This window comes from Homo sapiens, chromosome 19 (assembly GCF_000001405.40).
Source record: "Homo sapiens chromosome 19, GRCh38.p14 Primary Assembly".
Classification (NCBI taxonomy): Eukaryota; Metazoa; Chordata; class Mammalia; order Primates; family Hominidae; genus Homo; species Homo sapiens.
The window spans coordinates 18,581,634-18,796,281 of record NC_000019.10 but is presented as its reverse complement, the minus strand read 5'-3'; the positions used below and the strand labels follow the sequence as shown (position 1 = coordinate 18,796,281).

General features: G+C 56.2%; 6 protein-coding genes and 1 pseudogene across 14 annotated transcripts, besides 40 other annotated features; 3 read left to right on the top strand and 4 right to left on the bottom strand.

The window, feature by feature from the left end:
• Positions 573–1,102: an enhancer, noted in NCBI's record as "H3K27ac-H3K4me1 hESC enhancer chr19:18905989-18906518 (GRCh37/hg19 assembly coordinates)". NCBI's record gives its function as "activates a minimal SCP1, AML or CMV promoter by ChIP-STARR-seq in primed H9 embryonic stem cells {active_cell/tissue: H9 hESC(primed)}" and the evidence as "EXISTENCE:reporter gene assay evidence [ECO:0000049][PMID:30033119]".
• Positions 4,658–5,236: an enhancer, noted in NCBI's record as "H3K27ac-H3K4me1 hESC enhancer chr19:18901855-18902433 (GRCh37/hg19 assembly coordinates)". NCBI's record gives its function as "activates a minimal SCP1, AML or CMV promoter by ChIP-STARR-seq in primed H9 embryonic stem cells {active_cell/tissue: H9 hESC(primed)}" and the evidence as "EXISTENCE:reporter gene assay evidence [ECO:0000049][PMID:30033119]".
• Positions 4,977–13,509, top strand: COMP (cartilage oligomeric matrix protein). The gene is made up of 19 exons (NM_000095.3): positions 4,977–5,091; positions 5,347–5,432; positions 5,669–5,720; positions 6,168–6,340; positions 6,985–7,122; positions 7,369–7,443; positions 7,532–7,690; positions 7,768–7,872; positions 7,963–8,070; positions 8,632–8,791; positions 9,632–9,750; positions 9,991–10,043; positions 10,136–10,317; positions 10,431–10,609; positions 10,736–10,784; positions 11,190–11,386; positions 11,919–12,091; positions 13,089–13,228; positions 13,321–13,509. Exons 1-19 carry the CDS (start codon positions 5,013–5,015, stop codon positions 13,365–13,367), a joined length of 2,274 nt encoding a protein of 757 aa, NP_000086.2. The 5' UTR covers positions 4,977–5,012; the 3' UTR covers positions 13,368–13,509.
• Positions 5,237–5,817: an enhancer, noted in NCBI's record as "H3K27ac-H3K4me1 hESC enhancer chr19:18901274-18901854 (GRCh37/hg19 assembly coordinates)". NCBI's record gives its function as "activates a minimal SCP1, AML or CMV promoter by ChIP-STARR-seq in primed H9 embryonic stem cells {active_cell/tissue: H9 hESC(primed)}" and the evidence as "EXISTENCE:reporter gene assay evidence [ECO:0000049][PMID:30033119]".
• Positions 5,818–6,397: an enhancer, noted in NCBI's record as "H3K27ac-H3K4me1 hESC enhancer chr19:18900694-18901273 (GRCh37/hg19 assembly coordinates)". NCBI's record gives its function as "activates a minimal SCP1, AML or CMV promoter by ChIP-STARR-seq in naive H9 embryonic stem cells {active_cell/tissue: H9 hESC(naive)}" and the evidence as "EXISTENCE:reporter gene assay evidence [ECO:0000049][PMID:30033119]".
• Positions 10,886–10,975: a silencer, noted in NCBI's record as "silent region_10417". NCBI's record gives its function as "represses an Ori minimal core promoter by ATAC-STARR-seq in GM12878 lymphoblastoid cells {active_cell/tissue: GM12878}" and the evidence as "EXISTENCE:reporter gene assay evidence [ECO:0000049][PMID:35858748]".
• Positions 13,949–112,602, bottom strand: CRTC1 (CREB regulated transcription coactivator 1). 2 transcript variants are annotated; one of them, NM_001098482.2, is made up of 15 exons: positions 112,454–112,602; positions 53,256–53,372; positions 52,127–52,174; positions 50,322–50,459; positions 49,168–49,229; positions 46,407–46,501; positions 42,697–42,782; positions 36,691–36,731; positions 36,054–36,274; positions 30,754–30,878; positions 27,489–27,797; positions 24,736–24,840; positions 21,296–21,382; positions 20,461–20,641; positions 13,949–19,111 (listed from the first exon to the last, which is right to left on the bottom strand). In NM_001098482.2, exons 1-15 carry the CDS (start codon positions 112,577–112,579, stop codon positions 18,900–18,902), a joined length of 1,953 nt encoding a protein of 650 aa, NP_001091952.1. In that variant the 5' UTR covers positions 112,580–112,602; the 3' UTR covers positions 13,949–18,899. The 2 variants fall into 2 exon arrangements, with proteins under 2 accessions (NP_001091952.1, NP_056136.2); NM_015321.3 differs by lacking the exon at positions 52,127–52,174.
• Positions 24,409–24,703: a silencer, noted in NCBI's record as "tiled region #9725; K562 Repressive non-DNase unmatched - State 8:EnhW". NCBI's record gives its function as "represses a minimal TATA promoter and a strong SV40 promoter by Sharpr-MPRA in K562 cells {active_cell/tissue: K562}" and the evidence as "EXISTENCE:reporter gene assay evidence [ECO:0000049][PMID:27701403]".
• Positions 26,801–27,677: an enhancer, noted in NCBI's record as "H3K4me1 hESC enhancer chr19:18879415-18880291 (GRCh37/hg19 assembly coordinates)". NCBI's record gives its function as "activates a minimal SCP1, AML or CMV promoter by ChIP-STARR-seq in primed H9 embryonic stem cells {active_cell/tissue: H9 hESC(primed)}" and the evidence as "EXISTENCE:reporter gene assay evidence [ECO:0000049][PMID:30033119]".
• Positions 27,678–28,555: an enhancer, noted in NCBI's record as "H3K4me1 hESC enhancer chr19:18878537-18879414 (GRCh37/hg19 assembly coordinates)". NCBI's record gives its function as "activates a minimal SCP1, AML or CMV promoter by ChIP-STARR-seq in naive H9 embryonic stem cells {active_cell/tissue: H9 hESC(naive)}" and the evidence as "EXISTENCE:reporter gene assay evidence [ECO:0000049][PMID:30033119]".
• Positions 46,176–47,159: an enhancer, noted in NCBI's record as "H3K4me1 hESC enhancer chr19:18859933-18860916 (GRCh37/hg19 assembly coordinates)". NCBI's record gives its function as "activates a minimal SCP1, AML or CMV promoter by ChIP-STARR-seq in primed H9 embryonic stem cells {active_cell/tissue: H9 hESC(primed)}" and the evidence as "EXISTENCE:reporter gene assay evidence [ECO:0000049][PMID:30033119]".
• Positions 85,478–86,472: an enhancer, noted in NCBI's record as "H3K4me1 hESC enhancer chr19:18820620-18821614 (GRCh37/hg19 assembly coordinates)". NCBI's record gives its function as "activates a minimal SCP1, AML or CMV promoter by ChIP-STARR-seq in primed H9 embryonic stem cells {active_cell/tissue: H9 hESC(primed)}" and the evidence as "EXISTENCE:reporter gene assay evidence [ECO:0000049][PMID:30033119]".
• Positions 94,976–95,025: an enhancer, noted in NCBI's record as "active region_14331". NCBI's record gives its function as "activates an Ori minimal core promoter by ATAC-STARR-seq in GM12878 lymphoblastoid cells {active_cell/tissue: GM12878}" and the evidence as "EXISTENCE:reporter gene assay evidence [ECO:0000049][PMID:35858748]".
• Positions 95,369–96,215: an enhancer, noted in NCBI's record as "H3K4me1 hESC enhancer chr19:18810877-18811723 (GRCh37/hg19 assembly coordinates)". NCBI's record gives its function as "activates a minimal SCP1, AML or CMV promoter by ChIP-STARR-seq in primed H9 embryonic stem cells {active_cell/tissue: H9 hESC(primed)}" and the evidence as "EXISTENCE:reporter gene assay evidence [ECO:0000049][PMID:30033119]".
• Positions 99,625–100,523: an enhancer, noted in NCBI's record as "H3K4me1 hESC enhancer chr19:18806569-18807467 (GRCh37/hg19 assembly coordinates)". NCBI's record gives its function as "activates a minimal SCP1, AML or CMV promoter by ChIP-STARR-seq in naive H9 embryonic stem cells {active_cell/tissue: H9 hESC(naive)}" and the evidence as "EXISTENCE:reporter gene assay evidence [ECO:0000049][PMID:30033119]".
• Positions 112,613–112,702: a silencer, noted in NCBI's record as "silent region_10416". NCBI's record gives its function as "represses an Ori minimal core promoter by ATAC-STARR-seq in GM12878 lymphoblastoid cells {active_cell/tissue: GM12878}" and the evidence as "EXISTENCE:reporter gene assay evidence [ECO:0000049][PMID:35858748]".
• Positions 112,913–113,212: an enhancer, noted in NCBI's record as "active region_14330". NCBI's record gives its function as "activates an Ori minimal core promoter by ATAC-STARR-seq in GM12878 lymphoblastoid cells {active_cell/tissue: GM12878}" and the evidence as "EXISTENCE:reporter gene assay evidence [ECO:0000049][PMID:35858748]".
• Positions 123,169–123,903: an enhancer, noted in NCBI's record as "H3K27ac-H3K4me1 hESC enhancer chr19:18783189-18783923 (GRCh37/hg19 assembly coordinates)". NCBI's record gives its function as "activates a minimal SCP1, AML or CMV promoter by ChIP-STARR-seq in naive and primed H9 embryonic stem cells {active_cell/tissue: H9 hESC(naive and primed)}" and the evidence as "EXISTENCE:reporter gene assay evidence [ECO:0000049][PMID:30033119]".
• Positions 124,561–159,254, bottom strand: KLHL26 (kelch like family member 26). Of its 6 annotated transcripts, none has more exons than NM_001345982.2 (4): positions 159,145–159,254; positions 136,498–136,595; positions 131,839–132,021; positions 124,561–128,618 (listed from the first exon to the last, which is right to left on the bottom strand). In NM_001345982.2, exons 2-4 carry the CDS (start codon positions 136,545–136,547, stop codon positions 127,037–127,039), a joined length of 1,815 nt encoding a protein of 604 aa, NP_001332911.1. In that variant the 5' UTR covers positions 136,548–136,595; positions 159,145–159,254; the 3' UTR covers positions 124,561–127,036. The 6 variants fall into 6 exon arrangements, with proteins under 6 accessions (NP_001332911.1, NP_060786.1, NP_001332912.1 ...); NM_001345984.2 differs by lacking the exon at positions 136,498–136,595 and having other exon boundaries at positions 125,768–127,040; positions 128,480–128,618; NM_018316.3 differs by lacking the exon at positions 136,498–136,595.
• Positions 134,877–135,413: an enhancer, noted in NCBI's record as "H3K4me1 hESC enhancer chr19:18771679-18772215 (GRCh37/hg19 assembly coordinates)". NCBI's record gives its function as "activates a minimal SCP1, AML or CMV promoter by ChIP-STARR-seq in primed H9 embryonic stem cells {active_cell/tissue: H9 hESC(primed)}" and the evidence as "EXISTENCE:reporter gene assay evidence [ECO:0000049][PMID:30033119]".
• Positions 137,920–138,450: an enhancer, noted in NCBI's record as "H3K4me1 hESC enhancer chr19:18768642-18769172 (GRCh37/hg19 assembly coordinates)". NCBI's record gives its function as "activates a minimal SCP1, AML or CMV promoter by ChIP-STARR-seq in naive H9 embryonic stem cells {active_cell/tissue: H9 hESC(naive)}" and the evidence as "EXISTENCE:reporter gene assay evidence [ECO:0000049][PMID:30033119]".
• Positions 138,451–138,982: an enhancer, noted in NCBI's record as "H3K4me1 hESC enhancer chr19:18768110-18768641 (GRCh37/hg19 assembly coordinates)". NCBI's record gives its function as "activates a minimal SCP1, AML or CMV promoter by ChIP-STARR-seq in naive H9 embryonic stem cells {active_cell/tissue: H9 hESC(naive)}" and the evidence as "EXISTENCE:reporter gene assay evidence [ECO:0000049][PMID:30033119]".
• Positions 144,309–144,896: an enhancer, noted in NCBI's record as "H3K4me1 hESC enhancer chr19:18762196-18762783 (GRCh37/hg19 assembly coordinates)". NCBI's record gives its function as "activates a minimal SCP1, AML or CMV promoter by ChIP-STARR-seq in primed H9 embryonic stem cells {active_cell/tissue: H9 hESC(primed)}" and the evidence as "EXISTENCE:reporter gene assay evidence [ECO:0000049][PMID:30033119]".
• Positions 146,567–147,377: an enhancer, noted in NCBI's record as "H3K4me1 hESC enhancer chr19:18759715-18760525 (GRCh37/hg19 assembly coordinates)". NCBI's record gives its function as "activates a minimal SCP1, AML or CMV promoter by ChIP-STARR-seq in naive H9 embryonic stem cells {active_cell/tissue: H9 hESC(naive)}" and the evidence as "EXISTENCE:reporter gene assay evidence [ECO:0000049][PMID:30033119]".
• Positions 147,378–148,188: an enhancer, noted in NCBI's record as "H3K4me1 hESC enhancer chr19:18758904-18759714 (GRCh37/hg19 assembly coordinates)". NCBI's record gives its function as "activates a minimal SCP1, AML or CMV promoter by ChIP-STARR-seq in primed H9 embryonic stem cells {active_cell/tissue: H9 hESC(primed)}" and the evidence as "EXISTENCE:reporter gene assay evidence [ECO:0000049][PMID:30033119]".
• Positions 158,301–158,815: an enhancer, noted in NCBI's record as "H3K4me1 hESC enhancer chr19:18748277-18748791 (GRCh37/hg19 assembly coordinates)". NCBI's record gives its function as "activates a minimal SCP1, AML or CMV promoter by ChIP-STARR-seq in naive H9 embryonic stem cells {active_cell/tissue: H9 hESC(naive)}" and the evidence as "EXISTENCE:reporter gene assay evidence [ECO:0000049][PMID:30033119]".
• Positions 158,816–159,330: an enhancer, noted in NCBI's record as "H3K4me1 hESC enhancer chr19:18747762-18748276 (GRCh37/hg19 assembly coordinates)". NCBI's record gives its function as "activates a minimal SCP1, AML or CMV promoter by ChIP-STARR-seq in naive H9 embryonic stem cells {active_cell/tissue: H9 hESC(naive)}" and the evidence as "EXISTENCE:reporter gene assay evidence [ECO:0000049][PMID:30033119]".
• Positions 158,816–159,583: a biological region, named in NCBI's record as "Sharpr-MPRA regulatory region 5939".
• Positions 159,070–159,579: a silencer, noted in NCBI's record as "silent region_10415". NCBI's record gives its function as "represses an Ori minimal core promoter by ATAC-STARR-seq in GM12878 lymphoblastoid cells {active_cell/tissue: GM12878}" and the evidence as "EXISTENCE:reporter gene assay evidence [ECO:0000049][PMID:35858748]".
• Positions 159,289–159,583: an enhancer, noted in NCBI's record as "tiled region #5939; K562 Activating non-DNase unmatched - State 1:Tss". NCBI's record gives its function as "activates a minimal TATA promoter and a strong SV40 promoter by Sharpr-MPRA in K562 cells {active_cell/tissue: K562}" and the evidence as "EXISTENCE:reporter gene assay evidence [ECO:0000049][PMID:27701403]".
• Positions 159,630–159,789: a silencer, noted in NCBI's record as "silent region_10414". NCBI's record gives its function as "represses an Ori minimal core promoter by ATAC-STARR-seq in GM12878 lymphoblastoid cells {active_cell/tissue: GM12878}" and the evidence as "EXISTENCE:reporter gene assay evidence [ECO:0000049][PMID:35858748]".
• Positions 159,800–159,879: a silencer, noted in NCBI's record as "silent region_10413". NCBI's record gives its function as "represses an Ori minimal core promoter by ATAC-STARR-seq in GM12878 lymphoblastoid cells {active_cell/tissue: GM12878}" and the evidence as "EXISTENCE:reporter gene assay evidence [ECO:0000049][PMID:35858748]".
• Positions 159,920–160,109: a silencer, noted in NCBI's record as "silent region_10412". NCBI's record gives its function as "represses an Ori minimal core promoter by ATAC-STARR-seq in GM12878 lymphoblastoid cells {active_cell/tissue: GM12878}" and the evidence as "EXISTENCE:reporter gene assay evidence [ECO:0000049][PMID:35858748]".
• Positions 164,374–164,636, top strand: RN7SL155P (RNA, 7SL, cytoplasmic 155, pseudogene; annotated as a pseudogene).
• Positions 174,575–174,644: an enhancer, noted in NCBI's record as "active region_14329". NCBI's record gives its function as "activates an Ori minimal core promoter by ATAC-STARR-seq in GM12878 lymphoblastoid cells {active_cell/tissue: GM12878}" and the evidence as "EXISTENCE:reporter gene assay evidence [ECO:0000049][PMID:35858748]".
• TMEM59L (transmembrane protein 59 like) lies at positions 175,243–183,412 on the bottom strand. The gene is made up of 8 exons (NM_012109.3): positions 183,153–183,412; positions 182,266–182,410; positions 182,087–182,178; positions 180,155–180,307; positions 179,180–179,282; positions 178,010–178,127; positions 177,790–177,907; positions 175,243–175,874 (listed from the first exon to the last, which is right to left on the bottom strand). Exons 1-8 carry the CDS (start codon positions 183,321–183,323, stop codon positions 175,746–175,748), a joined length of 1,029 nt encoding a protein of 342 aa, NP_036241.1. The 5' UTR covers positions 183,324–183,412; the 3' UTR covers positions 175,243–175,745.
• Positions 181,699–182,219: an enhancer, noted in NCBI's record as "H3K27ac-H3K4me1 hESC enhancer chr19:18724873-18725393 (GRCh37/hg19 assembly coordinates)". NCBI's record gives its function as "activates a minimal SCP1, AML or CMV promoter by ChIP-STARR-seq in naive H9 embryonic stem cells {active_cell/tissue: H9 hESC(naive)}" and the evidence as "EXISTENCE:reporter gene assay evidence [ECO:0000049][PMID:30033119]".
• Positions 189,443–190,361: an enhancer, noted in NCBI's record as "H3K4me1 hESC enhancer chr19:18716731-18717649 (GRCh37/hg19 assembly coordinates)". NCBI's record gives its function as "activates a minimal SCP1, AML or CMV promoter by ChIP-STARR-seq in naive H9 embryonic stem cells {active_cell/tissue: H9 hESC(naive)}" and the evidence as "EXISTENCE:reporter gene assay evidence [ECO:0000049][PMID:30033119]".
• CRLF1 (cytokine receptor like factor 1) lies at positions 189,483–203,045 on the top strand. Its single transcript, NM_004750.5, has 9 exons — positions 189,483–189,740; positions 196,436–196,717; positions 197,381–197,510; positions 197,681–197,850; positions 199,233–199,390; positions 199,492–199,660; positions 201,848–202,035; positions 202,175–202,217; positions 202,703–203,045. Exons 1-9 carry the CDS (start codon positions 189,626–189,628, stop codon positions 202,714–202,716), a joined length of 1,269 nt encoding a protein of 422 aa, NP_004741.1. The 5' UTR covers positions 189,483–189,625; the 3' UTR covers positions 202,717–203,045.
• Positions 199,269–199,563: an enhancer, noted in NCBI's record as "tiled region #11645; K562 Activating DNase unmatched - State 5:Enh, and HepG2 Activating DNase matched - State 18:Pol2". NCBI's record gives its function as "activates a minimal TATA promoter and a strong SV40 promoter by Sharpr-MPRA in K562 cells, with weaker activation in HepG2 cells {active_cell/tissue: HepG2 | K562}" and the evidence as "EXISTENCE:reporter gene assay evidence [ECO:0000049][PMID:27701403]".
• Positions 199,500–199,559: an enhancer, noted in NCBI's record as "active region_14328". NCBI's record gives its function as "activates an Ori minimal core promoter by ATAC-STARR-seq in GM12878 lymphoblastoid cells {active_cell/tissue: GM12878}" and the evidence as "EXISTENCE:reporter gene assay evidence [ECO:0000049][PMID:35858748]".
• Positions 201,592–201,981: a silencer, noted in NCBI's record as "silent region_10411". NCBI's record gives its function as "represses an Ori minimal core promoter by ATAC-STARR-seq in GM12878 lymphoblastoid cells {active_cell/tissue: GM12878}" and the evidence as "EXISTENCE:reporter gene assay evidence [ECO:0000049][PMID:35858748]".
• Positions 202,002–202,091: a silencer, noted in NCBI's record as "silent region_10410". NCBI's record gives its function as "represses an Ori minimal core promoter by ATAC-STARR-seq in GM12878 lymphoblastoid cells {active_cell/tissue: GM12878}" and the evidence as "EXISTENCE:reporter gene assay evidence [ECO:0000049][PMID:35858748]".
• Positions 202,725–203,226: an enhancer, noted in NCBI's record as "H3K4me1 hESC enhancer chr19:18703866-18704367 (GRCh37/hg19 assembly coordinates)". NCBI's record gives its function as "activates a minimal SCP1, AML or CMV promoter by ChIP-STARR-seq in naive H9 embryonic stem cells {active_cell/tissue: H9 hESC(naive)}" and the evidence as "EXISTENCE:reporter gene assay evidence [ECO:0000049][PMID:30033119]".
• REX1BD (required for excision 1-B domain containing) lies at positions 203,945–207,484 on the bottom strand. 3 transcript variants are annotated; one of them, NM_001100418.2, is made up of 5 exons: positions 207,382–207,484; positions 207,205–207,287; positions 206,599–206,869; positions 205,349–205,428; positions 203,945–204,174 (listed from the first exon to the last, which is right to left on the bottom strand). In NM_001100418.2, the coding sequence occupies exons 1-5, from the start codon at positions 207,478–207,480 to the stop codon at positions 204,102–204,104; spliced, it is 606 nt and encodes a 201-aa protein (NP_001093888.1). In that variant the 5' UTR covers positions 207,481–207,484; the 3' UTR covers positions 203,945–204,101. The 3 variants fall into 3 exon arrangements, with proteins under 3 accessions (NP_001093888.1, NP_001093889.1, XP_047294982.1); NM_001100419.2 differs by having other exon boundaries at positions 206,599–206,803; XM_047439026.1 differs by lacking the exon at positions 207,382–207,484 and having other exon boundaries at positions 206,599–207,288.
• Positions 204,110–204,633: an enhancer, noted in NCBI's record as "H3K4me1 hESC enhancer chr19:18702459-18702982 (GRCh37/hg19 assembly coordinates)". NCBI's record gives its function as "activates a minimal SCP1, AML or CMV promoter by ChIP-STARR-seq in naive H9 embryonic stem cells {active_cell/tissue: H9 hESC(naive)}" and the evidence as "EXISTENCE:reporter gene assay evidence [ECO:0000049][PMID:30033119]".
• Positions 207,137–207,656: a silencer, noted in NCBI's record as "silent region_10409". NCBI's record gives its function as "represses an Ori minimal core promoter by ATAC-STARR-seq in GM12878 lymphoblastoid cells {active_cell/tissue: GM12878}" and the evidence as "EXISTENCE:reporter gene assay evidence [ECO:0000049][PMID:35858748]".

Below are 214,648 nucleotides of genomic sequence, written 5' to 3'. Positions count from 1 at the left end.
TGCAATGGGGGTAGGGACTGAGTAAAAGGAGAATGGGGCTGGGTGCAGTGGTGCACATCTGTGATCCCAGCACTTTGGGAGGCTGAGGTGGGAGGATCACTTGAGCCCAGAAGTTGGAGGCTGCAATGAGTGAGCTATGATTGTCACTGTACTTCAGGCCAGGCAACAGAGCAAGACCCTGTTTCAAAAAAAAAAAAAAAAAAAAGGAGACTGGGAGAGGAGGTGGCACCTGCCAAAGGTCACACGGCCAGTCGGGGGGCGTCTCCTGGACTTCAAAGCTCAGAGCCCCCCATCCCACCCCTGCCTTTTGTTCCTTCTAGAGAGATGCCTCCAGTACGTCTCTCCCAGTTCAAGGCAGGCTGAGGATGCAGAGGTCGCCAAGCTGCCCTCCCCTGCCGCCCTGATGAATTCCGCAGACTGGGGGCCTACAGCCCGGCCCGCCCAGGGCAGGGCGGCTGCCTTCACAACATACTTTCCTTCTGCATTCACAAAGGCAGGCAACGGTGGGGGCGGGAGGCAGGGAGCCGGGGCGCCCACACGTCTCCTGGCTGAGCAGACGTCTGCCAGGAAGGGCCCCGGGGCCCCATCATGCAGGCACCCGTCCCTCTTCCCCAGCCTGGCCGGGCTCCTGGAACCACGGGGCCTGGTGTGGGGCTGGCTGGGGCGCCGGCCAGATGCTCTGGCCAGGAGGTCCTGGGCCGAGAAGACATCCCAGTTAATGAGGGGCTCGGGCCAGCGAAATGCTGGATTCTGTTTCTGTGGCAAGGACAGAGAGGGCGGGTATGAAGGGCTTGAGGGTCTTGCATGCCTCAGTTCTAATTCTGGCTGTGTGACCTCAGACTGTCTCTTCTCCTCTCTGAGTAAGATAGAAATAAGAACGATCTGAGGTATAAGCGACAGGCACAGGGTATAAGTTTTTTTGTTTTGTTTTGTTTTTTTGAGACAAGGTCTCACTCGGTCGCCCAGGCTGGAGTGCAGTGATGTGATCTCGGCTCACTGCAACCTCTGCCTCCCCGGTTCAAGTGATTCTCCTGCCTCAGCCTCCCGATTAGCTGGGATTACAGGCACGCGCCACCACGTCCAGCTAATTTTTGTATTTTGAGTAGAGATGGAGTTTCACGTTGGCCACACTGGTCTCGAACTCCTGGCCTCAGGTGATCCACCTGCTGTGGCCTCCCAAAGTGCTGGGATTATAGGTGTGAGCCACCACACTGGCCCACGGTGTATAAATTTCATATGGAATAAGCACGCTAGTAGCGCTGGAGCTGGGCGCTGGGCTGAAGGATTTCCATGGGTCAGCTCATTCAATCCTCTCAACAGTGATCATCCTCATTTTATGGGTGAGAAAACTGAAGCACAGAGAGGTTAAGTGACTTGTCCTAGGTCACACAGTAAGGCCATGCTCACCAATATTTGAACCCAGGCTGTGTGGCCCCCTTCCCTGCCATATCAAGTACAGAGGTGGCAGGGGTTACTAGGATTCATATGATAATGTTGGCTGGGTGCAGTGGCTGAAATCCCAGGGTTTTGAGAGGCCGAGGAAGGAGGATCTGTTGAGCCCAGGAGTTCGAGACTAGCCTGGGCAACATAATAAGACCCCCATCTCTATTTTAAAAAAAAAAAAAAATAGTAATGACATTACATTAATTATAAAAAGTAGTAATGGCCAGGCGCGGTGGCTCACGCCTGTAATCCCAGCACTTTGGGAGGCTGAGGCAGGTGGATCACCTGAGGTCAGAAGTTCGAGACCAACCTGGCCAACATGGTGAAACCCCGTCTCTACTAAAAATATAAAAAAATTAGCTGGGCGTGGTGGCAGGTGCCAGTAATCCCAGCTACTCAGGAGGCTGAAGCAGGGGAATCACTTGAACTCAGGAGGCAGAGGTTGCAGTGAGCCGAGATTGCACCATCGCACTCCAGCTGGGCGACAAAAGTGAGACTCCATCTCAAAAAAAAAAAAAAAAAATAGTAATGAACACGAATCATAGGGATGCTGTCCCGGCTCACCAAGCCCTCCAGCCTAACCTTTCTACACCAGTCCAGGCCCCTGGGTGGGAGCCCCTCAGGCTCGGAGGGACAGAGCAAACCACAGACACTCACAGTCCCGAGGATCATGGCTAGGCTGGAAGGTTATCTGGAGAATATCAGCAGGGAAGGCTTCCTGGAGGAGGGGACATTATAGCTGGACCTTGAAGGATGGAGGAGTTTGTACGAGGTGGGGGGAACAGCAGGTACAAAGGCCCAGAATGACACCTACAGTGAGTTATTCTGTAATCTGAGGCAAGTGTGGTGTGCACAGGAGGAGGGGACTGCTGCCTAGAAGGGGGATTTCAGGGCTGGCGAGATCCAGGAGGCAGGAGTGTGACCCCAGACATCCCCTTTCCGGGCCTCTGTTGTCCGATCTTGGGACACCCTCAGGAACTCCACCTTTGTAGTTCCCTCCGCCTGGAATGCCCTTCCCTGCAACTCCCCGTGGCCCAGCCATGGATAAGGCCACGTGTGTCCAAGCCCCAGCACTGTGACCAGCCTGTGGCAGGGGCCTGGCTTCCATGTGCTCCTGTCCTAGCTGTGTGCAGCATATGCCAGCCCCCAGGCCCCACTGGAGCTGTGGTTTTCCCGAGAATTCCAGTGCTGCCAGGAGCGGCCCCCAGGTGTGCTGAAGGCCAAGGAAAACAGGAGGTGAGCTCATGGCCCCAATGTAGGCAGCAGGCAGGGCAGGCACTATTGAGGACAGGCTTCATTGGAAATGCTCTGGCTGGGACCAGCTGCTTCCACCAACACTCCACTTATAGGCCTGTCTCTCTTCACGCACTCTCTGTGGCTCCCCATTACCCTCGGGAGACCACTGGAGCCCCACACCACCAGCACTGCCCTTTCACACACAGCCTCATCTCCTGCTTCTCACTGAGCCCCAAGAGCTTGTCACCTTGAGGTCAGTCCATCCAACGGGCCAGGTTGGTTCCTGCCTCAGGGCCTTTGCCTATGCTGTTTCCTCTACCTGGAATGACTTTCTGCTACCTCTGCCTGGCTGTGTCCTCCTCATCATCCGGTCCTCAGCTTGGTGGTCCCTCCTCCTCCAGAAGCCCGCCCTGACCCATCCCCTTTCAAACAGATCAATTTCCTGGGGACTCCTACCATTGTCTGTGTGTCCCGTCACAGCCATGAGCCCACTGGGCTCCCCATTTGAAGGAGAGACTGGGTCTGGCTTCTTCACCCTGTGTGCCCATCACCCAGCACAGGAGACATGACACACAACAGTCCTTGATGTTTGTGAAATAATTATTGTGTCTAGAAATGTCCCCACCTCCAAGCTTCACATGCTTCCCTCCACCAAAACTGCCCTCACCTTTTCCCTCTGCTGATCCAAGTCCTCCTTTTCTTTTATGTCTGTCTCCTTGCTACCTCCTCCAGGAAGCCCTCGGTGACTTCTCTGTAGGCTCCCCAGAAAACATATCTGGCTCTGAGTCTAGATTCACCCCTGCCCTCGGGCAGTGGCCTTAGGCCAGTCACTTTTTCTCTCTGGGCCTCAGTTTCTCTGTCTATAGAATAGACGCTGTGAGTACTGGAAGGTGGGAGTGGAGAGTGTTAACTGATTGCAGGAGGTTAAGGGGTTTTGTAACTCCAGAGTGTGGCTGGCCAGTTAGCGGTAACTTTTATTTTTATTACAGGCTGTTCCCACAGCAGCTGGAGCACAGTTTGGAAGGTATGGCACAGCCTGGACAAACAGAAGCCCCGGACCTCCCCTTGCTAGAGCCCTTTAACTTGCTCCCCTCCAGATGGGGGCCTCACACCCCATTGCGCAGATTGGAAAACCAAGTGGGCCTGTCCCCTTGGACAGGGGTTGGGGCAAGATCCTGAACGCTGTCCCCTCCTCCACCAGCCGAGGGACCATGGGGAGGGGAGGGAACACCAGCAATGAGTTGGGTTGGGGGGAGTCATTTGCAGCCCTCCAGCGTTGGGGCCAGAAGCGGCCTCCTTGGACAGAGGCAGGAAAATTGAGAGTCCCAGGTCTCAACTGCCCCTCCCCTATTTTCCATTCATCATCATAATCATCATTACTATTAATCATTAATTAATAATTATTAACTTATTACCTCCATTGTGCAAGGGAGGAATTACGCCTGGGTAATTTTTGTACTTTTAGTAGAGATGGGGTTTCACCATGTTAGCCAGGCTGGTCTCAAACTCCTGACCTCAGGTGATCTGCCCGCCTTGGCTTCCCAAAGTGCTGGGATTACAGGTGTGAGCCACCGCACCCAGCAACTTACCCAGTTTTGAAGCACTTCAGGAGGAGTGGAGGGCCAGTCAGTCTGATCCATAGTGGGTGGACCTATTTTTTCAGACGCTGGTGACTCTGTTTCCCGAAGTGTGAGCTGAGAGCGTGGCCATGGAGCCTGCCTTGTTTGGAACTGGAACTCAGGTTTGGCATACAGCAAGCACTCAATCAATCAATCAATCAATGAGCTGAATGCTATGGCTGGATCCTGTAATCCCAGTTATGTGGGGAGTATCGCTTGAGGCCGGGAGTTTGAGACTACTAGCCTGCAGGACATAGCCAGACCCGGTCTCTAAAAATAAAAATAAAAATAAAAATAAATTAGCTGGACTTGGTGGTGCGGGCTTGTAGTCCCAGCTACATGGGAGACTGAAGCAAGAGGATGCGATACAGCCACACCCCGTCACACACACACACACACACACACACAGACGCACACACACAGTGAATGAAAGTGGGGGCAGTACCCCCTGACTCCCTGCCCCACCAGCTCTCTCCACAGACCCCGGGACTCAGTTTCCCCACCATGTCGGATTCAGCCGCGGGCGACTTCGCGGGGCATTCCGGGCGGGGACTTGAACGCAGGGGCCAGCGCCATCTGTTTACCTTGAGGCTGGACGTTGGGCAGGGCTGTGGTGGGCCGTCCCTGGGGCCGGCCGTGCCTTGGGGATAAATAGGCCCCGCGGGCCTCGTGGGCGGTAGAAAGCGAGCAGCCACCCAGCTCCCCGCCACCGCCATGGTCCCCGACACCGCCTGCGTTCTTCTGCTCACCCTGGCTGCCCTCGGCGCGTCCGGACAGGGCCAGAGCCCGTTGGGTAAGCCGCGTTAGCACCCGCGCCGTGCCCACGGCCCCACAACGGACTGTAGGACCCGTGAGAGGCCCGGGATCCAGGCTGTTTGGGGCTCACGGACTGTTCGTAGGGGACGTGCCGGGCGCAGAAAGCAGGTGGCGGGACCGAGACTAGAGGAGCGCAGTGGGGCCTCGGAGGTCCGGGTTCGCTGCAACGGTGGGAGTTGGTGGTGGGATTCCCCGGCCCCATGACGCCTCACCAGGTCCCCTGCCGCCGCAGGCTCAGACCTGGGCCCGCAGATGCTTCGGGAACTGCAGGAAACCAACGCGGCGCTGCAGGACGTGCGGGAGCTGCTGCGGCAGCAGGTGCGGGGCCCGGGTGCGGGGCAGGGAGTGCCAGGGAACGGAAGGGGGTCTCAGTTCCCAGCGAGGAGAGAGGAAGTACCCGAGAAGGTGGAGAGGAGATGGGGAGGGAAGGGGGTCGGCGGGTAGGGAGTCCTTGGCGAAAAGAGGCTGTAGAAAGGGACCCCGGGGTAGAGAGAGGGGAGACCCGAGGGATGAGGAGAGGTTGGGACCCCGCTGATTCCATCCCACCCCTGCAGGTCAGGGAGATCACGTTCCTGAAAAACACGGTGATGGAGTGTGACGCGTGCGGTGAGCGCGGCGGGGCGGTCGGGAGAGAGAAGAGACGGGAGACAGAGACACAGAGACAGAGACAGAGAGCCAGGGAAAGCTGGGGAGGAAAAGAGACGGAAGGAGATGGAGGCTGACGGAGAGGTGGACGGACGAACGGGAATGGGATGGGGTGTGTAGAAACAGAGACAAAAAGAGACAGAAGCGGTGAGAGAGTTTTGGGGAAGTGAGAGACGCCACGGGGCAGAAAAGCGGGACAGAGACTCAGAGAAGAGACCGGGGAGACCCCGCGGTCAGAGCGCGCAGCCTCTGGGGCGGGATCGCGGACAGCGCAGGATTTCGGGCCGCCCCGGGGCGGGGGGTGGGGGGGAAGGGGAAGCCTCCAGCCCCGGGGCGTGGCCATGATAGGCTCTGCCCCCGGGCGAGCCACCGATCAGCCCCGCCGCTTCTCCCCCCTCCCCCCCGCAGGGATGCAGCAGTCAGTACGCACCGGCCTACCCAGCGTGCGGCCCCTGCTCCACTGCGCGCCCGGCTTCTGCTTCCCCGGCGTGGCCTGCATCCAGACGGAGAGCGGCGCGCGCTGCGGCCCCTGCCCCGCGGGCTTCACGGGCAACGGCTCGCACTGCACCGACGTCAACGAGGTGCGCTAGCCCCGACACTCCACCGCCCTGACGACTCCCTCTACCGCCCCCCAATCTCTCGCCGCCCGGGAGACCCCTTCCTCCACTGGGAGTGTTCGCCCCGAAGAGCCTCTCACCTCCGGGGGCGCACGGCCAGACTACCTCCTTACCGCGGGGGGACGCCCAACCCAAGGACCATCCCCGTCACCACCCGGGACGCCCGCCCCCACAACCCCCTACATAGCTAGTGACGCCCGCCCCGACGACTCCCTCACCGCCAGGGGTGGTCCGCCCCAGCTACCCTCCTCGCCGCAGGGGATCGCCAGTCCCAACGACCCTTCCACAGCCAGGGAACGCACGCCCAGACCCCCCGCCACCGCCGGGCACGCACGCCCCGACGACCCCTGCCCCCCTCTGCTGGGGATGCCCGCCCTCATCCTTCCTCCCCTCGCCCATGAGGGAACAGCTCTCCTCTCCTCTCCCGGTTGCGCCCTTGCCGTCATCAAGGCAAAGTCGTGCCTGACCCCTGCGACAATTGCTTCCATCTCAGAGCTCCAAGCACTGGCATATGGCCCTTGAACTTTCCACATCCGAGACACTACGAGGTGCGGCCCCCAGGGCCCAGCTCGAAGCCCTCTGACCCTCTGTGGCCCCTCCTCCCCCAGTGCAACGCCCACCCCTGCTTCCCCCGAGTCCGCTGTATCAACACCAGCCCGGGGTTCCGCTGCGAGGCTTGCCCGCCGGGGTACAGCGGCCCCACCCACCAGGGCGTGGGGCTGGCTTTCGCCAAGGCCAACAAGCAGGTGAGAGGTGTGGGGGCCCCATTTTTGGAGCAGAAGGGAAGGGGGCGTCCATTTTGTTTACCAGTAAACTCCTCTTCCAGCCTCCTTCCAGCGGGAGGGGTGGGGAGAGGAGGGGTCCGCTGCGCCAGGGCTGATCGGTTTGGGGCAGGATGGAGGGGAGAGGCAGGATGCGGAGGAAGTGTGGAGGAGGTGGGAGGTCCGGAGGTGTCTGCGTGGGGTGGTGACCTCTGAGTTCCCCTCCCCTAGGTTTGCACGGACATCAACGAGTGTGAGACCGGGCAACATAACTGCGTCCCCAACTCCGTGTGCATCAACACCCGGGTAAGGCCCGCTGGGGAGGAAGAAAGGATCGCGGGAGGTGGGGCGAGCGGCGGGCGGCCTGCGCTGACCTCCGGCGGCTCCGGCGCAGGGCTCCTTCCAGTGCGGCCCGTGCCAGCCCGGCTTCGTGGGCGACCAGGCGTCCGGCTGCCAGCGGCGCGCACAGCGCTTCTGCCCCGACGGCTCGCCCAGCGAGTGCCACGAGCATGCAGACTGCGTCCTAGAGCGCGATGGCTCGCGGTCGTGCGTGGTGAGTGCGGGCGGGCTGGGCTTGAGGCGGGGTTGGGTGGCGGCCACTCCAGGGCACCCACTTACACTCTCCCACAGTGTGCCGTTGGCTGGGCCGGCAACGGGATCCTCTGTGGTCGCGACACTGACCTAGACGGCTTCCCGGACGAGAAGCTGCGCTGCCCGGAGCGCCAGTGCCGTAAGGTGGGTGGGGGCGGAGCGGGGCGGGCTTGGGCAGGAGGGAGGGCGGGACTTCATGACCGCGCCCCTCACACCTTCTGTGCCCGCCCCCAGGACAACTGCGTGACTGTGCCCAACTCAGGGCAGGAGGATGTGGACCGCGATGGCATCGGAGACGCCTGCGATCCGGATGCCGACGGGGACGGGGTCCCCAATGAAAAGGTAGATCTACGGCTCGGCACGGTGGTTCACTCCTGTAATCCCAGCACTTTGGGAGGCCGAGGCGGGCGGATCACGAGGTCAAGAGATGGAGACCATCCTGGCCATCATGGTGAAACCCCTCCTCTACTAAAAATACAAAAATTAGCGGGGCGTGGTGGTGCACGCCTGTAATCCCAGCTACTCAGGAGGCTGAGGCAGGAGAATCGCTTGAACCCGGGAGGCGGAGGTTGCAGTCAGCCGAGATCGCGCCACTGCACTCCAGCCTAGCGACAGAGCAAGACTCTGTCTCAAAAAAAAGAAAGAAAGAAAGAAAGAAAGAAAGAAAGAAAGAAAGAAAGAAAGAAAGAGAAAAAGAAAAAGAAAAAAGAAAAGACAGAGCTGTGAGCGGGGCCTAGGGAAGTGGGATGGGGCGTGGCTTGGATGAGGGGCGTGGCCTCCGTGGTCTAGGAGGGGCGAAAGGTTCCTTGAGGAGGAGACGCGTCCTCGGAGATTTGGGAATCTGAGGAGTGTGACCTTTGCCTTCTCGACCTGATCTCACCCTTAACCCACCCTGTCATCCAGGACAACTGCCCGCTGGTGCGGAACCCAGACCAGCGCAACACGGACGAGGACAAGTGGGGCGATGCGTGCGACAACTGCCGGTCCCAGAAGAACGACGACCAAAAGGACACAGACCAGGACGGCCGGGGCGATGCGTGCGACGACGACATCGACGGCGACCGTGAGCTCGATGGGGGTTGGGGGGCGAGGAGAGGCGGCGGGCACCGAAGGGCGGGATTCGGCTCCGGGGCGGGGCTTGGCTGGTTTTGGAAGCCGGATGGGGTAAGCTGGACTAGGGCGCCCTGGACCAAAGACCATGGTGGGGCGCCAGAAAAATGCAAGCTGGGCTGCAAGGCCAGGAAAAACGCAGGGATATTTGGAAGGGAAGGTGGTCCCTGTGTCAATGCCGCAGGCAGGAATTAAGAGGACAAGAGATTCGAGCCTGGGGTTTAGGACCTGGGAGGTGACAACTTTACAGATGGGGACATAGGGGCTCAGGGTGGCACACACGGGCACCCAGCTGAGCCACCCTGGGAGTGAGAGCCCGTCCCCCTCACTAGCCTTCCCTTGGATGGGACCATTCATTCTTAAAGTTCCTGTGGGCCGGACGGGGTGGCTCATGCCTATAATTCCAGAACTTTGGGAAGCTGAGGCAGGTGGATCACGAGGTCAGGAGTTCGAGACCAGACTGACCAACATGGTGAAACTCCGTCTGTACTAAAAATACAAAAATTTGCTGGGCGTGGTGGCGCACACCTGTAATCCCAGCTACTCGGGAGGCTGAGGCAGGAGAATCATTTGAACCCGGGAGGTGGAAGTTGCAGTGAGCCGAGATCATGCCACTGCACTCCAGCCTGAGTGACACAATGAGACTGTCTCAAAAAAAAAAAAAAAAAAAAAAAAAAAAAGCTTCCATGAAGTTGGGACTCTGTTCCAGGCCAGCCTCAGGCTGGCCTCATCCTAATGAAGTCATTCTGGCCTGGTCCCAATCTTGGGGCTCTGGTCCCGTGGATTTCTGCAGGGATCCGCAACCAGGCCGACAACTGCCCTAGGGTACCCAACTCAGACCAGAAGGACAGTGATGGCGATGGTATAGGGGATGCCTGTGACAACTGTCCCCAGAAGAGCAACCCGGATCAGGTGAGGGCAGGCCAGACTCCAGCTGGGTAAGCCCTCTGGGTGAACTGCAAGTTGGATTACCCAGCCCACAGCCCAGCTTAGAGCATTTTACACTGCCAGAGAAATGACCTCTCGGTCCGAGCAGCCTGCGGTGGGGGTTTCCTTGGGGTCAGGAGGACCTTGGCTGTGCGGCTGGGTTGGGTGGGAGGCTTTCTGATTTCCTCTGTCTGATTATGGACCCCCGCATGCTGCCCTCCGCAGGCGGATGTGGACCACGACTTTGTGGGAGATGCTTGTGACAGCGATCAAGACCAGTAAGGAGGCCACCTGGGGTGGGCGTCCGGGTAGCCTTTGACAAAACGCTCTGGAGAGCTCATTGTCTCTGGATCCCACCTATCCACTCTAGGGATGGAGACGGACATCAGGACTCTCGGGACAACTGTCCCACGGTGCCTAACAGTGCCCAGGAGGACTCAGACCACGATGGCCAGGGTGATGCCTGCGACGACGACGACGACAATGACGGAGTCCCTGACAGTCGGGACAACTGCCGCCTGGTGCCTAACCCCGGCCAGGAGGACGCGGACAGTACGGCGGGGGCGGGGCCTGCGGTGGGGGCGGGGCCAGTGGGGGCTCCTGGCGCGGGGTCTACGGTGGGCGGGCCCTGACTTTAGCCCACCGAGGGGTCTCCCACCTCTCAGGGGACGGCGTGGGCGACGTGTGCCAGGACGACTTTGATGCAGACAAGGTGGTAGACAAGATCGACGTGTGTCCGGAGAACGCTGAAGTCACGCTCACCGACTTCAGGGCCTTCCAGACAGTCGTGCTGGACCCGGAGGGTGACGCGCAGATTGACCCCAACTGGGTGGTGCTCAACCAGGTGGGAGCGGGGTCCACGTGGGGGGTGATGGGACCCTAGAACCCCCACAGTGAGGCCTATGCTGAGGACAGGGTGCCTAGGGCTGTCACGGCCAGCCTGAGGCCCTCCTTTCTTTGACCCCATCAGGGAAGGGAGATCGTGCAGACAATGAACAGCGACCCAGGCCTGGCTGTGGGTGAGAAGCGGGGAGCAGCGCTATCCTGCCACGGAGCGGGCTCAGGGAGAGGGGCCAGAGAAGGGGCAGGCCCGGGCTGAGAATGGGCGGGGCCAGAAGGGGGCTGGCCCGGGCTCAGGAAGGGCGGGGACAGAGGGGCGGGGTTATATGGGCGGGCCCGGGAGGAGAAGGCGCGGGGCCAGAGGAGGGGCGGGCTCGGGAAGGGCGGGGCCAAGTGGAGGTGGACTCTGGAGGGGCGTGGCCAATGGTAGATGGGGGGCGTGGCTGAGTCCGGGCTCTGCGAGTGGGAATGGTGCAGGTCTGCAGGCAGATCGGGACCCAGGGGGCAGGTTTGGGTTCTGGGTGCCAGGTTCCGGGGGCTGGGGCTGGCGTTCGGAAAGGCCACTGCTCTCTTTCCATCCCTAGGTTACACTGCCTTCAATGGCGTGGACTTCGAGGGCACGTTCCATGTGAACACGGTCACGGATGACGACTATGCGGGCTTCATCTTTGGCTACCAGGACAGCTCCAGCTTCTACGTGGTCATGTGGAAGCAGATGGAGCAAACGTATTGGCAGGCGAACCCCTTCCGTGCTGTGGCCGAGCCTGGCATCCAACTCAAGGTGCCAGGGCCGTCCGTGCCTGACCTCTGCGGTCCTCATGCCCTCCCATGACCCTCCGTAAAACCCTTTACAGCCCTTAGAGCCCCCCAGCCCCCTAGCCTCATACTATGGACCTCAAAGCTGTCCCAGCCCTCCTCTGGGCTCCCGCAGTCCCCAAATCCTCCCAGTTCCTTGCACAAATTCTCAAACATTCTCAGGGCCCCCCAGTCTTCCTATGGACCCTAAACCCTCTCACACAGCCCTAAACTTTTCCTTAGTTTCCAAGTCCTTCTGCAGAGCCCCCCATCCTCCCAGACCCTGAATCTGTCCACGGACTCCCAAATCCTCTCATGAACCTGCAGACCACTGCTGCCCCCTGTGACCTATCCCCAAGCTGCCATTTGGCCCCTGAAGAAGGCTTCCTTGTGGGTCTCTCATCCGGATCCCCCTGGCCGCCCACCACCTGCTGCTCCCAACTGTCTCTCCAGGAAGGTGTCTAGGGGGGCTCCGGTGGCCCACGAGGTCTCTGACCACCTTTCCTGGGTATTGGCAGGCTGTGAAGTCTTCCACAGGCCCCGGGGAACAGCTGCGGAACGCTCTGTGGCATACAGGAGACACAGAGTCCCAGGTGCGGCTGCTGTGGAAGGACCCGCGAAACGTGGGTTGGAAGGACAAGAAGTCCTATCGTTGGTTCCTGCAGCACCGGCCCCAAGTGGGCTACATCAGGTGGGGACTCCACCCTCTGTGGTGGGCTGGGCTGGGGACACACAGGCCCAGGTGGGAGTGCCCTGGCCAGGCAGGGGCTGTGTGACCCTGGTCCCCTCATCTGTACGATAGGAAAGATACAGGGCAGTTAGAATGAGCCTATGCTGGTCCAGGCGTGGTGGCTCACACCTGTAACCCCATCACTTTGGAAAGCCAAGATGGGAGGATCGCTTGAGCCCAGGAGTTCGAGGCAGCCTGGGTAACATAGTAAGACCCTGTCTCTACAAAAAAGAAAAAAATTAGGCCAGGCGCAGTGGCTCATGCCTGTAATCCCAGTACTTTGGGAGGCCGAGGCGGGTGGATCACCTGAGGTCCGGAGTTTGAGACCAGCCTGGCCAACATGTTGAAACCCCATCTCTACTAAAAATACAAAAATTAGCCAGGTGTGGTGGCGGGGCCCTGTCATCCCGGCTACTCAGGAGGCTGAGGCAGAAGAATCGCTTGAACTCGGGAAGCGGAAGTTGCAGTGAGTGGAGATCGTGCCATTGCACTCCAGCATGGGTGACAAGAGTGAGACTCTGTCTCAAAAAAAAAAAAAAATGCCAGGCATGGTGGCACGTGCCCATGGTCCCAGCTACTAGGGAGGCTGAGGTCAGTTGAGTCTGGGAATTAAGGTGGCAGTAATTGCACCACTGCACTCCAGCCTGGGTGACAGAGCGAGACCCTGGCCAGGACACAGCACACAGTGTGTATCCAGCTAGAAATGGGGCCTCACCCAGTCCCTGTTTCTCAGCCTCCATTCCATGCTGCTAGCAAGCCCAGGTGCTCTGTTTAGCACCAACTATGTCCAGGGCCCTTGATGTCCACCACACCAGGAAACTGAGGCCCAAGGCAGAGGCCTCACTTGCTCCCAGTGCAGCCCAGTCAGGGGTACCCATCTTCCAGGGCTGGCCACTGAAGCTCTGAGAGGGAAGGGTCTGGCCCAGGTCCCCCAGGCCTCACCATGTCTGACCCTCAGGGTGCGATTCTATGAGGGCCCTGAGCTGGTGGCCGACAGCAACGTGGTCTTGGACACAACCATGCGGGGTGGCCGCCTGGGGGTCTTCTGCTTCTCCCAGGAGAACATCATCTGGGCCAACCTGCGTTACCGCTGCAATGGTGAGCCGAGGGCCAGCGGGCCGTGGGCGGGGAGTCTGCACACAGGCCCTGCTGGCCTTCTCAGCCCTCACCCGCCTGCCCTCTCCCTGCAGACACCATCCCAGAGGACTATGAGACCCATCAGCTGCGGCAAGCCTAGGGACCAGGGTGAGGACCCGCCGGATGACAGCCACCCTCACCGCGGCTGGATGGGGGCTCTGCACCCAGCCCCAAGGGGTGGCCGTCCTGAGGGGGAAGTGAGAAGGGCTCAGAGAGGACAAAATAAAGTGTGTGTGCAGGGAGTGGCGGCTGTGGTTTTTGCTGCATGGAGACAGTAGGGACGGGCCTCTGAGGGAGGGTCGGGCCAGGGAACCCCAAACCAAGGCCTCAGTGCTGCAGCTGCTGCTGAGTGCCAGTGGCCTGCCAGGGACTGTCCAACTGTGATTTGGGATTTGGGGAGGCCCCTGGGTCCACCTCCACGACCCACCACCTCATGGTCACAGGCCTGGATGCCAGCCATGGAAGAGCTGAGACCCCGATACAGTGTCCGCCCCAGGATTCTGGGGGGCAGGTTCCCAGTTGTCCCAGCTTTGGGGACCCCTTCCCTTGCCTGGTCTGGGGTGTGTGTGTGTGTGTGTGTGTGTGTTCGGAAGGGTTGAGGCACCTGCCAGTGCACCTGCCACGCCCATGTGTCACCCCTGAGGGAGGAGGGAGGGGCTCAGAAAAAAGAGGAAGAGCCAGTGACGAAAACGTTGGATTTTTATTACGTTTCATTACAAAGGATGCAAAGGTACAAAGACAAAAGCAGCCCTGCCAGAGGATGGGGCAGGGACGGCCGAGTGTGCCCTGAGCCGCCTGCCCCCGCCCGCTGCGGCCGCCCACAATCATGGCCCACGGGACGTCCGTGGCAGAGTATACATGCTAGGGTTGGGGGAGAGCCAGCCTGGGCACAGAGGAGCACAGGCAGGAACAGGGCTCGGACCGGCGGGTTTGCATATATCAGTGGGGCCACCCAGCCCCTAGGGGACAGTTTCCTACTCAGGGGCACGGCAGGGCCAGTGGACTTTGGCTGCCAAAGCCCTCCCTCCCCAGGCCTACTGGCCAAGTCCATGGCTAAGTCCCCTCCTGGTGGGCAGGAGATCAGAAGTTCTTGATGGCTGGGCTGGGCAAGGGTTGCCCCCAAATTCCAGAACACTTCGAGATGGGGGCCATCCCCCGACCCCAACACATGCCACCTGTCCCTGGCTCCTGGGGGTGGGGTGCTGGCCAGGAGCCCAGAAGGTGGATACAGGCTCTGGAATCATCAGAGCCAGCACCACCCCAAGGCCCAGCCCCTGCCCCCCATCCTGCCCAGGAGGAGCCCGGGGCCCTGAGACCTGCAGGTTTGAGAAAGTGACAAGAGAGAAACTGAGGCTGGGATCACGAGGCACTCACTCCTGCCCCACCCATGCCCTCAGGAACTCCCCAGCACCCAGGCCTGGGGGTACAACTTACTCCACCTCCTGCTCCCAGGGGGAGAATGGTGTCTGTGGCCAGTGGGGGTGGGTGGACACCTGTGCCACACGGAAGAGTATGGGGTGCCTGACCCCTGCCTGGCCAGGACCCTGGAAGGCCAAGGGCCGCAGGGAACAGGACACTTGGCTCAGGTGGAGCTGACGGGAGAATGTCCCAGGGACCCCCAAATCACATGCCGCAAGAGCCCCCAGGAAATGGAGGCCCCTGGTCCATGGTGAATGGGGGTAGAAAGAGACCCAGGTGTCCATGTAGCCCAGGCAGGCCTCCCAGGGTGAGTGAGGGGCCGAGTCTTGCCCCTGCTCTTAGGCTGTGTAGGGAAGGCTCTGGCGCCCGCACGCCCTGGCCCAGGGCACCACATGTGGGTGACGGGCCAGGCCCAGGGGCACATCTGTGCCATCGGCTTTGTGGCCCTTGCTCTGAGAGCCCCTGCGTCCCACCCCCACACAGAGGGCCCCTCGGCCTCTGAGACGGCTCCATCGGGACCCAGTGAAGGTGATGGGAGCTGCTGTTTTCAGGGCGAGGTGACAGAGGACCCCCGAATACCGCTGGACCTTACTCCACCAGCCTCTCCCTGGTCGGAGGGCTCCTTGGAAATACAGAAAACTCAGGAAGCAGGTCGCAGCCCGAGTTTGGAAGGATGTTTGGTTAAAAACCAGCTCAAGGCCCACCTAAGGGAGGCACCAGAGCCCCCTCTAGGGACGGGTCCTGCCAAGGCTGTTCAGGCCTGGGATGCTGGGCAGAAGTGGCTCACACCTGTAGCCCCAGAACTTTGGGAGGCCGAGGAGGGAGGACTGCTTGAGCCCAGGAGTCCGAGACCAGCCTGGGCAACACAGCAAGACCCCATCTCTAAAAAAATAAAATAGAAGCCACCCGGCCTGGCCCCCCATGGGCTTCTGGCAGGCTCCTGTCCCACCTGACCGGGCTCAGGCGAGGTCCCAGCTCACAGCCCCCAAGCCTGACATCCAAGCCCCAGCAGGAGGGATGGATGGACATGGGGGGCCCTCCTGGCTAGGGGTCCTCCCGGGAGCTTGGCCCCCTGAAGAAATCAGGCCAAACACACTGATGCCAACACTCTCCTCCCCAGAGCCGAAAACCCACAAGCAGGGCCCTGATGAGGGCAAAGAACCCTCTTCTCTGGAGGACACAGAGAGAGGCTGAACTTGGGCTACACCCTCTGCCTGCAAGACTTGCCACCCTGGGTAGTGACGTCGGCGAAACAGGAAGGTGGGGACGCCATGCTCTCAGGAGGGAGAGCCCTGGCTGAACTTCGCCGTAGGGGACCGATGTACCCAGCAGAGGGTCTGCAGAAGCCATGAGCACATGGGTGCGTGGGGAGAGCAGCCTCTAACCCAGTGTAGACCAAGCATCCGGGCCTGACCAAGGACACAGACGGCGGGTCTATGTACACGGCGCAACCTCCCCACGTGGGCCTGCCCCTCAGGAAGCGGCTCGTCAAATCACAGTATTTTCACATCACAAAGCAAAAGGCTGATTCCCTTAAGCTGTCTTGTTTCAGAAAGTCTTGGCAATTCAAGAATATGTAGTAGTGATATTTAAAAAAACCACACGTACGCACACACAAAAGGCCGTGATACAGACCCCCTGGGAGGCCCGCCCAGGTCCAGGAGGGGCGTGAATCCTTCTGGAACACAGGGACGCCTGGCTGCTGGCTCCTGGCTGGGCCCCGGGTACTCGCGTGGGCCCCACTGTCCCTGGCAAGCTCGGACCTCGGTCCACCAGGTTCTTATTGGAAAAAGAACTCCATAATGGACCAAGGTCGTCACGTTAACACAATGTCACTGTGAATCTGGCTTCAGGATGCTGAAAATGGGCCACGGGCCTGGGATGCTCCGAGGTGGGCATCCCTCCTCTCCTATCTGTCCACACCGAAGACCAGAGGACAAGCAGTGGCGCCCGCCGGAGGTTGGACGGATGGGGTATGAGGTTTCCTAGCATGGTCCTCAATGCCTTCTTTTGAAAACCGCATCCAGGCGGGTTGCTTGTAATTTTATTAAGGCCATTTTTTTTTAAGTCCTACATACAAGTCTAATGGTAATGAAACTCTCCTATGTACATGTAGTTTTTCTTAAAAAAAAAAAAAAGTCCCCGCTGTCTGCCCCCAGCCTCTGTCATGGTAAGAGAAAGGGACCTTGACCTGGACAGACCAACAGTGTCCCCCCCGCACCTTGGAACAAGACGGCAGCAGGAGCAACGTGACCAGGGAGCCTTCTCCTATGAGTGGCCACTTGGCTGCTCAGACACATGCCAAAGGCATTGCCGGGCAAAGAGAGGAAGGGATGGTTGCTAGGATCAAACCCAGCTCTGAGGACAGAAGCCAGGGTGCCCAGGACCCCAGTGAAAGCAGCAGCCATGACACTACAAATAAACGGACTCAGCAGAAGGCGCTGTCCCGGCAGGCAGGAGCGAGCGAGAGCCGCAATGCAGTTTTGGGGGGATCAGAACAGCAGTTCCTATTCCAAGAACAGCAGAAAACAAAGCCAGCCCTGATGCCTCCCTTGCAGGGCCCGTGGTATGGGGAGGGTCCAGGACAGCTCCCAAGTACCCTGTCACCCTGGTCTTAGAGGTGCTCCTGAAACCTGCCACTAAAACACACACTGCTGTGTGTCTCCAAGTCCACCTGCCACGACCCTGAGCTGCCAAGAAGGGGCAGCCAGCAGACCACGCTGCCCAAGAGAGGGGGTGTGGGCTAGGAGCCAGAGGGTAGGGTGGAGAGGGGATGAAATGCCAGTTCCACCCAGGTTCTCAGGGAGGACCGTGGTCCTCGTCTCGGGGACCCTCGCTCCCTGCCAGTCCCCCACACTCTTGGGGCAGAGAGGTCTCAGCTGCCACTGGTCATGGCATCTTCACACACACACTCTAAGGACTAGCAGGCACCTCTGGGAGAGGCTGGCAGGCTGGGTCTTTGAGAGACCCTCAATAAAAGCCAAGGCCCCTTCCCGGAAGTCTGTTCTGTGGCCCTGGCAGAGGCACCTCTGCCTACCGTGAGCTCCTGACAAGGCCCTGCCCAGCCTGACCAGCCCTTTTGTTTTGAGATAACTTGGGGTGAAACCCAAAAGCCGGACTCACTTCTTACACTCAGGTGGGTGGCGGGCTGCTTTGGGGCGCATGGCCTCCATTTCCAGTTAGCTTAAAAAATAGGTAAAGTTGGATTTCTGAAATAAAAACATGCTCTCAGGCAAGTGTTGGCTTAAAAGATTAAGCGAGTCATCTACAACCAAAATGTAACTAGAAACTAAAAGGAAAAAAAAACCACAATGAAACTCCCCTGGCCACCTCTGCCTGTACCTTAAATTAACAGCATCTATGACAGGACCGGTGACCACAGTGCAGGACAGGAGGGGCCACGGATTGTAAAGCCCCAAGAGGTAACCCCTGCCTCCGCGTTCGACCCCTCACGGGGCCTTCCGGTCACTTCCCGGCAAAGGTGGCCACCGATGGGCCTGCCTGCGGTGAGGCAGGGCTTCGAGGGGATGGAGACAGGGCGAGGAGGGTCGTGGGGGGGTCCGCCGCCCTGCATGCTCTGTCCACTTTGCGCCTGCCCCGGTGGACGCCAGGGCTCTGTGTGTGCTCAGAAATATAAAAGACAGCCGTCAAAATAGTGTTTATTTCACTTTGCGTCTGCCCCGCGCTCTGGCGCCTCCTCCCTGGGGCGGCGTGGGGCTCACTCTCTACCTGACCACGGGCTGGGGATGGCGGATGGGCTGGGGGACCGGGAACCAAGGAAGGCAGTGAGAGCTGGACAAACAGTCGGAAAATGCGCCACGGCCCACAGCCCTGGCGGACCATGCGCGCCCCTCCCCTGAGCCTGCCCGCCACGCCGGGAGCTGACACTTCCCGCATCTTACAGGGGACGGCTCAGGCCCCGGGGCTGGGGGCGAGGGAGCCAGTGCAGGGAGGGTCTGCAGGGGCGGGAGGCTCACGGCCTCCGATCCCAGCCCAGCCCTGGGCGGGCGGGTGGGTGGACGGCCCGGCTCGCGGCCTCGCGATTGGGCTTCGCGGGAGGTGGACAACCGGGGGCGGGCTGGCGGGGGGCGCTTGGCGGCATTGCAAGCTCAGAATCACAAGCTCGGCCGTTGGCGAGGGACGGAGCACGGCCGTCCCCGGGCTGGGGAGGCGCCGTCGGGACGGCTGAGCGGCAGGGTGCCGGCGTGCCCGCTCACAGGCGGTCCATCCGGAAGGTGTCCTCGGTGGCTGGGTCGGCCAGAACCATGTCGGGGTCGTTGAGCATGTGCAGTCCGTCGAGGGTCAGGGGGTCGATCTTGAGTTCGTCCAGGGGAAACTGGCTGTCGGAGTCGAAGCTGACGTCGCCGACCCCGGCCAGAGAGCTGGTCAGTTCTTTAGAGAGGCTGGGGGGGGACTCTCCTGTCACTGGGGGATGGGGTGGGGACAAAAGGCACTGCTTAGCCCTGGCTCCATCGCTCGCATCCATGTGTCGGACCAGGCATGCCCGCCGGGCGACTCTGTCCCCTGGGTATGCTGGCAATGTCTGGGGACATTCCAGCTGTCATGACTGGGGGAGGGGCCAGCACATGAGATGCTGCTCAGCACCCTACAGTGCCTGGACCCCAGAGACCAGTCTGGCCCTAGATGTCAGCTCCAGATGTCAGGAGCACCAAGGAGAAGCCTCGGGCCAAGGGCTGTGTCACTGATGCACGTCAGCATGACCTGGCGAGGGCAGGGACCTCCCCGGCTCCCTCAGCCATGAGGGCTGCTCGGCACGAGTCACTGAGAAGCAGGCTGGAGTGACTGTGGGGACCCAGCTGCTGCTAGGGCTGGAGGGAATCCTCAGTTCCCCCACAAAGACCCGGGTTCAAACCTAGGCTTCCACCTACACTCAGGTTCCAGGTCTGAGAAATGGGGCTGAAACGCCCTGTCTTTCTGGGCTCTTGAGGCCATTGCGGGGGTCAGATTCTGATTCTTCTCCTGAGTCTGAGGCTGGCGCGTCCACCCTTGAATTTCTCGTCAACTGCTGCCTACACCCGAGGGGTGGGAAGGAGGTGCTGGATTCTGCACTCAGAGCCCAGGCCACAGTGGGGGAGCACTAAATACGGACACTTCCAGCCTGGAAGAGGCCAGTGAGGACTGCCAGGGGGCGCATCACCCTCAATCCAGCAGCCCTGACTCATAAGGGAATCATCTTCTTCAGCAGGGAGACAGGGTCTGGGTTCTGTGCTAGATGGAGCCGGGTCTTCCTGATATGTGCCATGCAGGACGGGGCTGGCTTGTCCCCAGGAGCCCAGGCGCCGTGCTCAGACTGCTTGGGCGTGGTTGTCACGGTGCATCACGGCCCTGACCTGTTAGCTGGCTGCCCAGGCTGGGCTCACCAGACAGGGCCCACCCCACAGCCGTCCCTGACCCTGGTGCACATTCAGCTGACAGGTCAGTGGCCTGGGCAGTGGGCACCGTGTACCCGGCTGCTTCACCTTTACCCGGGCTGCTTGGCCAGACAGGAGGCCGCCGAGAGGGGAGAGTGACCGTCTCTATCCTATGCACGGGACGTCTGGTCCAGAGGCATCTCCCTGGCCTGGCCTGGCCCGAAGCCCAGGAGTGAGTCAAATTCAGGGGAGAGGGGGTGTGGCCTCCTCAGGCCCCCATCAAGCTTGGGTCACAACCCCGGCCCTGTCAACCCTCCTGCTGCGGGACAGCAGTCTCTGGCTGTCTCCGCACGGGCTGAGGCCCCTTGGGGCGCCGCACACGCGCCCCCGGCCTGGCCTCACCTGTGAGGATGATGTTGGGGATGCCACTGTGGCTGGCGTATCCCAGTTGCTGCGAGTCCGGCAGGCTCCCGTGGCTGCCCGTGAGGCCCATCATGGCCGCCTGCGAGTAGTTGAGTGTGGAGCCCGGGCTGTACAGGCTGCTGGAGCTGATGGCGTTCTCCATCATGTTGAACTGCTCCAGCTGGGAAGGGAGGCACACCAGGCTGTGAGGGCCACCGCGGGCCTGCCCAGCTGGCCACCCCAAGCCCTTGGCTGCTGTGGCTGTCCTGCCCGCAGCTGGGGACTCTGTCCCTGCAGGATGCTCGGCACCCAGGCTGCCAAGCACGAACCCCACTCCACCCGCCACCTGGGGCCTCCCCGCCACCCTAGAGACTGGCTGGATGAATGGATGAATGGATGAGCAAATGAGTGAGCAGCTCCAGGCTGCCACCAAGCCCCCTGGATGCCCCCGATCCTGGCCTCCACGCAAAGCCAGCACGACCTCCCGGCAAACCCGCGTGCACGGTCCATGCCGAGGCGCCGCGTCCACAGCCACGGTCCCATCCCTGTCTGGCCCGGCGTTTGCTGCCTGCCCCCCCTCACCCTCTGCCCTCGGCCTCCGCTCTGTAGGTGGGCAAAGATGCCAGGGGAGGCAGCGCTAGGCCACCCCTGCCGGGGACTCAGCCTCCATAGCCCGCAGATGGGACGGGGCGGGGGCCGAGGGGCAAAGCTGAGGGGCAGGCACGGGCCCCCCGAGCACGTGCAGCTCTGACTCGCAAGGCCCGGGTCCCAGCGAGGGTCCCAGCAAGCATCTGTCCTGGGCACCGGCCGGCTGGCAGCCTGGGCGCCCGCTCACCTGGTGGGACAGAGCATTGGCCTGCCTGGCCGCCATCTGCTGCTCATAGTACGCGTCCCCAAACACGCTGCCCAGGGTGGAAGTGTGCTGCAGACAGAAGAGAGGCCTGCTGTGGTCACGGCCTGAGGCCAGGTGGGAAGTCGGCACCTCCCAAGCCCGGCTGGAAGACAAGAGGCCCCTGGAACCTCCCAGACGGCAGGAGGCTGATGATGATGCTTATTTTGGGGTTCCAGAAGTGCCCCCCAATCCTGGATGACTTTTTTTCTGCCACCTGCTCCTGGGAGGCCTCTGCAACCCGAAAGCCCCTTCCCAAGGCCCCATCCCCATCTCCTCTCCTCAAGCCTGGGTAAGGCAGCCTCTATCTCCATCACAGGGAAGTTGGGGGCCACAGGGATGAGGAACCCCCACCCAACAGGCCCCAGAGGAGAACCTGTCACCAGGGCCAAGGCGGGAAGTGCCCAGACGTTACATTCAGGACAGAAAGTGCACTTGGTGACTCCTGACAGGAGACAAAGGACACGACGCAGGCCACGTACATGGACAGGATGGGCGCACAGAGCCAGCCACCAGCTGAGAGAGCACAGGACAGGCACAGGGAGAGCCCCTGCCCAGGGCTGCCAGCCTGCAGGACCCGGGGCCCTACTCCTGCTATCTGAGGCCAGCAGGGCTCTCAGAGGCAGGGTGACAGGGGCTGTCCCTTGACAGGAGCAGGGGGCTAGGGGACCTTATGGGTGGTGGAGACGCTAGAAAGGAGACACTCGGAGCCCCTCCCCAAGAGATGGTGGGATGAGGTCTGGCTGGGGTGTGGAGGCGAGGAGGGGGTGGCCGTGGACGAGGCCTCGGGAACCCCAGCTGCAGTGTGACCTTGTGGCTGCTGGAGGCCTGGCAGCATCCAGGGGGCTGGGAGCTCTGGCTAGTGTCCCCAGGAAGCCACTGCCCCACAGCCATTCTCAGAGCTATAGCGTAAGGCATGTGCCCTATAAGGCGTCCAGGTGAATGTCTCCACAGACCCAAAGCCCTGGCCCTCTCCCTTGGAGCTCCCCATCTGAGCTTTGTTCTAGAGAGATCCCCTTTGTTCCAGGAAGATCCCAACGCCTGAGTCTCTGGCCTCAATCCCAGAGAGGGGCCGGCCACAAACCCACCAGTTGCTCCTGGTGGTCAGTGGGCAGACAACAGAGACAGACACGCTCACCCTGGGGCGAGGAGGCTTGTGAGGTTGGACGTCCCACTCAAACGCCAGAGAAGAGGTAAAAAGGTGACCCAAGGAAGGGAAGGCCAGCACGTGTGGCAAAAATGCTATCTTGGCCCTAAAAATCAACGGCTTCAGGTTTTGGAAACAAGGACCGCAAGCTTGCGGCTTGGTTTGCCCGAGGCGAGGGAGGCAGGCAGGCAATAGGTAATGTCCTGGCTGTCGTAGAGCTGGTCTGAAGCTGGGTCTGTCCTGGGGCTCGGGGTGTGGGGTGGGACCAGGCTTCCAGGACAGCGCCTGATCCTGTCCCTGAGGGCTTGGGCTCAAAAAGGCCTGGCATACACAGGGGAACACAGGCTGAGGTTTCCCTGTGAGCCTGCCATGAGGGCTTGCCAGAAAGGTGAGCTTGAAGTTGGGAGAGAGCCACAAACTGGACCAAATGGTAGCTGCCTGTGGCCCAGGGCCTGGCTAGGGTGCACACAGTGGCTACTCAAGGCAGGACACAGCAGGTGTGGGGTGGTCTGGGCCTGTGGGACCGATGGGTGAGTCCTCGGAGACCCAGTGCAGAGGGAAGGCAGGTCTCGGCTCCACCTAGAACCATCTGCCCCTGAGAGCCCCGTACTGATGTCCCTATACCTCCATGAGCCGCCTGCCTCCTGCATCAGCGCACGACGGACACCAGACACACAGACATGGGCTTGACAACACCGCCACCTGCTCGCTGCCCAGCAGACTAACCCGCTTTGGCTTGGGGCCCAAAAATTCACCAACCATTCCAGTGACTCTCTCCTGAGAGAAACTGGCTCGACTCCTAATTCCTGTCCCGTCCTGTCTCACATGCAAGAGGGACCTCACTCAGGAACCAGCCCCACCTGGGCTGCCCACCTGGGACAGGCCTCACCTGCCGCTTCTCCAGCCCCTCCAGCCCCATCCCCAACAGTACCACACGACGAGACCAGACACGCTGCCAGAGCCCGAGAGCTCAGAGAGCCAGTGCGGGCAGACCAAGCATGCGCAGACACCAGGCTGACCCCCATGCCTCCCCGAGACCACTGCTGCCCACCAACTTGCCTCCAGAACACGGGGCTACAGGCAGTGGTCCCAGACGGCCCTTGGCTGATGGGGCAGATGTCCCTATACACGTGTGAGAGCTGGAGATGGGGGCAGAGGGGCTTCACTGTCCTTGTCTGTGGCGCTCACGGTTTGCCCTGGGACAAGGGAGCCCGACCTCAGCCCTGGAGGAGCGACTCTTTTATCTAGCTGGGAAGTAGGACGAGAGCATCCCCTCTACAGGGGACAGGGATGGCTTCAGGGCCCCGGGCACAGCAGTGGCTGCTAGGGGTTTCTCAGCTTGGTGAAATTTCAGGGATGAGATGGTCCCAGGATAGCGGGGTTCTGGGGAGGCTCTGCTGCCAGGGTAAAAAAAGTTGGCGGCTGGATGTTGGCCTTGTGGGCACCCCTTCTCCCGGACAAATGTTCTAGATGGAATGTGGGGTCTACTGGCCACACCTGATGTCAAAGTACAACAGGAGGAGGCTGAGTGGGGAGCCAGGCTGGCCGCTTCCACTGGCCAGGCAGAACGAAGGGGCATTCCGAGGAACCTGAACCTTGGAGTGGCTGGGGCGTGAGCAAGCCAGGGTCCTACGGTGCTGGGTGCAACAGGAAAACCCAGGGCTGATGGGTGAGGTTTGAGGCTGACCTCAGTCTCCCGTCTGTGGAATGGGGACAAGGGCCCTGAGACACTGCAGAGCGGCTCAGAGAAGCCTCCTGGGCCAGTGGTTCTGGAGAAACACAGCTGCCTATGGGGTGAAGGGGAAAGCAGGGCTGCAGAGTCAGCGCCTTCCCTGCGGGCGGGCCAGCCACCTCAGCTGCACCCCCAAGTCGGGGGGGTCCCTAAAGCTCCAGCTCATGCTCTGGGTGACACACTGGGTGTGGAGGGCATTGTCCCTGGGCCACTCAATGAGGACATCCAGGCAGGGCCACAGCCATCGCTAATGTCACTAACGCACACCCCCACCTAGTGTTCAGCAGAGGCAGGCTCTGGCGGCTCCTGGGAAGGACCCTGTGGGGTTCCTGCCCTGGTGCAGCCTGGTAGGTGCACAGCTCAGGTCCGATGGCGTGGACGGGATGGGATGCATGAGGACATGCATGAGGAGCGATGCATGAGGACAGACAGTGGGCAGGGAACACACGGGGCATGAACAAGACAAGCGTGGAGCCCACAGGCCAAGGGGGAGGCGGCGCCCCTTACTTGCGGGGAGCTCCCTGGGGAGAAGCCTTGATTGGAGACTGGCGAGGTGGGAGACTGGTTGGCCGGGGAGCCGGCGCTAGTGCGGTACTGCTGCAGAGCCGGCGCCTGCGATGACAGACAGATCAGCACGCCGCAGCCCAGCTGCCCAAGCCCGGGCTCCAGTCCCTGCTTCCCGGGAGCAGCCTGATCAGCCCCCAGGCAGGTCCCCCCGCCCCTCACACCTTGGTGATGGTCGCCACCCCACTGGTAGGCAGAGGAGCCTGGACACCTGCAGGAAAGGTGGGTACCTGAGCCTCCGGGGAGCTGCCCCCGAACCCAGGAAGGAACGGCGTGGAGGGTGAATAACTGCCCTCCTTCTTGGAGCTACAGGAGGGTGATCAGAGGGTTGGCCCTGACTCAGCAGGCTCAGAGCCATATAGCAACGTGTGCACTCTCATGCATGCACACCCACACAGACATACCCACGTGTACACATATCCACACTAGAATATACATACCCACACATGCACACCCACACATGTGCACATATCCACACATGAATGTACATGCCCATGCATGCACACCCACACATGCACACACACGCATACTCACACCCACAAATGCACACACACAGGCACACATCCACACACAAACGTACATACCCACAAATGCACACATGCACACAAATGTACACACCCACGCATGCACACCCACACCCACATGCACACCCACACCCACATGGACACACCCACGCATGTACACACCCACACACACATATATTCACACACCAAAATGTACACACCGTGTGCACACACCCACACAAGCACACATATCCACACACAAATGTCCACATATCCACAAATGTCCACACATCCACAAATGTACATACCCACGCATGCACACATGCACACACATTCACATGCATGCACACCCATGCAGGTGCACACCACATACACCCGCACCCACCCACTTGTGCACACCCACAACCCACACACACACACCGCCATGGGCAGGGAAAACCCAAGGCTGCCTCCTGTTCCCGGCTCTCGCTGACTGTGTGCCCTGGGCAGGTCCCCTGGCTCTCTAAGCCCCTAAGTCTGCAGCCCAGCAGGTCTGGCCCACCTCTGGGGGTGGGGACTGAGTGAAGGCCATCTTGCTGGTAGCCCAGGCTCCCAGCATGGCGCAGTCACTATCCCTGCCCTGCTGCAGGACAAACCTGCCTGGGTTATGCCATCTGAGACCTGCAAGGGGCAGTCACTTCCTCCACCTGCTCGAGGGACGAAAGGCCCGGGCATCTCACTGCTATGACCCAGAACTTTCAGAGGCAGGTCGGGCCAGGCCAGGCCCCGGATTCAGACCACTCTCTTGTCCTAGCACGGCCCAGCCATGCTGTGTGCCTGCAGACAACTTGCCTGACCTGTCTGAGCCAGTCACTGAATGAGGCCCAGCCTGACCGGTCCAGGGCCTATAATTGCTGTCTCCCCCATGTCCTTGGTGGCGCCTTCTGGGCAGTTTGGGGTAGGGCTTGAGTCCAGGTGGGGCGGGGTGGGGTAGGGCGGGGGGTGGCGGTGAGCTCGCCTGCGTGGGTGATGGAGGTGCCAGCACTGTTACTTAGGGATGGCTGACTTGGGCCTTCCTGGAGTTGGAAAGGACAAAGGGATCAGAGGGAGATTCTCATTTGGGTGAGTCTGTGCAAAAACTCAAGAGTCCCCCCTCAACCCCAGGAGGCTAGAAGTCCTTGAAGTGGGGGCAGGAAGCCGTCTTTGTTGTGTGAGGGTGCTGGACATGGACAGCCTGACCCAAGAGCCCTAGAAGGGCCGTCCCTGCACCTGGCCCAGACACCCTGTGACTCCAAGAACCACCCAGCTCCAAGGCGAGGCCCCACCTTGGGAGCCTCCCCCAGGACCTGCTGTGTTTCCACCAAAGAAAGGACTTGGGCACTCTTCCACCCAGGGGCCGTGGGTGGTCCCCTCCGTGAGGTCAGAGCAGCTTGGGAACATGGGTGTCTACCCACAGGCTCACCTGCCTGCCCCACCCAGCTCAGGCGGCTGTTCTTTGCAGAGCACACAATGTTTGGAGGACATTTAGCCTGGGGCTGGCAGTCGGGGTCAAGTGGGAGGACTCATTGTGCCCGGAACACAAGTCCCTGTTTCCCTGGATGTGGCCCAATGCAGCTGTTTGCCACCCAGCCCGCGCCGCTGGAGCAAGCAGGTGGTCTGGACAGTCAGGAAGGTTTGTGGGTACAGGGTTAAAGCCCAGCCTTTGTCTGCCTGAGCCGGCCCTAGGCAGAAAAGTCCAATGGTCTGAGCTGCAGCCCCCAGCCCTGGGCCCCAGGCGCTGTGCCCAACGGGCTGCCGCCTCTTGGACTGGCCTCGTCTTTCCTTCTCTGATAAGCTCACGTCATCCCCGGCCCCCGGCCTGCGCCCTGGCCCTGAGAACGCCGTACTCTTCTTGCCTCCTAGGAAGCCTGGCTTCAGGTGGGAGGGGCCAGAGAGGCCAAGAAGGGGTGCTCGGCAGTTAAACATGGGGTGGCCCACCTTGGGTGGAATCTGGGGCCAGCCACCTGCTCGTGCCTCAGTTTCTCCATCTCTACAGGGAGTGACAGTCTCAGTTTGATTCCAAGGGGTAGCCCCGTGGAGAGGTGGGCCCAGGCAGCGTTCGCTGGGGTTCTGACCCCTGGCCCATGCAGCAGGTAACCCGACTGTTCTGCAGCCCCCGGGCTGTCCTCTACAAGACCCCCAGTCAGGCCCCGAGGGACCCCACCCTGGGCTTACCGAGGCGATGTCGATCCCCATCGATGGCTGGCCAGGGTTCTCTGGGGGGGACTGGGGGAGAGAGGACGGTACCGTGACTGCAAGCGGGGGCGGCTGTGGCCCACGAGTCAGGCTGGCGCTGGGCAACAGGGGGCCACCAGGGGGCAGGCGGACGGGCGCCTGTGGGGGTGGCGGGGGTGGTGGCTGCTGGGACGCGGGTGGAGGAGGCGGCGGGGGCTGGGGCTGCGGCGGTGGCTGCTGGGAGCCCGCCTGGGTGAAGAAGGCGTAGGGCAGCTGCTGCTCCAGAGACAGGGCGTCCATGGCTACAGCCTGCAGGAGAGGAGAGCGTCAGGCAGGGCGGGCCCTGGTTGTCAGCGCCTGGCCCCCTCGGGCCCCCATAGCCTGGCATGCTCAGCAGGCGAGGTGGAAGGGCCCTGTGATCACAGGCAGCCCCTGGGCTGGGTGCTCCTCACGATGAGGGAGCCCAGGCTAGAGAGGGTGGGCCTCACGCAGGGCCCCAAGGGGGTCAGCTGGAGCTGGGCAGGACCTGACCTCCTCCAGCTTGTTGTGCCTGCACCCGCACTACATGCCGTGCAGCTCAGGCCAGTCCACCAGCTGCAGGGCAAGCCCAGGATGGCCATCCCTGGTGGCTCAGTGAGCAGCCAGCTCCCAGCCCCTGTGGGTGCTGCGGGGAAACCTCAAGTGATCCACTGGCCTTGCCTTCCCAAACCCCCCCGCCCAAAGCCTTGCCCACTCTGGGGATGCTGGAGAGGCTGGGGTTGCTGGAGATACCAGCATGGCCCCTCACCAAGGGCTGGCTCAGGCCTTCGCAGAGCTGGAAAGAGGAAAATCAATAAGAGGGAAGTGTGTGACGTTCACTGTCTGTGTGGAAACTCACAGCCAGGGGCTACCAAGCTGACAGTCCTTGGGAAAGGTGGGGTCCCTGCCCTCTAAGAAAGGCTGAGCGTGCCCAGGAGCTATGGAACAAAAACCACTTAGCAGGATGCCCGGCCTCTGAGGACCAGTGGGTCATTTGTGAAGAGAAAGGAGTTTCCAGATAGAGGGAAGGGGCAGGTGTCAGATTAAGACAGCCTAGCTCACAAAGTGGCTGAAGACACAGCTGCCAGGAGCCAGCGCCCACAGCTCTGTCTGGATCTTGATCTGAATAAGACACCTTTGTAAGCAGACAGGAGACATGGGGGCCGAGGGGCGGGGAGAAATGGAGTCCGGGCCGGGCATTGCCAGGTACCAAGGAACTACCATTAACTTCGTTGTAGGTGGACAATGCCACTGTGGTTACATTAAAAACAAACAAGTGACGGGCGCGGTGGCTCACACCTGCAATCCCAGCACTTCGGAAAGCTGAGACAGGGTGATCACTTGAGGTTGGGAGTTTGAGACCAGCCTGGTCAACAAGACGAAACTCTGTCTCTACTAAAAATACAAAACTCAGCTGGGCATGGTAGGCACATGCCTGTAATCCCAGCTACTTGGGAGGCTAGCACGAAAATCGCTTGAACCTGGGAGGCAGAGGCTGCAGGAGAGCCAAGAGCACGCCACTGCACTCCAGCCTGGGCGACAGAGTGAGACTCTGTCTCAAAAAAAAAATTAAATTAAAATTAAAAAATAAAAAAATTTTAAAAATGTCAAAGTTCTCTGTTAGGGTTTTTTTGTTTTGTTTTTAAAAAGACAAAATGGATAAATTTCTAGAAATGCACAAATGACCAAAACTGACTCAAGAAAAAACAGAAAACCTGAATAGCCTTATAAGAAGGAGATGAGATTGGAAACTTCCCAACACATTTGAGCTAAGACACAGGTGGCTGCACTGGTGAATTTTACCAAACCTGGGACTACAGGAATTTACCATTACACCCGCCTAATTTTACCAAACTTTTAAAGAGGAATTAAAAATACTTCCAAAAAATAGAAGAGAAGTGAACATTCCTAACTCATTCTATGAAGCTGCATTGATTAGGTAAAAAAGAGGGAAGATTCAAATTACTAAAATCAGAAAATGAAAATGGGAACTTTGCTACCAACTTTACGTAAATAAAAAGGATTACAAGGCTGGGTGTGGTGGCTCACGCCTATAGTCCCAGCACTTTGGGAGGCCGAGGTGGGCAGATTGCCTGAGGCCAGGAGTTCGAGACCAGCCTGGCCAACATGGCAAAACCCCATCTCTATTATTATTTTTTTTAATTAGCCAGGCGTGGTGGCGGTCACCTGTAATCCCAGCTACTCAGGTGGCTGAGGCACAAGAATTGCTTGAAATTGGGAGGCAGAGTTGCAATGAACCAAGATCACGCCACTGCACTCCACCCTGGGTGACAGAGCGAGACTCTGTCTCAAAAATTTTTTTAAAAAAGGGATTACGGTCAGGCGCGGTGGCTCACATCTGTAATCCCAGCACTTTTGGAGGCCAAAGGAGGCAGATCACTTGAAGTCAGGAGTTCGAGACCAGCCTGGCCAGCATGGTGAAACCCCATCTCTACTAAAAATACCAAAAAAAAAAAAAAAAAAAAAATTAGCCAGGCATGGTAGCACATGCCTGTAGTCCCAGCTACTTGGAAGGCTGAGGCAGGTGAATGGCTTGAACCCAGGAAGCAAGGTTGCCGTGAGCCGAGATCATGCCACTGCACTCCAGCCTGGGCTACAGAGCAAAACTTCGTCTTAAAAAAAAAAAAAAAGGATTACAAAAGAGTATTATGAAAAATTTTCTGCCATCAAGTTGGATAGCAAAGACGAAATGGACAAATTCCTAGACACATACAAACTACCCAAAAAAGTAGACAAGCAAATACAGCAAATTGAAAAATCAAAAGCTAACCTCTTGAGTTTTTTCTTTTTTTTTGAAACAGAGTCTCACTCTGTCTCCCAGGGTAGAGTGCAGTGGTGTGATCATGGCTCACTGCAGCCTCCACCCCCTGGGCTCAAGTGATCCTCTCATCTTAGCCTCCCTAGTAGCTGGGACCACAGGCGCACACCACCATGCCCAGCTAATTTTTGTATTTTTTGTAGAGACGAGGTTTCACCATGTTGGCCAGGCTGGTCTCGAACTCCTGACCTCAACTGATCCACCCGCCTCAGCCTCCCAAAGTGCTGGGATTACAGGCATGAGCTACGGCACCCGGCTTGAAAATTTGATAATAAAAACTAAAAGTGTTGGGAGCATTCTCAAGGTTTTGTGGCCTCCTGGAAGGAACAGGAGGCCTTCTAAGAGGTAGAGCCAGGCCTCCACCTTTCCCTTTCCCCCTCCCACCTGCCCCCCACCTTGCCCTCGCACCTGAGTGATGGGTGACAGCGGGGACAGGGTGGGCGATGCCTGCTGACGCCTTGCCTCTGTGCTCAGGGACAGGGGGCTGACGCCAGCTGGGCGGTGCTGTGGAGAGGAGCCAGGTGTGCTCATTCCTAGAGAGGAAGTAGGAGGGAGGGAGAGCAGGTGTGAGACTGATCACTGAGAAAGGGCTGCTTACACACCCACAGTCACACTGCATGGGAATAGCTCAACTGCTCAGACAGAAGCCCATGGACATGTCCCAACTGCCAAACCTGGGCACCCCCCGAAGGCCCTGATTCCTGACCCGAGGGTCCCACAGTCCTGCAGAGTCTGTTCTCCTTCCTTCCAGGAAGGGGGTGTCTCACAGCCAGCCAACCAGCACATCCCCATCTCTGGAGCATAAGATTGGCCCCCAGATGGGCATGTAACCAGGCTGGCCCAATGAGAGCCTTCCCAGGGGCTTTGGATGGAATTCCAGGAAGGGCTGTCTGAAGCCGTGTGTGGGGCATCCTGTGGCGAGGTGAGGAGCCAGCTGAAGGGCTGCAGGGGAGAGGCAGCATCTGAGCCTGCTTCCCACTTTCAGGAGACAATAAATGGTTTTTTTTGGCTGAAAATGGCTTGGGTTGTGGTTAGCTTCAAGCCAGCAGGCCCTGCCCAATGCTGTGGTTTTGCCCACCACCTCGTGGATCTTGCCCTCCTTCAGTGAATGTGCCCATTCCTGCAGCTGCTTCTCTTGGCCCCCAGACCTGAGCACCTGCTATCCCCTATGTCCCACAGCCACTTCCTCCTCCCCAGACCTGGTGCATTCCCCAAGCTGCAGTGCCACCCATCAGGCTGTCTGAACTAAAGAATGTCACTCCTTAACATCCTTCCCCCTCTCTGCCCTGGGGTCTGACACATCATTCCTGCTGGAGGTCCTGCCAGGAGCCGCCTCATCACCCCTTCCCTCACCCCGGCCCCGAAGGCCCTTGCACTGAGCAACCCAATCCTTGGATTCTGCTGCAGTGATGAAGCTGGGTGAGGTCAAGTTCAACATGGCAGTAGCTGGGGCTGGCTGGGTTATTGTGGGCACCATGCCAGGCAGGCAACAGGCCCCTCGATGGCAGGAGGACCCCTGCGAGCCTGGCCTGACCCCCATCCACTCTGGAGACTTGGTTCCCTGGTTGGTGAGATGGCGACGATAACAGCCGCCCTCTCCGGTTCAAAGTGAGGCCCTGGTGAGGTCAGGAGCAGTCTCTGAAGAGCATCTGGCCTGCAGTCAAGGCGGGGGTGAAGCCGCCTGACTCACCCCAGGAGATCTGGGCACCAGATTAACCTTGTTCCGGCAGATGAGACGGCGGGTGCGTGGGCCCATGGGAACACACCCGACAAGCGCCGAGGGGAGATGACAGCCTTGTCCGTGCCCAGGGCAGCTGCTCACCGGGGCGAGCTCGGTCACGCCTGCACTTCCCCTCGGATGCCCTGGCAGCTCTGCTTGGCTGCGCACTGTGGGAGGAAGCCTGGTGCTGTTGACTGCTCCCCAGGCAGCAAGCGCCCTTTGCAGGCCCTGGCGTCCAGGGAGGCATCAACAGAGGCCTGGACGGGAGGATGTGGGGGAAGCCTGCTCAGAGCACACTCAGAGTCACGACCCTGGGCCACTCCCTCATCTTCTCCTGAGTGTCCGCCACTTCGTGCGTCCAGCAGGCCGAGAGATGCTCAGTGCCCAGGTCAGAAGCAGAGGTCGGGCTCGGTACAAAGTAGGGGCAAACGTCAGGAGCGTGTGAGGGTATGGATGTGGGACGACAGGGGCGGGTGGGGCCTGAGGCAAACCAGAGCACTGTGGCCCGTCTCGAGGTGCAAGACATCGGCCATGGCCACTGGGCTGTCTGATTCTTCAAGAGCAGCCAGAAATCTGGTGTTCTACGGGCATTCCCCTGGTTTTTCAATGTTGATTCTAAGTACAGTCAAGCATCACTTAACAATGGGGGTGACTTCTGAAAAAACGCGTTGTCCGGCGATTTCATGGCTGTGCATGAGGATCACAGGGCAACTTACACAAACCTGGATGGCAGAGCCTCTGCACACCTCGGCCAGACGGTAGGGCCCTTGTTCCCAGGCTACAAACCTGTACAGGGTGACCGTCCTGAATACCGTCGGCCAGGCACAGTGGCTCACGCCTGTAATCCCAGCACTTTGGGAGGCTGAGGCAGGCGGATCACCTGAGGGCAGGAGTTTGAGATTGGCCTGGCCAATGTGGTGAAACCCCGTATCTACTAAAAATACAAAAATTAGCCAGGCGTGGTGGTGGGCGCCTGTACTCCCAGCTACTCGGGAGGTTGACGTAGGAGAATCGCTTGGGACTGGGAGGCGAAGGTTGCAGTGAGCCGAGATCACACCACTGCACTCCAGCCTGGGTGACAGAGTGAGACTTTGTCTCAAAAAAAAGAAAAAAAAAATTAAAAACAGTAGGCAACTGTAGCACAATGGTAAGGACTTGTGTGTCTAAGCCTAGAAAAGGAGCAGTAAGACACAGCATTATACTCTGATGGGGCCACTGCCGATTATGTGGTTTGCTGTTGTCAGAAACGTCAAGATGTGGCGTGTGGCTGTATTACAGATGCACAACTGTGGGCCCACACGAAACATACCATGGGCTGGATTTGGCCCTTGGGCTGCCAGTCTCTAATGTCTGCCCTGAATACAAGGGAGTTTTTAATCTTCCACTGGCTGCAAAGTGAGCTCTCGGCCACCCCTGGAGAGGCCAGTTGGCCCAGGAGGGCGGACGGGAGCCTTGCTGTTGAATTCCTTTTGGCAACCTGGCTCACCTTTGGGAACAGGCACAGAGCCAGCTGGAGGGGAAGTCTGGAGCGGGCAGGGAGAGCTGCCAGGGGAGGGCGGGCCAGGTGTCAGGGCCCGCCCGGCCTCAAAGCTGGGCCAGGAAGGAGGAGCCAGGGCCTGCCCTCCTCCTGCACTCTGGAAAGCAGCCAGGGATATGGGAAATGTAGATGGAGCCAAGCGGGGTACTGTCTCCTCGGCCGCGAAGGCCTCTGTCTTCCTTCCTGAGGGAGCTCACGTTCTGACTGGCGGGTGGGCTTGCGAGGAGGGAGGGGGCCACCTTCGTGTGTGCCAGGGGCCGGCAGCTCGGCTTGATTTAAAAGGCGTCCAGAAAGCAAAGCCCCTGCCAGGCGAGCTGCTTGGGCGGCAGGTTCACAAACAACCCAACACATGTCAGGCATTACCGGGCCGCTCTGGCCAGCGCCGGCTCCAGCTTCCACGTATGTTGTGTGTTTCCTTGTGCTTGTTTAGACTGGGTGCCTGCTGGAGGTGCGCAGCTCCCGGGCGGGCGCTGGGGACCTGCCAAGGACCCTCCAGCGGGAAGGGGGCCATGTGCTCTGGTGGCCGTGAAGAGATGTGAGGGGAAAAGCAGGGGCTGGGAGATGGTGGCTTCTATGCGGGGCAGGGGTACCTGCAGCCCCAGCGCTGACCTTCAGCTTTCTGGTTCTGCGCAGGTGCGTGTGGATGCCGCCTGCCTGGCCCTGTCTATCTGGAGACAATGAAGAGGGCTCCTCCGAATCGGCTGTGTTTTCTGGGCCTTCTCTGGTGCCCTCTGTCCAGTGGCAGAGCCCCGCGGGCCCAGGGCCCAGGGCCCAGGTGTGGGAGTCAGAATGCAGCCTCAATGCGCTCGGGCTGGGGCCCTGTTCCCTCTTCACTATTCTAGTCCCCATGCCCTCCTCCAAAAAACCCAGGAACATTCACGCCACCCTCCACGCCCCTTGCCTGCCCCTGGCCCTGCTGGCACCAAAGCCAGGAACGCCTCCAGGCTCCTCCCTCTCCTTCACTCCCTGCATCAACCCAGCTCCCAGGCTGGCCAATTTCACCCTGGAGTCTCCAGGCAGAGCCCCCAATTGGGGTGCTGTCCTGCTCCAGTGGCCGCCCCTCCCAAAAGCTCCTTCTTCCAGGGCAGCCAGGGGGACTCCGCCAGTTACAAATGTAAGCATGTGACTATCTCATAGAAAGCCCTGCCTGGTGCTGCCTTCCAAGCCTGGGGCAGAGGCAGGATGGGCTGGTGGAGTGGGCCGGGGCCGGTTCATTCTCCAGCTCTGGGGCAAGACAGAGCACAGCAAGGTGGCGTCTGTCACCCCCACCCCCAGTGCATCCCCCACAGCCCCTCCAGCCTGTCCCACCCCCCAGGACTAGTTGGGGCCACGCCATTTCTCCTCCTTGGAAGCCAGGTGCCTGCCACCCCCGGGATGCAGGTCACACACTGCACAGCCAATGGGGACGCAGGCAACAGCTAAGGACGGAGCAGCAACGTGGGCCAGGGCAGGGGTGCAGGAAAGCAACGCGGCAGTAGAGGCCAGGGCCGGGACGGCCTTGCCAAGGGGACTAGCTCTGACCAGGGCAGGGCAGGGCAGGGGAGGGAGGGAGGCCTGCAGCCTCCTGGAGAGGAAGGACTACATGTGCAGAGGCCCTGAGGTGGGACTGGGGCTAAGTTCAGAGGGTGGAGGGTGGGCCAGGGTGGACATCCCAGACCCTGGAGGCCTCAGGCTTTCACTGAGAGGGAGCTGGGGGCCGTGCGAGGTCCCAAGTGGAGGAAGCCATGGCTGGTGGCTGTTCTAGGTGGGGAGGGGGCTGGGGGCCTGGGGAGAGGAGCCAGGTCAGGCCAGGTCCTGAGGGCGGAACCGACAGGACACGCTGACAATGGGTCAGGTCCATGTCTGGGAAAGGACAGAGGAGTTGGGGGACACCTCTGCAATCAGTGCAGCCACAGGAGGGGGGTCCCGGGGGAGCAGGGCGGCAGCAGCGCCAGGAGCTATTGGGACGGGCGAGGGGCCTGTGCGACGTCCCTGTGGATGTGGCTGAGGAAGAAAGGAGTGTGGAGCTGGAGACGGGTGGGGGTGGTGGTGCTGGGATGTGACAAGTAGGTGGTCACTGTCAGATGTCGGGTGGAGGAAGCAGGTCAGGCCTGGTCCCGCCCCCCAATGAGGGGCTGGGGTCGAGGAGGGGCGGAGGGAAGGCCTGGCCCACCCCAGCTGCGTTAAAACTCCCAGGGCTTCCCTCCTGGACTCCCCAAAGCACCATCACACACCCTCAAACCCACTGTCTGGTGTCTGGGGGCACCAGGCACTCCTTTCCACCAGGCCTGTACCCAGGCCCCACCCCTACCTGGGATGCCTGTGCCCGCTGGGTCAGCCTGTCGGCCGCCCCCCAGCCCTGTCCCCCATGCCCTAGTATTTGGAACGGGACTCTGCCAAGTCATCCTGCAGATGCCCGTGTTGTCTCCACAAGCCAGTGCTCTGTCCGAGGGCGGAGTGTCCCTGCCTTACCCTGGCCGGCGCCACCGATGCCCAGGTGCGTCAGGTTGGCCGCGAGGTTGCCGGTGCTGCTGGAGCTGCTCAGTGCAGGGAAGGTGGGCTCCTCGGGGTCCAGCGGGGTCGGGAGCGGGGAGGGGAAGTGGATGTTGGTCAGGTCGGGCAGGGACCCCCCTGTGTTGTGGGTGGCGGGGATCAGGGCTGTAGTGTTTTCCTGGTCGGCAGACGGGAAGATGCTGGGAAAAGGCCAGAGGCAGGCAGGAGGTGAGCTCATGGGGCGGGGCTGGCGGCGGGGACAGGGGGCTGGCGGGAGAAAATCAGCGGGTGCAAAAGGCCACCCCCCATCAGGTGCCGTGTGCTTGGGAAACCACTGTTGGCTGGCACCAGGCTGAGACCTTGGAAAGCAGCCTATCACCCGGTGAGGACGGTGGGGGGCCTGGGGGCAGCAACCTCCCTGAACCCAGGAGAGGGCATCATCCCTGGGAATGAGGTGCCTGAGGGGTGGGCATGTGGGGGCTCTGTCACTGGCCTCTGGTCACACAGTGTCCCTCTTGCAGGGACTTGCAACCTCAAGAGAGTGGACAGAATGCCCCAGGGTGGACGGAGCAGCGCAGCAGATGCAGTGTGCGGGGTGGGCCCTGTGGAGACTTACTTGATTCCGGGGACCTCACAGGACTTGGGCCTGGACCCCGTCTGAAAGAGAAGACAGGAGAGCCTGAGCCCTGGGGCACACCCTGTGGGGCCCTCCTCCTGGGCACTGGGCCTCCTTGAAACGGCTGATCTTCCCACAAAGCCCAGAGATGCATCATGAGAACCAAGCTTGCTGGGGCCGCAGAGCCCCACAGATGGAGGACAGGGGCACCGCCCCAGGGTGGAGGGGCGGGCCCCAGACATGCCCAGCGCGAAGCCAAGAGTTGCACAGAGAGGGTCTCCCTATGGGTCCCCTCCCCCTGCTCCTGCCCTCAGTGGGCAGTCTCTTTTCAGAGGAGTCTGGGGAGAACATGGCATGTGGATCTTTTTAAATTTTTATTCTATTTCATAGAGACAGGATCTCACTTTGTCACCCAGGCTAGAGTGCAGTGGTGTGATCACAGCTCGCCGCAGCCTCAACCTCCTGAGCTCATGATCTTCCCGCCTCAGCCTCCCGAGTGGCTGGGACCATAGGCACGCGTCACTGCACTGCGCCCGGCTGCTTTTTAAATTTTGTGTAAAGCGCCTCTTGACACTCCCAACGCTGTACCACAGCAGTCAGCAGCCAGCACAGTAGAGGGGCCTCTGCTAAGCTGGCCGCCCTAAGCCCTGGTACCCGAGGCTAAGTGTCCCTAGAGCTGTCCCCAACCATCCATGCTGTTCCCAGATCATGGTGGCAGGGGTTCCGGGGGCAGGAGTTGCCTCTGTCCAGTGCCCACCAGGCAAGTTTGTGAGCAGCCACCAGTCTCCAGGGAGTGAATCAAGCCCAAGGCCCAAAGGAGGGAAGAACTGAGTCAGGGGAGACCCAGGAAGCTTGGACCTGATGCCCTAAACTCAGTTCAGAGGTCACTGCCCCTGTCTTGGGGCTGACCAGCTTTGCAGCAGAGACCTAGACATGTGACTTCCCCGGGGACCCTCAGGGTCTGCTACTTCCTGAGAGTCCCGAGACGTCCCTCTGCTATGTGGGCAGCCACACTCATCCCCCACTGACTAGGGCTTGGGTAGCCCTCAGCATGACACTGGTTTTTCTGCTTGGCTGAGGAGCACTGTCAGGACACTTTCGGGACATGGACATGGTGTATGGAAAGGGCCCACAATAGGCTCCTCTTGGACTGTGGCCCACAGAGCCTTTGAAGTTCAGGGTCTCGGGAAGGGCTCCTCTGCCTTTTTTTTCTTTCTTTTTTTTTTTTTTTAGAGACGGAGTCTCACTCTGTCTCTCAGGCTGGAGTGCAGTGGCACGATCTCAGCTCACTGCAAGCTCCGCCTCCCGGGTTCACCCCATTCTCCTGCCTCAGTGTCTCGCGTAGCTGGGACTACAGGTGCCCGCCACCAAGCCCGGCTAATTTTTGTATTTTTAGTAGAGACGGGGTTTCACCGTGTTAGCCAGGAGGGTCTCCATCTCCTGACCTCATGATCCGCCCACCTCGGCCCCCAAAGTGCTGGGATTACAGGCATGAGCCACGGTGCCTGGCCTCTTCCGCCTTTTAAAAAAATGTTTAATTTTAGTTTTAATTTTTTATTTTTATTTAATTTTTTGAGACAGAGTCTGGCTCTGTCGCCCAGGCTGGAGTGCAGTGGCACGATCTCGGCTCACTGCAAGCTCCACCTCCCAGGTTCACGCCTTTCTCCTGCCTCAGCCTCCCGAGTAGCTGGGACTACAGGCACCCGCCACCACGCCCGGCTAATTTTTTTTGTATTTTTAGTAGAGACGGGGTTTCACCATGTTAGCCAGGATGGTCTCGATCTCCTGACCTCATGATCTGTCCACCTCAGCCTCCCAAAGTGCTGGGATTACAGGCGTGAGCCACTGCACCCAGCCTAATTTTTATTTTTTAATTTTTTTTTAAGAGATGAGGCTCACCGTGTTGTCCAGGCTGGCCTCAAACTCCTAGGCTCCAGTGATCCTCCTGCCTCAGCCTCCCAAAGTGTTGGGATTACAGGCGTGAGCCATGGCACCCGGACTGAAGTATGGACTTTCACAGCAATGGGAAAGAAAATCATAATCCCAGCAGAAAGACCTGCCGGGTACCTCCAAGGGCTTCTGAGGCAGGGTGGGGTCTGGCTCTGGCTGTGAGGACACCGTAGGGTAGCAGGGCAGCCTCCAAGCCCCCACCGCTCACAGACAGAGGCCGGTGAGTTGGCCCTGGGGAGGGGGTGCCCAGGAAAACCTTCCTGGAGGACCAATGTTTCCTCCCCTGTGAGTTGGGGGCACTAACACCAGCCAAGACATGGGATCACTGCAGGCCCTGGGGAACTACAGGCTCCAGGTAGGGGCCCCCGAGACTCCTGTTCAAGGACAAAGGCAGGACCGTCTTCTGCTCTTGGCAGGCATGACCAGACAGAACCCCAGCCATGGATGAGGCCTCCCAGTGTGACACGTTTCCGCCCCTGGGGCCCTGGGGCAAACACTTCTGGCTGAGTTCTTTCAGGATTATCAGATGAAAAAGGCGAACATGCTGGCAGAGGGTGGGGCTGGCCTCAAAATGCACACACCGTGAGGGGGCAATGCCCAACCCGCAGCCACTGGGGTGCCCGAGGGGTGGCGTGCGACCGGCGGGTGTTAAGCCTCTGTGGAGAACGCCGGCTGAATGGGTTTCTGCTTGGCCAGAGCCTCCTTCATTCTGAGAGTAAACATTCGCTTCATTACCGGATTTCTGCAAAGCACACCGGCGATCACGTTCTCAAGAATACTTTGAAAAGCATTCCACCAACATTATGGAGACATTAATGGATTTCTGAGCAGTATTAAAAATTCACCCACCACCCCACTCCACTATCGGGGTGTGTCTCCCTCTGCAAGGTGACTGTCGCCATCTTCCTTTTCTTGAGTAACGGCAGAACATCCAGCTGTGTGGGTGGACCGTGGCCTACTTACCCACCTCTCTGCTGCTGGACATTTGTTTTCTTGTTTTGTTTGTTGTTAGAATTTTTTTTTTTTTAGAGACAGGGTCTTGCTCTGTTGCCCAGGCTGGACTTGAACTCCTGGGCTCCTGGGCTCAAGTGATCCTCCTGCCTCCCAAGTAGCAGGCACACACACATATCACACTAGCTAACTGTTTTAAAATGTTTTGCAGAGACCAGGTCTCAGTATGTTGCCCACGCTGGTCTCAAACTCTTGGGCTCAAGCAATCCTCCCACCTCAGCCTCCCAAAGTGTTGAGATTACAGGCACGAGCCACTGTGTCCGTCCAGCCTAGAGTTTTTTTTTTTTTTTTTTTTTGAGATGGAGTTTTCGCTCTTGGTGCCCAGGCTGGAGTGCAGTGGCGCAGTCTCAGCTCACTGCAACCTCTGCCTCCCGGGTTCAAGCAATTCTCCTGTCCCAACCTCCCAAGTAGCTGAGATTACAGGCAAGTGCCACCACACCTGGCTAATTTTTTGTATTTAGTAGAAACGGGATTTTACCATGTTGTCGAGGCTGGTGTCAAACCCCTGACCTCAGGTGATCCACCAGCCTCGGCCTCCCAAAGTGCTGGGATTACAGGCGTAAGCCACTGCACCTGGCCTAGGGTTCTTTTTTAAAGTTTTTTTCCCGTAAGAGTGGAAATCTCAGTGACTCTTTGTGCCAAACTGAAACACAGAGACCGAGCCCAGGAGTTTGAGACTAACCTGGGCAACATAGTGAGACCCCCGTCTTTAACAAAAATTAAAAAATAGGCCAGGCGAGGTGGCTCATGCCTGTAATCTCAGCACTTTGGGAGGCTGAGGCAGAGGACTGCTTGAGCCCAGGAGTTCGAGACCAGCCTGGGCAACGAAGTAAGCTCCTGTCTCTATAAATGATTTAAAAATTGGCCGGGCACGGTAGCTCACACCTGTAATCCCAGCTACTCGGGAGGCTGAGGCAGAAGAATCACTTGAACCTGGGGGACGGAGGTTGCAGTGAGCCCAGATTGCGCCACTGCACTCCAGCCTGGGCGAAAGAGTGAAACTCCATCTCAGAAAAAAAAAAAAAAAAAAAAAAAAAGCCAGGTTTGGTGGCACGCTCCTATAGTCCCAGCATCACAGGAGGCTGAGGCAGGAGGATCGCCTGAGCCCGGGAGGTTGAGGCTGCAGTGAACCGTGTTCCTACCATTGCACTCCAGCATGGGCAACAGAGCAAGATCCTGCCTCAAAAAAACAAAAAATACAAAAATTTGTCAGGCATGGTGGCATGCACCTGTAGTCCCAGCTACTCTGGAAGCTGAGGCAGAGGACTGTTTAAGTCCAGGACTCCAAGGCTGCAGTGAGCTAGGGTGGCACCACTGCACTCTTGCCTAGGCATAAGAGAGACCCTATTTCTAAAAAAAAGAGCCTGTCATCCCAGCACTTTGGGAGGCCAAGGCGGGCAGATCACTTGAGGTCAGGAGTTTGAGACCAGCCTGGCCAACATGGTGAAACCCTGTTTCTACCAAAAATACAAAAATTAGCCAGGTGTGGTGGCACACGCCTGTGACCCCAACTACTCGGGAGGCTGAGGCAGGAGAATCACTTCGCTTGAACCCGGGAGGCAGAGGTTGCAGTGAGCCGAGATCACACCACTGCACTCCAGCCTGGGCAACAGAGTGAGACTCTTTCTCAAAAAAATAAAATAAAAATAATTAAAATAAATATAATAAAATTTAAAAATAAAAATAAAAGAAAAGAAAAAGAAATACACAGATGGATATAAAGGGCTGACAGCACCACCCACACTCACCACGACAGAAAACGCACAACCCTTGTGAGACGCCCCTCAGTCAGGTCTGCCTGCTGGTATCTGTGCAGCTGCATCTCTGCAAGTTTTATGCCTTTTCCAATATTCTTATCCTACTCTGTCCACATGACAATAGTATCAGGAGTGTCTCTCATGAGTTTAAAATTTCTTCAGAATCTTATCTCCTCGAGGGACTGAAGACTATTTCCTCAACAAATTCCTTACTCCTGAAATGTGCAGGCTGTTTCTAGTTTATTGCAAAAGCTCTGGAAAATACCTTTAAAAAACACATTGTTCCTTATTCATTCCTCAACTCTCAATGATTGAATTCCTGAAGAAGAAATTATTGGAGCAAATATTTTTTTTTCCCCACCAGAAGGGGTCTTGCTCTATTGTCCAGGGTGGAGTGCAATGGTATAGTCATAGCTCACTGCAGTCTTGACCTCCTGGGCTCAAGTGATACTCCCGCCTCACCCTCCTGAGTAGCTCAGAGTACAGGTACACATCACCACCCCTGGCTCATTTTTTGTAGAGGCAGGGTCTCACTTTGTTGACCAGGCTGCTCCCAAACTCCTGAGCTCAAGTAATCCTCCCACCTCAGCCTCCTCCGAAAGTGCTGGGATGACAGGCGTGAGCCATGCACAGCCTGGAGCAAACCCTTTTGAAAGGATTTTGGCACAGGCTGGTGCCTCACTTTCCCATAGGGGAGGAGTAATTTGCATTGCTGTCCCTTTCAGTGCAACTTGACCAGCAACGGGTTTTAATTCTTTTTTTTTTTTTTTTTTGAGATGGAGTCTTGCTCTGTTGCCCAGGCGGGAGTGCAATGGCACAATCTCGGCTCAGTGCAACCTCTGCCTCCAGGTTTCAAACGATTCTCCCACCTCAGTCTCCCAAGTAGCTGGGATTACAGGCGTGCACTACCATACCCAGCTAATTTTTTGTATTTTTAGTAGAGACAGGGTTTCACCATGTTGGCCAGGCTGGTCTTGAACTCCTGACCTCTGGCAATCCGCCTGCCTCGGCCTCCCAAAGTACTGGGATTACAGGTGTGAGCCACCGCACCCAGCCTGGGTTGTAATTTTTGTGCAGTTCCGGCCTGTTGGATAAGGCCTGCTGTTAGTGATCTTAGTGATCAACAGACCTAACAGATTCTCTGAATTTGAAGATGGAAAAATCGGAGTGAGGTTCCCTGTCTTGGGAAGGTGAAGCCACCCCAACCTGCCATTTTGTCACCTTTGCCCAGGTGATGCTTGAGAAGAGAAAGAAGAAAAAAAGTTTTTGAAAGCTCATAGGCTCTTACCTTCTTGGTGTCCCATGCTTGCTTGGAAAGGTTTTTGTCTGCCTCTGATGTGGTCTCTTCCATTCCTGGGACTGTTAACAGTAAGACTGGGGAGGTGGGAGGGGGAGAAGGAGAATCAGAGAAGAAATTTCTTTGCAGCCGCATGGTGGTACCAGGAGGACACGTCCCTGACACACGGAGTCATGGCCATGGTAAGACTGCAACTGTCCTAACGGGAACTTCTGTGGACTGTACTAAAACCACAAAAAAGGGCTTCATGACAAACAACAACAACTTTATTTATTTATTTATTTATTTATTTATTTATTTAGAGACGGAGTCTCGCTCTGTCGCCCAGGCTGGAGTGCAGTGGCACAATCTCAGCTCACTGCAAGCTCCACCTCCCGGGTTCACGCCATTCTCCTGCCTCAGCCTCCCAAGTAGCTGGGACTACAGGTGCCCGCCACGATGCCAGGCTAATTTTTTTTTTATTTTTTTTATTTTTAGTAGAGACGGGGTTTCACTGTGTTAGCCAGGATGGTCTCGATCTCCTGACCTCATGATCCGCCCGCCTTGGCCTCCCAAAGTGCTGGGATTACAGGTGTGCGCCACCGTGCCCCGCCTATCAGCTTTAAATAAGTCAGAGAATCTGTGACTTAAGAAAAAATAGGCTGGGCGTGGTGGCTCACGCCTGTAATCCCAGCACTTTGGGAGGCTGAGGTGGGCAGATCGCCCGAGGTTAGGAGTTTGAGACCAGCCTGGCCAACGTGGCGAAATCCTGTCTCTACTAAAAATACAAAAATTGGCCGGGCATAGGGGTCAGGACTCGTAATCCCAGCTACTTGGGAGGCTGAGGCAGAATTGCTTGAACCGGGGAGGCAGAGGTTGCAGTGAGCTGACATCACGCCATTGCACTCCAGTCTGGGCGACAGAGTGAAACTCTGTTTCAAAAAAAAAAAAAGAAAGAAAGAGAGACAAAGAGAAACAAGGCTGGACACAGTGGCTCACACCTGTAATTACAGCACTTTGGGAGGCCGAGGCAGGCAGATTACTTGAGCTCAGGAGTTTGAGACTGCCCTGGGCAACATGGCAAAACCTCACCTCTACAAAAAATAAGAAAGTTGGCCGGGTGTGGTGGTGCTCACCTGTAGTCCCAGCTATGCGAGAGGCTGAGGTGGAGGGCTCGCTTGAGCCTGAGAGGTAGAGGCTGCAGCGAGTTGTGATCATGCCATGGCGCTCCAGCCTGTGTGACAGAGCAAGACCCTGTCTCTAAAATAAAATAATATAAAACAGCAGCTCTGGAGCCTGAGGATGTGTGGATTCTGCTTCCCACAGAAGAGGCTGAACCAACGTGGGCCTCAGAGGCGTCAGGCTACAGAGAACAGCCAAGAATCTCTCCCAAGAGCAGCTGCCTAGCTTGTGTGTATATTTTTCTTTCTTTCTTTTTTTTTTTTTTTTTGAGACAGTCTTGCTCTCCCACCCAGGCTGGAGTGCAGTGGCACCTTGGCTCACTGCAACCTGCGCCTACTGGGTTCAAGAGATTCTCCTGCCTCAGCCTCAGATTATAGGCATGTGCCACCAAGCCCAGCTAATTTTTATATTTTTAGTAGAGATGGGGTTTCTCCATGTTGGCCAGGCTGGTCTCAAACTCTTGATCTCAAGCAATCTGCCCACCTCAGCCTCTCTCCCGAAGTGTTGGGATTCCAGGCATGACCCACCGCGCCTGGCCCTAGCTTGCATGTTCTGTTCCGCATCCACCACTTGATCTTGCTTCCTGCTCTGGGCTGCTGACACCCAGTGGCTGAACCTTTATTGAGCCCCCGGCACCAAGCACAGGGGTTCAGATCATGTCACTCAATGCTGATGGAGGTGGGACCAGTGCACTCATGGCAGCAGCGGCCCCGTGAGTCAGCCACAATGTCAGCCAGCCCCAGAGCAAGAAGAGGAGAGGGAGAGTCTGAGCGACGGGATGGATGGGCATCAATTGAGGCTCTGGAACCAGCCGGGCCTGAAAGTGCCTTTCCTTGGATCTTTCAGTCAAGGTAAGAGTAAACATTTCCCCATTTTCTTTTTTCTTTTGAGATAGGGTTTCACTTTGTCACCCAGGCTGGAGTGCAGTGGCGTGATCTTGGCTCACTGCAACTTCCACCTCCCAGGCTCAAACAATTCCCCCTCCTGCCTCAGCCTCCCGAGTGGCTGGTACCACAGGCACGTGCAAACACTCCCAGTTAATTTTTTTGTATTTTTGGTAGAGACAGAGTCTCACTATGTTGCCCAGGCTGGTCTCAAACTCCTGGCCTTGTGATCCACCCACCTCGGCCTCCCAAAGTGCTGGGATTGCAGGCGTGAGCCACCACACCCAGCCCATTTCCCCATTTTCTTTATGCCTGTTGCACATTTCATTTTTTTTACTTGTAACTGGGAGACCCACGATGAGCACAGCCAGATAGGCCAACCCCTTCCTTGTTGAAAGCCAGGCTGCGAGGAGGCAGCCAGGCCAACCCCAGCCCTGTCACCACCTCAGGCGCTCCGAGGAGAGTGGGGATAGATGATGTGTCCCTGCCAGGCCCCCACTCCAAGGCCACCAGGGGTCCCATGTCACAGCTCCTTTCCCAGGTTACAGTGTTCCAGGGGATGGTGACATCCTGTTGCCCACCCCTCGGACGTGCTGTCTGTGGGGACCTAGTAGGACAGGCAGCAGCCTCAGAACAGCCTGCTCATTAGGAATAGCAGGGAAGCCCCAGGCACTGTGCTATCCTCAGCACCCCTGGGTGTTCCAGAAGCCTCATTTTCATTATGGAGACATTCTCTTCTCCCTCCCGTCTCTGCTGCACGCTGAGCCGGAACCCCGGAGTGAGGTTCTGGCCAACAGTCCTCCTCCTCCTCCTCTTCCTCCTCCTATCAGCAGAATCTCCCTTGCGTGTTAACCACCCACTCGGTGAACGGCAGCAATACAAGCATAGGTATGTGAGCCCTAAGCACGTGCAACTCCCTGGCTTCAGTGCCTTGGGCCACACCAGGTTCCCTGGGGCTGGCCTCAAGCCTCCAAGCTCCCTTCTCTGATGGCACCGCCCCAGTTTTTAAGACAGCATATGCCCTCCTTGAAGGTTCCCAGGGTGCCGCCTCCACGCCCGGCTTCAAATTGGAGCCAAGGACCTGGGTACAGATCTGTCCCCGCCACAGGGGTGTGCATGGCTCAGCTGGAGGCGACACTCTGGCCAAGAGTTGGGAAGAGATGGCCTCTTTCTCACTCGCTATAGCTAGGACGGGCCCAGGGGCTGCAGGCGAGGAGAGTTCTCAGCAGCAGAGCCAGGAAACAGTCCAGTGGGAAGCAGTGGAAGGAGCTGAACCTGTGGCTAGAAGTCGACCCCTGGCCTGCTCTGTCATGAGCTGACAAATGCTCCTTTGCGTGGGCTTGCTGCCGCTACATTTGAAACCAGCATCTGTGCAGCACCCAGACTTCATGGCCACGCCCTCAATCCAGGAATGGGAGCCAACGTGCGCCTGCAGGGTTGTTTTCTCTGCCTAGAAAACTCCTATGCACTCTTCAAAATCCAACTTAAGTAGCACCACCTCTGAAAGTTTCCGATCCCCTCCCCCGATCCCTCAGCATGGTCTGAGTCTTCCTTTGAAGAGCCATCTGCCCACAAGCTTGTGACCTCCTGGAGAACAGGGGTTACCTGCTGGACTTGCCTCACCCCAGCAGAGACACCCGAGTCCCCTGTCCATACCTCTTTTCTGGTGCACGTCCTGGGACCCACTGCTAAAGGATTCTGGCTGCGTGGGCGTCATTGTGCTCTGGTGCAGGGCGGAGTCAGAATTGGTCCTGGTGGGGAGGGAGGAAGAGACAATGAGCCTCAGCCCAAGGCAGACAATGCGATAGTCCTGATCCCAGCTGGGACACGCTGGATGGACAGGGTGGCAGCTGTGGATCATTTTTGTGAGCTGCTGCACCTGAGCAAAGCTCTCGGGACCTCATTCTAAAAAGAGCCACCAGAGTGACTGCGGTGTTCATCTGCAAAGCTCGTGAAAAACAAAAAGCAGCCGCGCGAGGTGGCGCACGCCTGTGGTCCCAGCGACACAGGAGGCTGAGGTGAGAGGATCACTTGAGCCCAGGAATTCAAGACCAACCTGGGCAACAGAGCAAGGCTTCTTGGCTTTGGGGAAAGGACAGTGCCCTCCTGCTGAAACCTCCCAAAGAAGGAGCCCCACAGGTGCCCAGCCTTGGGGTATGAGCCTCCAGTCTGTCACCAGGTCCCCTCTTGGTGACAAACACAATCAGGTGACTGTGCCCTCTAGGATGCTCAGTGTCACACAAACCCAGTGTGACAGGTGGAATGGGCTAGGAGAAGGCCCCGGAAGGAATGAAGCCACTTAGAGGCCCCCGTGGTTGGGAAGCCAACCTGAGGCAGGAGGTCTTGCTTCAACTAGCCCAGGAGAGGCTCTTCCCTCTACCTCCAGGGACCGCATTTCCCTCTAGGAACTGATGGGGAGAAAGCACAAGGCCACCCAATCTGCTCCTGGCTGCAGGTGCCTCAAGAGTGGGTCCCCAGAAAGCCTCCTTGGCTGCCAGGCAAAATGTGGGTACAGCCACCACCAGCTATGTGTCTCTGAGCAAGTGTTTTGACCTCTCTGTGCTCAATTTCCTCATGTCTAACACGGACTACAATGGAGATGAACACACTGCCCACTCCATAAAGCTCCATTCATTTTATATAAGTTAATGAATGTGATGGTGGGAACAGGGCCTGACCTATGATACGGGCTTGGTGAGAATTTAATATTGTAGTATACATATATATTTTGAACAGCTTGCTTACTTTTCTTCCGTTTACTAACATGTGTGTGTATGTGTGTGGTGTGTGTGCGTGTGTATGTATGTATATGGTTTTTCTTTTTTTTTTTTTGAGACAGGGTCTCACTCTGCCCCCCAGGCTGGTGTACAGTGGCATGATCATAGCTCACTGCATCCTCAACCTCCCAAGCTCTAGTGATCCACCCGCCTCGGCCTCCCAAAGTGCTGGGATTACAGGTGTGAGCCACTGTGCCTGTTATATATATTTCTATTGTAGTAAAATATATATAACAGCCAGGCACAGTGGCTCATGTCCTGTAATCCCAGCACTTTGGGAGGCCGAGATGGGTGGATCACTTGGGCCCAGGAGTTTGAGACCAGCCTGGGTAACGTGGCAAGATCTTGTCTCTCCAAAAAAAAAAAAAAAAAAAAAAAAATCAGCTGGAAGCAGAGGTGGGACGATTCAGTCTGGGAAGTCGAGGCTGCAGTGACCTGTGATCGCGCCATTGCACTCCAGCCTCAGTAACAGAGTGTGACCATGTCTCAGAAAAAAAATTATATACACACACACGTTTGTATACATATGTATGTAAATATGTGTGTATATATGTATAGTTTTAACTGTTTTTGAGTGTATAGTTCTGTGACATTAAGTACATTCACATTGTTGTACAACCATGATCTATATTATTGTATGTTTTTATATTAACTATATTATTGTTATTTTAGGCCTTGGAGACAGGGTCTCGCTCTGTGGCCCAGGCTGGACTGTAGTGGCATGATTACAGCTCACTGCAGCCTTGACCTCCTGGGCTCAAGCAATTCTCCCACCTCAGCCTCCCGAGTAGCTGGGAGTACAGGCGTGCACTACTACATCTGGCTAATTCTCTCATTTTTTGTAAAGATGGGATCTTTCTATGTTGTTCAGGCTGGTCTTCAACTCCTGGGTTCAACTGATCGCCTGCGTTGGTCTCCAAAAGTGCTGGGATTACAGGCGTGAGCCACTGTGCCTGGCCTGTATTTTTCCTAATCTTCCATCCTAAATGTGTTAATATAATTTTATCATCACATTTTTAATGGCTGTTGAGTAACATGGGTACCTGCTCTGAATACAGCATTAAATAGGAAAGAGCAAGCTACAGTGCTGAATATGCGGTATCGTCCCACTTTCTTTTTCTTGCGATGGAGTCTCACTCTGTCACCCAGGCTGGAGTGCAGTGGCTCGATCTTGGCTCACCGCAACCTCCGCCTCCCGGGTTCAATTATCCCGCCTCAGCCTCCTGAGTAGCTGGGGATTACAGGCATGCGCCACCATGCTGGCAAATTTTTGTATTTTTAGTAGAGACGGGGTTTCACCATGTTGGCCAGGCTGGTCTCAAACTCCTGACCTCAAGTGATCCGCCTGCCTCGGCCCCCCAAAGTGCTGAGATTACAGGCCTGAGCCACCACTCCTGGTCCCACTTTTGTTTTTGTCTTTTTTTTTGTCATAAGTGGGGGGAAGGGAAATGTTAGAAGACCTCCCAAAGCTGGAACTCCTGTGTTTCAGGGTGAAGGCTAATTTCTAGAAACTTCTGGATGCATCTTAGTTTGGTCATTGTTTAAGCGACTGTGTCCTGCTTTTCCACATGTAACCATGATGAGAGTTTGGTTTTGTTTCCAACAAGAAGGGGGCGGGGGGGGGGTGTCCAGCCACTGACCTTCTCCAGCTGGTGTCCGCGGGTGGTGAGAGGTACATGGTGCCATAGGGGCAGCTGTCGGCGTGAGGTGAGTTAAGGGGGCAGTGCCACTGGCTGAGACCCCGCCTCCAACAACACACTCTCAGCCCAGGGCAGGAAGCCCCGGCTGGCTGGCTGGGGTCGGCCTGAGGCCTGCAAACAGCTGGGACCAGTAGGGCGGGGGGCGTTTCCTGCCGGCCTTTCCTGCCTGGCTACAAGCAGCCCCCGTTCCAGGGGCTCTCCAGGGGTACAGCCCTGTCCACCTAGCACTCAGCACTCTGCTCCGTGAGCACACGTGCGGGCTGCACCCCTTCCAAGGGAGGGGGTTCTGGGCTGTGAAAGTAGGGCCTGTGGGGACGCTGTGGAGTCTGAGTTCAGCTGACCCTGGTCTGGACTCTCCATCCTGGGCTGACGGGGTGGCTCCTGGGGCCCAAGGGCTCAGTCTGGGGCCCAGCTGGTCAAGCTCCCCCAGCCCACGGAAATGAGAACCGGAGAACAAGCTTCTCTGTTCTGGAGAGCCGGGGGATCCCGGGAGCAACCTGAGGCCGCTCAGACTCTGGTGTTGTGGGGCCCGGCTGGCTGAGCACCAAGGGGCGGCTGAGTTGGGGGGGAGGGGGGGACTCTGGCTGATCTCTGCGTGACCGAGTCGCAGAGGCGAATTTTACTCCTGTCTTACAGAGATGGAGCCTCCCTTGGATGCGTCCGGGTCTCACACAGACCCCCTTAGCCCCATTGCCTTGGCTGGGCTGCCCTCCGTGCAGCGCGTAGGAGAGGCCTCATCAGCTCACAGCCCTGACTGTGGGCTCCCTGCTCACGGCCTTCCTGGCCCCACTGCCCTGCCAGGTGTCTAAGCCCTCTGTGGTCAGGTATAACCTTCCTCAACTCCTGCCTTGAGAGCTGTTCCCTGTGCCCCTTGAGCCCCCAAGTCTGGCCAAAGGCTCCAGGGCTTGTGGCACAGCCTCCTCCAGGAAGTCCCCCAGGCTGCCCTGAGATCAAGCCTCCCAGATGGTGCTGCCCTGATTCTGTCCCCAGAGCTGGAAGCAGGCAGCCCTGTCAGAACCTGCTGGGTAAACTTGGGGTCCTGCCGGCACCGACAGGGCCTGGCCCCCACCCTCATCCTCTGGTGAAAAGGATATCTGCCGTCCGTGTTTGTCCACTGACAGGGGCCGGCGGTGTGGGGAGCCGAGCCGGCCACGCTCCCGGTACACCCTGTCCACCAGCCCATGGTGCCGGGTGGTCCGGCTGGTGTCCAGGCCCGAGGATTGGAAGGGGGTCTGGGGGAGGAGGAGATGGAAACAGAGAGAGAGAAATCCAAACAATGGTTACCAGCTGTGGCCCCAGCGCTGGCCCCAGAGTCTGATCGCAGGGCCCCCCACTCTGGAGCACCCTCGGCCATCGCTCCACAGCCTGGGATGGGCTTCTTCCTTCAGCCCCAGCTCCCTGGCTCTCCAAGCACTGGGGGGTAGGGAGGGGGTGTGAGCTGGGGTCCCGGGAGCCAGGGTGGCAGGGGCGTGCAGTGCAGCTGGCATGCACAGGCCAGGCAGAGCGGCACAAGCTCGGGGCCAGCGCCCGCCGGGTGCCAGGGATGTAGCCGGCCTAGGCAGCCCTCCTCCCCAGTCTCACCAGGTGCAGACAGGCCTCCGCCCTCTCTCTCCGGGCCTGGACGGCCTCCTACCCCCACCTACGTCATCCCTGGAGGGGCCTGCCAAGAGACAGCCCAGGGGCTTCCAGCCCAGGACTGTTTCGGGGCCCACCTGGCCAAGCGCGAGTTCCTGGGAGGCTTCCTTGTGGAGCCCAGGGCTGCTCTTGATTGAGACGCGGCCCCCACACACCCTCCCCCGCAGCCTCCTCCAGGCACTCCAGGCACCACCAGAGCCAAGTACAGGCGCCTTCCGGAGCCATGGCCCACTGCTTGGCTGGATGGGGCTTCCTCCCAGCACCTGGGGCTGGCACCAGGCTGGCCCTCCCCAGGCCCTGCTACATGCCCGGCCTCATGCCCCCGGGGCTGCCAGGAGCCCGCCCTGACCCTGTGTTGCCCACTTGCCATCTGACTGGGGTGAGATCAGCAGGCTCTGCCAGCTTTGGATGCAGCCAATCCCCCAGTCCGGCCATCTGGCCCCTGAGCCCTTATGCCTTCTCTGGGCAGCCGGGCAAAATGAGACTCTGATACTAAAGTGAGTCTCCTCTCCAGAAGCCTGTCCATGGCTAGGATTGCTGCTTTGTCCCAGCCTCGGCCAGAGTTCAGGGCTGACTACTGTCCCCAGCCCTGGGGACCCCCAAGTCTTTCTTCGATCCAGCATGAACTCTGCTGGTTTGGGTCTTTCCGTGGCTCTTGCCCCCAAAAGGCTGTGGGCATGGGAGACGTGGGCCTGTGACGATGAGGGTGGGAACTGTGCTGTCCAGTGCACAGGCTCCTCAGGGTAGGGGCAATTCATCTCCTTCCAGAGATGCCTTGAAGCCCAGAGGGAAACTGAGGCAGCCAAAGCCAAGTCAGAGGCAGAATGAAGCGGGGGCTGGCCACACCCGGGCTCGCCACGTCCTGCCTGCTGGCCTGGTTTGGGAGATGCGTGCACACGTGTGTGTATGTGTGTGTGTGTGTGTGTGTTTGTGTGTGTGTGTATATAGGGACGGACCATGCAGCTTTGGGGCACATGCTGGGATTCTGCTCTGCTGGACCCCAGATGGGGATGCGCGGCTATGGCATCTGCCCCAGATGGACCCCAAGAGTCCCCAGGGCCTCTCGACGCGACCATACGCACTTCCCGAGATGGGGGTGCGGAGTGGATCCATTTCCATTTGGCGGACGGGACACCTCCACCTCCCTGGGAGCCGCAGGGGCGGCCGCTTGGGGAGCTCAGGGATCCCCAGCGCCCGCACACGGGTCGGGGTCTTGCAGGCTGGCGCCGGGGACGCCGCGGCCTCAGCCTGGGGGCTCATTTACCAGAGAGACAGGAGCCGCTGCCAGGGCCTCCCCCAGAAATCCGCTGGGCTGAAAATGCAAAGAACCGAGACTTTGAGACGCTGCTGCCTTGCCTGGCCCCAAAGGCGGGATGCGTGGGACCTCCCCCCGGGCTGTGGGCCTCGGGCGACAGACACCCAACAGGGTCCTGTGCCCCTCAGCCCCACTCAGGCTGAGCTTGCAAGGTGCCCAGAGAGAGACTCTCCTCCAGGGAAGAGGGGACAGGAGAAACAGGAAAGGGAGAGAAGGGCAGGAGGGGAGAAAACCTGGCCAGGAAGGGCTGTGACAAAGAACACGCCCAGCATCAGTGATGGCCCGCACTCTGTATGCCGGAGGAGGCGCACCGTGGTGGCCAGCCCAAGGATCCCTGCCCTGTCCAGCGGCGGTGCAGGTGGCGGTGGAGCTGGTGGGTGACTTGGGAGGGGCCCCGGCTCCATCTGGCCTGTCAGTGGCCATGGCTGTGTCCGAGGTGGTTTTCTCAGCCACAGAGTAGGTGTGACCCCCCCCCAGGGGGACCTGTCCATGCAGAGCCCAGACACCGTCCTGGGGGTGGCCCTGATTCATAGGCCAGCTCCCTCGGCCCCACCCCATCCCCATCTCCACCCGCAGACCAGGGACAGGGAAGAGGGCCGCTGTGGGCCTTATCTCCTGTTTACGATAAGGCTGTGCACGGCGGCTGTGCGGCCTGCGGGAGCCGCGCTGTGTGGGCCTCTGCCAAGAAACGTTTGCAGACAAGTGGGGTCAGGCCGCCGGGCCTCCTTCTGAGAATTGCTGGGCTTGCGGATTAGTGAGGCAGGACAGAGCCAAGCCCCAGTGGCCCCGAGCGGTTCCCGCTGCCGCACAGCCGGCCAACAGGTGTAGCGGCTGCCGAAATGCTGGAGGCCAGATGGAGGGCTCGCCTCGGGGTCTGCTGATGGGGAATGGGCTGCGGGGGCACCCTGGTGGGGCCACTCTGCTTCCTCTGGTTCCCAGGGCAGACAAGGAGAAGGCAGTGGTTGGGTGGGCTCCGCCAACTGTCTGATAACCCCAGCTGTCCTCAATGTCTGGCCCCCAGTGGGAGGCTGGGGGAAGCTCCCCACAATGGGGCAGGGCCAGGGGGCGGGGCACTCACCTGGAAGGGCAGGTCCATGGTGCCACTCCCGATCTGGTTCACGTTGGGCAGGGACCCGCCATAGTACTGGCCTCGGCTGGGGCCCAGTTGCAGGTACTGGGATTTCTGGAGCTGGAGCTGCGAGAGAGAAGCCAGCAGCTGCGGGAGGGGTCACCTCCCAGGCTCACCTCAGAGTGCCAGCCCCAAAGGCACAAAAAGACCCAAGTGGTGGGATTGACAGCCTAAGTGCAGAAGTTTGCAGGACCTCATGACCCAGATGCTTAAGGAAACCAGGTGTCCCTCCACCAAAAATGGCAGAATCAGAAACCCGAGGTGCCGGGACGGCTCCCCAGGCGGGGCAATGCACCATGCAGAAACCCATGACCGTGAACCTGGGGAGCTGGCTGCCTTGCTGCTGATTCGGTCAGTCAGTGAATGGGCAAGAGAGGCACTGGCGGGCCTGCAGCCTGCCAAGGAGGCCCCTCACCAGCCCAGGGGAGCCATTTCTTATCACGGCCAGAGGCTGTGACTTGGCAGGCCAGGCGGCTTCCCACTGGCCTGAATCGGAGGAAGCTGTCTCAGAAGCGTGGTGATGGCCTTCAAAGCGTGGGACTTGTGATCCCGACGGCAGCCCACACAGAGCCAGGGCAGCCAAGTCAGTCCCCCAGACCCAGCTTGAGTTCTAGAGGGTCCTGAGCCCCATGTTCCTTCCTCATGGTCCTTCCCAGCCTCTTGGGGGCTGGGCCCAGCTGAGCGCCTTCATCTCAGCTGCATCCCTGCTTCCCACTCCCTGATGGCATCGGGGCACAGAACCAGGGGCCAGGAGCTCCCTGATGGGTCACGCTGACTCTGAACAGGGCTGGAAGCTGGCCTCCTCCCCTTCATGTGGCTGATGCTGATTTGCCAGTAACAGAGGCCCCTGACCCATGTGGCACGACCCGAGGCCCTTGGGGATGCTGGTCCATGATGCCTGCCATGCAACTGGGGGAGGCAGCCACCGTGAGGAGAGGTGGGGCTGGGCAGGCAGGAAGGAGGGGTGGTTGTCCACTCTGGCCCGGCAGGGGCGGTTGCTAGGGTGGACACTGTGTACACAACAAGGCCGACTCGTTCCTTACAAACAGCTCCTGGCAGTGCGTGGAGAGCTGGCTGCCCCACCGCCCCAGCTTCCTAGGGGGCCCTGGACACCGGAGGCGGAAGTAAAGCCCGGGAACTGGCCACCTGCCCGGCTGAGCACCTCGCCCAGGTAAACAGCTGTTTCCTGTGAGCTGAAGTGGAGCCGATGGTAAGATTAACCTTGTGTGTTATTGGGTGGCTCTCGAGGGCCTGGGGGTGAGGCCCAGGGTCTGTGCTGGGAGCCCTTGGTGGCCGCTGGCCAGACACATACACAATGAACATCCACAGTGTCCCTCCCAGCAGTCACACCAGATGAAACAGGCCAGCTCCGGGCTGTGGCAGAGGGAGGGGGTGTAGGGTGGGGGTCCTACAGCTCCCACCCCACACCTACCTGGGCATAGGTCGCCTGTGGCCTCCCGTGACTTTCTCCACCCTCTTCTGTGTCCAAGTAGCATGACAGAAACCTGTGCTACATTCACCTCTCACTGACTATATGGCCCTAAAGGCTGTGACCCCTCCTGGACCTGTGTCCCCGACCTAGAGTGAGTGCTACAGGCGGGTGTGAGAGGGACACACGACGTGTGACACAGCAGGTACTCATGCCACATGTGCTTTCTACACGGGCTGAGCTGCCAGCTCCCAGGAGGCCAGACATCAGGGGCAAGAACTCCCTGAAGCAGCTTTGTTTACACTATGTCCCCGGGCCACAGGAAACCTGGGATGCGGGGACAATCTACAGGACTGGGGACACACAGAACTCTCATGGTTCCCAAGCCCCATCTCTGTCCAAACCTTGCCCACAATTCCCAGCTCCTGTCCACTTTGCTGGAGGCACTCAGGCTTCGGAGCACAGCCCCTGGGCCAGGAGTGGACACTGAGTGGGGACTCTGCTTTTCTTTTTTGTTGTTGTTGTTGTTTGTTTGTTTTTTTGAGATGGAGTCTCGCTCTGTTGCCCAGGCTGGAGTGCAGTGGCGCCATCTTGGCTCACTACAACCTCCATCTCCCAGGCTCAAGTGATTCTCCTGCCTCAGCCTCCGAACTAGCTGAGACTACAGGCACCATGCCTGGCTAATTTTTTTTTTTGTATTTCTAGTAGAGACAGAGTTTTTCACCATGTTGCTCAGGCTGGTCTCAAACTCCTGACCTCAAGTGATCCACCCGCCTCGGCCTCCCAAAGTGTTGGGATTACAGGAATGAGTCACCGCGCCTGGCCTCTGCTCTTCTTTTGGGGAACCCCATGCTCATTCTTGGTTTTGCATGAGGAGTTGTACAGCAAAAGGGTTAAGCTGGCCCCAAGAGAGGTCTGACCTTTGTCCCCAGCTCCTGGGAGGTGACCTGCAGGAGAATATCCTGCCTGATAAGAGTGTCATTGTGTGCCTGAGGCCTTGGGCTATGGCAGAGTCTGCTCACACTGTGGTTTTAGGGTGGGAGTTTGGGCACATCAGCTTGACATCTGGAGGGACTAGAGACAGGTTGGCCATGAGGGTGGTCAGCCACGTCTACAGGACCAGCCCCCAGTACAGACCCTGGACATGCAGGCCAGGGGAGCTTCTGCGGCTGGCAGTGCTCCATGCTGGGAGAATTACGCACTGTTCACATGAGGGGCTGACTGGAGGTTCTGGCCTGGTTTCTCCTGGACCCTGCCCATCTGCCTCTTCCCTTGGGTGATTTTTTTTTTTTTTAAGATGGAGTCTAGCTCTGTCATCCAGGCTGGAGTGCAGTGGCACTATCTCGGCTTACTGCAACCTCCACTTCCAGGGTTCAAGCGATTCTCTCACCTCAGCTTCCTGAGTAGCTGGGATTACAGGTATGCAACACCACACCCAGCTAATTTTTGTATTTTTAGTAGAGACGGAGTTTCACCACGTTGGCCAGGCTGGTCTTGAACCCCTGACCTCAAGAGATTCGCCCGCCTCAGCCTCCGAAAATGCTGGGGTTACAGGTGTGAGCCACCACACCCAGCCTCCCTTGGGTAATTTTAATGTGTCCTTTCGCTGCAATAAACCATAAGCATGAACAAAACGGCTTCTGGGGAGTCCTTCCAGTGAATTTTCTAGCCAGAGGGTGGGCACGGAGACTCCTGAGTCTGCAGGAGCTGACTTTCCTCCCCAGCCTGGCTGGAACCCCTGGGAGCAGGGTCCTCCTTTCTCTGGGGTCTCAGGGTGGTGGGACGCCAGCTTGGGCTCTGCCCCCACAGACCTCTGGCCTCAGCTGGAAGAACGGCCAGATGTCACTGCACTGCAGGCAACATCACAGCTTTTCTCATCGCCACATCACAGTCCCCTGCCCCCCACCATGCTGTGCTCCCCAAACCACTGAGACCCTGAGGACGAGCTCCGTGAACCCAGCAGCCAGCCCAGGACCCGCTGCTCAGCAGCGCCTGCCGGCGGAATCCACAAGTGAACAAAGATGTGAGGGGGTGAATGAATGAATGAATGGACGCTGCTGCACCTCCTCCACAGCTGACTTCACAAGCCAGGTGACAGGCCCGTCTGGAGGCTGTACAAGCACTTAAGATTAAAACCCAGGAGGCCTCAGGCGGCAGCTTGGCCACCCCCTTCCTCAGCTGGCCCAGGCAACACAAGCCACCTCAAGGTGTAACCCTCACTTGGAGCCAGCGGCTAGCTCTGGAGGGAGCTCCTGGGATGCCACAGCAGCTCCAGCCTGCCCTACACAGAGGCTCGGGGCTGACCTGGGACTCAGGTGTCCCATCTCCACACCATCCCCATGGCTGTCAACAAGCGGGGCGACAGGTGAAACAGCTGAGGCCTGGAGAAGGCGTCCGGTAGGAGTCGGGAAAACTGCAGCTCCCAGGGCGCCCCTCACTCATGGCCTGTGGGCCAGATAGATGGGCATCTGGTCCTGGCTGCCTGGCTGTGAGAGTGGACCCCACTGGCGATTTGGAGGGCCCTGCTGAGGGTGGGTGGGCTTTGCCTCCAGCCTCCCCAGCCTCACTCCCTCCAGCCGCCCAAGCCCCAAAGTGCCCCCAGCTTGTCCTTTCCCCACTGACCCCTCATGCAAGGCCTGACGGCCCCTCCTTAGAGGGGCATCCCCAACACCCCTGCTCAAGAAGCAGCCCCCCAAGTCACAATCGCACCAGCCTCTGGCTTTGTTGTTGTTGTTGTTGTTGTTTTGAGACGGAGTCTCCCTCTTGTTGCCCAAGCTGGAGTGTAATGGCGCGATCTCGGCTCACTGCAACCTCTACCTCCTGGGTTCAAGCGATTCTCCTGCCTCAGCCTCCTGAGTAGCTGGAATTACAGGCGTGCCACCACACTCAGACAATTTTTGTATTTTTAGTAGAGATGGGGTTTCGCCATGTTGGCCAGGCTGGTCTCAGACCCCTGACCTCAGGTGATCCGCCTGCCTCAGCCTCCCAAAGTGCTGGGATTACAGGAGTGAGCCACTGGGCCTGGCTCAGCTCTCCTTTCTCTTACAATTAAAGAGAAAGGCCCACCCTAATCCAGGACGGTCTCATCTGGAGGCCCTATTTCCAACTACAGTTGACCCTGAGACAACACGGGGATTGGGGAGCTGACCCTCATGCGGCCAAAAATCCAAGTATAATTTTTTTTCTTTTTATAGTTTTTACTTCTATTTATTTATTCATTTATTTATTTTGAGACAGGCTCTCACTCTGTCACCCAGGCTGGAGGGCAGTGGCACAATCACACCTCACTGCAGCCTTGGCTTCCCAGGATCAGGTGATCCTCCCACTTTGGCCTCCTGAGTATCTGGGGCCACAGGCACAAACCACCATGCCTGGCTAATTTTTAACTTTTGTAGAGATGGAGTCTCACTATGTTGACCAGCTGGTCTCCAACTCCTGGCTTCAAGCAGTCCTCCCACCTCAGCTTCCCAAAGTGCTGGGATTAGAGGCATGAGCCACCGTGCCCCACTCCAGTATAACTTCTGACTCCTCCAACACTTAACTAATAGCCTACTGTTGACTGGAAGCCTCACTGATAATATGAGTCAATTAAGACAGATTTGGTATGTTATACGTATTACATACTGTATTCTTACAATAAAGCTAAAGAAAAGAAAATGATACTAAGAAAATCATTAAGGAAGAGAAAATGTTTGCTATTTGTGAAGTGGAAGGGGATTATCCCAAAGGTCTTTGTCCTCACCGTCCTTCACGTAGAGCTGGCTGAGGAGGAGGAAAAGGGAGGAGGAGGAGGAGGAGGAGGAGGAGCAGCAGCAGGAGGGCGGCAGCTTGGTCTTGCTGTCTCAGGCATGACAGAGGCGGGAGAGAATCCACGTATGAGTAGACATGCGTGGCTCAAAACCATTGATTCAAGAGTCAACTGTAAGGTCACCTTCCCAGGTTCCAGGAGTGAGAGTGTGGACGTATCTTTTTGTGGGACATGATTCACCCCTCTACAGGGCTTTTGAGGGTGTACCAGTACATGCCACTCTCCAGATGGGAAAACTGAGGCCCCACATGCCTGAAACTTAACCCCTGCATGACCAGCATGACTGAAGTCACATGGCCCCTCCTGGGACAAGTGTTACTGAAGCCACCCGATCTCAGATGAGAGCTTGCCAGCATCAGTGGAGGCACGTGGGAGGCAGATGTGGACCCAGAAGCTCTGACACTACCAAGCTGACCGCAGGGACCCCCGCTCCTGATACAGCCTGCGCCGGGACCCCCTCACACAAAGTCCTACCCCCCCACCTGACCCCTCTATAGAGCCCTTCGTAAAGGTGGCTTCTCAGGCCTCCGCTGACCCCCACCCCTTGCTGACAGGACCCTCGCCCTGGAGAACGCCCACCTCTGCCTCTGTCTGTGCCCACGTCCACACTCCTGCTAAGTCTACGCCCCTGCCCCGCCCAGGAAGTGTCCACAGGGCTGGATGGAGCAGGAGCCCCTAGGTAGGGGAATGGAGGCCGGGTGGCCCCAGTATAATGCGCCTGTGGCTACTTCTCCAGGATGTGGAGAGATGTTCGGGCAGCACTCAGTCTCCCAGGAATCCTGCACAGGGCACAGCGACACCTCCACCTGCCAGCCCTTCCTGGGGCTCGCTCTGCAGACCGGCCAGCCTTGGTCAGGCCCAGAAGCAACTGCCATGGCAACCGGCCAACCTTCTAATGAGATTGAGGGAAGCAGGCGGGCTGATGGCTGAGCTCGGCCCTGCAAAGCCGTGGCAGACCCAGGGCCTCCCTGTGGGGGGGCCAGGGAGGGAAGTGCTGTCTGTGCCAGTCAGGCCTCAGTTTCCCCCCCTCTCCACCTCTAGGCTTCAAAGTCTAGTCTCCACTCTCCATGACCATAGGCTCCAGCTCACATGCTTCCTCCCGGAGCCACCAGTCGCTACCTCCGGGCCTTTGCACGGGTGCTGCCTGTACCAGAAGGCTCTTCCCCCTGGGCCCACCGCTGCCCAGCACTGAGCCTCCTCCAAGGGGCCGCCCTCTGCACAGCCCCTCCCCTGACAGTCCAGATGGGGAAACTGAGGCTCAAGAAAGCACAGAGACTGCCTGAGAGCAGAGGCAGCAGGCACCTCAGCCTGAGGCATGGCCCTACAAGAGGAAGGTGGGGAGCGAACACTTTCTCCAGCCCAGCGAATGCACAGGATGTACCTGGATCCTGGATCCTGGGAGCTGACCAGGACCCCGGGGATTCGCACCCCTTGACCCTGCAGCCCCATAACTCGGGGCTTCCCAAGATGGAGTTCTGGGAAGGCTGATGAAGGCAGAGGGACCCTGGAATGAAGGCAGGAGGCCTGGGCCTTGGAGGGATCTCCAAGCGTCCCAGCAGCCGCAGGCGGGGATGTGTGCCGACTTGAAGGACACCCCCACAGGGCAAGAGCCTTCATCCTCCCATGTCCACGCTGGCTGGAACCCCTGCTGCTGGCGTGAAGCCCAGCTGGGTCAACAGCTGAAAACCAACCAAGGCTCAGGCACCCACCCGCTCAGCCAGCCCAGCTCCCGCCCCACCACGGCAGTGTCCCCACCTCCCCTGCCAGACTCAAGGCAAGAGTCTGCCCAGCACTGGGCATGGTTCTAGGTTCAGTGGACATGGCAGCCAGCCAGCCAGATGGGCACTGCTCACACGAGCCCACAGCCCAGAGCGGGCAGCAAGCATTAGATCTCCAGGCAAGTGGTGACTGTGGGAGCTTCAGCCTGAGCCACTGTGCGGCCGTGGACTGGCAGAGACACAGCACTGGGGAGCCTTGCAGGGGAGGAGGAACAGCAGGTGCCAAGGCCCAGGACTGGGAGCTCATAGGGTCTGAGATGGGCCACCAGGGGTGAAATACGGTCATCGAGGGAACGGAAGCTTCTGGAGCCACTTACCATCAACAGCCAGAGCAGGACTCTTCCCCTAAGGGCTCCAGGCCTCTACTGTGAGGCCGCACCTGCCCATGCTGCCCAGAGCCGGCCCCACAGCCCTGTCACCGCCCCCACCCCAGCACTCCCAGGGGACACGCCATCTGCTCCCTGCAGTTGAGACCTCGGCTTCAAAACGAGGCCTGCAGGAGCTGGCGTGCGCCTCGATCCAGTGCCATGCTCAGGATCCCCCGCTCCCCGGGGGGTCCCCTTGTCACTGCCCTGGATCAAGCAGAACAAAGGAGGTGAACACCCTCCAGGCCAGCTTTTAACCAGATGCACCAGCAGGGATGGCATCCCCAATGCCAGGAGGGGCTGATGCCAGTGTGAGAAGGGAGACAGGGACAAGAGCCCTCAGGCCTCTGCCCAGCCCTGGGGCATCCAAGTCTCTGACAGGTACCCCCAAAGCTCCAAGTGATGTCGGAGGCTGCAGCAAAGCCTTCTGCCCCTGACTTGTGGACATAGAACTTCCCATGTCTGACCCTCAAGCCTCCTCCTGTGCTCCTCCAAGGGCCCAGCAAAGAGCCCCAGATCTCACGCATTTTGCTCAGAAGCCCGTCGCCATCACCTGTGCGTGTTGTGGGGGAGGATTTTCTGCCCGGACGCCTCGCCATAGGGGTAAGGGATGCATGCCCAGCATCCCCTGACCGATTCATTCTCCCAGAGGCCGGGGCTGGGTAATGGCCGCAGGGTACACAGGGAATGTGGGAGCTGCTGCCCACCTCCAGGCACTGGGTCCCAGGGGAACAGGAGAGGCTAGTGACTGAGGGGATCACCTGCTGTGTAGCAGGAGCTGCCAGCCCTGACGGACCCTCCCCAGGGTGTTGCCACTGCCCACCTCTGGAAACTGTGTGTGTGGGAACACAGCTTGGAGCAGCAAGGCCACAGCCTGAGACTGACGTCCCGCATCTGTTTTCTTTCTTTCTTTTATTTGCGACAGGGTCTTTGTCTGTGGCCCAGGCTGGAGTACAGCGGCACGATCAGGGCTCACTGCAGCCTCCTGGGCTCAAACAATCCTCCCATCTCAGCCTCCTAAGTAGCTGGGAGTAGTGGTGTGCACCACCATGGCCTTTTTTTTTTTTTTCTTTCTGTAGAGACAGGGTCCCCCATGTTGTCCAGGCTGGCCTCAAGCAATCCTCCTGCCTTGGCCCCCAAAGTGCTGGGATGACAGGTGTAAGCCACTGTGCCCGGCCCACCATTGGTTTCTCTCTGTGGCCTGTTTCTTTCTATTTTTTTTTAATCTTTTACATGAAAAATATACTTTCAAAAAAGCTGCAATAAAATCCACATAAAAAATTTACCATGATCTTGTTTGAAAGTGAATGATTCAGAGGCATTTAGTACACTGTCAACCATCACCTCTGTCTGGTTCTAGAACATTTCAATCACTCCATAAAGAAACCCCATCCCCATCAGCAGTCACTCCCCATTCCCCTCCCCCAGCCCCTGGCAGCCACTAATCCGTTTCCTGTCTCTGTGGATTTATCTGTTCTGGACTTTTTTTTTTTGAGACGGAGTCTCACTCTTGTCACCCAGGCTGCAGTGGAGTGGCGCGATCTTGACTCACTGCAACCTCCACCTGCCGGGGTCAAGTGATTCTCAGCCTCCCAAGTAGCTGGGATTACAGGCACGCGCCACCATGCCCGGCGAATTTTTGTATTTTTAGTAGAGATGGGGTTTCACCATGTTGGCCAGGCTGGTCTTGAACTCTTGACCTCAAGTGATCCTTGGCCTCCCAAAGTGCTGGGATTACAGGCAGGAGCCACCGCGCCCAGCCAGCCCCTCTGTTTTCTTACAGGAGTTTTACACTTCTAGCTCTTGCATTTAGGTCTTTGGCCCATTCTGAGTTCATTCTGGCTGTCAACTTTGTTTTTGCCTCAGTCCCTCCATGCCGTGGGTCCCCACGTTTACTGAGGACCTGATGAGAAGAGCTGAGCTGACCCCTCGCTGCATGGCTGGTCCACCAGAGTTCCTCAGTAAACATCTGCCGAGCTTGGGAAGCGATAGGGAATGATGATGAGAGCATCAGGGGCACGTGGATTCCAGGCTGAGTCTCCTGGGCCCTGGAGACACTCCCCTGCTGCCTCCTTGCTCCCTCCACTCATGTAAATACAGAACCACATATACAAACACCAGGCCTGCCTCGGAATGCCTTTTATCAGGCATGGTTGCTGCTGCCAAATTTCCAGACCCAGCTGAACAGAGGGTCTGCCGTGAGCACGTTTTGTTTCTCTTGTAGGTGGCGGCTGGGACGTGTGAAGGGTCCCTCGGGGGCTGAGCGCACACAGCTGGCTCACAGGGGCCTCCCTCCCCACAAAAGAGACTCCAGCCCTGCCAGCTGGCCAAGCGCCCACCCTGTGTGGGGCCTTGCAGCAGTCCTAAGAGCAGGGAGACACAGCTGTACCCTTATTTTGCAAGCTGGTAAATTGAGGCACTAAGGGAAGACAGGAGGGGCCTCAGTTACAATCCAGGCTCTTTCCCCAGCCGGGAGGGCTGTCTCTTGTCATCATTTTTTTTTTTTTTAAGAGACAGGTCTTGCCCTATTGCCCAGGCTGGAGTGCAGTGGAGTGAACACAGCTCACTGCAGCCTCCATCTTCTGGATTCAAATGATCCTCCTGCCTCAGCCTCCCGAGTAGTTGGGACTATAGGTGCCCGCCACCACGCTCAACTAAGTTTTTTATTTTCAGAGATGGGGTCTTCCTATGTTGCCCAGGCTGGTCTTGAACTCCTGGCCTCAAGTGATCCTCCTGCCTGGCCTCCCAAAGTGCTGGAATTACAGGTGTGAGCCACCACACCCGGCCTCCTGTAGTTATTCTGAAAGGCTTCTGGAGTATCCCCAGGTTTAAAGCTCTCTTTTCCTTCCCCCAGAGGCAAACCCCAACTCCCCACTGGTGGCACTCAAGGCCCTCCTCTGCCTTTTGCTGCTGGGCTCTGCACCCACGAAGCCCTTGTCTGGAACCTTCCACAACAGTTCCCATTCATCATCTGGGACTCAGTTCAAGCACTACCTCCCCAGGAAGCCCTGCCAGACCCCCAATCCCTGCATCCAAAATAATCCTCTGTCTTAGCAGCCCAGGCTGCCATGATAAAATACCAAAGACCAAGCAGCTTAAATGACAGAAATGTCTTCCTCTGGACAGAATGCCTTCCTTCTGGAGGCTGGAAGTCCAAGATCAGGGCCCAGCAGTACCCAGACCAGGTTCCAGGTACAGCGCCTTTCCTGGCCCTGGGGGGCCAACCTTCTGAGTCCTCGAATGGCCTCTCCCAGCTGTGTGTGCTTAGAGATCTCTCTTCTTCTTCTTACAAGGCCTCCAATCCTAGAGATCGGGACCCCCCCTTTATGGCTTGATTTAACCTTAACTACCTCCTAACAGCCCCACCTCCAAATACAGCCTCGCTGGGGGTGAAGGCTTCAACTTGTGAGTTTGTGGGAGACAGAATTCAGTCTGTGGCACCTGCTCACAAATAAGCCGCCTGCCTGTGTCTTTCTGCAGGCCAACATGCCCTGCCCCTGGGGGCCCAGCATCACCCCCAGGAATTACAGGAACTGTCCATAGACAGGTGTATCTGAAACTGGGCAGCCCAGAATCGCCCCACATCCCAAGTCATCAGGGGGCAACCACAGGCAGCCAAACCCAGGTGAAGCCCACGGAGCCCAGGACTCTCCCTGCAGGAGCCCCCGGGGTGCAGGGTGGGTGAGGAGAGGGGGTTCCTGGGTCGGGCTCCAGTGTGCGCTAGCCCTAAAGGGCCAAGTGTCTGTGGTACAAAGGTGACCAGCAGTGCCTTCCCCCCACCCCCCGGGGCAGCCAGGCAGCCGAGGTGTGACGAGCAGGAAGCTGTGGGCGGTGTTTCTGGAATGAGTCTCCCGAAGATAAGCAACGTGCCTGCTCGGTGGGGTTCACGGGCTGGGGACGCAAGGGGGCTAGCGGGGGGCCTGCTGTCCAGCTGGAGGCAGCACAAGGTAGCAGGAGCAGCCCAGAGTTCAAGGCCAGGCAGCCCAGGATGAATCGGGTCCTGTGTTAGATGGACTCACAGCTCCCCTGAAACTCATGTCCACCAAAACCTCGGAACGTGACCTTATTTGAAAAGAGAGAGTTTCTGCAGATGTAATTAGTGCGGGATCTTGAAATGAGATCATCCTGGAATTAAGGAGGTCCCTGCATCCAATGACTGGTGCCCCCATGAGAGGGGAGGACAGAGACACTGAGGAAAGTGGGCCAAGCGGCAATAAAGGCAGAGATCGGGGTGCCGCGTCTACAAGTCAAGAGCCTGCCGAGGATCGCTGGGCCACCAGGAGCTGGAAAGGGGCCTGAGACTGGCTCTCCCTCATGGCCTCAGGAGGAACCAGCCACGCTGACTCCTTGATCTTAGGCTTCTGGCCTTCAGAGATGAGAGACAAGACATTTCTATTGTCTTAAGCCACCTGATTCATGGTGCTTTGCTATGGCAGCCTAAGAAAATTAGCCCAGGCTGAGCACATTGGCACACACCTGTAGTCCCAGCAACACGGGAGGCAGAGGCAGTACTGTTTGAGTCCAGGAGGTGGAGGGTGCTGTGAGCCAAGATTGTACCACTCACTGCACTCCAACCTGGGTGACAGCGAGACACTGTCTCTTAAAAAAGGGAAGGAGGGAAGGAGGGAAGGAGGGAGGGAGGGAAGGATACTCAGCCCCGGAACTGTGGAGGGCCTGGGACAAGCCCTTCCCTCTCCAAGCTCCCTCTGGACATGGGACTCAACTAAGGCCACGACTCGGGGCACACCAGGAGGAGACAGCCAGGGGGGCCACTGGTGGCTTCTGGGCTGGTCCCCAGGAGTAGGGGGACCAAGGGGGACACCACTGGCTGAAGAGTAGGGTCAATAAGGGCCCAGAGGGGGCAGGGATCCTGAGACTAGGGAGTTGGGAGGGGTGGTTACAGGAACCGTCCGGGATGAAGGATGAGGTAGGCAGCGGGTCGGGCAGCAGGAACTGCAGGGGTGGGAGTGGAGGCTGGACACAGGGAGCAGAGACCAGGCCAGGCCAGCTCTCATGGTAGTCACTGCAGAGGGACGGGGAGGGTGCAGATGAAGCCCAAACCAGGACAGCACAAGGAGCGGCGAACACCCAGCCGGTGACTCCACGGCAGGGCTGTAGGGCGTAGGGGGGCCCCAGTACACTGGGAGAAGGGCCCATCCTGAAGACAGGCCTACCCGGAAGGCCCTGTGAATGTGACCCCGACTCCACCCCAAAGTCCAGGGGCTGCACCAGGTAGCGTGTGAAGCAGGGGGGCTCGGTGTTCACCAGGCGCCCCCTGCCTGGGACATGCCCCAGCAGATCCAGGGGAGGCAGGAGGGACCCTGAGTGAGGAGCTGGTGATGTGCTTCGTGGGATCTACACACGGCAAAAAGCCCTTACCTCGTAAGGGCTGCTGAGGCCCTCAGGAGAGCCCATCCCCACCAACGCCACCAGCAGGGCCAGCTGAAGGTGCAGGCCACCTTCCCAGGGTAAGCCATCAGAAGCCACGGCCGGCCTTGGACAGGACATAAGCACAGGATGGCTGGCACCCAGCACCATCCCACCTCGATCTGTGTGGGGAGCTGCATGGCTAAGTGCACTTGCTGCTGGGCAGTGGCCCCTGGGTGGGGTGTGGCAGACCCTGGCACCCAGTGCGTGACCCCACCATAATCACTGAGGCCCAGGCAGGAGTCACAGCTCCTGGTTTCACAGGCAACCCCAGGAATCTGCCACAGGCTCCAGCAGGGCCAAGAACGAGGATAAGGAGTGTGGACACCACCTCTGGGGGAGGCCACAGGGCTGCGGGGCTGGGAACTGAAGGGGCTTCCAAGCAAATGAAACTGAACCAACTTATTATTATTATTATTATTCTTTTAAAGATGGGGTCTTGCTGTGTCACCCAGACTGGAGTGCAGTGGTGTAATCATGGCTCACTGCAGCCTCAACCTTCCAGGCTCAAGCAATCCTGTCACCTCAACTTCCCCAGTAGCTGGGACTACAGCGGCAGGCCAACACGCTTAGCCAATTTATTTTTAGTAGAGACGCGGTCTCCCTATGTTGCCCAGGCTGGTCTCAAACTCCGGAGCTCCAATGATCCTCCTGACTCGGCCTCCCACAGTGCTAGGATTACAGACATGAGCCACCACACCCAGCCTGAACCAACTTCTTTTTTTTTTTCTTTTTTTTTTTTTGAGACGGAGTCTCGCTCTGTTGCCCAGGCTAGAGTGCAGTGGCGCGATCTCAGCTCACTGCAAGCTCCGCCTCTCGGGTTCACGCCATTCTCCCACCTCAGCCCCCTGAGTAGCTGGGACTACAGGTGCCCGCCGCCACGCCCGGCTAATTTTTTTGTATTTTTAGTAGAGACAGGGTTTTACCACGTTAGCCAGGATGGTCTCGATCTCCTGACCTCGTGATCCGCCCACCTCGGCCTCCCAAAGTGCTGGGATTACAGGCGTGAGCCACCGCGCCCGGCCAGCCTGAACCAACTTCTAAAGAAAACAAGGCGGGCAGGTGCGGTGGCTCACGCCTGTAATCCCAGCACTTTGGGAGGCCAAGGGAGGTGGATCACCTGAGGTCAGGAGTTCGAGACCAGCCTGGCCAACATGGTGGAACCCTGTCTCTACTAAAAATACAAGAATTAGCCAGACATGATGGCAGGCACCTGTAATGCCAGGTACTTGGGAGGCTGAGGCAGGAGAATCACTTGAACTCGGGAGGTAGAGGATGCAGTGAGCTGAGATCGTGCTACTGCACTCCAGCCTGGGCGACAGAGCAAGACTCTGTCTCAAAAAAAAAAAAAAAGGCCAGGTGAGGTGGCTCACACCTGTAATCCCAGAACTTTGGGAGGTCTTTGGGAAGTCAAGGTGGGCAGATCACTTGAGGTCAGGAGTTCTAGACCAGCCTGGCCAACATGATGAAACTCCGTCTCTACTAAAAATACAAAATTAGTTAGGTGTCGTGGCACATGCCTGTAATCCCAGCTACTCAGGAGGCTGAGGCGGGAGAGTCACTTGAAACCAGGAGGCAGAGGTTACTGAGCCAAGATCGCACTATTGCACCCCAGCCTGGGCCACAAGAGGGAAACTCCATCTCCAAAAAAATTAAAAAAAGAGGATAAGGCACGGAGAACTTCCCCGGAGCTGCTCTGTGATGTTACGACTGCTTTTTCAAGTGACTTGGTGTCAGGAATGAATGAAATCGGGATCTCTGATACTTTTAAGCCCAAGCCCATTGTCCTGGTTTTGCTTACCCACAATGCATCCTGGGCAGCGATTGAAGCTGAAGAGGCCTGGAAATAAAGTTTCAAATGAGGCTAATGTACAATTCTTCACCTAGTAACATAAGGGGGTGGAGAGGCAGAGATGGGCCGGGACGGGACATTCTCCCAACCTCTGTGCAACCTCACCGGGAGGGCCAGGACACCAGGGGAGGGGTCACTTGTCCTGACCCCAGAGTCCCCCTTGGTCCATCCCCAACTCTTGGGCATGATATCAGTCTCCTGAGGCTGCTGTAACAAATAAGCACAAACCAGGTGGCTGACACAACAGAGATGTTTCCCGCACAGCTCTGGAGGCTCTGAAAGTAAGGTGGAGGCCGGGCACGGTGGCTCACGCCTGTAATCCCAGCGCTTTGGGAGGCTGAGGTGGGTGGATCACCTGAGGTCATGAGTTCGAGATCAGCCTGGCCAACATGGTGAAACCCCATCTCTACTAAAAATACAAAAGAAAATTATCTGGGCATGGTGATGGGCGCCTGTAATCCCAGCTACTCAGGAGGCTGAGGCAGGAGAACTTCCTGAACCTGGGAGGCAGAGGTGGCAGTGAGCCAAGATTGTGCCACTGCACTTCAGCCTGGGCAACATAGTGAGACTCCATCTCAAAAAATAAAAATAAAATAAAAGCAAGGTGGCCTCTCTCCCAGCTGTTGCGGCTGCTGACCATCCTTAGCACTTCTTGGCTTGTAGACGGATCGCCTCATTCTTTGCTTCTGTCTGCTTGTGTCCTTTTCCCTTTCTTCTTCTTTTTTTTTTTTTTTTTGAGACAGAGTCTTGCTCTGTCACCCAGGCTGGAGTGCAGTGGCGTGATCTCGGCTCACTGCAACCTCCACCTCCCAGGTTTAAGCGATTCTCCTGCCTCAGCCTCCCACATAGCTGGGACTACTGATGCGTGCCACCATACCCAACTAATTTTTTGTATTTTTAGTAGAGATAGGGTTTCACTGTGTTAGCCAGGATGGTCTCGATCTCCTGACCTCGTGACCTGCCTGCCTCGGCCTACCAAAGTGCTCGGATTACACGCGTGAACCACCGTGCCTGACCTTGTCCTTTTCCCTTTCTGTCCCTGTGCCTCTGTTTTGCCTTGTTTGTTTGAGACAGGGTCTCACTCTGTCACCCAGGCTGGAGTGCAGCAGCACAATCATAGCTCATGGCAGCCTTGAACTCCTGGGCTCAAGTGATTCTCCTGCTGCAGCCTCCTGAGTAGTTGGGACTACAGGAGCACACCACCAAGCCTGGCCAATTATTTTCTAATTTTTTGCTGAGATGGGGTCTGGCTATGTTGCCCAGGCTAGACCTGGACTCCTGGCCTCAAGTGATCCTCCCACCTCGGCCTTCCAAAGTGCTAGGATTAAAGGCCTAGGCCACCGTGCCTGGCCTGTTTTGCCTTCTTTTTTTTTTTTTTTTTTTTTTTCCCCAAGACGGAGTCTTTCTCTGTTACCTAGGCTGGAATGCAGTGGCACGATCTCGGCTCGCTGCAACCTCCACCTCCTGGGTTCAAGCAATTCTCCTGCCTCGGCCTCCCAAGTAGCTGGGATTACAGGCACCCACCATCACACCTGGCTAATTTTTGTATTTTTAGTAAAGACAGGGTTTCACCATGTTGGCCAGGCTGGTCTCAAACTCCTGACCTCATGATCCGCCCGCCTTGGTCTCCCAAAGTACAGGGATTACAGGAGTGGGCCACCACGCCCAGCCTTTGTCTTCTTTATAAGGACACCAGTCACTGGATTTAGGGCCCACCCTATTCCATAATGACCTCATCATGACTTAAGTCCATCTGTAAAATCCCTATTTCCAAATGAGCTCACTCACAGGTTCTGGATGAACATGAACTTTTGAGGGGACACTGTTCAACCCCATACACTCACCAAACCCCAGGTCACCTCCAGCCCACTCTAAGAACCATCCCAAGGAAGCAGATGCCCATGGCTCTCACCTCATCCCTATAGCTGGCCGCCTGAGGGCTCCTCTGGGGCAGCCAGCTCCCCTCCCGGGCCTGGGCCTCCTCTGCTGTCCCCCGGGGACCGAGGGGTGAAGCGAGGCCGGCACACGTCAGCGGTGCTGGAAATGCATGGGGCTCTGAGAGGCAGGTGGCTGGGAGCGCCGGCTGAGCCATTTGGCAGCGTCCGCCGAGTGCCTGAGCAACGTTCCTGCCCTCTAACCTGGTAATCCCACTTCTGGGAAGCTCTCCTGAGGGAAATCATCCAGAACGCAGATTTATGCGCAAAGATGTTCCTGCATCACCAGCTGGGAGAACAAGGAGCTGGAGCCTGTTCCAGGGCCCGGCCTCAACTCCAGAGAAGATCGAGGGCGCGGTACATGAGTCGGGAGGAAGCACTTTCTAGAACATCTTTACTGCAGATCTGCATGGGCACAGGCAGACCTGGGCTGAGGCTGGGTGGCCCCCGTCCCTGGGATGTCCCCAGGGGATCTGGGCAGCAGGAGCAGCCAGGGTGACCGGCAGCCCCGGAAGCGCGACACACGGGGAGAGAGGAATTCTCCAGAACACGGGAGGGCCGAGGCGGACCCTGTAAGCCAGGAGAGGGAGACCATGCAGGCTGTGTTGGGGGAAGGTGGCGGAATACCTGAGCCACGCGAGAAAGACAGAATTAGACTCAGAAGAGGAGAAAGAAGCCCCTAACACAGGCCAGAGAGGTGGGAGGCTCAGGAAGAGGGAGGAGGGGCTGGCGCCAAGGACGGCCAGGCCTCCCCAGGGATGCAAGTGGCCAAGCCAGGTCCAGCCGGCAGCCTGGTGCCCCTGTGAGCACGCATAGCCACAGGTCTGGCACTGATGCCTTCTCCAACGCTGAACCCAGGGGCCCGTGTGTGGGGACGGCTGGCCAGGCTGCCCCAACCTCCGCTCCAGGAGGGTGGCCGAGGCCTCCTAGGTTCTGGGTCCTCCTCCTTCTCCTCTCCAGGATAGAGACAGGCAGGAACCCAGAAACCAAGCGATGACAGAGAGCAAGGATTCTGGGAGCTGGACAGGGGCTCCCTGGAGGCCACAGGGAGGGACAACTGAGATGGATCAAGCCACCTAAGGGGTGCTGGCCTCAGGCCCGAGCTGGGGGAGAGAAGGGGCTGGAGGTGCAGAGGCCTGCAGAGGTCAGAGGTCACAGGAGGCCTCCCCCTCAGCATTGCCATGAGGGGCCAGGCAGGGGCACTAGGGAGCAAGGGGGTCTCGCACAGGGACGCTGGCCTAGAGTGCTATGAAGAAAAGATACTGAGCTCCCCAAGGTGAAGCATACAGGGGTCTCCTGGGTGTGTACTCAGGACAAAGGGGACACCCCCCAGCTCCAGGCGGGTCCAAGGGACGGACCAACAGGAGCGCTCCTGGGTGGGGCCAGTGTGCTGAGGGAAGCTGGGCAGGGGGTGACAGGGTCAGAGGCCTTAGGGAACTGCCAAGGCAACCAAGAGGGTGAGAGGCAGATCCCAAGCGCTCGATGCAGGTCAGCTCAGCTACTGGGGAGTGAATTCACGGTGTCCCCAAAAGGTTATATCCACCTCCTCATCCCTGGAACCTGAGAGTATGACCTTATTTGAAAAAACAGTCTTTTCAGACATAATTAAGGGAAGGATCTTGGGATGAAGAAATCATCCTAGATTAGCCGGGAGGACCCTACATCGGGTGACTGCTGCCCTTTTAAGAGACAGAAGATGAGACACAGATGCAGAGGGGGACGGCCGGGATTGGGGCGATGCAGCCACAAGCCAAGGAACGGCTGGAGCCACTGAAAGCTGGAAGAGGCAGGAAAGATTCCTCCCCAGAGCCTCCAGAGGAAGCTCGGCCCTGCCGACACCTGGATTTTAGACTTCCAGGCTCTAGAACCATGAGAGAAGACATTCTTGTTCTAAGCAGCCCAGGTGTAGTACTTTAATATATTACAGCAGCCACCAGAAACTCACACATGGCCCCCCAGTCCCAATAGGTGCTGCTGTCTCCCCTTCCAGGGCAGGGCTGAGAACCTGAACACCCCAGGTCCCTTGATCCTAGAGCCAGCTCATCATGGAATCCCCCCACACACAGCAACAACCCATCACCTCTAAGATGAAAATGAAATTGACTCCTAGCGAGTGCAGAGAACAACACCCCACGCACCCACACACCCCACCCCACAGACTGATCAGCTGTCACTGCTCCCTCCTGGGGCCTCACCATCTGCAGAGGGGACGAGGGAGCCGTGTCGATGCTGCCGAGGAGCCTGTCCGCCCCGCCGGTTCCCGCCTGGAGCCCAGGGAACAAGCCTGGGCTCACGGTGTCGCTCTCTCAACTCCCATGACCACATATGTGGGATGCTCTGTTCTGTGCAGGGAGGTTTCACATGTCTCATAAGTGCAGCATACAGTGTCTGCTTCTGCCTGGGGTGACGGTGGAATGCCATCGCCATTAACACGCCAACGTGCATCCTCCCTCCCGGAGGCTCCAAGCGCACGGGGACAACTGAGATGACGGTGGCGTGTGCAATGTGCCCCACACTGACGAGGCTGCTGTGGAGCTGGCACAGGCAGCAAGGTGGGTCGACGCAGGGGCTGTCTCACTCCATCTGAGACCAGTGTCCCTGCAGGGCAACTGCCCTGTTGCCCACAGGCCATCTGACCACATCGAAACACATAGCTAAGGCTCCCTCTCCAGGCCCCAGACAAATGGCAATCAGGCAGAAATACCAACCAGATGCCCCCTTGCCCTCCAGAGTTCTCTCTCAGGTCTTTTATCTAATGTGACGCAAGCCCACCGTTAGGAAACCCATACTGGACCTGGGGTCCCCGGTGAACTGGCCTTGGCCACAAACTTCCAACACTTTAAGCCACAGCATGGAGACACCACGTGGCTCCGCACCTCTGGGCTGTGGTGACACAGACACCCACCCTTCATCCCTTCCTCACGCCCTGCTACTTCCTGAGAGCTGTCTTCAGAAGCAAGGATGCTAAGGCAGATGGGAAGAGACAGGTCTCCGTCTCTCCCCATGGGGAGATTGGAGATAAGATGTCAACAAACTTACAAACGGTAGGTGGACGGTTAACAACATCCGAAAGACAAAACCCACCAAATAAATGGATAAACAAAATGTGGTCCATCCGTACAACAAAATATGATTGTAGGCCGGGCAATTACAGTGGCTCAGGCCTGTAATCCCAGCACTTTGGGAGGCTGTGGCAGGTGGATCACTTGAGGTCAGGAGTTTGAGACCAGCCTGGCCAACATGGTGAAACCCCATCTCTACCAAAAATACAAAAATTAGCCAGGAGTGGTGCCCCATGCCTGTAATCCCAGGTACTTGGGAGGCTGAGGCAGAAGAATCGCTTGAACCCAGGAGGCAGAGGATGTAGTGAGCCGAGATTGCACCTCTGCACTCCAGCCTGGGCAAGAGAGCAAGACCCTGTCTCAAAAAAAAAAGACTGTAGCACTGATCCATGCTACAGCATGGACAAACCTCGAAAACACGATGCTGAGTGACAGAAGCCAGACATAAAAGGCCACATGGTGTCAGATTTTCATTGATATGAAATATCCAGAATAGGCAAAGCCACAGAGACAGATTAGTGGTTGCCTGGGGCTGGGAGTGGAAATGGGGAGTGACTACCTGCGGGGTGAGGTCTCCCTCTGGGGAGATGGAAATGTTCTGGGCGCAGACAGAAGGGAAGGTTGCACAGCACTGGGAGTGTGCTACACGCCACCACGGCATGCTCTAAAATGCTTAATTTCATGTTATGTGAACATCATGTCCATTCAAAAACTGGTGGCCGTCAGCAGTCCTTGGCCTCCTTGGCTTGTGGCCGCATCACTCTGGTCTCTGCCTCCTTCATCACGTGGCCTTCTCGCTGTGTGCCTGTGTCTTCTCCTCTTTAAATAAGGACACCAGTCATGGGATTCGGGGCCAATCCTAAATCCAAGACGATCTCATCTCAAGGTCTTTCACTTCATCACACCCCCAAAGACCTTTTTTCCACATAAGGCCAGAGTCACACGTTCCAGGACTTAGGACATGGGCGCATATGTCTGGGGGATACTCTCCAATCCACTCCCCCAGCATCTCTGAAGCCAGCTGGGAGGCACCTGGCATGCCTGTGGCCTGCGTCCACACCCCAGGTCTCCTCTCCCCAGCCAAGGGGCCCCAGACAAGTTGATAACTGCTTGGCATGTTTTCTCGTCTCCCATTCAGGGCTGCAAGCTCCCCATGGCAGGATGGCAGCAAGGCTGGGATGAATCTCATCTGGAACTTAGTCAGCGGATGCATAGGTGTGGGGGTCTCTGGTGCATATCCCCAAAACCCACAGCCTCTGGTGACTCAGGGCAGACTCCGGCCTCTGCTGAGACCCCGGCTGCACGGTGACCTAGGTACTCCCATGTGCTGGATCATGGGGTGAAGTACGTCACAGCACCTCCTGGGCAGACCCAGAGGAGGCTGGGGGACCTCAGTAAGGGCCAGTGATGATGGACTTGGCAGAATGTCTGCTGTGGGTTGCCTGTGTCCCCTGGAAACACATAGCCATGTCCTAACCCCGCCATCTATGAATGTGACTGTATTTGGAGAGAGTCTTTGCAGGTCGAGGCCAGGTGCATGGCTCACGCCTATAATCCCAACACTTTGGGAGACTGAGGCAGGTGGATTGCTTGAGCTCAGGAGTTTGAAACCAGCCTGGGCAACATAGCAAGACCCCGTCTCTACTAAAAATACAAAAATTAGCTGGGCATGGTGGATCACGCCTGTAGTTCCAGCTACTCAGGAGGCTGAGGTGGGAGGATCGCTTGACCCCAGGAGGCAGAGGTTGAAGTGAGCTATGATTGTGCCTCTGCACTCCAGCCTGGGCGACAGAGCAAGACCTTGTTTAAAAAAAAAAAAAAAAAAAAAGGCCGGGTGTGGTGGCTCATGCCTGTAATCCCAGCACTTTGGGAGGCCAAGGTGGGTGGATCACAAGGTCAGGAAATCGAGACCATCCTGGCTAACACTGTGAAACCCCGTCTCTACCGAAAATACAAAAAATTAGCCGGGCATGGTGGCGGGCGCCTGAAGTCCCAGCTACTCGGGAGGCTGAGGCAGGAGAATGGCGTGAACCCAGGAGGCGGAGCTTGCAGTGAGCCGAGATCGCGCCACTGCCCTCCAGCCTGGACGACAGAGCGAGACTCCGTCTCAAAAAAAAAAAAAAAACAGAGGTTGAACTGGAGTAGGGTATGCCTTAAATCCAATGACTAGCATCCTCAGAAGATGAGAAGAGACACAGTGAGAGGAGGTGTCCACATGACAATGAAGGCAGAGACTGGAGTGATGCAAAGAGCGCCTAGAGCCACTGAAGCTGGAGGAGGCAGGAAGGATCCTCCCCTAGAGCCTCCTGCAGGCACCAGCCCTGCCGACACCTGCACTGAATACATTTCTATTGTTTTAAGATACCCAGTTTGTGGTCATTTGTTACAGCCACCAACAGGAAAGGAAGGACTAAGGCCCCACGCATGTGTGCAGGCAGTGTACTCGGGCAGAGAGGGCCCCATGCATGCGTGCACATAGTGTACATGAGCAGAGAGAAAGAGAGGGAATTCCAAAACTCAGCCGGGTGCAGCAGCTCACACCTGCAATCCCAGTACTTTGGGAGGTCAAGGTGGGTGGATCTCTTGAGGTCAGGAGTTCGAGATCAGCCTGGCCAACATGATGAAACCCCGTCTCTACTGAAAGTACCAAAGTTAGGCCGGGCGTGGTGGCTCACGCCTGTTATCCCAGCACTCTGGGAGGCCGAGGCGGGCGGATCACAAGGTCAGGAGATCAAGACCATCCTGACTAACATGGTGAAACCCCATCTCTGCTAAAAAAAAAAAAAAAAAAAAAACACTAAAAATTAGCCGGGCGTGGTGGCAGGCGACTGTAGTCCCAGTTACTCGGGAGGCTGAGGCAGGAGAATGGCGTGAACCCGGAAGGCGGAGCTTGCAGTGAGCCGAGATCATGCCACTGCACTCCAGCCTGGGTGACAGAGCGAGACTGTCTCAAAAAAAAGAAAAAGAAAGAAAGAAAGAAAATACAAAAGTTAGTCAGGTGTGGTGGCTCACATCTGTAATCCCAGCTACTCGGGAGGCTGAGGCAGGAGAATTGCTTGAACCAGGGAAGCAGAGGTTGCAGTGACACGAGATCGCGTCACTACACTTCAGCCTGGGAGACAGTGAGACTCCATCTCAAAAACAAAACAAAACAAAACAAAAAAACTCACTTTTTCTCCACCTTGACTCAAAACACATCTCTTGGTGCACACTTGTGTTCTGGAATGTGCAAGCACACGTCTATTTGTAGCTGGGGGAACAGATCCTTTGCAGTTTAATTTTAAATCTTATCACCAATTGAATAATGCAAACCACTGGCGGGGATGCTGGCCACTTGAAACAGGGTCTCCCTCCCCAAGAGCGGCCCCTGGGTCCCAGGCAAGAAGCCCGACGCCGACGCTGCCCACATGGACGGGCCTGGGGCCTTCCCGGAGCGGGCCTGTGCCCATCTTGAAAATGTCAGGCCTGGTTTCTGACAGGTGCCGGACCTAACCTCAGGGAAGTCAGATCCCAGACACGGCAGAGGAGGCCCAGCCCTGCTCGCCCCGGGTCAGCCGCCCGCAGGCCTCTGGGATTCTGAGCACCGCGGGGCGATCTGCCAGGAGCCACCTCCGGTCGAGGCGGAACAAATGATTTTTGAAAACGGCATCTGCCTGCTGACACAGGGCTTGCTTGGGGTCTGGGCTGAACCCGCCTCTCTGAGCAGCTCTTTCGACGCTGCCTCCCCCCAGGACGGCTAAGACAAAGGCGAGATGCCCTCATTACCATGGGCCCAAAATAGCTTTTATGCTCCATTTTTTAGACATAGCTTGACTATGGAGTTACATAACACCAAAAGTCATTTTGTGATTTGGAAGGCCAGATCCTGGGCCTGCCGGGGCCCACCTGGTACCCCTTGAGTGCCCTCACAGCCCTGTCCCAAAGGCTTCACCCAGGCCCCTGAACTCCTAGCCAGGCCCCAGGTGGCACCTGCTGCAGGCCCTGGGGACCCGGTGGGGTTAGCCCTTGCCTGTCTCACCATCTTCAGGCCGCATTCTGGGCTAGCGGGGCCAGGCACCACATTTGGAGTGCCCAGCAGACACACACGATGCAGGGAAGGACCAAGCCCAGAGGAGGGGTCACTAGTTGGAGGCTGCGCCCGCCAGGGTAGAAGAAGCAGGGACAGAGGCTGGAGGTGTCCCTTTCCTCTGCCTGCCTCATCACTCCCATGATCACTTCCCAGCAGCTCGACTTCCAGGGCCCATCGTCAGCCCCCTCCCTGGTACTAGCCCGTGTCATCTCGCACCCAGACACCCACGTGACCTCCTCCCAGGCCTCCCTGCTCCCTCTGCAAGTGGCTGCCGAGACTCCTTCATTTTCTTCTCTTTATTCATTCAGTTCAAATCGTGTTATGCTCCCGTTTTAAACACACCAGTAGGCTTCCATCCTATTTAAAATAAACCCCCAATCTGTATGGCGGTTCCTCAACAAGTGACATGCTGAGCTGCTGTTATGACCAAGCAATCCCACTCCTGGACGGATGCCCCCACGAAATGAAGACAATCATACATGAGTGTGTGTACCAGCACAATGGACAACAGCCAAAAGGTGGGAAAACCCACGTGTGTGCCAAGGGATGAATGAATAAGACTGGTCTGTCCATACAGTGGAATAAGATTCAGCCATGAAAAGGAATGAAGGCTGGGCACGGTGGCTCACACTTGTAATCCCAGCACTTTGGGAGGCGGAGGAGGGAAGATCCCTTGAGGCCAGGAGTTTGAGAGCAGCCTGGCCAATATGGTGAAACCCTGTTTCTAAAAAAAAAAAAAAAAAATTAGCCAGGCATGCATGGTGGTGCACACCAATAATTTCAGCTATTCGAGAGGCAGAGGTGGGAGGTTGGACAGAGCCCAAGAGGTGGAGGCTGCAGTGAGCTGTGATCGTACCACTGCACTCCAGCCTGGGTGACAGAGTGAGACCCTGTCTCAAGAGGAACAACAAAAAAGGAAGGAAGCACTGACCCATGCTACAATGTGGATGAAACTGAACATGTGATGCTGAGTGAGAGAAGCCAGGTACAGAAGGCCACAGGGTGTGAGATTCCATCGATCTGAAATGCTCAGAACAGGCAAATCCACAGAGACAGGAAGCAGATTAGTAACTGCCAGGGGCTGGGGAGGAGAGGAGGGGAGGGACTGCTAATGGGGACAAGGTCTCCTTTGGATGATGAGAATGTTCTGGAACTAGATAGCTGTGATGCCTGCACAATACTGTGAATGCGCCAAACGCCATGGAACTGTTCACTTTCAGATGGTGAATCTTATGTTATGTGGTGTTCACCTCAACAATAGATAAGTAAGATTCAAAGCCAGCCCCGTGACGGGGCTGCCCAGGCCCTGCTGTCTTTTTCTTCTCCCTCACTCCTGTCCCTACTGCCAGGTCCTCTTCCTGCTGTCAAAGGCCTTCTCCCCAGGGGCCCTCTGCTTGTACTGTTCCTGCCTCACACACGCACCCCCGTGTCTGGAAACCACTGCTGCCTTGACCAGGGCTGGCATGAGAAACCGTCCTGCGAGAGGCCCTCCCATGTCCCTGCGGCCCTGCTCTGCTCCCACCCGGCATTTGGCCCACCCCGGAACCCTGCACCCTCCTCTCTGAGCTGCATCCTCCAGCCCCGCCCATACTCACTGTAGGCTGAGACTGGAAGGCAGTGTTTGAGCCCAGGGGTCCTGCATCCAAGCTGGTGGCTGCACGCATCTGTGTCTGCCTCTCTGGGCCCCAGTGCCCCACACACAGGCAGAAACACAGGCTCCTGTGAGTGAGCACTACGACCCTTCTGAGGGGACAGTGTTTGGGGTGATCAGCTCCAGAGGGGAGGGACTGGCCCCTGAACAGTATGGGGTGGCAGCCCTGCTCCAGCTCAGCATCTATGGCAAGGGCTCCAGGGATGCCCTTGACCCCAAGGGCCACTACCCAGTGGTCATTACTGCACCAAGGACAGAGGCCACAAGGAGACAGACCCAGTCCTGGCTCCCACACAGCCTGAAGACCCTGGGAGAGGGTGCTAGGGGAAAGACTTCCCCTGGGCCCTCCACTCCCAAGCCCAGCAGCCCCCTCTCAGCCCCACCCTGGGAGTGCCACCATCACCCCTCACTCAAAGCTCCCCAAACTCATGTCTCCAGCCCAGCGCCAGTCACCCACCAGGGAGGCTGTACAGACATCACACGTGTTCACACACATGCACCCAGCCACATGTGTGCACACTCACAGCAATGCACATAGTCACATAAACACATTCATGCACGTGCATGCACATATGCTCACACGCACACACACATGCTCACACTCCTGTCCTGCCTGCACTCCTGTCCTGCCTGCACGCCAGCTCCCACTCACTTGCACACACACGAGCACATTCACAACTGCCCAAACCTGTCCCTTCCTTAGGAACCCCCCATGCCCCACCTGGCTCCCCCATGTCCCAGCACCTCTTCTGCCCTCTCGCCTCTTCTGTCCTCATTCTGGCCCAAGCCACATCTTCTCTTGCCTGGACAAATACAGAAGCCTCCTACTGGGGTCTCAAGTTAACCCTGCAGCGCCCAAACCACTCAGCTGGAGTCTCTCCAAACTTCCCACCTGAGCAGGTCACTCCAGCTCTACAGGAAAGACGACACAGCATGCTCTACTCGCTAGCCCCTATACTAGCCATGCCCTCTCCACACACTAATGCCCGCTGGGCTCTCCACACGCTAATGCTTGCTGGGCTGCACCTGGGCTAAGAGTCATGCAGGAGCCGGCCAGGCACAGTTGCTCACACCTGTAATCCCAGCACTTTGGGAGGCCAAGGTGGGTGGATCATGAGGTCAGGAGTTTGAGACCAGCCTGGCCAACATGGTGAAACCCCATCTCTACTAAAAATACAAAAATTAGCTGGGTGTGGTGGCAGACGCCTGTAATCCCAGCTACTTGGGAGGCTGAGGCAGAGAACTGCTTGAACCTGGGAGGTGGAGACTGCAGTGAGCTGAGATCGTGCCACTGCACTCCAGCCTGGGTGACAGAGCAAGATTGCGTCTCAAAAAAAAAAAAAGAGTCATTCGGGAGCCACATTCTGGCCCCACCTCCAATAATGACCCTCAGGCTGATGTCCCCACCCTAAGACCACAGCCCCCAACAAGGGTGGGCTGTGGCTGCTGCACTCACTACAGGGTCCCCAGGGCGGGGCACTGGGCAGGGCAGCGGGGGGCACATGCCACCAGTGACTCTGGGAATCCCGGAGGCATCCCTCCCCACCTGCAGCCCAGCAAGGGGACCATTCTCAGCATCCCCGCTCTTTGGCGACACCCCCCCCGCCAACCGCTGCCAGCACATAAGCGTACACCTGTCCCAGGCTTCGGGTGCAGGAATGCCGGGGACAGCTCCAAACAGCAGCCAACCACAAGCAGTGGCAGGAAGGAGCGTGGGCTGCAGCAAAGTCAACAGGGAAACAGGATGCAGCCCTGAGCAGGGTGGGTTCAGCCAGGTGGGCCCCTTGGCTGGGACAAACCTCCAAACAGGCCAACTCAGAGAGACCCCCTGCCTGGGAGCCCACCTGCACGTGCAAACAGCACTTGGTTCCAAGATGCAATCACACAAATGACGAAAGCAAAAGCATCATGATGTCCACACACTGAGAAGCAGGGGAAGAGGGGAGGACAGGCCCGTCCCCGGGGCCACAGGTGGCTGAGGGGAGGCTGCAGCTCCCTGCTGGGCATGGGGCCTGCACCACAGTACTTACTTTCTGTTGTGGGACGTACTCCCAGAAAAGTATGTCCAAGTCCTGACCCCTGGCACCTGGAATGGGAACTTACTTGGAAATAAGGTATTTGCAGCTGTAATTGAGTTAAAGTCATGTTGGAGTAGGGTGGGCCCTAATCCAATGGCAAGGGCCTTTAGAAGAGAAGAGAAGGGGTATTAGCCAGGCGTGGTGTCGTGCACCTGTAATCCCAGCTACTTGGGAGACTAAGGCAGGAGAATTGCTTGAACCTGGGAGGTGGAGGTTGCAGTGAGCCGAGATCGCACCACTGCACTCCAGCCTGGGTGGCAAAGCGAGTCTCTGTCTCAAATGAAAAAAAAGAGAGGAGAAGGGGAAAGAGATGCAGACACACAGGCCATGTGAAGACAGGCAGAGACTGGAGTGATGCGGCTACAAGCCAAGGAGCTCCGGGAGCCCCCAGAGGCAGGAGGGATCCGCCCCTAGAGGCTTCTACAGATAGTCAACCTTGCCCACACCTTGATCTTGGACTTCTGGCCTCCAGAGCTGGGAGAGTATACATTTCTGTTTCTTAAACCACCAGATTTTGTGGTCATTTGTAGTGGCAGCCCCAGGACAATAATAAAAACTGTGCTTGAAAGGTCCCTGAACAGGCACGGAAATCCTTCCCGAAGCCCAGGCTGGGAACTGCAGGCCCCAGAGCCCAGTGGGGGCAGGAGAGGCCCTCCAAAGGGCTGAGGGAGGGCAAGGGAGCATATAGGCCCAAATATTCAGGGTGCAGACAGCAGGATGTGGCCACAGGGTTGGAGGTTCCCCGGGGGTCATCAACATTTGGGGGTGAGAACGACACCTCAATCCCTAACCTGCCATGCTGAAATGAGAATGCTCTGGAGAGACCTTTCTGGGGATCACAGCACAAGCTGGCCAGTAGCCACATCTGACCAGTGGACGGGAAGCTGCCCTTGTCTGTTTAATGAGCATTAGTTTTAGGCCGAGTGTGGTGGCTCACACCTGTAATCCCAGCACTTTGGGAGGCCAAAGCAGGCGGATCACGAGGTCAGGAGTTCGAGACCAGCCTGGCCAACATGGTGAAACCCGCTCTCTACTAAAAATACAAAAATTAGCTGGGCGTGGTGGTGCACACCTGTAATCCCAGCTACTCAGGAGGCTGAGGCAGGAGAATTGCTTGAACCCAGGAGGCGGAGGTTGCAGTGAGCCAAGATCACACCACCGTACTCCAGCCTAGGTGACAGAGCAAGACTCCGTCTCAAAAAAAAAAAGAGTGTTAGTTTTGTTGCAAACCGAATAGCAGGTGGATGGAGTGCGCCCGCCTGGACCCACTGGGGAAGCTGCATCATGGCTGCATGTGTGCTGTGATGTCTTCCTGCAAATGGAGCTATTCTGATTCCTGATTTCTGGGGCACCCCAAACCCTAGCATGGGATACAGGGCTGTGGAGGGTGGCCTTGGGTGTGCATGGCTCACCCAGCCTCATGCATACGTGTAAGGACAGTATGGGCTTGTGTGGGGCCTGGTGTGCCCTCCCACCCTGCTGCTTCCGGGCACGCTAGGGTGCCAGGAGAGGTGAGCGTGGGCCGCCCACAGGAGGCATGTGGCTGCTATTTTTAGTGTAGGTTTCCACACTTGCAGGCCCTCCCAAAACAGCCCTACCCACCAGGCTGGGGAGCGGGCTGCCAGTGGTGCAGGGCTCACCCCAGCAGATACTGCAGGGCTGTGTCCTCCAGCTCCCACCTCTGCGTGGCCTTTTGGGATGTCAGCTCCTCCCCGCGCGTGCAGCTGGGTGTACAGAAAGGGGCTCTGTGCCTGGGCACGCCACTTCATATACTTGGGCCTTTGCTTCACGCGCAAGTGGAATATTCCAAATGGACCTGGGCAGGAATCCCAGCCAACACGAACCTGGACCTTGAGCTAAGGCCAACCGGCGGTGAGCCTGGCCTCTGCAGAGCCATACAGAAACACTACAGACCCCAACAACAGGCCCAGTAACATTGGAGGGAGGAGGGGCACGAGGAGGACGCCTAAGGGTGCAGGGCCTCAGCTCCCACAGAAGGGGCACAGCAGAGAACAAGGAAAAGGAGCTTAGAAAACTGGTCTACTCCGGGAAGACAGCCCGGCCACTACTCAAACAGTTAAACCCAGAGTCACTGCAGGATCCCGCAATTCCAGTCCTCAGTATAGATCCAAGAGAACTGAAGACAGTGTCCACACAAACCCTGCAACACACATGTCCATGCAGCTCTGTTCATAACAGCCAAAAGGTGGAAACAGGCCAAATGCCCATCAACAGACAAGTGGCTGAACAGAATGTGCTCCATCCATACAGCAGAATGTGCTTCAGCCAGATGTGCTCCATCCATACAGCAGAATGCTATTCAGCCATGGAAAGGAATGAGGCACTCATCCATGCTACGACGTGGAAGAAGCCTGAAGACACGATGCTGAGTGAGAGAGGCCAGACACAAAACGCCACATAGTGTGAGATTCCATTGATCTGAAATGTCCAGAACAGGCAAATCCATAGAGACAGGAAGCAGACTGCTGGCTGCCAGGGGCTGGGGAGGGGAACGGGGAGTAACTGCTGATGGGGATAGGGGGTGGGGTCTTTTTTTTTTTTTTTGAGACAGTCTTGCTCCGTCACCCAGCCTGGAGTGCAGTGGCACGATCTCGGCTCACTGTAGCCTCTACCTCCCGGGTTCAAGCCATTCTCCTGCCTCAGCCTCCCAGGTAGCTGGGATTACAGCCGTATGCCACCATGCCCAGCTAATTTTTGTATTTTTAGTAGAGACAGAGTTTTGCCATGTTGGCCAGGCTGGTCTCAAACTCCTGACCTCGAGCGATCTGCCCGCCTTGGCCTCCCAAAGCGTTGGGATTATAGGAATGGGCAACTGCACCCGGCTAAGGGGATTCTCTTTTTGGGAGGATGAAATGTTCTGGAGCCAGGCAGAGGTGTTCACTGTACAATATTGAGAAGGTACTAAATGCCACTAAATTGCACACTTTAACATGGCTAATTAGGGCTGGGTATGGTGGCTCATGCCTATAATCCCAGCACTTTGGGAGGCCACGGCAGGCGGATTACCTGAGGTCAGGAGTTCTAGACCAGCCTGGCCAACATGGTGAAACCCTATCTCTACTAAAAATACAAAAAAATTAGCTGGGTGTGGTGGTGGGCGCCTGTAATCTCACTACCAGGAAGGCTGAGGTGGGAGAATCACTTAAACCCGGGAGGTGGAGGCTACAGTGAACCAACATCATGCCACTGAACTCCAGCCTGGGCAACGGAGTGAGCTCCTGTCTCAAAAACAAACAAACAAACAAACGTCTAACTGGGCCAGGCACAGTGGCTCATGCTTCTAATTCCAGCACTTTGGGAGGCTGAGGCAGGAGGACGGCTTGAGCCCAGGAAGGAGTTTCAGACCAGCCTGGGCAATATAGTGAGACCCATCTCCACAAAAAAATTTTAAAAATTAGCTGGCCATGGTGGCACACGCCTGTAATCCCAGCTACTTGGGAGGCTGAGGTGATAGGATCACTTGAGCCTGGATGTTGAGGCTGCTGGGATAGAACTACTGCACTCCAGCCTGGGCAACAGAGCAAGACCCTGTCTCAAAAAATTAAATAAAGGCTAATTTTTATGTTATATGTGTTTTATCTCAGTGAAAAAAGTATAAAGGAGAAATAAAAAGTATACCCAAGGTTCTGGCAGTGTGGGGGTGGGTGGAGGGGCCCAAAGTAGACCACCCTAGTGCCATCTAACCAGGAAGCCACCACGGTCCCACATGTGTATAAGGAAGAGGACGTCAGCTGCTGATCCAAGACCCTTGGCATCAAGCTTCTTGGCTATCACACACCCCCTCCCAACGCAGCCGGGAATGGGCGGAACTGCCCGGCACCCACCCCAGGACCAGCACGGCCGCCCCACCCACTACAGCCCAGAGGCCCTCAGGCCCACGTCAGAGCCTGTAACCTGGCAGGCAGGAGCAGGAGCGTGGCCGGCCGCAGCTGTGGCCTTCCTGAGGTCTGAGAAGCATTTTTTTAAAAATGCAAACTGGTGGCCAACTTTTACTTTTTTTTTCTTTTAAGTTAACTTAAACATCAGAATTGCTTGGCTTCTCCTGAAACGCTGGAAGTGCCGACAACTCAGGGCCCGGATTCCTGGCAGGCGATGGATGCATCCCCAGCTCCCGCCCGGCCCAGGCACAGAGGCGCAGGATCGGTGCCCTCATGCTCCCCTTCAAAGCGGCCCCGGGGCCGCCAAGGCCAACGCGTCCCACTGCCCCTCACTCTGGGTCAGCAGCTGTGTGGGCTGAGCTGACCCAAGGCCTGGAGGGAAGGATGGCTCCCCGACTCCCAAACAAGAAGTCCTCCCAGGCCCCTCCCCGAGAAGCAGGCCACCTGGGACGGGAAGGTTCAGTGCTAGGATGCCGCATGTGGCCAAGCAAAGCTGGGAATGCGGGTCTCACCCTGAGCCAAAACCCCAAGGAAATTTACTGCAGCTCATCCAGCAGTTAACTGTTAGCAGCCCTGGCCACAGCAGACTCCCCATCAGCTGGAGGCCTACAAAGCCCTGGGGAGGGGGCACTGTGGGGTGGGACAGGGTGAAGAAAGAGGGGTGACTGGCCAAGCCTGGGCATGGGCTTCCTAAACAGTCAAGGGTGAGGCCGGGCGCGGTGGTTCACACCTGTAATCCCAGCACTTTGGGAGGCCAAGGCTGTGGATCGCTTGAGGTCAGGAGTTCGAGACCAGCCTGGGCAACATGGCAAAACCCAAACCCCATCTCTACTAAAATACAAAAATTAGCCGGGCACAGTGGCGGGTGCCTGTAATCCCAGCTACTGGGGAGGCTGAGGCAGGAGAATCACTTGAACCCAGGAGGCGGAGGTTGCAGTGAGCCGAGATCAAGCCATTGCACTCCAGCTTGGGTGAAAGAGTGAGACTCTGTCTCAAAAAATAAATAAATAATAAATAAAAAATAAATGTAAAAAATAAACAGTCAAGGGTGCCTGAGAGTGTGACCCTCGCTACCCTCTGACCCAAAGCCCCCATGGGAGGGAACAGCTCAACACAGCCAGGAGCCCGGCCGGCCGCCGACTCACACTGGCTCCTGGCTCCCACCCCCTCCAGCAGCCCCAGAAAACCCTGCATGTCCAGCTCACCCAGAGGGATGGTCCCTTTCAAGAAGGATCTGCTGGCCAGACACTGCCCCCAGGCAGTAGGACGGGAGGCCAGGGAGGGACGTCGAGGAACGGGGAGTCCACAGCAGGGGAAGCCACAAGTCCTTGCTGGCCCAGGACAAGCTGTGCTGGCTCAGATGGGCATGGGCCGGGCAGCTGGGTGGGTAGATGGAGGAAGGAAGTGGGAGACTTCCGAGTGAGTGGGGCTGTGCAGAAAACAAGCTGGAAATGGGGTGGGGGGAAGGTGGCCAAGGAGGTGACGCTGGAGCTGGGAAGAGCACTCCAGGCAGGAGGCCCCGTGAGCACAAAGGCCCTGGGGTCACAGAGTGACCATGACAGTGGCTCGCCAAGGAAGCCAGGGTGGGCAAAGAAGTGTGGGGGGGCGGGTGCTGGGCTCAGAGCCTCAAGAGAGCTGAGCTTTGTGGGACCCCATCCTGGGTGGGACGAGAAGCCGCTGGAAGGATTTAACCAGGAGTGACCTGAGCTGTCCTCCCTGTGGCAAAGTCACCGCTGCTGGAGGAGGCAGGACTGATGGGCCAGGGCAGGGCAGGCAACATGGGAGCAGCAGCCCATCCACGGCAGGGAACGCCAGGCAGCTGTCCCCGGCCTCAGCCCTCGGAGCCCTCAGGTCCTAACTTTAGGGCTCCTGATCCTGGCTGCGTTCCAGGCTGGGGTCCCAGCATGAGGAAGCCCGCCCAGGGCAGACGGGACCCATCTCCCCCAGGTGGAGTCCTAGGTGCACTGCCGGCTTCCCAGAGGACCTCAGCAGGGGTGTCCGCAGGTACAGAGGCTCATCCCAACTCCCATCCATGGCCTTGCTCAGACACAGCCCCCAGCCACCCTCAGATGCCCTCTCTGCTCCCTCTCAGCCCCATGCAGATACTGCCCTTCTTAACCTGCCCGCTCCCTCCTTCCTGTCTAGGCCCCATTTTGGGCCTGGAGGCTTCTCCCTCTGAAGCTGTCCTGGCTCCTGCCACCTGGCCTGTCCCCTGCACCAGGAGCCACACCCCCCTGCTGCAGCCCTTCTCCCACTGCCTGAGGGTTACGTGTGGGGGCAAGGTGGGCATAAAAAGGCACCATGAGGGGACATCAGGACAGAGGATGAGGGGCCAGGTGAGGGGAAAGGTGGTCCCTGTGTGAGGGAGGCTGCGGGCACCAGGCTGGGAGGCCCTGTCCCCTTGGCTACCACCTCCTCATGTGCACCCTGCCAACACCAAGCCTCTGCAGCTGCTCTGCCCACTGCCAGGTGCACCTGCGACTCTGGGCTCCACAAGGCCCCTCCCATGCCATGCCTGGCACCTGCTGCTCCAGAAACAGCCCTGGGACCCTGCACCTCCGAGCACCATGCGGGCTCAGAGGAGGTACCGGGTGGACATTTACCCACTGCACCCATGAGGCCTTCCCCTCAGCCTTCCTCCCGGGCCTAGAGACAGCACCCCACGGAGGACAGGACAGCAGGGAGCGGCAGGGAGGAGTCACCAGGGTGGCCACACGGCTGCCTGAACTGAGCACAGCTCTGGGCTTGCCACGGCGTGGGCAGGGTGGCTGAGTAGGGGCAGGAAACCAGGGTCCTCCTGCTTCTGGGCACCGCTCAGCTGGGAGCAGGGCCAGTGCCCACGGAAGATACCACAGGGTCCCGAACGGCGGTGGGAAGGGAAGGGCCAGGCCGGCCCCACAGGAGCCCTGACCTCGGTCCCCACGCTCCGTCTGCCTCTCAAACTTGGCTCCCCGAGGACTTGGCCTCTGTGTTTCTCACGTCACTCCTTACTGTCAGCTAACTCCCAAGTGCCGCCCCAGCCCTGCTTCCAGAACATTCCCTGTGATGCCCCAGGAGACTCCTCCAGCCCAGCAGCCCCTCACCAGGCTCGTCATGGTCCCGATTCCCCCAGCCAACGTGCCCAATTCACCTGGCCCTGGCAGACAGTGCCATGATCTTCCTGATGCTGATACAGAAGCCAGAAACCCGGGGTGGCCCCGTTCCTCTCTCGGGCACCCTGGGTTCACCTCTCCTCTGCAGTTCCTGAGCCCCTCCAGAACCCACAACTCCCTTCCCTGTTCTCCTCTCCAACCCCACCACCTTTTCTCTAGCCTTTCTTAAAGCTCAAAGCTGATCCTGGGTCACCCCTCCCCACCCCATAGCTGGCTGTGGGATCACGTCCAAGCTCTCCAGCTTGGCTCTTGGGCCTTTCCAGATCTGGGTCTCCTCTCTCCTTCCTCCTTCCCTGCCTCCTGTAGGCCTCTGGGCCCCATATATGCTGTTTCTCCTCCACCCAAAGAGCCTTCCCTTCCCTACCCACCTCTTGCACCGGCAACTCGGACCTCACCCCTAATGTCCCACTGCAGAGCTCTCCTCCTCCAGGCAGCCCTCCCAGGAGACATGGCTGCCTTCATGGAGCACTACCTGTGCAAGCTACAGTCCTGAGGACTGTTCATGCATTGACAGAGTTAGCCCCCTTCATGGCACATCTTACAGATGGGGAAACTGAGGCAGGGGCCAATTATGGGCTTGCCCAGGGTCACATAGCTGGGAGGAGGAGAGTGTGACTTCTTTTTGTTGTTGTTGTTTTAAATAGAGACAGGATCTGACTACGTTGCTCTGCCTGGTCTTGAACTCCTGGGCTCAAGTGATCCTCCTGCCTTGGCCTCCCAAAGTGGTGGGATTACAGGCGTGAACCACTGTGCCCGGCCACAACTTAATATTTCAGAGGTGGCAATACTACCCAAAACAGTCTAGATTCAATGCAATCCCTACCAAAATACCATTTCCTGAAGAAATAGAAAAAAATCCACCCTAAAATCCATATGGGATCTCAAGGAATCTGAAATAGACAAGACAATCTTGAAAAATAACAAAATTGGAGGACTCACACTTTGTTATTTCAAAACTTAACTACAAAGCTACAGTAATCAAAACAGTGTGGTACTGACATAAAGACAAACATCAAGACCAATGGAATAGAATAAAAGCCCAGAAATAAACCCTCACATATATGGTCAAGTGATTTTCAACAAGGGTGCCAAACCATTCAACGGGGAAGGGACAGTCTTTTCAACAAAACGGCTCTGGAAAAACAAGATCTCCATATGCAAAAGAATGAAGCTGTGCCCTGATCTAACACCATATACAAAAATTAACTCAAGACGGATCAAAGATCTAAAGCTAAAACTATAAAAGTAAAAAACTAAAACTGTAACTCTATAACTAAAACCATAAAAGCTAAAACTATATATACTAAAACTATAAAACTCTTGGAAGAAAACAGAGGAAAAGCTTCATACACTGGAGTTGGCAATAATTTCTTGGATCGGACACCAAAAGCACAGGCAACAAAAGAAAAAATACATAAATTGGATGCTGCCAAAATTAAAAACACTTGTGCATCAAAAGACGTAATCAACAGAGTGAAAAGGCCCCATTCCCACGGAATGAGAGAAAATATTTGCGAATCATATAGATGATAAGGGATCAATATGTAGACTATATAAAGAACTCTTACAACCCACCAACAAAAAGAAAAACAACCCAATTTAAAAATAGTCAAAATGTGAATGTACTAAAAAGCGCTAAAAAACAAGGGCAAAGGACTTGAATAAACATTTCTCCAAAGACAAATGGCCAATAAGCACATGAAAAGATGCTCAACAGCACTAATCATTAGGGAAATGCAAACCAAAACCACAATCCCTATCAAAATATCCTTTTTCGCAGAAATAGAAAAAAATCCACCCTAAAATCCATACAGAATCTCAAAAAACCTCAAATAGCCAAGACAATATTGAAAAAGAATAACAAAATTGGAAGACTCACACTTCTTGATCTCAAAACTTAACTACAAAGCTACAGTAATCAAAAGAGTGTGATACTGGCATAAAGAGAAACATAAAGACCAATGGGGCCAGATGTGGTGGCTCACGCCTATAATCCCAACACTTCGGGAGGCCAAGGCGGGGGGGATCATCTGAGGTCAAGAGTTCAAGACTAGCCTGGCCAACATGGTGAAACCCCATCTCTACTAAAAATACAAAAATTAGCTGAGTGTGGTGATGGGCACCTGTAATCCCAGCTACTCAAGAGGCTAAGGCAGGAGAATCGCTTTGAACCCGGGAGGAGGAGGTTGCAGTGAGCCAAGATTGCACCACTGCACTCCAGCCTGAGAGACAGAGCAAGACTCTGTCTAAAAAAAAAAAAAAAAAAAAAAAAAAAAAAAAAAAAAAAAAGACCAATGGAATAGAATAGAAAGCCCAGAAATAAACTGTCACATATATGGTCAAGTGATTTTCAACAAGGGTGCCAAACTACTCAATGGGAAAAGGATGGTCTTTTCAACAAATAGCTCTGGGAAAACAGGATCTCCAAGTGCAAAAAGAAAAACAACCCAATTTAAAATAGATAAAGTATGAATATACTAAAAAGCATTAAAAAAAAAAAAAAAGAGAGAGAGAGAGGAAAAGGAAAAGGGCACAGGACTTGAATAAACATTTCTCCAAAGACAGACAAATGGCCAAGAAGCACATGAAAAGATGCTCAACATCACTAATCATTAGGGAAATGCAAACCAAAACCACAATCCCTATCAAAATATCATTTTTTGCAAAAAAAAAATATTAGGATTAGTAAATATTAGTAGACATTAGGATGGCTATTATCAAAAAATCAGAAAATAACAAGTGTTATTGAGGATATGGAGAAACTGAAATCCTTATACACTGTTGGTAGGAACATAAAATGGTATAGCCACTACAGAGAACAGTGTGGCAGTTCCTCAAAAAATTAAACATGCTGGCTGGGCGTGGTGGTTCACGCCTGTAATCCCAGCACTTTGGGAGGCCAAGGCAGGTGGATCATCTGAGGTCAGGAGTTCGAGACCAGCCTGGCGAACATGGTGAAACCCCCATCTCCATTAAAAACACAAAGATTAGCCAGGTGTGGTGGCATGCGCCTGTAATTCCAGCTACTCGGGAGGCTGAGGCAGAACCGCTTGAACCCAGGAGGCAGAGGATGTGGTGAGCCGAGATCACGCCACTGCACTCCAGCATGGGTGGTAGAGCAAAACTCTGTCTCAAAAAAAATTAAACATACAATTACACATGATCCAGCAATCCCATGTCTGGGAATATACCCAAAAAAATTATGAGTAGGGACTCAAAGAGATGTACACCAATGTTCACAGCAGCACTACGCACAATAGCCAAATGGTGAAACCAGCCAAATGTCCATCAACAGATGAACGGATAAACAAAATGTGTCCCATCCATACAGTGGAATAACAGCCTTAGAGGGGAAGGACGTTCTGACACGTTACAACGTGGACGAACCTTGAGGACATTATGCTCAGTGAAATAAGCCAGACACAAAATGATAAATCCTGGATGATTCTCCTTACATGAGGTCCCTGGAGTCGTCAAACTCATAGAGGTGGAAAATAGGATGGTGGTTGCCAGGGGCTGGGAGGGAATGGAGGGTAGTAGGAGGGTGGGGGTTGGGGATTGGGGGGTAGGGGGTGGGTGGGTGAGTGTTTAATGGGGACAGAGTTTCTGTGCGGGAAGATGCAAAAGCTCTGAACACAGATGGTGGTGATGATTGCAAAACAATGTGAGGATACTTACTAAATGCCACTGAACTGCACACTTAAGGTTAAGACAGTAACTTACACGTTATGTGTATTTGTTTTGTTTTTGGTTTGTTTTTGAGACAGGGTCTTGTTCTGTTGCCCAGGCTGCAGTGCAGTGGTGCGATCATGGCTCACTGCAACCTCTGCCTCCAGGGTTCAAGCGATTCTCCTGCCTCAGCATCCCGAGTAGCTGGGATTACAGGCGCCTGCCACCACACCCAGCTAATTTTTGTATTTTTAATAGAGACGGGGTTTCAACATGTTGACTAGACTGGTCTCGAACTCCTCACCTCAGGTGATCCACCTGCTTCAGTCTCCCAAAGTGCTGGGCTTACAGACAAGAGCTACCGCATCTGGCCACATGTTATGTGTATTTTACTAACTTTAAAAAAAAGAAAAAGGCTGGGCATGGTGACTCACGCCTGTAATCCTAGCACTTTGGGAGACCAAGGAGGGTGGATCACTTGAGCCTGGGCAACATGGCAAGACCCCCGTCTCTACAAAAGAATTTTAAAACAAAGCCAGGCATGATGGTGTAGTCCCAGCTACTTGAAAGGCTGAGGTGGAAAGATTGCTTGAGCCCAGGAATTCCTGGCTGCAGTGAGCACTGCACTCCAACCTGGGCAACACAGGCAGATCCCTATTTTAAATATAAAAAAAGAAAAAATATAAAAAGAAAACGAGCACTTCACTTCTGTGGGATCCCCACCAAAATCCCACAACCTCAGTCCAATTGCCAGAAAACCTCCACAAGACCACAATAAGGACATTCCACAAAACACCTGACCAGCTCTCCTCAAGAGAGTGAAGGTCACGGATGATGAGGAGACATTGAGGAACCATCACAGATTGGAGGAATCAAAGGAGATGCTTTGACTAAATGCAACACGTTGCCAGGCGCAGTGGCTCTCGCCTGCAATCCCAGCATTTTGGGAGGCCAAGGCAGGCAGATAACTTGGGGTCAGGAGTTCGAGACCAGCCTGGCCAACATAGTGAAACCCCATCTCTACTAAAAATGCAAAAATTAGCCAGGCACGGTGGCTCAAACCTATAATCCTAGCACTTTGGGAGGCCAAGGCAAGCGAATCATCTGAGGTCAGCAGTTCAAGACCAGCCTGGTCAACACAGCGAAACACCATCTCTACTAAAAACGCAAAAATTAGCCGGGCATGGTGGTGCATGCCTATAATCTCAGCTACTTGGGAGGCTAAGACACCAGAATCGCTTGAACCTGGGAGGTGGAGGTTGCTTGCAGTGAGCTGAGATCGTGCCACTGCACTCCAGCCTAGGCGACAGAACAAGACTCTATCATAAATAAATAAATAAATAAATGCATAAATAAATACGTAAGTAAATAAATGCAACACACAACCCTGTCCAGAGAAGGTGCTTAAAGGAGCAATCCGGGGAAATCCAAACACAGTCTGGAGTCTAGTTAATAGAATTGTGACAACTGGGCCAGGAGCGGTGGCTCACGCCTGTAATCCCAGCACTTTGGGAGGCCAAGGTGGGCAGATCACGAGGTCAGGAGATTGAGACCATCCTGGCTAACACAGTGAAACCCCGTCTCTATCCTGACCGAGACCGTCCTGGCTAACAAGGTGAAACCCCATCTCTACTAAAAATACACACAAAAAAATTAGCCGGGCGTGGTGGCAGGCGCCTGTAGTCCCAGCTACTCGGGAGGCTGAGGCAGGAGAATGGCGTGAACCCAGGAGGTGGAGCTTACAGTGAGCCGAGTCTCAGCTATTCAGGAGGCTGAGGCAGGAGGACTGCCTGAGCCCAGGAAATTGAGGCAACAGAGCGAGAGCGAGACTCCATCTCAAAAAAAAAAGAACTGTGACAACTGGAGGTCCCAGCCCGGCCGTCGCAACCAGGTCACGTGTGATGTTCACAATGTGGGAAACAGGTGGGGGGTTATGGGTATTCCCTGCACTATCTCCAAAACTTTTCACAAAGTCTAAGAGACTATCTCCTGTGTAATCCCAGCACTTTGGGGGGCCGAGGCAGGTGGATCACCTGAGGTTGGGAATTCGAGACCAGCCTGACCAACATGGAGAAACCCTGCCTCTACTAAAAATACAAAATTAGCCGGGTGTGGTGGCGCATACCTGAAATCCCAGCTACTCGGGAGGCTGAGGGCAGGAGAATCGCTTGAACCCGGGAGGTGGAGGTTGCGGTGAGGCAAGATTGTGCCATTGCACTCCAGCCTGAGCAACAAGAGCGAAAATCCATCTCAAAAAAAAAAAAAAAAAGACTATCCCCTAAGAAGCCAGGTATGGGGCTCAAGCCAGCACTTTGGGAGGCCCAGGCAGGAGGAGGATCACTTGAGCCCAGGAGTTTGAGACCAGCGTAGGCAACACAGGGAGACTCCTGTCTCTACAAAAAATATATACTAAAAATTAGCCAGCTGTGGTGGTACACACCTATGGTCTCAGCTACTCAGGCGGCTGAGGCAGGAGGACTGCCTGAGCCCAGGAAATTGAGGCTACAGTGAGCCAAGATCACACCACTGCAGTCCAGCCTGGGCAACAGAGCCAGACCTTGTCTCAAAAAAAAAAAAAAATGCTGGGCACAGTGGCTCACGCCTGTAATGCCAGCACTTTGGGAGGCTGAGGCGGGCAAATCACCTGAGGTCGGGAGTTCAAGACCAGCCTGACCAACATGGAGAAACCCCATCTCTATTAACAATACAAAATTAGCCGGGTGTGGTGGTACACGCCTATAATCCCAGCTACTCGGGAGGCTGAGACAGGAGAATTGCTTGAACCCGGGAGGAGGAGGTTGCGGTGAGCCGAGATTGCACCACTGTATTCCAGCCTGGGCAACAAGAGTGAAACTCCGTCTCAAAAAAAAAAAAAAAAAACAAAACGGTGGGCGCGGTGGCTCATGCCTATAATCCCAGCACTTTGGGAGGCCAAGGTGGGCGGATCATTTGAGATCAGGAGTTGGAGACCTGCCCGACCAACATGGTGAAACCCCGTCTCTACTAAAAATACAAAAAAAATAAAAAACATTAGCTGGGCCTGGTGACACACGCCTGTAATCCCAGCTACTCAGGAGGCTGAGGTAGGAGAATCGCTTGAACCCAGGAGGTGGACGTTGCAGTGAGCTGAGATGGCGCCATTGCACTCCAGCCTGGGTGACAGAGTGAGATTCTGTCTCAAAAAACAAAAAACAAAAATCCTATCTCATAAGAAACAGTTAACAGCAATGAATACTCCCTCAGGTGAAACTAAACAGATGACCCATAAGCCACACAGTGGCAGCTGTCATATTCTGGGCCAAGGCACAGAGGTGAACAAGGTGCGATCCTGCTCTCACTGTTGCCCCAAGTAGCAGCTCAACAGCTGGCCTCGGCCAAGCAGGCATCTTTCAAGGTGTGCACCCACCACGGGCCGGGCACGGGGCCAGACACTTTGCGTGGATGCATCATCTAATCCATGTGACGACTCCTCAAGGGGGCTCTGTGAGCACCCCCTTTTTACAGCCAGGAAACTGAGGCACAGAAGGGAGGGACTGTTTGGCAGGAGCCAACAGAGGCGCATAGAGCAGCGTGATGAGCCCCGGGCTCTGGGGGCGGGCCCGCGAGCAGGCAGCCTCCACCCCATGGTGGACCTTCAGGCTCCTCCTTCTGCCCCGGCTGAGCCGGCAGTGAAGGGATTAGCGGGCTCCTTGCCGAACAGAGGCCGAGGCCGCCTGGGCGCAAAGATAGGCTGTTGGGACCATAAATCATCCCCAGGGTCTGTGCATTTATTCTGTGATGATATAATGAGCCACTCCTGTCCTAATTACAGCCACCAATCTCGCCTGCCTGGGAGGACCGAAGGGATCCCCGCAGCGATGGAAGCGGGATGCGCACAGATGCGAAAGGACTCAATGGTGTAACGCAGCAGGGAGCCTCTGCTTTCAGTCACTTGAGAAAGAGACGCTGAAGCAGACAGAGAGCCCCTCCGAGGTTCCGAGGTTCTGCAGACCCCTGCAGCCCAGAAAGGTGGACAGCTCGCGTGTCTTTGCGGACACGCTCGGCCTCCCCGTGTCCCCAGCCAGAGGGACGGCCAGCCCACAGAGCCAGTCCCAGGCGCCCTGCTAGGCTGTGCTGATACTTCCTCCCAGAGATTTCCGGGCGAATGACCAGCTGGCATGCACCCACCCACCCTCTGCACCCAGGTGAGTGGTGCCAGATGCAGAGGAAACGGGAAGTGCTGTGGTGTTTCTGTTTTCAATTTTAATCAAAGTTTTGAAACATAAATGATTTCTTTATTTTCATTTTTTTTATTTAAAAAAAAAAAAGTGTGGCAGAGAGCTTCTCTGCAGCAAGAGCCCCGGCAGGAAAGGGAAGAGAAGGGCGGCCTGCAGAAGTTCTCAGGGAGGCTTCGCCCCCTTGCCGAGAGCCCCCAAGCACCGTGGTGGTCTCTGGGCTGTTGAAATACCAGAGTGGGGTATGTGGATAAGGGACAGGGTGGCTAGGATATGGGCACAGGGTATTAGCACCCGCAGTGGGAGAAGGCCCACCCTTCCAAGCAGACTCAGCCCCTCTGGGCCTCACCGCACCCTTCAACCCCACCCCACGGAGTGAAACTCCTGGGACCAGCGGAGGCGTCAGGACCCAAGTACAGAGAAGGGGGAATTTTATGTAGTAAATGAGGACCCAAAGCCTCTCAGCCGCTATAGTGGTGACGTTCCCCAGTGTGGGGCTCCCTGAGATGGAAGACGCAGCCACTTAACATAACCCTCCCGTCGCCAACCCTCCTGGGGAATCAGGCTCAGGATCCATGGGTGTGAGAGCTGCCGAGATGAGGCTCAGTCTGTCACAAGCCCGCCTTTGCCAAGCCCCAGGTCATCACAGAGCCCCAGCACCCACTATCTCCGGGGGACACCTGCCCTGGCCCCTCCTAGGCCTCCTGCTGCTCCCTACTCGTTCCTCCCAGGCCTGTCCCCACATGGCAGCCAATGGGATCCTTGCAAAGCATAAATCCCACATCACTGCCCTGCTCAAAACCCTCCCCATCCCAGGACCAGATCTCAACCCCTCACCCTGGCCCACGAGGCATCACCCCCAGAGCCAGGCGAGGCCAGGCTCTTCGCTTTGGCTCAGAGCCGCAACCTCAGGGGCAGGGCCAGCTGGCACAGGTGTGGCTTCCTGTCACTCCCTAGGGCAGGGTCTCCAGCTGACCTGCTCTCCAAGGTGTCTCCGGGGCCAGCTCACAGGAGATGCTCAGGAAATACCAACTGACTCGAGGAATGGACTTTCCTATCCAAACCCTCACTGCTGCAGGGAGAACTCACCGGGCCACCCCAGTGCTTCTTGTTCAGGCACTCAGAGGGCTGGGTGGGCACCATCATGCAGCCCCAGGGCCATCCTACCCCGAGGATTTGACCCTGGAACACACTGTGTTCCGTACAAGTATACAGGCTCAGGATTTGCTTAGAAAAATGTGAGCTCCAGGAAGACCACAAACTACTCTTCTCACTTCAGGGCCCCTCAACAGCCGGTACATGTTCCCAGATGGAGGTATTGAGAAGACCCCGCACACCCCTCCCAGGACTGAAGTGGGGACATTGGACCATGTGACATGGTACTGGCCCTCTTAGAGAGCACCTGCTTCTATGAGATTCCAGAATGAACTGGAGACAGGCCTGCCCACAGGGAGGTCAGATTCCAGAGCCTGCTGATGCCTGCTGAGCACCTGCTGAGTTCACACTGTGCCTGCTGAGCGCCTGCTAAATACACACTGTGTGTCAGCTGAGTGCCTGCTAAATACACACTGTGCACCTGCTAAGCGCCTGCAGAGCACACACGGTACGCCTGCTGAGTACCTGCTAAATACACATTATGCACCTGCTGAGCGCCTGCTAAATACACACTGTGCACCTGCTGAGTGCCCGCAGAGCACACACTGCGCCTACTGAGTACACAGTGTGCACTTGCTCAGCAACCAAATACACACTGTGCACCTGCTGAATACACACCGTGTGCCTGCTGAACACTGTACGCCTGCTGAGCACCTGTATACACATTGTGCACCTGTGGAATACACACTGTGCGCCTGCTAAGTGCCTGCTAAGTACACACTGCACTTGCTGAGCACCTGCTTAGTACACACTGTGCATGTGCTGAGAACCTGATGAGTACACACTGCGCATCTGCTGAGCACCTGCTGAGCACACACTGCGCCTGCTGAGCGCCCGGTGAGTATACACTGTGCGCCTGCTGAGTACACACTGTGCACCTGCTGAGTGCCTGCTGAGTACACACTGTGCCTGCTGAGCGCCTGCTGAGCGCCTGCTGAGTACACACTGTGCCTGCTGAGTGCCTGCTGAGTACACACTGTGCACCTGCTAAGCACTTGCTGAGTACACACTGTTGTGTGTGCCTGCTGAGCGCCTGCTGAGTACAAACTGTGTGCCTGCTAAGCACCTGCTGAGTACACACTGTGCACCTGCTAAGCACTTGCTGAGTACACACTGTGCCTGCTGAGCGCCTGCTGAGTACACACTGTGCACCTACTAAGCACTTGCTGAGTACACACTGTGCCTGCTGAGTGCCTGCTGAGTACACACTGTGCACCTACTAAGCACTTGCTGAGTATACACTGTGTGCCTGCTGAGTGCCTGCTGAGCGCCTGCTGAGTACATGCTGCGCCAGCTGAGCGCCTGCAGAACACAAACTGTGCACCTGCAGAGCACCTACCGTGTGCCTGCCGAGCACCTGCTGAGTACACACTGCAGAACACACCGTGCACCTGCTGAGCACCTGCAGAACACACACTGTAAGCCTGCTGAGCACCAGCTGAGTACATACCATTAGCCTGTTGAACACCAGCTGAGTACACACTGTGTGCCTGCTGAGCATCTACTGGGCACCTACTGAACATCTGCTAAATATTTCCTTGTGTGGGCACGAAGTGCCTCTTGCAGGCCTGCTGTGTCCCCATCAAGCACCTGTTGGATGCCTGCCAAATGCCTGCCCAGTGCCAACTGGGTACACCATGTGTCCACAGTAGCCACACCTCCAGCATCTTGGCAGCAGTGAGCACACAGTGAGTATCTATGCCAGGCCCCATTCCAGATACACCAGATGCCTTCACATTCACGTCTCACCATGATCCAATGAGGCAGAGACCACTGTGACCCCTACTGCACCATGCACCAAAGACAGCAGGGCCTCCCAGGTTGGGCCAAGAGCATTGGCTCATGCCTGTAATCCCAGCATTTTGGGAGGCCAAGGAGGGAGAATTACTTGAGGTCAGAAGTTGGAGACCAGCCTGGCCAACATGGTGAAACCCCATCTCTACCAAAAATGCAAAAATTAGCCAGGTATGGCGGTGCACGCTTGTAATCCCAGCTATTCAGGAGGCTGAGGCAGGACAATCGCTTGAACACGAGAGGCAGAGGTTGCTGAGCTGAGATCGCACCACGGCACTCCAAAAAAAAAGAGGCCTCCCAGGTCTAAGCTCGCCCAGAAGGAAGCGAGGTGGGGGCTGAGGCTGACTGTGTGGCCCTGGCTGGACACCGATGAGGCTGCTCCCCCCGGTGCCAAGTGCTTCTGAATCCCTCCGTGCAAGAACCCCAAGGAGGAGGCCCCGGCCATGCTTCGTTTCCAGTTGGCAAATAATAAACATTGGCTCTCGGGCATCCCTGGCCCTCGAGGCACGCGGCACTTCCTTATTTACACACCTGGACCCCCATCCAGCTGCTGGCACCACAGCCACACCCAGAAGAACAGGGCACCCACCTCCACCCAGGGGCCACGCAGGACCTGTTGGAGGTCAGAGACATACCCCAACCAGAAATAAAGTGGGGGTGTGTTCTATCCCATGAGCTCCAAGGTGAAGCAGGACTCTCCTACCCCCCACCCCTCCCCTGTGATTCTGGTTCCCACGCTGCAGCCTGGGACTCCCCCACCCGCCCTCCCAATAATCCCTGTCACCATCACCTCCTAAATGCCCCGAGTCTTCCTCCGTGAGTGGCACACCTCCAGCTGCTCGCCCTCCTCCCTACTGGAGGGGGCTCAGGGACACACAGGTGGGGCCATTCCCAGGCAGGCACCTTGGAGAGGTCCCCACTCCCCCAGTACATGCACTGGGACAAACACAAAGAATGTTTAGGTTGAGAAAAACCAGGGACAACCTCTATGCTTCTCAACAGATGAACATGAACTGAGGCTCAGCGTACAACAAGGTCCTCCGCATGGGCCTTGGAGTCAGACACAGGTTCAAGTCCCAGCTCCTCCTCCCACCGTCAGCCATGTGACCTCCTGTGCCTCAATTTCTCATCTGTGCCATGGGGGCAGGCAACAGGCCCTTTCTCATGAGTTACTGCAACAATCCACTGTGCACAAATACATGGATTCTAGCAAGGCCAGTTCCTGCCACTCCCTGGACCCCCACTGTCACTCACATTGCCATCCCACTAGAACCTTCCATGGCTCCACATGGCAGGGCCTGGCTCCAGGCCCTCCACCCACTGTCGTACCTGCTCTGAGGGCCCCTTCCTCGGCACACAGGCTTCCAGCAGCCTGAACCGCCCTGCCTCACCCTGACCAGCCGGCCAACTCCCAGAACTCCGTGACACGGCAAAAACACACAGGCTGCGGGGTTAGTCCAACCTGGGTCAGATGGCAGCCTCTCCACTCTAGCGCTCTATGACATTCGCTCTCCGGGCCTGTCTCCCACTCTGTAAACCCGGGAGGACGCCACCAGCTGCCCAGAGCAGTCATGTACTACAGGATCCAGGTTTGCATCTCATGTAGCCAGTAGCCTCCACCCACCCCTCTGCACCTGCATGCTCCCGGCACACACAGGGCCTGACACCAGGGCTTCTGGACTGTGACACTGCTGACACTTAGGGCTGGATAATTCCCTGTGGTGGGGGCCATCCTGTGTACTGTAGTGTTTTTGTTTGTTTGTTTGTTTGTTTTTGAGATGAAGTCTCACTCTGTCGCCCAGGCTGGAGCGCAGTGACGCGATCTCGGCTCACCGCAAGCTCTGCCTCCCGGGTTCACGCCATTCTCCTGCCTCACCCTCCCGAGTAGCTGGGACCACAGGCGCCCACCACCACGCCCAGCCAATTTTCCGTATTTTTAGTAGAGACGGGGTTTCACTGTGTTAGCCAGGATGGTCTCGATCTCCTGACCTCGTGATCTGCCTGTCTCAGCCTCCCAGAGTGCTGGGATTACAAGCGTGAGCCACCACACCCGGCCGTGTGTACTGTAGTGTTGACCAGTATCCTCAGTCTCTGCCCACTGGATGCCAGTAGCACCCCATTCCCCGTCGTGACAACCACAAATGTCCCCAAAAGTTGCCAAATGCCCCCAGGGGCAGAATCGGCCCCAAGTGAGCCCCCTACTCTGCACGGAATAACCTGTGGATTTTGATGTTTCCCTGACCCTGGGTTCAGGCCAGTCTCTACCCAGGGCAGACCCCACTTGTGCTGTCCATATGGCATTTTACAGAGTCCCATTTAAAAAAAGAAATCCCCAGGCCGGGCGCAGTGGCTCACATCTGTAATCCCAGCACTTTGAGAGGCGAAGGCGGGCAGGTCTCGAGACCAGGAGTTCGAGACCGGCCTGGCAAACATGGCGAAACCCCCAACTCCACCAAAAGTACAAAAATTAGCTGGGCACATTGGCTCATGCCTGTGATCCCAGCACTTTAGGAGGCCGAGGCGGGCAGATCACTTGATGTCAGGAGTTGGAGAGCAGCCTGGCCAACATGGTGAAACCTCATCTCTACTAAAAATACAAAAATTGGCTGGGCATGGTGGCGCGTGCCTATAGTCTCCGCTACTTGAGAGGCTGAGGCAGGAGAATCACTTGAACCCAGGAGGCAGAGGTTGCAGTGAGCCAAGATCTTATAGGAGCAAGACTCCCTCTCTCAAAAAAAAAAAAAAAGAGGTCGCTGAAAGTGGGAGAACTGCCGCCAACCTCACTCTCCTTGCTAACCACCCCCAGCCCCTGCAGCTGATCTTCCTTAACACTTGAGGTCAGTGGGTTTCAAACTGTGTGTGAGTCCCAGAGGCCAGCCAATCCCTTCTGTGAAGGGCCAGATGCGCCTGGCGCAGTGACTCACACCTGTAATCCCAACACTCTGGGAGGCCAAGATGGGACAATTGCTTGAGCACAGGAGTTTGAGACCAGCCTGGACAACACAGGGAGAAGACCCTGTCTCTACAAAAAATAAAAAAATTAGCCGGGCATGGTGGCTAACACCTGTGGTCCCAGCTACTCAGGGGGCTGAGGTGGGAGGATCGCTAGAGCCCAGGAGGTCAAAGCCACAGTGGACCGCATGATCTCTGTTGCATGGGACTATGCTGATGTCCCACAAAAGCAGCCACAAAAAAGGAATAAATGGTTGTGCCCATGTTCTAATAAAATAAAGAGACGTAGCTTACAGAGCTCTGGATTAGTAAGTTATCAATTCAGTGGGTCCCAACTGGTACTTTTTATTTTTTTCTTCGTCTCTTCTTCTTTTTTTTTTTTTTTTTTTGAGATGGAGTCTCTCTGTCGGCCAGGCTGGAGTGAAGTGGCGTGATCATAGTTCACTGCAGCCTCAAGCTCCTAGGCTCAAGGGAACCTCTCGCCTCAGCCTCCCAAGTAGCTGGGACCACAGGCATGAGCCACCATGCCAGCCTATTTTTTTTTTTTTTTTTCTGAGACGGAGTCTCGCTCTGTTACCCAGGCTGGGGAGTGCAGTGGTGCAATCTCAGCTCACTGCAACCTCCACCTTTCAGGTTCAAGCGATTCTCCTTCCTCAGCCACCAGAATAGCTGGGGTTACAGGTGCCCGCCACCATGCCCAGCTAATTTTTGTATTTTAGTAGAGACAGGGTTTCACCATGTTGGCCAGGCTGGCTCGAACTCCTGACCTCAGGTGGTCCACCTGCCTTGGCCTCCCAAAGCTCTGGGATGACAGGTGTGAGCCACTGTGCCCACCCAGCCCAGGCTAATTTTCATATTAGAACAAAACAGAGTACATCAGTGTGCCTGCAAACAGTAAGAGTTAAGCGGGCCGGGAATGGTGGCTCACGCCTGTAATCCCAGCACTTTGGGAGGCCAAGGCGGGTGGATCACGAGATCAGATCAAGACCATCCTGGCGAACATGGGGAAACCCTGTCTCTACTAAAAATACAAAAAAAAGTAGCCGGGCATGGTGGTGGACGCCTGTAGCCCCAGCTACTCAGGAGGCTGAGGCAGGAGAAGGGCGTGAACCCAGGAGGCGGAGCTTGCAGTGAGCTGAGATCACACCGCTGCACTCTAGCCTGGGCGACAGAGAGAAACTCTGTTTCAAAAAAAAAAAAAACAAAAACAAAAGAGTTAAGCTCCTTGGTAAAACCTGTCTTGATTGCACATTTGGTGGTAGGTGCTGGCAAGCCATGAAAAATGAATTTTTTTTTTTTTAGACGGTGTCTCACTCTGTCACCCAGGCTGGAGTGCAGTGGCACAATCTCGGCTCACTGCAACCTCCAGCACCCTGGTTCAAGCAATTCTCTTGCCTCACCCTCCCAAGTAGCTGGGACTACAGGTGCACACCACCACACCTGGCTAATTTTTGTATTTTTAGTAAAGACAGAGTTTCACTATGTTGCCCAGGGTGGTCTCGATCTCTTGACCTCGTGATCTGCCCACCTCGGCCTCCCAAAATACTAGGATTACAGGTGTGAGCTACCATACCCGGCCGAAAAATGAATTTCTTTTTTTTTTTTTTTTTTTTGAGACGGAGTCTCGCTCTGTCGCCCAGGCTGGAGTACAGTGGCACTATCTTGGCTCACTGCAACCTCCACCTCCCAGGTTCAAGCGATTCTCCTGTCTCAGCCTCCCGAGTAGCTGGGACTACAGGCACGTGCCACCATGCCCAGCTAATTTTTTGTATTTTTAGTAGAGACAGGGTTTCACCATGTTAGCCAGGATAGTCTCTATCTCCTGACCTTGTGATCCGCCTGCCTCGGCCTCCCAAAGTGCTGGGATTACAGGCGTGAGCCACCGTGCCCGGCCCAGAAAAATGAATTTCTAACTGCAGAGCCACAAGTGCCATGCCTGTTCCTGAGCCAGGGACATCTGCTCCTCACCCAGCCCTGCAGCCCCTGGTTTCACACACGCTGAGGGTCCAGGAAGCCCTCCCAGATTCCCCAGAGCACGTGGACCTGGTCGCTGCACACCCTAACCACTTCTTTTTTTTTTTTTTTTGAGACAGAGTTTCACTCTTGTTGCCCAGGCTGGAGTGCAATGGCATGATCTCTGCTCACAGCAACCTCCACCTCCCAAGTTCAAGCAATTCTCCTGTCTCAGCCTCCTGAGTAGCTGGGATTACAGGTGCATGCCACCATGCCCAGCTAATTTTTGTATTTTTAGTAGAGACGGGGTTTCATCATATTGATGACGGTGAGGGAATTAATTTCTGTTTTTCATGCCCCTCACTTTGTGGTAATTTGTGACTTTAGCCAGTGGCAAGGAACCCCGGGCCTGACAGAACCTGTAGCACCAGGTAACCTTGTGGACTTCACATCAGGACAGGGCTGCAGCCGCTTGCAGATGCATAAGTCCAGCCAGCTCCAGCTGGCTCCGCAGGTTTTGTGTGGGGTTACCACCGAGGCCCGGAGTGGACCCTTCATTCAGCCCTTTTTAGTAGCAGGGGCCCTTGCTCTACACTGGATGAGACAGAGGGAGACAGCAAGAGCAGGGCCTGGGGTGGAGGATCAGGACCACAGGGTCGGGGTTGGAGTGTAGGAGCTCAGTGTTCGGGTATGGATTGTGTCCTAAGAGTGGGGGTGGGGAAGACCGAGCGCGGTGGCTCACACCTGTAATCCCAGCACATTGGGAGGCCGAGGCAGGTGGATCATTTGAGGCCAGGAGTTCGAGATCGGCCTGGCCAATAGGATGAACCCCATCTCTACTGAAAATACAAAAATTACCCAGGCGTGGTGGCAGGAGCCTGTAATCCCAGTTACTCGGGAGGCTGAGGCAGGAGGATCGCTTGAACACGGGAGAAGGAGGTTGCAGTGAGCCGAGATCACGCCACTGCACTCCAACATGGGCGACAGAGTGAGACTCCATCTCAAAAAAAACAAAAAAAAGAGGCACCGGCAGGCCCATGCTTCCTCCAGAGGCTCTAGGGGAAGACCCTTCCTATCCCTTCCAGCTTCTGGGGGCTCTGGGCATTCCTTGACTTGTGACCACATCGCTCCAATCTCTGCCTCCATTGTCACATGGTCCTCTCCCCTGTGTCTCTGTGTCCTTTCTTGTCTTTTTTTTTTTTTTTTTTTTTTGGAGAAAAGGGTCTCACTCTTTTACCCCAGCTGGAGTGCAATGGTACAATCATGGCTCACCACAGCCTTAACTCTTGGGCTCAAGTGATCCTCCCACTTCACCCTCCCAAGTGGCTGGGACTACAGGTGCACGCCACCACACCCGGCTAATTAAAAAACAATTTTTTTTCGTAGAGATGAGTTCCCTCTTTGTGGCCCAGGCTGGTCTCAAACTCCTGGCTTCAAGTTATCGTCCCATCTCAGCCTCTCAAAATGTTGGGATTACAGGCGTGAGCCACTGTGCCTGGTCCCCCTCCATCTTTTCCTTTTTCTTTTTCTTTTTTTTTTTTTTGAGACAGGATCTCACTCTGTCACCCAGGCTGGAGTGATTATAATTCACTGTAACCTCAAACTCCTGGGCTCAAACAATCCTCCTGCCTCGGCCTCTGAAAACTCTGGGATTAAAGGCATGCATCGCCACTCCCAGCCCACTCTTCTTTTTTTTTTTTTTTTTTTTTGAGACGGAGTCTCGCTCTGTCATCCATGCTCGAGCGTAGTGGCGTGATCTCGGCTCACTGCAAGCTCTGCCTCCCAGGTTCACGCCATTCTCCTGCCTCAGCCTCCCGAGTAGCTGGGACTACAGGCGCTCACCACCACGCCCAGCTAATTTTTTTGTATTTTTAGTAGAGACGGGGCTTCACCATGTTAGCCAGGATGGTCTCGATCTCCTGACCTCGTGATCTGCCCACCCCGGCCTCCCAAAGTGCTGGGATTATAGGAGTGAGCCACTGCGCCCAGCCATGGCCCACTCTTCATAAGGATACCAGTCACCGGATTTAGGGCCACCCCCCCAGGATGATCTCATCTCCAGATCCTTACCTTAATCACATCTACAGAAACCTTTTTTCCAACTAAGGTCCAATTCACGGGTTACAGGGCTAGAAGGTGAGCAGATGCTTTTTAGGGGCCACCACTCAGCCTGCTGCAGGGCATGCAGCTCACAACCTGGGGAGTACTGAGACAGCTTAGCTTTTTGGAGGGGCCTGGAGAGTGATGAGGATGAGGGCAGCTTGCCCCACCTTTTGTTCAGGGAGCAGCTCAGGGAGTCCTGCCTGTATATGGAGGCTGCGGATGGCAGCAGACAGCTGAAGCAGCCGGCACAGAAACAAATAGCGCCAAAGCCAGGACTGGGGGGCGGGCTCCACACTCAGCTAACCTGAGCCACCACTGCGCTGTGCCTGCAGCCCAGGGGCCCGTTTTACTCCAGCTTCACAGTAGGTAACAGCAGGAGAGTGCCCTCCTTCAGCCCTGACCGTGCCACCATGACTGTCTTGCCTGGGTACTTTTTCTGGCCCAGGTGTTGCTGTCTGAGGTCATCAATGATCAGTCATACGAGGAATCCCCAATGTCCTGAACCCCTGGCAAGCAGACGACACTCCCCCCTTCCCTTCCCCTCACCCCCAACATCCAATCCTCCAGCACGTCTGGGTGGCTCTGCTGCAGAAATGCCACCAAATCCACCCGCTCTGTCACCCCCTTGCTCCAGCTATCATTCCCCCTGATCTGGACACCTGCAGCGGATGCTCACACCACACCCATCCCACTCACAGCCACAGCTATCCTCCTGAGACACACGACGTCCTCAAATGGATAAATGGAGAGTTACCAGAGGACCCGGCAACTCTACTCCCCAGCACATGCTCTGAGAAATGAAGATATACATCCACCCAAAAACGTGGACAAAGATGCCAACAGCAGCATGATTCACGACAGCCAAAGGTGGAAACAACCCGTGTTCATGGCCAGATGAATGGACAAAACGGGGTAGACCCACACCATGGAATATGACATGAACTATTACTGAGCCATGCCGGTGACGGTGCACCACACTGGGAATAAACTTAATGCCACTGAATTTTATACTTAAAAAACGTCAAAATGGTAAGTGTTATATTACATATATATATATATATATATATGGCCATCAATTTTTTTTTTTGAGATGGAGTCTCACTCTGTCGCCCAGGCTGGAGTGCAGTGGCGTAATCTTGGCTCACTGCACTCCAGCCTGAGAGACAGAGCAAGACTCTGTCTCAAAAAAAAAAAAAAGAAAGAAAAAGAAAAGAAAGAAAGAAATGAAGCACTGATCCAAGTTAGAGGCTTGAAGTCACTATGCTAAGTAAAAGAAGGCAGACACAAAAGGCTTCATGGTGCAGGATTCGCCTCACTGTGTAGGATTCTATTGATATGAAATGTCCAGAACAGGCAAATCCATAGAGACAGAAACCACATTAGTTGACCAGGTGTGGTGGCTCACACCTGCAATCGCAGCACTTTGGGAGGCCAAGGCGGGTGAATCACTTGAGGTCAGGAGTTCGAGACCAGCCTGCCCAACATGGCAAAACCCTGTCTCTACTCAAAAATACAAAAATTAGCCGGGTGTGGTGGCACCTGCCTGTAATCCCAGCCACTCAGGAGGCTGAGGCAGGAGAATCACTGGAATCCGGGAGGCAGAGGTTGTAGTGAGCTGAGATTGTGCCACTGCACTCCAGACTGGGTGACAGAGCTGAGACTCTGTCTCCAAAAAAAAAGAAAGCAAGCAACCAAAGCAGATTTGTGGCTGCCAGGGGCTGGGCAAGGGGGAGTGGGAAGTAACTGTTGATGGGGACAGGGTCTCTTTCTGGGGGTACGAAATGTTCTCAAGTTGACTGGTGTTGGCTGTGCAAATGTGAATATACTAAAAGCCACTGAGTGGCGGAATGCCATGGAAATGACATCTCAATAAAGCTGTTACAAAAACAAGCGGGGCCAGGCGCCGTGGCTCACACCTGTAATCCCAGCATTCCGAGAGGCCGAGGTGGGCGGATCACCTGAGGTCGGGAGTTCAAGACCAGCCTGACCAACATGGTGAAACCCCGTCTCTACTAAAAATACAAAATTACTCAGGCGTGGTGGTGCATGCCTGCAATTCCAGCTACTTGGGAGGCTGAGGCAGAAGAATCGCTTGAACCCAGGAGGCGGAGGTTGCAGTGAGTCAAGATCGCACCACCACACTCCAGCCTGGGCGACAGGGGGGGCTCCTCCTCAAAAAAACAAACAAACAAACAAACAAACAAAACAAGCAGGGAGGCTTCCCAGACCCCTCCCTCAGGGGAGATCCAAGCTCTTGCAGCCTCACCTGCCCTCCTCCCTGCTTTCCACCCATTCTCAAACTCGCCAAGTCATTCCCACCACAAGGCTCTGACTGTGCCTGTCCCCAATCTGAAGTGCTCTTCCCTGCTCTCTGGGGATGCTGTGTCACCCCTGTCCCAGCCACTCCTAGCACGTGGCTGAGCCACTTCTCTCCCAGCGTGTGCCACCTTCTGAGGGCGTCTGCTTCATTCGGATGCATTGATGCTCTCCTGTCCCCCCTAAAACTATGCTGGCTCCCCAAGAACACAGCCCCGTATGCCCTGTACACTGCAGGAGCCCCAGCACCCCAGGCTCTTGAGACATGCCAGACAATGAAAATTGTCATTTGATGGAATGAACGCGCTGCCCCAACTTTACAACTCAGGATTCTACGGCCCAGAGGGGTTGAGAAACCCACCCAGTGTCACACAGCAGAGCGCCATAGACAGCCTGCCTGTCACGCTGACCCAAGCCTAAGAGTGGGAGGGAACGCCCACACACCCACCCCTCCGCCCCAAGACCTGCAAACAGTCTCCCGACTTTACGCCCTGTCCCCCAACCCTTCAGTGCTTGTGCCCTGGTGAGGTCCCTGTCTTCTAGCCAAACATCTGCTGACTGGCCTTCCACGGCAGCAAGACACCTCAGGTGCCATCACCACCGGCAACTGTGAACAGACACGCATGAGTGACATGCTGTCCTTTGGAATTCAAAGGAGAGGAGCAGGTGCCGACCCGATCATGCCTCACCTGGCTGCAGGTGTGGCCAAACCCCTGCTGTCTACAGTATGGGAGGCAGCGCGCCATGGCTGCAGGAGGGAAGCCCACATCATATAGGTTCATTCACCTGCTCCAGGCACGGCGGACATGCCACTTGGACTGTGCAGTGGCCAGTCAAACTGGGAATAAGCTTGCCCACCCTGGTCGCAGCCTGCCAGAGATGGCACAGCCATATAGGTGGGAGCAAAGGATGGAACTCTACCTGACCAGGTGCAAAGCTCACACCCTGGCCCACCTCACTGTTACACCTCTAATCAAAAGTTTCTCAGCCTTGGCTGGGCACAGTGGCTCATGCCTGTAATCCCAGCAATTTGGGAGGCCGAGGTGGCCGGATCACCTGAGGTCAGGAGTTCGAGACCAGTCTGGCCAACATGGTCTCTACTACAAACCCCATCTCTGCTACAAATACAAAAATTAGCCAGGCATGGTAGCAGATGCCTGTAATCCCAGCTACTCGGGAGGCTGAGGAAGGAGAATCACTTGAACTCGGGAGGCAGAGGTTGCAGTGAGCCGAGATTGCGCCACTGCACTCCAGCCTGGGCAACAGAGCAAGAGTCTATCTCAAAAAAAAAAAAAAAAAAAAAAGTTTCTCAGTCTTGGCACTGCCGACATCTGGGGCCAGATTATTCCACACGATGGGGCCATCCTGTGCACTACATGTAGGGGGTTGGGCAGCATCCCAGCCTCCACCCACCAGATGCTAGAAGCACTCCCTAATCATGATGACCCAAAATGTCTCCAGACATCACCAAGTGTCCCCTGGGGGGCAGAATCACCCCCTGCCCCAGAAAGAGAACAATGCTTTGTGTCTAAAAATCTAGTGTGAACTCACCTCTGCCCAGAGCCCATGCTCCCCTGACCCCAGGTGATGAGGAAGATGGGAAATGGTTTCCAGGGCTGAAAGAACTGCCACCTGCATATCTTCAGAATCTTGTTTTTGTTTTTGTTTTGAGATGGAGTCTCACTCTGTTGCCAAGGCTGGAGTACAGTGACACAATCTCAGCTCACTGCAACCTCCACTTCCCAGGTTCAAGCGATTCTTCTGTCTAAGCCTCCCGAGTAGCTGGGATTACAGGCATGTGCCACCACACCCGACTAATTTTTGTATTTTTAGTGGAGACGGGTTTCACCATGTTGGCCAGGCTGGTCTCGAACTCCTGACCTCAGGTCATCCACTCACCTTGGCCTCCCAAAGTGCTGGGATTACAAGTGTGAGCCACTGCACTTGGCCTCAGAATTTTTCTAAATTCATTGACTGATGAATGGATAAACAAATACAATATATCCATACAACGGAATATTACTTGACCCTAAAAAGGAACGAAGCACTGATCCATGATACTACAGAGATGAACCTTGAAAACATGACGCTGAGTGAAAGATGCCAGTCACAAAAGGCCACGTGTTGTGTGATTCCATTTATATAAAATGCCCAGAATAGGAAAACCCACAGAGACAGAAGACAGCTTAGTGCTTGCCAGGGGCTAGGGGAGGGGGAATGGGGAGTGACTGTTAATGGGGACGGGGTTTCTTTCTGGGTGGATAAAAAATGTTCTGGAATTACAAAATAGGGGTGGTTGCACAACTCTGTGAATATACTAAAAACCACCAAACTGTACACTTTAAACAAGTAAATTGTATGATGTGTGAATCATATCTCAATAAAGCTATTATTTTAAAGAGATGTTTTCAACAACAATAATCTATTTCCAATCCCACGCAGAAACTGGACTTCTAATCAGAATGACACCCATGAACCTACTGTGACCCCTTTCTTCCGGTCACACTGCAAACATTTGACAACAACTGCATGCCAGCACACACCATGTGCTGGAGACAAAAAGAAGTGGCCACTCCTGCCTCAGAAGCCCTGATATGTGGGGGACACTCACGTGGAAGGATGCTCAAGTTGCACACTTTCTTCTTATTTTCTTTTTTTGAAATGGAGTTTCACTCTTGTCACCCAGGCTGGAGTACAGTAACATGATCTCGGCTCACTGCAACCTCCACCTCCCAGGTTCAAGTGATTCTCCCACCTCAACCTCCCCAGTAGCTGGGATTACAGGTAGCTACCACCACGTCCGGCTAATTTTTATATTTTTAGTACAGACAGGGTTTCACCACGTTGGCCAGGCTGGTCTCGAACTCCTAACCTCAGGTGATCCACTGCCTCAGCCTTCCAAAGTGCTGGGATTACAGGCATGAGCCACCACACCTGGCCATTTTCTTATTTTTTTTTCATTCATTCATTCACCAGCCATCTCTTTCTCTACATCCTGAGCAAGAATGTAGCTGCTTGGAGCTGGGAGGACAGATGTGGCACACTCACCGAGCATGCCTAAAGCAGTACCTGGGTGACAGTGAGCTCCCAATCATTACCAACACAGAAATGAAGACACAAATCCTAGTCTATAAGGTCACAATCTCTCAGAGAAACAAACAACTAGTTACAAAGTAACACAGACTGAAAGTGCTACCTAAGGAATCAGAGACTGAGGTTAAGTCTACCTGAGCCAGTCACATCAGTGGCTGAATCTGGAAACCAGGGATACGAGCATCTGCAAAGCCCACCCAAACCCTCCCCAAGGCCCCAGGATGCAGGAGAGAGGTCTCACCACACTGCAAGAACAAAGTGGAGATTCAGCATCACCTTTGCAGAGTGTGCTCACCACCCTGCCCCAAGAGGAAGGTCTTGCTAGAATGCCTGACAAGAAACTGAGGCCTGAGGAACTCGGGTGCCTTGCCGTGCTCAGACACCAGCCCCAAGCCCCTGCTCCTGGCCCACAGCAACTTCCCAGGTGAGATTTGCAGGGTATCTGCTCTGCCAGACAGGAGCCTGGCAGAACCTGGCCTGCCCCTGCACACCAAATGCGCCCAGCCACCTGAGGCAGACCTGGCCCTCCACCCTGGTCCTGAGAGGGCAGGGGCTGTGGTCAGCATCCCCTGTTCCACTGGGAGGAACATCACCTGGCCCCCACCATATGGGCTACATGGAGAAGGGGCAGCTGTCTCCACTCCAAGTTCCAGGACTGAGCACAATCTGCCTTCTTGGCCCCCCTCTGGACCCCCTGGGGGACAGGATCTGACCATTCCCTCAGCTGTCCAAGAGGGAGAGATCCCTGTCCCACCTCAGCTCTGCAAGTGGGGACATCCGTTCCTCCCCCAACACCCAGGGAGTAAAGGCACAGGTAACCATGACGTAGAGACACCGGTCCCCCTCAGGTAGCAAGAATGGGAGGGCATCTGTCCCTCCCAGGTAGCAAGGATGCGGGGGCACTTGCACCCTCACCCCCAGCTACCAATGGTGCTTGCAAGCAGCACCCAGCTCATACACCTGTGTCATCCTGCCCCCCCAGGTAGCAATGATGCGGGGGCACCTGTCCCTTCCAGGTAGTAATAATGTGGGGCACCTGTCCCCCTCGGGTAACAATGATGTAGGGACACCTGTCCCCTGTCAGGTAACGACGAGGTACTAGCACCTGTTCCCTCCTAGTAGTAATGATATAGAGGCCCCTGTCTCCTCCGGGGAGCAGTGATGCAGGGCACCTGTACCCCATCAGGTATGGATTTTGTGGGGTCACCTGTCCCGCCCACGACGCCCGGGGCGTGGGGACACCTGTCCCCCTCGGGCCGTGCCAAGCCCCGCCCCCGCCGCGCGCGCCCCGCCCCCGCCGCGCCCCCCCCCACCCCGCCCCGTGCACGCGCCGGACACGCGCCCCCTCCCTCCCTCCGCCGGCCCTGAAGGGTCGGCGCGGGCAGCCCCCTTACCCGCGCGGCCCGCGTCAGGCTCAGGTCCTTCATGACCTCCTCGAAGGCCGCCGTCTCCTCCGCCTGCTTCTGATTGTGCAGCGCGATCTTCTCGCTGAATTTCCGCGGATTGTTCGAAGTCGCCATCTTCTCGCCGCCACCTCCTCCTCCTCCTCCTCCTCCTCCACCTCCTCGCCCCCCCACTCGCCCGTGCCACCGCGCAAGCGCCGGCTGGGCCCACGGGCGGCGAGCAGTGCGCAGGCGCGCCGGCGGTCGTGAGCGCGGCGCAGGCGCACAGGAGCGGCGCGCGGCGCGGGGGCGAAGGCGCATGCGCGCGCCCAGGCGCGCGCTCGGGGCCCGCGGGAAGGGCGGTGGAGCGCGAGTGGAAATTTCAACGCCGACGCAGTGATCCGCCTCCTGGCCCGCTGGACAGCGGCCTCTGGGCTGTTGGACAAGGACCGCGGATCGGCTGGGGCACTGGAGCCCCCAAGAGGGAGACGGCCTGACCCAGATCCTCCCAATTCACAAGGGTGGGGCCAGGCACCCCCCCCCGCAAGGATTGGTGGCACCCCAAGTTGAACCTGGGTTTGGACTAAGAGCTCTGAAAACAGACTAGGGCGTTGGTCACTCATGCATTCATTCATTCAAGGAATATTTACTGAGCACCTACTATGTGCCAGGCAAACTGGAGTACAGGCGTGAACAAGCAGAGGTGATCCCTGCCCTTATGGAGTGTACAGTCAGAGAGGGGGCAGACATAGCACACAAATAACCAAGAACTTTTCAGATGGAGGTAAATGTGATGCGGTAAATAAGACCAGTGGCCAGCCACAGAACATTAGGGAGGGAGGCTCCTGCAGCCACCACAGACAGGGAGGCGGAAAGTTATCTTAGCTAAGACCTGAACCCTGCAATCGGCTCTCTCAGTCCATAAACCTAGCTGTTGCCCTTAACGACTTTCTTTTTTTTTTTTTTTTTTCCCTTGAGACCGAGTTTTGCCCTTGTCGCCCAGACTGGAATGCAGTGGTGCGATCTCGGCTCACTGCAACCTCCTCCTCCCAGGTTCAAGCCATTCTCCTGCCTCAGCCTCTCCAGTAGCTAGGATTACAGGCAGGCGCCACCACGCCCAGCTAATTTTTTTATTTTCAGTAGAGACTAAAGACCATGTTGGCCAGGCTGGTCTTGAACTCCTGACAGCAGGTGATCCACCCGCCTCGCCCTCCCTAAGTGCTGGGATTACAGGCGTGAGCCACCATGTCCAGCCGACGACTACTTTTTCCCATTCCCTTGCAATGGGCATATTGCTATTCTCTGGATACCTGAGCCCAAAGAACTGGAGTTACAGAGCTTCAGCCTTCCCTCTGCATACTTCTCCAGTCCAGTCTTGTTCAAGGATCTCTATTTTGCAACAAGGTGCTAACAGAAGGGTCCAGAAATCCCATCAAGACTCAGCAGTGAAGGAAGGAGCAGAGACTCCCCCGATGGCAGAGTGGTAAGCCAGGGAAGCAGGAGGGACTCTAACCCTCCCTCCCTCAAGAGAGGGACCCCCAACCACCAATATTGAAAGTTTATATTCAGGAGGCTGCAGGGATTTCAGAGTATGGGCTGGGTGGAAGCTAGGAAGGTCAGCTGGGGGAATTGATGATGGCTCTAATGGCACAACAAGCACACATTTTATTGGACTGAGGATGGCTGGAGGGGATGCTGACATCTTCCAAACATGCTTTGATTCATGCTTTACAACAGGTAATAAAATGCTCATGTTAAATATATATATATATATATCGATTTTCATTTAGAATGCCTTGGATATTGCCACTGCCCTACTTTATCTTTGTTTTGAGACAGAGTCTCACTCTGTCGCCCAGGCTAGAGTGCAGTGGCGCAACCTTGGCTCACTGCAATCTCTGCCTCTCAGGTTCAAGCGATTCTCCTACCTCAGCCTCCCAAGTAGCTGGGATTACAGGCATGCACCATGATGCTCAGCTAATTTTTATGGGATTTTTTTTTTTTTTTTTTTTTTGAGACGGAGTCTCTGTTTCCCAGGCTGGAGTGCAGTGGCACAGACTCAGCTCACTGCAACCTCTGCCTCTGGGGTTTAAGTGATTCTCCTGCCTCAGCCTCCCAAGTAGCTGGAATTACAGGAACCCACCACCACACCCGGCTACTTTTTGTATTTTTAGTAGAGACAGGGTTTCACCGTGTTGGCCAGGCTGGTCTTGAACTTCTGACCTCAGGTGATCCGCCCGCCTCAGCCTCCCAAAGTGCTGGGATTACAGACATGAGCCACCGCACCCGGCCATCTTCCTTCTTGATATGATTTTGCGCACTTTGGTAAGCTCCTATACTTTTTGCCTAACAAGCATATTCCTTCTCTCAACCCCACCCACTCCCTCAACTTTTTAGTGTCAACAACCCTTATTTGGGGAACACTGGTTCTGACTTTCAGTCTGTGAGATGTGAATGGCTGGTCTCACCACTCTCCCACCACACAAACACCCCTCCCTAAGGTGGAAGTCTTGGCCAATCAGCATAGCCCATTGTGCTGGCCATCAAGATTGGTTCAGGCCAGGCTGGGTGTTGTGGCTCATGCCTGTAATCCCAGAACTTGGGAGGCCGAGGCAGGAGGATCATTTGAGCCCAGGAGCTTGAGACCAGCCTGGGCAACATAGCGAGATTTAATCTCCACTAAAAATAAAAAAATTACCTGCGCGTGGTGATGCCTGCTTATAATCCCAGCTACTCAGGAGGCTGAGACAGGAGGATTGCTTGAGCCTGGGAGATGGAGGCTGCAGTGAGCTATGATAATGCACTGCACTCCAGCCTGGGTGACAGAGCAAGACCCTGTCTCAAACAAACAAACAAACAAACAAACAAAAAACAGGCTGGGCGCTGGGTCATGACTGTAATCCCTACACTTTTGGAGGCAGAGGCGGGCAGAACACCTGAGGTCAGGAGTTTGAGACCAGACTGGCCAACATGGTGAAACCCCATCTCGACTAAAAATACAAAAAAAATTAGCCAGACGCGGTGGCACACGCCTGTAATTCCAGCTGCTGGGGAGGCTGAGGCAGGAAAATCACTTGAACCCAGGAGGTGGAGGTTGCAGTGAGCCAAGATAGCGCCACTTCACTCTAGCCTGGGCAACAGAGGGAGACTTTGTCTCAAAAAAAAACAAAAGATTAGTTCAGCTGGGCCAAAAGAGTGGACCCACACAGAGGAAAACAGAACCAGGCCTGGCACGGTGGCTCACAACTGTAATCCCAGCACTTTGGGAGGCCAAGGTGGGTGGATCACTTGAGGTCAGGAGCTTGAGACCAGCCTGACCAACATAGGGAAACTCCATCTCTACTAAAAATACAAAATTAGCTGGGCATGGTGGCACATGCCTCTAATCCCAGCTACTTGGGAGGCTGAGGCAGGAGAACAGCTTGAATCCAGGAGGCAGAGGTTGCAGTGAGCCGAGATCACATTACTGTACTCCAGCCTGAGCTTCTGGATCCAGCCATTCCTGAAGCTAGACTCACCTGCCTTTTAAGTTATGTAGGCCAAAAATTTATTCCCTTTTGTGCTTGTCTATTTGTTTTCTTGTTTGTTTGTTTGTTTGTTTTTTCAGACAGGGTCTCACTTTGTTGCCCAGGCTGGAGTGCAGTGGCATGATCATGCTCACTGAAGCCCCAACCCTTAGGCTCAGGTGATCCCCCCACCTCAGCCTTCCAGGTAGCTGGGACTACAGGTGTGCATCATCATGCCTGGCTAATGTTTTGTGGTTTTTGTAGAGACAGGATTCATCCTGTTGCTCAGGCTGGTCTCAAACTCCTGGGCTCAAGTGATCCGCCCCCCTCAGCCTCCCAAAGTGCTGAGATTACATGTGTGCACCACCGTGCCTGGCCTGCCTAAATCTATTTCAAGTCCTTTTTCTGTTCCTGGTTCTGACTGAGACTGCAGCTTCTGTGAGTCCAATGCGAGACTGGGCCCGCTACATATGTGGCTTCTAGTTCTTTTTTTTTTTTTTTTTTTTTTTAAACAGAGTCTCGCTAGGTCTCCCAGGCTAGAGTGCAGTGGTACGATCTTGGCTCACTGCAACCTCCGCCTCCCAGGTTCAAGTGATTCTCCTGCATCAGCCTCCAGAGTACCTGGGACTACAAGCGTGCGCCACTACGCCCAGCTAATTTTTGTATTTTTAGTAGAGATGGGGTTTCACCATGTTGGCCAGGCTGGTCTCGAACTCCTGACCTCAGATGATACTCCCACCTTGGCATCCCAAAGTGCTGGGGTTATAGGCGTGAGCCACCACGCCTGACCGGCTTCTAGTTCTTGACAGCATCCTGTGAGGTCAGAGAAGAAATAAAGACAGAGAGCAGGGACAGCAGCTGCCCTAGCAACTTATGCACCAAAACTCAGGCCTCACAGCCGACCTCAGCTGCTTTCACACACTGAGTTTTGTAGGCTTTAAATGAAGTTAGCCAGGCGTGGTGGCTCACGCCTGTAATCCCAGCACTTTGGGAGGCTGAGGCGGGCGGCTCACCTGAGGTCAGGAGTTTGAGACCAGCCTGACCAACATGGAGAAACCCCGTCTCTACTAAAAATACAATATTAGCCGGGCGTGGTGGCACATGCCTGTAATCTCAGCTACTCGGGAGGCTGAGGCAAGAGAATCGCTTGAACCTAGGAGGTGGAGGTTGCAGTGAGCCAAGATTGCGCCATTGCACTCCAGCCTGGGCAACAAAAGTGAAACTCCATCTCAAAAAAATACATAAATAAATAAATAAAATAAATGAAGTTAATAAGTGTCAACTGCCTTACTTCTAAGAAGTGCTCCGTAATTGATGCCACTTACCCTAATCAATTACATGTATCTTTTTTTTTTTTTCTTTTTTGAGACACAGTTTCGCTCTGTTACCCAAGCTGGAGTACAGTGTTGCGATCTCTGTTCACTGCAACTTCCAACCTCCGCCTCCCTGGTTCAAGCAATTCTCCTCCTACTTCAGCCTCCCGAGTAGCTGAGATTACAGGGGTGTACCACGACGCCTAGCTAATTTTTTCTTTTTTTTGAGATGGAGTTTCGCTCTGTCTCCTAGGCTGGCGTGCAGTGGTGAGATCTCGGCTCACTGCAGCCTTCACCTCCTAGGCTCAAGCGATTTTCCTGCCTCAGCCTCCTGAGTAGCTGTGACTACAGGTGTAGGCCACCACACCCGGCTAATTTTTGTATTTTTAGTAGAGACGGGGTTTTGCCATGTTGGCCAGGTTGCTTTCGAACTCCTGACCTCAAGTGATCCTCCTGGCTCGGCTTCGCAAAGTGCTAGGATTATAGGCGTGAGCCACTGCACCTGGCCCTGTAGGCTTTAAATGAAATTCGTATGTGTCAACATACGTTAATATGTTAGTATGTTAACATATGTTAATATGTGTCTCACTAAGAGGTGCTCCATAAATGCCACTTACCCTGATCACTTACATATATCTGCACTAAGCCAGTTTCCAGACACAGGAAGATGGAAGAGAAAAGATTTTGGGGACTAGCAGGGGTTACAGCAAGGAGCCATCCTGGGCATGTGCAGAAGTAAGTCTGCTGCTCTTCCTACTCACCCCCATTCACCCCGCGGCCCGCCTGGCATGAAACTTGATCCATCCTAAACCCTGGTGATGAGTCAGAGGAAGCAGCCAGCCCGCTCATTGTGCAATGGCCAGACAGCAGCCCAAGCCCCGCTTCTTGCTCCACTGACCCCCAGCCCTGAGAAGGGCGAGGCTTCAGTGTCCAGTGACCCGGGCAGAAACCAACCCTGAGGTTTTCACTTTCTTCCTTCATCAAAGGAACTTGCTGTCACCCAGTGTGGTCCAACACTGCTCCTCACAGCAGCCCTGCGGGCTTTGCAAAGCAGGGCAGATCCCACACTCCCATCGCACTTAAAAAAAAAAAAAATCTAAAGGCTTGGCGCAGTGGCTCATGCCTGTAATCCCAGCACTTTGGGAGGCAGAGGCAGGTGGGTCACCTGAGGTCAGGAGTTCAAGACCAGCCTGGCCAACATGGTGAAACCCCGTCTCTTAAAAAAAAAAAAAAATGAAAATTAGCTAGGCATGATGGTGGGTGCCTGTAATCCCAGCTACTCGGGAGGCTGAGGCAGGAGAATCGCTTGAACCCGGGAGGTGGAGGTTGCAGTGAGCCGAGATCGCACCATTGCACTCCAGCCTGGGAGACAGAGTGAGACTCCATCTCAAATAAAAAAAAAATACCCTCCTCCTGGCGGCTCCACATGCTTATGCTCGGCTCGGCTCTCGCTCCAGCCACACGGGCCTCTTCGCTGTTCCCTCTGCCTGGATTGCGCTCCTCCAAGATGCTTTCGTGGCTGGCTCCTTCTCGACTTGCAGGCCTCTGCTCTGAGAGACCCTCCTGAAGGGTCTAGCTGAAGTGGACCTCCAGCGTCTCTTCCCATGACCCAGAAACATCCCATTCTCTGAAGGCAGCTGTTTGTGCGGTCTCATCTGATCCCTTGTAGATTGAGCTGAGATTATGTTCGCCTTTCCCAAAGAGGCCAGGGCCAGGCCAGAGTTCCCTGTGTGCCTGTGGAATGTGGAAAGGGCACAGACACACGTGATTTCTTATGTGTTTTTGTTCATTCGTTTGTGCGTTTTTAAGACAGAGTCTTGCTCTGTCACCCAGGCTGGAGTGCAGTGGCGCGAACTCGGCTCACTGCAACCTCCACCTCCACACCTGTAATGTCAGCACTTTGGGGGACTGAGGTGGGCGGATCACCTGAGGTCAGGAGTTTGAGACCAGCCTGGCCAACATGGTGAAACACCGTCTCTACTAAAAATGCAAAAAAAACATTAACTAGGCGTGGTGGTGCACGCCTGTAAACCCAGCTACCTGGGAGGCTGAGGAAGGAGAATTGCTTGACCCGGGAGATCAAGAAACTCTTGAGCATTTCTGTGTGGTCCAACACTTATCAGTTGTCAAGCTGTGTGACAATGGAAAACTGTCTTCACCTCTCTGAGCCGCACTGCCCTCCTCTGCTAAATGTGGACAGTGGTGCTCCTCATAGCAGGCTCTTGGAAAGATGAAACAGATAACACATGGAAAGCACTTAGCTCAGTGCCTGCTTCATCCAAGCACTCAGCAACTGTTAGGAAAGCAAAACGCTACTTCGCCATGTTAGTTTTCATGCTTTGCTTCTCAGCTCTTCCTTATATGGGATCTTAGTCGATTTGGGGTACCCACGTCGTGTGGAGGTGAATTAGGGCCATTGGAGCTGAGAGGCAAAGAGGAAAACAATCCCTGGTCTGTCTTTGACTTCCAAAAGAGGCTCTCATCGTACAGAGTTTTTAAAGGGCAAAGCAAAAGCTGGGTCTGATCATGAAGAGAGAGGGAAAGGACCCAAGAGAAGCCAGCGATGCCCCTCCTTACGATAAGGTTACAGGAGGACCCAGGCCCCTCGTCCTCCCACCCAGGCTTTAGTGGTGGATGGAGGGTGGGACGGGGTGGGCCGCCAAGGAGGGTAGTGAGAGGCTGGAACTGGGCAGGCGGGGGACCCATGGTTCAAGTCTAGGGACCCAGCCACTTGTGCTGAGGGATAGATAGCTGAAGTGCGTGTTGGAAAACTGGTTGGTTGGCTGGATGCATTGGCTTGTGCCTATATTCTCAGCACTTTGGGAGGCAGAGGCAGGAGGACTGCTTGAGCTCAGGAGTTTGAAACCAGCCTGGGCAACATAGAGAGACTTGGGCATGCTCCCAGGGACACCTACAGTGTCCATGCCCTGAAACTTGGCCAAGGCCCCATTGACCTCCCTACATCCAGACCCCCATCCTGCTTTCCAAGATCCTGGGGCACTCACAGCCCCCACTCACCTGAAACAAACAAACAAAAAAGAGGGATATCTCGACCTCCAGGGGGCAGTGGCTGCTAAGGAGATGCAGAACGGGCCTTTCTTTTTGGTTGCCAGCATCAGGGTCCCCATCCAAGTTTGGGGAGTCCCCCCACAGAGGGAAGTTGGTCACCCTGCTAACAAGAGAGGCCCCCAAGCCAAGGGTGACCCATCGAACTATTGGCCGCGGTTCCCACCTATTCCTGCATCCCTGCCCTCTACAGTTCTTCCTTCCAGGTGGAAGACACTTCCCCATTCCAGATGTGGGGCTCAGCCATGTCATTTGCTTGGCCAAAGACTTATGGGCAGGTCAGGCATAGTGGCTCATGCCTGTAATCCCAGCACTTTGGGAGGCCAGGGCAGGTGGTTGACTTGAGGCCAGGAGTTCGAGACCAGCCTGGCCAACAAAGCGAAACCCCGTCTCTATTAAAAATACAAAACTTAGCCAGGTGTGGTGGCACATACCTGTAATCCCAGCTACTCGAGAGGCTGAGGCAAGAGAATCGCTTGATCTTGGGAGGTGGAGGTTGCTGTGAGCCGAGATTGCACCACTGCACTCCAGCCTGGGTGACAGAGCGAGATTCAGTCTCAAATAAATAAATAAATGAATAAGCTGCTCTTGGTGGCATGAGCGTATAGTTCTAGCTAGTCAGGAGGCTAAGGTGGGAGTATCACTTGAGCCCAGGAGGTCGAGGCTGCAGTGAACCATGATTGTGCCACTGCACTCCAGCCTGGGCAACAGAGCAAGACTCCATCTCAAAATAAAAAAAAAAAAGACTTACGGGCAGATGTGATAGTGTTTGAGTCCCGAACTGAGACCCTACGAGGCCTCACGTGATTCCACTTGTCCTCAGACACTTGCAGGAGGAAAATGTGCCCTGGCTAGCTGCTGTTCCAGCAGGAGGCAAGAACCCGTGGAGCAGGGACTCTGGGCTACTCTGCATCCTTGCACCTGTAAGCAGAGCTGCCCAGCCGAGGCCCGCCTAGAGCAGACACCACCTCTGCTGACTCACAGACATGTGAAAAACAAACGCTTATTGTTGCATGCCATTGAGACTTGGGGGTGTTTGTTGCACAGCAGTGGCTGACTAATACACACGAATGTACTCACTTTCACCACTCCTGGGACAGCTGGGGAATGGCGTGGGATACTGGTTGGGCCTCCGGGATGTTTCCATGCAGGCACAAGTGCTACAGAGAAACAGCATCGGGGCAGGGCCATCTGTTTTCTAGGGGCAGCTGTGGCTGAGTGCCCAGGGCAGATGGCAGTGCCAACGGAGGCGTCTGGATTCTGCAGTGGTGGCAGGATCGTCCTCTGGCATAATTTCAGCTGAAGGCCTAGTTGCCTCACGCCTTTGATTCCCTTGTTTACTTTTTTCTTTTTTCTTTTTTTTTTTTTTTTGGAGACAGGGTCTCACTGTGTTACCCAGGCTGGAGTGCAGTGGCACAATCACAGCTCACTGCAGCCTTGATCTTCAGGGCTCAACCTATCCTCACCTCACCCTCCTGTGTAGCTGGGACTACAGGTGCATGCCACTATGCCAGGCTAATTCTTCTATTTTTTGTAGAGACAGGGTTTTGCTGTGTTGCTGGTCTCCAACTCCTGAGCTCAAGAGATCTGCCTGCCTCAGCCTCCCAAAGTGCTGGGAATACAGTCTCTAAACCAAAAAAAAATAAAGAAAGAAAGAAAGAGAGAGGCATAGTCATGCCCCCTCCCAGAAATCATGGGCCACCAGTCATAACATCCTGGCACCTCTGACCTCCAGTCTCCTTGTTATGAGAAATAATGTCTGCACTGCAGAAAACACTAATGGCCAGATATGCTTGTCACCAAGCAGTTCCAAAATTATAATGTAAATGTGACAGATGCTGGAGTATTCCCATCTCATGTCAGGGTTTTTACTTGTAAGCAACAGAAACTGACTCTAGACAATTTATTTACTTAAATTTTTTTTGAGATGGAGTCTTGCTATGTTGCCCGGGCTAGAGTGCAGTGGTGCAATTTTGGCTCACTGCAGCCTCCACCTCCCAGGTTCAAGCAATTCTCCTGCCTCAGCCTCCCGAGTAGCTGGGATTACAGGCATTAATCACCACACCTGGCTAATTTTTCTATTTTTAGTAGAGGCAGGGTTTCACCATGTTGGCCAGGCTGGTCTTGAACTCCTGACCTCAAGTGATCTGCCTGCCTCAGCCTCCCAAAGTGCTGGGATTACAGGCGTGAGCCGCTGCATCCAGCCTGGACAATTTAAATAGCCAATGTGTGTATTGCAAAACTGGTTGGTTGGCTAGGTATGGTGGCTCATGCCTCTAATCCCGGCACTTTGGGAGGCCAAGGCAGGAGTGTTGCTTGAGCCCAGGAGTTCAAAACCCGCCTGGACAACATAGTGAGACTCTGTCTCTATTTAAAAAAAAAAAAAAAAAAAAAAGCCCAGGCGTGGTGGCTCACGCCTGTAATCCCAGCACTTTGAGAGACCAAGGTGGGCAGATCACTTGAGGTCAGGAGTTCAAGACCGCCTGGCCAACATGGCGAAACCTCGTCTGTACCAAAAATACAAAAATTAGCCAGGAGTAGTGGCATGCACCTGTAATCCCAGCTACTCAGGAGGCTGAAGCAGGAGAATCGCTTGAACCCAGGAGGCAGAGGTTGCAGTGAATTGAGATGGTGCCATTGCACTCCAGCCTGGGCAACAGAGTAGACTCCGTCTCAAAAAAAAAAAAAAAATTGTTTGGTAGCTCACAGAAGTGATGAGAAGGCTGGAAAACCAGGCTCAGAAAAACAGGCTGGAGTGCAGTGGTACAATCACAGCTCCTTGCAGCCTAGAACTCCTGGGCTCAGGTGATCCTCCCACTTCAGCCTCCCTGAGTGGCTGGGACTACAGGCGTGTGTCACCCTGACGAGCTTTTTTTTTTTTGTAGAGATAAGTTCTCACTATGTCACTCAGGGCTGGTCTTGAACTCTTGGACTCAAGCAACCCTCCTGCCTCGGCCTCCTAAAGCTCTGGGATTACAGGTGTGAGCCACTGCGCCCAGCCTGAGTGTGCTCTCTTAACTTGCTCCTCCTGGCCACAAGATGGCTGCAGAAGCCCCTGGCATTGTGTCCTCATAAGAAGCAGTAAGGAAGGGAAGGGGGCAACAAGGCCTCTCTCTCCCTTGTCCAGAAACACCCGACCCCTTCAAGCTTGCTGGCCAGAGCTGGGAAACACGCCCAGATTACAAACAACCCCGGCAAAAGGCATTGCCAAGAACGGCTCAGCTGAATCTTAACCCCAGAGGCTGGGCACGTTGCTGCTGGCACCAAATCAGGGATCTGATGGTGAGGAGGGAGGAATGGCTGCCCGGCTGGCCACCAGAATGAGAGCGACAGGAAGACGAGAACAAAGCAGGGGCCTTGCTGGGGGTGGAGCACGGCTTGGTGCCCTCCTTTCCCCGGGGTTTGCACACAGAAGGTGCCCACGGCCACTAGTGTGAAGAAGGCTGCCCTCACCTTCCCGCCCCAGCACCTCTCCTTTGTGCAGCAAACATTCGAGCTATGCTCCGTCGGTGCCAGGCTCTGTGTTAGGCGCCAGGCCGCTGAGATCCACGGTCAGGCGCCCCGAGGAAGAGCAGGGTCCGAGGCTGCACCGTGCAAAGTGAATCTCCAGGGCCCGTGAGAACGGACGAGCTGGAGCTGCTTCCTCGGAGACAGAGCCAGGGGCAGGTTTCCAAGCTGGCCAGGTCCGGGGCGGATTCCCACCTCACACGGCTCCCCAGAGGCCCCCTTGGCCCTCACTTGCTGAGAGGCCCCAGAAGTCGCACTTGGCCTCCCTCTTGCGGGCCTGCATCTGACCGTCCCGAGAGACAGCGTTTTCCCACAGCCTGAGCCCAGGTGCAAGGGAGGCTCCTGCAGCCGGCGTCCAGGCCTCAGCGAGTAGGCAGGGCATCTGGAAGTAGACAGGCTTCCCCCAGGCTCGGGGCGGTGCCGGGCTCCAGACCCCTTTGGGCCGCCAGGCAGATTGGGCTACGCTGGTCCAGGGGTGCATGCACAGATATGTGTGTGTGTGCATATGTGTGAGCTTGTGTTTCACTGTGTGCGGGTGAGCGTGTGAACGCGCTGCAATGCGTGGGTATGGGCAAGCATGCGTGTGCAGGCGTGCACGAGCACGGCCATGTGAATGTGCGTGTTGCGGCATGCGTGTGCAGGTGTGTGCATGAGCATGTGCGAGTGTGCGCAGGCATATTCTGCCTCTGAAGGACACAAACGTTCACAAAGTGAAGATTCAAGCCAGTTTCTGCTAAATTAAAAACAGCTTTTTCATGTTTAAAGTTTACAATACGAAAAATAATTTTCCTTTCTTGGGGGGATGCGGGGGGAGGCTGAGGGAGGGGCAGGGGGCCCCACGAACATTCCACGAACCGGCCTAGACGGTTATGCACAATCGATCCGGTTAGATACAGCAGCGCCCCCCGCCCTGGGCCGGCGCCCCTGCCAGCTCACTGGGGACAAGATGTTCTGAGGTGTGAGCTGATCCAGGGGACTTGCAGCTGGCAAAGCTTCTCACTGCTCCCCTGAAGGGGCCATGCCTCCAGTGGGGAAGGGTTCTCTTTGGGGGAGCTCAGGTCGGGGGTGGGGCTGGAATGTTCTGGTAAGTCCCCAGGGAACTCGGCTTTTGTCTCGATGCCCCTGACAGTGTGGGCTTCTTTTAGGTTCCCAACCATGTTCCTATTTTAGCACTGCCCACCCCCTCAGCCTCTAGTGTTACCCCAGCCCCGATGGCTGCCACACAGGAGCGCCAGGCATGCAGGCACAGCAACTTATGGAGATCCATGTGTGTGTGATATCCCAGGGCCTCCCTTCTGGGAAGGCCGTCCGGGAACATCAGGCTTTCTCTGCTAACCTGCAACTGATAAGTGGCCTGCTCTGGGCAGCCCAGTTCATAGTTTGGCCGGCCATGATGAGAATAGGGGGCTGAAGGCTCTTCCAAAGTGCCAAGGTTGGTCCGGGCATGGTGGCTCACACCTGTAATCCCAGCACTTTGGGAGGCAGAGGCAGGTGGATCACCTGAGGTCAAGAGTTCAAGGCCAGCCTGGCCAACATGGTGAAACCCCGTCTGTACTAAAAATACAAAAATTAGCCGGGTGTGGTGGTGTGTGTCTGCGTCTGTAATCCTGGCTACTTGGGAGGCTGAGGCAGGTGAATTGCTTGAACCCAGGAGGCAGAGGTTGCAGTGAGCCGAGATCACGCCACTGCACTCCAGCCTGGGTGACAGAGCGAGGCTCCGTCTCAAAAAAACAAAAAAACCAACAACAAAAAACGCCAGGGTGAAAGTCCTGGCCACGCTTCCTGCTGCCTCTGCGCCCCTGAGCCAAAGCCCAGCCCACTGCCGACTCCTCTGAAAGGCTGGAAAAGGTTGAGGCGGGGGAGAGGAGCCCCCAGACACGCGGAGGACACACGAGGAATCTGTGACCAATCAGACCCAAGCCGCACAAGCTCAGTGCTGGGCCGGCTCCATCTCTTCACCATAACATTTTTATTAAATAAAGGGAAATATTAGGAGACGATGTCTGCTAAGATAGGAGGTTAATTCTTTACATGGTGAGTGGGTCACAGAGACAAGACATCAATCGTCTGTTAGCAGCGAGAGAGACACTTTAAGTTGCCCCAAGAGTACAAATCCCATCTATGAGACAGCAGTGCTGGCTTCTTAAAAACAGTAAAACCAATCAAAAAGAAAAGATTTAGAGGTTCAGACATTAGAACAAATGTGGCCAGAGATACCACAGAGCCCTTGAAGGGAAAGGCCTCACTGCTGGCTCCGTAGCAATGTTGACCCAAAAACAGGGCAGGCCAGGGAGTGGCAGGGCGCGGAGGGGTGGAAAGGAGGGAGGAGAAAAAAGACACCCCACCAGACCTGCGGCAAGCGCCACTATGGGATTCTGAAGTTAGCGTCGCCCTCCAATTGCGGGAAGGGGACTGCCTGGCCAACAGGGCAAATGTAGAGGGCCGGGATGTCTCAGCCAGTTAAGGCCCCACAAGATGCTCAGTGCCAAATGGAAGGTCCCAAGCCCCTAAGGAGCGTTTCTAGGAGTTGATATGGTTTTTCCTCCGGAAAGCAGATGAAGGCAGGAACTGAGGCATGACCAGGGCCTCCCCTCAGCAGCTTGGGATGGGGGAAGGAGGGCACCCCAGGGGAGGCAGACACGTGCCCTCCTCCTCCACCCACCCCAAACCAGGGGCTTCTAAGCCACCTCTCACTGCTCCTGGAGGTCCGTGTGTTACGGACGTTTCGGGTGAGTTTATTTTAAAAACACGCGCGCAGGAGACTTGGAAGGAGGGTGAGTCATATACCACCGACTTTGGGTTCAATGTTGATGAGCTCACATCTGAATGCCTGAAACCGTGGGGCTGGGAGGCAGTAGAGAAGTGAGATGGAGCTGCACAGGGACCCCCTGGAGACCTGGGATTCCACCCGCCAGCCCGTGGGGACTCGGGGGCCAGGCGAGGAAACCACCCCGGGGACGAATTTGCTGCCACCACATGTCAGACGCTTTGCCGGCAGGCTCCCTCGGATGGACTCGCAGCCAGGATCTGCTTTGGGAAGGAGGGAGGGAGGGACCCCTGGGAGGGGGGCTTATCAACGCAGCAGGCCCCTCAAGGGCAGCCCGGGCGAAGGGGGGCACTGGGGTTCTCAGGCAGACGTGCATTCGCCAAGCCCCACTTGGAGACAACATGCGGTCAGGCCAGGGTCCCGGGGGTCTTGGGGGCTACCTCCTGGTCCCGGCCCGGGGCAGCAGGACGGGGGCGCAGGCTATGCCTGCGAAGGACTCCGGGAAGTGCAGGTCCCGCTCCCACTCGTCGGTGTCCGTGTTGTACACCTGTACGATGCCCGTGACGTTGTTGAGACGCCAGTTGTAGCCCCCGACGATGTAGATCTTCCTCTCCAGCAGGCAGCAGCCGGCCTCTGACTGGCCGGCCCGCATGGGGCTCACGCTGGTCCACTGGTCCGTCTCCGGCACATAGTACTCCACAGCCAGCACGTCGAAGCAGCGGTCCACGTGGTCCATGCGGCCCCCGAGGGCATAGATGCGGCCGCCGGCACCCACCATGGCGTGTAGCACGCGGGGTTCGCTCATGGGCGCCTTGAACTCCCACTGGTCGGCCACGGGGTCGTAGCAGTGCAGGGCCTTCTTGTCCTCCACTGAGATCCCGTAGCCACCCGAGATGTAGAGGCGGCCCCCTGAGGCGGCCCCAGCATGGCCCCAGGTACGGCGCTTCAGCGAGCAGGCGTAGCCCCACTCATTGCGCCGGGGGCAGTACCGCTCCACGGAGGCCAGGCTGCCGGCTCGGTTGCGGCCGCCCGTGGCGTACACCATGCCGCACAGCACGTTCAGCTGGAACTGGATGCGGCTTTCCTGCATGGCCTGCAGGCGCAGCCAGCGATTCAGGTGGGGGTCGTAGCGGTAGCAGGCGTCCACTGCGCCCTCGCCGCTGCGGTACTGCAGGTGCTGCCCCCCGGCCACGTACACAAAATTGTCCAGCACGGCCACGCACGTGTGGCTGCAGCCTACCTCCATCTCCGTGAGCTCGCGGAAGTGGCGGGCTCCCGGCTCAGGCAGCTGGTAGACCTTGCTGCTGACCGAGCGGTCGCTGTCGGTGTAGGGCGTGCCGCCGAAGGTGACGAGCGAGGGCACATCCGAGCGCACGGCGGTGCGCGGAGACTGCATCTCGTGCTGCCGGAAGGGCAGCACCTGGTAGTTGAAGGCCTCCAGCAGATACTGGCGGCACAGCACGTCCTCCACCATGATGTCCAGCGTCTGCACGCTGTCCACCAGCTCGGACGACTGCATGAGCGGGAAGCGAATGTGGCAGAGCACGTGGCTGGCGCGCGGCCGCCGGGCCGGGTCATGCTGCAGCCAGCGGACGGCCGCGCGGAACAGGTCGATCTCGGCACAGCTCTGCAGCCGGTTGCTCTGCAGGAAGAAGACCAGGCGCTCCAGTGGCAGGCGCAGGAAATCCTCCTCCTCGGCGATCTGCAGGAAGTGCCGGAAGGTGAAGGCATCCACCGACTCTCGCAGCGAGGCCAGGCTGAAGGTGGTGGCCATCTGGCCGATGTTGAGGCAGGTCTCCACGCTCATGGCCGCCTTCAGGAACTCCTCGCACAGCTCCACCACGGGCAGCATCTGCAAGAACACGGCCGCGCCCAGCACGTCCTGCACGCAGTCCAGGTCCAGTGTCACCTCGGCGCTGTAGGCGAAGTCGATGATGTGCCGCAGGCCACGGGCCGACACGCCCTTCAGCTCGATGACGTCCTGGCTTGCCTCCCGCATGCCGCCGGTGAACATGGCCCTGAAGGGCAGAAACACAACGTGTGGCTGGCAGTGGCTGAGGGGTGTTTTGGCCAGCCAGGAATGATCTGGCCTGGGGAACAGTAGCCTGGGGACACAGAACACAGGGCACAGCCAGCAAGAGGAAAGTAGGCGGAATGCTCATTAAAAACATGCAAAGGGGCCGGGCGCGGTGGCTCATGCCTGTAATCCCAGCACTTTGGGAAGCCCAGGCGGGTGGATCATGAGATCAGGAGATCGAGACCACTGGCACTGCACTCCAGCCTGGGTGACAGAGTGAGACTCAGTCACAAAAACAAACAAACAAACAAACAAACAAAAACATGCAAAGGCCAGGCACAGTGGCTCACGCCTGTAATCCTAGCACTTTGGGAGGCCGAGGTGGGTGGATCACCTGATGTCAGGAGTTCAAGACCAACCTGGAGGTTGCAGTGAGCCGAGATCATGCTGCACTGCAGCCTGGACAATAAGAGTGAGACTCTGTCTCAAACAAACAAAAAAAACATGCAAAAAAAAAAAAAGATTTTGAATCCACCCAAGCCATGCATCTTCCTATAAATAGCAACTCCCTGCTTGGCCCCTCTGCAGAGGACCCTGCCCCTGCCCCTTCATGACTAGATCGTGTTGGAGCTGCAGGAGCGGTGGCCCGGGTCAGCCTCACCCACAATGTGCCTGTCGGGGGTGCGGTTAGAGGGGCCAGGTATGGCAGTGCAGGATGAGAACACACCCTGTGGCTCTGGGGACAGATCTGCAGCCCCACTTGACACCTGAGCTCAGGAACTGCAAGGCCAGTGCTCTGGAGGTGCCATGCACCACAGTTCAACCCTCACCTTGTTCACTGACCTAAGCAGGCAGCTCTGATATGCCCAGCCTGAGTCTCAACAACCATCATGTGAAGAGGGGAAGGTAATGAGGGTCCCCAGGAATGGAGCCCCCACCAGGAGGCTGTGCTGGGGTGACTGCTGTCTCCAGAGACAGGCTCAGGTGGTCGGGGAAGCACCTCCCACCCAACAGCTACGTCCCCAGCCTCCATTGAGACCCCAGCTCCGCCCTTGTACTGCTGTGCTCTGCGAGGCAGAACATGAGAGTGGGAGGGGACACAGGCCCCCGTGAGGGAGGGCAGCGGGGAGGCACACGGTTCTAGGTCACAGTTCCCCTACAGCGTTTAGGGTGTTCCCCAGCAGAAGAGGGGAGAGCACCCCAGCTCCAGGGGAATGGGCGGTTCCTTCCAGGAGGCGCAATGGCATGGCATAGTAACTCTCACTCCTGCCAGTGCACCTCCCCTGATGGCCGTCCGAGGAGGAGGGAACATCCCTTGTGCATTTGACCCACAGAGGCCTGTCCCCTAGTCTTGCACCTCCTGTGAGCCAGGCTCAGGGCTACAGGGGCAAGGACAGCTGCCAGGGCACTATCTCGGGGCCGCCCACTGACATCTGCCCAACAAGCAGCTCTTCAGCATCTCTGAGCGGTCCAGGAGCAGTAAGTACGCTGCCAGCTCCCCAGACCCTGCCCCGCTTGTCCCCACGGGTCCACGCTGGCCCTCGGGCATGATGCGATGAAGGCAGAGGCGGTCGCAGGCGACAGGAGGGAGCTTTGCCTTTTAAGGTCTCGCTGGCTGCAGTGCCAGCACAGGGGAGCCTTTAAAGGGCATTGCTGGCTGGGCTGGCCCACCCGTCCCCAAATCCAGAATAAAAATAGAAGCGGCGCCCCAGTTGGCTCGGCTGCTGCGGCCCCCACAACAGCCTCATTGAGCCCATGGGGCAGGCGGCCCGGGCCTCGGGGAATGTGTGGCTGAGCGGCACACCTGGGCTGGGGCCTGGGAGCCTCCCCAGGGCGGCCCAGCTCTCTCTGGCGGGGTCACCACCTGGCAGGAAGGAGGCTCACCTGCTGGTCACCCAGGGAGGGAGACCACTCAGCCCTGCAACAGCCCCCAGCTGGCGAGGAGAAAGCACCCCCCACCCCACAGCCCTGCTCTGTGGTGCTCTCACTTCCGGCCCGGCCACGGCACAGGGACAGACAGACAGTGCCCGCCATGGCCTCTTCTGTCACGTTGGGGAAGTGCCCACAGCTCAGGGAGACAGGGAGGAGAACTCATCTGGGCCTCAGACAGAGCCCAGGACATGGTGTTGGCAGACACAGGGTCTCTGCGGCCCTCGATGCCCCTCCAGTCCCCCAGCTGTCCTGCTCCAGGTGTCCTGAGGGGATGCCCTGAGGGCAGGGGCTTGTGCCCATTTCACTGTCATCCCTGCTGCATCCCAAGGACTAGAATAGTGCCTGGCATACAGCAGGCGTCAAGTAAAGACAGATTGGGCTGGGCGCAGTGGCTCACGCCTGTAATCCCAGCACTTTGGGAGGCTGAGGCAGGTGGCTCATGAGGTCAGGAAATCAAGACCATCCTGGCTAACATGGTGAAACCCCGTCTCTACTAAAAATACAAAAAATTAGCCAGGTGTGGTGGCATGCGCCTGTAGTCCCAGCTACTCGGGAGGCTGAGGCAGGAGAATCGCTTGAACCCGGGAGGCGGAGGTTGCAATGAGCCAAGATTGTGCTACTGCACTCCAGCCTGGGCGACACAGCGAGACTTTGTCTCAAAAAAAAAAAAAACAAAACAGATCAAAAACCTGGCCAAGCCCTGCCACCCTGCATGCAGGGTAGAAGTGAGTGGGTGCCCACAGGCCATCTCTGTCCCTCCAGGCATGTTCTGCCCAAAGAGAGTAAGATGCAAACTCCGGGAAACCTGCAGGTTTACTGGACATTAAACCTCTCTCTAAAATCAGAAGGGGCCCGGAGCGGTGGCTCACGCCTATAATCTCAGCACTTTGGGAGGCCAAGGCAGGCAGATCACGAAGTCAGGAGTTCAATACCAGCCTGGCCAACATGGTGAAACCCCGTCTCTACTAAAAAATACAAAAAAAATTAGCTGGGCATGGTGGCGGGTGCCTGTACTCCCAGCTACTCGGGAGGCTGAGGCAGGAGAACTGCTTGAACCCAGGAGGCGGAGGTTGCAGTGAGCCGAGATTGTGCCACTGCACTCCAGCCTGGGCAACAGCGCGAGACTCCATCTCAAAAAAAAAAAAAGAGCAGCCGGTACCAGCCGTTCTCCCTCGAAGCTGTCCCTGGGTAGCGCTGAGACAGGCCCCCTTTAGAAAGTGGGTGCCATCTGCCCTGTCCCTGTCCCAACAGGCAGCCGCCCCTTCCAGCTGCCTGGGGCCAGCACTTACCTGAAGTAGTCGCTGCAGGCAGCCAGGACGACCTTGTGTGCAGGAAAGGCCTCTCTGTTAATAGTCAGCACAACATCGAGGAGCTGGCCCTGAGCGCGGAGGGTGGCCAGGCCCTGCAGGAGGCTGGTGCTGTGGCTGGGTGCCGAGAAGGTGCACTTGAGGGCCCCGTTCTTGTCGGCCGTGCTGCGGGGAAAGCAGAGGTGGGGACATGGCCCAGAGGTTCACACACACACTATTACCTTGAACACAACACTCAGTGCAAGAAGCCAGACACAAAAGGCCGCACTGTGTATGACTCCACTGACGTGAAATGCCCAGAACAGGCAAATCCGCAGAGACAGGAAGCAGATGGGTGCCACCAAGGGCTGGGGGAGGGGAGGGGGGAGTGACTGCTGATGGGGTGGGGTCTCCTTTTGGAGGGATGAGAATGTTCTGGAACTAGACAGAGGTGGTGTTTGCATACCACTGTGAATCTACTAAATGCCACTGAATTGTCCACTTTCAGACAGTTTTATGTCACGTGAATTTCACTTCAATAAAAAAACCAAAGGACACACGGGAGCCTTCTCAAGTCCCCTGCAAGCCCCGCCACAGCCCCCTGCACCCCAGAGTATACGAGCCCTCTGTGGTCCAGCCCCCACTGCCCCTACTGCCCCCTCATCCCCTCTTCTCCAGCCCCACCACCCCTTTGCTATTTCATTTGGGGAAACTGTTGAACGGATCAATGAATTAATAGCTTAGGAGCCGTTAACACACCACTTCTTCCTCAGAACACAACAGGGGGTGGACCCTGGTGCCACCTCCAGGATCAGTCCCCTCTAAGACCCCCACCCCCACCGGGCTGAGGCACCCTGCTCTGTCCTGGTGGCCTCTGCCCTCTGGAATTTGCTCTCCCATTCCTGGGACCCACGCCTGCCTGTAAGCAAAGGCCAGGAATGCGGGCACTGATCTTTCCAAGAAAGCGGGAGGAGACGGAAGGCTCCTTGGCCCCACTGCCAGCCAGCCCCAAAACCACAGTGGGCATTAAAGAGCCAACGTCAAACACAGGGCACACAGTGGGCACTCAGTCAACATAGCAGCTGCCACCGGAGGTCCCTGACCTCCCCTTCAGACCACCCTTCCAGAGACCCTTGGGAAAGGGTGAGTGATCAAGACAAACTGCCGGGGAGAGGGGCTTCAGGGCCAGGCGCTGACCACAGCCCTGCAAGGCACCACAGGCAGAGAAGTTGCCCAAGCCCCAGCCCTGCCTGCGAGGCACTGCATGTCCTAGAGGGTGGGGACATAGCACGAAGGACCCAGTGTGGGGCCTGTGCTCAGTGGAAAGCCTTTGAGTCCCTGGGGAAGCAGGACATATGCTACTCAGAGCCCAATGCCACGGTCATCTGGGCTGGCCAGCAATGCTGCGGTGCTGGGGGTGCTGGAGCCCAGACCTGGTGTTTGCCTGGGAGGGTGGGGGTGCAGCCTTTTGAAAGCTGAGGAGGGCAGGGAAGGAAAGGGGTCCAGGTGCACCCTGAGACTCTGGCTTGTCCCCGTGGCCTTTCCCCTGCCAAGTGGAAGGGACGCTTACCTCCCCTCCTCCCTTCCTCCCCTCCCCACACATCGGCCCCGATCCCACTTGACCAGGCTGCTGCCCTGAGCCAAGCCTTGGCTCTTTTTTCCCTAGACCCATGACAGATCCAGATCCGAGGCTTGTGAGGAGCATGTCGCAGGCTCATGGGCCGCTCTCCCCTATCCAGCCCCCCACAGGGGTCCAGCACCTGCCTGGACATCTCCAGGGCAGGGTCTCATTGCTTCCCACGAATGGCATGCCCTCTCACCGACACCCTGCGACGGGTGTCCAGGCTGCCTGGGGCCAAAGCCGCATCCTGCATGTGCCTCTGAGGACCCTCAAGGTCTCTCCTTGTCCCCAGTTTGCCTCACTGGCTTTGCAAACTCCTCTTCCCTGCCCGTGCATGCAGGGATGCTGCGTAAATGAGACGAAGTAGGCCCCGTCCTCATGGGCACGCGGTCCAGGCAATGGGGACCAAAAGGGGTCAGATCACCCAGAATCAGCTTTGTGTTGCAGCTGTGGCAAGGGTTGTGCATTCGGGCTCTGGGTGACCCCTGCCGGCCTTTCTGTGGACACTTTGTCTCCCAGAAGTATGCATGGGCCTTGCCAGCCTTTGCCATTTTGATTTTGGTCTGGTTTTTCCTTAGAAGTTCAAGGAGATTTGCGGGGAGGGATGGGAGGACTTCTCGTGCCTCCTGTAAAGCCCTTGGAGGCAGGTGTGCATGTGTACATTTTCATCAGAAGAAACACGTTGCACTGGGACAAGTTCACCACGGGGCCACTCAGTCCTTAGGAGCATATTTACCATGCTCTTCCATATATAAAGAGCATCAAGAAATCAATACAAATTAGCCAGGCATGCTGGCATGAGCCTGTGTTCCCAGCTACTTGGGAGGCTGAGGTGAGAGGATCACTTGAGTTCGGGAGGTGGAGGCTGCAGTGAGCCATATTTGTGCCACTGCACTCCAGCCTGGGTGACAGAGTGAGATCGAAAGATGCACAAAGAATGTGGGCTAATGGTTCCCAGGAAAGCAAGCAGAGCTGGCTAGAAGGACGTAAGAGTCAGCCTCGCTTGCAGTCAGGGAAGCACACTCTCGGGGGGCTTATGAAGCAAGGTGACCCCCAGGAAGGCAGCTGCGTAGACTCAGCAACACTCTAAAGGCTCATGTCCTTTACCCAAGAACTCTATTTCTGAAACTTACCCAAATACAATCTCTAGGGGCCACAGACGAGAAATAAGCTAACCACCCTTAAAGGAGATTCGTGGAATCACAGCACCTTCTGAGTGAGGGCTGCCCTATAGATGGGTGAGGAGGCTGACGCATCCTGGGGAAGATGTTGCATGCAGGGGATGACGTCAAGGCTGCAGGAGGAAGGAAGAGGCAGAGTGCACACAGTGGGATGCTATTTGGGCTCAAAGTGCCACACATATGCATCTGCCCATGAGTGCACAGAACATATCTGGAGAACTGAGAAGTTGGACAGAGAGGACCTCCCTCTGGGGAGGAGAGGAGCTACTGCCCTGCACCCTGCTACTCTGATGACTGAGGAACAGGAAACCAGGGAGGTGGGCCAGTGTTCCAAACATGGGATCTGTGGGTTCCCCAGCAAGCAGAGAGGGTGCCCGGAACCCAGAAGGCAGGATCAGTTCAGCTGACTGGCAGGGCATCTCAGAGGAGACATCAGGGGCCAGCAGCCTGGGCCAAGCCAGCTCTGGTTAGCTGGGAACTCAGCAGTCACTCAACCACCCAGGCCTCAGCTACAAAGCAGGGGCAAATGACCATCCAGCTCCCCAGCCCCAGGGCCGCTGGAGGATGAGATGAGCAAACGCAGAGCCCTGGGACCCAGGCTGCCACTAGCACGTGACGACTACACACTCGGAGAATCTGGATGCTCCCATCTGGAATTTAGGACACCCCAGGCCCAGAAAGCAGGGTGAGGCCCATCCACTGCTGGTTACAGGGCACAGGGCCCACGCTGGACCAAAGAGGGGAGGAAGCAGCTTGTCCTCCCCAGGCCTCCTCCTCATGCCCTGGTGATGCCTGACGCGTTCCACATGGCTGTTTCCTTCCTCTCATCTTAGGGATGGGACAACTGTCCCTGAGGCCCCTGACGTCACCCTCACTGCCGCCCCTGTGAAGCCAAACCCACCCCACTGCAGCCCCTCCTGGGGAACTCAAGGAGGGAGGAGGCCAGGAGGGGCAGGAGTCCCCCAGCCTGGACGGAGAAGCGAGACGCAGCCTGGGCGGAGGTGGGCAGGCGGAGGAGGGAGGGCCGGGGCCAGGGCTGATGACTAAGGTCCTCTCCAGCCGGCCACTGGGAGGAGGGGAAGGACCCATTACTCAGGCTGGTCCAGACAGGGGGCGGCCGGCACGGCGGGGCCACAGGCCCCCAGGAAGGCGGTGGCCCTGAGCCGGTCCGAGTCTCCAGACGGCCACTCGAGTGACGGTCACCCGCACGTGAGTCATCGGAGCCAATGCGTCAGCAGCCCCGGCCAGGGCCGTCTCAAGAGGCCATTGCTGCCCGCCCTGGCTGCACCCTCTGCCCGAATCTGGCCTCTGAGTGGCCACACGCCCCCGCTACAGGCCTGGCCCGGGCTAGGGGCCATTCTGACACCCGCTTGCCGCTGTATCCCCCCAGCAATGTCATCGGGCACCCTAGCCAGGCCCAGGCCTGTGCTGGACCCAAGGACACGCCCAGGTCTGCCCTGGCAACACCACCCCTGCTCCTCTCAGATGTCCCAGTGCAGGGATGTGCTAGGGCTAACATCCAGGGAGCCTGGGTGGGGTAAACTCCCCCAGGTGGACCACCTGTTATGGGATTCCCGAGATCTCCAAGGGTTGCCCTGGGACCACCTGCTCACTACTGACACACCCTGTGGAGGCTCCTTCCCTCCCCACGCTGTTCTTTCGTGGGGCCCTCGAACCCCCGCCTGAGAGTCTGCTCTGGGGGAACCCAGCCCAAGGCACGATGGCCTCGTGGGGGAGGTCACAAGAAGCTCAGAGTTGCAGAGGTTGCGGCCAGGCACCCTAGGGATGAAGCCTCGTGGGAGGATCAGGAGCAGAGGGAGGTGGGGGCTGCCTAGGGGGACAAGAGTGAGGGGCACGCACCTGTCAGGGCAGGCGCCCCTCCTCCGGCCCCGGGCTGGCCTCATCTCCATGGTCGGCTTCCCAACCCATGAGAAGCGATCCAAAGCCCCAGAACGGTTCTTTTCATTGGAATGTCCAAAAAAGAAAAAAAAAAGGCAAGAACAAGAAAGAATTTCATGGAAACATTTCTTTGGGGTTTTGTAAAATCCTTTCCCACCCCCACGCGGAGCCCAGCGCTCGGGCCAGAACGGAGCCTGCCGGCATTGCCCCTCATAGGCGGTTCTGACGCGCGCAGTCCCTCACTTCCCCTCAAAGAGGAGAGCACTTCCACTTTCAAAGCCAATTTTGGTTTTATTGTCCATGTGGCTCGAAGGAGCACAGCAGCACAGCACAGCTGGTTGGCTCCCACCCCGGCTGATGCGATGCCGCCCCAGGGTCTCAGTGCATGGGTGGGGAAGAGGCTGTACTTCAGGGGACAGCAGGGGATGTCAGGGCCGGCTGAGAAGCCACTGCCCAATCCCTAGCCTCTCTCCCAGCCAGTCCCAGGCTGGCAACTGGACCAAGACCATCCTGAGAGCCTTGTCTGAGATCCAGCAAGAGAGGGAAACAGAGACTCGGAGAGGGAGTGACAGAGACTTGGAGGGGACAGAGACCCAGAGAAGAACCGGGACCCACAGAAAGAAAAACAGGACCCAGAGAGAAGTGGACAGATACCCAGAGAGAGAAAAACAGATTCAGAGATAAAGGGACAGAGACTTAGAGGGTACAGAGACCCAGAGGGGAACAGGGACGCAGAGAAAGGTAGACAGAGACCCAGAGAGAAGGAGACAGAGACCCAGAGAGAAGGAGACAGGCACCCAGAGAGAGGGGGACAGGGGGACAGACAGAGACCCAGAGAGAGGGGACAGAGACCCAGAGAGAGGGAGACAGAGACCCAGGGAGAGAGGGAGACAGAGACCCAGAGAAAGGGAGAGGGAGAGACGGAGGCCCAGCAAGAGGAGAAAAAAACCCAGAGAGAGAGGAAGACAGATACCTAGAGACAGGGAGACAGGGAGACAGAGACCCAGAGAGAGGGAGATGGAGAGAAAGATCCAGAGGGAGAGGGAAAGAGAGACCCAGCAAGAGGGAGAGAAAGAGACACCCAGGGAGAGAGGAAGACAGAGACCTAGAGACAGGGAGACGGAGACCCAGGGAGAGAGGGAGACAGAGACCTAGAGAGACGGAGAGGGAGACAGAGACCCAGGGAGAGAGGGAGACAGAGACCCAGGGAGAGAGGGAGAGGGAGAGACAGAGACCCAGAGACAGGGAGACAGAGACCCAGAGAGACAAGGAGAGAAATACAGGGAGAGAGGAACAGAGAGCCAGTGAAAGGAAGGGAAGCAGAAATGGTGGCAGGGGTGGGGGTGACAGCGACCAGGCAGTGTGGGAGGTGGTGTGGGGCTCGAGTGCCAGAGCTGTGGGGGGCCTGGAATCCCACCACCAACCTCTCAGCCTCACAGCCACCACCCTACTCTCCAACCACACTGACACCTTCTCTCATGACCCTTCCCACCCACTCTGACCTTGCCAAGCAGGCACAGGTCTTCACATGCAGCCTCACAAATCCCCAGCAGCCGGGGAGATCACAGGCTCAGTATCCCTCTCCAAGATGGGAACACCGCGGCCCAGCGTGCCCCTGCTCCCCCGCCACCCCCACCCCTGGCCACCAGCAGCTGCAGTCCTCACTGGCTCTTGGGCACGTGCCTCGAGGGTAAAAGGTGCAAAGAGGCAGGGTCCCACCCATTCCACAAAGGCAGCTCCCCCAGTACTGTTGCCATGGTGACCACAATGTTTCACAGCACTGGGAACTGCTCCCAGCCCACAGGATGGAGTTGCTGGGTTCCGGCACCTCATGCTGGCCCTCAAACGCTCCGGCCCCCACGCTCACGTCAGCAAGCTTTCCCGTGGGACAGCTCAGAGGCCCCTGAGGCCCGGCCGCCCTGCTTCTCCCCCAGACTGCCCAAGGCTACTTCCTGGGGTTATCCCTCCTGATAAGGGGCCGCCCCTTCCAAGGCACCTGCTGTTCTCTGCCTCCCTTGGCTCCCGTGGGAGTGGAGGAAAGATAATGGCTTCTGGATGGACAAGTGGGAGAGCCAGGAGCGGGTGCAGGGCCCCACCGCAGTGTCCCAGCAGGCCAGGACACTCAGCCACTGACAGACCCAGAGACTGGGACAGAGGGACAGAGATGGGGAGACAGAGACCCAGAAACAGAGGGACAGAGACACAGAGATGGCAACAGAGACAAAGAGACAGAGACCCAGAGACAGAGACACAGAGACAGGGAGACAGAGACCCAGATATGGAGGCACAGAGACTCAGAGACCCAGAGACTCAGAGACAGGGAGACACAGACCCAGGGAGAGGGAGACAGAGACCCAGAGACGGAGACAGAGACCCAGAGATGAAGACACAGAGACTCAGAGATAGGGAGACACAGACCCAGAGACAGGGAGACAGAGACTCCAACCACACTGATACCTTCTCTCATGACCCTGTCTCATGACAGAGACAGGGAGACACAGACCCAGAGACAGGGAGACAGAGACCCAGGGACAGGGAGACAGAGATCCAGGGACAGGGAGACAGAGATCCAGAGACAGAGGGACAGAGACCCAGAGACAAGGAGACAGAGACCCAGAGACAAAGGGACAGAGACTCAGAGATAGGGAGACAGAGATCCAGAGACAGAGGGACAGAGACCCAGAGACAGAGGGACAGAGATGCAGAAACAGAGGGACAGAGACTCAGAGACAGAGATGCAAAGACAGAAGGACAGAGACCCAGAGACAGGGAGACAGAGACCCAGGGAGAGAGGGACAGAGACTCAGAGACAGGGAGACAGAGACTGCAGCTCAGGGGCCGCCAGGGTGCAGCTGTCTGTGTCTCCCTCCTGCTTGACATGCTGATTTTCTCCAACATCTTCACGAATCATTTCAAACAGGAACCCGCCACTCCCGCCCTGTGCTGGGAGGGCAGGCGTGCTGGGCAGGCCAGGCAGGGTCAGAGCCACCCTAACCTCGCGGCCTCCCCACCCACCCACCCTCAAGCCTCCTCCAAGAGCCCCGCGCTACTGAGGCAGACAGGGCTCGCCGTGAGTTGCGCCTGTTGGCCCAACTCACACAGCGTCCTGCATGGATGCCCTCTGACCCCTGCGAAGGAGGCCCTGGCCTTCCCCTTCCTCCCAGCCTCCTGATCTGGAGCCATTCCCTGCCTGTCTGTCCTTGGCTTCAGCCTGTCTGTGCCTGCTGGGTGGGGACAGAATGACAGGAGACAGAGCATCTGGGAGTGCCTAGCAGGAGGCCACTGTACCCAGGGCTGGCACCCCCAGACAGCCAAGTGACGGCCAGGGACGCCAAGGCTCAGAGAGGGTGGCGGGCTGCCCAAGTCACACCGGGAGTTCAGGGAGGGCAGGCAGGCAGGTTTCGGAATCGAGGATCAATTGGAAAGGACCACGACCAATGACCCCAAGGACCCAGTGAGGTGGCAGGAGACACTCCCTGCTCTCAGGCTCAGCAGGTTGAGAGGTGAAGCCCACAGAGCTGGGAGCAGAAAGCTGAGGCCCGTCCACCCCCATCCTGCAGGTCCCCCACCAACCCCACCATGAAGCCAGGGCAAGCTGCGTGGCCTCCCCTTTCCTGAGCCTTGCTCAAACCTTCCAGAAAACAGGGGGTTAGAGGTGCAGTGGTTTGCAAGCTGTCATCTCAGGAGCATGGGGGTGTTCTAGATGAGGAAGGAGGCTGGAGGCATGGGTGGGTGGATGATGGATACGTGTGGCCACCCCTCACCTGCTCCTCAGGGGTCACCATAAGCCCAGTGCCCTCAAGGCCGGGCTGTGATGTCCTGCCCTAATCCCAGCCTCTGACCAATGCCACCAGGAGTCCAGGATGTGTGGGGCTCTGACTGCGGCCAATGGACAGGAAGACATTATGCACAGCGCCCCCATCCCGGACTTGCCAAACTCCAGCCACTTCTCAAGGCCAACAAGAGGAAGCCCCACCATCCAAACAAAGGCCCAGAAGACAAGGGGGTGTTCAGACCCCACCTCCCTGACCAGCAGCAAGCTCTCTGCCTCCACAGCACCCCTCCCATCCTGGCTCTCCATGTCCAGATGACAATGCTGGGGCGTCTCCATCAGAACAGTCTTCACGGACCGAGGGAGCACCCAGTCTGTGCAGTCTTGGCTCCTGGCCCACCTTGTGGCAGGCAGTCTCTGATGGGGCACTGCTACCATCCCATCTTACAGATGGGGAAATGAAGGCACAGAGAAGTTCGGCCACTGGCCCAAAGTTATACAGTAAACAGAGGCAGGGGGACACCAGGCTTGGCCAAAGGAGGCCTTCCTCAGCCAACACACGGGTGCTGGTCGACCTCTCCCCGGTCCCAGGTGGGTGGGCCTCTGATCGTGACCATCACACAGATGGGGAGACTGAGGCTCAGAGGGCTGAGACAGCTCGCCAAGGCTCTGCCTGAGCTGGGAGGATGGACATGGAGCTGAACAGCAGGAAGAGCAAGACAGGGGCTTTTCAAGGCCGGCCCCAGGCAAGAATGTGGATTTACCCCACTAGTCCTCCAGCCGCCCTGCAAGAGAGGGAACCCCACTCTACAGATGAAGGGGCGGTGCCTGCCAGGTCCCGCTGGGAGAGCCTCGGTCTACGGCTCATCAGCCACCCCACCTCCCTGATCCCCACCTGGGCCATTTTTGTCTTCCCTGCTCCTCACTCCATCTGCCACATCATCTGTTTCCAGCCTGTCTCCCCATGGCTGAAAGGGGAACCCCATGGAAGCCGAGCAGGCAAGGTTCTGTCTCCTGTAATGTTCTGGTGCTCACCGCCATGCCTAACATATGGTTGGAGCTCAGTCATGCTTGTCAACTGGATGGGTGGATGAGCAGTCAAATGAATGGACAGGTAGATGGATGGGTAAATGAGTGGGTGGATGGGCAAACGGTAGATAGACAGATGAATGGGTGGGTAGATGGGTGAATCGGTGAGTGGATGGGTAAATGGGCGGGTGAATGGATGGGTAAGTGGGTGGAGGGAGGGGTGAATGGATGAGTGGATGGATGGGTGGATAGATGGGTGGGTAGATGGATAGGTGGATGGGTGGATGAAAGGGTGCGTGGATGTATAGGTGAGTTAATGGATGGGTGGATGAACGGATGGACGGATGAATGGATGGGTGGATAGCTGGGTGGGTAGATGGATGGATGGGTGAATAAATGGATGAAAGGGTGGGTGGATGGGTGGACAGACAGGTGTGTAGGTTGGTGGATGGGTGGATGGATGGGTGGGCGGATGGTAGATGAGAGGATTGGTGGATGGTGGGTTGGTGGATGGATAGTGATAGGTGAGTAGATGGAAGGGTGGCTGGACGGGCAGGTGGATGGGTGGGCAGATGGTGGATGAGTGGGCAGATGGTGGATGAGTGGATTGGTGGATGGGTGGGTGGGTTGGTAGATGGATAGTGGTAGGCAGGTGGATGGGTAGATGGAAGGGTGCCTGGATGGGCAGTAGATGAGTTAATGGATGAGTGGATGGAAGGGCAGATGGATGGGTGACAGACAGAAGGGCAGATGGATGGGTGGGTGGGTAGGTGGGTGGGTGGGTGGATGAATGGGTGGGTGGATAGATGGAAGAGTGGGCAGGTGGATGGGTGGGTGGATGGAAGGGTGGCCTGATGAAAGGGTGGGTGGATGGCTGGATGGGTGGATGGATGGGTAGGTGGGTAGGTGGGTGGATGGATGGATGGAAGGGTGGGTGGATGGAAGAGTGGACTGATGGAAGCGTGGGTGGATGGGTGGATGGATGGGTGGGTGGGTGGACAGGTGGGTGGATGGAAGGGCAGGTGGATGGTGAGTGGATGGAAGGGTGGACTGATGGAAGGGTGGGTGGATGGGTGCATGGATAGGTGGGTGGGTAGATGAAAGGGTGGGTGTGTGGGTGGGTGGGTAGGTGGGTAGATGGAAGGGTGGGTGGGTGGATGGAAGGGTGGACTGATGGAAGGGCGGATGGATGGGTGGGTGGGTGGGTAGATGGAAGGGTGGGTGGGTGGGTGGGCAGGTGGGTAGATGGAAGGGTGGGTGGGTGGGTGGATGGAAGTGTGGACTGATGGAAGGGTGGGTGGACGGGTGGATGGATGGGTGGGTGGGTGAAGGGTGGGTGGGTGCCTAGGTGGGTAGATGGTAGGGTGGATGGGTGGGTGCATGGAAGGGTAGACTGATGGAAGGGTGGGTGGATGGGTGGATGGATGGGTGGGTGGGTAGATGGAAGGGTGGGTGGCATGGGTAGGTGGGTGGATGGAAGGGCAGGTGGATGGGTGGGTGGATGGAAGGGTGGACTGATGAAAAGATGGGTGGATAGGGGCAGGTGGGTGGGTGGGCGGATGGGTGGGTGGGTGGTGGGGTGGATGGACAGGTGGAGGTATGGATGGTCAGGTGGGTGGGTGAACTGGTGGACATAGGTGTGAACAGGTGGGTAAGAAGGAGTGAGTGGGTGGCAGATAGATGAATGGTGGATGAAGGGTGGGTGGATAGATGGACAGATAAATCCACATCTTTGTGCTGGGCCGGCCCTGAAGAGCCCCTGTCTTGCTCTTCCTGCTGTTTAGCTCCACATGCATCCTCCAGGCTCAGGCAGAGCCTTGGTGAGCAGTCTCAGCCCTCTGAGCCTCAGTCTCCCCATCTGCATCATGGTGATGATCATAGGACCCACCCACTTGGGACCATGAAAAGGCCAAAAAGCACCTGTGCACTGGCCAAAGAAGGTCTCTGCTGGCCATACCTAGTGTCCCTCTGCCTCTTGTTTACTGTGTGGCCTTGGATGAGCCCCTGAACCTCTCTGTGCCTCAACTTCCCCATCTGTAAAATGGGATGATAGCCGTGCCCCTTTTCTAGGCTGCCTGCCGACAACGGAGCCAGGAACCAGAACTGCACCACCCCAGTTGATGGCCTTATACAAAGTGGGTGCTCCCTTGGTTCGTGGAGGCTGTTCTGATGGGGACGCCCCAACACTGTGGTCCAGGTACAAGCCAGGATGGGAGGGGTGCTGTGGAGGCAGAGAGCTTGCTGCTGGCCAGGGAGGTGGGGTTTGAGGGTGAGTGAATGAGTGAGGTGGCAGGTGGATGGCTCCCAGGTGGCAGCACTGGGCTGGAGCCCAACTCTTTTTTTTTTTTTTTTTTTGAGATGGAGTCTGGCTCTGTCACTCAGGCTGGAGTGCAGTGGTGTGATCTCAGCTCTCTGCAACCTCCACCTCCCAGGTTCAAGTAATTCTCCTGCCTCAGCCTCCTGAGTAGCTGGGACTATAGGCGCCCACTACCACACCTAGCTAATTTTTGTATTTTTAATAGAGACGAGGTTTCATCACATTGACCAGGCTGGTCTCGAACTCTCGGCCTCAGGTGATCTGCCCGCCTCGGCCTCCCAAAGTGCTGGGATTACAGGCGGGAGCCACCGCACCTGGCCTGCTGGAGCCCAACTCTTATCTTAGCTCACTGCTTGTTCCTCCCCACAAGACCTCCTGGCCCGAGTCCTAGTGTATGTGATCCTTCAGGATCCACCGCGAAGCCCTCAGTGGGACTCTCCTGCACATCCTGTCTCTGGACCTTTGCTCATGTTGTGCTCTGTGCTGAGTGGCCAACCCTCTTGCCCTCAGACCCTTCTCCCTCCACCACACTCCTGAGCCCACCAGCATTTCTGCACTCAGCACCTCTGCTGCCTCCACCCCAGAGCCTTCTCTGCCATGGCTTTCCTCACCCTCATGGCCCAGCTGGGTCCCCATCCAGGGCTGACGAGTGGGCAGGTCTCGGCCTGAGGCTTCCCTTTCCCATTCCCTCCCACTGAGGTGAGACTGCTTCTGCCACAGCCCATCCCCCGACTTGGTCCCACTGCATTGGGCCGGCAGCAGGGACCACTTGAATGAGCAAATCCCTTCACTCCACAGTTCAGGCAAGTAGGTACATGACTGCACAGCTCCAGAGCACCGCTTGGAAACCCAGTGAAATTCTAGCACTGCTGAATTCTAGCATGTCGGGGTGGTAACGTGCTGCAAGGCAGCCCACCCCACTGCCTCCACTGGCAGGACAGGTGTTGAAGCCCCAGAAGGGACGGGGCTGCCACATGGCACTGCTCATCCCCAGCAGAGCCAGGCCAGATGCAGGCACTCCACAGCTTAGCCCAGCACCTTCCAAAGACAACACAAATTTCAGCATCAGAGGGGGTCTGTCATGAATATCTTCATTTTTGGGGTGTTTACCATCCCTCCCCTCTTCTCATAAGGGCCCCCTGTTCTCCTCTGGAACCTCCTCTTCTCTATGCTCAGCCCCAGTGGTGGAGATCAGGCAGATCCCATTGCTGGGCTGAAAATATGGATGTGACACAGACTGGACAGAGGCTCCAGGGCCCCTGGCCATAGGGATTCATCCTGGGATGGGGACTTGGCCCTTCTGATCCAATCAGAGCCTTCCCTGGGATTTTTACTGGAGCCACCAGGATGAAGGGTCGCCTTCCTGGTGGTGTTGGCAGGCTAGTGGAGTGGCAAGGTGAGGTCCCCTTTCTACCAGGTGGGCAGCACCCAGACAAGAGGGATGACAGAGCTGAAAGAAGGGAGCCACAGATTCCAGCCTTCAGACCTTGCACCCCAACGTACCTAAAACCGGGTGTCTCCTTGCACTTTTTAAAATGTGAACTTCGAGTCTTTAACTGACGGCAGTATCTTGGGTTTCTGGCTCTCCCCACCAAGAGGGGCCTCGGATGTCAGGAGGCTCAGATCCAGCCACGGCATTCCAGACGAGCCTCTGGAAAAACCACTGTGGCCTTAACACTTTTCCAGCTGCCGCCTCTCCCTGCAGTGCACACCAGCTTCCTACCGGGGCTGAGGGGTCAGGAAGCCCCGCTGAGGGCCATTCTGAGGGCGAGTGGGCGGCGGCCATCCCCAGCCGCAGCCCCGCCTGTCTGTGACGAGACAGACGGCTCCACTCCGTCCGCCACGACTCCCAGAAAAGGTCAGCAAGCTGCCCGCGCCCCTGACCAATGCGAAAGTTCAGCAACTCTAAATGCTAACAGACTGGAGGCGTGACTGAGGCTGGAACGGCAAAGGGGCCCGGTGCCATCAGCCTTGGCGAGGAAAACATCACCCGTCATCTGTGCAAGTGACTCACGTGGAGTATAAACATTTGTGCGCTCCTGACCCCCCGCTTCACACGACAGAGAGCCACGAGGACCCGAGGAGGGGGAGCCAGAGGAGAGACCTAGCGCAGCCCTCCTGGGACAGGACGGACTTCACCAAGGAGAACGCGTGCTTCCAACTCGAACTTCAGTCCTGGAAGTTTTTCAGATAGAGGATGACTCAGGCTGATGGCAACAGAGAGGGTGTCTTGGGGGTCCTCTGTGGGGCTCCCCTACGTGTCTGTCATCTCACAGTCACCTTGACACTCCTTCCACCCCGCTCCGGGAAAATGTCCCGCTCTCAGACGATCTGGGTGATCACATGCCTCTCTGCTCTGCCTCCTTAGGCAGACTGCCTCAAATTCTAACATCCCGTGGAGAGCAGAACTCTCCGGATATCCAGCCCAGACCGCTCCCGCCCGGGTCCGTCTTTGACCCCTGTGGAATTTCACAGTTGTGGCGTCAGTAAACATCTTCGGCCTCGATCCTCGGGTGACCCCCCTCCAGGCCTTTACAAGCCTGAAGGTCCACCCCTCAAGATCTCCTCCAGGCCCAGCCTGTTCAATTCCGGAAGCCCTTGCCCTCGCAGGAAAGGTCTGTGATTCCCCCAAGGTGCTGGTTACTTCCTCCCAGATCACAATATTTTCAGTGTGCACCGTGGTGGTGCACACAGAGCGATCAGGCACTCCGCTGCGCAGTGAGGGGTCTGAAATCACGCTGGACATGCACCAAAATCCACTCTGCAGAGGAGGAATGCTAGGGAATTGCTGGCGCAGCCGTTGGAGACGAGTCCTGTGAATTCTGTGCGGCCCTCTCCGGAGAGACATGTGGAAGGGGCGGGGTGGGGGGCAGGAAGGGACTGGAGGCTGGGGTTAACAAGTGTTAAGAGAGCTGGTCCGCACAGCTGCAGAGCGGCTACCAGAGGAGGAGGGCGGGGCTGCCGGCAGCGGGAACCCAGCGGGCTTGGCCCCCACTTCCACTTCAGACAGCTGGACAGGGAGAGAGCGGCTGTCGTTTGCCGCCTTTGCTTTAACATGCAGGGCTGAGGTTTTGCTCACTCACTAAAGACAGCACACGCAAAACGGTATGGTGCCCTGGGCTCTGTAACAGGTAACAGGGCTGGTTTACTGACAACATGCCTGTGAATTTCTGCTTCTCCGCCCACACCCTGCTGGTTCAATGAAGTGAAGAGGAAGAGGCGGATGACCCTCGGCCAGCCTGGGCATGCAGAGCTATGCCAGGAGGCTTCCCCTCTGGTATGCATCGAAGACTGTTCGGGGTGGGGTACTCACTGGATCTACACTCAAAAGCATCCATCCCGTGCCAGTAGCTGTGCCAGCGCCAGGACCACCACTGTAAAAAGATCTGATAAAGCCCTGCCCTTGGGGAACGTACATTCTACAGGGACATGGGTCCTCAAGCAGAGAATGTACCATGACGACAGGGCGAGCAGTGGCGCCACGGTGGACACAGTGGCCAGGCCCCGAGGAGACAACACTTGAGCCGTGCAAATCACTGGGACAGGACATTCCAGTGAGCGTGCTTCAGAGCCCAGCAGAGCCGTCAGAGCTGCGGAAGCTCAGGGGCCCAGCGGGTCACATCAAGAAGTAGATTTTGTTCTGAGAGTGAGGGAGCCACTGGCAGGTGGCCGGCAGGGGAGTGAGGTGGTCTGATTCCTGCCTTAGGAGGGTCCCGCTGGCTGGAGTTGGGGATGATGCCCAGAAGGGGAAGAGCCAGGAGTGGCTCTGAGCTGGGATGGGGAGGAGAGAGCAGGAGGAGCTGGCTCCAGGCTGTGGCTCGAAGGTGGAACCCACAAGAGATGCTACCTGAGGACCTCCTGGGCAGCTGCAGCCAGACTGAGGCCTTCTCTCAGGAGGAGGGACATTCCCAGGACTGGGACCTGCTGGTGGGAAGACCTGAAGCCCTCAAGGACTGTGGGAGCTCCAAGTGGCACGAACCCTGAGCAAGGAGAGGCATGAAGGGCTTTTCTGGAACACAGGAAGGGCTGCGAATCCCCTAGGCCAGGTGGCGCCTCCAAGTCTGCTGCTTGTTGCAGGCAGTGCAGCCGCGCGGGACCAAGGACAACCCTGACCTTCAGCCTGCCCGGTGGGGAGGGCAGAAACTGGCCACCACTATCAGTCAGCACAAGCTCAACCTCCAGGCATCCCCAAGCCTGCGTGTGCCTCTCCATCCCTCCAGGGCCCACCTTGGCCGAGGGTCCCTTGTCTCTTGCCAGAGGGATCCTTTCTTTTTTGAGACAGAGTCTCACTTTGTCGCCCAGGCTGGAGTGCAGTGGTGCAATCTCGGCTCCTGGGTTCAATCGACTCTCGTGCCTCAGCCTCCAGAGCAGCTGGGACTACAAGCACCCGCCACTGCGCCCAGCTAGTTTTGTGTATTTTTAGTAGAGACTGGATCTCACTATGTTGCCCAGGCTGGTCTCGAACTCCTGACCTCAAGTGATCTACCCGCCTTGGCCTCCCAATGTGCTGGGAATACAGGTGTGAGCCACCACACCCGGCCTACAGAGGGATCCTTTCAAAACAGGAGGCTGACTGATATGCCGCTCACCCAAACCCTGCCCTGGCCCCCTGGCCCAGCCAGCCCGGAAATGACCGCACGACGTTCTCTAACTCCTGCTGGCATGTATGCGCCCCATGGGCAGGGTCCATCTGTCCCATGGACCCTTCATGTCCAGCACCAGGCATGGGGTGGACACAGGAGACTGTGGCACCTGCACAAAGGCAGAGAAATGTGTCTAACAAATCCTGTCCACAGAGCAAAGAGCTGGGGATGCCGGGACACATGCTGCCCAGTCACCCCTTGCCTTCAGTAGATCCCACCCCCTTCTTCCAGGATCCAAGGCCCCAAGTCGCTGAATTATTTCTATCTGTGTCCTTCCCCCTCATCCTCCTCTCTCCCTCCCCATTCTCCTGTTCTTTTTCTCCTCCTCTCTCTTTCCTCCTCCTCCTCTCTTCCTCCTCCTCTTCCTCCTCTTTTTCTCCTCCTCCTCTTCCTCCTCCTCCCTCTCATCTCCTCCTCCTCTTCCTCCACTCTTCCTCCTCCTCCTCTCTTCCTCCTCCAGGGCCTCTTAACACCAAATCTAAAACATTCCCTAAAACCAAAGGGTAAGACACACACACACACACAAATATCAGAAAAAGGAAAAAACCAAAGGGCTGGAGTGAGGAGAAAGCCTCCCTTTTACAGTGTCTGAGGAGAGGTGGGTGAGATAAAAAGTAATCGCCGTGGGGGAGGTGGGATGACATTCGCAGGGGCTCCCTGGAGATGGTGCGATTATGGCGGAGGGTAATAAAGCCTTTCTTCCCCGGTAACTACGGACAACGACAAGGAGGCCGTCCCGGGGGTCACAGCTACCAGGTGGAAACAGTCCAGCTGTGACGATCGCACTGCACGATTCAGGTTGAAGTGAGTGCTTTCAGAGCAATTCCACTCCCAGAGCTCTTGGGACCTGCCGACAAGGAGGGGAGGAGAGGGTGGCCTCCTTCCCAGAGAAGGGGCTCAGCTGTGAGGGGCAGATCGAGTGGCCTGGATGTGGCTCGGCCTGTGGGCCAGTGCCCTTCTTGGGCTGGCCCAGTTCCACCTGCCCCCATCCCTGCTGAGACGCGCCACCCCCCGCCGCCCCTGCCCCCGCCCTGCCGAGCTCCTGCTCCCAGGCCTACTCCTGGCGGAACCTGCCCTCTCCAGCTCACGCTGGACGTGCTCTACTCTCTCGCTGCCCCTGCTGCTGTCCCTCTTACGGCCCAAGTCATGGCACTACTGTCTTCCCAATGGCTCAAGTTCACCCTCTCCTTTCCCTGCCTGACACACGCACGCCACATCAAGGCTTGCTGGCATTGACGATCCCCTCAAGGCCCATGCGGGCATGGCGGGCAGAAGGATGGCAGTGTCCCCATCATGGGCGTCAGCACTGCCACAGTAACACTGATGAGGTACATGTGACCTCTCCCCACTCGTTTCCTCCCAGACACCCCCCACCTGGTGGGCCTGGAGCCCCATTTCCCAGATGAGGAATCTGTCACAGCCACAACCCATAAAGAGGGAGCCACAGTCACCCATGGGTATGATGAGACACCTCATGCCGCCATATCTGACCACATTTTCCAGGAGAAGGACTTGAGTCCACGTCTTGGAAGGGTCAAAATCCTCCTTCTGAAAGGGGCATGAGGCCGGGCGCACTGGCTCATGCCTGTAATCCCAGCACTTTGGGAGGCCAAGGCAGGTGGATCACCTGAGGTCAGGAGTTCGAGACCAGCCTGGCCAACATGATGAAACCCCATCTCTCCTAAAAATACAAAAACTAGCCAGGCATGGTAGTGGGCGCCTGTAGTCCCAGCTACTTGGGAGGCTGAGGCAGGAGAATCACTTGAACCCAGAAGGCGGAGGTTGCAGTGAGCCAAAATCATGCCACTGCACTCCAGCCTGAGCTCAGAGTGACGTCAAAAAAAATTAATAATAATAAAAAAGAAAGGGGCAAGAGGCCAAAGGAATGAGAACTTCCCCAAAGTAGCAAGAACCTCCTTGGGAAGCCACCTCTTCCCCTAAGTCTTCCTAGCAGGAGCTGGGGGGCTGGACCCTTCCAAGGCCTCTGGGCTTGGTGGAGATGATCTAGATTGTGGAGAAAGCTTCAACAGGCAAAGGCCACCCAGCCAGACTGACTGTGACAAACCCACCGGGCGCAGCGTCTCGGCCACAACTTTCCATGCAAACACTTTCAGCAGGCAGCAAAGCCCCTGGGCACAACGTCCCAGCCATCACTTCTTTTTTTTTTTTTTTTGATACAGAGTCTCACTCTGTCGCTCAGGCTGGAGTGCAGTGGCAGGATCTCGGCTCATTGCAACCTCCTCCTCCCAGGTTCAAGCGATTCTCCTGCCTCAACCTCCAGAGTTGCTGGGATTAAAGACGCCCACCACCACACCTGACTAATTTTTGTATTTTTAGTAGAGAGGGGGTTTCACTATGTTGGCCAGGCTGGTCTCAAACTCTGGACCTTGTAATCTGCCTGCCTTGGGCTCCCAAAGTGCTGGGATTACAGGAGTGAGCCAAAGCACCCAGCCTAGCCACCACTTCTTATGCAAATGCCTGAAGCTGGCACATCCCTCACCCAGATCCCCCCACCTCACCCCCAGGAACAGCATGACTCAGTGAGCCTGGGCCCTACCCAGGCGTCTCCAGGGAGCGTGGGCCAAAAAGCGTGGATGCCAAAGGCCCATGTCGGAGAGGCTGCAAGGCCAGAAGGTTCCTCCAAAACTCTGCCGGTCAGGTACCTCACAGTGACAGAATTTTAGCTGGGGAGGTGCGACTCCCCAGAGGGTTTGCCTCCCCTTGCGACACCCCAAGTGGCCCAAGCCTCCTTTCCCTCCAAGGAGTCTAGACCCCGCGGCCCGAGCTGGGAGGAGGCCAGCTGGTGAACAAGTGTCCTTTGTGCTTGCAGCAAGGACCCCACCTCCTCTCCGCACACCCCAGCCAGGGCAGCCCCACTCTGTCCATCCCTGAGGTTCGGCTCAGTCATTAATGACCACCTCTACTAGGCAACGGGTTTTTTGTTGATCCCTCGAGATAGGAAGGAAGGAGAATAAGCTTTTCTCTTTCTTTTTTCCCCCTCGGTTGCAGAAGACAGAAGTTGGAACAAACAAGTTATATAACGTTGGGGGCGGTCGGGGGTGGGGGAGCGCAGTCCCTCCTGGGGACAGTTTCTTGAGTTGTGGTACCGCTGGAAGGGCCAGGGGGAAGACAGGAACTGCCCCCGCCCCTGGCCAAAAGACAAAACCTTCGTGGGACAAAAAGGCAGATGCGGGCGTTGCCTGGCAGGCTAGAAAGGCAGCTAGAGACTAAGGCCAGCCCCCACTGCCCCCCAGCAGCCCCACAAGCCTCACTGGAAAGGCAAAAGATCGACCTGATCCCATAGAAGGGAATTCCTACCTGCCAGACTGCAAGCCTCAGAGAGCAATAAGCTTTTGCACACCCCCATCCCTCCCTTCCTCCCTCTCAGCCACGTCTCTGGGACACTTCCTCCTTCTGTGTCATTCATGTTCCAGGCACACAAGAGGGCACAAGAGAGACAGGCTTTCCAACCTCAAGGCACCAGAGAAACACAACAAATAACGTTAGGTGGTGACCAGCATGATCAAGAATATACAACAAGCATGCGCCCCAGCAATTCTGCTCCTAGATGTGTACCCCAAAGGACTGAACATGAGTGTTTAGACAAAAATGTGTACACTCATGTTCATAGCAGCATGATTCATAATAGCCAAAAGGTGGAACCAATCTAAGTGTCCATCAACAGATGAATGGATGATGTGGTGCATCCACACAGTGGAATATTACTCAGCCATAAAAAGGAATGAAGTGCTGATTTAGGCTACAACATGCATGACCCCCAAAGCATCATGCTGAGTGAAAGAAGCCAGACTCAAAAGGCCACATAGTGCATGATTCTACCTATAAAACTTGAAAACGGATAGAGACAGACTGCAGATTGGTGATTGTCAGGGGCTGGGCAATGGAGAATAGGGGGTTAGTGCTAATGAAGATGGGGTCACCTTTTGCGGGGACAAAGATGTTTTGGAACTGGACAGCAGTGATGGTTGCACAATTCTGTGAATGTACTAAATGCCACTGAATTGTTCACTTAAAGTGGGTGAATTTTGTGTTACATATATAGTACCTCAAAAACAAAAAACAAAAATACAGGTTGGGCATAGTGGTTCATGCTTGTAATCCCAGCACTTCGGGAGGCTATGGCAGGAAGATCACTTGAGCCCAGGAGTTCAAGACCAGCCTGGGCAACATAATCAGACCCCATCTTGGCCGGACACAGTGGCTCATGCCTGTAATCGCAGCACTTTAGGAGGCCAAGGTGGGCGGATAACCTGAGGTCAGGAGTTCGAGACCAGCCTGACCAAGATGGAGAAACCGCATCTCTACTAAAAATACAAAATTAGCCAGGCATGGTGGCACATGTCTGTAATCTCAGCTACTCGGGAGGCTGAGGCAGGAGAATCGCTTGAACCCAGGAGGCGGATGTTTTGGTGAACCGAGATCATGCCATTGCACTATAGCCTGGACAACAAGAGCAAAACTCTATCTCAAAAAAAAATAATAATAAGACCCCATCTCTATAAAATAATATATATATTTTTTAAGACAGTCTGGTTCTCTCGCCCAGGTGGGAGCGCAGTGGAGCGATCTCAGCTCACTGCAACCTCTGCCTCCCGGGTTCAAGTGATTCTCTTGCCTCAGCCTCCCGAGTAGCTGGGATTACAGGCACGTGCCACCAATCCTGGCTAATTTTTGTATTTTTAGTAGAGAAGCGGTTTCACCATGTTGGCTAGGCTGGTCTCAAACTCCTGACCTCAAGTGATCTGCCCACCTCGGCCTCCCAAAGTCCTAGGATTACAGGCATGAGCCACCGCGCCCGGCCCAAAACAATTTTTAAAAATTAGTCAGGTGTGGGCTAGGCACAGTGGCTCACGCCTGTAATCCCAACACTTTGGGAGGCCAAGGCAGGTGGATCACGAGGTCAGGAGATCAAGACCACCCTGGCCAACATGGTGAAACCCCGTCTCTATTAAAAATACAAAAATTATTTGGGCGTGGTGGCGTGCACTGGTAATCCCAGCTACTCAGGAGGCTGAGGCAGGAGAATCGCTTAAACCCAGGAGGTGGAGGTTGCAGTGAGTCCAGATTGTGCCACTGCACTCTAGCCTGGGCGACAGAATGAGACAATGTCTCAAAAAAAAAAAAATTAGGTGTGTTAGTAGATGCCTGTAGTCCCAGCTACTCGGGAGGCTGAAGCAGAAGGATAGCTTGAGCCCAGGAGGTCAAGAAGGCTGCAGGTAGCTACGACACTGCATGCCAGCATGGGCGACAGAGTGAGACTCTTCCTCAAACCAAACCAAACAAACAAACAAAAAACCACAAGCCGGGCGCAGTGGCTCACGCCTGTAATCCCAGCACTTTGGGAGGCCCAGGCAGGCAGATCACCTGAGGTCAGGAGTTCCAGACCAGCCTGGCCAACATGGAGAAACCCCACCTCTACTAAAAATACAAAATTAGCCAGGCTTGGTGGCAGGCGCCCGTAATCCCAGCTACTCGGGAGGCTGAGGTAAGAGAATCAGTTGCTTGAGCCCGGGAGGTGGAGGTTGCAGTGACCATGCCACTGCACTCCAGCCTGGGCAACAAAAGCGAAACTCCATCTCAAACACACACACACACACACACACACACACACACACACACACACACTAGGTGACTAGCAAAAGTGTCCTGGGGACTACTTGAGCTTGCATGGTCAGGCAGGTGGCTCTGAGGGGCCAGAACCTTGGAGAGTGGAAGGATGAAGAGGAAGGAGACGTGGGCAGGTTGAGGCGAGGAGGTGGGTCGTGCTCCAGGCCTGGCTGTCCCATTTGCAATAAATGAAGGAACAGACGAACAATGCTACAAAGACTCAATGTCTCAAAATGACTTTTGGGAGAATGTCTTGTACCAATCTCCCTCAAAATATGATCCATTTTCTGCATGCTCCATCTTGCCACATTAGGGGTTCTCCCCACACTAGCACCTGAGGCATGAGATGCCCCTATCAGTTGCTCCAAACAGTGATTTTTCACTAGGATGGAGGATAGGGGAGAATGACAAAGATGTCTTTTAAGAAAGAGGGCCGGGCATGGTGGCTCACGCCGTAATCCCAGCACTTTGGGAGGCTGAGGCGGGCAGATCACAAGGTCAAGAGATCGAGACCAGCCTGACCAACATGGAGAAACCCCGTCTCTACTAAAAATACAAAAATTAGCCGGGTGTGGTGGCACACGCCTGTAATCCCAGCTACTCGGGAGGCTGGGGCAGGAGAATTGCTTGAACCTGGGAGGCAGAGGTTGCAGTGAGCCAAGATCACGCCACTGCACTCTAGCCTGGGCAACAGAGCAAGCCTCCATCTCAAAAAAAAAAAAAAGAAAAAAGAAAAAGAGCCGGGTGTGGTGGCTCATGCCTCTAATCCCAGCACTTTGGGAGCCTGAGGCAGGCAGATCACCTGAGGTCAGGAGTTTGAGACCAGTCTAGCCAACATGGTGAAACCCCGTCTCCACTAAAAATACAAAAATTAGCCGGGTGTGGTAGCATGCACCTGTAATCCCAGCTACTCGGGAGGCTGAGACATGAAAATCGCTTGAACCCAAGAGGTGGAGGTTACAATGAGCTAGGATCGCACCACTGCACTCCAGCCTGGGCAACAAAGCGAGACTCAGTCTTAAAAAAAAAAAAAAAAAAAAGGCAACCCAACTTAAAAATGGCCCAAACATTTGAAAAGACACGTTACCAAAGAGATGAATAGCTAAGAAGCTCATGAAAAACTGTCCAACATCATTAGTTATTAGAGAAATGCAAATTAAAACCAAAATAAGACTGGGAACAGTGGTGTGCACACCTGTAATCCCACTTATTCCAGAGGCTGAGGCCCGAAGATTGCTTGAACCCAGGAGTTCCAGGGTGCAGTGAGCTAGGATCGCACCATCGCACTCCAGCCTGGGCGACAGAGTGAGACCTCATCTCACAAATAAATAAATAAATAAAAACACCAAATGAAGACACCAGCACACACCTATAAGAATGGCTAAAACTAAGGACTGGCCATACCAGGTGTTAGTGAGGATGAGGAGGAGCTGGAACTCTTGAACATTGCTGGTGGGGATGCAAAATGGTACAGCCACTTTGGGAACAAGCTTGGCAGTTTCCTAAAAATTAAAACATGGCCAGTCTCAGTGGCTCACACCTGTAATCCCAGCACTTTGGGAGGCCGAAGCAGGCGGATCCCCTGAGGTCAGGAGTTCAAGACCAGTCTGGCCAACATGGCAAAACCCCGTCTCTACTAAAAATACAAAAATTAGCTGAGTGTGGTGGCGCATCCTTACAATCCCAGCTACTCAGGAGGCTGAAGCAGGAGAATCACTTGAACCCAGGAGACAGAGGTTGCAGTGAACAACTGCTGGGCAACAGAGAGAGACTCCATCTCAAAAAAAAAAAAAAAAAAAAAAAAATTAAAACATAGCCAGGCGTAGTGGCTCACACCTGTAATCCCAGCACTTTGGGAGGCAGAGGTGGGAAGATTGCTTGAGCCCTGGAATTCAAGACCAGCCTGGGCAACATGGCAAGACTTTGTCTCAACAAAAGCACAGAAAAAATAGCTGGGTGTGGTGGCATACGCCCTTGTAGTACCTACCAGCTACTTGGAAGGCTGAGGTGGGAGGATCACCTGAGCCCAAGGAGGTAGAGGCTACAGTAAGCCGTGATTGCACCACTGCACTTCAGCCTGGGCAACAGAGTGAGACCCTGTCTCAAAAAAAAAGAAATTTAAACACATCTACCATATGAACTAGTCATTCTACTCTTAAGTATTTACCCAAGAGGATGAAAATATACGTCCACACAGAGACACATATCCAGATGTTCACAGCAACTTTATTTGCAGTTGTCAAAATGGAAACAACCCAACAGTCCATCAACCAGTTAATGGATAAACAAACTGTGTCCGTCCATACGAGATTGTATGGACGGACACAGTTTGTTTATTTTCACTCCACAGTGAAAAAGAACAAATTTCTGATACAACAACACAGATGAACTTCAAAAACATTATGTTAAGGAAAGAAACCAGACGTAAAGGCCACATGTCTGATTCCATTCTTACGAAATTTCTAGAAAAGGCAAAGCTACAGAGAGTGAAAGCAGATCAGGATGTCCCCGGGGCTGTATGTTGGTGGAGCAGGGTTAATTGCAGACGAGCTTGGGGGAACTCTTTGGGGTGATGGAAGCATTCCAAAAAACTGGATTGTGGTGAAGGATGCACAACTCAGTAAATGTACTGAAACTTAATGACCTGGGTTGAGCACAGTGGTTCACACCTGTAATCCCAGCACTTTGGGAGGCTGAAGCGGGCAGATCACTTGAGGTCAGCAGTTCAAGATCACCCTGGCCAACATGGCAAAACCCCGTCTCTACTAAAAATACAAAAATTAGCTGGGCATGGTAGCATGCACCTGTGGTCTCAGCTACTCGGGAGGCTGAGGCAGGAGAATTGCTTGAACCCAGGAGGCAAAGGTTGCAGTGAGCCGAGATCACACTACTGCACTCCAGCCTGGGCAACAGAGTAACTCTATCTCAAAAAAAAAAAAAAAAAAAAAAAAAACTTAATGATAAATTAAAATGAGTGAATTGGCTGGGTGCAGTAGTTCACGCCTGTAATCCCAGCACTTTGGGAGGCCGAGGCGGGTGGATCACCTGAGCTCAGGAATGCCAGACCTGCCTGGCCAACAGTGAAACCCTGTCTCTACTTAAAAAATACAAAAATTAGCCAGGCATGGTGGCGGGCACCTGTAGTCCCAGCTACTCAGGAGGCTGAGGCAGGAAAATCCCTTGAACCTGGAAGGCAGAGGTTGCAGTGAGCCGAGATTGCGCCACTGCACTCCAGCCTGGGTGACAGAGCAAGATTCTGTCTCAAAAAATAAATAAATAAATAAAAACAAAATGAGTGAATTGTATGCCATGCAATTAATTATATCTTGATAAAGCTGTTTATAAAAAAAGAGCCATGCCCAGCATGGTGGCTCACATCTGTAATCTCAGCACTTAGTGAGGGGTGAGGCAAGAAGATTGCTTGAGCCCAAGAGTTTGAGACCAGCCTGGCAACAGAGCAAGACCTGGTCTTTACAAAAAATTTAAAAATTAGCCAAGTGTGGTGGTGCACACCTGTAGTCCCAGCTACTCAGGAGGCTGAGGTGGGAGGATCACTTGAGTCCAGGAGTTTGAGGCTGCGGTGAGCCTTGGTGGCGTCACTGCACTCCAGCCTAGATACCTGGGTGACAGAGCGAGACGGGGTTTCAAAAAAATAAAAATAAAAAAAGCCCTAGCCCCAGGTTATCCCACTCCAGTGCCCAAGGCAGGGACCTGGGGTTCACTGTCCCTCTTCCCTGTCCCTTACTTGCCAACTGATACCCAATTTTCAAGCCCTGGCCACTCCCTGAATATCTCTGAAAATCCTCTGACATCTCCTGGCTCCCTACTGCAGGACAATCTTGCCCCACACCTACCCCAGGAGGCTGGTCACCCCTCTGGACACACACCTCCTGGGTTCCCCATGGCCCCTCTGGCAGACCAGATTCAATGCCCACAGACCTAAGTCTCAAGGTGCCACTCAGCATCCTCAGGAACAGGCAGGGCCTTTGCCTCCTCTGTGCCCTGGCCCAGCCATCCCTCCTCCCTTCCCCACCCATCCCATGCGTGTTCCATTCAGTACCAAATCACACAGCCAGGCCATCAGGCCATTCCCTCCAACAATCAGCCCACAGGTCCAAAACTCCACAGCACGTAAGTATCAAACAACTTCATCATTTATCATGTTGCCTGAAATTACTGGCTCCTGGAAGCTCACCAGCAAGAAAAAGCCTGAATTTCCTCCTTGGCCTGACCTGGGTGCTGGGCTAGAGGAGGAGCTGGGGTGGGAGGGTCTGGCTTTGCCCAATAGGAAAAGAGCAGGAGATCACACTCCTAAGGCAGGTGTTCTTTCCCTCTGACAATCCAATACAATGCATGCACACACATATCATTAGTTATTGATGATAACTAATTGTCATGCAAACCTGGACGTTCAAGCAATCCATGTCAGGACTGGGCCATGGGGAAAGGGGGCCTCCCTCTGACCAAAGGGGTGAATTCTGTCCCCTTGTCTGAGGGCAAGACCTTTCTGTAAGTCCTTTAGCCTGTTGGGGATGTGGATTTGGACCCCATGGGGATGGAAGGGAGGAGCCCCAAAGAAGAACCCTCTGTATGTTCTTTATAAACCCCCTGGAGTTCTCTCACCCCCCTCAGGTTCCCTAGACCCACCCCAGGCCCCCTCAGCCTCCCCATCTCAGACTCCCAGATTCACCTAAGTCCCCCACCCAGAGCCTCCCACAGTCTCTACTCCTTCCAGCGCCCCTCAGCACGCTCTCAGGACCACCTTTAGCCACCTTGGGGCCCTTCAGCACCTCCCAGGATGCCTTGGGCCTTAGCCCCTTCCTCAGAGCCCCCAAGACACCTCACCACCCTCAGACTGGCCATGGCATGGCCCCTGCTCAGGCCCTCTCTGCTGCCCAGGCCCTTTGGCATCCCCAGTTGCCCCACGGCCCACCACAGTCAAGAGCCCCTCGGTTTCCCTTCAGACCCCCAGGATTCTCAGGTCCCTAGGGCCGCCTGCAGACGCCTCGAGGTCCTGGGGCACCCAGCCCCCCTCCAGCCACCCCCTCAGTAGCCCTCGGCTCCTCCAGTACCCCACGGCCCCGTAAAGTCCAAATTCTCAGCGAAAGACCCTCGAGCCGTGCCAGGCCTCCCCTCAACCCCTCAGGACGCCCAAGACTGCCCACAGGTTTCCTGGGCTCCAAGACAGGTGCAGGTCTATCCTGCGGGCCGGGTCTCACCTGTTCGGGCGCTCGGGGCCCGGGCCCGCGCCGAAAGCGCCGCCGCCACCAGCACCACCGCTGCTACCGCCGGACTCCGCCATCTTCCCCCCGCCGTCGCGCGTTCGAGTGACGGGAGCCGCGCGCGCAGGCCCGGGAAACCGAGACGCGGGGGGCGGGGCGGGGCCAGGTCTGCGGAGGGGCGGGGCCGGGACCAGAAACCAAGGATTGGGGCGGGCCCGGAATCGGAGGGGCGTGGTCTACGGAGGGCCGGGGCGGGTCTGGGATAAAGGGAGGGGCCTGCTATGCAGAGAGGTGGGTCCAGGGCGGGGCCTGGGCTAGGGGTGCCGGATTGGGGCGGGACCCTGGCGTGAGGGGCGGAACCAAGTCTGAAAGGGAAGCGGTTCTGGGCTGAGAGGGCGTATTGTCTGTGGATAGGTGGGGACGGGGCGAAGCAGGACAAGTAGGCGCAGGATGGGGTTGGTCCCTGGGCTGAGGAGTGGGGCGGGGTCTGAAGAAGGGGCAGGCCCAGGGCAAGAGGAGGAGGGACAAGGGTCCGGCCTGCGGAGGAGGCGGGGCGCAGGATAAAGGGCGGGGCCAGGTGTGAGAAGGGACAAGGTGGAGGTTAGGAATGCGGTGGGGGAGTGGTCGGGGAGGTAGAAAGGAGAAGATGGGTCTGAGGTTGGGCGGGTCTGGGCAGGAGAGAGGAGGAATCTGGGGATGGATGTGGTCAAGCGAAGAGAGGGCCTGGTCTGAGGAAGGGCGGGGCCTGGGCGAGGGGTGGAGTCTGGTTGGAAGGAGGGCGGGGAAGATCAGGGGTGTGTGCGTGGAGGGGGCGAGGGATTGGCGGGGCCGGGGGGGCGGAGCCTCATCTGATGGGGGTGGGGCCGGGCTAAGTGAGCGGCGGATCTGAGGAGGGGCGGGGCACGTGCAGGTGTTAAGGAGTGTCTGTGAGTGCCCTGGGGCGCTGGCAGGCGTGCCCCGGGCGTTGGCTGGGCGTGGTTATACTTTGAGGCGTTGGAGCCACAGGGAAGTGAGTTATAGGTAGGGTGGGAGGGAGGGTGAGATGGAGCATGGAGAAATGGGTCTCTAAGCTCTGAGAACCACACCCTCCCTCTCCCCACCCTGCACACCCCGACTCCAGTCTTACCTCCTTCCCAGGCCTCTCTCAGGGGCGAAACTCACCCATGCCCAGGCCTCAGACTTCCAGCCCCTCATGGTTCCCCACCCTCCCCTGACATACCCTCTTCAGAGCCTCCACCCTGAGACCCCAATCATCTGGCCTTAGGTTCCCACCACCTGCTTCATACACCAATTCTGGTTTCTCATACTCTAAAACCCTGCACATCCAATTATCTCCCATTCTCTACTCAAAACTCATCTCCCACTCCCCCAAATCCCTGCCCACAGATCCTTCAAACCTTACACTCCCAAAGTCCATTCCACCGGACCCAACACCCTCAGATCCCCAAGCACCAGCCCTCCCAACACACTGACCCTCAGCCAGGGCTCAAAGTCCTGCATCTATAGGCGTCTATGAAGCATCTAGACCTTTTGGGGGCACCCCTCACCCCCCATCTCTGGTAAGCTCCAGGCTCCCAGGATCCCCTCTGTAGCTTGGAGCTCATTTATTCTTTTAACCTCCAAGTCAGAAAACTCTGACTTGTGCAGTCTTGGGCAGAAAGCAGTGATCCAGAAGGAGCTCAAAGCCTTCTTTCCCGTCAGTGCTGGAAGAAGGAGGTGGCTATGGGGCTGGAGACCCCATAGGAGGAAGGAAGGGGCCTGCTTGAGTGGACTCCTGCAGGTTGGACCGCACTCAACCAGCATCTCCAACAGAGGGCCTGATACAACAATACGTGCTCAATCGTTACACAAAATGCTCTCAGATGACCCTGTGCAAGCTGACAGATACCAAGTGCTGAAGGGAACTGCTGGCATCTCCAATACACAGTAAGCACTCTGCAAATGTTGAATGCACGCGTGCATGAACAGCTCACGTTCCGGCAAGCTCTGCACACACACACACACACCCTTGCCTGCCCTAAGTCAGCACCGCCCCAGGAGTCTTTGTTCCAGACGAACCACATGCAGGCATCAAACCTCACTCAGCAGCGACCTACAGCTGACACACCCGCCACAAATAACATTTGAAATCAATGGTGTCCATATGCACGCACACTTCATAAACATCCAGATTTGACCCATATGTCAGACACACAAGACACACAGCTGAAGATAAGAAAGAAGAGGTTCTCTGGGCTCCTGGCTGTGCACACACACATAGTGTGCTGTAGACTCACTGCACTTTGGACACACTGTGTGATCTGTCCTCCACGATCACATAGCACAGGGCAGCCAGTGCAATGTCCCTGGGGCAGGAGCGTGCCTAGAGAGTGGCCTGGCAGAGAAAAATTAGGAAGAGGGAGAGGAGAGGGGAGGAGAATGGGTGGGAGGCAACAGGAGGTGCTTCAGGTCACAGAGGGCTTTGGGGATCATTTTTGGGGTCCTCTGCATGAAATGAGAAGGGAGAGGGGGCTTGTAAGCAGTGGCAATGTAATTGACACTGGGTTTTTGTTTTGTTTTGTTTTGTTTTGTTTTTGAGACGGAGTCTTGCTCTGTGGCCCACCCTGGAGTGCAGTGGTGCGATCTCAGCTCACTGCAACCTCCGCCTCCTGGGTTCAAGCCATTCTCCTGCCTCAGCCTCCTGAGTAGCTGGGACTACAGGCATGTACCACATGCCTGGCTAATTTTTTTTTTTTTTTTGAGATGGAGTCTCACTCTGTCACCCAGGCTGGAGTGCCGTGGCACAATCTCAGCTCACTGCAATCTTCGCCTCCCAGGTTCAAGTGATTCTCCTGCCTCAGCCTCCCGAGTAGCTGGGACTACAGGCATGTGCCACCACGCCCAGCCAATTTTTGTATTTTTAGTTGAGATGGTTTCACCATGTTGGACAGGCTGGTCTCAAACTCCTGACCTCAAGTGATCCACCTGCCTTGGCCTCCCAAAGTGCTGGGATTACAGGAGTGAACCACTGTGCCCAGCATAATTTTTGTATTTTTATTAGAGACGGGGTTTCACCATGTTGGCCAGGCTGGTCTCGAACTCCTGACCTCAAGTGATCTGCCCGCCTCAGCCTCCCAAAGTGCCAGGATTATAGCGTGAACCACTGCACCCAGCTGACATTGGTTTTAACAGTGTCAATTTAACAGTGTTACAGTGTCTGACTGTTCAACAGTGTCTGACAACTGGGGGACAATATCTTGAATTTGGGACATGAGTCAGGAGGCATATAATCCAGGGAAAAATGGGTAGGGCTCATCCCAGGGTGACAGACATGGAGGGGTGGGAGGTAGTCCTAGTTGAGATGCACTTTGCAGGTGGGACCAAAAAGAGATGGAACAGATGGGATGTCGAGTGAGGCAGAGTGAGGCCAGTGACCTCTGCCAGAGCTGTTGGCCTGAGCTCTAGAGGCCACTATCACTGGCATGGAGCAGAGACAAGTGGAGGACCTGGAGGGCCCACGCCGGTGACTGCACACGCCTCATCCAGTAATGATGACCTGTGGTCTAGCAGAGCCGGCAGGCAGGGACATAGCAGGCAGCATCCACGGGCCTGGCCACCATCTGGCCCACAGCTGGCACGGCTCTCCTAGAGGCAGGGCCCGCGCCACCTGCTCTCCCACTTCAGACCAGCTGCAGGGCTCACACCCTCAGGTCAGAGCTTGGAGGCCTCCCTTACAATCCCCAGGTGTTATGGAGGAGGAAAGTGAAGCCTTGGGGGAGGGCTTCAAGTTCCTGTGGTTTTAGGCTGGGGACAGTGTCTGCCCCATCAGGCAGTCACCACGGAGTGGTCCTGGGGCAAGCCCAAGGTCCCCCGACATCAACTCCCTGTCCTCAGTCCTGTTTGATTTTTCTCCTATCTAACAAACTCTGTGTTTTACCTTTTTTTTTTTTTTTTGAGACAGAGTCTCGCTCTGTCACCAGGCTGGAGTGTAATGGCACAATCTTGGCTCACCGCAACCTCCGCCTCCGAGGTTCAAGCAATTCTCCTGCCTCAGCCTCCCAAGTAGCCGGGATTACAGGCATGCACTACCACGCCTGGCTAATTTTTGTATTTTTAGTAGAGACAGGGTTTCACCATGTTGGCCAGGCTGGTCTTGGATTCCTGACTCAGACGATTCACCCACCTCAGCCTCCCAAAGTGTTGGGATTACAGGCGTGAGCCACTGCGCCTGGCCCTAAATTTTTTTTTAATGGAGGCGGCACATCCTTTCAGGATCATGAGTGAGGCTTGCTGACAAACACCATGATCTCTCTCTGTTACCCCAGCCAGCAGCCTCCCGCACCTCCTTGAAGTCATGTCTGCACTGGCCCCACCTTCTTTTTTTATGTTTTATTTATTTATTTAAATTTTTGTTGTTGTTTTTGTTTTGTTTTGTTTTTTTGAGACAGAGTCTCACTCTGTCGCCCAGGCTGGAGTGCAGTGGCGCGATCTCATATCACTGCAACCTCCACCTCCCGGGTTCAAGCGATTCTCCTGCCTCACCCTCCCAAGTCTCTGGAATTACAGTTGCCCACCACCAGGCCTGGCTGATTTTTGTATTTTTAGCAGAGACAGCATTTCATCATGTTGGCCAGGCTGGTCTCAAACTCCCAACCTCAGGTGATCCGCCCACTTCGGCCTCCCAAAGTACTGGGATTACAGGCACGAGCCACCTCGACTGGCTACCTTCTTTTTTTATGTTTTATTTATCCATTTTCTTAAAAGACAGGGTCTTGGCCAGGTGCGGTGGCTTACGCCTGTAATCCCAGCACTTTGGGAGGCCAAGGCGGGCGGATCACCTGAGGTCGGGAGTTTGAGACCAGCCTGACCAACATGGAGAAACCTCATCTCTAATAAAAATACAAAATTGGCCGGGCGTGGTGGCTCACGCCTGTAATCCCAGCACTTTGAGAGGCCGAGGCGGGCAGATCACGAGGTCAGGAGATCGAGACCATCGTGGCTAACATGGTGAAACCCCGTCTCTACTAAAAAATACAAAAAAAATTAGCCAGGCGTGGTGGTGGGAGCCCATAGTCCCAGCTACTTGGGAGGCTGAGGCAGAAGAATGGCGTGAACCCGGGAGGCGGAGCTTGCAGCGAGCCCAGATCGCACCACTGCACTCCAGCCTGGGTGACAGAGCGAGACTCTGTCTCAAAAAAAATAAAAATAAAAATAAAAATAAAATAAATAAATAAATATACAAAATTAGCCGGGCGTGGTGGCACATGCCTGTAATCCCAGCTACTCGGGAGGCTGAGGCAGGAGAATGGCTTGAACCCAGGAGTCGGAGGTTTCAGTGAGCCGAGATCATGCCATTGCACTCCAGCTTGGGCAACAAGAGCAAAACTCTGGCTCAAAAAAAAGAAAGACAGGGTCTTCGTCTCGCTCTGTCACCTAGGCTGGAGTGCAGTGGCACGATCATAGCTGACTGTAACCTCCAATTCCTGGGCTCAAGCCATGCTCCCTCCTCAGCTTCCTGAGTAGCTAGAACTATAAGGCATATGCCACCATGCCTTTCTAATTTTATTATTTTATTTTTATTTATTTATTTTTTTGAGACAGGGTCTCACTCTGTCACCCAGAGTGCAGTGGTGCAACCTCAGTTCACTGCAGCCTTGACTTCCTGGGCTCAAGTGATCCTCCTACCTCAGTCTCCCGAGTAGCTGAGACCACAGGTGTGCGCCACCACGCCCAGCTAATTTTTGCATTTTTTTTTTTTTGTAGAGTTGAGGTTTCACCATGTTGCCCAGGCTGGTCTTGAGCTTCTGAGCTCAAGCAATCTGTCCACCTCAGCCTCCTAAAGTGCTGGGATTACAAGCATGAGCCACCACGCCGGGCCCTTTTATTTATTTATTTATATTTTTAGAGATAAGGTCTCACTCTGTCGCCCAGGCTGAAATGCAGTGGCGCAATCATAGCTCACTGCAGCCTCAACCTCCTGGGTCAAATGAGCCTCGTACCTCAGCCTCCAGAGTAGCTGGGACCACAGGTGTATGCCAGTACACCTGGCTAATTTTGTAAAAAAAATTTGGTAGAGACAGAGTCTCACTATATTGTTCAGGCTGGTCTTGAACTCCAGGCCTCAAGTGATTCTCCCACTTCAGCCTCCCAAAGTGCTGGGATCACAGGTGTGAGCCACCATACCTAGTGTATATCTTGATTATAGGGGTATCTTAGGAGGATTACATTTGCCAAAACTCATTGAACTGGGCATTTAACATGGATGTGCCATTGGATGTAAATTATGTCTTATTAAAGCTGGTTTACTAAGGCTGGGCGCGGTGGCTCACGCCTGTAATCCCAGCACTTTGGGAGGCCAAGGTGTGTGGATCACAAGGTCAGGAGATCGAGACCATCCTGACTAACACGGTGAAACCCCGTCTCTACTAAAAATACAAAAAATTAGCCGGGTGTAGTGGCGGGCACCTGTAGTCCCAGCTACTTGGGAGGCTGAGGCAGGAGAATGGTGTGAACCCAGGAGGCGGAGCTTGCAGTGAGCCAAGCCATTGCACTCCAGCCTGGGTGACAGAGTGAGACTCTGCCTCAAAAAAAAAAAAAAAAAAAAAAAGCTGATTTACTAAAACAAAATCAGGCCAGTTGCGGTGGCTCAAGACTGTAATCCCAGCACTTTGGGAGGCCGAGGCAGGAGGATCACTTGAGTCCAGGAGTTTAAGACCAGCCGTGGCAACATAGAGGGATCCCATCCCAATAGAAAAAAAAAGAAAAGGTCAAATCCACCCAATGTGATAAGAACTAGGACTACCTCTGGGGGGCGACCAACTGGGACCCACCACTGTGGGGACTAGGGTGCTGAGAGGCTGCTGGGGATTCAACTGTCAGCCCATCCGACAAGATCCTTGACCTCATGTTCCAAGATATTCTGAAAGGTACATTCTGATGGGAAAGACAAATCTGAGATATATAATTGATCAATGACCAAGGCCATTTCAGATGGCAATAACTGCCTTGAAGGCAATGAGCTGAGAGCGATCAAGTGTGTGTTGGGTAGGGGAGCACTGCTTCAGCCAGAAGATCAGGGAGAGCCTCCCTGAAGAGGTGATGATGTCCCAGCTTCAGTAAAAGAAGGGGACAGAATGTTCTAGAATGTTCCAGGACATTCCAGAACATTGTGCAATGTTCCCGTATATTCTGAGAGGACATAATATGAAGGACCTAAGCCCAGTGCCAGAAAAAGCTCAAGGGATAGAGATGAGGCCGCACTGGCTTGGAAGAAGTGGGCAAGGCGGAGCAAGGATGGAGAGTGTCGACAAAGATGTATTGAGAGCAGCCTCCTTGGTGTGTGGGACACAGCTGTGACCGAGACGCCTAGCGCATAGCATCTGGCAGAGGGAACATTTATTAAACCAATCATCACACAAGCAAACAAGCCATCACTTAATTGTCACCATGATAAAAGCTGGGGCTGAGCCAGGAGGTCAGGCTGAAGAGCTGGCCAGACGGAGCGAAGAGGGAACAGCCTCCAGGCGGAGGGAACAGCCTGCATGGGGGCCCTGAGGAGGGAGAGTGTGCCAGGAGCTGCATGGAGCCCAACAGGGACCTGAAGTCTCCTCTTCGCACCCCAGGAAAAGACAGCCACCATGCATCCCCATCCTGCCCTCCAAGTGTTTACAGAATGTCCCCTGTGTGCCAGCTGGATGCTGGGGACACCCTCTCCCCATTTCTTCCTGGCGGATTGCCACCCCTGGGCTAAGAAACTCAGGCCTGTCACTAGGGAACCAAGTTGCTGTGGCAACCCTGTGCTACCGTTGCCATGACGCCAGCCACCCACCCACCCACTACCAGGTCTGTGTGCAGCTCAGGATGAAAATGGAGGGAGGGGCAGGGCTCTAGGACAGAAGAGGAAATTGAAGCTCAGAGACAGAGCTGTGGTGAGTCTGGTCTTCAGCTACGTGGTCAAAGAGGCCTTTCTCTCCTGAGAGTCAGGATAGGGTAAGGGGTTGGTTACTGGGCAGAGCAGCCCCAAGGCCTCTGCATGGCAAGCGGGGTTCTTTCCCAGCCATCCCAGACACCCTTGTTGGGTCATTCCTCTGTGACCTGCGTTGATGGGTACTGGGGTCACAGCCGATGCAGCCCTGCCCTCCCAGTGAGCCCAGTCTTGAGTGATGTAGGAGGCAGAAGATGAACCCATAAAGAAGTAAATAGGCTGAGCACAGTGGCTCACGCCTGTAATCCCAGCACTTTGGGAGGCTGAGGTGGATAGATCATGAAGTCAGGAGTTTAAGACTAGCCTGGCCAACATGGTGAAACCTTGTCTCTACTAAAAATACAAAAAATTAGCCGGGCGTGGTGGTGGACACCTGTAATTCCAGCTACTTGGGAGGCTGAGGCAGAAGAATCACTTGAATCCGACAGGCGGAGGTTGTGGTGAGCCAAGATTGCGCCACTGCACTCCAGCCTGGACGACAGATGAAACAACAAAAATCAAACAAATAAAACGAAGGAAGAAGGAAGACTGCAGGTGCTGGGTAGATGCCTACCAAGTCCGTAACAGCATTGCAAAGCAAAGGGAAGCTGCAGAAAAGGCCCCAAGGCCAGACCATTGATTCAAAATGAGGACAAGCGCATTTTGGTCTCCAAGACCAAAAGGCAGGAGGGATGGCACAGGAGAGGTGGCTGCCAGGCTGGCAAAGATCAAAAGCTCTTCATAGGTGAGCAGGAGAATTAGGTTATCCCCCCTCAACCTCCTGAGTAGCTGGGATTACAGGCCTGAGCCACCACACGCAGGTAATTTTTGTATTTTTAGTAGAGACAGGATTTCGTCATGTTGGCCAGGCTGGTCTCGAACTCCTGACCTCAAGCCATCCACCTGCCTCAGCCTCCCAGAGAGCTGGGACTATAGGTGTGAGCCACCATGCCTGGCCTCCATTATTTTTATTTTTATTTATGTATTTATTTTAAGACAGAGTCTTGCTCTGTTGCCCAGGCTGGACTGCAGTGGCATGATCTCGGCTCACTGCAACCTCTGCCTACCGGGTTCAAGAGATTCTCCTGCCTCAGCCTCCCGAGTAGCTGAGACTACAGGCACGTGCCACCATGCCTGGCTAATTTTTGTATTTTTAGTAGAGACAGGGTTTCACCATGTTGGCCAGGCTAGTCTCTAACTCCTGACCTCAGGTGATCTGCCCACCTCAGCCTCCTAAAGTGCTGGAATTACAGGCATGTGCCACTGCCCTCAGCCAACAAATAATTTTTAATCAACGACGAATGTCATCAGAGCAGGGAAGATGGACAGGAAGTGAAACATGGGGATCCCAGGGGATGCTGACGTGGCTGAGAACTTGGTGAAGCAGGACCAGGAGTGTGCTCCTGGCAGAGGGGACTGCATGTGCAAAGGCCCTGGGGCTGGAAGGAACAAGGTAGGCTCAAGAAATCCAGAGAGAACCTCACGCAGCCGCCAGAGCAGAGGGAGTGAGGGGCAGAGCCTCACAGAAGCGCTTGGTGATGGCCGGGTGCAGTGGCTCACACCTGTAATCCCAGCACTTTGGGAGGCCGAGGTGGGTGGATCACAAAGTCAGGAGATCGAGACCATCCTGGTGAACACAGTGAAACCCTGTCTCTACTAAAAATACAAAAAAAAATTAGCCGGGCGTGGTGGCGGGCGCCTGTAGTCCCAGCTACTCGGGAGGCTGAGGCAGGAGAATGGCGTGAACCCAGGAGGCAGAGCTTGCAGTGAGCGGAGATCACGCCACTGCACTCTAGCCTGGGCGACAGAGTGAAACTCCATCTCAGAAAAAAAAAAAAGCGCTTGGAGATGTTAGGTTAGTGTTAGTGAGACCCGATCGTGGGAATCTCTGCTGTCTGGGAATGTTTGGGCTCCTCAAGACAACAGTAAACCCCAGAAAGGTGTGGAGTCTGGGGTCAGATTTGCTTTATCCAAGATGGAACCAGAGGGCAACTGGAGAGGCCGGAAGCCCCAAGAGGAGGAGGTGGGCACCATTGCTGAGTGAGAGGCAGTGGCAGCTTGGACTTCGGTGGTTGCCATGGAGACAAAGAGATGCTTGTGGGCTGGAGGTATGCTTTGGAGGCCTAGGGGACAAGCTGTGCTGATGGAATGAAGTGAGGTGAGGACAGTTAAGAATCAAGATGCAGCCCAGATGTCTAGAGCCACTAAGAAGAGAAACTGGGGGCCAGGCAAGGAGACAGAGTGAGTCCATATGAAGTCCCTTTCAAACTGGGCTGACCAGTGACAGTAGCCATTTAAATCCACAGCAGGGCCGGCCGCAGTGGCTCATGCCTGTAATCCCAGCACTTTGGAAGGCTGAGAGAGGTCAGGAGTTCAACAGCAGCTTGGCCAACAGGGTGAAACCCCGTCTACTAAAAATACAAAAATTAGCCCGGTGTGGTGGTGGATGTCTGTAATCTCAGCTACCTGGGAGGCTGAGGCAGGAGAATCACCGGAACCTGGGAGGCGGAGGTTGCAGTGAGCCAAGATTGCACCACTGCACTCCAGCCTGGGCAACAGAGCAAGACTCTGTCTCAAAAACAATAACAATTTAAAAAAAATCCATGGCAGGTATGGCTGCACAACATTGTGGATGCAATTAATGCACTCAAAACTCATGAAAATGGCAAATTTTGACCAGGCATGGTGGCTCACGCCTGTAATCCCAGCACTTTGGGAGACCGAGGCAGGAAGATCACTTAAGTCCAGGAGTGCAAGACCAGCCTGAGCGACATAATGAGTCCTCATCTCTATAAAAAATCAAAAAATAGGCTGGACATGGTGGCTCACGCCTGTAATCCCAGCACTTTGGGAGGCTAAGGCTAGTGGATCACCTGAGTTCAGGAGTTCAAGACCAGCCTAGCCAACATGGCAGAATCCCATGTCTACTAACAAAATACAAAAATTAGCCTGGCGTGGTGTAATCCCAGATACTCGGGAGGCTGGGACAGAAGAATTGCTTGACACCAGGAGGCAGAGGTTGCAGTGAGCCGAGATCGTGCCACTGCACTCCAGCCTGGGCAACAGAGAGACTCTGTCTCAAAAAAAAATTAAAAAATTAGCCAGGCATGATGTCATGTCAGAGACAGGATCTTACTCTGTCACCCAGGCTGGTATGCGGTGGTGCAGTCACAGCTCACTGCAGCCTCAACCTCCCCAGGCTCAAGCAATCCTTCCTCCTTAACCTTCCAAGTATCTGGGAGTAGCTGGGACTACAGGCAGCCGCCATAATACCTGGCTAATTTTGTATATACGTATATTTTTTGTAGAGACAGGGCTTCACTTTGTTGCCTGCATCTGGCCTAAAAAATTGTTTTAGAGAAAGGGTCTTGCTATGTTGCCCGAGCTAGTGTCAAACTCCTAGTCTCAAGCAATCCTCCCACCTCAGCCACCTTAGTAGCTGGGACTAGAGGCACATGCCCCCACAACTGGTCAATTTCTTTTTTTTTTTTAAATAAAGACGGGTGCCTCAGCTGGGTGCAGTGGCTCACGCTGTAATCCCAGCACTTTGGGAGGCCGAGGTGGGCAGATCACCGGATGTCAGGAGTTCAAGACCAGCCTAGTCAACATGGCGGAACCCCATCTCTAATAAAACAATACAAAAATTAGCTGGGCGTGGTGGCAAGTGACTGTAATCCCAGCTCCCAGCTACTCGGAAGGCTGAGGCAAGAGAATCGCTTGAACCTGGGAAGCGAAGGTTGGTGTGAGCTGAGATCGCGCCACTGCCCACCAGCCTGGGCGACAGTGTGAGACTCAGTCTCAAAAAAAGAAGACAGGTGCCTCACCATGTTGCCCAGGCTGGTCTTGAACTCTTGGGCTCAAGTGATCCTCCTGCCTCAGCCTCCCAAAGTGCTGGGATTATAGCTGTGAACCACCGTGCCCAGCCGGAAAAATCTTACATGTACATCAACTCAAACTAAACAAAATAAGAAACACAATTTGTCAGTTACACTAGCCATGTTGGAAGTGCTCAGTAACTTCCAGGTGGCTGGGAGTAGTGCAGACATAACGTTTCTATCATCAAAGAAAGTTCTACCAAAGAGAACGGCTGGCTGTCATTCTCTTCTCACCTCTGCCCATGTCTTATTTCTGGGCAACATTCCTAGAGGTTTTCCTGAAACCCCACACAGGGCCCAGAATGATACTCCCTGGGGCCCATATTACATCTGGGTTGAATCCTGATGGTCATGGTACCAGGCGGATCACTTGAGGTCAGGAGTTCGAGACCGGCCTGGCCAACATGGCAAAACCCCGTCTCTAGTAAAAATACAAAAATTAGCCAGGTATGGTGGCTTGCACCTGTAATCCCAGCTACTTGGGAGGCTGAGGCAGGAGAATCACTTAAACCTGGGAGGTAGACGTTGCAGTGAGCCCAGATCTCGCCACTGCACTCCAGCCTAAGCGACAAAGTGGGACTCTGTCTCAAAATAGATTAATAAATAAAGTGGTTGGGAGGCCGAGGCTAACGGATTACCTGAAGTCAGGAGTTCAAGACCAGCCTGGCCAACATGGTGAAAGCCTGGCTCTAATAAAAATACAAAAATTAGCCGGGCGTGGTGGTATGCACCTGTAATCCCAGCTACTCAGTAGGCTGAGGTCGAAGAATCACTTGAACCGAGGGGATGGAGGTTGCAGTGAGCCAAGATCGTACCACTGCACTCCAGCCTGGGCAACAGAGCGAGACTCCGTCTCAAAATACATACATACATACATACATACATACATACATACATACATACATACATAAATGGGCTATACATGTATTTTTTGAACCACAGTCCCACTCTGTCACCTAGGCATGATCATAACTCACTGTAACATTGAACTCCTGGGCTCAAGCGATCCTCCCACCTGGGCCTATCGAAGAGCTGGGATTACAGATGTGAGCCACCCTGCCTGGCCTAAAGGAACAATTATTATTATTGTATTTATTTATTTGAGACAGAGTCTTGCTCTGTCTCCCAGGCAGGAGTGCAGTGCATGATCCCAGCTCACTGCAACCTTTGCCTCCTGGGTTCAAGCAATTCTCCTGCCTCAGCCTCCTGAGTAAGTAGCTGGGTCTACAGGCACACACTGCCACGCCTGGCAAATTTTTTGTATTTCAGTAGAGACAGGGTTTCACCATGTTGCCCAGGTTGGTTGTGAACTCCTGAGCTCAGGCAATCCACCCGCCTCAGCTTCCCAAAGTGCTGGGATTACAGGTGGGAGCTACCGTGCCCGGGCTATTATTGCTATTATTTGAGACAGTGCCTCACTCTTTCGCCCAGGCTGCAGTGTAGTAGCATGATCTCGGCTCACTCCAACCTCCGCCTCCCAGGTTGAAGGATTCTCATGCCTTAGCCTCCCAAATATCCGGGATTACAGACATGGGCCACCACGCCCAGCTAATTTTTTGTATTTTTAGTAGGAACGGGGTTTCACCATGTTGGCCAGGCTGGTCTCAAGCTCCTGGCATCAAGTAATCCTTCCGCCTCACCCTCCCAAATTGCTGGGATTACAAGCATGAGCCACCGAGCCCAGCCTTTTATTTTGATTTATCTATTTATTTTTTTGGAAATGGTCTCACTCTTCTCAGCCACGCTGGAGTGCATTAGTGCAATCATGGCTCACTGCAGCCTTGTCTTCCTGGGCTCAAGTGATCCCTCCACCTCAGCTTCAGCTCAGCAGCTGAGATTACTGGTGCCCACCACCAGGTCTGGCTAAATTTTTAAATTTCTTGTAGAGATGAATCTTGCTATATTCCCCAGATTTGTCTCAAACTCCTACACTCAAGTGATCCTCCCGCCTCAGACTTCCAAAGTCCTGGGATTACAGGCATGAGCCACCACACCCGGCCAAGGGGCCCTTTTTTTTCTTTTTTTTTTTTTTTTTTGAGACAGAGTTTCGCCCTTGTTGTCCAGGCTGGAGTGCAATGGTGCAGTCTTGGCTCACTGCAACCTCTGCCTCCAGGGTTCAAGTGATTCTCCTGCCTCAGCCTCCCGAGTAGCTGGGATTATAGGAGTGCGCCACCATGCCTAGCTAATTTTTGTATTTTTGTAGAGACGGGAATTTCGCCACGTTGGCCAGGCTGGTCTTGAACCCCTGACTTCAGTTGATCCACCCTCCTCTGCCTCCTAAAGTACTGGGATTACAGGCATGAGTCACTGCGCCCCGCCCCTCCAGAGCTCTTGAAGATCTCCAGGGGAGGCTGCTTGGTCGAGTTGTGGTCTTGAGTCAGGGGATGCTGGGAAGGACACCAGGAAAGACCTTGACTCCTCCCTCCTCTCATCTCCTGCCAGTGGTCCCTCTGACTGACTCCAGTGGAAAGAAGAGGGTCCAAGTGGATCAACCTTCCAGGATCCAGGGTAGAGTGAAGGGTGGAGAGTCTTACACACAGCCCCAGGAGGCATCATTTAATTTTCTGCCCCAACCTGCAGACCCACTGTCACTCCATCAGCCTGGAATTCCTGGGACTCTCCACCCCATTGCCTGTAGGCTGGGGCCATCATGCTCCTGATCCTGAGCTCTGCCCAGGGGATGAGGCCCTGTATCAGTCAGGAATCTCTGGTTTCGAGCAACAGAAACCAACTCAAGTCAACTGAATCTCAAAGCGGAGTTACAAGAAGAATCTGGAGGAGTCTGCAGAACAGACAGGAACGGAAGGGCGTGGCTCCCTTCCTGCAGTCAAGAGGCTGAGATGGGAGGATGGCTTGAGCCTGGGAGGTGGAGGCTGCAGTGAGCTGTGATCACACCACTGCACTCCAGCCTCGGTGACAGCGTAAGACCCTGTCTCATTTTTTGTTTTGTTTTGTTTTGTTTTTGAGACAGAGTCTCGCTCTGTCGCCCAGGCTGCAGGGCAGTGGCGTGATCTCTGCTCACTGCAAGCTTTGCCTCCCAGGTTCACGCCGTTCTCCTGCCTTAGCCTCCTGAGTAGCTGGGACTACAGGCGCCCACCACCATGCCCAGCTAATTTTTTTTTGTATTTTTAGTAGAGACAGGGTTTCACCATGTTACCCAGAATGGTCTCAATCTCCTGACCTCGTGATCTGCCCGCCTCGGCCTCCCAAAGTGCTAGGATTACAGGCATGAGCCACTGTGCCCGGCCGAGCCTATCTCATTTTTTAAAAAATAAATAAATAAAGCTGGCTGGGTGCAGAGGCTCATGCCTGTAATCCCAGCACTTTGGGAGGCTGAGGTGGGCAGATTATTTAAGGTCAGGAGTTCAAGACCAGCCTGGCCAACATGGTGAAACTGCGTCTCTACTGAAAATACAAAAAGTAGCCGCGCATGGTGGCACGCGCCTATAATCCCACCTACTTGGAGGCTGAGGCAAGAGAATCACTGGAACCTGGGAGGCGGAGTTTGCAGTGAGCTGAGACCGCACCACTGCACTCCAGCCTGGGCGACAGAGCGAGACTCTGTCTCAAAAAAGAAAAAGAAAAAGTAGACCGGAAGCCAGGTGGCTACAAAATCAAGTCCTCTTCAAGATGCAATTTGTCCCTTCATAACAGGGACATCAGGCACAGGAAGGGACGCTGAACTGCCCCAGTCAGATGGGTGGCACAAGCCACTTTTTTTTTTTTTTTTTTTTGAGACAGAGTCATGCTCTGTCACCCAGGCTGGAGTTCAGTGGTGCAATCATAGCTCACTGCAGCCTCCACCTCCCCGCCTCAAGCAATCCTCCCACCTCAGCCTCCCGAGTAGCTGGGACCACAGGCTCAAGCCACCACACCCAGTTAATTATATATATATATGTGTGTGTGTGTGTGTGTGTGTGTGTGTGTGTGTATTTTGTAGAGATGGGGCCTTGCTATGTTGCCCCAGGCCGGTCTGGAACTTCTGGGCTCCAGTGAATCTCCTGCCTCAGTCTCCTAAAGTGCTGGGATTACAGGCATGAGCTGCTGCGCCTGGCCTCGAGTCAGTTTTCCAGGGACATCTGTAGCTGGGAGTGTGACCTGGGTTAGACCAGAGGGAGTGTCCTTCTGAGAGGCAGCTACTTTCAGTGCCTGGTGCCACCTGGGTTTCCAGGGCTTTCCCATGTCAGAAAGATCCTGCTCGGCAGGGGTCATAGCCATGCGTGGGCCACACCCCAAGGGCAGACAGACAACCGAACAGAAGCAGGCTCAGCCTGAAACTCTTTTATATACATGGTTTATTCCTCCCCAGCCCCAGACAAGCCCCAGGCACGCTTTATAGGGGCATGGAGATGCCCACACCCTGTCTCTCAGAAGCTGGGTCTCTGGAGACCGGGATGGGGAGAAGGGGGAAGCCCTAGCAAGACGCAGCTCCCCCTCAGCCTCAGCGCCCCCCCCGCAGAGAGGGGACATAGAAGGAAAAAGGAAGGTGACACAGGACTGGGGTTCAAATACTCAGAAAGCCACACAATAGAAGACAAAAAGTAGCAAGCCCCCAAGAAAGCGGGGACAAGGAGGAACCAGTGCCCGATCCCGCCCTCTTCCCAGCTGGGGCACTGCGTCCCCAGGACTCCGTGGGGCAAGGGGTGGGACTGGGAGGAGAGGAAGGATTTGGGGGTGGAGGGGCTCAAGGCTGGACCCACCCTGCCCTTGGACTCCTGGGCTCAGGGCAAGTGAGGCCCGAGGGGCCCCCTGCAGTTGGCAGTGATGGGGCCAGTGGAGGCCTACAGCTTGGTCAGGTCCAGCTTCAGCTTGTAGGGTGGTAGGCTGTCCTCACAGGCGTGGGACGGCGGCGGGTACAGGGGCCAATCGGGCTCCATCATGAAGCCCTTGTGCTGCTCCAGGGTCAGAGGCTGCAGGAAGAGAGGGGAGGAGGGAAGTGGAGGGACGGGGAGAGGCCGAGCCCCCAACCCTGACTGTCTCCTTCCCACCTCTGATTGTTTTATTTTTTTTCTTTTTTTGAGAGAGTCTCTCTCTGTCACCCAGGCTGGAGTGCAGTGGCGCCATCTCAGCTCACTGCAACCTCCGCCTCCTAGGTTCAAGCGATTCTCCTTTCTCAGCCTCCCAAGTAGCTGGGACTACAGGTGCACGCCACCACGCCCAGCTAATTTTTGTATTATTAGTAGATATGGGGTTTCACTATGTTGGCTAGGCTGGTCTCGAACTCCTGAAGTGATCTGCCCACCTCAGCCTCCCAAAGTGCTGGAATTACAGGTGTGAGCCACCACACCTGGACTTTTGTGTGTGTGTGTGTGTGTGTGTGTGTGTGTGTGTGTGTGTGTGTGTGATGGGGTCTTCTCTGTTGTCCAGGCTGGAGTATAGTGGTGCCATCACAGCTCACTGCAGCTTCGAACTCTCAGGCTCAAGTGATCCTCCCACCTCAGCTTCCTAAGTAGCTGGGATCATAAACATGCACCTCCACGTCTAGCTAATTTTTTTTTTCTTTTTTTTTTTTTTGAGATGGAGTCTCGCTCTGTCACCCAGGCTGGAGTGCAGTGGCGCGATCTCGGCTCACTGCAAGCTCCTCCTCCTGGGTTCACGCCATTCTCCTGCCTCAGCCTCCCGAGTAGCTGGGACTACAGGCACCTGCCACCACGCCCAGCTAATTTTTTGTATTTTTAGTAGAGATGGGGTTTCACCTTGTTAGCCAGGATGGTCTCAATCTCTTGACCTCGTGATCCGCCCACCTCGGCCTCCCAAAGTGCTGGGATTACAGGCATGGGCCACCATGCCCAGCCACATCTAGCTAATTTTTAAATGATTTGTAGTGACAAGGTTTCACTATGTTGCCCAGGCTCTGGGCACCACAGAGGTGTCACCAACACACCTGGGCATGATAGAGGTGAGGCCAACACCACAGAAGTGTGGCCACCTCTGACTTCATGTCGCCCCAACTAAGAGTGGATTTTCTTCCCACCAATTCAAAGGGCAGTGAAGAAACTGGCCCAAGTCATGCAGCAAGTGTGAGGTCCTGGCTGGGTGAGGTGGCTCATGCCTGTAATCCCGGTATTCTGGGAGGGCAAGGCAGGTGGATCACTTGAGCCCAGGAGTTCAAGACCAGCCTGGGCAACATAGTCCCCATCTCTACAAAAAATACAAAAATTAGCGGGGCATGGTGGCACGTGACTGTGGTCCCAGCTACTCAGGAGGCTGAGGCAGGAGGATTGCTTGAGCCAGGGAGGCCGAGGCTGCAGTGAGCTGTGATCATGCCACTGCACTCCATCCTGGGTGAAAGAGTGAGATCCTGTCTCAAAAATATATATATAGGCCGGGCGCGGTGGGTCACGCCTGTAATCCCAGCACTTTGGGAGGCAGAGGCGGATGGATCACCTGAGGTCAGGAGTTCAAGACCAGCCTGGCCAACATGGTGAAACACCGTCTCTACTAAAAATACAAAAATTAGCTGGGTGTGGTGGCCCGCGCCCATAGTCCCAGCTACTTCGGAGGCTGAGGCAGGAGAATTGCTTGAACCCAGGAGGTGGAGGTTGCAGTGAGCCGAGATGGTGCCATTGCACTCCAGCCCAGGTGACAGAGCAAGACTCCATCTCAAAAAAAATATATATATATATATTATATATATATATATACACACACACACACACACACACACACACGTATATGTATATATATGTATATACATGAAAAAAGAAAAAAATGTCTGAGGTCCTGGCCTCCATGGGAGCAGGTGGCCAAATCCAGGACCAGCAAACAGCTCTCTCTGCCTTCACCCCCTCCCTCGGCCCAGCGCCATTCACAGATCCCACCCACCTGGAACTTGAGGTGCTGGCCAGGCGCGGTCACCAGGGTGGAGCAGCTCAGCCACAGCATCACCAGCACGGAGAGGAAGAGGCAGCAGGCCAGGATCCAGCGAGGCAGACCCGAGCGCCTGCCCCGCCCGGCAGGCACCACTCAGCTGCCCAGGCCGGGACCAGGGAGACCCGTACCTCCAGTCCCACCCCCCTCCCACCCCCAAGGTCCTGCCACCCACCGGGACATGCAACTGAGGAAGTCATTGTCCTGTGGCTCTTCAGACTCCACCTTGGCCTTGCTGCTGGTCTTGACTCGGATCTTGGCCTTCCTCACCTTGTCCAGGGGGCCTACAGGGTCTGAGAGATCAGCTGCCACTCAGCGACCACCAGGTCTTTGCTAAGAGGCCACAATAACCATGACCAGGAGGGAGGAGGTCAGGACCTGGGGCATAGAGTCCTGGAATGGAGATCAGAGCCCTGGGAGATGGACCACAGAATGCTGAGACAGGGACCATGGAACCCTGGGAGATGGATCCTAGGAGATGAACCATGCAACCCTGGGGGTGAACTGCAGAATCCTAGGAGATGAACCATGGAACCCTGAGAGATAGACCAAAGAACTCTAGGAGATGGACCCTAGGAGATGACCCTAGAAGATGAACCCATGGAACCCTGGGAGATGGATCCTAGGAGATGACCCTTAGGAGATGAACCCATGGAACCCTGGGAGATGGAACATGGAACCCTGGGAGATGGAACATGGAACCCTGGGAAATGGACCATGGAACCCTGGGAGATGGACTGCAGAACCCTGGGGGATGGGCCACAGAACCCTGGGAGATGAACTGCAGAATCCTAAGAGATGAACCATGGAACCCTGAGAGATGGACCAAAGAACCCTTGGAGATGGACCCTAGGAGATGACCCTAGGAGATGAACCCATGGAACTCTGAGAGATGAACCATGGAACCCTGGGAGATGGGCCACAGAACCCAGGGAGATGGGCCACAGAACCCTGGAAAGTGAACCATGGATCCCTGGGAGGTGGACCACAGAACGCTGGGAGGCGGAACACGGAACCCTGGGAGGTGGCCACGGAACCCGGGAGGTGGGCCACGGAACCCTGAGAGGTGGACCACGGATCCCTGGTAAATAGACCATGGAACCCGGGGAGATGGACCACGGAACCCTGGGAAGTAGACCACGGAACCCTGAGAAGTGGACCATGGAACCCTGGGAGGTGGACCATGGAACCCTGGGAAATAGACCATGGAGACCTGGGGGATGAGCCATGGAACCCAGGACTTGAGAGATGGAGATCCCGATCCTAGAAGGTCTGTTTGCCAGGCCGACTCCTTGTGGCAGTGGGGCCACCCATGGAAGGAACACTGGTCTAGGTTGCACCTTACCCACGTGCACCTCCAGGGCTTCAGGGTGGGAGCCTCGCCAGGTCACCTCCACGCGCTGCAGACGGCCCCCCTGGAAGCCGAGGCTCTCCACTATGGGCTGAGTCTGGGCCAGGAACAAGACAGCACAGAGAGGCTTGTGAGAACAGCACCCCTGGGCCCAGGCAGGCCCTCTGTGACTGCCATGTCCCACGCCCAGCTGATACCCAGTTCCCCTGGGTATCAGGGGTGGGCTTGATGTCAGGGATGTTGTTTTCTGCTTTCATGGGCTCCTCCATTTGCCTTAACCCCATCCTTTAGCTCCAGAAGTAGGAACATGATCCAGACCAAGCCAGTGAATTGCCTGAGAGATGGTCATATGATCCAGCCAGGGCCAATCAGAGTAAATCCCAGCTCAGTTAAAACCCCAGAGGGAGCCGGGGCAGTGGCTCATGCCTGTAATCCCAGCACTTTGGGAGGCCGAGGCAGGTGAAACACCTGAGGTCAGGAGTTCGAGACCAGCCTGGCCAACATGGCGAAACCCCGTCTCCACTAAAAATACAAAAATTAGGTGGGTGTGGTGGTGGCCGCCTGTAATCCCAGCTACTCAGGAGGCTGAAGCAGGAGAATCACTTGAACCTGGGAGGTGGAGGTTGCAGTGAGCTAAGATCATGCCATTGCACTCCATCTTGGGCAACAAGAATGGGAGTCCATCTCAAAACAACAACAACAACAACAAAAAAAAACCACAGCGTTTGTAACCTAGAGCCTCTGGCATCCACCTTACTGCCAAGAAGAAGTAAATGCCTGGGAATGAAGCCACCACAAAAGAAAGCAGAGTCAAGGCATGGAGTGAGACACTGAGCCCCTGGATCCAGCTGTGCCTGAAGCTCGCCCACTGTGGACTTTGCATCTCATGAGCTAAGAGCCAATGCATCCCATCTTCTTACCCTGCCCACCCATCTGCCACTCTGGCGTGGCCCCTGTCAGAGGTCTCACCTGAAACACCACCACTTTCCCATTGTCAGTCTGCAAGTAGTATGTCCAGGTGGAGGAGACAAATCCCTGGGCTGAGTTGACAAGGTCATTGCAGAGGGTGGAAAACAAGTCCAAGAGGGAGAGGGCCCCACTTGGAGCCTCCAGGACCTTTCTCTGGTGAAAAAAGGTCCAAGACACAAAGATGGCACCGAAATAGGGCATTAACCAATGAATGGGAGGGGGCAGGATGTGGTGGCTCACGCCTGTAATCCCAACACTTTGGAAGGCTGAGGCAGGCCGATCACTTGAGGCCAGAAGTTTGAGACCAGCCTGGACAACATCGTGAAACCCTGTCTCTACTAAAAATACAAAAATTAGCCAGGCATGATGGCGCACGCCTGGAATCTCAGCTACTCCAGAGGCTGAGGCAGGAGATTTGCTTGAACCCAGGAGGCAGAGGTTGCAGTGAGCCAAGATCACACCACTGAACTCTAGCCTGGGTGAAAGAGTGAGACTCCATCTCAAATAAATAAATGAATAAATAAACTAACAGGAGAGGAGCTAGGAGAATTCACTTGGATTGGATGTGGCTAAGTGATTTGGGCCAATAGGACTTCTTATAGTGAACACAGATCTCAGCGTGGCAGTTGGCTTCCTGTGTACCCTTAGGGAAGTGGATTGTGCTCTCTGAGCCCTAAAATGGGTATCGTTCTCTTCCTTCATGGAGTAGCCATGAAATTTCAACTAGAGGATGCCTGCCAGGTGCCTGGCACGGCACAGGCACTTAATGCGTAGTAGTCCCTATTACTAAAAATATCATCATCCTCATTATTCTTATTTTGACAGCGTCAAGACGGAGGTCTGATGGCCGGCCATGGTGGCTCATGCCTGTAATCCCAGCACTTTGGGAGGCCGACGTGGGAAGATCACTTGAGGTCAGGAGTTCAAGATCAGCCTGGCCAACATGATGAAACCCTGTCTCTCCTAAAAATACAAAAATTAGCCGATTGTAGTGGGGGGTGCCTGTAATCTCACCTACAAAGGAGGCTGAGGCAGGAGAACCACTTGAACCCGGGAGGCGGAGGCTGCAGTGAGCCAAGATTGTACCACTGCACTCCAGGCTAGGCAACAGAGCAAGACTTCATCTCAAAAAATAAATAAATAAATAAGAGGGAGCTCTGAATTGGAAGGGCTGACAGTGCAGTGAGCTTTTCTGAACAGCAGTGAAAGCTGGGAAGGGGTGGAGGAAAATGGGGGAAGTGGGGAAAGGGCTTTCTGGGGAGTCCCAGCCCCTAGGTCTCTGGCTATGCTACATGATTTTCTGTGCCTCAGTTTCCCCATGATGCAGCATTGCTTGGACTACAATAGATGAACCGTTATTATTTCTCCCATAAGGCAGTGTGTGCGTGCTTGCGAGGCAAGCCTGCTCTACCCTGAGCCGCAGTTCTGAGCCCCTCCAGGTGACAGTGACCACCAGCTCATCACAGGGGAAGGGCTTAGACCAGCACCTGGCAGCTCTGGGGGCGCCTAAGAGGAGTGAGGTGAGGAGTGGCCACAGCTCTGGTGGCTTCAAATCTCGCCCCTTGCACAGCCCTGTGTATGACCTGGGAGGTTGCCCCCTGGGCACTAAATGGGGGTGACATTGTCCTTTGTGCCTCCAAGTGACACAAAAACATTTGGGACAGGTTGAAGTCAGGCCCGAACCAGGACAGATGTTTGATAAATGATGGCTGTTTTCTGCCACTTATTCCTGAAAAGGTGGTGGGGCATGGGGGGCGTTGTTGCATGTAACTAAGGCTGGAGACATGACGGGGCTGGATGGAGGTTGCCCTGCAGGCCTGGTATAGAACGCAGAGTCTGGCAGAGCCTCTGCACGTGAATGAAGATTTCCCACGGGGTGAAGAGGGTGGGGGTATTGGGAAAAGGGACCCCAGGCCGCAGTGGGAGGCCCACCTTCTGCTCCGGCTCAGGCTCCGCGGGCTGGCTCCAGCAGCCGTGGCTACAGGCCTGCTGCTCTGCCTCCTTCACATAGGCTTCCACGCAGGCTGTGGGAGGTGGGAGCGGGTGACTGGGGACGGCCCTTCCCAGGCCACCTCTCCCCACGCTGGCCCACCCTGCCGGCGGGCCCTCACCTGCTTCACACTCAGTTTGGGTGGCATTGGGCTTGGAGCTTCTGGCCACAAATCGGCAGATGGAGAAGAGGCGGCAGCCACGCTCGCAAGCGCTGATCAGAACGGCTCTGTCATAGGGAGACTCGGAGGCGCCCTCCAGCCCCGCCTGGGGGAGGGGAGGACAGGGGGCTCAGGCCATGGGGAGGGGCAGGAGGAGGGTGGGGGGACCGGAGCATTCAGCAGAGGCAGGGAAAGGCTTCCCCGCTCCCCACGACATCTAGCCAGATGGAGATGAAGTTGGGAGAGGCTACAAATATTAGTGGGGGCTCTTAGCTCTGAGGAGGGAGATGGGGAGGGAGCTTGAGAAGAGAAATGGACAGTGAAGGTGGAGAGAAATGAGCCTTCCCCCCACTAGGTTCCAGGGAGGAGGGGAGACATGGAGAAGGATTCTCAGACCTGGAGGAGGAGGGGGAGGCTCAGAGGAGGGGGTTTTGGTCACACGCAGATCAGGCTTGAATCCTGGGGAGTGGTGGTATGAGTAGGGGCTGGTAGCTCTGAGTGGGGAGGGAACACGATGTGGAGGAGGAGGAATGAGGTGGGGGGACCATCAGGCCTGAGGGAGCTGGGGGTTGGGTGCTAGAGGGTCCTTACCCAGCAGAGTGCGGAAGGAGCCCGGGAGGTGGTATCGGCCCCTTATCGCAAGGACCTGCATCCCCAAGCACTCCCCCATCAGAGGGAACCCCAGCCCGTCAACTACTGGAGAGATCTCCCCATTCCCGACCCCCACCTCCCCACGGACACCCCCACCAAAGTCTCCTGCTGTCATCCAAGAGAAGCCCATCCCAACGCCTCCTCCTTCGGAGAGATCCCGCGTCCCCCGCTGGCACCTGGCACCGCACGCGCCTCACCTGCGAGGGCTGCGGGCCGAGGTCGCGGTCGCGGCACCGCAGCTGGCAGTTCTGCGTGTCCCCGAGCTGGGGGGCGAAGGGATCGCGGGCGGACGGCGCGGAGGCGGCGGGCGGCGACGCCAACAGCAGCAGCAGCAGCAGCGGCGGTGGCATCAGCGCCACCGCAGCCATGGCCGGGCGGAACGCGGGGGGCGCGGGGGACTCCAGCTCAGGCCGGGCACGGAGGATGCAGCGGCTGCGGCGGGGACCGGGGCGCTGACGTCACCCGAGCGAGGCAGCCTGGGAAGCGGGGGGTGGGAGATGCGGAGAGCGGGCGGGGTAGCTGCGCTGCGGCACCCGAGGCGTGCGGGTCGGGCGGGGCAGGTGCATCGCGGCCCCCACCGTCTATCCCATCGCGGGGGTCCCAGGACACCTCCCTGGTGCCCACGGGCGGGGGATCTCTGCTGGCGCTTGGGGCCAAAAGGAAATATATAGGGGGATGGGATGGAGGGGACTATTCCCCAGGGGTGTCGAGGAGAGCGGAGAGCTTGGCGGAGGAGGCGACGTGTGAGCCGACCACGCGGGAGAGAGGAGAAAGGGGTGTCCAGGCTACAAGGATCAGCGAGGATCCTGAGAGAAAGAGCTTGTTGCAGGAGGAGGGAGGGCGATGGGGCTGGAGTCCAACCAGGGAACGGAGAGGGAGGAAGGTGAGAGCCGCAGGACCCGGCAGCTGAGTCCTGGCATCTTCTCTTTTGACACCCAGGTTAGAAAGGAGACAACTTGCGCGCAGTTTGCCTCCTCCGGGAAGCCCTCTGAGCCCCTCCCTTGCTCCTTCAGCCTCGCCTCCCTCTGGCCCAGCCCTGATCCACTGACCTAGGGAATCTGGCCCTGTCTCCCCAAGGCTGGAGACCCCTGGGCTGGGGCTTAGTGGGAGGGGACACAGAGGTATGCTCAGGAGCAAGGGGAGGGGGTGATGCTGACATGTCTAATTCTCATGGGAAAACGGGGCAAATAGCGACACTTCTGACTTCCATAACCATCACACCCCAGGGCGATGGACTGTAGCCCCAGGAGCCGAATCTCGGTTAGAGGGTACCCCCAGCTTCCTCTCCGCCAGATAAGGGAGTGGGGACGCCCCTCTAAACCCGGATCCTCTGCAAAGATGCCCCCGCTTTCGCTGGCATGCCTGGCGCAGGTGCCTGCAGCGCCGCGCAGCAGCCCGCAGGTCCCCCACCTACGCTCCGCCCCCGCAGACGGGGCGGCAGCCTCGCAGGGTCTGCGGGTTAGAGGGCGGCTCAGGTTTCGGCCTGGGAAGAGGGTGTCCCGGGTGGGGGCCCGGCGCACCCCCTACTCTGGCCTGCGGCCGCGCTTTCATCTCAGCGGCCCCCGGCCGGCCCCCACGTGGCTTAATCAGGCGCGGCTGTGCCTGGCGGACCCCGAACATCTGGATCCCGGTGCGGCCCCTCCCCCGCCCCGCCCCGCCCCTCCCCTCCCCTCCCATGCTAGGCCGCTGCGACCCGGCGGCGAGGGCCTCCAGCCCGCAGTTTGCGCCAGAATCCAGCAGGAGAATTCCGCTTCTAACCCACCCGCGCGCCAGGCCCGCACCTTGGGAAACAGCCCTGTGCGTTATGACCAATACTGTCCCCCATTTCACAGGTGGGAAACTTAGGCTCCGGGACGCGTTGGCAAAGTCAGGATTCAAGCCCACACATGCTAATTCCAGAGGCCCGCGCGCGCCTAACCCCTCCACAATTACTGTCTTTCATTCATTCCAACGAAACACTTTTTCTTGCAACAACCGTATAAGACAGGTACCGGTAGCGTTGCCCTTTTATATGGGTGAGGAAACTGATGCTCAGACTGCAAAGTGGTTCTGTCCAGGTGACAGGGAGAGAAGCAAAGAAAAGCCGGCAGAGCCCTGCCAATGATGGGAGGTGACCTTTGGGCATTGCTTAAAACGCATCAGGGAGGAGGGACACCCCGCGCCCTTTTGCAGAAGGAGAAACTGAGGCTGGAGGAGTGGGTCGATCACCCAGGTCGCCTGAGGGGAGAAGGGAAAGAGGCTGATTGCCGCACACCCAGCCCCCTTTCCGCTGCACTAGGCCGCTGGGGGGGTGAGCGGAAAGAGGACTTGACCCCGGCCCCCAAGGTGAGCCCCCGCGCCCCTCCTGCTGTTCCCGGGGGAGCCGGTCCAGGTGAGGGGCGGGAGGGCCGGCGGGCGGCCAGGGTCGGGTTTCAGGAAATCCGCCGACATTCCTTCGGGGCTTAAGAGGGAAAGTTGACTCGGCGCCGCCCTCGCCCCCCCCCCCACTTCCTACCCCCCGGGGCGGCCTGGCTGGGGGCGGCAGGCGGGGGGCGCTGAGGCCGGCCTGGGCGTGAATCAGCGGCAGGCCAGGCGTCCGGGAAGCCACAGCAGCCGAGGTCAAGGCGGGCAGCGGACAAGCACCCTTTGTCCCTTGCCGCCCTCACCACGACCCTGCTGACCCCCACCTCCAAGCAGGGTACAGGCCAGGGAGGAGGCAGAGCACCATGGCGCCGGTGGTGGTTGCTGAGGGTTGTTGGGGGAGGACGGAGGGATGTGGCTGTCCCCCTAAAGCAGCTGGTGCCTCCTGGGACCCAGACTTCAGAGGCTTCTCAGGGTACAGACGGGCAGGGAAACTGGCCTCCCTGGGGCAGGCCTGCAACTTCCCAGGCAGGTCCCCTAGGCAGGTCTGCAACTCCCCAGGTCCCGCCTCCAGTGCCTGAAGTCCAGTGTGCATTACACTGAGCACCCAGGCATTGCTTCTCCCCAGGCTCAGCCTCCAGGGCAGAAATTATAAAGCCTAGGTACACACGGGCCCCACTTTCCTGTGCCACAGACCCTGAACCAGGTGTCCAGACCCTCACTGCCCCTTAATTCCTGAAAGCACCTGCCTGGAACACCAGGTAGCTAATCCCATACTGGGGAGCCCTGAGCACGGGGCTTTCAGAATGGGAGAGACAGCTCTCAGCCTTCCTCACTCCCAGTGGTTGTGGGTCCCCACAGGACCCTGAAGGTGCCATTTCCACTGCCCCCTCCCTGGTGCACCCTCAGTGCCCTGGAATCACGAGGGAGCTGGGGATGGAGGCCCCCCCCCCAACCTAATACCTCTCATCCAGAGGTGACCTTGGAGTGGAGGGTGCAGGACTAAGGAGGGGTCCCTCCCCCAGCCCAAGGGGAGGCCCTCCCTCTGCCCAAGGGGAGGCCCTCCCTCCTTCTGCCCCTTACACATTCCCAGCCAACTTCAAGGACTTGGGTCAATATTTGCCAGAAGTTCCATTGACGCTAGCTCCCTTTTGTCCTCAAGGAGATAATGGAACTGGGGAGTAAAGGGTTAAACTTCTGGGGGCCCTAAGGGCCGGGAAGGATGCACTCTGGGGTCAATTCCCTTTCCCTGAAGTCAAAGGTGTGGGGTAAAGATCACCCAAGGGCAGAAGTCACACTCCAGGGTGGGGCTGGGCAGGATTGGAAAATGGTCCTTCCCTTCTGTTGGTAAGAACAAGAGAGGGATGTCTACTGGCTAGGGTCACACAGCAAGACACAGAGTGTGGGCCAGGCTAGGACCCCAGGCAGCATGACTTGCTAGGACTGAGTTTTCTTGCTACTTGGAGGGAGTAAGAGTTCTCCATCCTTTACTTTTACAAATATTTAGTGAGTGCTTCGCTTTCAGCCCTCACTGGGCCCACCACTGGGGTCCAAAGGGGCTGAGGCTGCCCACAGTCTAAAGAAAATCAGTTGCACAAGAAATGAAATGGTTGGAAGAGTTGTGTTTCAAAAACAATAAAACAAAGTGAAGGAGAGGGAGAGTGCTGGGGGAAGGGTGGAGGGCCTCTCTGAGGAGGTGGCACTAATCCTGTGAAGTGATGGAAGAGAAAGGGCCAACTGGGGAAGATGTGGGGAACAGCATTCCAGCAGAGGGAACAGCCAACACGCAGAGGCCCTTCTATAGTAACAAGCCTGGTATGTTTTGGGAAACAGGGCTCCAGTGGCTGGGGCGGAATGAGGGAGAGGAGGGGGAAGAGGAGAGGGAAGAAGAGGAGGGGAGAGGATGGCGAGAGGGTGGCAGGACAAAGATCTGCTTTTTCTTCTTTTAAAAGCTCCCTCTGCCTGGTGTGCCGAGAAAGGCAGAAGGGTTATCAGGGAGGCCCTGGAGGAGGCCGGGAAGCATCCCTGAGGGAGACCGTGGGGCCTGGATCTGAATGGGGTGGGAAAAAGGGGTCAGCATCTCAGAATGGAGATGTGTTTTAGAATCAGAGCCAACAGGATTTGCTGATGAATTGGACATGAGGGATGAGCAAAGGAGAGAGTTGTCACGTGCGCTTCCAGGTCTCTGGCCTGAGCACCTGGATGGATGGGAGAGCCCTTTCCCAAAACCAAAATGACTGGAAGAGAAGCAGAAATGGAGGGAGGAAAAAATCAAGGTTTTGCTCCAGAAGCCTGAAGTCCTCCCAGGAGGGAGTGAGGCGTCTCTATCCACACAGAGAGCATCTGCAGACAGGAGCCATGGGGGAGTAGTGGTGAGTATCCTAAAAACTCAATTCCAGCCAAGGACTGCCACCTCCACTTAACCCTCTGGGTCCCCTGGCAGGTGGGACTATGGCTCCATGTTTCAGAGGGGACAAGCAGGGCTGGGGGTCACCTCTGCTCCAGGATATCCTCCAGTGCTGTGCTAAGGGCTTGGATTGTAGAGACTTCTGCTGCCCTGCGTCTTCCCACAGAAGCTCCTAGACTGGGTGGTGCCCACTGTGCAGAGGAAGAAACTGAGGCACAAAAGGCCTGGTTTCCCGAAGTAAATGGCAGCGTCTCTCCTTGTCTGTCTTCTCCATCCAGAATTCAGATGGAGCAGGGGCGCCCTGGGCCCCTATAGGCTCCCATCCCCCAATCTTGTTTTTTGACAGTCTGGAGTCTGAACTGGAGATTTAAGTAGGAGAGGGTGGGGCTTCAGTCTTGGGCAGACAAATGGGGGCTCCTGAGCCCCCCTCAGACACTTTTACCCCCTTGGCTGGTTGGGGACCAGGAGAGAGAATCCAGGCCTCTAAGGGACTCCTGGAAAAGGGGACTTGGAGCCGTTCCCTTCCCTGGGCGCTGCAGCTGGGGGCGGGGCTGCGACCAAAAGTGGGTAATTGCACCCCCCAACTCTCATTTCAGGCACCCCCATCCGCAGCAGCCTTGGAGGCCAGGAACCCTTTATTCCTGGGCGCCCGCATCGGGTGGGGACCGGGAGGAGGGAGATGAGACGCCCGGACCGGGAGGGGTCCCGAAACTCGAGCAATGGCCAAAAATAATAACACGGAGAAGGCTCTTTGCGCAAAAGAAGGAAGACAAACTATGCGTCGCTCCGGGCAGCCGGCGTTACCTGGAGTCGGCGGGCGGTGGCCGCCGAAGCGATTACTCACCGCGTGGCGCACCCCACCCGCGGGCCGCTGAGTGGATTTTTCCGTGGCGGGGTGTGAATAGGTCCCGGGGAAAGAGCTTCTTACCGCTCTCCTCCTGGGAATCCCTCTTACTGCGGTGCGGGACCCAGTTCCCGCGCAGGCCTGGGTCCCGGCTCCCACAGGGGACTACATCTCCCCGTCTGCCCACGCAGGAGCTCCCTCCCGAGGCCCCCGGGGCGCCCAGAGCAACCTCAAACCCATCCCGCGCGCGAAGGGGACAGCGCAGCCAGGGCGAAGGCGAGGGACTCCGTGCCTTCCTGCTTTTTCTCCTTTCTTCCAGCAAAGCCTGGGGCCGAGGCTACTCGCGGAGAATCGAAAAGAGGCAGGATGAGGTGGGAGGGCTGGAACCCGCGCGCCGAGGGCGTGGGGCTGGGGGTGACTTTTAGGCCCCTGGGAAGGCTGAGGGGCTGGAGATGGGGGTAGGCGGGACTCAAGGACCGCTCGGTGGGGGGGGCGGGGCCAGAGCTGGGGTGGGGGCCGAGACAGAAGATTGGGCCGTGGAAGGGGGAATGGAGGAGTGGGGCAGGGTTGGGGACCAAAGGGGCCACTGAAGAGGCACTGGGCTGAGAGGAGGGTGCAGGGAAGTGGGCAGGGTTATGGAAACGGGATTGGGGGTGCCGGGTCCCAGACTGGGGGTGGGAAGCCTGGAGCTGGCAGGGTTGGAGAGGGAGGTCCTGGGCCGGTAGGGGTTGAGTTAGGGGGCTTTGGGCCGCGGGATAGGGCGCGCGCGGTTCTCGGTGGGGCGGAGGCGGGACGGGCGGGGCGCGCGGTGCCCGCGGGCGGGCGGGCGGCGGGGAGGCCGGTGCGGGGCCCGCCGCCCCCCCGGGGCCGGGCCGGGCCGGGGGCGGGGCCGGGCGGGGCCAGCGGCGCATTAGCGCCTTGTCAATTCGGCTGCTCAGACTTGCTCCGGCCTCCGCGTCCGCGCCCAGCGACGTGCGGGCGGCCTGGCCCGCGCCCTCCCGCGCCCGGCCTGCGTCCCGCGCCCTGCGCCACCGCCGCCGAGCCGCAGCCCGCCGCGCGCCCCCGGCAGCGCCGGCCCCATGCCCGCCGGCCGCCGGGGCCCCGCCGCCCAATCCGCGCGGCGGCCGCCGCCGTTGCTGCCCCTGCTGCTGCTGCTCTGCGTCCTCGGGGCGCCGCGAGCCGGATCAGGAGCCCGTGAGTACCCGGCGCCCCACTCCTTCCCCCCTGCCAGAGCAGAGGGCGGGCGCCCCGGGGGCAGCCGCGGGGGGAGGGGGCGCGGGCGCCACCTGGACGGCCGGGGAACAAAGGAAGGCGCCCCCGGCGCAGCCCTCGGGGCGCCCTCACCTGCGGGGCACACGGCGCCGCAGTCCACTGTCCAGAGAGTCCTGCTTCCGCGCCCGAGGCCCTGTTACCTGGGCAGCTGGGCCGAGGGCGCCAGGCCAGGCCCCCGGGGGCTGGGGGGATCGCGGCCTGAGACCCTCTGCATGCCAGGACGTGGCGGGCGCACGCGTCTGCTTCGGTGGACTCTGGGCCCCTGGGACTGCAGGGCACCGCTCCCAGGCGGGGGCGCACGCGGTTGGCGCGCTGGGTGCGGGCCCCCAGCGGGCCCCCCCAGGCGGAGGGATGAGCCCCACGGGGAGGGCGGGGCTGCAGGGGGGCCGCTCTGGCCGCCTGGCGCGCAGCCCGGGGTCCCGGGGGACTTGTGTCTCCACGGGCCGGCGCCACCGCCCTCCCCCTGCGGGACCCGGCGCACGGGGGTCCGCGGAGTCCCCGCCACCGGCGGCGCTTAGAACCGTTTTCAGCCAGGCTGCGTCGGGCGGAGAGCCTCCAGCGAGAGGAATCTTTGTGAGCGAGTGGGTGAGAGGGAGAGGGAGCGGGAGCCAGTGAGTCCGGGCACCAGCGGGCCCAAACTTTGAGGGGGCCCACTGGGAACCCGCTGCCCTACGGGCCAAGACCCCTGCCCTGGAGGGACTTCTGGCCTCAGGCACTCTGGGGCCCCCCATCCAAGGAACACCCCCGCAAGGATACGTCTCCGTATGCAGACCCGCTCTGGGACACACCCAGAGACACACAAAGAATCACACTGGCTTGTGGCCCGTCACCCTCGCCCTCAAACTCGCGCACACTGCATCCCAGGTGCACATTCGCGCACCATCGCGGACGCACACACATTCCATCCCCGACACACACATTCACGGTCACACACATCCCACAGGGGAGGCGACCCAGGGGCACAGAGGCAGGCACCACTCGCCCCAGATGTTCAGTCACTCCACGCACCCCATCCAGGCGCACGGGCCACCCCGGGGGTCGCCGGGCACACACTGCTCCCAGGCTCATCCACCCTGTGCTGGGCTGTTTGCGGGCTGCCTGTAGGGCTCCTCCGGGAAGGGGCAGGGTCCGGGCATCTTCTAGGGGCACTTGCTGAAAGCCTGGCTCTCCCCTGGCTTTCAGGTGAGGGGCTACCTCGGGCCCTCCCAGGGCCCCTGACGGCTCTGCCAGGCGGTGGGCAGCGCCTGTGAGTGCCACTGTGAGCGCCAAGCTTTGTTTTCAGCCAGTAGAGCAGCAGGCGAAGGTGTAGGGGGTGGGGGGGCACTGTAAGTGTGTTTTTTCCTTTAAGGGGGGAAGAAATTAAATAAAAGATTCTCACACCTCGGCAATATGTTTCTACTTACGGTGTGTCTTAGCACCTGACCAGCAGGCGGGTGGGTCGTAAAGTGTCTGCAGGTACCAGCGGGACGGGAGATGGGGACCCCCGTGGGGACCCTGGGATGGAGGCCACCCTTCCGCCCTGCTTGCAGAGAATCTCACACTTTTCCCTTTTAAAACACATGGTGTTCCTTTTTAATAACGGCAGTGGCTCCAGATTGGGAAAAGAGGAGAGAAAAAACTTTTAAAGGCCCCAGCTCTGCGGGAAAGGAGGGGAGGCAGGGAGTGAAAAGGGAGCTGTTCAAAAGCCCAACCTAGGGATCTGCTTTGGGGAGCCCTAGGAGGCCCTCCAAACCAAGCCAAGCCCCCACCAACTCCGGCTCAGTGGGCTGTTCCCAGCTGCTCCCCTGCCTGGCCTGGAGTGCGTGCATCTCTGTCCCCAGCGCCTTAGCCCATTGTTTGTGGAGGCCTGGAGGGAGTGCCTAGTCAGCCGGGACCCCAGAGCTGGGAGGGGCTGTCATCTTTGCAGCTCCTGGGGGCTTCAGGCTTCTGAGCCCTCTGGACATTGGATTGCAATCACATCTCATTGATCTCCCCAGCAAGTAGAACGTATTTCTCCTCCCATTTTATGGAGGAGAAAATTGAGAACTGGAGAGGGGAAGTCAATTGGCCAGGTTCTCCCACTGGTGTTGCGCCCATATCCCGGGAGGAGAAAGTGTCCTTCTGACCTTACCGGCTGGGGCTAAGGGGGTGGGAGATTGGTCTGTCCAGGCCCGCCTGGCCTTGCCTTCCCCCTACAACCCGTCGCCGCCCGGTGTCCCCCGCCCAGCCCCGGGAGGGCAGCTGCAGCTGCTGGCAAGTGAGCCACGCCGGCCCAGGCCAGGCGGGTGTGGCAGAGGGGCAGCGCCCCCCAGCCAGGACCCCCCAGAGAGCCCCTTCCTGCCCAGGCCAAGCTGGCGGGTGGTGGGGGCAGGAGGAGTGAGACCCACTCTAGAAGGGCTGAGAGGGGCCTGGGGTCTGGGCAGGCCTGGCCGTGCCTCCCACTCTGTTGGGGGGGCCCAGGCAGGAAGCGGTGGGTGGGCCGGGGCAGAGACGCTGGCACACCCGAGTTCATGCAAAAGGAATTCCGAATTAGCGGGCGGCTGGCTGCCTGGGACCTCCAGGGCGGTCCCCTGGCCCCCAGCCCCCCGCCCCCCTCGGCCGCCCCCGCCTCCTCGGCTCTGGCCCGCTCAGCCGGCTCCTTCGCACGGACGCGGAGACCTCCGGCGAGCCCTGGGCCAAGCCCCAAGCGCAACTGCGATTCCAGGCTCCAGCGAGACAGAGCCCTCGAGCCAAGTTTGCCCCGGAAAATCATCAGGGCCGGCCCAAGAACCGTGTCCACCCCACCTCGCCCATCTGGGGCAGTGAGGGCAAGTGCAGGGCAGCGCTGGCATTCAGGGGGCCTCCCTGGGGGCCAGGATCACCCTGTCCTTGGCTGCCATCTCTGCGAAGCTGGGCTGCCCCTGCCTCCTGCAGTCCCTTCTTCCAGCCGCCTGGGGAGTCCTTTTAACGCATATCTCACCGCATCCCTCCCTCCCCGGCTGAGAACCCTGGAATCCCTCCTCCCTGCAGGTCAGGGTCTCTGACCTCTCAAACCTCATTTCCCACCGCTTCTGCCCCAGGACCTTGGCACTTGCAGCTCCCACTGCCTGGACATGCTCTGTTAGATAATGTCACAGCTACTTCTCTTACTTTATTCAGGTCTCTGCTCAAAGGTCACCTCCCCAGACAGGCCTCCCAAGCTTCTGCCGCTGCTCTGTCTTCCTCCAGCCCCTGCTTTACTTTCTCCCCTAGTTATTGTCTTAGATATTTATTTATTCCTTTTTCCTGCTGCTTCCTTGGATTTGATGCCCACAAGGGCAGGACTTTTGTGTGTCTTGGGCATCACCCCAGTGCCCACAGATCCGGACACACTATAGGTACCCTGTGAATGAATAGATGAACGCGTGAACGAACAAAGGCGTGGATGAGTCTTTACAACCACTCTGTGTGGAACGAGAAGCCCCTTTCCAGAGGCTCAAAGAAGTAAAACACTGAGGCCGGGTGCAGTGGCTCACGCCTGTCATCCCAGCACTTTGGGAGGCCAAGGCGGGTGGATCACTGGAGGTCAAGAGTTCGAGACCAGCCTGGCCAACATGGCGAAACTCCGTCTCTCCTAAAAATACAAAAATTAGCTGGGTGTGGAGGTTATGGTGAGCCGAGATTGTGCCACTGCACTCCAGCCTGGGTGACAGAGTGAGACTCTGTCTCAAAAAAAAAAAAAAGTAGAACACTGAGTCAGGCTGGGGGCATTCGAGTCCAGGTCAACTTGGTTTAAAGATCTCATGGGAAAATATTGTCTCCAACAATATTTTCACTCCTCTCAAACAACCTCATGAGGTTTGTTTTGTTGGTTTTTATAAATTTAAATCTAAATTTTTTATTTCTTTTTTGAGACAGGGTCTCACTGTCACCCAGGCTGGAGTGCAGTGGTGCAGTCATGGCTCACTGCAGCCTCAACTTCCCGGGCTCCAGCGATCCTCCTGCCTCAGCCTCCCAAGTAGCTAAGACCACAGGCATGGGGCCACCACCCCCTCCCCACCTGGCTAATTTTTGTATTTTTGGTAGAGACAGGGTTTCACCATGTTGCCCAGGCTGTCTCAAACTCTTGACCTCACGTGATCCTCCCACCTCAGCCTCTCAAAGTGCTGGGATTACAGGCATGAGCCACCGCACCCAGCCAACCCCATGACATTGACGCCATGATGTCCACTTTCCAGATGGGGAAACTGAGACTCAGAGAGGCATTGGGAGGTTGGCCTGTGCACCCCCTCCTCCTCTGGGCCTTGGTTTCCCTATGGACAAGGTTCTGGTCTCCAGAAGGGGAACTCCTGGGCTGCCCTGATGGCCAGCAGGAGAGAGAGGCATCAACCACCCATGGGCGTCCCCAAGTTTCCTGTGCCTAGTACCTGACTCACACACAACCTGGTTCAGGAAGTCCTTTCCCCTCTGACTTTCACAATACCCCAGGAGACAAAGAGCTTTCTCGTTCTCACTTTGCAGATGAGGAAAACTGAGTGGAGGGAAACAGCGATGATGTCAAGTCCCTTTGGATGGGAGTTGGGGACGTGCAGTTTGCCAGGGCTGCCTTTAGTTCCAGAGGTAGGCAGTGTGGAACAGAACTTTGGAGACCAGAAAATCTGGGCCTAACTAGTATGGCCTTCCCTCATTCCAGCAAGGAAACTCCATCTTTCAGAGCCGGAGTTTTTTCATCTTTAACATATAAGCAGGATTGGCCGAGAAAATGTAGGTAGTCTTAGCCCAGTATTCAGAACACAACAAGTGCTCAATAAATGGTGCTGTTAGGCCAGGCGCAATGACTCACGCCTGTCATCCCAGCACTTCGGGAGGCTGAGGCGAGTGGATCACTTGATGTCAGGAGTTCGAGACCAGCCTGGCCAACATGGCGATTCTTGGACTCTACTAAAAATACAGGCTGGGCGCGGTGGTTCACCCCTGTAATCCCAGCACTTTGGGAGGCTGAGGCAGGCGGATCACAAGGTCAGGAGTTCGAAACCAGCCTGACCAGCACGGTGAAACCACATCTCTACTAAAAATACAAAAATTAGCCGGGCACGGTGATGTGTGCCTGTAATCCCAGCTACTCGGGAGGCTGACGCAGGAGAATCACTTGAACCTGGGAGGCGGAGATTGCGGTGAGCCGAGATCGTGCCATTGCACTCCAGCCTGGGCAACAAGAGCAAAACTCCGTCTCAAAAAAAAAAAAAACATGGTGCTCTTAATGATTCAAGTAAGGGTCAGGGCTTTCATTTTAAGCAGTGCCCTTCCCCCACAGAAACACCTACTATGTGTGAGGCTCTGGGAGCATCACAGGAAGAACCCACAATCTTTTGTTTCTAGTTGCCAAAAAAGAAAAACAAAATGAGAATGAAAAATAAAGAAGGCTAGGCACCGAAGCTCATGCCTGTGATCCCAGGACTTTGGGAGGCCAAGGTGGGAGGATCGCTTGAGGCCAGGAGTTCAAGACCGGCCTGAGCAAACTAGCGAGACCTCATCTCTAAAAAAATATTTAAAAATCAGCCAGGTGTGGTGGTGCACACCTGTAGTCCCAGCTACTTGGGAGCTGAGATGAGGGAGGATCACTTGAACCCAGGAGATCGAGGCTGCAGTGAGCTATGATCGTGCCACTGCACTCCAGCCTGGCCAACAGAGTGAGACCCTGTCGCTAAAAAAATAAAAAGCAAAGCATGCCTGGGTGTATTGGCTCACTCCTGTAATCCCAGCACTTTGAGAGGCCGAGGGAGGTGGATCACGAGGTCAGGAGTTCAAGACCAGCCTGGCCAATATGGTGAAACCCCGTCTCTACTAAAAATACAAAACTTGGCCAGGCGCAGTGGCTCACGCCTGTAATCCCAGCACTTTGGGAGGCCCATACGGATGGATCATGAGGTCAGGAGATCGAGACCATCCTGGCTAACATGCTGAAACCCCGTCTCTACTAAAAATACAAAAAATTAGCCAGGCGTGGTGGCGGGCGCGTAGTCCTAGCTACTTGGGAGGCTGAGGCAGGAGAATGGCATGATCCCGGGAGGCGGAGCTTGCAGTGAGCCGAGATCGTGCCACTGCACTCCAGCCTGGGCGACAGAGCAAGACTGCGTCTCAAAAAAAAAAAAATACAAAAGTTAGTCAGGCATGGTGGTGCACACCTGAAGTCCCAGCTACTCGGGAGGCTGAGGCAGAAGAATTGCTTGGACCCGGGAGGCGGAGGTTGCAGTGAGCCGAGATCGTGCCACTGCACTCCAGCCTGGGCGACAGAGCGAGACTCCGTCTCAAAAAAAAAAAGCAAAGCATAGTGTTTGTCATAACGATGTGCTAAGCAAGAGTCACTTGGATCCGAATGAGCCTCTATGCCCGAGTTGTGTGACCCCTCAGAGAACCTTAAGCATGTCAGTGATGAAGAGTTTTGGAAGGATCCAGTGTTGGAGTCAGACAGACCTGGACAACTCCAGGTCTGTCAGTTTGGCCACCAGTGTTGCCCTGGGCATTTAACCCAACTGATCTCTACCTTCCCTATCTGTAAAATGGGGGACAATCATTAACAGCGTCTTTTCAGGACCACCATGAACCCTGGAGGTCCTGGCATGGTTGGGGGCTTGGAGGGTCCCCGCCCTGGCCTGACACGTGTTCCTCTTTGACCCCAGACACAGCTGTGATCAGTCCCCAGGATCCCACGCTTCTCATCGGCTCCTCCCTGCTGGCCACCTGCTCAGTGCACGGAGACCCACCAGGAGCCACCGCCGAGGGCCTCTACTGGACCCTCAACGGGCGCCGCCTGCCCCCTGAGCTCTCCCGTGTACTCAACGCCTCCACCTTGGCTCTGGCCCTGGCCAACCTCAATGGGTCCAGGCAGCGGTCGGGGGACAACCTCGTGTGCCACGCCCGTGACGGCAGCATCCTGGCTGGCTCCTGCCTCTATGTTGGCCGTAAGTTGGCACCCAGGACACCCCAGGGGTAGCTCTTGGGAGCGGCATCTCCCTCTGGAGTGAGGCATGAATTGTGGGCCTTCTGGCCTGGGGATGAGCTGTGGGCACACTGGCATGGCTATGCAGGTCTTTCAGGTGGGAATGAGAACCTGGAGACCCGGTCGGGCAAGGTGGCTCATGTCTGTAAGCCCAGCACTTTGGGAGGCTGAGGTGGGTGGATCACTTGAAGCCAGGAGTTCGAGGCCAGGCTGGCCTACATGGCGAAACCCCATCTCTACTAAAAATACAATACTTAGCCAGGCGTGCTGACAGGCACCTGTAATCCCAGCTACTTGGGAGGCTGAGACAGGAGAATTGCTTGAACCCAGGAGGCGGAAGTTGCAGTGAGCTGAGATGGCACCATTGCACTCCAGCCTGGGGGACAGAGCGAGACTTTGCCTCGAAAAAAGAAAAAGAACCCGGAGATCGAGTCACCAGCCTCTCAAGAGCCCTTGCAGTTGTCACACCAACTGTGCTGGCATTTCTCAGCACAGGGCTGAGACTGTCCTGTCTGCCCTCCTTCCACTCCAAGGTGGGGGCCTGGTGGGTGGGCAGCAACCCCTCAGCCGAGGCTCAGCTAGTCCAGACCCTCAGCCTGCTTCCTGCACCCTCCCCTTCTCCCAGTGCCCCCAGAGAAACCCGTCAACATCAGCTGCTGGTCCAAGAACATGAAGGACTTGACCTGCCGCTGGACGCCAGGGGCCCACGGGGAGACCTTCCTCCACACCAACTACTCCCTCAAGTACAAGCTTAGGTTGGTGGTGGCCTGAGGGCGATGTGTGTGTCCCAGGCTGGCTGCGTGACCTTGACCAACGCGGACCCTCTCTGAGCCCCCATGTGTTGTCTGCACCCTGAGGCTGCCATGGTGAGGTCTGGGGGCCACAAGGAACCCTCATGCGTCCTGTCGCCCTCCCATCCCCGCAGGTGGTATGGCCAGGACAACACATGTGAGGAGTACCACACAGTGGGGCCCCACTCCTGCCACATCCCCAAGGACCTGGCTCTCTTTACGCCCTATGAGATCTGGGTGGAGGCCACCAACCGCCTGGGCTCTGCCCGCTCCGATGTACTCACGCTGGATATCCTGGATGTGGGTGAGCCCCCAGTGTCTGCTAGGCCCCTCCCTCGGCACCAGCCCCACCCACCGAGCATCCCGAGGGGTCCCCTGCACCTTCTCATTTTTCCTAGGGTCCCACCTGCCCCTCCCCAGCCCGGCAACTCCCGGGTTGTCCCTGCTGGTCAGAGGGAAGGTAGGTAAGTAGCTGAGCATCCGCTCATCAGTCCGCAGCCCCCAGAAACAGCCAGGATACCCCCACTCCACAGAGAACACCTGGCCTGGCCACCACCCCCTCGGCAGCCCAGGTGTGCAGGAGGGGGCCCTGGGGAGAGGGGAGGGGGCGCCCAGGTCGGGAGGCGCCCCAGGAAGCCGAGGCCTGGAGCTGGGGGGCGCAGGGCGGGAGGCAGGAAATGGATGATCTGTGAGCAGAATTGAGCCTAATCTAATTAGGGTGTTTCTCAGCCCCAAGCAGGCCTGTGCCTTAACCCTTTAGGCCCCTCACCAAGGCCTCAGGGGGAGAGGCCAGCTCACCCTGCTGCCCTCAGGGGCCCCCAGAAGGATCCTCAGAACCCCCCAACACACACATACGCCTGGGTTGTAGCCCCCATCCCTGCCCCCGCAGCCTGCCTCACTCTTCCCCACATCCTAACGCTACAGTGGGAAAGTTCTAAGCCTCAGTTGCTTCTCTGCACCCAGCAAAATGTCACATCAAAGATTTCAGTAAGAGTGGAAGGGAGGGCCGGGCGCGGTGGCTCACACCTGTAATCCCAGCACTTTGGGAGGCCGAGGCGGGCGGATCACGAGGTCAGGAGATCGAGACCATCCCGGCTAAAAAACGGTGAAACCCCGTCTCTACTAAAAATACAAACAATTTAGCCGGGCGTAGTGGCGGGCGCCTGTAGTCCCAGCTACTTGGGAGGCTGAGGCAGGAGAATGGCGTGAACCCGGGAGGCGGAGCTTGCAGTGAGCCGAGATCCCGCCACTGCACTCCAGCCTGGGCGACAGAGCGAGACTCCGTCTCAAAAAAAAAAAAAAAAGAGTGGAAGGGAGGTGTGAGTGGGGAGGGGGTGGCAGGGAGGTTCCCAGAAGGCTGACGGCCTGACAGCCCCTGGCCTCCTAAGCATGATAATAATAATATCATCAACCCCGCAATGGCTGCTTTCCCATAGTCAGTTGAAGATAGGATTATGTTTCTCCCGTCACAGATAATAATGGTGATAACAGCTAACATTAATTAGGTGCTGAGTGTTTCTCCAATATTATATATCGTGTAATCCACCAGTCCTGGGGGTGGGGGCAGAGGGAAGAGGAGGAAAACAGAGGCAGGTTCCATCTAGGCCAAGTGCCCTGGGCCACACTGCTGGGGGGAGTTAAACCCAGACAGTCCCAGGCTGAGAGGGTCCCTCCTCTGCCCCGCAGTGACCACGGACCCCCCGCCCGACGTGCACGTGAGCCGCGTCGGGGGCCTGGAGGACCAGCTGAGCGTGCGCTGGGTGTCGCCACCCGCCCTCAAGGATTTCCTCTTTCAAGCCAAATACCAGATCCGCTACCGAGTGGAGGACAGTGTGGACTGGAAGGTGACCCTCCCCTTCCCTGACTCCGCCCCTGTTCCTTCCAGGCCCCGCCCCCGCTCCTGCTAGGCCCCGCCCTCTACTCTGACCTTGTCCTCACTGTCCAGGTGGTGGACGATGTGAGCAACCAGACCTCCTGCCGCCTGGCCGGCCTGAAACCCGGCACCGTGTACTTCGTGCAAGTGCGCTGCAACCCCTTTGGCATCTATGGCTCCAAGAAAGCCGGGATCTGGAGTGAGTGGAGCCACCCCACAGCCGCCTCCACTCCCCGCAGTGGTGAGCACCCTCCTAGGGCTGGGTGATCCAGCGGCCAGTCCGAAACCAGCTAGAGCCTCTGTTTCCTTGTTTTCTTTTCTTTTTTTTTTCTTTTGAGACACGGCCTCATTCTGTCGCATAGTGGTGTGATCTGCACTCACTGCAACCTCTGCCTCCCGGTTTCAAGCGATTCTCCTACCTGAGCCTCCCAAGTAGCTGGGACTACAGGCACGCGCCAACATGCACAGCTAATTTTTGTATTTTTTAGTAGAGACAGGATTTCACCATGTTGGCCAGGCTGGTCTCGAACTCCTGACCTCGGGTGATCTGCCCATTTCGGCCTCCCAAAGTGCTGGGATTACAGGTGTGAGACACCATGCCCAGCCTGTTTCCTGATTGTCTCCAAGAGAGTAGAAGTCTCAAACTGGTGGCCCCCCCAGAGCTGAATGTGGCCCTTGGATCTATTTTCTTTGGCCTGTTGTTTGGAAAACAAAAAAAAAGTTTGACCAACTAGTAGAAATTTTAAACCCAGGAAGTTTTTACACAAATATCCTAGATTCCCTAGAAAAATAAATTATCTAGAAAATGTAACAGCATGGCCTACAGCCCCCACCAGCAGTGGTCTCCCCTTCTCAGGACCCTCACTCTCCATTTGCCCATCCCCATCTGGTCTGTTTTGGCCACTCAGACTCCCTCCTAAGAGGGGGCCAGTGAGTTTGAGACCCCTGCTTCTAAGGCCAATGGGCTGCCAACTCCCACTTTGATGGGCCTCAATTTCTCCTTCTGATCAAGGCAGGGGGATGGGAATGATTAGGTGCCTAGGTCTGCTTCCTCTTGCTGTCTGGGATTTCTCCGGGTCCACAGGCCTCTAGTCTCTCTTTTGTGAAATGAAACGAAAGCTGTTACTTGGAATGTCTGGCCTCCGTTTCCCCATCTGGAAGGTGGGGTCGAGAATCCCACTTGCCTTGGGCTGTTATGAGGGTTGGATGACATAATTTGTGGCAAGTGCCCACATGGTGGGTGCCACCTAAGTGTTTGCAGGCAGTTGGCATGGAGGTACTTATTGTCCCATCCCCCCAGGGTTTCACTGCAAGGGAGGCCGCTTTTTCTCAGGTGAGGACACTGAGGCTCTAGGAGGTCACACAGGTCTAAACTTAGTTCACCGGGAAGACCAAGCTCACTCTGGCTCGTGAGATGATAGGGAAACTGAGGCCCAGAGAGGGTCCCAGAGCTAGGGAGGGGTAGAGTCAGGCTCCAGCCAGCTCCCCAGCCCCTATCCTGGGCCCCTCCAGGTTCAGGGGTGGGCGGGAGCAAGCGCAGCCGGGAGGGGCCTGAGCCTTGGCCCCTGCTCGTGCCCGGCACCTGCGATTCTTGCACAGGAGCCAGCAGGCCGCTGCGTCCGCAGGGGAGGCTGGGGAGGCCGGGGAAGGCCAGCAGGGGCGGCGGGGGCCGGGGCCGTGCCAGGGCCTGTCAGCGGGTCCCCGGCTTTATTTATGACGTGAGGCCGATGTCCTTATCCGCCGGCCTGCTGGGGGCTGGCTGCAGCCGGCAGCTGGACCGACAGGCAGGCCTCCCACCTGGCCCTCCTGGCCCACTCCCTGTCCCATGGGCCCATGCTGGGGACAGTCCCATGGGGTCATCTTGCACTCGGTCTCCCTTCATCTGTCACTCTTCCTCTGTGTCTCTGTCTCGATCTCTTTGTCCCTATGTCCCCAGGGTTTCTGTCCTACCCTGATCAGGCCCTTTCCTCCTGGGCTGACACCCTTGGCTTTCACCCACCCTGCGTCTCCATCTCTCCATCCCTGGCCCCGGCTCTCTCATCCGTGCGTCTTTCTCCCTTTCTCTTTTTCGGCCCCCTGCTCTGTCTGTCTATCTCTATGTCTCATCCCCCCGGCTCTGGCCTCTCTCATTCTCCCCTCCCCCCACTCCACTCGCACCTGGCTCAGGCCACAGGAATCGGGTTCCTGGAGGAGATGTGGAGGAGGAGCCCCTTCCTTCCCCCTCCCCCCCACCTCCCCAGGGGCGCAGCCGGGCCAGGGGCGCAGCTGGGCTGCTGTGCAGGGCCGCGGGGAGGACTCGGTCCTTGAGAAACGGGGAGGGAGGTTCCCCGAGGGGAGCATGGTCCCGCCGCGCCGGGGTCTCCCCTCTCCTGCCCGCGCGCACCCCCTGCCGGGCGCGCTCTGACACTGCCGCTCCGCCCACCACCAGAGCGCCCGGGCCCGGGCGGCGGGGCGTGCGAACCGCGGGGCGGAGAGCCGAGCTCGGGGCCGGTGCGGCGCGAGCTCAAGCAGTTCCTGGGCTGGCTCAAGAAGCACGCGTACTGCTCCAACCTCAGCTTCCGCCTCTACGACCAGTGGCGAGCCTGGATGCAGAAGTCGCACAAGACCCGCAACCAGGTAGGAAGGAGGGACCCTCGGGCGTGGGGGTGGGGACAGGGAGCTGGGGGGGCCCAGAAAACAGGGGAGGGGGAAGACAGCAGGCTGTGGACGCAGGTCTGCAGCCCCCACGACACCTCTGCCTTCCTTCCAAGCACAGGACGAGGGGATCCTGCCCTCGGGCAGACGGGGCACGGCGAGAGGTAAGGTGGGCCTGAATGGGTGGGCGGGAGGGAGCAAGGGGAGGGCCCCTTCCGGTGGCTGCAGGTCTTGTTCACACCCCCACGCCTCCCAACCCCAGCCTTAGAGTCGCTGAGATGGAATCCGTCCTCTTCCTTTGTTATTCATCAGCATTTACTTAGCACTTACTGTATAACTGGCATTGTCTCCTTTAGCCTAAGAACATTCAATGCCCTGAAAATGTCCGAAGTGGAATCTCCTCCGAAATGAATGAACATACTCACCCTAGTTAGCACGCATGGGCGCCTACTGCATACTGGCTCCGCGCCAAGTGCTTTACCTGCAGCTCAGATAGCCTCGCCAAGGCCCGGAGAGGGGCAGGACCCTGCCCAAAGTCACACAGCCAGAAGCGGTGGGGACAGGACACGAATGAAGCCTCCTTCAGTGGCTCTGTGGTGCGGCCCTCTCCTGGACTCCCTGCTTAGCTTGGCTTCCCCTCTGCCTGCAGGTCCTGCCAGATAAGCTGTAGGGGCTCAGGCCACCCTCCCTGCCACGTGGAGACGCAGAGGCCGAACCCAAACTGGGGCCACCTCTGTACCCTCACTTCAGGGCACCTGAGCCACCCTCAGCAGGAGCTGGGGTGGCCCCTGAGCTCCAACGGCCATAACAGCTCTGACTCCCACGTGAGGCCACCTTTGGGTGCACCCCAGTGGGTGTGTGTGTGTGTGTGAGGGTTGGTTGAGTTGCCTAGAACCCCTGCCAGGGCTGGGGGTGAGAAGGGGAGTCATTACTCCCCATTACCTAGGGCCCCTCCAAAAGAGTCCTTTTAAATAAATGAGCTATTTAGGTGCTGTGATTGTGAAGGTGAGTTTGGGGCCTGCCTGGCCTGGGGTGGGGGCTGTGAGATTTGAGGGGAATGTGAGGCGTCTTAATGACCCTTTGAGATTAGAATTTTCACCTCCCAGGACTTCAGACTGTCTATCCAGTATTTGCAAGGTCTGATTCTGAACTCCTTGGAGAATGTGATTCAAAATACCTGAGCTGGCTGGCTGCAAAGGCTCATGCCTGTAATCCCAGAACTTTAGGAGGCCAAGCTGGGAGCACTGCTCAAGGCCAGGAGTTGGGGACCAGCCTGGGCAACAAAGGGAGACCTCATCTCTACTAAAAGCAAAAAATTGGCCAGGCGCCATGGCTCACGCCTGTAATCCCGCCACTTTGGGAGGTTGACATGGGTGGACCACATGAGGTCAGGAGTTCAAGACCAGCCTGACCAACATGGAGAAACCCCGTCTCTACTAAAAATACAAAATTAGCTGGGCGTGGTGGTGCATGCCTGTGATCCCAACTACTCAGGAGGCTGAGGCAGGCGAATCACTTGAACCCAGGAGGTGCAGATTGCAGTGAGCCGAGATCGTACCATTGTACTCCAGCCTGGGCAAAAAGAGCAAAACTCTATCTCAAAAAAAAAAAAAATTAACTGGGCTTGTGGTGGCATGTGCCTGTAGTCCCAGCTACTTGGGAGGCTGAGGCAGGAGGACTGCTTGAGCCTGGGGAAGTCAAGGCTGCAGTGAGCCACGATCTCGCCACTGCACTCCAGTCTGGGTGACACAGCAAGACCCTGTCTCAAGCAAAAAAACCTCAGTTTCTAGGGAGGGTGGGAGTCTTCTACCCACAATCCCTGGCCCTGTGGGGGCCCCCTCCCTAGGCACACTGGCTGCAGCACCCTTGTACACAGAGATGGCAGAGCGGCTACAGAGGAGGAGCTCTTTATTGTGGGAGGTGTCTGGAACTGCAGGAAGGTCAGCAGCGCAGTGGGGCGCAACCCCAGCCAGCTGGCAGTTAGGGCTGGGCTGGGCGCCATCCGCCCCGTTTCCCATCTCCCTCGGCGCATCCCTGGGGAGCCGCCATCACTCGGCAGATTCCGCATCAAACCTAAGGTCCTGGAGAACCTCGCTGATCGCCTCCATGGTTTTAATTACCCTACAAGAGCGGATGGGAACTATAAATAAAACCCAGATGGGGTGAATTAGCTGCTGCCGCGAAGCTGCAAGAGGGCTGTGGCTGTGGTGAGCCCCAGGCCCTCCTGCCCGCCGCCAAACCTCCAGGCAGCACTAGCAGCAAGAGGGAACACTTAGGTGCTAGGGAGAAGGGGTGGCCCCATAGGTCACAGTGGGCTGAGAGAAAAGGCCATCTGGGCTGGGCATGGTGGCTCACGCCTGTAATCCAGCACTTTGGGAAGCTGAGGCAGGCAGATCACCTGAGGTCAGGAGTTCAAAACAAGCCTGGCCAACATGGCGAATCCCCGTCTCTACTAAAAATACAAGAATTAGCCAGGCATGGTGGCGGGCATCTGTAATCCAAGCTACTTAGGAGGCAGAGGTTACGGTAAGCCAAGACCGCACCACTGCACTCCAGCCTGGGTGACAGAGCAAGACTCTATCTCAAAAAAAAGAAAGAAAAAAGAAAAGAAAATAAAGGACCAGGCGTGCTGGCTTACGCCTGTAATCCCAGCACTTTGGGAGGCTGAGGTGGGCAGATCACGAGGTCAGGAGATCGAGACCATCCTGGCCAACATGGTGAAACCCATCTCTACTAAAATACAAAAAATTAGCTGGGCGTGGTGGCACGCGCCTGTAGTCCCAGCTACTCAGGAGGCTGAGGCAGGGGAATCACTTGAACCCGGGAGGCGGAGGTTGCAGTGAGCTGAGATCGCGCCACTGCACTCCAGCCTGGTGACAGAGTGAGACTGCATCTCAGAAAAAAAAGAAAAGAAAAGGCCATCTTGGTGGGGTGTGTACCATTAGGAGGTTATGAAGTGTGACTTTGTCAAATGTGTGTGTACATGAGTGTGTGTGCTTGGGGGCTGAGGACAGGCATCTGAAGGTCTGTGCTCAGTGGGGCATGTCCAAGCTCCACGGACAGCCACGTGTGCAGGATTGGCATGTGTCGAGGTATACAGCAGTGTCCCAGCAATGCACAGCGAAACTGATGTGAAGTTTCACGGCTGTGCCCTCTGGGGAAGTGTACATCTGAGGGCCACCAGGTGAGAACACCATTGTGCACTGGCAGAGGGTTCCTCTGCTGGCAGCGTCCTGACCGTGCCAACCCTGGTGCAAATCGAGCATAGCCAGGCGGCTTGGGCAGCAGCGCTCACTTCATTTTCAGCTGCTGCATCCGTACAGCGTCCTCCTGCCCCGCCAGCTCTGGCGTCTCCATCAACTGCAGCAGGGCCACCTGGTGGGGGAATGAGCAACACGAAGGATGTCTCCACGAGCAGAACCCACCCCCTGCCCTCCAAGGATGTTCAGGAAAAAACAGAGGCACCCAGAAAGGCAGTGCCCGGGTAGAACCACGAGGGGCAGTGCTTTGTGTAGGAAGAGTCCGAAATTCAGTTTAGAGGCTCTCTCAGAAAGGAGACAGCAGGCAGGCCAGAGGCAGTGCTGAGCGCGATGTGGGCGTGGCCTGGGAACAACAGTGACGTCTTAGCCAGGCATTGGCCGTAGGGGTGGGTTAGGTTGCGCCTCATGGTCCCAGGGACGGGGACCCAGGATAAAAGTAGGCCAAAAAGCCTGGACGCGGTGGCTCACGCCTGAAATCCCAGCACTTCGGGAAGCAGAAGAGGGCGGATCGCTTGAGACCAGGAGTTCGAGACCAGCCTTGCCCATATGGCACAACCCCGTCTCTACTAAAAAAAATACAAAATACAAAAATTATGCCTGTAATCCCAGCTACTCAGGAGGCTGAGGCAGGAGAATCGCTTGAATCTGGGAGGCGGAGGTTGCCGTTAGCCGAGATCGCGCCATTGCACTCTAGCCTGGGTGAGAGAGCAAGAGAGCAAGAGCCTGTCTTAAAAAAAAAAAAAAAAAAAAAAAACACCAGAAAGAAAAAGGCCAAAGAGACGCTGAGACGGGTCGCTCATGGGGGGCGTGGCCTAGGAATTCCAGTCACACACGGTTGCAGGGCCGAGCAGGCGGATCGCAAGAGAGAAATAGGCAAAGAACTAAAGCTGTGATGGAGGAATAATACGGAGGAGGCGTGGCCTGGGACCCCCCTCGCCTGTATCTACGGGAGGTTGAGGGTGGGACCCTAGACGCGGAACAACCAGAGTGGGTGGAGCATTGTTGGGGCGGGATCTGGGCATCTTGGAATAGCATTTAGGCGGAGCTGGGAGAAAGCGGGAGTGCTCTGGGAATAAGGACAAAACTTGGGAAAAAAATTGGGGATGAACAGCAGAGGGCAAGGTCCGAGAATCCCCAAGTGAAGCCTTAATAGAGGATTGGGGTGGGACAGGAAGGGGTGAGGTCTGTGTATGGGATACTGGGACCACCCCCCAACCAGGGGTGCGTCATGAGAGGAGCCGGCCAGGGTCCTAGAGACACGGCGGGGAAGGGGTGGTGGCCTCACCGTGCCCAGCCGCGTCTGCTCCAGCTCCTGCAGGCTGCGCACGTGGCCGGCGAGCAGCGGCTGCCTGCGAGGCCCGCCCAGCTCTGCTTCCACCGCCAGCACCTCCCGCGAGGCGGCGGCGAAGGCCTGGGTCACCCCGTGCACTGTGCTCCGGTAGCGCGCGAAGTCGTAGTCAGGGCCGCTGCGCAGGTACTGGCGGTGGCCTCTGCGGCATGTGGGGACCCTGAGGCCGCGCCCCCAGGCTCTCAGGCCCTGCACCGGCGCCAACCACCTGAAAGGCCCCCAGGAAGTGTCCCCAGACACCAGAGGGGAGGACTGGTAGGTAGGAAGGACGCTTCCTGACTCCCGCAGGGGAACGCGAGACAGGCCCACCCCTGCTCTTGGGGAGGAGAGAGAAGCCACGAAGAGTGAGTCGTCGGGTAGTGGGGACGTGCTGTGGGGCCTTTTTCGTGAAGGTGAGGACCCGGTGCCCCGAAATCCCCGCCCCATCTGACTCTGCAGCCACACAAGGACCCAGCTCCTCCTCCAGGCACGCCCGCCGAGAACACGCCCACGCCCGGAGCGGGCGGGGGACCGAACCCTGAGCCCCTCCGCGCCCCCACTCACTCCTCCAGTCGGCGGAAGCCCTGCGCGCGCTCAGCCTGCAGCTGGTGGATGCGCTGCACCAGCGTCCGGATCGGGGCGTCTTTCTGCGGGACAGGGGGCACGGCTGGGGCATGAAGCCCGCGCCCCTGGGTCTGCGCCGCCCGCCCCGCGCCCGTTCCCGCTTGGGCCTGGGCTCACCCAGGGCCACGCCGGCTCCTCGCGTCCCCGAGCTTCGGTGGCCTCCTCAGCAGCAGGCACTGCAGGGACCGTAGGCTCCGCCGCGGTCTCGGTGATCATGACTGCGCAGCCCTGGCCAGGCTCCGGAGCAGGCCCTTCCGCTGCGCCCGACGCCCCCTACAGGCCGGGAGGTCCACGGACCCCCTACCCTGCGGCCGGCCAGCCAGAAGGAAGAAAGGGGAACCAAGACCGCGGGCCGCCCAGTCAAGCCCACCCTTCTTGTTCCCGTCCAGGGCCCGCCTCCGATCGTGTTTTTCCTTGATTGTGCGGCTCTGAATACAGAACAGCTGTTAGCCTTGAGTTCGTTCCTATGCTTGTATCTCAACACCGACTTCCACTTGAAGCGGGTACTGAGCGTGGGTTTTGACGTTCAAGAGTGTTAAGTAAGCCTGGGCAACCTAGGGAGGCCCGATCTCTACAGAAAAACCAATTAGCCCGACATGGTGGCTCCCGCCTCCAGTCCCAGCTACTCGGGAGGCTGAGGTGGGAGGATTACATGAGCCCGGGAGTTGGGGGCTGCCATGAGCTATGACCATGCCACTGCACTCCAGCCGGAGCCACAGTGAGTCTGCCTCAAAAAAAGTGCAGTGGCTGGAACTCCACCAACATTAACAGAGATTCACTGGCTCTTCAGAGAATCACAGGGGTGAAGACAAGATTCAGTGACAGGGACGGTGTCAACAGCCCACCGAGTTGAATTGGGTGTCTTGTGTAATAGCCCTGAGCCTGGAGCATAGCAGGGGCCAGAACGACCTCAAAGTACAGAGGAGGCCTTGGAGCTTCCTGCTGGAGGGATACATGGGCTAGACAGAGCTTTGGAAAGCTTCCTCCTCCAGGGGCCCAGCCGGAGGAGCAGGAAGATGCTGGTAGCCTGACTTAGTGAAGAGGGACCAGCTCAGGTATGGGGTGACAGACACCAGCCTTTAAGGGGGAAGGGACTAGGCTGTTAGTGAGTTGGGAGTTTTTCTTGCCGATGGGTTCGTGGTCTCGCTAACTTTGAAGAATGAAGCTGTGGACCTTCGCGGTGTGTGTTACAGATCAAAAAGAGTCCACGGACCAGGAGAGTGAGCAGCAGGGCAGTTTATTGAACAAAGCGAAAGGAAAGCTTCCACATGCTGGAAGGGGACCCGGAAGGGTTGCCGTTGCTGGCTCCGGTGGCTAGGGCTCATATCCCTATGTTACCCCTCCCCTTTCTTTTTGTCCATTGAGAGTGGTTCTTTTTTCAATCCTCCTCTGGAGTGTTTTTTTTTTTTGTTTTTTTTTTTTTTTTTTTTTAGTGAGACAGAGTCTCGCTCTGTCGCCCAGGCTGCAGTGCAATGGCACGATCTCGGCTCACTTCAAGCTCTGCCTCCCGGGTTCACGCCATTCTCCTGCCTCAGCCTCCCCAGTAGCTGGGACCACAGGCGCCCGCCACCACACCCGGCCAATTTTTTGTATTTTTAGTAGAGGCAGGGTTTCACCGGGTTAGCCAGGATGGTCTCAATCTCCTGACCTCGTGATCCGCCCGCCTCGGCCTCCCAAAGTGCTGGGATTACAGGCGTGAGCCACCGCGCCCGGCCTGGAGTGGTTAATTCTGAATCCTTCACTCGATTGGTTAAGAACTCAAAACACTGAGTCACAGGGGTCTTCTGTGAAAGTCCCCAAACCTGCCCAGTAAATCCTGCCAACTCCACCCCTCAGTCCCCTCTCTCAACAGGAGAGCCCAACTGCTGTTGGGGTGTGGGAGGATGACCACTCTAATTGCTTCCTGCTGAATAGGGGCATAGAAGGGGTTCTGTAGCTGAGGTTTCCTCGTGAGAGGTGGTTTGGGTGTCAACGTCCGGGTATGGGCCGGCAGGCTGGTTTAGGGGTCCTTGATAATAGGTGCTGGTTGAAGTCATCTGAGGTTCCATCTGCAGTAACATTTCTAGTTTCATTGATTCTATTCAGGAAGAAACGAAAGGATGAAGGAACTGAAAAGACATGGGCCAAAGGTTACTCCTAGAATAATCATAAGGAAGGGACCTAAAAATGGAAGAAGCCAGTGGAGAACAGGCTGTGAGAACCCTGAGGTAGTTTCGGTTGTCCCACCATGTAGTCTGCTAGCTCTATCCTGAAGTCATTTAATTCCATCTCTCACTATGCCTGATTTATTGACATAAAAACAACATTCCTTGTTCAGAAAAAGGCATGTTCCTCCCCTTTCGGCAGTGAGGAGATTGGAGATCTAGTGCTCACTGGTTCTGGAGAACCACAGCTGCTAATGAGTCTATTTGGTCCTGGATTTGAGTAAGTTGGAGAGAGATTTCATCTAGGCTGTGAGTCCACTTCCTAGGTGGTAGTAAATCCTAAACCAGCCAATAGAGGAAGTAGTGAGATTGCTCTCGGCTGAAGCTTAGCATGAATGGGCACAGCTACTGCCTCTTCTGAAAAGGAATAAGTCACAGGAGGTACTATGTAGGCTAAAGTACAAGTTCCTGTCCAGTTGGTGGGGAGGCAAATATAGAAGGATCTTCCACACACAAAGAAAACTCCTTATCAGGGTTCTATACACCCCTGTAGCTGAAAACTCATAAGGGCTGTGGTCAGTCTAAATTCATTTCTCATTCCCATGATTTGAGGGTTCAGGACAAATGGGCCACTCCTAGCAGTTGGAGCTGAATAGAATTTGCCAAGGACGTATTATGGGGTTCCTGTAAGGCAAACCGGTGGCTAGCTGCATTAAGAAAAACTCTCGGCTGGGTGCAGTGGCTCACGCCTGTAATCCCAGCACTTTCGGAGGCCAAGGCTGGTGGATCACGAGGTCAGGAGATCAAGACCATCCTGGCTAACATGGTGAAACTCCATCTCTACTAAAAATACAAAAAATTAGCTGGGTGTGGTGGTGGGCGCCTGTAGTCCCAGCTACTCGGGAGGCTGAGGCAGGAGAATGGTGCAAACCTGGGAGGCGGAGCTTGCAGTGAGGGAGATCGCGCCACTGCACTCCAGCCTGGGCGACAGAGCGAGACTCCATCTCAAAAACAAAACAAAACAACAACAACAAAAAGAAAAACTCGCGCACCCCAGACAGGAAGCAGGAAGCAATGGGGTTTTTTTAACCCTTTGCCTGTGAGAGAGGAACCAAGTCCCAGGAGGGGGATATCCTGGGCAAAAGGAAGTCTGCCCCAGCAGTAATTGCTTGTTGTTTTGGCCTCTGGTGGGGGAATTATTTGGCTTGGGGTGGTAAATCTTAAGGGATAGGTGACTGAAATAGGGTTTCCAAGGAACTCATGTTTATTTCCACAAAACATTGGGGTGCCAGTAGTCGTACTGTAAGAATTAGAATATTTGAACTCTATATCCAAGGCAAGCTATAGTTGCAGCCAGCCACGTGTCCCACACCTTGTGATCATGGGAACACTTGATGGGAGATACAAAGGAGTGGAGGCGAAGAGAAGGAGGTTATTGTGCCCACAGAACCTATGATTGGGATAGCTGATAGAGCGAATTGTCGGAGAATGGCGGCGGCTGCTTTTAAGGCTGCTTGAGCCCTGTCAGGGAAATTGGACCTATCACTAGGATGAAAAAATCCTGGACCCTTAGAAGTGTTAGCTATGTATGAGGCCTCAGAGCTTTCCACCCATATGTTGAGGGGGGCCGGAACTGCTGTATATAAGGGGGAAATTAGGGTTCATGCAAACCCAACAGGATGAGTTACTCTGATTGGGAAGTGCTTCAAATAAAAACCTGGAGGACATGTTTATAATTCCCTCAAGGTAGGCCGGGCACGGTGGCTCACGCCTGTAATCCCAGCACTTTGGGAGGCTGAGGAGGGCAGATCACGAGGTCAGCAGATCGAGACCACGGTGAAACCCCGTCTCTACTAAAAATACAAAAAATTAGCCAGGTGTGGTGGTGGGCGCCTGTAGTCCCAGCTACTTGGGAGGCTGAGGGAGGAGAATGGTGTGAACCCGGAAGGCAGAGCTTGCAGTGAGCCGAGATCACGTCACTGCACTCCAGCCTGGGCGACAGAGCGAGACTCTGTCTCAAAAAAAAAAAAAAAAAATAATAATAATAATAATAATTCCCTCAAGATTAGGGGAAGACATTGAGCGGGGAAAGGTTAAGACTTGGGCAAAGGCAAGGAATGTTAGGATGTTAGAGTACATTCTGTTTTTAAAACAAGAACTGAGGTAGAACTTATGAGCACTGATTAATTTTCCTTCTGAAAGAGGATACATAAGTCTTCCAATGGCTCGTGGGTGTAAGAAGGTTTGTCTGGCTGACTCTTAGATTCCCAAGCTAATGATTCTGCGGGTTTTTCAGGCTGTATCCAAGGTTTGATTCAGGTGTGATGGATCCAAGACTCCACTCCAATCACCTTGACTGCAGTTGGAGTGGAGAGGATAACCAAATATGGTCCTTCCCACGATGGATCTAGGGATGGGGAGGTAGAGGGGAGGGACTTGACTAATACTAGATCCCTGGGATGGAACGATGCTTTTCCCTTTTCTCGGTGGCATCCCTCGGGTAATGTCTTTAGGATTTGCTGGTACCTAGCCAAAGAAGTTATGTCCTTGACCAAGTTGGCAGTTTCTCAATCAAGTAAGAGGTTGTTTGTGAGAAAAGGCTGTCCATATAGCATTTCATAAGGACTGAGTCCTATCTTGTGGGGAGAATTTAGGATCCTTAATAATGCTATGGGCAAGAGGGTGAGTTTCCATGGGAGGTGAGTTTCTTGTGTTAATTTCCTTGAGTGCCTTTTGAGTGTTTCATTAATCTTCTCGACTTTCCCTGAGGATTGTGGTCCCTGGGCGCAATGAAGGTGATTTTTTTTTTTTTTTTTTGAGGGAGTCTCGCTCTGTCGCACAGGCTGGAGTGCAGTGGTGCAATCTCGGCTCACTGCATGCTCCATCTCCCGGGTTCACGCCATTCTCCTGCCTCAGCCTCTCGAGTAGCTGGGACTACAGGCGCCCACCACTACGCCCGGCTAAATTTTTTGTATTTTTAGTAGAGACGGGGTTTCACTGTGTTAGCCAGGATGGTCTCGATCTCCTGACCTCGTGATCCACCTGCCTCGGCCTCCCAAAGTGCTGGGATTACAGACGTGAGCCACCGCGCCCGGCCAATGAAGGTGATATTGTATCCCTAGCGCCTTGGAAATTCCCTGAGTCACTGTGGCTCTGAAAGCCGGGCCATTATCACTTTGTAAACTACAGGGAAGTCCAAACCTAGGAATTATTTCATGGACCAGGGCTTTGATTACCTCCTGGGCCTTTTCTGTCTTACAGGGGAAGGCTTCAACCCAATTCGTGAAGGTATCAACACAGGCTAGTAAGTATTGAAGTCCCCGTGACTTAGGCATATAAGTGAAATCTAACTGCCAGTCCTCTCCAGGGTAGTGCCCTGTCCTTTGTTCTCCATGAGGGGCTTGGCAATGGACCAAGGGGTTATTCCTTTGGCACACTTCGCAGGCCTTGACTGTCTGCCGGATGGTTTTAAGGAGGTCTCGTCCAGTGAACAGAGATTTGACCATTTGATGGGTATTCTCAATACCCCTATGGAATGTTTGGTGAACGGTTTTAAGTATTTTCCATTGATTAGCTGCGGGTATGGGCACCTTTCCCTCCTGAGTAGCTAGCCACCCCGAGGGGAGAAAACTATGTCCCCATGAAAGTCCCCATTCCATTTCTGCAGGGGAATACTGGGGCCTGGTCTCCTGAAGGGGGTTATCCCATACCAAGGGTCCCTCCATAGGTGTTTCTAATGGGAGGTCCCGTCTTGCGGCAACTTTGGCCTCAGCGTCTGTGCAGCGATTTCCTTTTGCCTCCTTTCCTTTGCCTTTCTGATGGCCTTTGCAGTGCAAGGCCACTACCACTTCCTTGGGTTTCTGCACTGCCTGTAATAATTTCATAATTTCTTCATGGTATTTAATGGGTGTTCCTCCGGAGGTTAGGAACTCCCTTTCTTTCCATATGGCAGCATGGGCATGTAGAACTAGATAAGCAAATTTGCTCTCTGTATATACATTTATACTTTTTCCCTTTCCCAGCTCTAAAGTTCGGGTAAGCGCCACTAGTTCTGCTAACTGGGTGCTGGTCCCTGGGGGAGGGGCCCACTTTCAACTACTGCTTTATCACTAACCTATGGTATATCCTGCCCTTTGTAATCCCTTTTCTACAAACGAACTTCCATCAGTATATATATAGGTTGAGGTCAGGGTTGGCTAAGGGGACCTCTAAAAGATCCTTCTGGGCAGCATAAGTTTGGGTTAAGAGCTGCACAAGTGCGCATCTGAAGCACCAGTCCCTCAAGTAATAAGGCCTGGTACCTAAGTAGGCGATTGTCTGACAGCCACAAACCTCCTTTAGCAGTTAGTATGCCGTTGACATCGTGAATAGTCCATACAGTGATGTCTCTCCCTTGTATTATTTTGACAGCCTCTAATACTAAAATGGCCACTGCAGCTACCACCTGCAGACAGTGAGGCCAGTCCTTTGCTACCACATCAATTTCTTTACTCAGATATGCTACTGGCTGTATGGTAGTCCCTCAAGTCTGGGTAAGGACTCCAAGAACTATTCCCATTCTTTCTGTGACATACAAAGAGAAATTTTGTCCCGTAGGTAGACCCAGAACTGGGACTTGTGTTAGGGCCTGTTTTAGGGTTCTGAAGGCTGCCTCTGCCTCTGGTCCCCATTCTATCAAATGGGTATTAGCTTTTTGGGTCTCCTTAATTAGAGTGTAAAGTGGCCTGGCCATTTCGCTGTATCTGGGGATCCACAGTTGGCAAAAGCCAGTTATTCCAAGAAACCCTGTCAACTGTTTTAATGTCTGAGGGTGAGGATAAGCCAGTATAGACTGGATAGGTTTTTTGTTGAGAGCCCTGGTTCCTTTAGCCAAAACCAGCCCTAGGTATTTGACCTGCTGTAAACAAAGCTGGGCCTTTGATTTAGATACTTTGTAACCTCGATCAGCTAGAAAGTTTAAAAGGCCTTGGGCTCAAATGTAATCCCAGCACTTTGGGAGGCTGAGGTGGGTGGATCATGAGGTCAGGAGATCGAGACCATCCTGGCTAACAAGGTGAAACCCTGTCTCTACTAAAAGTACAAAAAATTAGCCAGGCGTGGTGGCAGGCGCCTGTACTCCCAGCTACTCGGGAGGCTGAGGCAGGAGAATGGCATGAACCCAGGAGGCGAAGCTTGCAGTGAACCGAGATTGCGCCACTGCACTCCAGCCTGGGCAACAGTGCAAGACTCCGTCTCAAAAA

Coding starts and splice junctions, on each gene's coding strand:
- COMP (NM_000095.3), top strand. CDS start 5,013: ATGGTCCCCGACACCGCCTGCGTTCTTCTGCTCACCCTGGCTGCCCTC. Junction 5,721..6,167: donor GATGGAGTGTGACGCGTGCG/GTGAGCGCGGCG, acceptor TCCCCCCCGCAG/GGATGCAGCAGTCAGTACGC. Junction 7,691..7,767: donor ATGGCTCGCGGTCGTGCGTG/GTGAGTGCGGGC, acceptor ACTCTCCCACAG/TGTGCCGTTGGCTGGGCCGG.
- CRTC1 (NM_001098482.2), bottom strand. CDS start 112,579: ATGGCGACTTCGAACAATCCGCGGAAATTCAGCGAGAAGATCGCGCTG. Junction 49,230..50,321: donor TGGACAAACACGGACGGCAG/ATATCCTTTTCA, acceptor AACTCACCTCAC/GCCGACAGCTGCCCCTATGG. Junction 46,502..49,167: donor GCGGACACCAGCTGGAGAAG/GTCAGTGGCTGG, acceptor CCTCCCCACCAG/GACCAATTCTGACTCCGCCC.
- KLHL26 (NM_001345981.2), bottom strand. CDS start 159,227: ATGGCGGAGTCCGGCGGTAGCAGCGGTGGTGCTGGTGGCGGCGGCGCT. Junction 132,022..159,144: donor GGCCCCGAGCGCCCGAACAG/GTGAGACCCGGC, acceptor CTTTCCCCGCAG/CACGGCCGACAAGAACGGGG. Junction 128,706..131,838: donor GCCTGCAGCGACTACTTCAG/GTAAGTGCTGGC, acceptor CTGTGTCCCCAG/GCTACTGTTCCCCAGGCCAG.
- TMEM59L (NM_012109.3), bottom strand. CDS start 183,323: ATGGCTGCGGTGGCGCTGATGCCACCGCCGCTGCTGCTGCTGCTGCTG. Junction 182,411..183,152: donor TCGGCCCGCAGCCCTCGCAG/GTGAGGCGCGTG, acceptor CCCCTCCCCCAG/GCGGGGCTGGAGGGCGCCTC. Junction 180,308..182,086: donor AGCCTGAGCCGGAGCAGAAG/GTGGGCCTCCCA, acceptor TTTTTTCACCAG/AGAAAGGTCCTGGAGGCTCC.
- CRLF1 (NM_004750.5), top strand. CDS start 189,626: ATGCCCGCCGGCCGCCGGGGCCCCGCCGCCCAATCCGCGCGGCGGCCG. Junction 196,718..197,380: donor CTCCTGCCTCTATGTTGGCC/GTAAGTTGGCAC, acceptor CCCTTCTCCCAG/TGCCCCCAGAGAAACCCGTC. Junction 199,391..199,491: donor AGGACAGTGTGGACTGGAAG/GTGACCCTCCCC, acceptor CTCACTGTCCAG/GTGGTGGACGATGTGAGCAA.
- REX1BD (XM_047439026.1), bottom strand. CDS start 207,087: ATGGGGCGGGGATTTCGGGGCACCGGGTCCTCACCTTCACGAAAAAGG. Junction 205,429..206,598: donor AGCAGACGCGGCTGGGCACG/GTGAGGCCACCA, acceptor TTCCCCCACCAG/GTGGCCCTGCTGCAGTTGAT. Junction 204,175..205,348: donor ATGCAGCAGCTGAAAATGAA/GTGAGCGCTGCT, acceptor CCGCTCTTGTAG/GGTAATTAAAACCATGGAGG.